Source organism: Notolepis coatsorum (genome assembly GCF_963971535.1).
Source record: "Notolepis coatsorum genome assembly, chromosome: 16".
Classification (NCBI taxonomy): Eukaryota; Metazoa; Chordata; class Actinopteri; order Aulopiformes; family Paralepididae; genus Notolepis; species Notolepis coatsorum.
This window is the reverse complement of record NC_140180.1, coordinates 68,715,081-68,937,854: the sequence shown is the minus strand read 5'-3', so window position 1 is coordinate 68,937,854 and position 222,774 is coordinate 68,715,081. Positions and strand designations below refer to the sequence as shown.

Here is a 222,774-nt window from a genome sequence, read left to right as displayed (position 1 = left end):
AAGAGGAGGATCAAGAAAAGACGGCCGTCACGACGCCCTTCGGCCTCTATCAGTGGACCCGTATGCCCTTCGGGCTGTGCAATGCGCCGGCGACGTTCCAGCGGTTGATGACCGCGGTGTTAGGGGACCTGGCTTTCGATGTCCTGTTGGTCTACCTGGACGATGTGTTGGTGTTCTCACGGGACTTTGAGAACCACTGTCAGAAGCTGGACCTGGTGTTCGGACGCCTCCGCGAACATGGCCTCAAACTCAAGCCCCGGAAGTGTTTCCTCCTCAAGGCAGAAGTAAAATTCCTGGGCCGGGGTCCAAGTCAACACCGACAAAGTAAAGGCCCTGGAGGACTGGCCGGCGCCACGCTCGGCGAAAGAAGTGCGACAAGTGATCGGATTCATGTCGTACTACCGGCGATTTGTGCCCCACTTCGCCCAAGTGGCGCAACCACTGCATGCCCTCATGGGAAAAGAAAAGAAAGGGTTCGCTAAAGGACGGACCGAGGCCTTCCAATGGACTCCAAAGTGTCAGGAGGCCTTCGATCACCTGCGGGGGTGCCTAATGACGCCACCGGTGTTGGCATGTCCGGACCGCCAACTCCCCTTCGTAGTGACCACGGACGGAAGCTATTTGGGGCTGGGAGCCGTGCTGAGTCAGAAGCAAGAGGGCGTAGAGCGCGTCATCGCCTTCGCGAGCAGGGGCCTATGAGGGTCCGAAAGAAACGACCGGAATTACAGCGCGTTCAAGCTGGAGCTCCTCGCCCTGAAGTGGGCAATCACGAGAAGTTCCGAGACCTCCTGCTCTACTTCCAATTCACTGTGGTCACCGACCACAACCCTTTGCGGTACCTGGACACGGCCAATCTGGGGGCGGTGGAGCAGCGCTGGGTCACACTGGGTAGTACATTACAAGCCCGGCCGACTCAACCAAAATGCCGACGCCTTGTCACGCATCCCGATGAGGCAAGAACCAAAAGTGGCGGACGCCGAAAAGGACTTTCTAGCGATCACAGCGGAAGGAGTCCGTGCTTGCCTGAGCCCCGAGGCGCGGGCCCCCGCTCTAGCCGCAAGGCCAACCGACGAGGCAAGCCAAAGCGAAGGCTTCGTAGTGATCCCGGCGGAAGAAGTCCAGGCTTGCCTAGGCCCTGAGGACCGGACCGACCCGCCGGGGTTCCCGGCGATCGTCGCAAGGCAAATAGTGGTGCAGAAGGGGAACAGCGGATACAGCTGGGACGAACTATGACAATTCCAGGCGGAAGACCCCGAACTGGGACAGGTATGGCAGGCGGTGACCCGTGGGACCCCACCCACTAAAGCCTTGTTGCAGGATGTGAACCCATGCCTCCGCAAGTTATACGGGCAGTGGGAGCGTTTCCGTCTACACAATCAAGTACTGTTTTGACGCGTTAGCGACCCCCGAGACGGGGAAGAGGTCCTGCAACTGGTGGTGCCGACGGCACTGCGGCGACACATATATGAGACCCAACACGACTACGGGGGACACTTCGGTAGACGGGGACCATAGACCTGATGAGGCGAAGTTACTTCTGGATAGGGATGGCAGCAGAGGTGAATGGCTGGGTGCAACAGTGCAAGCGGTGTGCACTTGCCCGGGACGTATTCCCTAAGTCCCAGGCCCCGATGACCTGCACCAACGTGACTGCGCCCATGGAAGTCCTAGCCATGGACTTTACCATGTTGGAGATGTCGACGGGCGGCTATGAGAACGTCCTGGTGTTGACCGATATGTTTACCCGATTCACTATCGCCATCCCGACCAAAGATCAGACCGCCAAGACCACCGCCGCCGCACTCATCCGGCATTGGTTTGTGTACTACGGCTGCCCCGCTCGGCTCCATGCCGACCAAGGTCGGAATTTTTTATCTGCTGTCATCAAAGAACTTTGTAGACTTTACGGGATCTCTAAGAGCCGTACTACGCCCTACCACCCCCAGAGGAACGGCCAATGCGAGAGGTTTAACCGGACCATGCATGATATGCTGCGTAGCTTGCCCGTGGACAAGAAGCGGGACTGGAAAGAACACCTGCCGGAGCTGGTACTTACGTACAACTGCCATGTGCACTCTTCCACGGGGTACGCCCCCTTCTACTTGCTCTTCGGGAGGGATGCAAGGATGCCCAGGGACGTACTGGGTGGCAAATATGCCGTGCACGGCGATGCAGAGAACTTGGACGAGTGGGTCCAGAGGCACCACGAGCGACTGAAGGCTGCTGCGGAGGCAGCGGGAGCCACAGCTAAGCATACGTCTCATAGACGCAAACGGATCTACGACCGAAAGTCCAGAGGCGCGCTCGTAAGGGCCGGAGACCGGGTTCTGTTGAGGAACCATCGACCCAGAGGTCGTAATAAGATCCAAGACAAATGGGAACCTACCCCCTATCTGGTGGTTGCACAGAGCCATGAAGGGACGCCTGTCTTCACAGTCCAGCCTGAAGAAGGGGGCCCGGAGAAGACTGTCCATCGGGACCAGCTCAAGCCCTGTACCTTTCCCAATTCCGACCGGGAAGGGCGTGCGCGGGTCCCCCGGAGGACTCCTACGCGTTCGCAGAGCTCTTCCGAGACAGACGTGGAGCCCGCCGTTTATCGTCCTCGGGAACCGTGTCCCAGAGCATGTAACCCACCCAGGTCCCCTCGGGTCGTCACAGAGATTGTGCCCAACGCGGGGGAAGAGGTGGAGTCGGACTCATCAGGAGAGGACGGCGTAGATGGAGGCAAGGAGGGCGATTCAGGCGACCAGCCTGTAGCTCAAGAGGATGAGGCCGCTGCCGACGACCTGTCGGTGGGAACGGACGATTCAGACACTGGGTCTGAAATGGGGGGGGGTCGGACCACTCTGGCCACAGAGGAGTACTAGAGGTCGGTTACCTGCCCGGTATCGTCATGACTATGTGCTCAAGAGTGTGTTCATTGAACAGTGTTTGCAAATTGTGAACAGTTGTGTGAAATTGTTGGTCTAAGGACCGTGTACATGTATGCGTTTCACTGTTGTAACTCCACTAAACTGGGGGTTGTGTAACTTGCATTGGGACTTTGCAAGTTTAAAGTAGGGGGAAATGTAGACACCTGAATATGTCTAACAATAATTAAATGTGTCTAACTTTAATTCCTTGCATTCTCTGTGTTCGCGATGACGTTGTGTAACTTGCTGACCCCTCTTGATCCTCCATATCCTAACATTGACACTTAATAGTGGGACATGATACAGGTATCGCCAGGGGGAGCTGGTGGCGACGTTGGGCAGGGGGACACAGGTGAAGAAAAATGGGCTCAGGGCGCGGCGCCTGCGGCGGAACTTCCTCATCATCGTTTTCCAGAGAAGCAAGAGGTCGCTTGGAGCTGGAGCTCCAGACCCAAGCATGCGGAATATAAACCCAGTTACGAGGCAGTGTACATCCACTCCCATAAAGCAGGGATAATCCACCCTGCTACATAAACAAGACAAAAGTCGTTCTCTGGTCTGCATCCCCTTAACAATTGTGTGTATTGAGCCGTACTGTATTGTACCCATTCTGCAATCTGGTAATAACATTTTTAATCAATCAATCAAATCTGACACAACAAAAAAAAATCTGCCATTTTTCTTTATCTCCGCGATTTTTCTTTTGTTTCACAATGAGTCATGACAAATTAATTACATGATCCATGTGTATGTAACGAACTAACATATTCCAGTTGAGTGTATCTTTTTTGGAGGATTCTTCTATCTATGGCGGATTGATTCAGACAGAAAAAATAAAGTAATTTGGTTGTGGGAGGGATCTGGGGTCACGTGGAGTGTGTTATACTAAATAACAACCGGCAACTTCACTGTCTCAGCCAATCAGAATCAAGAAATTTGCATGCCATTGTATAAAATGTCATTTATCTTTCATTCTAAATGTTACACCCGCTAAGTTCCTAGCTTTAAGAAAGACACAGAGTGTAGGTTAAATTAACAATAGTATTTATTATATAAAAATGGTAGAAAAAAATACTGTAAGCCCACTTCGACCTCATGTCAGGATCACCAATCAGAGTTGACCGGGCAGGGTTTGATTCACGGCAACCTGGTGATACTTCACACAATGAAGGAGAACAATATCAAATGTCAATAAATACCACTTCACACAATGAAGGAAAACTATATCAAACATCAATAAATACCACTTCACGAACTGAAGAAAAAGAGATATCAAACTTCTCACAATGAAGTAAACGGATATCATACCACTCGGTGATTCAACTTTATCAAACATTGGCACACGTGTGCATAACCACGGCATCCATATAATATGGCACACTAAGCCTGCCCGTATTCATGTCTGAGAGAGGTACCTTGTACATGGGTTGGCGTTATGGTGGGGGGGAAACGGACACACAAATAAACAAACAAACGTAGATAAAGAAAACGAATCCGCCCGAAGGGCAATACCCAATTATTTTTGCCCATCTACCAGCCCACTGGCCCGGGCGGATTAGACATAAATATAACTACCAAACAATCAATGAAAACGTGTTTCACTTGAAAACCCATCTGTACCTGGTGATTTATTGTTCTTAAGCATCTGAATAGTTTCCCCTATCTCCTTCTCCGTAATAGGGGAGGTTAGCTCATCCGCCTCATCTGGGGATAGTTTAGAAAGTTTAAGGTTATCTAAGAAGTTGTTGATTTTTTCTTTCTTGTTTTCCAATTGCTGTGCTTTGTAGAGGTCGGTATAGTAATCTGCAAATGCATTAGCAATTTCTTGCGTTTGCATTACTTCCATGTGTGTGCTGGGGTGTTTAATCTTTGGAACTATCCGACTTGACTGTATTTTGTGGAGCTGGAATGACAGTAGCTTGCTTGCCCTATTTCCCATCTCATAGTAATTCCTACCAGCAAATCTAAGGGCTCCTTCCGCTTTGTATGTCAACAGGTCATCTAGTTTTTGTTTGCAGGTTAGTAGAGCTTTTAAATCTTCTTCATCTCTGTTCAGTTTATGTTTCCTTTCTAGTATTTTTAACTCATTTTCTAGGTTCTGCTGTTTTTCATTTCGCTGTTTCTTTAGTGCACTTGAAATTGAGATAATTTTACCTCTCATTACAGCCTTTGCCGCGTCCCATAAAATTGATGGTGAGACATCCCCCTTATTGTTGAGATCAAAATAACTCTTCAGTTCTTCACTTATCCTCTCCCGTGTGTGAGAGTCAGACAGCATGGATACATTGAGCCTCCAATATTTAAAGATTTTATTGGTACTGAGGTTAAGTTGAAGAGTTAGAGGTCCATGATCTGAGATGGTCGCTGGTTCAATGATACATGATTCAACTTTGTCAATATCTTGCTTGGAAATACAGAAGTAATCTATCCGGGAGTAGCTACCATGGACCCCAGACCTAAAGGTAAAGTCTTTCTGCCTAGGATGGTGGAAACGCCATGCATCTATAAGTCCAAATTCTTTTATCATTGCATTCAGTGATCTAGATTTTTTTGAAATGGGTCCACAATCTACAGGCAGTTTGTCTACTTTTGGATTTAGTACACAGTTGAAATCACCGGCCATAAGGATAATTCCTTTGGCATTACCAGCCAAAAGTGAGGCTATACCTTTAAAGAAATTGGGGCAGTCTTCATTTGGTGCATATATATTTAGAAAGGTTATGATTGATCCTCCTATTGACCCCAGGACCATAACATATCTGCCCTGGTCATCTGCAATTTCCTTTTCTTTGGTGAAGTATACTGATTTGTTAAATAGAATAGCCACTCCTCTCTTTTTCCCTGTTTGACAGGACGCACTATACACCTGGCCCACCCATTCTCTCTTCAGTTTCTGGTGTTCGTTCATTGATAAGTGCGTTTCTTGAATGAATGCTATAGAGCACTGCATTTTCTTAAGTTGTCCAAAAAGTTTTTTCCTCTTTATTGGGTTGTTAAGACCATTTATATTGTAACTAATACATTTAAGGCTTGTCATAATGTCATTGTATTTCGTATGTACAACATAGATCTATCTTCCATAGTATATGAGCTTGAGGCATTTGTCAAAGAGTATACAACATAAAAAACAAAACAAAATGGTCCCCTATTCACTTGTAAGGGAAAACCTAGGGCTTCCAATTTTCCAGTAAGCTGTCTTACATAAATCACAAATGAAATAATCTCCCGATGTTCTAGAGAGGTGTAGCTTTCTCTCTCAGGGAGCATATTGCACTAAGTGCAGAGAAGTTAACCACGAACGTATAGGGTTAACCTTTGCCTGGTAACACAGGCTAAGTGTGATCCGTCTATGGCTCAGTCTCTGGCCTCAGAACCACATATAAATTAAAGTAGATTTAATATATTTAAATTTTCCCAACAGGTAATTAATACTCAGGGTAAATGATAATCATATTAGTCAGCAGCATGTCCATTATTTCTTGTGTTTTACACTTATTGTAAACATTTCGTTAGTTTACTATATCTAACTGGTTTACTCATCTTTATCGTCCATGAATGATCTTAGGTCTGCGGCAGATAGTGACGTCATGGCTCCTTTCGTTCGCTGCTCACGCCCTCTTCTTTGTGTTCGCCACCTGTCCCTTGTCAGTTCTCTTTGTAGTTTCTCTCTTTCGTCGATTTGGACATGAATTCCCAGTTCTTTCAGTGTGGGAATTGCATCTACCAGAGAGTCAAACACCTTCGTTCCCGATTCTGTTGTCATCCTGAGTCGTGCCGGGTATGGGCAATTAGCGCGTATCCCTTTTTCCTTCAGCTGTTTGATGACGTGACGCACCTGACCCCTCTTCTTTTGCAGGTCTGGGGAGTAATCGTGATCAAAATAGATCCTTTTCCCTTGAAATGTGACGGTTTGTCCCCATGCGAGCTGTAGAACCTGTTCTTTGATATTGAAATCTAGAAAGCGCACAATGATAGAGCGCGGGGGTGCGCTAGACTCTCTCGGTTTGGCCATCAGTGATCTGTGCGCTCTTTCTATCTTAATCTCAGACTCAAGTTCAGGTGTTATTTTCAGGGATGTTGTCAATAGCTGCTTCACAAACTCTTTAGTATCCTTGTCCTCGCTACCTTCAGGGACTTGGTAGATCCGGATATTGTTGCGTCTGAGTCTATTTTGCAAGTCTTCACAGGTTGCTGTAATTTCTGCATCTCTTCTTACAAGGTATTTGAGCGCCCTCTGGTGTCTCATTCCACTATCATCCAGTTTCGTGATTTCTTTTTCAATTACCGTAATTCTACCTTCTGTTTTGTCAATCCATTCAGTTACTTGCGACATAGATGTTTCAAGTTTGCTCACTGAAGACTGGGTGGCATTGTGTGCTTCTTTATTCTCTCTCCTTAGATATTTTAATTCTTTTATAATCGCGGATTCCTCTCTCTCTGTTTCCTCGTCAGTGTCGGAAGAGCTGGTTTGACAAGCCTGTTCATCTGTGACATCTTTCTCATTTCCAGAGTCGGTTTTGGTATTTCTTTTAGCACTTCGTTTCTTCGGGCTCATCTTTAGACTTCTTACCGTTTCACTCGTTAAATGTTGCTGACAATATCTGTTTGTTGGGTCGTTTATCTCAGGGGTTCTGAGGAGCTCGAGATTCAAGCTGCTACCCGGACATCACACATGAATTTTATAAACATTTCACTGAACAATTAACACCAGTATTAAGTGTAGTTTATAACTATGCCCTATCTGAGAGAGATCCACCAGGAAGCTGGTCAGAAGCTATTGTCTCGGTAATACATAAAGAAGGTAAAGACCCCACAAGATGTAGTTCCTATAGGCCCATAAGTCTCCTTTGCAACGATTTCAAGATATTGACATCTATACTTAAAAAAAGAATACAGAAACATATAACAAAACTGATACACCCAGACCAGACTGGCTTTATCACTGGTCGACAGGGTGCTAACAACATCAGAAGAACTTTAAATCTGCAAACAGTGGCTGGATTTCGAAAAGAACCATCAATGCTTCTCGGCTTAGATGCCGAGAAGGCATTTGATAGAGTTGATTGGCTGTACCTTGAACTAACATTGAAAGGTATGGGATTCAATAACACATTTATAGAATGGATAAAATGTTTATATAAAAATCCTAAGTCTAGAGTAAGGGTGAATGGTCACTGCTCTCACTTCTTTGACATACAGAGAGGGACACGCCAAGGAGACGTTTTGTCTCCATTACTATTCGCGATTGGCATAGAGCCACTAGCGGAGATGATTAGATCAAACCCTCAGATACAGGGAATAGATGACCAAAAAGGCATTACACACAAGATCTCGCTATTTGCTGATGACATTTTACTTTATATCAAAAACCCTTTAGAATCAATTCCAAACATAATGATGGATTTAAGAAATTACGGCGAACTGTCGGGTTATAAGATAAATGAGACCAAATCAGAAGCCATGATGATAGTGGGAACATGGCCAATACATCTGAATAGTATAGCACCCTTCCATTGGGCTAGAGACGGATTCAGGTATTTAGGAATCATTTTGACTCCCAGCAGCAATCAGTTATATCAAGCAAACTACGAAAAGTTGATTGTACAAATCAAATCAGACATGGCCAGATGGGACATTTTACCTCTCTCCCTAGTGGGAAGAATAGAATCAATTCGAATGAATGTGCTACCTAGACTTATTTTTCTCTTCCAGTCTCTACCTATACCAATACCTGCCACTACCTTTAAAAGGTTAGATAAACTCCTATCCAAATTTATCTGGCAGAGGAAAAAACCTAGAGTAAGGCTTAAAACACTATGTTTGCCAAAGAACAAGGGTGGTCTTGGTCTACCAAACCTAAGAAACTACTACTGGGCAGCTCAATTACGCATACTTGTGCATTGGATACAAAAGGACCTAGACTCAGGATGGGTACAGATTGAGCAAAACTCAATTCCAAAGACCCCTCTCAGATCCATAATATTCCTGGGGAAAGCATACTGGAAAAAAATTAAGATTGGTAACAAATGGATTACAAATACATTAAAGGTATGGGAAAGTGTAAGGAAAAAGGGGGGAGGTCCACGATCAATATCTAGGGCCATGCCAATAGCAGACAATACAGAATTCCGGCCAGCTATGGAGGATGGGGGTTTTAAAAAATGGGCGGATTTGGGCCTGGTTACTATCAATCAATTAATGGAAGGAGACTGTTTTAAATCGTTTGCACAGCTACAGCAATGTTTTGATCTACCTTCGAAAGACATGTTTAGATACTTTCAAATAAGACACTATGTAATGACTCACAGTGAGTGGGAAGCAATTAAGAGACCACCAACAAATGTGGAGCGGTACTTTATAAACACAATAGAAAAAAACTTGATGGAAAGAAAGCAGATATCCAATATTTACAACATGTTACAACTAGACGATCCAGGAGACACCACCTATATTAAAGAAAAATGGGAGTTGGAAGCTAATGTGATCATAGAAAATGAAGAATGGGAGGACAGCCATTCAAGCAATCATAAAATCACAAATAGCCCAATGTGGAAGGAGTTTGACTGGAAGGTCAAGGTCAGGTACTTTAGGACTCCTCAAGTTCTCTCCGGATTTGCTGGTGGGTCCTCACCACTATGTTGGAGAGGATGTGGAATGATCGGAGATCATACACATATTTTCTGGGACTGTCCAAGGGTGCAGACATTTTGGATGAATATCAAAAATGAGATTAAAACCATTCTAGATCTTGACTTACCTCTGAATCCATCGTACTATATCTTGGGATGTATACCGAAAGGCACATACTATGGAGATACGTTATATATCTTGAGAGTGATACTGTTAATAGCAAGGAAAATGATAACTATGGCATGGCTACAAAATCAACCACCGACAATCAAACAATGGACCAAGAGACTGAGACAGATGTATACAATGGAAGAAATGACTGCACAATTGCAACTGAAAAAATATATGTTTATGCAGAGATGGTCACTTGTAACCTTGTACCTGGAGATACATTAGCATGAGCCTGACGCCCTCTCTCTCTTTTTTTTTCTTTTCTTTTTTTGTTGTTCTTTTTGTTCTGTTAAAGTATATTTTTTTTTCCTTTTGCTAAATTTATTTCTCTATTTATTTTTTCGTTTCTTATCCTACAAAAAATCATAACTCGGATTATACAGCTTATTTTGATTACGCTGAATACCTTAAACAAATTGAATAAGAGGGAAGAGCCTGAGTAACAAATGTCATTGACCATGTGAATCAAGTATATTATACTGTATGATTAATGCAATGTGATGTTCAATATGACACAAAATAAAAGAAAGTTCAAAAAAAAAGAAAACGTGTTTCACGGCAAGAGCAGCTGGACCACTGGTGCTAAAACAAGGTGCTACATTAAAATACCTGGTACGTCGGTGGTCCTATCCTACCGACTACCTTCAATCCCGCTGGGAACCAGGCAAGTGACTGAAACAAACACTCCATGTCACACATATTGCAAAGCACATACTAAAACCCGCTATTCATAAACCATAGATGCTACCACTACCTACCGTAGTGTATAATGCTCATTCCTGCATCACGGAGTGAGGTGTGCACCTGCCTCACTGCACCGGCCGGAACAAACAGTTCATCTCACGTTCCTCCTGCAGGTAGCCCTCTATAACGGAACCTGGCTCATTGAGGCCCCTCCTCCTTTCTCATTACCACCACCCGCCACATACAATTATTTTGTACTATATTCATATTTATGAATAAAAAAATGCCACCACAATATACATATTTATTTTCTTCTAGAAAATCAAAGACATTTGTACTTCATGAAAAGAACTACAAGGTTTTGACCCGATACGACATTGGGAATGGCTGCAAAGGTGCGCTAACAGCTGAATGGCTGTAAAGGTGCGCTAACAGCTGAATGGCTGTAAAGGTGCGCTAACAGCTGAATGGCTGTAAAGGTGCGCTAACAGCTGAATGGCTGTAAAGGTGCGCTAACAGCTGAATGGCTGTAAAGGTGTGCTAACAGCTGTGAAGGTGTGCTAACAGAACGCTGTTCTGTCAAGCATGGGAAGCATCAAGAGTTACCATCAAATTATTTGACCTCCCCTAGCCTCCACTCCTAACGTCCCCCCAGCCTCCACTCCTAACCTCCCCCCCAGCTCCCAATCCTAATGTTACTCCCCCCAGCCTCCACCCCTAACCTCGCCCCCAGCTCTCAATCCTAATATTACTCCCTCCAGCCTCCACCCCTAACCCCCCCCCCCCAGCTCCCAATCCTAATGTTACTCCCCCCAGCCTCCACCCCTAACCCCCCCCCCCCCCCAGCTCCCAATCCTAATGTTACTCCCCCCAGCCTCCACCCCTAACCCCCCCCCCCCCCCAGCTCCCAATCCTAATGTTACTCCCCCAAGCCTTCACCTCTAACCTCCCCCCCAGCCCCCAATCCTAATGTTACTCCCCCAAGCCTCCACCCCTAACCTCCCCCCCAGCTATATATATATATATGTAACGGATGGTATCGTGAAGCGCAGTCACGAAGGACTGGGGTGAGTAGCGGTGCTATGGGTTAAACTCACTCTCATCCTCAAAAGACAAATAGACATGGGGCGGCTATGTGGCGTAGTGGGCAAGGCGCTCGCCACGAAATCTGGAGACGCTGGGCTTGCCTGTTCGAGCCCAGCGCTCCACATTTGCTTTCAGTTTAGCTGGTCGTCCGTACTAATACACATTGGCCGTATTAGGGGGTGGGAAACTGATGGGTGGGGATCGGGCGTTGTGGACAGCGACTCCTACAGGTCGGTTGGTGCGCCTGCGCAGTAGAATCAGGAAGTGTCGGGGGCAGCGTGAGCCTCCCACGCGTTACTCCTCGCCACTGAGAGATCGAGCTGCGCAGGTGAAAAGATGCGACTGCTGTTACCTCAAGTACCGGAGGGGACTTGTGCTATGTATGACTTAGTCCACATTGCAGCCGGCTTGTGGGAGGCAAGAAACAGCGTTCGTGACAGGGGAGGGTTGAATTGGATGATACGAAATTGGGATGGGAGAAAAATATAGAAATGGGAGAAAAAGTGAAAAAAAAAAAAAGACAAATAGACACGTTACAAAGCAGTGAATTCACCTCTTGGTATAGCGGTCTGTGTTGTTGCATGCGGTGTGGGAGACCCGTGTTCGAATCTCCCTCTGGGCATCGAAGTTTGTCACAACCGTTACAATGGTGCATGCCGTGACCCCGATGCCTTGGGTGGAGTGGAGTGAGTTTAAGGAGGGTGAGTGTAACGGATGGTATCGTGAAGCGCAGTCACGAAGGGCTGGGGTGAGTAGCGGTGCTATGGGTTAAACTCACTCTCATCCTCAAAAGACAGATAGACACGTTACAAAGCAGTGAATTCACATCTTGGTATAGCGGTCTGTGTTGTTGCACGCAGTGTGGGAGACCGGTGTTCGAATCTCCCCCGGGGCATCGAAGTTTGAGGTGCTGTTGTCACAACCGTTACATATATATCAGCATTATATATCGGCCATTGGCCGCTCTGCTCTCTAAATATCAGCCTATGCATCGGCCATTGAAAAACCCATATCGGTTGACCACTAACTGAATCATTAAGATTTATTGGCACCCACATCAGCAATACACTCAAATGGAACATCACTACAGACCACATTACCAAAAAAGCCCAGCAAAGACCGTTTTTCCTAAGACAGCTCCAAATAATTCCTAGTAAAACAAAGCATCCTCCTTCAGTTTTACACTGAGCGCATCATCATACTCACCTCATCCAGTCTGGTACAGCAGCACAGACAGTCACACATGCAAAAGAAACTGCAGCATAGCCAGTAAATCATCCAAGATTATTGGCACCCCCCTCCAATCAGTTGAATCACTATATCACAAACGCATATCAAAAGAGAAAAAAAAAAATATCCGACCCCTCTCATACTATAGTCTACCCATATAACTCTGTATGATAGCATATACAATAGTGCTGTAAATATTGTATACATTTATATATTTATACTGCATATATATATATACACACACACATATATACATATCTGTCTGAATATACCAGCATATAATCCTTCTATATACCTACTTATACACCTGCATATAACCCATATAACTATGTATGATAGCATGTACAATAATGCTGTATATACAGTATATTTATTATTACCGTATATATATCTATCCACATCTGTTTGTACATACAGTACCTGCATATAATCCTTTTTACATATGTGTAGTAGATACTATATCTGTACATATTCCTTACATATTCTTACTAGTTACTCTGCTGGACAATGACCTATACCAGTGTCTCTATACCTGTATCACTGTACTAATACTAACTCTGTACATACATCTGATTATCAATATACTCAGTAGTACTCATTTATATATTTTATACCCAGTTTAATCATCTGTACATTGTATACTATTGCACTTTACTGTTACATTTGCACTCTGGTTGGATACCAGACCTATTTTCGTTGTACTGTACTTGTGCTGTATAATGACAATACAATTGAATCCCCTCTAGGAGACGCTATAGGTCCTTGCCCACCTAATCATGCCATTTAAAAAGAAAAAAAATCCCTCCACTGCAATAAGGACTTTGAACACGTCTCACTGACCCTGACAGATGTACCTGCTCTTGTCTCTTGTAAATATTGTGAATTTAGTCTTGTAGCAATCTGTGAATAGTGTCTGTCTTAGTCATTGTTGTGTCTAATGTGATCTTATGATATCTGCCTGTGTTTGATGTTACTGACACTGTTGAATTGTGCTTACCAACCATGCCGAAAGGATACAATCCCCTTTAAACTGAATACCAGAGAGATGATGTCATCAAGAGACAAATCCTGGAGCTGCTCCTATAGATTATGATTAATGGAACAACTCCTAGGACACTATGACAGTACCTATGGTGATTTTACTTTTAAATATTTAATTGGTATTTAAATTAAACTCATTTGGATGTAATATCTCAAACAAATATTCCAGGAGCCCACACAGCTGGTAACTAATCATGTCAATGTACTAACTCCAAAAAGTACCACAAGAGCAACCAAGGTATTTGTCTCGAGATAGGGTACATTTTCTATTTCAGAACCGATAATAATACATTTTATCTAGGCAAAAATCAACCAAACATTGTAAGTTCACAATTACAGTACATCAGTCTTTGTGTGTGAGACAGCTCTAAATTTTACTTTTCTGATTTATGTCTAGGTTTTGATTGATTGATTGATTGATTGATTGATTGATTGAAAATTTTATTAACAGATTGCAGAATGGGTACAATACAGTACAGCTCAATACACACAATTGTTAAGGGGATGCAGACCAGATAAAGACTTTCGTCTTGTTTACATCAGGGTCCCCCAGAGAGTTGTGTATGTTTATTTTAATTCATTACTAAATTGAGTAGCTGGCCAATATGGGGGTAGATTTCTATCAAAAATAAACAAACGCAAAAGTAGAATCTTTATTTTTGATAGAAATCTACCCCCATAGGCCTATTCCCCTTCGATTCTCTGAGTCTAATTGTATCACATTCACTCTGCAATCGTCTGAAATTAAATGTAACGTCCATAGACTCGACTGTTCAGCTGACAACTTCCGATTGGTCCACGTTGGTATCTACCGTAAATATCCTAAAAGACATCATCACGTTTAATAAAAGCACACACGATTCGGGTTAAATGCTACTTTGTGTGATGAATCTAGACTGTATCCATGTAAACCATCCCCTATGCTCAAACCAAAGTGTATTTCAAACTACTTTGGGTAAAAAAAACAATAGCAACAGCCAACATCCCTGCTGAATAAGTTCTAAATGTAGAGTGCGCACCGTGAGTTGGAGGAGGCGGATATGAGGTGGCCAGTCTGAAGAGCGAGCCGAAGATAAACACGTAGACATACGTGCAGGGGCAGCGAATAAATGTCACGGAAAAGGCAGCTGTAAAGGTTCGAAATGGATTAACTAGTACTGATATCGAGACATTAGACAGTCGAGGAAACACCCAGCTAATTCACAAGGCCGGGGGCAAAGTGATTTCTTTACCAAGCGACGTCGAGTCGGTGAGTCGCTTCCACACCCACAGCCTCTGACAGCTGCTAGTGTTCTACTACCAGCTAGCTAACCGTGAGCTAACTCAACCAGGCGACGTCTGCACCACAAACACAACCGCTGTTACTTTGATAACTAAATACATATTGCTCATAAATGCTGAATACTTTTTTGTACAGTAGCCTCATCCAACTGTACATGAATCGATCTTAGCTACTCGCTTGCCACCTGTCACAAGGTTAACGCATTAGCTCGTTCGCTAATGTTAGCATTCATGGTTCTATAATCTCATAACGTTAAAAAGCCAAACGACTAACAGTCAACGTTACATGTTTTAACATCTGGAACACCTACTTGGCTAGCTTGATAACTATAGCTAACGTGAGTATTTGATGTCACCTTTATGAAACTGGTAGCAGCTAGCTTAGTAATGGTTGACAAATGAACAGGACCTAGATATATTACAATGAGCAAAATGTTTTCTGTCCACAGCTGTGTGTTTATTCTTTGTATTGGTGAGAAACACCCTTCCTATCCACAATATTGTGATCCCACCAAAGCCATGTCTTTGATCTCGGATTTATGAGTTGGCAATAATAGGTTGCTTATGTAGACTAAACATTGTTACAACATTATATACTAATTCATATTTTTTCTATTCCCCACCCCACCCAAAAGCACCTGTAGCTGAATCCATCATGGTGAGAGCAGCCTTGGTGACGGCCACCAGTCTGGCATTGACTGGGGCTGTGGTGGCCCATGCCTACTTACTTAAACACCAGTTCTACCCAACCGTGGTCTACCTCACCAAGAGCAGCCCCAGCATGGCGGTGAGTCCACTACGTGTGTGTGTGTTTGGTATTTCACTGTGTGGGTTGGTGTTTAGTAACTTATTTTACTGTGAATATCTCCAGACCTCTCTTGGCAGAGCCTGAGGTGTGGCCAGCAATAGAAACCCCTTTGCTCCATACCCACTGAACCCACACATCAGACCAAAAAAAAGATAATAATAAAATAAAGTGCCATGCTCTTTTGCCTGGTTTTGCCATTACCTTTAAGTGAAGTGACCGTTAAGAGACTGTTTATAATAGTTGCGCCACAGATATGTCTGTGACATTTCTGGTTTCTCCCCAATATTACTCTGGTGGGTGGTATAGATAAGAGGCGTGATGATTTTGTGCAATTGTGCATGCAACCAGGGGTACGTACAGAAAGTCAAAGTGGACATTGAACAAATAAAGTAAAAAGATTTTGTTGTGAAAGAAGTTGCAATAATCTGTTAGTGGTCATGGAAAAACGAGGTCTGGTAATTGCCCACCATAGCTGAGACGATTATTGGCGATCAGTGCAGACTAAGCCACTTGAGCTTACAACTGAAAAAAGGTGTACACCTGTGAGCGATACACTACCTTTTACAACATTATTCAGGTAGTAGCACGATAATATTGTTCATACTGATCACAACAATCCTGCATTAGCTGAGTTATATAAACTGTTCATAACAATGTGGAAACAAGAAAGCTATCCAAGATGAAACACTTACGAGATGATTGTGAACAGTGATTTTAAAGGCGACCCAGAAAACCAAAGTAATCCAAGTCTTCATTTCCATTCTGCTCCTATGTCTCAGGTGTTATACATTCAGGCGTTTGTGCTGGTGTTCCTCTTGGGGAAGGTCATGAGGAAAGTATTCTTTGGACAGCTGAGGGCTGCGGAAATGGAGGTAGGGTTCCTGTTACATGAACGTTCATTTAATTTATTTCAGTTCACAAGATGTGTTGATGGATGTGGGTGGGTACAGTTCAAAAGCTTTAGCGTGCCCCTGTGTTTTGGCCAATGGGAACACTTTCTTTCACTAGTAATTCTAGAGAAGTATCTGTGCAGCACGTTCTCTCCACTATATGTGTGCAATCTGTCAATCATTATCAGTGTTGAATCTACGGCTGCTGGAATACCATATGAATAGGCTCAGGCTGAAATGAAGCTTAAGATGAACAAGTTCTTGGCTGGCCATTCACACTAATACAATTGGCTGTATTAGAGGGTGGGAAAGCTGGCGGGGTGGGTCCGGGTCGTTGTAAACAGCGACTCCTACAGTCGGGGCGCCTGCTCAGCGCGGATAGGATCTAAGGGGGGTAGTGTGATCCTTCCACATGTTACACCCTCTCAGTGAGAGTCCGCGCTGCCAGGTGAAAAGAAGCGGTTGATTGGCTAGATGTGTGTCGGAGGAAGCACGTGATAGCCTCCACTCTCCCAGACCGACTGTGGGGGGTAAGTGCGCAGCGACCAGGAAGGGGATTGGGAATTGGCATAACGACTAAACATTGGGATGGGAGAAAATCGGAGGAAAAAGGAGGGGGGAAAAGACCAATACAAATTGTGTTGTATTTGCAATTATGGGTAGTACCAATGGGAAACAATCAGGCATTGGGCTGTGCTTTCTACTGCCCATTTATTGGCTTGCATTACAGGCACTTTTTTAATTTGTTTAATTTCTTTTAAATTTTTATTTAAAAAGACAATTACTGGCAGTTTGGTAGTCAAATATGTATATATATATATTTTTTTTTTTTCAAAATTCTGATCTTGAAATTAGCTCTGAGAGCCCTAGTTGAATCTTCCAGTGTGCTAATCCAGTTTACACTAGAGCCAGACCAATTGATCTGTCTGCTGATTTAATCTGCCAATATTGGCCTATCGCAGACATATCGGTATTGGCCGATATGTTGGCCGATAGGTACCGATATTAAAACTTTATTTTACAGAACATAATGCAGAGAAAAATGCTTGGGCTAATTTAGAAATGTTGTCATCACAGTTTGTGCAGCAGAGTGTGTTCTGACTCCATTTACATATAACTCAAGTCATATACTCAGTCATTGTTTACAATACTCTCAGCATCACTGTCTGCATGAATCTTATAGCTAGCTTGATACAGAGAATACGTGGTTTAAAGTTAGTAGAGATCAGACATTTTGCCAGCGACTTCACTCATTACGTTGTTTTTTTAAATATACATTTAGAATATAGAATAGAACAGTGGTTCTCAAACTGTGGTAAGCGTACCACTAGTGGTACTTGGTGGTACTGCTGGTGGTACTTGAAAACATTTACAAAAAAGCACACAATTTTTATTTAATTTTTTGCAGTCAGGCCACTGAACTTAGAAGCAGGCCAGGCCAGTGTTTCTGGTTGCGGCGGCGCGATAGTTAGATAACCTAAGTGGGGAACAACCAGGAGATCACTGTGACAGAGAGTAATGCAGTCTAAACAGTCATAAATCTTTAATTCAACTTCAGCCCTGATCATAACCATTTATTTTTTTTAGATTTTTTGTAATGTCAGATAAAAAATGAAATACTCCCACTTTTCTGTTAAATCTGACATTACAAAAAATCCATCAAAATCTGTGTTGTTGCTAATCATTGACACATGCCTAGCCTGTAACAATCCCCCCAGAAAAATTTACTTTGCATTTGATATATTGAAAATATTTTACTTTTTGTGTTTTTTTTAACAATAAGTTGCGATGCCATCACACAAACTGGCATTTAAAGGGTAACATTTCAAAAATGTATTGAATATGTCTTTTCTTAAATTTTTTACAATAATTTGTGATGCCCATCACAACACTGGCATTTAAAGTGTAAACATTAAAAAATGCCTGCACCTGAATGCAGGAAATTAAGTTTTTGTAACAAAATAATTGTGTGTGTGTGTGTGTGTGTGTGTGTGTGTGAGAGAATGAATGACAATTTCTTGCTGTGTGAGAGAGAGATAGAGAGAGAATTAAGTACATTTGCTGAAATACAGTTGTTCTTAATTTTCTCACTTGCTATGTGAGAATGTTAGTTATTATGTTCTCAATGCCCCTTGCATTGTATGAGTTGTGTGGAAGAGTTTGCTAGTTCTAGTGCTATCCCTTTGTACATTGTGGCTGTGTCTGACAAAAGTTAACAATAAATAATGGTATTAATTATACATTTGCCTCCTGCGTGAACTGTGCATAGCTGAATAGACTGTATTTTAACACCGGTCATATGGTGGTACTTGGAGAGCCAGCTACGTTCTCAGGTGGTACTTGGTGTAAAAAGTTTGAGAACCACTGGAATAGAACATGCAAGGGCTGGGCGATATGGCCTAAATATGATATCACAATGTTTTCTGACCTTTCGACGATACACGATACACATCACGATGTTTTTCCTTTTTTCCCCAAACAATTCATTATGAGGCTTACCAAGACAGTATTTGAGTTTGCATTTAGCATTTTTATATTATATATTAGATTTAGATTATTGGATTCTTAGATTATATATTTAGCATTTTAGCCTTTTGTTTTTTTAGATTATATATTAGATTATATATTGTAACTATTTATTTATGTATACATTTATTATTTTAACTTTACCAGGCAACCTGAACACAAACATTTTCCTGCACAGATTGTTACTTTTTATAGGTCTACACATGTTACTGCTGGCTAGCTAGTAGCTAATTTGTATCATGTATTGTACATTCATCTGGACATTTATTGTGCAACCAGTGAAATTAGAGTCTGTTGACACTGACAGTCGGTTGGGTAAGGACCGTTAATGTTGACTGTTATTAATAGAACACCTGTGCGGAGGATATATATAGTTAAAAGTCCCTGTGCTGTTATACTGAATATCAACACTCATGGAATGCCTCTTGTCCAATCAATTGGCTTGGTTGGAACTAACTGTTGTATAAATATATATGAAGAATATTGGCCAATATATCAATATCAGAATATTTTACTCCCCAATATCAGCGTCGGCCCCAAAAATTCAGTATAAGTCGGGCTGTAGTTTACACGCATACAATGGACCTGTTTGTTCCTCCTGTATTTCCCCATGCAGCATCTGATAGAGCGGTCCTGGTACGCTGTGACGGAGACATGTCTGGCCTTCACCGTGTTCAGGGATGATTTCTCCCCGCGCTTTGTCGCCCTCTTCACCCTGCTGCTCTTCCTCAAGTGCTTCCACTGGCTGGCAGAGGACCGTGTGGACTTTGTGAGTGAGGAGGGGGGAGGTTTTCTCTTGTTAAAGTGCAAATCCATTGTAAAGTAGAATTTACATTGTTATTTTCTTCTACGATATTATTAGATTAGATTCAAATGTATTGATATTATACAGCAAGTACAAGTACAGTACAACAAAAATAAGTTTGGCATCCAACCAGAGTGCAAAGGTAACAGTGAAGTGCAGTACTAAATATACATTGTACAGGTGATTAAACTCAATATAAAATATATGAATTAGTACTACCGAGTATATTGCTAATCAGATGTATGTGCAGAGTTGTAGTATTAATATGTACAGATATACAAGTATAAAGACACTATGGTAGTAAGTCATACTGGCCAGCAGCATAACTAGTAAGAGTAGGCAAGGAATATGTACAGATATAGATATAGTATCTATCTACAGATATGTAAAAAGTATTATATGCAGGTATATACAGACGGATATATATGGGTCAGGTTTGATTTGTGAATATGAACATGCCTCTCCATAAGCTGAACACTAGAGAGACGAGACTCGTGATGATGTCATCAAGAGACAAATCTCGGAGCTGCTCCATACCTGGTGAATAGAGGAAGAAACTCCTATGACACTATGACAGTACCTATGGTGGTTTTACTGGGATACGGGTACATGTTCTGATTCAGAGCTGTAAGTCCTTCATTGAAATAAAGCTACTTTGGATGTAATCGCTCAAACAAATGATTTGAGCCCACACAATCTGTGACTAGTTCAATGTCAACAAACGAATCAAGTCTTGATGCTCTGATTTAAAGCTTAGGCACAACATTTTCTATGTTTTATAGATTATAGACACAATGTACATTTCGTTTTAGGGTGGACTTTCCCTTTTAAATATAGCATCCAGTCTAACCATGACCTAAATATAGTACAGATATATATATAGTATATATATATAAATAAATAGTACAAAACTGTAAGACAACTCGCACAAACTGCAGACAGCCATTACCCCAAAATGTTTTTACAATGGGCTCTATTGAAACCTTGCACTGAAGAACCATATAACCTCTGTTTTGAAACTTTTTGGAACTGCCCGTATATATTTGCAGTTGTGAAGCCAATTAGACACTTGGAGTGTGAATGTGATATATCACAAGAAAGTGCTCAATCTCTATCTTTATCTATGAATGAACACAACACTCTGACAACTTTATTATGTAAAATGGTAAGTTAATCTCTATCTTTAACTATGAATGAACACAACACTAACTTACTATTTTTACATAATAAAGTAGTCGATCTCTACTTTAACTATGAATGAACACAACACTTATATAAAAATGGTAAGTTAGAGTGTTGTGTTCATTCATAGTTAAAGACAGTAGAGGTTGAATACTTTTATATTATATAAAAATGGTATGTTAAATTATTCAATCTCTACTGTTTCTTTTTACTATGAATGAACACAGCACTCCATCTTTCCCATCTGTTGATAACAAAGTTTGAAAACATTCTTCCGCTGAAAACCTAAAATGGACAGACACACAGACAGTCTCATATTTCGCTGAACTAGTCTCTTCTGCCCCGATGCATGAATGTGTAGTTGTGGGTATTCAAGGCCCTGTATAAAAAATAATAGTCTTCACACTGTTAGACTGAGGTAGTTCCTTAGTGATCGAAACATTGATCTCCCCATAAACATATAGTGGGAGCAAGTCTACCAGTGTGCCAGTGTACAAGTCTACCATTGTGCCAGTGTACAAGTCTACCAGTGTGCCAGTGTACACGTCTACCAGTGTGCAGGTGTACAAGTCTGCCAGTGTACAAGTCATGCCAGTATACAAGTCTACCAGTGTGGACTCTATTGTTTTTATGCTGTTCTTCTGTTTTGCACCTGATTTTCTTTTGTTATATTCAAGGTTTTGTGCCATGATTTCTGTTTTTCCATCTTTCTCTCAGATGGAGAGGAGTCCAAACATATCCTGGGTCTTTCACTTCAGAGTCTTATGTGAGTATGTTTTATTAGTCATTGTTTGCCAATTCCCTCTTCTTTTAAGTCGTTTCCTTGTTTTATGTTTACTTCTTTTAATTAGTTTCCCTCTTTTAACACTTTGGGTGCCGGAAAACGCTTTACAGCGTCATTCCCGGCCATGCTCAAGTTGCCGAAGGACGCTTTACAGCGTCTTTAATATCAATATTTCAAAAATCTGTGATCGGATTCATATTTCCCCTCCGCTGGCCTGAGATCCACCAGGAGGACCCACTGAGCTCTCTGGCGGTTCAGGAGCGCCATCTGGTGGCCGATCGGCGCAATCGCCAAACAGGAAGTGCTGTGGAGGTTGTGCTGGTCGGCCATATTACTTCCGGGCACTCGGTTTGGCTCCCGGCACTCTGGCTCGTCACAATATATAGCGATCCATTGCCAATAACTCTATAAACAACATGATTTGGACGTATATATAGTATTATACAAGCTGGAAATGGTTCATCAGGATAAACATCCCATAATCGAAAACGGTCTACACCACGCTGATCGTCCAACGGCGCGAGGAAGATCCGGTAAGATTCAGCGTTATTTTTGAACGTGTTCCATATAAACTGTTATGATGAACTGAACATATGACCAGGCATGCGTTGTTCATGGGACGGGGTAGCACGGTGTGTAACCTCACTCGCTATTTGCATATCAATAGCTCCGGTCGTCAGGTGTGTTAAATACGTTCTCAGACACATTCACACCTAACCTTGTTGTGAAGACGTGTTACATTCCATTCGTAGAGGCAATTAGGCACTGTCTTTAGTCTGTGCCCAAGCGAGGGGACATTAAATGCGCATTCGCGGGAGCGCGCGCACGCGCCGGGAGCGCGCGTGCACGTGGTGCGTGTCACCCCAGATGATTTCAATAACGCACCACTGCATATGACCCACACTAGATGAATGATATAACGCTGCCCACGGAATTATAAACGATCCCCCGCCCATCCGGTCATCATCAGATCATACGTAGATCATTCTAGAAGTACGTCCAATTGAAAATTTTTATATCGCCCCGATTGCCATCAAACTGTATTTCATCATCAATATAATGCATTTGGGGCTATAGATCACGTTCTGGAGAAAGCTGCAGAAAGAGATGAAAACATACTTATACATTAGACCATACTTTACTATGAATATGTGAATGAAAAAGTTTAACGTTGCTACACAATGAACAATACATATAGATTGATTGATTGATTGATTGAAAACTTTATTAACAGATTGCAGAATGGGTACAATACAGTACAGCTCAATACACACAATTGTTAAGGGGATGCAGACCAGAGAAAGACTTTCGTCTTGTTTACATCAGGGTCCCCCATTTTCAATTCATCAGGACATATATGACATACATGACATACAGATAGTCAGTACTGCTACATCTATACATTTATGACATACCAGATTTGCAAATACAGTACTGTTTGTGATACAGAAGGAGTCAGGAAAAGGGAGTATATACATTTGACGTAGAAACTGTACATTGGAGGAGGTTGGGTGGGGGGGGGTTGGGTACACTGGGATATTGACAACCATACTGGGTAATCTACATTGGAGGTGGTTGGGGGGGGGGCACACTGTATATACAAGCAAAACTGTACATTGAGGGGGGGGGGGGGGGGGGAGACACTGTACAAACAAACAAAATTGTACATTGGACTATTGACAAAACCATACTAGGTAAATGACTGTACATTGGAGGGGGTTGGGTTAGGATATTTACAGGGGCCAGTGTTGAATTGCAGTCTCCCGTAGGTGTCCCTTGAGAGAGGTTTTGAAGGACTTTGAATGGGCCCTAATAATGGCAATGTAGCAATAGAATTTAAAAGGTTATAGCCATGCAAAGAAGGGGTACTTCTCCATAGACAAATAGAGCTGGCAATCTATGGTATATCATGAATTTAACCCATGGCACCCAAAATGTTAAGTTGTTTCCTTGTTTTATGTTGTTTACTTTTTGATTTGTTTCACTCTTCCTTCAAGTTTGTTTTTGTCTACTGTATCATTCTTTATTTCTCTCTTTGCTCCCCCTTCCCCTCTTTCTGTGTTAAAATTGGTACTTTTGAGACTGTACCTGTGAGACTGAAAGCGTATTTAGCTAAATCAGGCTCTATGCAAATGAGTGTGCTGCCACCTGGGGCACACCGCTGTAAAACACTGAGGAGGCTAGTTTCTTTTGTACTTTTTATATGTATGTAGGCTATTTTAAATCATTATGTTGGGCTCAGTGGTCAATAATACAAATTTGTATTCAGTGCTACAACAACCGCAACCTTTAATAAAACGTACCATCTGGTCTTATTAATGAATGAAGAAGAGCTTCAAGTAACGGAAAGTACCTTGGTGAAATGAAAAGCTGTGGTCGCCCTGTCTCTTCCACCAGGCAGGGTTTTCTACAGGATTTGGTGATTAGGCAGTGCTTTCAAATGATAGTCCTGATTTTAGCAGATTTATTTAGCACATACGTTCTCAAACAGTTTTGTACAATTATTAACTTTTTGCAGGTTACGGTTATGTGAGCGATTATGTGCTCAAAGCATTGTTTTTTTCTTTCTTTAATTCATAGTATTCTCATGACGTGTCACTTCTATCAATATGAAGCAATACCACAGCTCATTGGCCACAGTTGATATGTTTAATGATCAAACCTGTTGTTTGCCAACATGTTGTCTGATGGAACACTATTAACTGAAGGTGTTGCTGGAGCTGAACAAGGTGGTGGCAGCTTTGTTTGGAGAGAGCACTGATCGTTATGTGTCGTCTCTTCTTCAGCTCTCATGGTGCTCCTGGCCATCATGGACTTCCTGTTTGTCAGCCACGCCTGTCACAGCATCATCACCCGAGGGGCGTCGGTTCAGCTGGTGTTTGGATTTGAGGTGTGTTGTTTCACTGTGCCAAGCCATTCAGCTTGTAATAACAAGTCCAGACAGTACGCACTGTTGACTTGCATATTGGATTGAGGCCTTTCAGGGAATGTTTAGAATGCCCCTTTGTCCTCCATGTTGTAAGAAACAACAATTGCTATGTGTAAAAAGAAGAAAAATAAAAAAGGTGCTATGTGTTAATATGAGAAATATATTTCAAAATAATGATTTGGTGTCTTATTGCTGGATCTTGTAAACAAATCATAGAAGAGTAATACCACTCAGAAAGGTAAAGGAACAATATACGTTGTATTTTATGGCAATAACATTCAGGTTTCTTCGACCTGTGAGATATAATCACAAAAATAATGTCAATATATCTTTTCCACGTCAGCCAGCTGCAGCTTTGACAGCGGCAGGTGTGAGCTGGTTAGTGTAGTTTTATAAAATGTCAACGTCCATCGAAAGCCCTGGGTCTCCTCTTTCTTACGACTATAACGATTTCATGACGACAGCATTTCCTCTAAATCATCTGGTTTCCGATGCAATGCGCAGAGATTTCTATGAAATCATATTTAGCTAATAACACTTAAAATCGTTGGTAAACAAACTAGTGCTGAAAATATACACGTTGACTTCTGTTTTGATGGGTTAGGGTCTTTACTCTTGGCTACATTTGAAAAAGAAACTAAACATTAATTCATACTGACTGTATTGATCTATTTATGACGTGAAATAAATGTCAACCTGGTACCGGGCCGATCGAGGAGATCACACATTCTTGATGGAGTCAAGTGTTCCTTTATTAATACCCTTGGGGGAATGCAGATGTCATAGCAGCATGGAGGAGGGGAGAAGTGATTAATAATAGTAATAATAATGAACATAGAACATAGTAATAATAGTAGATTAATGGCAGGATTCGATCAGTCAGTAATAATAGTGATTATAGTATACATGGTCCATAACCTAGTAGCACACTGCACCAGAGTTGAGTTTTGTATTAAGAGTCAGAAGAGTTCTGACTAGCCTCAAGATCCTTCTGAATGAGATGTGGTGTCCTTTGTGTCTTCTCTTCAGTATGCCATCCTGCTGACAATGGTCCTGACCACCTTCATCAAGTACCTGCTTCACACCATCGACCTGCAGAGTGACAACCCCTGGGACAACAAGGCTGTCTACATGCTCTACACCGAGCTGTTCACTGGTAAACAGAGTCCGGCTTATACACTGAAATATATTGCACACATGGCCATCTCCACCGCCATGACAGACTGCATTTCAGTGGAAGTGTATAGTAAAGTTAGGGGTTAGGTGTCTTGCTCAAGGACACTTCGACACGCTGCCAGGAGGAGCTGGAATTGAACCGGGAACGTTCAGATTACCAGGCAACCGCTCTATCTCCTGAGCCACGTCGCCCTATCCCCACTGGTGGGTTTATAATGGTTCCACTTATTCAATTGGTCTGATAGGAGCAGAGTTGAGCACAATTAAATGAGATCTATGTTTTTTTTACATTGACAAAAACAAGGGGAAAAAAGTTGGGGGTACAAGACTGTGTACTTAATGCAATTGAATCTCTACTTTTTCCCATGGTAACTACTACAGTAACAATATGCCTCGGCATTTGAAGACACGAGTGAATGCTGCAGAGCTGAGAGGATGATGTCACGAAACCATAATAGTCAAAACAACAGACAGAATACATTATTGGAATTACTTGTTTGTTTTTAAACGTTTTCATGTTTTGAACCTTTTATTCATAGCTACAATGAAAACAAAGATTGATTGATTGATTGAATGAAAAGTTTATTAACGGATTGCAGAATGGGTACAGTACAGTACAGCTCAATACATACAATTGTTAAGGGGATGCAGACCAGAGAGACTTTCGTCTTGTTTACATCAGGGTCCCCCATTTTCAATTCATCATAACATATATGACATACATGACATACAGATAGACAGTACTGCTACATCTATACATTTATGACATATCAGATTTGCAAATACAGTGCTGTTTGTGATACAAAGTGTCCAGAAAAAGAGTGTATATACATTTGACGTAGAAACTGTACATTGGGGGAGGTTGGGTGGGTGGGTGGGGGCTGTACATTGGAGTTGGGGGGGGGGGACGACGATACTGTACACTGTACACTGTACATTGGAATACTGACAAAGCCATACTTGGTAATTTACTGTACAACTGGGTTACGACATTTGTAGGGGCCAGTTTCGAATTGCAGTCTCCCGTAGGTGTTCTTTGAGAGAGTTTTTGAAAGTGGGTAGTGATTCACATTCCTTTACAGCTTTGGGTAGGGCGTTCCACATTGATGTGGCATAATTGCGAAACGTGTTTAGTCCCTTGTTTGAGCCGAATCTGGGTTTAACATGATTTGTGGAGCTCCCTCTGGTGTTGTGATCGTGGTATTCACTGACCTTTGGGAAGTATTTTGACATGTACATGGGTACCTTGGTTGCGTAGTGTATCTTGTAGACCAGGCCCATTGCAAGTTGCTGTACTCTGTCGTCTACTCTAAACCATCCTAGGTTGTCAAAGTGGGCAGGGGTGAGGTGGGTTCTAGGAGTCGGGTCAAGCAGTAGTCTGACTAGCTTGTTTTGAGATGGTTGTAATTTGTTTTTTAGTGCCTTTGAGGTGCTTTGGTACCATGAGCATGAGGTGCAAGCATAGTCGTTCGTAGTACCCTTGAATGAGTGCTCCTGCCAGAGTCTTCAGGGTATTCTTGTTTACCAGAGAGGAGATCCGGTACAAGAATCGAGTTCGTTGGTTGACTTTTTATTACATTGGATGCCATTTTGTCACAGGAAAGATTAGCCTCTAGGATGGAACCCAGGTAGGTAATTTCATCTTTCCTTGTGACAATATTGTCACCCACTGTAACCGAGAAGCCGTCGGTCTTGCTGAGTTTGTTATTTGAACCGAAGAGAATGGACTCTGTTTTGCCCATGTGTAATGATAGTTTGTTGTCGGCGAGCCATATGCAGATTTTGCCTAGTTCCGAGCTGAGGGTTTTTTCAACCTGTAACTTGTTCTTGTCAGAGACCAGCATGGCTGAGTCGTCCGCAAACAGGAACAAGTTGCAGTCACAAGCTGACGACATGTCATTTGCATAAATTAGGAATAGTACCGGTCCTAGTATGCTTCCTTGTGGAACACCACAGCTCACTGTGAGGGGGGGGGGGATAGGGTACCGTTTACCTCCACCATCTGTTCTCTCCCCTCCAGGTAGGATTGTGGCAGTGAATGCTGCGAAAACAAACAAGAATGAACCGTAATGTCACAAACGTCAGAATAGTTGTGCTGTGTGATTGTTCGAAGATACAACAGTATAAGAATTAAATAATATATAACTCCATCAAAGATTATGAACCTACACAATACAGTTTGGCTGTAATATTGTTTTGATCTCCAATGGGTGGCTACAATGGGGGGGAAATCGCAGGTGGAACCTCACTCCCCAGGTCTATAGTTTATATTCCATAACCGTCTCTTATTGGTTAGATGATGATATCCATGGTGATATGGACTAATCTGTTATGTGGTGTGTTAATATCCTCCAGGTTTCATCAAGGTGCTGCTCTATATGGCCTTCATGACTATCATGATTAAGGTCCACACCTTCCCTCTGTTCGCCATCCGTCCCATGTACCTGGCCATGAGGTGAGCAATGTCCTTGTGTGTGTGACTTCAGAACCATTTTCTTTTTCAGTTTTTATTTATTTTAACAATTGGTTTTCTCCATTTTGATGTCCATTTCAGTAAACATCTTAGTAATAGGAGTGGGTTTGCTAGTTTTAATGGAGAAAAAAAAACATCTCAACCATTTGGTTGATTGTATACAGATGTTTTACAGTGATGTCTTTGGGTGGTATTAATCTTATGTATCTATTGTTGAAATGTGTTTTTATAAATGGTTGAAAATAGATTTGTATGGGTTGTTGATTGTTAAATGTTTTGAGTCTGTGCTCTTTCCTCTCCACTTAGGCAGTTCAAGAAAGCTGTAACGGACGCTATAATGTCTCGACGGGCCATCCGCAACATGAACACACTGTAAGTGATATTATACTGTACATCCACAACATGAACACACTGTAAGTGATGTTATACTGTACATCCACAACATGAACACACTGTAAGTGATGTTAATATTATACCTCCGCAACATGAACACACTGTAAGTGATGTTATACATCCGCAACATGAACACACTGTAAGTGATGTTATACATCCGCAACATGAACACACTATAAGTGATGTTATACATCCGCAACATGAACACACTGTAAGTGATATTATACTGTACATCCACAACATGAACACACTGTAAGTGATGTTAATATTATACATCCGCAACATGAACACACTGTAAGTGATGTTATACATCCGCAACATGAACACACTGTAAGTGATGTTATACATCCGCAACATGAACACACTGTAAGTGATGTTATACATCCGCAACATGAACACACTGTAAGTGATGTTATACATCCGCAACATGAACACACTGTAAGTGATGTTATACATCCGGAACATGAACACACTGTAAGTGATGTTATACATCCGCAACATGAACACACTGTAAGTGATGTTATACATCCGGAACATGAACACACTGTAAGTGATGTTATACATCCGGAACATGAACACACTGTAAGTGATGTTATACTGTACATCCACAACATGAACACACTGTAAGTGATGTTAATATTATACATCCGCAACATGAACACACTGTAAGTGATGTTATACATCCGGAACATGAAAACACTGTAAGTGATGTTATACATCCGCAACATGAACACACTGTAAGTGATGTTATACATCCGCAACATGAACACACTGTAAGTGATGTTATACATCCGCAACATGAATACATTGTAAGTGATGTTATACATCCGGAACATGAATACACTGTAAGTGATGTTATACATCTGGAACATGAATACATTGTAAGTGATGTTATACATCTGGAACATGAATACATTGTAAGTGATGTTATACATCCGGAACATGAATACATTGTAAGTGATGTTATACATCCGCAACATGAATACATTGTAAGTGATGTCATACATCCGGAACATGAATACACTAAGTGATGTTATACATCCGCAATATGAATACACACTGTAAGTGATATGCTTTTCACCATTTTGTCATTGCGAGTCTGACACATCCAGTATCTTCCACTATCCCTGTATTTAACATTTGGCTAGACACTTAAATATATAAATATAAATTTTGTATCCTTTTGCCGTGTCGTTTTTCATATAGTACCGTACTTTTCGCACTATAAGCCGCACCCGACTATAAGCCGCAGCAGCTAAATTGAATGATGTGTACATATATAAGCTGCACTGGACTATAAGCCGCAGGTGTTTTAATGTTTAATTACCATATGTAAGGGTTCGTGCACAGAGGGGATTGTCACAATACTGTCGGACAAATAACAAGAATTAACTCATTTACAAGTTGTATTAAGTTTAGCAAATAAGGGAACAGATAAATAACATTTCAATGCAGTCAAAAAAGCAATATTTTCGGGTTTGGTCCACATATAAGCCGCACCGTTATATAAGCCGCAGGGTAAAAAAATGGGGAAAAAAAGTACGGTAAATCATTATTCACAACTCTGTTGTCTAAATTGATTTTTTTTTAAAGGCACACTTCAGTCAGTTTGAAGTTTCAGTTTGATAGTGTATCATACATTATTGTCATGCCGTCCAATATGATGAACATCCTTCTACGCCTAAGCAGATATTGTAAGAATATCAGTATAGAAGAAGAGAAAAATAAATACTTGTGAAGATCATGTTTATTCTTTCCCCATGTTGCCCAAGTCTTAACACTTTCAGTGCCCACGACGTGATATCACGTTTTATCAGCCCCCCCCCTGAATGCCCACGACGACAATTATCGTTTTATTTTTTTTATTAGCGATCTGAATTCATATTTCATCAACCGAGTCTCCCGTTGGTACACCAGCCCCATCAGCAGCTCAGAATGGAAAAAAGCACCCCCTATCGTCTATCCCTGAAAACTGCACGTCAGTCGCTTAGACCAGGGGTTCCCAAACTTTTCAGGCCGGACCCAGAAAATAAGGCGTCAGAGAGCCGCGGCCCAATGCACATCGTCAGGCTTTTTTTTTTTTTTTTTTTGCCAGGCGACCGATTTTTTAAGCCAAATATCACTTCAATCCTATTAAGTTAGTTATTCATTTATATGTGCTATTTATGAGAGGGCTAACTTGTTGCAAAATAATAATGATAATAATAATAGCCTCATTAAAATACTATTGTTGCTTCGGTTGTTTTCAGCGTTTTATGTGCGTAATCTGTTATTTAGTTTGAAATGTTCGTTGAAATAAGTAGATTTTTCGTTTTTGTTTATTTATTAAGTTAATATAAAACCATATAGTCGGGGAGCTCCAGTAGCTCACCACGTACCGCGAGTGCTATTTCAGCGCCGTGGACAACCGCGCTCGCGCGGATCTGGGGCTGAGCGCGTTCGAATCCCGGACGGCAGCCGTGCCTTTCCCAGAGTGTCTCTCCCCCCCATCTGAACCCTTTCAGCCTGCTTCTGTCGGTCGAACTTGACCAAGTATGAATGCGAAGAAAAAGCGATAAACGCTAAAAGAACCAGGTGACTGGTCAAAGTAAAAAAAAAAAAAAAAACATATAGTCACATTTTAGAATACAATAGAATAGAATTTTAGAATACAACTAGAAACACTGTCCTGGCCTGCTTCTAAGTTCAGTGGCCTGACAAAAAAAAATTGATTTTTATTTTTATTTTTATTTTTTAAATCATCTCGCGGCCCACCTTTGGGTCGCAACCCCTACTTTGGGAACCACTCGCTTAGACTGACCTGGGATCAGTGATATGTAGAGTGAATGAATGAATGAAAACTTTATTTAACAGATTGCAGAATGGGTACAATACAGTACGGCTCAATACATACAATTGTTAAGGGGATGCAGACCTGAGAAAGACGTTTGTCTTGTTTCCATCAGGGTCCCCCATTTTCAATTCATATAGACATTTATGACATACACAACATACATGACATTTATGGCATAGGGACATATAGGTATTTAGTACTGATACATTTGTGACATAGGCGGTATTCAAATATACAGTACTGTTACCCCTAGATCCTGATAGAATATATACATATGATGGGGAGGGGACTGTACATTAGGAGGGGGTGGGTGGGTGGGAGGGAAATATACATACGGCGGGGAGGGAATATATACATGCGGTGGGGAGGAGACTGTCTATTAGGAGGTGGTGGGGGTTTTGGGCATTTACGGTGGCCAGTTTCGAATTGCAGCCTCCCGTAGGTGCTCTTTAAGGGCGGTTTTGAATGTGGGCAGGGATTCACATTCCTTTACAGCTTTGGGTAGTGCGTTCCACATTGTTGTGGCATAATTGCGAAACGTGTTTAGTCCCTTGTTTGAGCCGAATCTGGGTTTAACATGATTTGTTGAGCTTCCTCTGGTGTAGTGGTTGTGGTATTCACTGACCTTTGGGAAGTATTTTGACATGTACATGGGCACCCCGGTCGTATAGTGTATCTTGTAGACCAGGCCCATTGCAAGTTGCTGTACTCTGTCGTCTACTCTAAGCCATCCTAGGTTGGCAAAGTGGGCAGGGGTGAGGTGGGTTCTGGGGTTCAGGTCAAGTAGTAGTCTGACCAGTTTGTTTTGTGATGTTTGTAATTTTGTTTTAAGCGCCTTTGAGGTGCTTTGGTACCATGAGGTGCACGCATAGTCATAGTACCCTTGAATGAGTGCTCCTGCCAGAGTCTTCAGGGTATTCTTGTGGCGGGGCCAGCTGGCTACCTGAGCTGGCAAGCCGTATGATCAACATGGAAGTGATCGCGGGACGGGAATCAGCCTGGAATATATATTCACAGTAGCCAATCGATAGTAGACAGTAGTGATCGATTTTTGGAATGGCGATCAGGAATTGGAATGATCTTTTTGGAGAACATCTGATCTGAGGTAAGGAATCTATTTTACCAGTCATGGGATAATCAGAGTTGTATTCGCTGAGATCTCAGCGTTTGCCCTATGTGTGTGTGCGCGATCGCTTTGAGGTAATCAGAGAATCGATTTTCAGCTTGCGGCCCCAGCGTGCATACGTACACATATACTATCGATAATCTAGCGTTTATTTGAAAACGATTCATAAATAGGCCGAAAAATGGCAACGTTTTTGTGTATTCTAGAATATTCCAGTAACGGGCGATTATCATGGAATATTTATATTTTCCTTGAAAACGAGGGCTTTTCAAAATGCTATCAAACGAAAATGAACCGATAAAAAAACAATCCACTTCAACAATGTTGACTGGAAAACGAGTCATTGATAAGCGACGGGCAGATTAGACACATAGCCATAATTTAAAACAGATTAGGAGTTATTAACGCTAACATTGAAGTGGATGGTGGGCATTCAACTGGTAAATCAAGATTAAGCTTGGGCTCTGAAAGTGTTAATAGAGAGTAAAATAGTAATCTGAATTCTTTTTTTAATCTACTTTTTCTCCTTATTTTTCTATTTGTCTCCCATCCCAATTTCGTATTGGCCAATTCTCCCCTCCCCTGTCTTGAACGTTGCTAGACTATGCCCCCCACTGGGCGGTTGTAGTGAGGATAGAAGCCTTGCATCACGTGTCCCCTTCGGTACACGAGGAGGCATCCTGTCGTATCTTTTCACCAGACAGCGCGGACTCTCAGTGGCTCAGATACTTCCTGTCTCTGCTGTGCAGGCGTCACCCAACCGACCTGTAGGAGTCGCTGTCCACAACGTCCAATCCCCACCCATCGACTTCCACCCGCTACCTCTGCCAATTGAGATAGTATGACGACTGGCCCAAGCCGCAGGCAATGCTGACACCGGGATTCAAGACCGGAGTCTCTTGCATTGGTGACAAGCGCAATCTCCGCTACGCCACCCAGCCGCCTAGTAATCTGAATTCTGAGGTCTTTTCTCTTGTCTTCTGGCTTCTCTCCAGATACCCAGACGCTACTCCGGAGGATCTGCTGGCCTCAGACAATGTCTGTATCATCTGTCGCGAGGAGATGGTCACTGGAGCGAAAAAACTGCCCTGCAATCACATTTTCCATTCCAGGTAGGCGCTCCACATCACAGGAGCTCAGGAGGTTTCTAGGTTCAGTACAGCACTCCACATCACAGAAGCTCAGAGGTTTCTAGGTTCAGCACAGCACTCCACATCACAGGAGCTCAGAGGTTTCTAGATACAGCACAGCACTCCACATCACAGGAGCTCAGGAGGTTTCTAGGTTCAGCACAGCACTCCACATCACAGGAGCTCGGAGGTTTCTTGATACAGCACAGCACTCCACATCACAGAAGCTCAGAGGTTTCTAGGTTCAGCACAGCGCTCCACATCACAGGAGCTCAGGTTTCTAGGTTCAGTACAGCACTCCACATCACAGAAGCTCAGAGGTTTCTAGGTTCAGCACAGCACTCCACATCACAGGAGCTCAGAGGTTTCTAGATACAGCACAGCACTCCACATCACAGGAGCTCAGAGGTTTCTAGATACAGCACAGCACTCCACATCACAGGAGCTCGGAGGTTTCTAGATACAGCACAGCACTCCACATCACAGGAGCTCAGAGGTTTCTAGATACAGCACTCCACATCACAGGAGCTCAGAGGTTTCTAGATACAGCACAGCACTCCACATCACAGGAGCTCAGGTTTCTAGGTTCAGTACAGCACTCCACATCACAGGAGCTCAGAGGTTTCTAGGTTCAGCACAACACTCCACATCACAGGAGCTCAGAGGTTTCTAGATACAGCACAGCACTCCACATCACAGGAGCTCAGAGGTTTCTAGATACAGCACAGCACTCCACATCACAGGAGCTCAGAGGTTTCTAGATACAGCACAGCACTCCACATCACAGGAGCTCAGAGGTTTCTAGGTCTAAATGGTACATGACTCACATGAGACTTTGTTGGTATTTCTTTGTTGTACAGGCTAAATATGACTTAATATTAGGGATGCACCGATATGAACATTTTGGCCGATAACCAATATTAACATTTCTGTCATGGCAGATAACAGATATTACTGATGTTGATATAGTCTGTATAAATAAAACAAATTTCTATGATAACTCTTTTTGTACATACTGAAACAATGTTGGTCCACAATACTGTGAAGTGTCAGAGCTCCAGGCCCACCACTCTGCCCGGTGGGCCCACACTTAAGCACTCTCACTGGGCCTTGCTCTATGGAGAGCATGCCCCCGGCCTCCAGTGCATCATTGTCACATGCAAGTAACATTACCTAAACAAACAAAAGCCAAAAAAAGAAAACACACAATGGCAGCTACACACACATCGGCCCAGTTTCGCTCATCAGATAATCAATAAACAAATCACTATCACCAGACGATATGTTTGCAGATATATATCTGCCCAGTACCCAGTTTTGCTCATCGGACCAATACCAATATATTAAAAGAAATCACTATCATCGGTCAATACCGATACGGTCACCGATATTGTGCATCCCTACTTAACTCAATGGACGTCATACCCGAATAAAGTCGGGGCTACTCGCCGACGCTTGGGCGCCAAACCCGAGAAAAGTCGGGTTTTCATCGTTATTTCTTTTATTCGATATTTCCATTCATTATCCATCCAGGGAGCCTGGTGTTATCATAGGGAATGAGTCTGAGATTGCAAAAGTGCAATACCGGCCGCATCCTACCAGGCGGCGGTATCGAGCACCCTTTGAAACATTGTGTCTTGGGCTGTGCGTCGATTATATGGGTCCGGGTCGGCTATTTTTCTCCAGGCAAGGGAAGTGGTTATAACGCTCGGATTGAGAAGAATCGAGTACTCCATGTTCTGTGGTGGATTATGTTGGCGACACGATGGACATCAATACTTGGAATGGCGATCAGATAATTGGAATATTCTTTTTGGGGTACATCCTAGGGCTATATGATATCAATCTTGCGTTGATCGAAGAATGTCTTCATTGCGATCCGAGCGTATGTGTGTAACGCTAGTCCATAACGTATTCCGTTGGTGATGATCAAAGTATAAAAAAACGACATTCATGATGGAACATAATACCTATATGCATTTGATTTTTTTTATTGTAGCGTGTGTAGGGACGGAACGCCAATGCATTTAGTATAATACACGTTGCAGGCTATTACCAGCCTCCCAGGAATTACCATAGACTGCTCTAAAACCATACTTATATTCACCACGGTATAAAACGGGAATGTATGGATGATATTTCTTTTTCTTTTTCACATATTGAACGATAGATACTCGATGTCAAATGGGCCATAGTATTGTATCCATAGCTATAATATAAAATATAGTTATAGCCCTGCAAACACCGCCACGTATTCCTATACTTTAGAACGCTGGCCTTTTAACCACACATTACACATATCCCTCTGGCGTTGATCGAGTTAATAGGGCCAGCAATAGCAACCCCTCCGCCTACCCACACATCAGATCAAAACTAAAAATATATGCCTAGAGGTGTTTGACGCCAATACAGATTCTACCTTTACCTAATGAATGTGCACAACACAATTACACTTTGGGTAATTATGTTGGAAAACATTGTTCAAACTTCAAACCAACTTATACGGTTCCTCATATCGCCTTGTTGAAACGTTGTCCTGGTCCGTCCCCCCCAGCTGCTTGCGTTCCTGGTTCCAGAGACAGCAGACGTGTCCCACCTGTCGGATGGACGTCCTCCGAGCGTCTAGCGCCAACCAGACCCCAGCGGCCGCGCCGGCCCCGCCCGCTGCCCCGGCCGCCCAAGCCAACGCCCCCGCCGCTCCACCTGCCAATGGTGAGAATCATATGGAGGATGGACAGGTCCATCCACTGAAAGGACTGTAACAAAATCAAATTGATTATTAAAAATGTGGACTATCCCTTTTTAAGAACCTAGTCAAAAATTTCTAACATGTACAATTGTGATTGAAGGGAAGATCTGAGATATCAGGTCATAGGTGCAATGGATTGCCTATGACTGAGAACACATTTTGGAATTTCCCTCAGGTTTGATACTAACTTTTAGGTTCCCACTGTAAATAGTGTGATCTAATCTTTTTAATTTGATATCATGTCCTTGATGAACTGGTAATGATCCTGCTTTCTCCTCTACAGCAGCCCCAGGCATGCTACCTGGCTTCCCTCCTGGCATGTTCCCTTTCTGGGGTCCCTTCCCTGGAGTGCCTCCTGGTGCCCCTGCTCCTGGTGCCCCTGGAGCCACTGACCCCCCACAGACCGGCACTGAAGCTGCCCAGACACAGGGAGCTGGTACGTTCCTTAACACTTTGATTGCCCAACCCGAGTTTTCTCGGGTTTACACCTCGCGGGTTGAATGCCCATAATTTTTTTTTTATTAGCGATCTGAATTCATATTTCATCAACCAAATCTACCGTTGGTAAATCAGCCACCCCAGGCGCTCAGATGTGAAAAAAGCGCCCCCTATCGTCTCCCAGATGGTAATTCACCCTTTTGGATTGGACTCAATGAAAAGGCATGAGGGAAAAAAAACCGACTCCACATTTTACTTCTCACGCATGTGACCGGAGTCGATCAGCTTCATTCTGGACCCTCAGAGCAGCGGGGATTATGTGTTTTACAGTATACGCGGTGGATCAATAAAAGGATCGATTTTCGGAATGGCGATCAGGAATTGGAATAATCCATTTGGATACAATCTGATCTCGGGTAAGGAATCTATTTTACCAGTATTGGGATAATCAGACCTTTTTTCACAGATATAAGCTTTCCCCCTATAATGTGATATGGCTGTTTGACTGTAAAAGCGATCAGGAACTGAGAGAATCGATTTTCAGCGTGCGGCACCAGCGTGCACACGTACACATATACTATCGATAATCTAGCGTTTATTTGAAAAGATTCATAAATAGGCCGAAAAATGACAATGTTCTAGAATATTCCAGTACAGGGCGATTATCATGGAATCTCTTCTTTTTTCCGTGAAAACAAGGGCTTTTCAAAATGATATAAAACGGAAATGAACCGATAAAAAAACAATCCGCTTCGACAATGTTGACTGGAAATGGGTCATTGATAATGCGACGGGCAGATTAGACACATAGCCATAATTTAAAACATAGATTAGGCGATATTAACGTTAACATTGAATTGGTGCTGGGCATTCAAGGGGGTAAAAAGGAAAACACGGCAGGCTCTGAAAGTGTTAAGGATAGTTCAGAGTGACACAGGGAGCTGGTACGTTCCTTAAGGATAGTTCAGAGTGACACAGGGAGCTGGTACGTTCCTTAAGGATAGTTCAGAGTGACACAGGGAGCTGGTACGTTCCTTAAGGATAGTTCAGAGTGACACAGGGAGCTGGTACGTTCCTTAAGGATAGTTCAGAGTGACGCAGGGAGCTGGTACGTTCCTTAAGGATAGTTCAGAGTGATGCAGGGAGCTGGTACGTTCCTTAAGGATAGTTCAGAGTGACGCAGGGAGCTGGTACGTTCCTTAAGGATAGTTCAGAGTGACGCAGGGAGCTGGTACGTTCCTTAAGGATAGTTCAGAGTGACACAGGGAGCTGGTACGTTCCTTAAGGATAGTTTAGAGTGACACAGGGAGCTGGTACGTTCCTTAAGGATAGTTCAGAGTGACGCAGGGAGCTGGTACGTTCCTTAAGGATAGTTCAGAGTGACACAGGGAGCTGGTACGTTCCTTAAGGATAGTTCAGAGTGACGCAGGGAGCTGGTACGTTCCTTAAGGATAGTTCAGAGTGACACAGGGAGCTAGTACGTTCCTTAAGGATAGTTCAGATGCAGGGAGCTGGTACGTTCCTTAAGGATAGTTCAGACACAGGGAGCTGGTACGTTCCTTAAGGATAGTTCAGAGTGACTCAGGGAGCTGGTACGTTCCTTAAGGATAGTTCAGAGTGACTCAGGGTGCTGGTACGTTCCTTAAGGATAGTTCAGAGTGACACAGGGAGCTGGTACGTTCCTTAAGGATAGTTCAGATGCAGGGAGCTGGTACGTTCCTTAAGGATAGTTCAGATGCAGGGAGCTGGTACGTTCCTTAAGGATAGTTCAGAGTGACGCAGGAAGCTGGTACGTTCCTTAAGGATAGTTCAGATGCAGGGAGCTGGTACGTTCCTTAAGGATAGTTTAGAGTGACGCAGGGAGCTGGTACGTTCCTTAAGGATAGTTCAGAGTGACGCAGGGTGCTGGTACGTTCCTTAAGGATAGTTCAGATGCAGGGAGCTGGTACGTTCCTTAAGGATAGTTCAGAGTGATGCAGGGAGCTGGTACGTTCCTTAAGGATAGTTCAGAGTGACGCAGGGAGCTGGTACGTTCCTTAAGGATAGTTCAGATGCAGGGAGCTGGTACGTTCCTTAAGGATAGTTCAGAGTGATGCAGGGAGCTGGTACGTTCCTTAAGGATAGTTCAGAGTGACGCAGGGAGCTGGTACGTTCCTTAAGGATAGTTCAGAGTGACGCAGGGAGCTGGTACGTTCCTTAAGGATAGTTCAGAGTGACGCAGGGAGCTGGTACGTTCCTTAAGGATAGTTCAGATGCAGGGAGCTGGTACGTTCCTTAAGGATAGTTCAGAGTGATGCAGGGAGCTGGTACGTTCCTTAAGGATAGTTCAGAGTGACACAGGGAGCTGGTACGTTCCTTAAGGATAGTTCAGAGTGACGCAGGGAGCTGGTACGTTCCTTAAGGATAGTTCAGATGCAGGGAGCTGGTACGTTCCTTAAGGATAGTTCAGAGTGACACAGGGAGCTGGTACGTTCCTTAAGGATAGTTTAGAGTGACACAGGGAGCTGGTACGTTCCTTAAGGATAGTTCAGAGTGACACAGGGAGCTGGTACGTTCCTTAAGGATAGTTCAGAGTGACGCAGGGAGCTGGTACGTTCCTTAAGGATAGTTCAGAGTGACGCAGGGAGCTGGTACGTTCCTTAAGGATAGTTCAGAGTGACACAGGGAGCTGGTACGTTCCTTAAGGATAGTTCAGAGTGACTCAGGGAGCTGGTACGTTCCTTAAGGATAGTTCAGAGTGACACAGGGAGCTGGTACGTTCCTTAAGGATAGTTCAGATGCAGGGAGCTGGTACGTTCCTTAAGGATAGTTCAGAGTGACGCAGGGAGCTGGTACGTTCCTTAAGGATAGTTCAGATGCAGGGAGCTGGTACGTTCCTTAAGGATAGTTCAGAGTGATGCAGGGAGCTGGTACGTTCCTTAAGGATAGTTCAGAGTGACGCAGGGAGCTGGTACGTTCCTTAAGGATAGTTCAGAGTGACGCAGGGAGCTGGTACGTTCCTTAAGGATAGTTCAGAGTGACGCAGGGAGCTGGTACGTTCCTTAAGGATAGTTCAGAGTGACTCAGGGAGCTGGTACGTTCCTTAAGGATAGTTCAGAGTGACGCAGGGAGCTGGTACGTTCCTTAAGGATAGTTCAGAGTGACGCAGGGAGCTGGTACGTTCCTTAAGGATAGTTCAGAGTGATGCAGGGAGCTGGTACGTTCCTTAAGGATAGTTCAGATGCAGGGAGCTGGTACGTTCCTTAAGGATAGTTCAGACACAGGGAGCTGGTACGTTCCTTAAGGATAGTTCAGAGGGGGAGCTCCAGTAGCTCACCACGTACCGCGAGTGCTATTTCAGCGCCGTGGACAACCGTGCTCGTCACGGATCTGGGGCTGAGCGCGTTCGAATCCCGGACGGCAGCCGTGCCTTTCCCAGAGTGTCTTCCCCCCCATCTGAACCCTTTCAGCCTGCTTCTGTCGGTCGAACTTGACCAAGTATGAATGCGATGAAAAAGCGATAAACGCTAAAAAGAACCAGCTGACTGGTCAAAGTTAAAAAAAAAAAAAAGGATAGTTCAGAGTGACACAGGGAGCTGGTACGTTTCTTAAGGATAGTTCAGAGTGACACAGGGAGCTGGTACGTTCCTTAAGGATAGTTCAGAGTGACACAGGGAGCTGGTACGTTCCTTAAGGATAGTTCAGAGTGACACAGGGAGCTGGTACGTTCCTTAAGGATAGTTCAGAGTGACGCACGGAGCTGGTACGTTCCTTAAGGATAGTTCAGAGTGACACAGGGAGCTGGTACGTTCCTTAAGGATAGTTCAGAGTGATGCAGGGAGCTGGTACGTTCCTTAAGGATAGTTCAGAGTGACTCAGGGAGCTGGTACGTTCCTTAAGGATAGTTCAGAGTGACGCACGGAGCTGGTACGTTCCTTAAGGATAGTTCAGAGTGACTCAGGGAGCTGGTACGTTCCTTAAGGATAGTTCAGACACAGGGAGCTGGTACGTTCCTTAAGGATAGTTCAGAGTGACGCACGGAGCTGGTACGTTCCTTAAGGATAGTTCAGATGCAGGGAGCTGGTACGTTCCTTAACCCATTCTTCGCCAATCACGTGTTAAGGCGGGTTTCTCCGCCATGCGTTTTCTGTCAATAACTCCGTAAGGCGTTTTTGAGATCAATATTTCATATTTTCGTCATGGTATTCATATTTCACCCACGGAGTCTTGGGTGATGCTGTCTGAGCCATCACAACTCTGCAACGCTTCAATACCGCCACCGGGTGGCTGATCGGCGAGTTGCCAAACTGGAAGTGCCCATTGTAGATCGGTCCGTCCCCTATTTTCGTCCGGCCACTCGCTTATCGTCCCGGGGCTCAATACAGACACTGTCGATATGGATCTTTGCCATAACTCAATAATCAACATGATTTGGACGTGTATTAGTAATATACAAACCGGAAATGGATCGCATCGATCAACATCCCATAATTGGGATCCGTTTGCTCCACTCTCATCGCCCAACGCTACGAGGAGACTGGGGTGAGTTTCAGCATTTTTCTTTACCATTTTATAAATCATTTAATGTCGGTCATTGAATTATAAACGACCCCCCCCCCCCCCCTCCGTTCACCCGCAGATGACCAGTCATGACGTTTAGGACCATGTACAGTTGAAATTTTATATATAACGTTGATCGGTATCAAACTGCATTTGATCATCTAATTATAATATATGCATTTATGCCTATATCTCACGTTCTATGAAATACTGCAGAAAACGATAAAAACATATTTATACTCTAGACGGTGTTTTGGTATGAATGTGTGAATGAAAAAGTCAAACGATCCTACATCCTGAACGATAGATAATTGATGGGCCATAGTAATGTCAATTTAGCAATACAATTTAAAAAGTTATAGCCCTGCAAAGAAGGTGAACATCTCCATAGACTTATAGCGCTGGCAGAGAGGGTACAATGATGGGTACAATGCCCGGCAGAGAATGGGTTAAGGATAGTTCAGATGCAGGGAGCTGGTACGTTCTTCAAGGATAGTTCTCTCCATTAGAGGGGTCTTCTTTGTGTTAAAGATGCAGAAGATCAAGTGGCTTTGCTAGACTAAAACATGTTAGAGTTGAGAGGTTTATGCCCTTGTTTTACCCCTGATGTCCACTACCAGCAATGGCATTGGTCTCTGTGTCCCTCATTGCAAATGGCTATAGTAAAAAGTAGGGCCAAGTCATACGCATGAACTAGTAGTAGAAATGGAAACAGCGCTAGGTCCACATCCCTGACTTTTGACAGTGTAGGTGTTGCCCTTTTGTGTCCGCCAGGTACCAGTCGGCCTGCCACCACCACTCCAGACACAGCCACAGGTGCTGCTGCTGCTCTGGGTCAAGCTATGCCAGGCTTCCCCTTCTCCTTCCCCCCTCCTCCCTTCCCCACGGCACCATGGCTACCGATGCCTCCACCCCCTCCCTTTGGTACGTAGTACTTTGGTCTCTTCTGACATGTAAGCATAAAACATCATACACTTACCATCTCAGTCAGTTAATTCTTCTTCCTCTTCCTCCTCCAGTCTCGTCGATGCCTCCCCCTCCTCCGTCTCTGTCCAGGCTTTCAGAGGAGGAGCTGAGGGAGCTGGAGGCGGAGGGCCGTCGGGGCCTGGAGGCCCGGCTCCAGTGTCTCCATAACATCCACACCCTGCTGGACGCAGCCATGCTCAACATCCACCAGTACCTCAGCACTGTCGCCACACTCACGTAACTACGCCACCATCTCCACATTCATAGAAGTCAGTTATGGCTGTTGTCACAGTACAGTTCATACTGTAATAATGGCCTACTTAGTCATTCTGTAACTCATTCTACTTGACTGAAACCAATTTAGGAGGTAATTTATTGGTAAAGACATGCTTTATTTAAAGGGGAATGCCACCCATTTTAAGAAGGCACATATGTTCTTCCTGTGCCCAAGGACAGTTCAGTCAGTATTTGTGAACACGCATCACTGTCGCAATATGGTGTTTGATTGGATAAAACGGAATAAGTTGGTACTAAACATCTCGAAAACCAAATCAATTATCTTGGGTTCGAGTCATAAACTGTCATCTATACCAAAAATGAGTTTGAACTTGTCTGAGGAACCCATAGAACAGGTAAATAAAGTAAAATTACTGGGCATAATAATTGATAGCCAGCTGTCATGGGCAGAACACATTGATACCATAGTGAAGAAGATGGGGAGTGGTATCTCCATGGTGAGGAAATGTCTTTCTTATGTCCCTACATACATTGTGGGACAGGTGGCGAAATCTTTAATTTTATGTCACCTGGATTATTGTGCACCAGTATGGTCCTCTGCATCCAAAGGTCAACTAAAGAAATTGCAAACTGCCCAGAACAGAGCCCCAGGAAGACTAGCTCGCCACTTAGGAGGCAGCTAATGGGGATCCTTTTAAACAATAAACAATAAACTGTCTCCTAAAGCTAAAATTCTGAGAGGGAACCCTCCAATCAGTGATGTCACTGGGGTGTAAAATCTGGGGCTGCTCCATAAACAATGAATGAGACTCTGACTTTAGGAGGCCATAACGTATTTGTGAATTCAAATGAGCTTTTAATGCTGATTTCAGACCTTCTAGCAAAGCTAGAATGTAAACCTCATTTGGGTGTAAGAAGAGCAAACACTTACGGTATACATTACGGTACTGTGTTGTATCCTCCGCAGCCCTCCCCGGACCGAGGCCGGAAGTGGACAAGCCGCTGAAGCCACTGGGGCTGCTTCTGAATCGGAATCCTCCCCTCCGACTGGCAGCAGTGCTGAAAGCCCCAGCCAGGAGCAAAACTCTCATGGCTGTAAGTGACAGCCCTGCTGAAAACCTCAAATCAACACGTTGGCTGTGTGCTAATGGGAAGATCACTGGGTTGAAAAAATAATAATGATAATTATTAGGGATGGCTCCGATACTCAGTAGGATCGGATATCGGAAAAACAGGAAGTATTTTCCGATCTGATACATGCCGTAAAGTGTGCCATCACGTGAACAGTAGTAGCACGACAACAACGTTAGCGTTAGCTAAACGTGAGGGCCGCGGTCATGTCAGCTGTGTGGAGTTATTTTAAGCTCAAAGAAGAAAAAGACAAAACAGCCTGTGGTGTTATGTTAATGTGGACTCCAGCCACCCAAACAACTGCCTCTTTGAACTTCTGCGGTCAGGCAAGCGATACCGGAGTCTCATGGCAAGCACAGAGAGACTCAGAAGAAGCTTCTATCCTCAGGCCATCAGAATGCTAAATGACAATAACACTATGTAACAACCATCAAATGCATGCACAGCACACACATCCACACGCACACACTCACTTTAAACAAACAACTCACTGCAGAACCCACTTTACCCACTTTAGAACACCTAAACACACTTTATATTTATTGGTAAAGAATTTGCACTACAACCCATACCTCATTACACCTTACTGTAAATTGTACCTAAATTGTACCTCATCCCATTTCTGCTTTGCACTGTATAGTATATTGTATTGTAACTCAGTTACTTCTACTCTGCATTTTACATTGTATATATGTATATACTGAACACTTTTGTCCATGTACTTGACTTCTATTTTATACTTATTTTATACTTATCTATTTTTGTCTAGCAGTCTCTGGAGCGTAACAGAAAGAAGCATTTTGTATAAAAGTATTCTGTACTTCTGTATGACAACTAATAAAGAAACTTGAAACTTGTATGCACGCTAATACGACGCAGTACAGGCCACCGTACTGGGGTCACGGACAGGTACGCAGGGCAGAGTAGATTAGGAGCGGATAATGGTGGAGCTACGGAGCTAACGGCTAACAATAAAGACACTCACAAATACAGAGGACTCGTGTGTATACTTGTGGAATAACACTACACAGCTGAGTGTAATATCTGTGACGGAAGTATTTCTAGGGGTGGCAGCAACACTGAAAACTTAAACACCACGGACTTAATTACTATTATTAATATTAGTGCAACGAATGCCAAGAGGAAACGTTTTGCCGCAACTAACGTCGCTGGAAACCATTCAGAAGTGTGAGAAACTCCCTGCAGACGGTAACAAAGCAAAGCTGATAACTCGAACAGAGAAAATAACCGACTTTATTGTGCAGGATGACCAGCCCCTTTCTGTTGTTGAAAATGTAGGTTTCCGACACTTAACCTCGCTTTATGTTGCCAAACCGGCATTTTATCTCCGACACGGCTATCCCAAATAATAAAAATGTTGTTTCTTTTTCAAATGTAGCCAAGAGTAAAGACCATAACCCTATCAAAACAGCAGTCATAGTGTATATTTTCAGCACTACGTTTGTTTACCAATGATTTAAAAATCTCCACACATTGCACCGGAAAACGGGGGCGAGGACAGGAAGCTGTCATGAAATCGCTGTAGTCTTATTAACTAAAAGATTTGAACAAAATAAAAAGCAGCAGCACTATTGCATAATTGAGTAATGTATTTATTCTTTTAGGGGAGTAGGATTTGTTTCATGATGTTTTATAGATGGTTAGGTTAAACACAGGATTTTGTTTTTAAGGGGGGGGGGGGGGGGGTAGGATCGGTATCAGCCGATACTCAAGGCTGTGATATCGGTATCCGACATGAAAAAGTGGTGTCATGCCATCCCTAATAATTATAATCAAAGCCTTTAGGGAAGAAAAACTTGTTTTGACAAGCTCACAATTTTGCAGTTGAATGTTCAATACCTCTCACTGAAAAGTGCACAACTTCTGTTGTCAAGTGAGCAGAGTATTAACGAGCACATCTACAACAGTTTTAGGCAGATGTGGGACTGAGTTTTAATCCACTACAATAGTACTGTAAAACAAGGACACACTGTTTCATGAGTGAGTGAATGAGTGACATTACTGGTCATAGAGATGCTGCTTCACATCTAAAAAAAATATAAATAATAAAGAGGAAAATAGTCTGCACACTGAAAGGCTCTTGTGCATTTGTTTTTATTGTTGCATGAAACCCGTTTTAAGCAGAGGGCTCTTCAGATTACATACTCGTGTGTCAAAACATTACTTGTGTTTGATAAGAAAATAATTGAACCAGAGCCTTTCAGCGAAAACTAACGTTTTCTACTGCTAAGAATGCTACACATTACAACACTGAGTTATTATGCCCAAAATCTCCCAAAACTATCATTAGTCTTGGATAAATTAATTTTGTTTTGAGTTTAAATACTGCTCTGTTAATAATAATACAAATTTAAAAAGATAATATATATACTGTATCAAGAAAATAACATTTTCATTTCACTGAGGAGGAATATGTGACATCAAAATGACATCACACATTCCACATCTGAAAGATTCAACTGAACTTGGAACATCTGTCGCTTGTTTTCCAGCTGAGCCCATGAACGAAGCGTCAGGTTTTTCTCCGCCCGCCGACGTTGCCGCCGCCGCTAACGATTTGGCCGCCGATGGGGAAGAGAAGACGGATGAAGGAGAGGCAGCGGGGGAGCAGCAGGAGAACGGGGAGCCCAACGCGGCAGAGCTGAGACGCAGACGCCTCCGCAAGCTGGAGACCTCCTCGCCCTCACCACCACCCGACAACTGATTTAAACATAAATAAATGAAGAACATACAGGTATACACCACGCATATCGCTCCGGACCAACAGAACTATGGAAAAGACTTAAATCAGTCAAATCTTTTTTTCTTTCCTTTTTTTCTCCTCTGTTCTTTGGCTCTCTCGCCTTTTTGGCTGAGAGTTTCTAATGGTGCTGGTGTTGGTGGAGACGCAGCCGGACAGCAAGAGGAAAGATGTGGAGGGCGACGATCTTACCATTTCTGGACTGTTATATGCCAGAATGCAATAGCAAATTTTTTTTTTTTCTACACGGTTGAATGACTGCCGAAATAAGAGTATATACTGCAGACGTTCCCAAACGAAACGCAGAGGAATGCTGTTCCCAAATCCACGCCTGAGTTTAGGTCTGAGAAGAGATGGGAGTCAGTGTTTTGTTTTTGATTTGTGTGTCGGGTTAGTTTCTCGCTGTCGCTATAGGTTTTACCTGCACTTTGATCATAGGACACACAGACTGCTTTCTAGGGATGCACCAATAAGCACCGGTATGGAGATCAGGTTGATGTCACCATCAGGCTAAAACACTCTGACAGGACAATTACCATGAATACTACATTTCTATACCAAGAGCCACGTATGTAACATGTCAAAGCAAAGTAATTAAATGTTCTGCATTTTTGAGTCATAGAAAGATGTTCGATCTCTTTTTCTTTTTTTTTATAGTGACGAATGGGTATCTCATACATCTTCAGTCCAACAAAACAGTAAATATAATTTAATGTGTTCAGTAAAAGCAGTGGATCACGTCAGTACGACACTTTTTGGAAAAGTTTTGGATTCCAGCAGTGAAAATGTGCCTGTTGCCTTTTCCTTTCACTGTAAAGTTTGGTCACTTGTACTTTTGCTGTATACGTGTATATTCCTGCCGTATACGCGTATATTCCTGCCGTATACGCGTATATTCCTGCTGTATACGAGTATATTCCTGCTGTATACGCGTATATTCCTGCTGTATACGTGTATATTCCTGCCGTATATGCGTATACTCCTGCCGTATACTAGTATACTTGTGCTCCTGATTCTCAGACACTGTTACAGACTAAGTACACACTTCTGTTGGATCCATTGAACTCGAACGAAGGGAAATCTATTTTACAGCTTTAGTGTTCGGTGTGACGGACATGTTGGGTTTTGCTTCTTCTTCTTCCCCGCCTCTCTTCCTCTTCTGCAAAATCATTTCTCTGTGTCGTTGAGGGATGTTGTAACTTAAGTGAGTTGATCGAACCTGTACATACTGTATAAAGAGTTTTAATAGGATGATCTGTACATGATGCAGAAATAAAAACCATTTGAACGAAATGGCAGTGACACAACTCATGTGTTATGTCAGTATGTTCACTAGCTTTACATCTAATGTATGTTTGTCTGATGTTGGCAGAATACGTGTATTCTGATTTTGATTAGGAAGCTTCCGGACTCTTCAGTCCAGTTCAGATGTTGTGTTTTACAGGCACGTTCATGTTCCAGATAGTAGCCAATATCTAATTTAAGGTCTAATGGGATTAGGTGTCGAGCGTTTTTATAACATTATTTACAAACAATACAAAATAAATGTAAACAAACTCGACAACTTCAGAAGACTTTCAAAAACTCATACTTTGTTGTGTAAATGAAAAATAATTGTCAAGTTTCCCCCCTAGATTCCATCTTTTGGCCACAATGGATTTGAAATGAAACAAAAAGTGCAGACTTTTTGCTTGAACTTTAGGATATTTACATCCAAATCAGGTGAACAGATTGATTGATTGAACATTTTATTAACAGATTTCAGAATGGGTACAATACAGTACAGCTCAATACACACAATTGTTAAGGGGATGTACATTGGAATATCGACAACCTTACTTGGTCCCAAGAAGAGGGTCTTGTGTATTATTGGGTTAGGACATTTACTGTACATTGGAGGGGGTTGGGTTAGGACATTTACAGGGGCCAGTTTCGAATTGCAGTCTCCCGTAGGTGCTCTTTGGGAGTGGTTTTGAAAGTGGGTAGTGATTCACATTCCTTTACAGCTTTGGGCGTTCCACATTGATGTGGCATAATTGCGAAACGTGTTTAGTCCCTTGTTTGAGCCGAATCTGGGTTTAACATGATTTGTGGAGCTCCCTCTGGTGTTGTGGTATTCACTGACCTTTGGGAAGTATTTTGACATGTGCATGGGTACCTTAGTCGTGTAGTGTATCTTGTAGACCAGGCCCATTGCAAGTTGCTGTACTCTCTCGTCTACTCTAAGCCATCCTAGGTAGTCAAAGTGGGCAGTGAGGTGGGTTCTAGGAGTAAGGTCAAGTAGTAGTCTGACCAGTTTGTTTTGTGATGTTTGTAATCTTGTTTTTAGTGCCTTTTGAGGTGCTTTGGTACCATGAGGTGCAAGCATAGTCGTAGTACCCTTGAATGAGTGCTCCTGCCAGAGTCTTCAGGGTATTCTTGTTTACCAGAGAGGAGATCCGGTACAAGAATCTAGTTTGTTGGTTGACTTTTTTGATTACATTTTGTCACAAGAAAGATTTGCCTCTAGGATGGAACCTAGGTATGTAATTTCATCTTTCCTTGTGACAATGTTGTCACCCAATGTAACTGAGAAGCCGTCAGTCTTGCTGAGTTTATTTGATCCGAAGAGAATGGACTCTGTTTTACCCAGGTGTAATGATAGTTTGTTATCAGTGTAGGAATTACAAGGGATTACAAGTTTCTACAGGTGCCCCCCCCCCCTTCTTTTAACCCTTTCACTGTCTGCCACACTACATAAGGTTAACCCTTTCACTGCAACAATATACACAGGTGAACCCTTTCACTGCCACACTACAGGTTAACCCTTTACTATCACACTACAGACGGTAACAAAGTCGGTAGTGTGATAGTAAAGGGTTAACCTTCAGTAGTGGGGCAGTGAAAGGGTTAAGGGACCAAAAGTAATTGGACAAACTATCAATCATAAATCAAATTGTCACTTTTAATACTTGGTTGCAAATCCTTTGCAGTCAATGACAGCCTGAAATGTGGAACCAATAGACATCACCAGACACTGGGTTTAGTCCCTGGTGATGCTCTGCCAGGCCTCCACTGCAACCGTCTTCAGTTCCTGCTTATTCTTGGGCCATTTTCCCTTCAGTTTTGTATTCAGCAAGTGAAATGCATGCTCAATTGGATTCAGGTCAGGAGATTGACTTGGCCATTGCATAACATTCCACTTCTTTGCCTTAAAAAACTCTTTGGTTGCTTTTGCAGTATGCTTCAGGTCATTGTCATCTGCACTGTGAAGCAGTCACATCATCAATAAATAAATACAAGGGAACCAGTTCATTGTCATACATGCCCATGCCATAACACTACAACCACCATGCTTCACTGATGACGTGGTATGCTTTGGATCATGAGCAGTTCCTTTCCCTCTCCATACTCTTCCCATCATTCTGGTACAAGTTGATCTTTGTCTCATCTGTCCATAGGATGTTGTTCCAGAATATTTTCTTTTGTTTGTTCTTTTGGCAAAATCTAATCTTGTCATCCACCACAGTTGTTTTCTGTGGTCTTCCGGGTATGTTGGTGTTGCTGAGCTCACCAGTGCGTTCTCTTTTTAAGAATGTACCAAACAGTTGATTTGGCCACACCATGTTTTTGCTATCTCTGGTGGCTTTGTTTAGATTTTTCAGCCTAAGGTGGCTTGCTTTACTGATAGTGACAGCTCTTTGGACCTCATATTGAGAGTTGACCGCAACAGATTACAAATACCACACTTGAAATGAACTCTAGACCTTTTATCTGCTCCTTGTAAATTAAATGAGGGAATAACGCACACCAGGAACAGCTGGGCAGCCAATTGTCCAATTGCTTTTGGTCCCATAACCCCTTTAGGCCTACAACGCCTGCTAATAATGCATTAGCCTGTATATACACACAAATGTGTTTCCCGTTTTCAATGGGTTAAAAAGGAGGAGGCACATACACTTTTATTAGCACTCCTTGCAGTTGTGTTGACAATTGGATGCATCTCTCAGCTCCAATTTTTGTATTGCGATTCACACCATCACAGAACAAATATACTGTTATTGTCTCTGACAATGATACCGACAGCCTAGACCTCGGTTACTCTGAAACAACTCAACAAGAATATCATGTTCTGTTGTCATCAATAGGTCTGTCACAGTACTGAGAACTAATGATACTGACCGCCTAGACCTCGGTTACTCTGAAACAACTCAACAAGAATATCATGTTCTGTTGGCATTAATAAGTCTGTCACAGTACTGAGAACTTCACCCTTTGGAGACTTGTTTTATTCTGGTTTAGTTATTAATAACCTTTTCTTTTTTTAAACTCCATCAGACGACATGGGGACGATATGGCCAGAAGTGCAAGTGCACAATATTTCAGTGATATAAGTTACATCTTAAACTTAATTCTAACATTATTTGTTGAGAATCATAATAAAGCTTTGGAGATCAAAAATTTAAGAAAATTGTGGTTATTTTAGACCGCATCTGAACACAAAAAACTGACAATTATTTGTGTTACTTAATGCATACAGCTGAATAAGAACATAAATGAACAACAATCTCATTTTATGGTTTTATTGATGTTTACATAGTAAATATAGTCATCAGTTGTTATGGGGAAAACCACAAGTGTGCAGTAATGGGTTCCATTAGCTATGAAGAAGAGGCTGGAAAGTGTTTTGGTCTTTTTACACGTCAATGTTAAGTAAAATCCTTGTTTATAAAATAAGTTAAATTAACAATCAACTAACTATACAATCACACATGGGTAGAAGGAGGAGATCGAATTTGTATACAAATGGTTGGAAAGAAGAAAGATTTCACTTTCCATTTGAGACAATTATAAACACAAACAAAAACAGAAAGAAACACATTGGTCCTAGAGGAAAGGATTACAATTAAACAAACGGTACAGGAAAACATTGTTGTGGAACATTGATTGGTCATGAGACAAAAAATAACATTTTAAGTAGGTGTGGAATTGGTTTCAAAAAGGTGCTTAGCGAGAAACTACTGGGTAAAATGACTGAGCTCTAGGACCAGTTAAAGAAACACGCCAAAAACACCTCTCACTGAGTTTTAAGCTAGGCTAGTGGTCCGTATCCACTTCCATTAATTTGTGCAAAGCTAGGAAATTGGTATCCATCTTGTCTGACTGGAGAAGACAGTAAGCGCATTTCCCATAATGTTGGCGTGTTTCTTTAACCAGCTCCTTTAGTGTACATGCAGCGCTACCGAGCAGACCCATCAACTATTCACATTTATAAGAGCATTTAGAGCCAGCAGCCTGGCTAAGAGCATTTAGACCCAGCAACCTGGCTGAACGCTCGGTTCCCTTAACGTGAGGAGAACTTCACTTTCAACTAATGTGACGTCACCTTGTAACTTTGTCAGTTTAAAGGTTAAAAAGGTGCAATGCAGAGCCGCAGATTCCTGAGATTTCTAAGTGCAAATAAACTGCAGTGCCAACAGAATGAGGTACCGGCTTGTAGCTGTGAGTGGGATTTCCTTTGCGGTGAGCATCTTCATCCTCCTCATCATCATCTCCGTGGTCAACCTCACCAGCACCTCATTCCCCATCAGTTCTGAGGGGTGGAGTAGAGCGAGTGGTGCTGGCTGTCGTGGGCTCGGGGGTTGCTGGCGAACAGGAGAGGAGTGGTCTCGGATCCGTACCAACTGAAGGGGATACGAGACATGTGGCAGGGAGACAGATTATTATAAAGTGGTACACTGGTTTTACTGGATTAGCAGAGAGATTAAGGCCACCCAGAAGACGATACCCACACAGAGAAATCCAGGACGCCATTAATCACTATCGAGTCCTTATTAAGTAGTGGCCGATATGGAGTAGATCCATTGCTCTTACTGAACAGTATAGCCTTAGAATAGACCGTTTTTTTTGGAGTCATTGGACAAAGATATTTGAGATATACCCCATTTCTCCATTAGAGAGATCTTGTGCTTCTATAATGTGCCAGAAATTCCTAAAATAAAGTATCTTGGCTCTGATTTTTTTTATTTTTTTTTTTATTGGTCTTTTTCCCCCTCCATTTTCCTCCGATTTTCTCCCATCCCAATGTTAGTCGTATGCCAATTCCCAGTCCCTTCCTGGTCGCTGCGCACTTACCCCCCACAGTCAGATCATCTGGGAGAGTGGAGGCTACCACGTGCTTCCTCCGACACACGTCCAGCCAATCACCGCTTCTTTTCACCTGGCAGCGCGGATTCTCATTGAGAGGGCGTAGCGTGTGGGAGGACCACACTATCCCCCTCACGTCCAATCCGCGCTTAGCAGGCGCCCCGACCGAACTGTAGGAGTCGCTGTTTACAACGACCCGGACCCACCCCGCCAGCTTCTCCCACCCTCTGATACAGCCAATTGTATCAGTGCAGACGGCCAGCCAAGCTGGTGACAACCCCGGAGCTGTGAGCTGGATTCGAACAGGCGAATCCAGCTCAGCTCCGGGGCTGGTGACGAACGCAATCTCCGCTCGGCCACCTAACCGCCTTGGCTCTGATTTCTAACATGTTACACAATGTATCAGACCTTAACATCGGTGAGATTGTTGGAAACCGCCATCGGCCCGATATGCGATACCAGGGTCTATGCATCTCTAAGGAAGGTATCATATTGTTGGAATAACAAGAAAAATGAAATCACGTACAGACAGGAGGAACCATGTGCAGTCCTATGTGGATGAGATCATTACCTAACGTGTGGATGTGCAGTCCTATGTGGATGAGATCATTACCTAGCGTGTGGATGTGCAGTCCTATGTGGATGAGATCATTACCTAGCGTGTGGATGAGATCATTACCTAGCGTGTGGATGTGCAGTCCTATGTGGATGAGATCATTACCTAGCGTGTGGGTGTGCAGTACGAGCCCAGGGAGCAGGTGACTCCCCATCGCTCCCTTCAGGGTCATCGAAGAAATACGGGCGAGGGAGCACCCTGGTATTGATGGCCATGTTACTGCCCTGGGAGATCAGAAGCAAGACAAAATGGGGCGTGATTTGAACAGCTCAACACAAGGCTATGGATTCCATTTAAAGCTAGAGAATTTTCTACAAAATATATCACTGTCAGATTGGTTGTGATGCCTTAGTATAATTACAGTAAAAACTGGTAGCCTAATTCTCATGATAAAACCACATTTCCCTTAAACACCTTCACTTCCTGTTCTGCCATTTGTTCCCACCCCCTGACATGGAGTTTGTTTTGATGATGAGCAGAGAGGGTGAACAGCCTTTGGTAACTGAATTGAGTTATTTTTGTTGATTAGAGCTATTTTGTTTGGAAAGGCTTCCTTTTTGCCTTCAGCAGAACTCTGAATGAATCCAACCCGGTCACACACAATATCAACAGGAAACAGATACACCAACATGTTCCGTGTCTTGAGAACTCGGCTGCATCGGCTCCCTGAGAAATTCCTCCGGGTGATCTCACCAAGAGGAGAGCAGACCTCTAGTGAACTGCACACACACCATTTCCTCTGTACCATTTTCAACTGTAGTAGGTCCAACTTGAGGAAAGTTGAAGAAATGGTGTCTGCAGTTCACTAGAGGTCTGCTCTCCTCTTGGTGATTTCTCTGTGTGCCGAGCTCTCGAGACACAGAACACATTGGTGAGTTTACATCATGTGCTCCTCACAACAGAACACGTTGGTGAGTTTACATCATGTGCTCCTTACAACAGAACACGTTGGTGACTTTACATCATGTGCTCCTCACAACAGAACACGTTGGTGAGTTTACATCATGTGCTCCTTACAACAGAACACGTTGGTGACTTTACATCATGTGCTCCTCACAACAGAACACGTTGGTGACTTTACATCATGTGCTCCTCACAACAGAATGACTGAAAATCTGTGGCGACGCAGAAAATGCCTGCTTTGCGCAAATTGGCGACCTACAGGAGATGAGGCTTGAATCAGCAGGTGGCATATTGGCTGTGAGATGGAAGGACACCGAAGCATTCATTATGATCATGTTAAAAATGTCCATTTCAAATAATTCTCCAAACAAACTTGTGCTTACCTGACTCTGTGCTTTTATTTTTATTTCAACCTCATGACTGGTGGTTATGGTTACACAAATAATTTCAATCATTAAATTTATTTTTAATTTGTTTTATCTCAAGCCAACTTGACTACTGTAATGCACTCCTCACCGGCCTCCCAAACAAAACCACAGAACGACTCCAACTCAACCAAGAGGAGAGACCACATCAGTCCAGTATTAGCTTCCCTGCACTGGCTTCCGGTAACATTTAGAGTACATTTCAAGGTCCTCCTCCTTATATACAAAGCACTAAATGGAACAGGACCAAGCAACATGGTAAATTCTCTTGTGAACCATGTGCCTTCTCGAACATTACGATCATCTACTACTGGTCTATTGAAGGTTCCCAACCACAGCCTAAAGAAAATCAGAAATCGCAGCCTTCACAAACTATGCACCAAAGCTATGGAACACCCTACTTATGGACATTCGGGAAGCTAGATATATAAATATTTTCTATTTAGCCTTTTAATACACTCCGCTGCTGATTGTACTGTAGATTGCACTATTTTACTCTGTCCATTCTATTTTACTCTTATTTTATTGATTGGATCCTAATGTGAAAAACGATGCGATTTATTTTTATGTCTGCACTTTATGTGCTCATTTTGTGCCTATCTTTTTTACTTTGAGCTGCAATTCTTGTATGAAAGGTGCTATACAAATAAAGTGTATTATTATTATTCTTATCTTCAAATGAAATTCTCAACAGTCAGTCATGACATTGGAAGTTAACGCTGTTCTCGGGAGCATATGGTTTTTTCAGCCCATTCTCATTTAAAATATTATATGGCGGACAGGATTTCCTCCTCAAGATCCTCCTCCTCACATGCAAGGCCTTGCACTCCCTATCTCTCCGACCTCCTCCACGACTACACCCCAACTCACACTCCACTCCTCCTCCACCCCAACTCACTCTCCACTCCTCCTCCACCCCAACTCACACTCCACTCCTCCACCCCAACTTACACTCCACTCCTCCTCCACCCCAACTCACACTCCACTCCTCCACCCCAACTTACACTCCACTCCTCCTCCTCCTCCACCCCAACTCACTCTCCACTCCTCCTCCACCCAACTCACTCTCCACTCCTCCTCCACGACTACACCCCAACTCATTCTCCACTCCTCCACTCCTCCTCCACCCCAACTCACTCTCCACTCCTCCTCCACCCCAACTCACTCTCCACTCCTCCTCCTCCACCCCAACTCACTCTCCACTCCTCCTCCACCCAACTCACTCTCCACTCCTCCTCCACGACTACACCCCAACTCATTCTCCACTCCTCCACTCCTCCTCCACCCCAACTCACTCTCCACTCCTCCTCCACCCCAACTCACTCTCCACTCCTCCTCCACCCCAACTCACTCTCCACTCCTCCTCCACGACTACACCCCAACTCACTTTCCACTCCTCCACCCCAACTCACACTCTCCACTCCTCCTCCACGACTCCACCCCAACTCACTTTCCACTCCTCCACCCCAACTCACACTCTCCACTCCTCCTCCACCACTACACCCCAACTCACTCTCCACTCCTCCTCCACCCCAACTCACTCTCCACTCCTCCTCCACCACTACACCCCAACTCACTCTCCACTCCTCCTGGCGCAGAACACAGTGTCTGACAGATGTACTGACCGTGTCTTGAGTAGCGTCTGACAGACGTACTGACCGTGTCTTCAGGAGCGTCTGACAGACGTACTGACCGTGTCTTGAGGAGCGTCTGACAGACGTACTGACAGTGTCTTGAGTAGCGTCTGACAGACGTACTGACCGTGTCTTGAGGAGCGTCTGACAGACGTACTGACCGTGTCTTGAGGGGGCCGGCGGACCCTGAAGATGAGGATGAGCAGCCCGGTGGGCAGCAGCTCCCAGATGAACAGAATGGCTCCGAACGCCAAGTATCCCCGGTCTCCCAGCTCTCTGCGCAGATCAGCCTAGAGACAACGAGAGATGAGGCAAAGTATGGCGGCTCGTTTTCATTGTTATCGTTTTGGAAGTGTGTTATATTCACTGACACCATGCGAGACTCGCCTGATCAGAGATGTTGTACCAGTCAAAGTCGAAGGCCTCCACCGGGAGGGTCTGGGAGAGGACGAGGGCGGCCAGGTTGTAGCAGGCTCGGCTGGCAAACAGCAGGATCACTGCTGCCCCGAGTGCTGCTGTGCGCCACACTGTGGTCCCCTGGGGAGAGACCGGGAACACTGTTAGTCTCTACTACCTCAGTAACTCTGCTGGAGAGGCTGCTGTTGTTCTGTTAGCAAGACATTATTATGACCACCCGCATTTCATTGTATACCTGTATGCCGTGACAATTAAAACTCTTGACTTGACTTGAAGACATTATTATTGTCATTTTGTCCTTGATACTGCATGTGGGGTTAATAAATATATAGTATATTATACTATTATAAAATAGTATATTATAAGTATATTAATTGTATAAGTATATTAGAAGGCCTTGTTCATAATACCACAGATGAAGCTAGGAGCAAGCTATGAATAGTCCATTCATTATCCTATAGCTGCAGAAAAGACTGGAGAATACATCACCCGTGTGACGTCTATTGTGTTCATAGGGATGACTGACCAAGCAGGAGGTACCGCTGCTGGGAATTGAACCTGGGTCTATGCAGTGGTAGGAGAGTGCCTAGACCTCTACACTACCCAGCCACTCTAGTATTCTCCACCATTAACCAGCTACACTGCCCCCACCCCTCCGCAGTCCTCTACATCAAAATGTGAAGAACTCGCATTATTCTTCAATAACAAAAATAACATAAATTAGAGCCAGCATTAGTCCTGATGCAAACACAGATACCATCTGTAGTCTAGAAAAGTGAGTTGGTCTTTCTGACTATGTAGTATTAAACTGGTTCAGAACATATATCAAAAGGAGAAAATATTACGTCAGGCTTGGAGATCATGCTTCTGAGAAACATGACACAAGGGTGTTCCACAAGGGAGCTGCCTTGGTCCACTATTATTCTCACTATAGATGCTGCCACTCGGAGACATCATTAGAAAACACAATGTATGTTTCCATAGCTACGCAGATGACACACAATTCTACATCTCTGCTGAACCAAATGATCCCATAGCTATAAACTCCATCTCTGCCTGTCTCTTAGCAATAAACTAGTGCTGTCAATCGATTAAAATATTGAATCTGATTAATCGCATGATTGTCCATAGTTAAATTAATCACATTTTATTTTGATTTTTTTACCTACCTTAAACAGATATTTTTCAAGTTCCAAGTTTTAATACTCTTATCAACATGAGTCAACAAATGCTTGCTTTATGCAGCCATTTAACACAAAAGGATGACCCTCATGCATAGCAAATTTGCATCAAATTCAAAACAGAGTGATGCACAAAAATCTTTTAAACAATGAATAAAGTGTGCATGAAATAATAGGGGAAAGAAAACGTTATGAACTTGTTACATTCACCCACACAAGGGCTGAGGACTCACACCCCTCACACACACACACACTCTCTCTCTTTCTCTCTTGCCCCTTCCTCATCTCTCTTTACTCTTTGGATTAAACCCGAAGTTACAAGTGGTGTTATCATAGACTCAGACCTAAGGTTTAAATCACACATCAACAAGGTGACAAAAACAAAATTCTTCCACCTTAGAAACATAGCTAAAGTATGGCCATTTATAAATCAAAAGGACGCTGAAAAGCAGATCCATGCCTTTATGTCAAGCCGACTTGACTACTGTAATGTACTTTACCGACCTCTCGAAAGAAACCACAGAAGGACTCCAACTCATTCAAAACTCTGCAGCTAGTTACCGTTTTCTTTTTGAGTTCTTGTCTATTTTAATTGTTTTTTTATTAATATGTATAAAAAAGGCCTTATGACTTGGATTGTTTTATTATCGTGTGATCACCGTTATTGACTTTTATCACCCTTCGATGACGCACTTTGCAACTTTTCTAAAAGTGCCATATAAAAAGGTTCTCATGACTCGTCACTCCAAAAGACTAACATGGAGTGTAACACCACTAACTAACCACTCGGTGTACCTTGCTGTGCAGGTAAAGGCTGGTGGAGGGCGAGTGTCGGGTCAGTAGCAGCAACAGGGCGGCCAGACACACTGCCTCCAGGATGAAGAGCAGGTCGTTGACGAGGACTCTCACCAGCACCAGCCTCCAGGTCTGCTCCCCCGACCCGCCGCCTCGCTCCCCGAGAACCGCACACACCACGTTGACACAGAGGAAGACGGCACTCAACACACCGTACACACACCGCGCTAGCCATCTTGGGAGAAGGAGCAGAGAATGAGTAAATGAGTAATACAACTTCTATCAATGAATTAACACCGTAGTGGTCATAATCTAATCTACAGTAAATCAAGTAGTCAAGTCAAGTGTTCCTTTATTAATCCCCTTGGGGGAAATGCAGGTGTCATAGCAGCGTGGAGGAGGGGTGGGGGATACAGGCAGAATCTAGTTTCAAAGCAAAAGAACAAAGAATGTCTCTTTAGCTTTGAGATGAGATTCAAACTACTGCGAATAGTTTGTTTTTATTGGGGAATGGAACTCACAGTCCGTGGCCCGGCTCAGAGCTGTACTTGTCTCTCACTTTGAGTAAAACCTGAGGAAAAAAGAGGAACGAGAAAATGAAAGTATGGAATATTATTTTAAACGCACAGAGTTTTGGTGTGATTTCCTGTGCTTTCACTATCGCTTTGAAATATTTTTACATAAATGGTAAAGTAAATAATCAATGTATATGTGTGCATATGGATACAATGATATACATATGGAAGTCAATTGATGATTATTAATCACTGAGTAGTAGAGAAGAGGTAGGATTAAATACGTTTATAGTTCTTCCTACACCTTTTCGGACATGTTAAGTTAATATTGTTTATTTGTTTTAACTATTTTAGTTTGTTGTTTCTTTTTCTTTTTTATGTATTTTAACTTCGAAATGTTCAAAATAAAGATTTCATTCATAATCATAACTCAAAACACATAAATTGTGCCTTTAAGAGCAGAAACCTGTGTGAGTCACTGTGAAAAGTCCCTTGCATGTAGTCCCCTGTCATACCTGAGTGAAGTACAGATTGATAAGGCCCAGGGTGAGGAACTGGAGGCAGACAGGGAAACAGTAGAGCAGCCAGTAGACCGGCACCGGTAGGTGATTGGCCTCCAGGGCGTTCCGAAAGTAAAAGGAGAAGAGGGTGGTGCGGAGGGCGGCCCAGAGCAGACAGAGGAACAGGAACACGCTCTGGTAGCTCCACCTCTTGTGTCGATAGAGGAGGAGGAGCCACAGCTGGACGTATACCACCGCGAAGAGGCCGGCGTACAGGGTGGTGTAGAGGACGGTGAAGCCCAGCTGGACCGACGGGGCCATAGCCGGATGCAGGGGGACCGGGGGGGGCAGGGTGGAGTTAGGGGGCGGAGTAGTAGGTGTGACAGGAGCTTCCATTTGAGGTTTGGGACTAGCAGTTTACGGCGCCCTGTGGCGAGAGACGGTGTCACCTTGTGAGAGGTCGGGCGTTTGTGGCGCAAAGGGTAACGGTGTTACAGGGTCCATGTTAGAGGCATCGATAGAACTCCATCCATAATGGTTGTTGGGGAATTCCTGGCTGAACCTCTCACAAGGGGAACCTGAAAGAGGAAACAAATGCACATGATCCGTTTACTATTTGTTCAGAAAAACATTTGAATAAATACAAATAATCAACAATAAAAAGAAAGAGGAATTTCTAGTGTTTTCCTAAAAGTTATTTATTTATATTGATTGATTAAAAACTTTATTAACAGATTGCAGAATGGGTACAATACAGTACAGCTCAATACACACAATTGTTAAGGGGATGCAGACCAGAGAAAGACTTTTGTCTTGTTTACATCAGGGTCCCCCATTTTCAATTCATCAGGACATATATGACATACAGATAGACAGTACTGCTACATCTATACATTTATGACATACCAGATTTGCAAATACAGTACTGTTTGTGATACAAAAAGAGTCCAGAAAAGAGAGTATATACATTTGACGTAGAAACTGTACATTGGAGGTTGGGTAGGTGGGGTGGGGTTGGGTAGTAGGGGTAGGTAGGGAACACTGTACAACTGTACAAGCAAAACTGTACATTGGAATATTGACGAAACCATACTTGGTCATTTACTGTACATTGGAGGGGGTTGGGTTAGGACATTTACAGGGGCCAGTTTAGAATTGCAGTCTCTCGTAGGTGTTCTTTGAGAGTGGTTTTGAAAGTGGGTAGTGATTCACATTCCTTTACAGCTTTGGGTAGGGCGTTCCACATTGATGTGGCATAATTGCGAAACTTGTTTAGTCCCTTGTTTGAGCCGAATCTGGGTTTAACATGATTTGTGGAGCTCCCTCTGGTGTTGTGATCGTGGTATTCACTGACCTTTGGGAAGTATTTTGACATGTACATGGGTACCTTGGTCGTGTAGTGTATCTTGTAGACCAAGCCCATTGCAAGTTGCTGTACTCTAGTCTGTTGTCTACTCTAAGCCATCCTAGGTTGTCAAAGTGGGCAGGGGTGAGGTGGGTTCTAGGAGTAAGGTCAAGCAGTAGTCTGACCAGTTTGTTTTGAGATGTTTGTAATTTTGTTTTTAGCGCCTTTGAGGTGCTTTGGTACCATGAGGTGCAAGCATAGTCGTAGTACCCTTGAATGAGTGCTCCTGCCAGAGTCTTTCTTCAGGGTATTCTTGTTTACCAGAGAGGAGATCCGGTACAAGAATCTAGTTTGTTGGTTGACTTTTTTTTATTACATTGGATGCCATTTTGTCACAGGAAAGATTAGCCTCTAGGATGGAACCCAGGTAGGTAATTTCATCTTTCATTGTGACAATATTGTCACCCACTGTAACTGAGAAGCCGTCGGTCTTGCTGAGTTTGTTATTTGAACAGAAGAGAATGGACTCTGTTTTGCCCATGTGTAATGATAGTTTGTTATCAGCGAGCCATATGCAGATTCTGCCTAGTTATCTCGTGAGAGGGCTAGCTAGAGGAACACTGGTTTAGTTCCCAAACGTCTCCTGGAGGCGCCCCAGTCACTCCATTGAATCAGCTCACCTGATTAAAGTTAATGAGGTATTGATTAGCTGAACCAGGTCTACTGGTGGTGGAATTTAACATTAAATGGAATTTAATGGACTTTTCTTGATTGCAATATATATATAATATATATATATATATAAGATATCTATTAAGATAGATATTATGTAATCCAATTGATGTTAATATCATGTAAAGTGTGACATGAAATCAAAACCACAATTATCAAAATGACATTCCCTCAAATATTTCTGATATTTTGTGAGAAATTGTATTTAATACGTGCTTGTTATTATCAATTCAGACAACAGAATTATGCATCACGAACAATATCGTGATTGAAATACGATAACCATATTGAATTATCGCCCTGCCCTACCTAAGACCTTTGTACAGTACTGTATAATTTGTTTACCGTAACTGATTTTCATATAATATGACGTAAAACAATACGAAACGGCTCATTCGTTATTTATCTTGTTGACCCAACTGAATGAACCCCACACACATATTATGTCTATGATATTATTCAAAGTAGGATCGAACACAACAACACGACAGACTTGCTACGCAGTAATGTAGGTTAATTTGTAATTATTATTTTTTAAGCTACCGTTAGTTGTGTTCAACGCTATTGTATCATACTAGCTCTCTGGTGAGGTTCAACATTTCCACTGCATTAAGAGTAACGTTATAACACAATGACTGAATGACATGACAAACCTCATCCGCATTGATCGAGATGTTGTTTATCCAGAGGACCAGAGCGACCCGACTCTGCCAAACTAATCCCCACTTCCGTAACCCTACGTGACGTAGATAGTGGGAGGAGTCCACACTTCACAAAAATAAAATCACTCCTACTGTAAGCAAAGACTTTTGGCAACGTTCCACGTACATGCGTAGTCAGCTGAGCTCTGCGAAGGAGTGCAAAATATTTGACAGTCTTCTTTCTCTTCTTTTGTTCCCATTTAATTGCAAATTGCATCCAGATGGAGCATTTGCGCCACCTACTGTTGTGTTTTAGGCCACACTGTTGTAGCTTTATGCCAAGCAAGCAGTGCAAAAATTTACCGTAGTGGCATGCAGTAATGCGCCTTTCATTTTCCGCCGCCCAGCGCCCAGGTCGCGCGGAAATAGGCTGTCTATTGCCATTCTCTTTGACAAACTCTAACCTTAACCAGCTCCTTAACAACGCCTAAACTTAACCGTTCTAACCTTAACCAACTCCGAAACCATGCCTAACCTTAACCATAGAAATTATATTGCCATTCTCTTTGACAAACTCTAACCTTAACCAGCTCCTTAACAGCGCCTAAACTTAACCGTTCTAACCTTAACCAACTCCGAAACAATGCCTAACCTTAACCTTAACCATGCCTAACCTTAACCGGCGAAATAACCTTAACCGGCGAAATAATACACGTTAAAAAAAAATCACGTTAAAAAATATTTTCGATGGGATTCGAACTCGCCAGCAAACAAGCCATAGGATCCACAGCCATGTGTCCTTGCCAATTGAGCTATTGGTAGATACTGAATAAGGGGCGGTGACTTATATATATTGAGCTCCGCTCAAGGCGGGATCTCATGCGCATGCGCGGGCACCTCGCGCGAGCACGCCGGCGCACGCACGCACCTGAGCGAGCACGCCGCCGCCGGTGCACGCACGGTAGCATTTGTCTGAAAAGAAGGGCGCTTTACCGCACTAGCGTGCGGTGACGAATGCGGAAGCATTTTTGCACTGCTTGCTTGGCATTAACGTACAGGCCACACCAGCTTGCTAACGTACAGGCGTCCCAGCTTGCTAGTGTCATACACTTTCCCTTACTTACGTTATGAGTTTACTATTTCCTGAAGCTAACATGTTATCATCACACACACACCTACTTGATTGTTTAAAAATTAGATCTAGTCTGTGGATCTCCGCCACATCCTTGGACTCTTAAGACAGTCTTGAAAACACACTTATTCATGAAGGCCACTAGTCTTATTTTTTTCCCTATTATGTTTTATTTGTAGATGGATGAATTGAAAATGGGGGACCCTGATGTAAACAAGACGAAAGTCTTTTTCTGGTCTGCATCCCCTTAACAATTGTTTGTATTGAGCCGTACTGTATTGTACCCATTCTGCAATCTGTTAATAACGTTTTCAATCAATCAATCAATCAGGCTTAGAGTAGACGACAGAGTACAGCAACTTGCAATGGGCCTGGTCTACAAGATACACTACACCACTAAGATACCCATGTACCTGTTGAAATACTTCCTAAAGGTCAGTGAAGTCCACGACCACAACACCAGAGGGAGCTCCACAAATCATGTTAAACCCAGATTCGGCTCAAACAAGGGACTAAACACGTTTCGCAATTATGCATTGCCACATCAATGTGGAACGCCCTACCCAAAGCTGTAAAGGAATGTGGATCACTACCCACTTTCAAAACCACTCTCAAGGGACACCTACGGGAGACTGCAATTCAAAACTGGCCCCTGTAAATGTCCTAACCCAACCCCCTCTAATGTACAGTAAATGTCTTAACCCAATAATACACGAGACCCTCTTCTTGGGACCAAGTAACCAAGTAAGGTTTCGTCAATAATCCAATGTACAGTTACCCCCCCCCCCCGCTTACCCCCCCCCCCCCCCACCCAACCACCTCCAATGTAGTTTGCCCCCCCCCCCCACCCCCTCCAGGCCAACCAACCCCCCCCCCCCTCCACCCCACCTACCCAACCTCCTCCAATGTACAGTTTCTTCGTCAAATGTATATACTCTCTTTTTTAGACTATTTTTGTATCACAAACAGTACTGTATTTGTAAATCTGATATGTCATAAATGTCTAGATGTAGCAGTACTGTCTATCTGTATGTCATGTATGTCATGTTATGATATGATTAATTGAAAATAGGGGACCCTGATGTAAACAAGACGAAAGTCTTTCTCTGGTCTGCATGAATGAATGAAAACTTTATTTAACAGATTGCAGAATGGGTACAATACAGTACGGCTCAATACATACAATTGTTAAGTAAGTAAGTAAGTAAGTAAGTAAGTAAGTAAGTAAGTATTTATAAAGGGGATGCAGACCTGAGAAAGACGTTTGTCTTGTTTCCATCAGGGTCCCCCATTTTCAATTCATATAGACATTTATGACATACACAACATACATGACATTTATGGCATAGGGACATATAGGTATTTAGTACTGATACATTTGTGACATAAGCGGTATTCAAATATACAGTACTGTTACCCCTAGATCCTGACAGAGTATATACATATGATGGGGAGGGGACTGTACATTAGGAGGGGGTGGGTGGGTGGGAGGGAAATATACATACGGCGGGGAGGGAATATATACATGCGGTGGGGAGGAGACTGTCTATTAGGAGGTGGTGGGGGTTTTGGGCATTTACGGTGGCCAGTTTCGAATTGCAGCCTCCCGTAGGTGCTCTTTAAGAGCGGTTTTGAATGTGGGCAGGGATTCACATTCCTTTACAGCTTTGGGTAGGGCGTTCCACATTGTTGTGGCATAATTGCGAAACGTGTTTAGTCCCTTGTTTGAGCCGAATCTGGGTTTAACATGATTTGTTGAGCTTCCTCTGGTGTAGTGGTTGTGGTATTCACTGACCTTTGGGAAGTATTTTGACATGTACATGGGCACCCCGGTCGTATAGTGTATCTTGTAGACCAGGCCCATTGCAAGTTGCTGTACTCTGTCGTCTACTCTAAGCCATCCTAGGTTGTCAAAGTGGGCAGGGGTGAGGTGGGTTCTGGGGTTCAGGTCAAGTAGTAGTCTGACCAGTTTGTTTTGTGATGTTTGTAATTTTGTTTTAAGCGCCTTTGAGGTGCTTTGGTACCATGAGGTGCATGCATAGTCATAGTACCCTTGAATGAGTGCTCCTGCCAGAGTCTTCAGGGTATTCTTGTTTACCAGAGAGGAGATCCGGTACAAGAATCTAGTTCGTTGGTTGACTTTTTTCATTACATTGGATGCCATTTTGTCACAGGAAAGATTTGCCTCTAGGATGGAACCCAGGTAGGTAATTTCGTATTTCCTTGTGACAATATTGTCACCCACTGTAACTGAGAAGCCGTCGGTCTTGCTGAGTTTGTTATTTGAACCGAAGAGAATGCATCCCCTTAACAATTGTGTGTATTGAGCTGTACTGTATTGTACCCATTCTGCAATCTGTTAATAACATTTTCAATCAATCAAACCCTCAAACCTTACATACAAAATACAGTGGAACGTCGTTCAACTATCTGCGTAGGAGTGTGAATGGGAGGAGCCCACACGACGTTTGATTCAAACCACCAATCAACGACGCCAGGAAACAGCGGTTTCTTCAACTCCTTGTTTACTTTCCCAGCGACCACGCTAAACAAACGCACACAAACAAACAAACAAACAACGTATTCTTTTACAAGTTGTTGTGGTCAAGTAGATCAAACGAGGTCGGCCAATCATTAGCAACGACAGCTAGTTTACCAATGCGGTTTCTGACGCATTTAATTGTTGTCACAACAAACAAACACGTTATCATTCCAAATTGAAACACGTTCATCTCGTGTTGTTGATGTGAAAACGTCGCTCGTCGTGACCAAAATGGTGGTGGTTCTGCGCTCGAGGAGAGCAGCGAGTGGGTCCTCATCACCCCGGGTCAGCCGGAGCACAGCAGCCTCACGCCGGAGCTCAGCCCTGACAGCTACGTATGTGGAGGTGGGTATGTTTTACTGCTAAGCTTTTCCGCCTCCTCTCTCCACTCTTCCTCCCTGGCGAACTCTCAGCCACGTAGCTTGCTGGCTAATTGGCTGGCTAACCCGAGAGAGAGTGGAAAGGGGAAAGAAGAACACATAGTTTTCGAGGTAAGCTCGTTAGTAACAATATTCTGTAACGTTTCCCAACTATAACGTGAACACGGGAATTAAACTCGGAACTGTATTTGACTGAACCACTGTTTACTATGCAGCTTAAGTTAGCGACAGCGCGATCGATGCGGCTTAGCAATCGAATAGTAGTTACTAGCCGAATAGTGACACATGAGTACTTTTTCTCTCGTTGAAACAGGTTTTGTTGTTTTAAATGTTTCCCATTGTTTGTGATGTGACTGCCTGGTCAGGTTTATGCCATCATATGATATATATATACTCTGGTACCTCAACGTGTAATTCCACTGTCTGCTTTAGCGCTGTGCTGTTTATTATTAGCCTGGGCTCTTTCTGCCCCCACCGCTGTCGTTACGAATGGTTTGCTCCACGCAGGACACCGATGAGTCTGAGTCTGACACCGAGTCTGAGCCCGACAGTCCGCGGTCTGAGCAGCAGAGTGAGGTGATGGAGAGCGACGAGATGAGAGCCGCCCCGCAGCCGGAGGAGGAGGTCACTGACGGGACAAGTGCAACAACGGTGAGGTTAACTGTCACTTAGTCAGCCAGGCAGGACACAAACTACTGTGTTGTCAACACACCAAACAAGCTCGCTAGTTGATTTGGGCGTGGCGTTGCAAATGCCTCAGAGTTCACATTTTGGTTGCTGTGGAGTTGTGCTGTTATTAAGTGAGTTATGTCTCTGCAGTAATGCAGCACAGGGGATATCTGCGTGGTGGTGCGGAAGTATTGGGAGTGTCCCATCTGTCAAATACCAGTGTTCTACACTGCTACCATTTTAGCAGCATATTCTCCTTAAAATAAACGAAAACTACCTGTACCTAGAAAACTGAAAAAACTATTTGATTAAAAATGTTATGGATATTTTCACAGATCGTAGTGTGTGTGTGTGTGCTTGCGTGTGCGTGCGTATACCATACAGTGACTCACACTGTCCATGGGCCCACTTCAGCCCAGTTGCATTAAACGGGACATAATATAGATTAAAACCTTAGAAATAAAATACATTCCACAAAATATTAGTTTTTTTCTCGTCCTACATTCCAGTCTGCATAGCAACACTTCAAATAATCACACCTTTTGAGGAGTGCAGGAATATAGAATCTATCCTTTTCACTCCTGGGTGTAGGCTAACATATTTAGCATCAAACCGTAAGTTAAATATTTATTTGTATTATTGTGAGAGAAAGGGTTTTGTTATTGAGGATACACCATTAGGCTGGAGCAACTGAGAAGTAACTAGTTTGCCTCAAGTGTGAGTAGCAAACTGATACTTCTGCTCTACACATATAACATTACATACCTAGGTTGGGCCTGTATCTGTGCAGGTAACATGGAGGACAGTGAACCTTAGTCAACACTTTTCTTAAAGGGATATTTCATTTTAGTAGAACTTGTCAAGGTTCAGCAGTCTTACCTCTATGTAACTTGTAAGTGCATCTACAAGTAAGCTAGCAACCACTATTGTCTGCTGTCAACACCACCCAGGTGTCGGGCTCCTCATTCACTTCCATTCATTTTGAGGACCAGGTCTAAATATATATATATATTATAAACCAACTATACAGCAAGATTATTTTGTGTAATTTTATTTGTATGTGTCAAAGGTACTTGTTTAGTTTTAGCGAAACTATTTCTCACTTGAGGTGTAGTTTGACCAACTGTCAACTTCTCACTGCTCTTCCAGCAAGGCACCAAGTAACCATGGTAACCACTCCCCAACATTCCATGTAAGGCAAAGATAACGTATCATATTCAAACCTACAACAAATTGACCATAAATCTGCTTTTATCTTTCATAGGTAATACAGATCTGTGAACACACATCAAATGCCAAAACAAACGCATAACTTTTTACTCTGAATTGTTAAGTATAATATTTGGGAAGATACAACATGGGAAGAAGTGACTGACAGGAGGCACCTTGGATTAAGTAAAAAATAAATTATTTGCCATAAAATCTGAATCCAAAAAGAATATCACTCGTAATAGGCACAGTTTATTACAGCCCCCAGCGTGTATCCAATTTGAACAAAATGTGTCCAGTCAGTCTACATAACTGTCAATAAAGATGCACTCTCTCTCTCTCCCAGTGGCACAAGTTATTATCATAATTTCAACGATCAATCATAGCCTAAGCTAAAGTTGTTCCCAGTTGAATTGCCATAATAATAATAATATTACACTTTATTTGTATAGCACTTTTCATACAGAAGTTGCAGTTCAAAGTGCTTCACAACAGTAAAAAATACAGGCATAAGCGAGCATTAAAAAAAAAGATGGGGAGGTAAATCAGTGTTTCACATTAGGATCTAGTATCCCAATAGGCCTTTATAGGAGCCAAAGCACTCATGAGTTATACCTTATTTCTATTGGCTTAGCTGCCTACACGGTTAAAGTCTACATTTCAGAATACAATGGGGCTTAGCTGTATATTTAGGTTATTGTATTATATGAATGTTTATTTTTATAACCTTACATTGAAACGGCATTAGGAATATTGATTGGATTTAGAGAGTCATTGAACCGTCTTATTTGTCATAATAGAACATTCTAGAACATTTGTGATGTCACAGTATGATGTCATAATCAAACATTCTAGAACATTTGTGATGTCACAGTTGGGGGATGGGCGCCGCGTGAGTAATAATCGATTACTCATAGCTATGAGAAAAATCGGAAAAAATATCGAAATAATCTTTTTTCACATGTATGTGTAAGATTATAACTGTTTGTTGGTTTCCTTAAACATATATATACGTGAATGAACAAAAATAAGTAAAAAATAAAAATAAAAAAATCCCTTTTCGAGTAATACACGATCAATCGAGTATAGCATGCGATCAATCCATCTGGATTTTTCTTTAAAATGCCCATCCCAAGTCACAGTATGATGTCATAATCAAACATTCTAGAACATTTGTGTATCTATATATTCAACAACAGAGAGGAATGATTGGAGAAGTATCTGAGATGGAGGGTTCCCCCTCTTGGGGGGGCCCTCCAAGAGAGGAGATGATGTTTGTATTGTGATTGTATGACAAGAGGAGCAGAGAAGAAGGAGACAGAGACGATAGAAATGTGTTTTGAAGATGAGAAGAAGAAGAAGAGGAGTGTAAACTTTCTCAAGTGTGGACGAAGCAAGAATTGTGGAGGGCAGTAATACGCCACGATGCGTCTACACTGCCGGAAATTCAAATAAGAAGAAGAAGAAGAAAAAGAAGGTGAAGAAGGAGAAGAAGGAGAAGAAGAAGAGCCCATAAAAAGAATTGCGGAGGGCAGTAATACGCCACGATGCGTCTACTCTGCCGGAAATTCAAATAAGAAGAAGAAGAAGAAGAAGAATGACAGCGATGGGGGTGAGAATAGCCAGGGCAAGGGTAAGGGGTCGGGTGGTGACGATATGGAGAGTAGGGGGGAGGAGAGTGGGGGAGAAGGGTGGAAGAGGAAGAAAGTGAGGAACGATAGCTCAAGTGGGCCAGGAGGCGAGGGTGCTGTAAATGATGTGGTAAAAGTGATTCATATGGTGATTAGGCTTGAGTTGGAGAGGGGAGAGTGGAGAATAGGTAGGCTCGAGTTGCCCAAACTCATTGACGAGGAATTAGGGGAGGTAAAGTACGCGAGAGTTTTGTGGGATGGGAACCTGGCCGTAGGGTGTGGTAGTGAGGAGCAGGTGGAGAGGGCTAGGAGGATGAGGAGCATTGGTGGGGTGGGTATACGGGAGGTGGTGAGAGTAGGGGAGAAGAGGAGATGTAAGGGGGTGATAGCTGGGGTGCCGGTCGTGATGGACGTAGGGCAGCTGGTGGACGAGTTAAGGGAGGACGGGCGAAATGGCACAGTTAAGAGAGTAGAAAGGATGAAGAGGGGAGCGGATAGGACAGAGACGGAGACGGTAGTGATTGAGTTTGAGGGTGGGGATGTTCCTAGGGAGGTGTTTGTAGGGCGTAGGATGTATAGGGTTAGGGAATTTGTTCAGAATCCTCTTAGGTGTTATAGGTGCCAGGAGTTTGGCCATATAGCTAACACGTGTAGGAAGGGGCAGAGGTGCGCTAGGTGTGGCGCCGGCGGGGAACATGGCTATGGGAAGTGTGGAGAGGGAGTGAAGCCGAGGTGCTGTAGTTGTGGTGGGGAGCATAGTGTAGCGTTTAGGGGGTGTGAGGTGATGAAGAAGGAGTTCGAGGTGATGAAGAAGGAGGTCGCGGTTCGGAGAGTGAGAAGGGATGGTAAGTTATCGTATGCTGAGGCGGTTAGCAGGGTAGGACAGGGAAGCCAAGAAAGGGTGCAGGGGGTTGGAGAAGGGCATTTGGCAGAAAGGGTAGAGCAGGAGTATAGAGAGGGTAAGGGAGGAGAAATTTGGTATTGTGGCCTTCGTGGCAGGGGTAGTTAATGGTCTGGCAGAGGCTAAGGGTAAAACAGAGAGGGTGAAGATGATTGTTAGGATAGCGGTTCAACATTTGGGAATGGAAGGTCTGAAATGGGAGAAGGTGGTTAGGGAATTGGGTGTGGGGGCTGAGAGGGACCAAGCAGCCCAGAATAAGATTGCAGGGGGCAAGGAGTGTCCCGCAGGGGGTGGCTCAGACAGGAAGTAGCAGCATTAGCTGCACTCCAATGGACAATGTAGGGGATGACGGGTTCCAGTAGACTGCGGGAAAAGAAGAAGAGCCCATCAAAAGAATTGCGGAGGGCAGTAATACGCCACGATGCGTCTACACTGCCGGAAATTTAAAAGAAGAAGAAGAAGAAGAAGAAGATCTCATTGTGCATCTTGAAACAGTGCTGAGCAGTACTGAACAGATAGACTAAACAACATAGATTGAAGCCTGTATTTCTAGACCAGGGTGCCTTGCCTACCGTTTTGCTGTGGAAAGAGCCGGCAAGTTGATTTACGGCTTTCAGGTGTGGAGGAATTTTGTCATGTGTCGAGTCGGCTGTGATTTTGGAGACTGGGAAAATACAGTTTTCTTACCTTGTAGTAGTGACGTGAATATTTCGTGGCAGTAAACAGCCAAACAAGTTTTAGTTTAGGAAAATAGCTTTAGGATCACTTCTGTAAAGAAAGACTTTGCTGTGGAAGAGAAATAAACCATTTGGATATTTGTTTTACACCGGAGCGGCTGTGGACATTATTTTTCTTTATCAATGAACATACTACTCACGAGTAAGCAACTTTAACCAGTAGAGTGGACTGTCGGCCCTCATAGCCTTTCTGTTTACAGTTTCATTCAGTAATACAAATAATAAAAATAGAATAGACAGTTGAGCTTATAGGACTAGATAGTACAATCCCTTAGATAATCAGCACTTGGTAGTGAATGGGGTAGTGGTAAAAGCTTCACTGGGGTCTTCAGGTGGGCACCATCCTTCATTGGTGTTTCGTTGACAGGCCCACGACACCTCCGAAGGGCTCAATGGCAACACCTGGCGTCCCAGGTGTGCCCCCCTCTGCTTTTACCCCTCGATGGTCATTTTGCAGCCCAGTTGGGGTCCTTTCTCTTAATCCATAGCCATCTGCTGCTTCGTTCGGCAGCCTCTGACAGTGATTTGACAGCTTGTCGGAACGCCTGTCCTCGCACTCCCATCCCCTTGAGAAGCTTGGTTGTGGGGTGGCTAGGTGGTGCAGTGGGCAAGGCGCTCGCCACCAATGCAGGAGACGCTGGGTTCGAGCCCAGCTCTCCGCATTGCTATCAGCTTGGCTGGTCGTTCATACTAATACAATTGGCAGTATTAGGGGGTGGGAAGCTGATGGGTGGGGATCGGACGTTGTGGACAGCGACTCCTATAGGTCGGTTGGTGCGCCTGCGCAGCAGAATCAGGAAGCGACGGGGGCGGCGTGCCCTCCAAAACGCAGACCCCCGACGCTGAGAGATTGCGCTGTGCAGGTGAAAAGATGCGACTGCTGCTTCCTCGAGTACCGGAGGGGACACGTGATATAAGGCTTAGTCCACATTGCAGCCGGCTTGTGGGGGGCATGGCCTAACAACGTTCGAGACAGGGGAGGGTAGAATTGGACGATACAAAATTGGGATGGGAGAAAAATAGAAAATGGGAGAAAAAGTAGATAAAAAAAAGAGAAGCTTGGTTGTGGACATGGCAACAAATCCTCTACACCCGACCTCAACCGGAAGCACCTGGGCACGCCAGCCGCGTTGTTCTGCCTCGGAGTACTTCAGTCGTTTACGTTAATATGCTTCACCAACTGCAGCCTCCCATGGTACAGTTAGTTCCACAATGAACACAGACTTCTGAGAGGTTGACCACAAGACCAGGTCCGGCCTGAGGTTGGTTGTAATGATCTCAGGTGGAAAGATGAGTTTCTGGTCTAAGTCAACCTGCATTCTCCAGTTTGACTTAGAACAGACAGAGTAAAAACAAAGTGCGGTTGGATTCAGTTTAAAAATACTAAATAGGCTAAAAATTATAAAATAGAACGGACATACAACAGGGTATTTAACATACAACAGAGCAGTGCATCAGTAAGAAGTAAAAAGTGTGATAAAATAGTTCAATTTTGGATTACAACAGAGCAGTGCTCTTAAAAATTACAGTGCATAGAACCAACGCATGAATTTGATAGGAAGTGTAGGTAGGGTAAGAATAGTGCAGGTAAAGTACAATTTGTGTCAGGATATCCCTGATGTTTCATTTAAATGCTTGAGCAAAGAGGTTTTAAGCTGTCTTTTGAAGATGTCTAGCGAGTTGGCTTCCCTGATGTTTTGGGGTAGTTTGTTCCATAGTTTTGGGGCATAGTTGATAAAGGCTGCATTACCGATCCTCTTTTGACTGTTTCTGGGAGCCTCTAGTAGTCCAGCAGCTGATGATCGCAGTGTTCTTGTTGGCCTGTAATTTATTAGTGTTGGCGATGTAGCTAGGTCCCTGTCCCTTTAGAGCTTTGTATGTAAGGAGAAGGACCTTGAAGTCAATTCTAAATGTTACAGGAAGCCAGTGTAGAGCAGCTAAGACTGGACTAATGTGCTCTCTCCTTTTGGTTCTAGTAAGCAGTCGGGCTGCAGAGTTTTGGATTAGTTGAAGCCTCTCTGTGGTTTTCTTAGGGAGACCTGTAAAAAGTGCATTACAGTAGTCTAACCGGCTAGATATGAATGCATGAATTAGCTTCTCGGCATCGTTTTGATTAATAAATGGTCGTACTTTTGCTATATTTCTGAGATGGAAGAACGATGTTTTGGTCACTTTGTTAATATGAGAATTGAAGTTCAGTTCTGAATCTATAATGCCATGGCCAATTAGTTGTATCTAAAACGGTTACAATTATGAATTCATAAAACATAATCAATGTGGCTATAGTCCGTAGCCTATTTATGCACTGATAAAAATAGTATTTTCTCAGCACAATCGATGCTGTTCCTCATCCTAGCTCCAGCTTGTTAGCCACAAACCAATGCAAAGTCAATGGGGTCAAGCTCCTGTCTGTACAAGCTGACTGAAGCTCACTCAAATCTACTTTGTGAGTACTGTGGAGTAGGTTTAATTGAGCCTCTGTGATGTTCCCCTTTAACATGGGACACTTGTGCTCTTCTCCTCAGGTGTTGAAGTCCTGTGCTGTTGTGCTGGACCGTCTCGGACCAAGAGAAGAGACTGCGAGGAAAGAGCTTGAGGAGAAAGAAGAAATTAACCGCAAAATGGAGAAGCAGCAGCCTGTCTCTCGAATCCCCACTTTCCAAAGTGCTCTGACCAAAAAGCGACCCGCCACCAGCGGCAGCCACAACACGGACCTACCTCCTGCTCCGTCTCTTACTAAAAAAGACTCCCCCGGCCCCACAACCCTGCTCCCCGAGAGAGACGGCAGCGAAATCGGGGATGCTACCAAAGCCAAACAGCCTGGTGCCAGAGAGACAGCCCTTCCTCTACCCTCGGTCCGTATCCCCAAACTTTGCCTCGAAACTCCCTTCAGCCACACGGAACAAGCTGTTTTTTTAAACCAGGGTGCCTTAACTTCCCTACCAAAGAGTTCCGGTCTGTCGGAGGAACCTGAGCCTCAGTATCCTGTGACTGTCACCACCAGGCCTGCCCTCAGAGAGTCAGAGCCAGGGTACCATTCATCAGAAAGAGAGGCCGACATCGCCAAAGACGACCACACGACTCACCTTTCGAGCGAGACCCCCCTGAGCCTTATTCCTCAGGAAGACCCGGCAGACACGTGGGGAGTTGAAGAGGAGGTAGAATCTGAAGAGGTTATGGAGGAGGATGTTTGCCAGGCCAACGCCATTGTGGACGAGGAGCCTCCGTGGGAGACGGAGTCGATGAAGTTTGAGCTCGACCTCGAAGAGGAAGATGAGTCTGACACTCCGTGCCTAGATGACATGACAGAGGTGGAGCCTGCTGTCGGGAGTGTCGATGTATCGGATGAACCGGCGAAGGACAATCACGAGCAGGATACCGACGAGGAAGATGTTCCAGAAAAGTGTGAAACCATTGCAGAAAAAAGCACTGATACAGATGACTCTACCCCGCCTGCGGTGCCGCCGAGGCAAACTAAGCCTACCTCAAGGCAATCAACAAAGGTGAATTGGGTGTTTTTATATTTTGCTCATAGATTGTAGTAGTAGTTTCATTCAGTCATCATCACACACAATACAATGTGCACAATCATTTCAGACTGTCAACGGTCTTTGATTTTGAAAAGGCATAAGCTTATAAATGATATATGCATGTCCTATATTCTTATTAAATTAAGCCTCCAAAACCAAGTCAGCGTTTAAATACCGTAATTCCTCTAATAGTGACCTGTATTCAATTAAAAACCGACTCTCTATTAATGTCCGGGTGCGCTGTTGAGCTAAGCAATTATAAGCCGACCTCCTAATACAAACCGGGTTACTAATATACGCGTGAGCGAACCTCTCCTTACTTATGGAACACGGGTCGCGCACAGCACGTAACACAACAACAACAGAGCTGAAAGCAGCTGACGGTAAAAGAGCACGCATAACTGGAGGAGGGACAAAAAAGTGAGCGAGGAGATGGAGACACTACTTTCCGAGTGGAAACGTTATGAGAGCTAACGTTGCTACCTACTGTGCCCGGAGCTGCTAACTGGCTAACGTTATGAGAGCTAACGTTGCTACCTACTGTGCCCGGAGCTGCTAACTGGCTAACGTTATGAGAGCTAACGTTACTTGCTACCTACTGTGCCCGGAGCTGCTAACTGGCTAACGTTATGAGAGCTAACGTTGCTACCTACTGTGCCCGGAGCTGCTAACTGGCTAACGTTATGAGAGCTAACGTTGCTACAGTACCTACTGTGCCCTGAGCTGCTAACTGGCTAACGTTATGAGAGCTAACGTTGCTACCTACTGTGCCCGGAGCTGCTAACTGGCTAACGTTATGAGAGCTAACGTTGCTACCTACTGTGCCCGGAGCTGCTAACTGGCTAACGTTATGAGAGCTAACGTTGCTACCTACTGTACCCGGAGCTGCTAAGGTAAAGTTACTTGATTTCACTTTGAAAACGTTGAAATGACCAGTGACCACCTGTAATTGCACTGTTTACTATTTCATACAGTACTTGGTTTCAATAAATGAACCCGGCAGTACATTTTACTGGGTTCAAACTGACACAAAATGTTGATTTATTCATTATGATCTGTTTGAAAATTAGAAATATAGGCCTCTCTCTTATACATGCCTCCTCCTAATAAAAGCCTGGTACCCGCTACAGTTGAAACAAATACAAGCCCGGGTCACTATTGGAGGAATTACGGTAACCTGAGTGTACTGAAATGGAATTCGTCCCTTTCCGCCCTGTCATAATCGTTTTGGAATGCGGTCATGAATTTGTTTTCCCTGTCACCGTCGACTCTTAACACTTTCGCTACCACCGTCTGTAGTGTGGTATTGAAAGGGTTAACCTTCTGTATTGTGGTACTGAAAGGGTTAACTCTTTGTCGTGTGGCAGTGAAAGGGTTAACCTGTATTGTCGCAGTGAAAGGGTAAACCATTTGGTAGTGAAAGGGTTAATTGCTGTGTTTGTTGTCCCGTGTCTTGATAATGCTTAAACGTGTCTGGCTTTGCAGAAATCTGTGTGCTCCAGTTTCCCCCTCTTCTGCCTCCTCCCCACCACCCTGCTCCTCCTCGGGGGGTTGGGGCAGCATGTCTGGCACTACGGGCTCCCCGTCTCTGTTGCTCACCTGGTGGTTCAGCTGGAGCTGCACTGGCTGGAGGGGCTTGGCCTCGTACAAGAGCCCTGCAGCTCCAATTGTCGGTGAGAAAATCCTGTCAATCCTGTTTTTATTTCCCCTAAGAATATGATGTGTTACAGATCGATGCGTATAAAATACATACACAAATTACTCCTGGCTGCAGTGGGGCTGCTCTCACAGCCAACGACATGACATTACATAATTATGTTGCAACCTTTGTCTATCAAGTAAACAATTATATTATATTTAATTTATAATTTATAATTATATCAGACAATGCACCTACAAAAGCAGATGATTACAATTAAATTAGCCAACTTGGTAACACATTAGTCATAGCAGCATAGGCATAGCCTTATTAATGTTTTGTGTGGCGTCGCCGTCATGTACAACTCCAAGGGATATTCCCTTGGAGATGCATTTTGGAGGCAAACAAAGAAGAAAAAAAAATCATTTTTTTTCCACTTCGATTTTTCTTTAATGTTCGAAGCTCATGCCATCGAACGAAGCTTCGAAGTATTTAAGACAGCCCTAACGTTATGCCATAACAAACAACAAATTAATGGTTTTTGTTAACATATGTCTTGGGACATATGATGACAAGAGAATTATTGTATTGGAGAGACTGAATTATTAAGTGGCCTAAGCTACTTGACACAGAACAGGCAATACAAGAGAGGTTAGTTTTCACCCAATATGTCCTGGTCTGGTCATTCTCCAATCTCGTTCTGTCTCAGTTTCACGTTTTATAAATGCACAAAGCTCCACATTTACGACACAAGACAAAATGAGAGCAACACGGCATGTGGCACAATACTCGTTTTATTCTTGATTATCTTGTTTTCATGATCGTGGGAAGAAGCCAAAATTGTAGTTTGAAATTGAAACTTGATTAATCGCCCAGCGCTACCATGTAATGTTCCTCTCTCCCCGTCCAGAGTGCGTTTGGTGGAGAGCATTCCTCAGGGTCTCTATGAGTCTGCTGCTACGCCCCTGCCAAGCATCTCGGACAGCTGGCTTGGTTTGATGAACAAGGCCAACATCTCCGTACACATAGCCGCCTTCTACTTTGCGCTCCAAAACAGCGACCGTGGCCTCAGTGACCCCAGCGACGCGCAGGTCAGCACAAAGCCATGTCGGCTAAGGCAACACGCAGCAACTACACAGTTTGTGATGCAGAGAAAATAGCTTTTAAAGTTTATCTCCTGCCAAAGGTATTATTGGTACAGAAGTAGAAGGTGTCTAATATACTACTATACTATCTACTTGGGTACAAACACTGCCTGTGGCAGAACAGGAGATATAAACTGAAGTAATTCTTCTTGGTTTCACTACTCGCACAGTTGCTGCAGTTTGCCTTGGTAGGGCAGATTAGTGTTGTGTAATACAGTCAATTCACCTTAATCGAAAGAGATGTATTTAATGTATACATGTATTTTTTTTTACGTGTTTTGCAGGGAAGAAAGGTCTTGGAGCAGTTGATGCAGCTTGAAGCCAAAGGCGTGAAGCTTCAGATTGCTGTGAACTCTCCTCAAGACACACCTCAAGACATAACGGAGCTGGCTTCAACAGGTGGACCTCATTGTGCTGACTTTTGTTATGGGAAATATTAAAGTTATTATAATTATTTTTCCTTTTAAGGAAATCTCTTACTCTCTGGTTTTTAGCTGTGATGGAAAGCTTTTTATGTTCACACATTTTAGACTGAACTTGTCCAATACAAATTTCGGTGGTGGATTTTCTCATTGGGGTATATACTTTTTTATGCAGCCATATTCATACATAATTATTATTAGAAGAAATTGAATAAGTCTTGTGGGTGTCAATAATTGTTTCTCTTTTCCCGTATCTTCAGGAGCTGAGATCCGAGAGGTGGATCTCAAAACGATTACAGGAGGCATCGTTCACACCAAGCTGTGGGTCGTGGATCAAAAGCATCTCTACTTGGGTAGCGCTAATATGGACTGGCGCTCTCTCAGCCAGGTATCTAATTTAATTTAATTTCAAAGCTTTAGTAAAACTTGAAAGGCAACTGAGGTTTCCCTCATTTACAGTCACGTTGAATGTACATACATAAATAAGCATAAAAGCATATCAAATTACACGGCATATAAAATCATAACAATGAGACAAGACTAGGCCAAAAGCAAGGATAACTAATTAATTATAACACGTACAACTTGATTGACAAAGGTTGGAGATCAAGGTTTTAAATTCTGCAACAGGGGGGAGAATCTCAAGCTTTAAGGACTATTGGAGTTCATTCCATGAGCTAGGGGCATCATATTGAAATGCAGATTTACCCTGTTCAGAGCAAACTCAAGGGACCTTTGCCCGCCAAACCCGAGAAAAGTCGGGTTTCGTCGCCAACCGTTGAGCGCCAAACCCGACCTTTCTCGGGTTTTGATCCTTTGATATTTTCCCTTTGATCCCTGTTCTAAACACTCACTCGGAGCTGCCTGGGTCTCCCTGGCACAGCTGCCTACGTTGGAATTGCAATGACGGTCGGATCCCGCCAGGTGGCAGTATCGCCTACCTTTGGAATTGGGGATATCAGTTGTCTTCCAGTACTACTGCGTTTACCTCCGGCTGCTTTCGCCTCGGAGTGGATCAGGACATAGCAATCGGGAGGAGATCTGGTGCCTCAGACCTATTCTTTCCCGTATGGTAGCCATGCCCAATATACACAAGTAATTGCAATCGCCATGGGGCGACTGGGATTTATTAATTTTGGAGTACCTTTTTTTAACCTAAAACATACTTCTGTACCGATCAGTGTCTTATTTTACCGGACCTAAAACATGCTTTTGGTAACGATCGCAGTTTCGGGTTAAAACGACCCACCCCCCCTGATGCTTTTGTGAAGACACATATGTATATGGTATATACCTTTTGATTTGGAAGTATTTGGAGTTTCAGGCGAGCAACCCGAACGATTTGGGCATAATGCATATAAGACTGGATTATTTTGGAAAGGGGCGATGTTTAGCATGGAATAGCGCACAAACTACAATATGTAGAAATGAACTGGTTAGTGAGTGTTGGACTATGAACAATGCCTGTCAAATGAGCCATACTATTGTCTCCATAGCTATAATACGGAACACACGATGGGTCCGCAAACATCGCTAAAATGGTCAATAATATTGAGTAGAGATGGGAAGACAGCGTGGCGGTCAATGAGTTAAGCACCAGCCAGTCACTAGAACGGGTTCCATAGGTTCCAAAATTCCTTTAGAAAAATGATGTAGTATAAGGAGGTAACTTAACACTTTGAATGCCACTCACAGCTTTTCTCGGGTTATTACCCCCCGGGTTGAAGGCCCATCACGAGAATATTCGTTTTATTCGTTTTTTTTTATATTAGCGATCTGAAATCATATTGCATCAAGCGAGTCTACCGTTGGAGATCCAGTCACCCCAGGCGCTCAGATGTGAAAAAAGCGCCCCCTATCGTCTCCCAGATGGTAAATCACCCTTTTGGATTGGTTTATTTACACTTGTGCCAATTGCGTTTGTCCCTAATCTTTAGCATTGGCATTAATAAATCAGATGCCATACTAATATGTCATGTTCTACAGTAGGACTTACTACTATGATACCCATTAAAACAGTAATTTGAAAACGATTCATAAATAGGCCGAAAAATGACCGTTCTAGAATATTCCAGTAAAAGGCGATTATCATAGAATGTGTTGTTTTTTCCGTGAAAACTAGTGATTTTCAAAATGCTATCAAACGGAAATGAAGCTACGACAATGTTGACTGGAAAATGAGTCTTTGATAAGCGACGGGCAGATTAGACACATAGCCATAATTTTAAACATAGATTAGGCGATATTAACGTTAACATTGGAGTGGATGTGGGCATTCAAGGGGGTAAAAAGGAAAACACGGCTGGCTCTCAAAGTGTTGCAAGGACCTTAAAAATGTACAAATACCAGTGTTTGTCACTGTCAGAGAGGTAGGGATGGGTACAGATATCCGGTACTTTTAAGGGTACCAACCGAATCACGTTGGTACTACCAAGTACTGATTCACGTGAGATCCACCATTGCCACTTTTCGGTACTGTAAAAAAAACTTTTTCATAAGTCCGATGACGGCAATGTTTCGTTTTACCACGAAATGAAACCTATGAAGTGAGCAGCACGTTCACGTCAACATTCACGGCACAATACACGCTTACCTAGGATTTGACTTGATTCAACAACAAAGCAGTCGGGGCAATGGCAAGCCAAAAATGGTCGCAAGTGTGGTTACACTTTACAAAGCTAGATGCAGACAACGCTCGCTGCAATTATTATATATATTAACAAATTGTTCAAAATAAATAATAATGATAATAAATTATTTGAAGTTTGGAATTTTTTTTTTACAACTGAGGTCGGTAGATTACATTTTTAGAGACTAACGTACCGAAAAAAGGTACCGTTGTGTACCGGTATCGATTCACAGGTTCAAATGTGCCATGTCTCATGTTAAAGGGGAACTTCACAGAGGCTCACTTAAATCTACTCCACAGTACTCACAAAGTAGATTTGAGTGAGCTTCAGTCAGCTTGTACAGACAGGAGCTTGACCCCATTGACTTTCCATTGGTTTGTGGCTAACAAGCTGGAGCTAGGATGAGGAACAGCATTGATTGTGCTGAGAAAGGACTATTTAATTTTTTTGCATTCCCGAAATGTGGCACCGGTGGATCTCACGTGAATCGGTACTCTGTAGTACCGACGTGATTCGGTCGATACCCTTAAAAGTACCGGATTCAGTACCCATCCCTAGGCAATAGCCACTCTGCCTTTTCCATTGGACATCTGACGCATCCTTGTCAGAATTAACATGATCTCTTTGCTCATCCAAGGTGAAGGAGGTGGGGATTTTGGTGGAGGACTGTAGCTGCTTGGCTCAGGATGCGGCAAGGATCTTCGGGGTGTACTGGAGCCTCGGTGCCGAGAAGAACGGGTCCCTGCCGCCATACTGGCCCGCCCGCTTCTCTGCACTGTCCAGCTCCCAGCATCCTCTCCGGCTCAAACTCAACGGAGTGCCTGCAGACGTCTACCTCTCTGTGAGTTATCCGCTCAGATCCGCTCATCTCCCGGTCATTGAAGCTAGATTCATTGAGGCTTTTTCTTTGTAACCTAGGGAGTGTAGTGGTTAAAGGAACACGCCAATATTATGGGAAATGTGCTTACCGTCTTCTCCAGAGTCAGACAAGAAGATGGATACCAATTTCCTCTCTGCGTTCAGTAGAAAGCTATCCGGGTGCAAGCTAGCCTAGCTTAGCACAAATGAATGGAAGCGGATACAGACCACTAGGCTAGCTATTGGCCAGAAACACGGTCCTCTCCTAGAGTTTTAAGCTGGGCTAGTGGTCCGTATCCGCTTCCATTAATTTGTGCTAAGCTAGGAAAGTTGGCAGCCGGATAGTTTTCTACTGAAGAGGAAATTGGTATTTGTCTTCTTGTCTCACTCTGAAGAAGACGGTAAGCACATTTCCTATAATGTTGGTGTGTTCCTTTTAATGCATTAAAATCTGTTAACACAATCTGCGCCAAAAACTACTTAACTCGTTATTGCCCGCCATGCGTTCAGCGCCAGAAACGAGTTGACTCGTTTTTGGGATAGTTATTTCGTTTATTCGCTATATCTATTCATAATTCATAGCTGCAGCCTCTGGTATACCCTTCAGACCCTGTCTGAGCTGGCAGATGGTCAACACCGCCCTCTACTGCCATGCGGAGCTATTGCATCTCATTGAAAATGGGCTGGTGTGTTTTAGGAGCCGATCTGAGCCAGTTCTATACAACGATGGCATCGAACAGTAACCCTGCCCGCCCGTCATTGTGAAACGGTCGGTAGTGTGGTACGGACCTCCACAAGCAGTATTTGGAATTCCGATCAGATATTTGGATTCTTTATTTTGCATTACATCAGATACAAGGTAAGAACACTATATATAAATTTGATCGTTGATCTGACATTTATTTCTACCGCGATCGACAGTCGACGGCGTTATTATATAATATCTAAGGCTGTCAAATATATCGCGTTAATATCGCGTTAACTCCCGATTCTATTAATGCCACACATTTTTTTAACTCGAGATTAACAAAAAAATAAAAAATAATTTTTTTTTACTAGACTTCACTCAGGTGTATTATTGATGCTCTCATTGATACTATGTTTGTTTCTGAAGTGTGTGTGTGTGTGTGTGTGTGAGATATAGAGAGAGAGGGGGGTGAGAGAGATGAGGAAGGGGCAAAAGAGAAAAAGAGCTGGGAGAGTGTGTGTGAGAGAGAGAGAGGGGGGGGGGGTGTGATTACTCAGCCCTTGTGTGGGTGAATGTAACAAGTTCCTAACGTTTTCTTTCCCCTATTATTTCATGCACACTTTATTCATTGTTTTAAATTATTATTTTCTTTTAAGTTATTTTGTGCATCACTCTGTTTTGAATTTGATGACTCGCATGTTGATAAGAGTATTAAAACTTGGAACTTGAAAAAGATCTGTTTAAAGGGGAACTATCTTATAAATGGCCTTTTTGAGTGTTTAGCATTGTTTCCTAGCTATGTGAACTTATATTAATATGATCTATGTCTCAAAATTCTCATATTGGCGCATTCTTCCAATTCTCCTCTCACAATATTCACCCTCACTGAACTGAGTCGTTTGAAAATGTGCCTATATGTGATGTCATATAGTCACTGCTGCATGTTAATGTTCAGGGGAAGACGACGACCCGCAGTGGTAGAAAAATGCTGTTTTTGAGGACTTGATTAGAAATACAAAACAATGAATAAAAAAAATATATATATTACAGAGGTGTTCCATTATAGACTCACAGGAATTGTGTAAAAGTGCCCAAATAGTGAAAGAAATAGTAAAATAGTTCCCCTTTAAGGTAAAAAAAAAAATGCGATTAATTTGCGATTAATCGCGAGTTAACTATGGACAATCATGCGATTAATCGAGTTAAATATTTTAATCGTTTGACAGCACTAATAATATCAGATATATTTTAAGCACTCGCAAATGTCTCAGTCTAAAACTATATCCATTGAATAAAGACCTGGCGATGAAGGGGGATCAGCGCCCCCTGCTGCAGGTGGTCAATGTGTTAAGAGGACTAATTTACTCTCATTCAACTGACCTCATGGAAGCACCTCCGGACATATAAACAAACACATGAAGTGTGTAACCCAAATCGATATGAATGAATAACAGATTTTTGTTTCCTCATGAATATAATCATTCAAATGTGATGTTCCACTTTTCAGACCTCTGTAGACTGTAGATCATCCAGTCACAGCTTGCATTTAAATATATTATATATCATAGTAACCGATGCTAATCTGGGCCCATACTGTATGTATCACATACAAATGATAGTATAGATCTAGGATTACTCATCTGGTCACATGACCGTCTACACCTCTCTATTAGCCCTTTTAGACCGCCCGGGCTCCGGTTCAAGCTCCAGCTCCATTCTGAACCCTCTGAACCTTGGTGCTCTCTGGCGAACCAGCCCGTGTTTACACCCATTTAAGCAGAACCAACATTCCACCGTCTCCGTCATCAACGGGGGCGTTACTCAGGCGGAGGTAAAAAGAATGCGTGGAGAAAGGCTTAGCGAGCTTCAATGCGCGAGCGCACACACAAAAGCACACACACGCACTGTATACGTTTGAAATGAATCGTTCCAGCAAAGTACCGTAGGCTTCTATTATTCGAATTACTGTTTTTTTTTTTTTTATCCACTTTTTCTCCCATTTTTCTATATTTTCTCCCATCCCAATTTCGTATCATCCAATTCAACCCTCCCCTGTCACGAACGCTGTTTCTTGCCTCCCACAAGCCGGCTGCAATGTGGACTAAGTCATACATAGCACAAGTCCCCTCCGGTACTTGAGGTAACAGCAGTCGCATCTTTTCACCTGCGCAGCTCAATCTCTGTGTCGAGGAGTAACGCGTGGGAGGCTCACGCTGCCCCTGACACTTCCTGATTCTACTGCGCAGGCGCACCAACCGACTTGTAGGAGTCGCTTGTTCACAACGTTCGATCCCCACCCTTCAGTTTTCCCTCCCCGTAATACGGCCAATGTGTATTACTGCGGACGACCAGCTAAACTGAAAACAATGTGGAGAGCTGGATTCGAACACGCGAATCCTAGCGTCTCCACACTGGTGGCGAGTGCCTTGCCCACTACACCACCTAGCCGCCGTTCGAATTACTGTTTTAATGGGTATCATAGTAGTAAGTCCTACTGTAGAACATGACATATTAGCATGGCATCTGATTTATTAATGCCAATGCTAAAGATTAGGGACAAACGCAATTGGCACAAGTGTAAATGATGGATTAGTCACTCACAGTTAACAACTGAGTGATTAGCTCAACTGGTAAGTCCGCTGGCTGTGGATCCTATGGTCACATGTTTAAAAAGAAAAAGAAAAAAGAATTACGTCGTTAATTCATTTATCCACTCTGGTTGGGTGGTGTATTGTACTTGTGCTGTATAATGACAATACATTTGAATTGAATCTCATTTTGAAATCGCTACGCTGCCTATGGACACGACAGTGGCAGACAGCTTCGGAGGTGTGGCATTGCACCATGCTGATCCACTCAACAGGTAGCGATTTCAAAATGAGATTCGATTCAAATGTATTGTCATTATACAGCACAAGTACAATACACCATCCAACCAGAGTGGATAAATGAATTAACGTAAAATAACTTTTGGAAGCAAGAGATTTGAACCTGTGACCATAGGATCCACAGCCAGCGGATTTACCAGTTGAGCTAATCACTCAGTTGTTAACTGAGTGACTAATCCATCATTTACACTTGTGCCAATTGCGTTTGTCCCTAATTTTTTTTAGCATTGGCATTAATAAATCAGATGTCATGCTAATATGTCATGTCGCGTGGAAAAAAACAACTCTTTTCCGGTGCCAGTTTAGCACCGATTTGTCACGTTCTGAACCAATTAATCCCGGTCTGAACGCGCCAGCCGGTGTGAGATTACGTTCGGGAACCGGCTCCAGCACGGAGCCTGGCCGGTCTAAAATGGCTATGTGACTCATGAGCAATCGGATCAGCACTCCTACCTTAAGGGGGATAGTTCTGATTGATGGCCCTATTTCTTACTTACCAATGATGATATTGATCAGTAGAGTCCTTTCTCAGCACAATCCATGGTGCTCCTCATACGAGTTCCGGATAGTTGGCCACAAACCAATACAAAGTCAATAGCTCCTGTCTGCACAAGCTGACTGTGTGCACACAAAGTAGATTTCAGTGAGCCACAGTCAGCTATTACAGATGGGAGCTTGACCCCATTAACTAACTATCCAAACAATATCACTTACCCTTAGCTGCCAGAGTTGTACCCCTCCTGCTGACAGAACTTGTAAGTTGCTTTGGATAAAAGTGTCTGTTAAAATGTAAATTATTCGGAGCTATGTTCCAAAGAATCTGAACTATCCATTTAACCTCTTTAACAGGTACTCAGAAAAGTGGCAATTTTTTTGCAAAGCTTCGCTTTATACTTATAGCACATGCATGATGAGCCTGTCTCTTTTCAAAGATAACATTCTGAAGTTACTAATGCAAAAAGGAAAATCACTTTTAGTGCTATGAAATAGAGTAACAGAGGTCTGAACTTGAGTTGCACTTGAACTTGTGTACTCACATTTTTCTGTAGTGGTTGCAAGATACCTATTCCAGCATCAGGTTATGGAACACCACGCTTCCATAGCCTGAAGTCTTATGTAGTACAGGTCCAAATTTCATTCAGAAATGGGTCTTTGAGAGACATCCAAGTATAACCGGCGACAAAAAAAAGGGGTATCGTTGGAAAAGTACACTCATTGGCTACAATGCTGAACAATAATTTTCGCCCACATGCGGATGATTGGCAGTTCTGGAGCGTCGGGAATTCCGGGGTGGCCATCTGACGTGCAGCACGTAAAAAGACGCTCGCCTGACATATCGCCATGTAACGGATTTGGTTGAGTGAGGTGACGTTAAACGGCAACAAATGGATCTTTCGAACGGTAATTTATATGTTCGGTGAAAAATGCAGCCTGAGCCGCTAGACCAGGGGTGGCCAACCCGCGGCTCGCGAGCCGCATGCGGCTCTTTGCCCGTCAATGTGCGGCTCTTCCATCCATACATTTTTTTTTTTTTTTATGTCACTCATTCCATAAGGACGTAGAATAAACATTTACAATTTTTTTTTAAATGGTCCATTTGCATGTTCTTGGTATCTGAATCTAGGGACATATGGATCAGTGTCAGAAATAGTGTGTCTGTTACTAGGCTTGAGTAAATTGTAATGAACCAAAGGAGAATATCAATTCTATTTTAAAAAAAAAATTATCTTTGACTGTGAATAACACCATGCTAAAATTGACCAGACCTGAAAAATCTAAGCAAATGAATAAAGGGAAGATGATTAAACAGAAGGTTTTGTAGATACAGTACTGAATTCTGCCATCTTTTTTATAATGTAAATTTCTCCACCATTTTTCATCATATTGCAACACCGTTTTTTGCAAGACGTTCACAGAAAGGTAGAGAAACTAACTGCGTTCTGTTTTATGGCAATAACGTTCAGGTTTGTGGGAGATAATCCGAAAGAATAAGAGAAATTAAAAAGTAAATCCAGAAGTCGGATGATTGACAGGGGCTGGTGTGAGCTGGGTAGGGTAGTTTTTTGAAATTTGAAAGCCCTGAGTCTCTTCCTTCAAAAGACTACACTCACTTTTGGCTGTGCCACTTCCTCCTGTCAATATGCGCCGGTTTCCGACTCAATGCCCTGAGATTTCTATAATCTTATATTTCACTAATAACAGTTAAAATAATTGGTAAACAAACGTAATGCTGAAAATATACACTTTTACTGTATATCTCGGGCTTAAGAGGTTAACCCTGTGAGGCCCAAATTAAAAAGAAATTAGCAACTTCAGAGGCCAGAGGGTGGGACATATAAACACATTTACTATAAAATAGCATTGTGAGGCTGAACAACAGGACCAATTGACTATACATGTGCTTAAAGGGGAACTATCTTATAAATGGCCTTTTTCAGTGTTTACCATTGTTTCGTAGCTATGTGGACTTATATTAATAGGATATATGTCTCTAATTCTCATATTGGCGCATTCTTCCAATTCTCCTCTCACAATATTCACCCTCACTGAACTGAGTCATCTGAAAATGTGCATATCTGTGATGTCAGAGATTTCTCAGCTGCATAATAATGTGGCAGTTGATGTGGCAGTTGGCACCAGGCCACACAGTGGTTGGCGCCCAGCCTCAAAACGGCTTAAGATCTTGAGGTAGAAAAATGCGGGTTTTAGTACTTGATTAGAAATACAAAACAATGCATTTTTTTTTTTTTTTGAAAAAAACCTAGGTGTTCCATAGACTCACAGGAATTGTGTAAAAGTGCCCAAATAGTGAAAGAAATAGTAAAATAGTTCCCCTTTAACATTTTTTAAATAAACATTATTTTTTTAAATGGCTAAAAGTGATTTTGTAATTTTGCAACCGTGGGTCTCACAGGGTACTTTTAACCCTGTGAGGCCCAAATAAAAAAGACATTAGCAACTTCAGAGGCCAGAGGGTGAGACCTATAAACACATGAAGGGTGCCGTGACTGAAAAAAAAGGTTGAGAAACGCTGGTATATGGTGTGGCTCTTTGTGGTACCACAGTCATTTTTGTGGCTCTTAGTCTCTGACTGGTTGGCCACCCCTGCGCTAGACGCTCGCAAAGTGCCGTGACTTTGTGAGTTCCGCCCACGGGCACGTCGGCGGTACCCCACCTGTTAACTCTTTCAGTGCCACTCACGAGATTTCTCGTGTTTTTTTATAGGTGGTTGCTAGCCACTCACGAGATTTCTCGGATTTTTTTTTTTTTTTTTTTTTTTTTGCGATCTGAAAAATTATTGCATCACCCGAGCCTACCCGAGTATAGCCGAGGGGCGCCGACGATCACTGTGGAAAAAAGCGCCCCCTGTCGTCTCCCAGATGACATAAGTGATTTTGGAATGGACTCAATGAAAATGAATGGGGAAAAAAATCCGGTACTCCACATTTTCCAGTTCACTGATCCAGCCGGGGTTACTAGAGTTCATTCTGGAGCCTCAGATCCCCGCGGATCATGGAGTTCTACTGTATCGTGTTGGATCCATACACGTATCGATTTTTTAGAATGGTGATCAGGAATTGGAATATACCAGTTGGATACCATCTGATGTCAGGTAAGGACTCTATGTTATCAGTGGTAGGATAATCAGAGTAAGTTTGATGAAGTTATAAGCTGTTTTGTGAAATGTCTTCTTTCGGTTTCACTGTAAAAGTCCGAGAGGAAATCAACGAGGCGATTATCCGTGCGCGGCCGTAATGTGCGTGCGTGCACGTATAATATTGATCATCTAGCGTTTATTTGAAAACGATTCATAAAAAGGCAGACGAATATCAACGTTGTGGAATATTCCACTAAAAGACGATTTTCATAGAATGCTCCAGAATGAGCTGTTTTTTATATCAAAACGGGGGCTTTTCTAACTGCTCTGAAACGGCAACGACGCGATAAAAAAACAATCTGCCTTCACAGCACTGACTGGAAAATAGTCTTTGATAATGCGATGGGCAGATTAGACACATAGCCATAATTTAAAACATAGATTAGGCGATATTAACGTTAACATTGGCGCCGATGGTGGCATTCAAGCGGTAAAACGGAAAACCAGGCGTGGCGCTGAAAGTGTTAAGAGGTTAAGTTAACTTAAGATGCTTAATAAATAATATTCTTTGACTTACCAATGTAACCTAAAAGGAATAGTTCAGATTTTTGGACTTTATGTTGTGTGAAATACTTGCCAGTAGTGTAGTCGATGCAAATCTATTTGTTTACTTACAGAGTCACGTGGAGTTCTGACCGGGTTCTGAGCAAACGGGGGCATGAAACCAAATAGTTTGAATCCACACCACAGCATGTAGGCAAAAGAGTTACCCATTCCCAACACAAATCCAGTCCTCTAAGCTTTTCAGACTCTGCTATCACTTGGCACTATTTAGTTTCTTGAAAAAAGCTGGTGTATTACTACATGCTGGAGGTGGTTCACAGGTAACGTGGCCTATCGGCTGTTTCAAGGGACCATGATTTTGTGTTGGAAATGGGTAACTCTTTCGCCTGTGTGTTGTGGTGTGGATTAAAACCTTTTTTATTTTCATGACTCCCAAATCCCGTTTGCTGCCCGTCTAAAGCTTCCTCGTTCACTCGGAACCCGGCCAGAACTCTGACCATGGGACTCAGTAAGTAAGCTAATAGCTTAATGTCCCAAAATCCTAACTATCCCTTTAATTCCCATTCATCATCTGCTCATATTTCAGAGTGCCCCTCCTCAGATCTCAGCCCGCGGTCGCTCGGACGACCTCGCCACCATCCTCGCCGTCATCTCAGATGCCCAGAAATTTGTTTACGTCTCTGTCATGGACTACCTTCCTCTGTCTCAGTTCACTGAGCCTCTCAGGTGACTCAACTCGCACAACATTTCAGTGAGCAGTTCAACCTATGCGAGAACGCTTCGCATCTCTGGCTTTGGATAATATAATATAAATACTGTGCAGCTCTGTTCCTAGACTTGGATAATATAATATAAATACTGTGCAGCTCTGTTCCTAGACTTATCCAAAGCCTTTGATACGGTTGACCATGCCATTTTATCGAAGTGTCTACATAAAAATGGTTTATCTAGACAGGCTGTAGAGTGGTTTTCAAATGACCTAACAGGTAGATCGCAGTGTGTACAGTCTGCTGGTTTATCATCCTCTTTCCTCCCTGTACTTAAGGGTGTACCACAAGGTTCCGTACTGGGACCTCTACTGTTCTCCATATATGTAAATGACTTTGTATCAACCTGTCTAATGCTGCTTACCATTTCTATGCTGATGACACAGCCATTTATTGCTCATCTCCCAGTGTTGTGCAAACGATGGGAGTTCTTGCAATCTGCCTTTGACATTGTTCAGTCACATCTTACCCATGTTAAGCTTGTGTTAAATGCTGGCAAATCAAAGTTTATGCTCTTCTCAAATGGGAAGATACTCCCAGCTGACTTGTTACTGCTGGAGGGACTGACATCGAAGGGGTTGCTAATGCTAACTTGCTTCCTACAAATATCTAGGCATTACAGTGGACGAGAACCTTACGTTTAAATCTCAAATAGATGAACTTCTGTCAAAGCTGAAGCTTAGAAACCGGTCCTGTTTTTCACTTAAAGTGAGAAGTCACCTGATCTCGACCACCTTCTTACCACTACTTGATTATGGTAACTTACTTTACATGTATGCACCTGATCAGTACCTTAGAAAGCTGGATACTGTGTACCATTCTGCCTTACGCTTTGTCACGGGATGTGGAAATCGAGTGCACCATTGCACCCTATATGCCATTGCAAGTTACCCATCTCTTCAAATACGACGATTTTCTCGATGGCTCTCTCTTGTGCACAAAGCTCTGCTTAAATTGGTTCCCTCGTACCTAAGTGTGCTTCTGTGCACGAAGCAATATAAGTATGCCCTTCGTTCTCAAGCTGTTCTAACACTGGAAGTTCCCGATATGAGAACTGAATTGGGAAAAAGAGCTTTTAAATATGCTGCTCCTTCATCCTGGAACAAGATACAGGAGGACCTAAAATTACCAGGTCTGGTCACCCTCGGAGAATTCAAAGCCATTTTAAAATCCTACGAACTCGGTTCCCTCGGACAGTGCAACTGTGTTTGATCATTTGCCTGTTTGATAACTTGCCTGAATTTGGAGCTTGCTGTGAATGTTTTTATCTGTATTTTATTGTGATGTTCTTTTTTATGTTGAGACTTTCTGCTGCCTTGCTTGGCCAGATCACTCTTGAAAAAGAGATTTTATTATCTGATGCTTATCTGGTAAAATAAAGGATTTGATTGATTGATTGATTGATTGATTGGATGTCACAATTATCTCACTATTAACTGTTATTATAAATGTCACAATTAATTAACCATAAGTATTTTAGAAGCTATGGTATCTGTGACTACAATATTCTGATATTTCTTTGCCTTTTGCTCAGCTATAGACTTCATTTTTAACTCACTTGTAGCCTAAAACTAGGCCTACTTCTCCCTTTGCAGGACCAGAAGCAATTATTATTAGTATTTTCCCCTTCTTAATGTTACCGGATAATAATCATTACTGTGAAACCGTGATCATACTATAATCATAGCCTATAATGATACTGTGATATGTCTATATGACATTGTATCTAGAGAGTGACCCCAGTGAGAGTGGTGGACATGTAACATGTTCTGGTTTCCCCGTCCCAGGTACTGGCCCGCCATCGACTCGGCTCTCCGTGACGCAGCCTGCACCAGGGGCGTGGAGGTCCAGCTTCTGGTCAGCTGCTGGCAGCACTCGCCAACCTCCATGTTCATCTTCCTGCAGTCTCTGACCGTACTCAACAGACCTCCGCTGGGATGTAACATCAACATAGTATGTTGGTCGTTTTATTGCTCCCCATCCATCTGTTTTGTTTTTAGTTTTTCAGTCAATAGATGATAAATACTACTGGTAAGTAGTAAATTGATTGTCATTGTCGATGTTTGTCTCCCGCTACAGAAAGTGTTTACGGTGCCTTCAACATCGGAGCAGAAGAAGATCCCATTTTCCCGTGTCAACCACGCCAAGTACATGGTGACGGACAGAGTGGTCTATATAGGTACCTATCACCAATGTATTCAGTAAGGCATGCTCACCTTCAGGGCAGAGTCGTATTAGTCTTAAAGGGACTATGTAGACCAGTGGTTCTCAAACTTTTTTTCATGTCAAGGATCCCGGCATTCATGGTATGTAGAAGGCCATGCACCCCACCAGGAACCCTTGTCAGAGAATATTTTGGTTGTTGGATATGAATTAATCCATAATTCCTGTATTATCTGTCTCTATACTCATACATTCTCTCATAGTGAAACCTATCATCAGAATAGTCACTCTTATACATTCTCTCATAGGTTTTTATCAGAATAGTCACTCTTATACATTCTCTTAGTGAAACCTATCATGGAACATGTCCCATGGTCCCTGGACCCCACTTTGATAACCACTAATCTAGATTGTGTGGACTAACTGCACCTCACCTCACTGACATACCGGTACACCTAGTCTCATGGACCCTTATAGTAACTGTATTGCTTTTAGTCTTTAGATAACACCCTCTACCAAACACACTCCTACTCCTTTCAACACACTTCTTAATAAATCTTAAAACGAAAAACAAACTTGATCACTACCATCTTTGAACAGATCTCAAAGAATTCAAACATACTCTGAACTGAACTTGAACCTAAGCTCCATCTATTAATAATAAACTTGTGTCCACAGGGACATCCAACTGGTCCGAGAACTACTTCACGCAGACGGCCGGTGTGGGCCTGGTGGTGAACCAGACGGACTCTGCGGTCGGCCGGGACCAGAGGACTCTGCAGAGCCAAGTGGAGGAGCTGTTCCTCCGAGACTGGACCTCGCAGTACTCCTCCGCGCTCACTCCTGACGATGTTGACGTCTGCCCTCATCATCACCACTGATCTGCCTCCGCACTCACTCCCGACCATGTGGACGTCTGCCCTCATTCATCACCACTGATCTATTGTTTTAATATACAGATACATATCTGATACATATCGCAAACCACTCCAACTTGATTTGCTTGTACACGCACACAGGAACATCGCAGATACAGCAGCGATTACATATGTTTTGAATATATTTTTGGAATTGTTATTTTCTGTGGCTATGACATTCTGTGGCATTTTATTGTACATATTTCCTTTTTTTGCTTCAACTACAGTTTACTTATCTTATACTGTAATTTAGGGCTGACCCCTATTAGTCGAATAATCGATCGAAAGGACCCGTAGTCGACTGCCAACCTCTTAGTCGGATGCAATTTTTTTTTTTATATATTATAATTTTCTTTTCTTTTTATATATATATTTTTTTTATTTACGTTTTTTTGTATGATTCTTTCCAAAAGAAAAGGGGCCTAGAAGCGTGGCTAACGCTAATGGCACACATACCAGAGGCTAACTGCCTAAGAAAACAGGCACAGAGGCACTGAAAGAGGATTTCACCCATCTAATGAACACACTAGACTAGACAAATATAAAAATGTATCCATCAGTGGACCAATTGCATGCTTTCGCAGAGAACAAGAAGCCTTCCGTCGACTCCTTCAGACATTAAGCACCCCCACATCCCAAATGGAATGATAAAAATTAAAGAAAAATATTATACGTTTTTTTTTCTTTTTTTTTTTTCTTTTTTTGCAAATTTTGGCGACTACAAATCGACTATACAAATCCTTAGTCGGGGACAGCCCTACTGTAATTGTTGGTTCAGGACCCATATTCATAAAGGTTCCCAGAGCTGAACTGGGGTTTGTGACCACGAGCACTTGTCCCTTGTGACCTTATTCAAACCAACAAAGCTGACTAGATCAGTACTTCCACTTTGCGAGGCTTTGTGAATATGGACCTTTTTGACTATTTTCTCACACTGAGAGTTCAAGTTTGTTTCAGTCATTGACATGTTGAGTTACTGGCATTTGAGTTTGTTATGGATAAAAGGAACGGTTTTGTACTATTTTGAGTTTTATGCCTGGAGCATTTTGTATATTGCGCGCAAAATGTCTGCACCATGTTTGATCACATTCTCATGTGGGAAATTAAATAATTTGTGGCCCTATCAAGTGTGATCTGCCTATCTATGCCAGATACTTGTATTTTCATTTGAATTTGAATTTGCCATATTACATTACACCTGGGGAATTCTGTTGGTTAAGTCACCTTTCTTTTTTTCAACTTATTGTTTTTATTCAGCACAAAATTAAGACCGTACAGATATACAAATACCTTTTACAACACATTCTCAATTATCAGCATGCCTGTACTCACTGTATCATTAATAGACAACTATGCTTGTGGAAGGGGAGGGGGTGTGGGGGAAACTACTACATACTACATGTGTGGATGAAAACCACCAGTAAGTGTTGAAACAGACAGATTTAAGAAATAATAATGATATAAAAGTGAAATTAGTAGTTACAGTTTACTGTAACATGGTTGTGTATTGAAGGAATAAAAAACATTTAGATTATGTAAGTATTAATGGTGAGATAAATCAAACAATTTGAAAAAGAAAATGACAATAGAATGACAAATAAGATAGAAATTAATCAAATTAATTGATGATGGCGCCGCTCCGACCGGCTGCCTCTCTGTTCGCTCCGTCGAGACTGTGTTTACTTTTGTTAATATTTATAGTTTTTAGAGTTTTGTGCGTACCAACTGTTGGTGCATTTAATGTATATGACCGTCAGTCACTCATAGACATTGGATTACGGGAAACTTACCAACTGGATTACTCGCTGGATCAGCTTTCCGAACCGCATCAATGGCCTGAAGAAATTCTCCGGAGATTAGGACCAGACCCTTTGTTCCCAGAGCCCAGGAAAAGACGACGAGGAAAGAGGGCTGGGATCCGTAACAGGCTGAGATCCAGACGCCACCGTACACCACTGCCCAGTATATTGCTAGCCAATGTACAATCAATAGACAATAAACTGGATGACATCCGAGCAAGGATTCAATATCAAAGAGACGTTAGGGACTGCAATGTCCTTTGCTTCACCGAAACATGGCTCACACCGGAGGTTCCAGATCACGCAATTCAACCAGCGGATCACTTCTTTATCCATCGCAAGGATCGGTCATCAGAGTCCGGTAAACAACGTGGAGGAGGTATTGCCTTCATGTTTAACAAAAATTGGAGTGATCCAACGAACGTGAAGGAATTATCCAACCACTGCTCCCCAGAACTGGAATATATAACCATCAAGTGTCGTCCTTTCTTCCTCCTGAGGGAGTTAACGGCGATCGTCCTGATCGGAGTGTATATTCCACCGCAAGCCAGCAACAAGGTTGCGCTCTCCAGACTACACGACGAGGTAAATAGAATACAAGTGGCTAACGTTAACGCCGCCATTTTAGTACTGGGAGATTTCAATAGCGCCAATCTGAGAAAGGTATTGCCTGACTTCTATCAGCATGTGACTTGCAACACCAGAGGCGGTAACATCCTAGATCACTGTTACACGCAATTTAAAGGTGGCTACAAGGCTCATTCTGATAGTGGCTTTGGTAAATCAGATCACGCGTCAATTTTTCTTTCACCAAAGTACAAACAGAGAATTAAAAGTACTCCCGTAGTCTCGCGAGAGGTGCAGAAATGGGATCTGACGTCAGAAGAGACGATCCGGTCAGTGTTTCACCACACAGACTGGATTGTGTTCCGCGACACAGATAACATTAATGCCTACACGGAGACAGTGCTGGACTATGTTTGTACTAGGGTGAAAGAAACAATCCCCACTACCAAAATGAAAGTTTACCCAAATCAAAAACCCTGGGTAGACAAATCCGTCCGTGAAGCTCTGAGAGAGCGCACCAAAGCATACAATGACGGCCTAGTGGCAGGCAACATGAATGACCACAAGGTGGCGCGACACAACGTAAGGAGGACAGTGTCAGAGGCCAAACGGCGCTACAGGGATAAAATTGAACTCCAGTTTGAACAAGCTGACTAGAGCTATGTGGCAGGGGCTCAAAACGATGACAGACTACAAAGGCGCCTCCCTCAAACTGAACAGTGACATCTCCTTAGCAAACGACCTCAATACCTTCTATGTGAGGTTTGATGCTGGTAATAACAACACCAGCTCACAAGCCTCGGCAATGGGGGGGGGGGGTCGGCTGCTGATGGAGGCGCAGTGTTCAGGGTAACAGAGCATGAGGTGAGGCGGACCTTTAAAAAAGTGAATATCAGGAAGGCAGCAGGTCCGGACGGCATCCCCGGCCGCGTCCTAAAAGTCTGTGCCGACCAACTGGCCCCAGTATTCACTGACATATTTAACCTGTCCTTAGAACAGGCTGTCATCCCCACCTGCCTGAAGAAGTCCACTATTATCCCTGTACCCAAAAAATCCAAGCCTGCTTGCCTCAACGACTACCGCCCTGTAGCTCTCACCTCCATAGCCATGAAGTGCTTTGAGAAGCTAGTAAAGGGCTACATCTGCTCCTCCCTCCCCATCAACATGGACCCCCTGCAATTTGCATACCGCCCCAACAGGTCCACGGAGGACGCCATATCCCATGTGCTGCACACAGCAGCATCACACCTGGACAAGAGGCAGGGGAACTATGTGAGAATGCTATTCATCGACTACAGCTCGGCATTCAATACCATAGTCCCCTCCATACTCATAGCCAAGCTCAGGGACCTGGGCTTGGGCTATGACCTCTGCCAGTGGGTCTTGGACTTCCTGACTGGCAGACCCCAGGTGGTGAGAGCAGGCAACTGCACCTCCTCATCCATCACCCTCAACATAGGGCCCCCCCAGGGCTGTGTTCTGAGTCCCCTCCTCTACTCCCTGTACACACACGACTGTGTGGCTCAGCGGAGTAGCAATACAATCGTCAAATTTGCTGACGACACAGTGGTGGTGGGCCTGATCTCTGCCAACGACGAGAGGGCCTACCTGGAAGAGGTCAAGGTCCTGGCGGGATGGTGCCAGGAAAACAGCCTCTCCCTGAACGTCAGCAAAACAAAGGAGATGATTGTGGACTTCAGGAGGTCGGGGGTCAAGGACTACAGCCCCCTCAGCATCGACGGGGCACCGGTTGAGAGAGTCAACAGCTTCAAGTACCTCGGAGCCTACATATCCGAGGACTTGACATGGACCACACACATTAACAGTGTGGTGAAGAAGGCACGACAACGCCTCTACTTCCTCAGGCGCCTAAGGAAGTTCCAAGTCCGCCAGAAGATCCTTAAGAACTTCTACTCATGTACAATAGAGAGCATCTTGACCGGCAACATCACCTCCTGGTTTGGGAATAGCACTGCAAAAGACCGAAGCAGACTACAAAGAGTGACACGTTCAGCCGAACGCACAATTGGAGGGGGGCTCCCCACCCTCCAGAACATTTACTACAAGCGTTGCAAGGGCAAGGCTAAGAGAATCATTAAAGACTCCAGTCACCCGAACAACTGCCTCTTTGAACTGCTGCGGTCAGGCAAGCGATACCGGAGTCTCAAGGCGAGCACAGAAAGACTCAGAAGTAGCTTCTATCCCCAGGCCATCAGGCTGCTAAACGAACAATGAATGAACACTACACAACAACAACCACCAAACGCACATAGCACACACATCCACACGCACACACTCACTTTAAACAAACACACTGTAGCACCCACTCCACACACTTTATAGCACACACCCACTTTAAACAAACACACTGTAGCACCCACTCCCCACACTTTATATTTATGGATGAAGGATTGCACTACAACTCGTACACCTTACTGTAAATTGTACCTAAAATTGTACCTCATCCCATCTCTGCTTTGCACTAGATAGTACTGTACATTAGTACACTGCATAGTATTGTGTATTGTATATTATATGGTAACTCAGAACATTGTACATATGTCTATACCGAACACTGTGACCTCATTTTCTTCTTCTAAATTCATGCTATATTATGTTATTATGTTATTTGATACTATCTTGTCTAGCACAGTCTCTGGAGCGTAACAGTAAGAAGCATTTTGTATGAAAGTATTCTGTACTTCTGTATGACAACTATTAAAGAACTTGAACTTGAACTTGAATACAAATAATAGTTTCTTTATAGCCCTATACGCTCTATACATGCCCACTTTCTATCGAACTGTTCACCTTGCAACCTGACCAGATGAGTCATCCTCTCCATGTCCTGAATTTCAACCAATTAATTGTGATCATTTTCTTGGCAGCTAACAGTATTTGATGAAGATACAAAATGTTCCTTCCCTCAATGCCCTCCGGTATGACTCTGAGGATGGCAGTTTTGAAATCTTGTGGAATGTCCATGTCAAATACCTTTTTTTACATCCCTGAAGACATCCCAGAAGTGGCATAGTTTTGGGCATGTCCAGAAAATGTGGGTATGGTTATTGGTTACCTATTTGTTCACCACATCCCCTCTAGCATTCGTTTGTGGGAGTCGTAGCCTACCTGCTTTAGCATTCAATAAGGGGGTCTTGAAAAACCTAATGACCTTCCATTTATATTCTCCACCAATTAAAGTTAGTCACCTTATGTGCTTCAGTACAAACACTGAACCACTCCTCTTGTGAGATCTCCTGTTGGAGCTCAGCCTCCCACTTCAACTTAATATATAGCGAGTCATTGGGGTTCATTGATAGTATATTTTGATATAATTTAGAAATTATTTTTGTATTGGAGCATCCATTTGGATATTAGCTATAAAACGTTCTATTGCAGAAGGGTGTCGAATTTTGTCCCAATCTTCCTGATTTTCTAAAAAGAAATGCCTTAATTGGAGAAATCTGAAAAAGTCAGTACTAGGAAGGCTAAACTCCACTCTGTGGATAAATTGGTGAACAATTTAATGAATCCTGCATCCAAAGTTGATGGTGTAAAGTCCCCAATGAAACCAATTGAGGTCAGGTCAGATGTTAAAGGCAACCTGAACTCTTTCTGGACCTCTCCATACTTTTATCGTAAATCTGGACCACACACCTATAGAATCCTCCCTTATCTTATGCCCAGAGAATAATAAGGCAGTAAGTTGTTTCTGTGTAGATAACTCTTTCCATTTTAACCATCTTGATGACAAATCACCTGTGATCCAGGTGTGCAAGGGTCTAAAAATTGAGCAGCCCAAAAATTATATTTGAGATTAGGGAGGGCCAAACCGCCAGCAGTTTTGGCCAGCTGTAATGTTTTGAAACTCACTCTAGGTAATTTCCCCTGCCATATGAAACGTGAGAGTAATCAATTTAGTAAATTAAAAGTGGGGTTATCAATTGGAATTGGCAGTATTTGAAACGGATACAGTCGTCTAGGGAGTATGTTCTGATTATCTCCACCCTCCCTATCAAGGAAAGAGGCAGAACGGTCCATCTATCCATGTCCTCTCTGATCTTATTGATAAGCCTGGTGTAGTTGGCCTTATACAATTGGTCAAATGTGGGTGTTATAGTATTTAATACCAGTACGTACGTGGACATTTAAAAGGGAAGAGGGATCTGGCCTGTTGAGAAATGTTCCCCCCAATAGCCAGTGCCTCTGTTTTATCTATGTTAATTTTATATCCAGAGTAATAACCAAATGTTTCAATTTTACTCATAAGGCATGGAATCGACCTCACTGTCAGCAATCAGCATACAATGAAATCTTATGTTCTTCCCCACCCACCTTCACTCCCCTAATATTCACCTCTTCCCTTATCGTTAAGTCACTTTTAGAGATACGGTTAGTTCCATATTTGGACAGCAATATATCGTTCAATGTTTTGGCTCAGATCCTTATTATTTAAAGAAGATCCTATCTGACAAAATCATTGGTTTTCAGATGTGATTTAATCCAAAATTCCAGTCTATAATGTATGTAGGTGGGGACTGGAGATAATAGTGGAGAAAGTGAAGCCTATAAGAATAGCCATTACTCATTGGGCTAATGAAAGAGGCTAACTTCTAGTGAATAAAATATTACTAATTTCACTGGGGATCCACTGGTCTACTGGATATCTGTATTCTGTATATCTATGTCTGTATCACCCGCGACATTTTCCACAAGGCCGAATGACTAGAAGAAGAACAACCACGGAAGTGACGTGACGTCGCCGTTTTGTTTACGCTGTAGTGAAAGGGGGTAGTCGTCTCTGGTACAGTTGATGTGCAGGCTAGGCTAAATAAGGCAGATGGAATTGTATTTCTAAAAGGATACATAATTAAAACATTTTATATTCGTTGGATCTCAATGGGCGCTCACAGAGTCATGGCGAACGAACCCGAGTCTTTGGATTACTCTGTGCACGAGGCGTGGAACGAAGCCACCAATGTTTACCTGCTGGTTGTCCTGGTGAGCTTCGGCCTACTCATGTATGCCAGAAAGTAAGTCTGATTATTTGACTGACAAATTACTCTAAACTCGCCTGATAATGCAAAATATGTGCATCCAGTGTATGTGTGTGAGAGAGGGAGGGCATTGCATATGAGGGTATACCGTCAAACGTCCATTTAGAGAATAAATAAAGGTTTCAAAATATTGCATTGTATGCGTGTGTGAAACAGTGAGCTAACACAATGAATGGATAAAGGGAGCATCATGAATATGTGTTTTGAAACATGGATATAGCCCCTTACAGCAGTCACTTGCTCGACCTAACTAGCCATGGGAACATTCACTCTGAAGCACTGGTTATTTACGAACTGTTCGTTCTAAATTGATCACAGAGAAATGTCAAAGGTACTCACAGTTGCACGAGGGTTTCACACACACAACCGGGGTGGTTTGAAAGCTCGCCGTTGCTAATAAACATTTTAAATATTTTTTATAAACTGGTCAACACTGCATTATTTCCGGGGTTGGGTGCATGATGCGCATGCGCTGTGATCACAGCGCAGGCGCGCCAGGCAGCCAAATACGGAAATACAGCCGTTTTGAGCAGTGTTGACCAGTTTATAAAAAATATTTAAAAAGTTTATTAGCAATGCATCACATACGTGTTTGAAGTTTAGTTGTTCATTGCATGTATTTGTCTCTGACCCTTCCTCCCTCTGCCATCCCTGTCAGAAACAAGAGGAAGATCATGCGTATCTTTGCTCTGCCTCCCACCACTGGCACCACCCCTGAGCCCAACTTCTACGACAGTCTGCAGAAGGTGCGACTACGACAGCAGCTGGAGATGTACTCTCTGGGTGAGTAGAGTTGTTAGTTAGTAGTATGTACTCGCGACGACAGTGGCTCGGAGGTAGAGCAGTCGTCTGGTAGGCCGAAGGTTCCCGGTTCGATTGCCGCTCCTCCCGGGCAGCGTGTCTAAGTGTCCTTGAGCAAGACACTTTATTGCTCCCGATGTGCAGGTTGGCACCTTGCATGGTTGTCTCCACCATCGGTGTGTAAGTGAATGGGTGAATGTGAGGAACAAAAATTGTAAAGCGCTTTGGATAAAAGCGCTATATAAATGCATCATTTACCATTATGTACTCTCTGGGTAGAGTAGTTAGTAGGTTCCTGTAAGTCACCTTTAAAGTACACATGAAGTGAAGCACAATGTGCCTAGATGTACAAGCTATGTACCAATATATGTTACCAAAAAAATGCATTTCTTATATTCAAATTCCATTCTTCTCTAAGCCTGGAAAGGAGCAAAATGTTGTCACAAGATCCACCAACACATTCATCATCATCCGTATAAATTGCTGTACACTGACTGATAATGCCTTTGCATCCTGGATCTATATGCAGAATCTTACTATAGGATTGAATTGTATACCTCAGTGAAAGATTTTGTATAGAGATGGAGCTTTCTCAGCTCAGGGAGGTGCTCTCCGCCAATCATGACTATTTTATGAGTCGTGCCCCATAAATTAATACCCAGACATGAGTGGTTACCACTACAGGTTGTGAAACTCTCCATGAGATGAGATAAAATAAAATGGAACTTTTATACTAGAGGGGAATTTGCATAGACTACCTTCTGTGCTGCAGTCGTTTGTGGCTGCAGCTTGCTTGTAAAAATAACATAAAACATCAAGTTTGGAAATGTGTGTTTGGTAGATTATTTCTCTGTTGTAACAATGCTTCTTGGCAATACATTTTATACCGTTGGAAAGCCTGTTAATTTACCTTTTTAAATGGTGCCCCATTTGTAAGGAACATGCATTTGTGGGATGAGCAGCACAGCTGAGTATGTGGGTTGCGCCCATGAAAATGTGACAAATCTTATTCAAACAGCTTATTCTGCTGTTGCTATTGACTGTTGTCTGGTGGATTGTATGATTTAAGTCTATCGGTAACAAGGAAGAACCAAGACATATTGGCAATTTTACAATTTATTAATTGAATAAACAGTCCGAAGCCTCAGTAGCGTGTGGAAGAACCATACACAGCCACAACAGCCTGGCACCTCCTCAGATATGGACCTTGATTGGACCTTCCTACGCTGAGCTATGGTCACTGTTCCGCACCTACCCCCTACCAGGGGCAACCCCATATCTTCAGTCTGGGACCGAACTCCATCCTTCAAGATGACAACGCTCGCCCCCACAGAGCGCGGTTTATCAGAGACTACCTCCAGAATGTGGGAGTAGAGAGAATGGAATGGCCTGCCAACAGTCCTGACCTCAACCCAATTGAACATGTGTGGGATCAGCTTAGGCGTGCTATTCGTGCTAGGGTGACCAACACAACCATGTTGGCTGACTTGAGAGTTGTGACAAATCCTGGTTGAGGAGTGGAATGCCATCCCGCAGCAGTGTGTGACCAGTGACCATGCTGGTGTCCAGCATGAGGAGGTGCCAGGCTGTTGTGGCTGTGTATGGTTCTTCCACACACTATTGAGGCTCCGGACTGTTTGTTAAATTAATAAATTGTAAAATTGCCAATATGTCTAGTTTCTCCCTTGTTACTGATAGACTTAAATCATCCAATCCACCAAACAAGAGTCAATAGCAATAAGCTGTTTGAATAAGATTTGTCACATTTTCATGGGCGCAACCCACATACTCAGCTGTGCTGCTCATCCCACAAATGCATGTTCCTTACAAATGGGGCACTGGCACCATTTAAAAGGTAAATAAACAGGCTTTCCAACGGTATAAAATGTATTGCCAAGAAGCATTGTTACAACAGAGAAATAATCTACCAAACACAAATGTCCAAACTTTATGTTTTATGTTTATATATATATGAGAGAGATATTTAAATAAAAACAAAAAATAAATTGTATACCTTCTATAGTGGTATAGAAAAGAGAACTCATCCGTTTGCAGGGATCCATAACTCTATACCATAAAATACTCTACACCTCCCAGCCCTACTTCCTCTGTGTTTAATCCTGTATTGTCCTGTTCTGTACCTCTTGTTTTCCAGCCAGGAAGTTTGATAATCAGCAGCAGCAGCAGAGCCAGTCTGACAGTGTGCAGCTCTCCATGGAGTGAGACCAGGAAGTCTATCTGAGACAACACTCCAGGCTGGCCTTCAGGGCACCTTTCCATTGATATTGTAGGATCTGGGTTGGCTGTTGTTATTGGCTAAGGTCTACATAAAGTCACCTCTCTTATTGCAGTAACTTCTGTTTAAATCTTATGAACGGAAGTGTGATTGGTGTCTCCATTTGCCTGTTATCGCTATTCTGTCCCTTCTCTCCTCAAAGAGATGGATGGATTCAGGGAGATTTGAGAGTCAGACTTATAGCAGTGGTGTTGGCATACTCATTGGTATTAATATGAGTGATATTATATATGATTTCAATAGATGGAATTGGAACAGGCTACTTTTAATGTGATATGGTAGATTGATTACAAATACCACCAGATGTTCTTAATGTGGCATTTGCTTTAGTTACTTTTCAATCTTCTTCTTTATTTTAATTTCTTAAATGTATTTTTAAAGCTGCAATAATTTATTTTCTGACCACTAGAGGGCAGAAAGAAAATGCCTGGTCTTGCCAAAGTGATCATTATAAATACATCACATAAACATAACACTGCCTTTCTGGCACAATCTTGTTGTGAGTAAGAGATTTGCTGAAAAAAAACAATGGTTTACACATGCATTGATTTAAATCTTCTCTTGGGAATTTTTCAATAATATAAATTATAAAAATAATAAGGTTACTTATAAATGGTGCATTTATATAGCACTTTTATCCAAGGCGCTTTACAATATTTGTTCCTCACATTTTACCCATTCACTCACACACACCGATTGCGGAGACAACCATGCAAGGTGCCAACCTGCTCATCGGGAGCAATTAGGGGTTAAGTGTCTTGCTCAAGGACACTTCGACATGCTGCCCAGGAGGAGCGGGAATCGAACCGGGAACGCTCTACCTCCTGAGCCACTGTCGCCACTTATGATAGCAGGTGGTCATAAAAAGTTGTGAAAATGTGAAAAATACTGTCAGAAAATATTTATTGCAGCTTTGAGATTCTGCGCTCTTGTGTACGGTTCATATCGTTTTCCTGCCACCAAGTGGTTTATTTAGGTATTACTTCTGTTGTCCAAAATGGATCTTGTTCAGCACCTATTTTTATTTTGGAGTCTGAAACTGAAATTAAAGGCTTGCACATTTGCAGTGGTTTCATTATACGTGTTCAAGTCCCATTATTCATTACAGCATCATTGGAAGAAGAATGGAAGCGTTGTATTGTGGACCAGAGACTACTTCTTACCAGTCTTTAAAGACATCCCAAATACCTCTTAATGGTGGTCAAGTTAATGGGCTTTTTTGGCTACACGTTATCTAACAAACAGTGTATACTATAGAGTCAAATTGACTAGTGAACTGTAAACTTATAGGAGTGAGAGAGAGAGAGAAAAAATCTGAAATCTGCTGTTTCAGACTAAACAGACACAGTGGGTGACAATATTGTCACAAGGAAAGAAGAAATTACCTACCTGGGCTCCATCCTAGAGGCAAATCTTTCTGTGACAAAATGGCATCCAATGTAATAAAAAAAGTCAACCAATGAACTCGATTTTTGTACCGGATCTCCTCACTGGTAAACAAGAATACCCTGAAGACTCTAGCAGGAGCACTCATTCAAGGGTACTACGACTATGCTTGCACCTCATGGTACCAAAGCACCTCAAAGGCGCTAAAAACAAAATTACAAACATCTCAAAACAAACTGGTCAGACTACTGCTTGACCTTACTCCTAGAACCCACCTCACCCCTGCCCACTTTGACAAACTAGGATGGCTTAGAGTAGACGACAGAGTACAGCAACTTGCAATGGGCCTGGTCTAGATACACTACAAGACCAAGGTACCCATGTACATGTCAAAATACTTCCCAAGGGTCAGTGAATACCACGATCACAACACCAGAGGGAGCTCCACAAATCATGTTAAACCCAGATTCGGCTCAAACAAGGGACTAAACACGTTTCGCAATTATGCCACATCAATGTGGAACGCCCTACCCACAGCCGTAAACGAATGTGAATCACTACCCACTTTCAAAAACACTCTCAAAGAACACCTACGGGAGACTGCAATTCGATACTGGCCTCTGTAAATGTCCTAACCCAACCCAATGTACAGTAAATGACCATGTATGGTTTTGTCAATATTCCAATGTACAGTGTCCCACCTCCAATGTACAGTCCCCCCCCACCTACCCTCCAATGTACAGTTTCTATGTCAAATGTATATACTCTCTTTTCTGGACTCTTTTTGTATCACAAACAGTACTGTATTTGCAAATCTGATATGTCATAAATGTATAGATGTAGCAGTACTGTCTTATCTGTATGTCGTGTGTCATATTATGTTATGATGAATTGAAAATGGGGGACCCTGATGTAAACAAGACGAACGTTTTTCTCTGGTCTGCATCCCCTTAACAATTGTATGTATTGAGCTGTGCTGTAATGTACCCATTCTGCAATCTGTTAATAAAGTTTTCAATCAATCAACGCCGCCAGAGCGGTAGAGGACAACACGAACTATAATTACCCGCCAACACCCGTGTCGTGAAGAAGAAAACATGCTCGTCCAATCATGTGCTGTTTTTTTTTTACCAGGAAGAGGAGGGACTTTTGTATTTATTTCATACATCCATGGTGCAAGGTAATGGAGACGTTCCACTTTTAACAATATTTCTGTGCTTTAGAGATATCATAAGCAGCGTTTAAAGATAAAAAACAACCATGTGCATTGATTGCACAGTCTGTAGAGCACCAAACCGTTGGTGTGTTCGACGGGGTAACTTTAGTTAGATCTCTAAGCTAGTATACAAAATAGCAACTGCGAACGTTATAGACACCAGGTAGTTGCATGAAAATGTATGGCAGGATTTTGGTTTATAAGAAATACATATGGCATCTAAATAGACTTCTTCTTTGCCTACATCTTTGTGCATGGCATAAGTGATTTGTTTAAATGTAGACAATGTGAGGAATGCTGGACAGCTAAGTAAATAGTTGTTTTTAACAGTCAGTGATGCTGCTGACCCAGGATGAATGAATGGAAACTTTATTGAACAGATTGCAGAATGGGTACATTACAATACAGTACGGCTCATCGGCAATCACTCGGAACCAGAGACTTAATATCTACAGTAAGACGTAGTTTGGTGGAACTGGTTTTAGATCAGCCACTCTCCCACTCTGAGCAACACCAGAGAGAATGTTGTGAAGCACAGACTGAGACACCGTTTCCCCGTACAAATACTTTATTTGTGGCAGCCCACCATATCAGAGAGGCACACCACACCATAGATTCCCCCAAACCTGGTTTAAAAAAACAAACAGCGTAACGGTTTTTGCACAGCCTCTCCACTCAAACAACTCTGCCACCATAAGCGATGTGGAATAATTTGACCAGATATAATTCCCAGAGGCAGACAACAGTCTTTGATTAAGGATAGAGTTTACTGATTGAATGACATGTTGCAATATGGAGAGAGACCTAGGTTACAGCAACTGGCCATATAGCCTCTGATCTCTAGAATGACGAGCTAACAAAGTATTTATACAGGAGAGTAGACAAAACAAGTGGAGCTTTGATGTACACATGCCATGAATTATAGACATGATTTACAGATATATCTGGAATTATAGGTATGATGTACAGAGATATCTTCAAGTTTCAAGTTTTTGATTGATTGATTGAAAAGTTTATTAACAGATTGCAGAATGGGTACAGTACAGTACAGCTCAATACATACAATTGTTAAGGGGATGCAGACCAGAGAAAGACTTTCGTCTTGTTTACATCAGGGTCCCCCATTTTCAATTCATCATAACATATATGACATACATGACATACAGATAGTTTGCTTTTATTTGTCACATATAAAGTACATAATTACAGTGAAATGCTTGGTTCTGTATCGTTAGTGGCTTAGCTTGGCATCACACTGCACTATCTCGCGTACGTGCACGCGTACTGAATAAACCATAAATGTACCTCTAATACCAGTATTAGTCTGACCACACCCCTCATCAGCTTACCTTCATAAGCAGGTGTGTGGTCACCTGCTCTCCTCCTTCTCGCTTTCACCACAAGGAAGAAGTGCCTCGGTAGATCCCCACACTTGACACCATGATGGAAGAAAGGTTTAGGAGCAGCTTTGGGAAACAAGGATACGTTGACATCATATCTTTATTTTCTCTCTCACTATTTTCGAGAAAATACGGCGATATTGTCTTCGTACTGGAGTGTCTGGAAGATGATGATCATTCTAAAAACCCTCCACCGGTTTTCGTATTGGGAGCACGCCGCTGCATGCTTCTCAACTGCAGTTCCTTGCTGTGTTTGTTGGGGTGAAACCTGTCAGGCCACAGCTGAACTGTCGGACATGCCGCTGTTGTGAGAAGCGGTGCGTTCCAGGTTGGGTGAGTAGTGTTTGCTGGCGGGCTCCACTTGTCTGTTAGTGCTATGGGGGCTACTTGACAAAGTTTATGGAAACCGGCCCCAGGCTAGGGTCCTTTGTTTAGCCGCCTAGGCGACAGAAGGCCTTGGTCTGGAGACCATTATAGTTTTAACTAGTGGGCCGCGACCATTGACACTGGTGATCCCTGTGTGTTCTGGACGAGTGGATTCTCTCTGTCACCGTGTTAAGGCCCCATCTTTCATATCCAAATGAGAGTATTCCTTCACGAGGGGATATGTGCATGTAATGTGCGATAGCGGCAGATTCATGTTCAAAGTCAGCTACACAGGCCAGTTGGTACTGTGCTGATTCCGTCGGATGTGGTAAAGTCACCGTTGTGAAGCGGTGTTGACATCTCGTTTTCTCTTTTCTCTTAAAAAGTGAGGAGAGGTTCAGAACGGCGGCCTGTCTGGGTGAGTGTTATGTCATTGTTTACATGTTCATAGCTTACGGTTAGCCAGTCAGCTGTTAACTGCTGCGTTAGCCTGCTGGATCGCTGCATGGCCTGCTTAGGGCCTACTATTAGCCAGTCAGCTGTTAGCTGCGGGGCTAGCATGTCATGGTCGCTAGGTAACGTTAGCTTGCTGCTATGGCCATGGCTGGCGCGGGGTAGCTTAGCTTCTCGCGCGCCGCCGTGAGCTCGCTTCTGATCGCCGTTAGCTTGATGCTATTCTGTTGAACGTGCTTTGATTTTAACATGTTTTACACTCTTGACCGCGACGTCATCCTTGACAGGGGATGTTTCGTCGACCCTGCCCTGAGCCTGGACGGCAAGGTTGCATCGACGGGGGACTGTAGTACGGGTTGGGGCGGTGACGCTACCCAGTTCGGACAACACAGGACGGCTGTGTTCCTACGGTGGCTGTGACTGCACTTCGCTGATCTGCGTTCCGGGTAGGAACGGGGTTGACCAGACCTCATAACACGTCTTCTGGTTTTACTTTGCTAAATGTATTGTGAATAACGGTGTTTTTTCCCAAAACGTGTGTTGTTGCAATGCATTTAGGATACGTTGCGGGTTATGTGTGAGCTGTTTTTTGTCACTGGCAGTTAGCTTCTCCGTGCAAATCGTGATGTAATGATCTGGTTGTTGTGTGAGAAACATCATGGTGTTTATGTGTACCGTGTACTCACTACTAAGGCAACTAACCTATGAAGCTATGCTTGGTGACAAGTGAGTAAAAGAATGTTCTTTCTCAGACTGTAATGACAATGAACAGTGTGTTCACACATTAACAGGTTTTCCTGTTTTAACTGGCCGTATTGAGGGTAAAATAGGAGGATTGTGTTTCCCCCCCGGTTCCCTGGGGACTTTTTCATCCTCCTGTCAGACATGTTGTGCATTAATTGTGTCTTTTGTGTGGTAGGGATACGATGTAACTCTTAGCTTGATTGCTGAGGTTGTGCTAAATCTGCTGGAGAAACTTATTTCCTAAAGGGAAATTGGTTTGGTTGCTGTCATGTGTGCTTAGCAAGGCCTGTGGTCGATACTAATCAAGAATGATGTATTCTCTCATTGTGAAAAAAACGGCGTTCCTCTGTTGAGTGTTTTTGCCATTTTTTGTAGGTGATGATGGGTTGTGTGTGTCATGTGACCTACAACTGGGTTGTACTGGCCACAGAAGCACATGTGTATGTTGGACCGGGGTTCTTAGAGCCCTCTCTATTCTGTGTTTTTCCTTAGTAAAAATCAGATAGCAGGTTAGCTCATGCGCTGTGTGGAGCTGTGAAACGCTTCATAGAGCTGACTATGACTGTGTCATATTCTCTTTTTGTCGTTACATCGTATCATGGGTGTGGGGTCGTAAAGGGGTGAACTGGTAACCTTTCCTCTCCCCATTGTTCTGTCGGTCAGGGGTACACCCCCTGTCCTTCAAGGTTCCCGTCACGTGGCGGTTCGGCACGTTACGGGGGGGGGGGGGGGGGGGGGGAGTTCCTGGTCCCACGGCCTGGTATATTGGGCGTGTGCACCGCAGGAATTCCCCCGCCATAGAGTACGTCACCGTGCGCGTCTCTGTTGGTAGGACTTCCGTGTGCTGTTCAGGTCCATGTGATGGATCTGTTTTCAGGGGGGGTGGTCAGGGCTCCTCCTCACCAAGCGCCTATTCAGGCCTTCTGTGATTTCGGACTCCTTCTTCCATGTGAGGAAGCCTCCATCAGAGTACAGAGCCTTCCTCCTCAGATTGTCAAAGTGAGTGGACCCTCTAGAAGGGTCCTTTTCTATTGTATGTATATTCGATTCAATTCGTTTATTGAGTGTGTATGGGTTCAGTGCCTCTTCCCCGGAGGCCCTAAAACCAGTTTTTTACATGGCTCAAGGTGCAATATATTCTTTTCAATCTGTACAGCTCGCGTGGGAAGTCTCTCTGGGGATCCCCGTCTCTTTCCTATGGGAGGGTGGTGGGATGTAAAAATGTGAACATTTTTTACCCCGGCTGTGTAGACTGGGATACATACTGTTGATGCTTCCTTCTTTCTATTCCAGAAGTGTTGGAGTTAGGGAGTGTCACACCCCTCTTGTCGTTCCCCTGGGCGCCTTGGGGATTCAATGACAGGTCTAATTAGCCTGTTCATTGATGGGGGTGTGTCCCGACGCACGTATAGTGCTAGCTCGCTGTAAACAGGCGATTGACTGGCACGCCTTGGTTGCTTGTGGTTGAAACAGCGTTTTTATAAAGCAACTGAGATGGGGGTTTTTCCTCTTCCGACGACCACATCCCATGACCTGGGTGGGTTGTCGACGGATTCTCGTTCATGTCTGGGGGATGATGACGGGATGGATCTGAACATATGTGGTGGGGTCTCACGCCCTTGGGGTGGGCCACCAGGCGCGGTTCGTCCGAACGTCTGGGTGGCGCCTTCTTTTCATGTTAAGATCAACACGCATATCTGCCCTTCACCTGGAGTAGGCATGTCGGCGTGGTTAGGGCACGGGACTGGTTCTGGTCACGCTGGTCCAGATCAGTTGAACCCGTTGTCCGCCGGGGATGCAGATCTGCTGTTCTGGTACCCTGAGGGACTTGGGCTTTTTTCAGGGGGAAAAATGCCAGGTCGGTCTGGGTGTCACAGGGTTAAGCGCTATGGAGACCCTGGTTGGGTATGTTTTTACTCAGCACTGTCGTCATGGCTTACAGCCATGCCATTCTGTACGCGCTCGATCTCGTCGGATCTCGGCCGCTACACAGGTTGGTCCTGGTTAGTACTTGGTTGGGAGACCGCCGGGGAATACCAGGTACGGTGTGCTTAGGGGCTGGTTCTCCATTATTTTTCGCTCCTCTCTCACGCATGGCGAAGAGGGGCCTGTGGGGGTGGTTTTTTGACCTCCTCTGGTGACCCTGTGCTTCCCGTACCGCCAGGCCCGGTCCGAAGTGATGTTTGCGACCCGTAGGCCTGGGTTAACCCTTTTTGGAAACTGAAACACTTGTACGGTATAGCCGGTGTATACCCGCAGGTGTGTTTTGGAGTTTTTTCTTGAGGGGTTATAGGAACAACCACCGCATTGGGTAACACCGAGGTGGTTGATTCCCTGGTGTGTTGGAGCAGTGTCAACTCCCGGGTTCACCGTTTGAGGGTGCCCCTGCACGTTCATGACGTCTGCCAATCGTGTCAGCCTTCTCTGCCTCGACCCCTCTGGGTGGGGGTTTTTAAATGGAGGCTTGGTCATGCAACACCGCCAGCTTACGCTCCTTCCGCCGGGGCGGCTGTGTTCAGCTGTCCCCTCTGGCGCCTGTCTCGTCCGCAGTCTCCAGGCTAGGGTTAACAGCCTGTTGCCTGGTTTTTCCCCGGTGCGCTGCCTGCTTCCGTTGGTTAACCTTTTTTGTGTGCTTACGGCCATGCTGACTGCCTGTTCTGCAGGGTCAGTGTGCCAGGCGGTGTACTATTGGGGGGACGGGGCCCGCTCGGCTTACGGCCATACCAACCTCAACACGAGGATCTCGTCCGATCTCGGAAGCTAAGCAGGTTCTGGCCTGGTTAGTACTTGGATGGGATTCCGCCTGGGAATACCAGGTGCAGTAACTGAGGGGCCTTTGTCCGAATACGCTGGCGATGTGGGGGGCGGGGCACTACGTGCCCACCTGGTGGGGTCTTGATGCTGGCATCATGGACTTCTCCGGGCCCCCATTCTAGGGAGTCCAGTCCTTTTGGTGGGTCTGGGTCTTCCTTCGTGCTCCGCTGCTACGGCCTTGCCACGGGGTTGGGTTTGCCCTTGACCCCGTGATTCTGGGGGCAGTAACGAGGTTGTTCCTCCGTTTGTTCCCGGGTGGCATGCGGGTTGTGCGTGTGTGTAGTCGTGGGGTCAAGCCACGGTCTGCTCACCCTGTGCGTTGAGTTGCTTGAGTGCCTCTTCGCACGGTCGGGTCCGTCGCCCTCCCGTGACGTCCCTAATAGGGGGGCTACCCGCCATTAGGGGGGGTCGGGGGGGCTCGGCCCTCCCTGTTCTGATGGTTGTGGGGGGGCTGTCAGCGGGGTGTATTTGTCAGCCAGTGGCTCCGCTTGGCCTCCCTTGTGCAGTGTGATGCCAAGCTAAGCCACTAACGATACAGAACGATAGGTTATGACTATAACCAAGTTCTGTTAGTTAGGGGCGATGCTTGGCATCAGACGGCCGCTGCAGCCCTTGTCCTCACCTTGTGGTGAAAGCTTGGGAAGGAGGAGAGCAGGTGACCACACACCTGCTTATGAAGGTAAGCTGATGAGGGGTGTGGTCAGACTAATACTGGTATTAGAGGTACATTTGTGGTTTATTCAGTACGCGTGCACGTACGCGAGATAGTGCAGTGTGATGCCAAGCATCGCCCCTAACTAACAGAACTTGGTTATAGTCATAACCTATCGTTCTGTATGAGCCCCCGAGAATGTGCTTCATACAGTAAAAAAAAAAAGGGAATAAAGTCCAAACATTATACAAATATACAATATACAAACTAAAGTACAACCTAAGTACAATGAAAGTACAATGAAGTAAAAATGCAGACAATGAATTACAAACTTATTTCGTACGGCCAGCAGACCTTCCTTTATTCAGCTGCAGTACTGTGGAACAGCCTGCCCAGCAGCATTCAACAGGCCCCTAGGTTAACTGGCTTCAAAAAGTCTGTATGAACATGGCTATCCGCTATCGGTATAGGAAAGAGAGGGTAGCATATTTATTATTCTTTTATCTTCTATACTGTATAACATATAGTCCCTTAATGTTTTATGATGACGTTCAATGTTTTATATTGATGTATGTCTTGTCTCTTAATACCAGGGACCATGATGGAAATAAGTGCTTGCATTTTATCATGATTTTATCCCTTGGATGATGTCTCTAAGGGTAGTAGTGTGTGTAGATGGAGAGATAGTGTGTTTGTGCATGTGTGTGTTTAAAGAGAGTAGTGTCTTGGTAAATCCCCCTGTCAATAAGAGGCTGTGGAAACCTCGTGTCCTTTATATTGACGCCTCTTGTCCTCTGCTGTCGTTGGTGCTCAGCATGTCCTCTAACAGCAGTGTGACCGTGGTGCAGCGGTCCTCAATGAGCCGGGCGGATCGAGTCCCTGTCCACCTGATGCCCTGCGAGATAGAACACAATGGGTCGGCCCAGGTCTCCCAGTACTTCACAGCCACAGTCAAAGACCGCAAACAGGGTAGGACTGGGCGATAAGGGTGGGGCTGGACGATATGGGTGGGGCTGGACGATAATGGTGGGGCTGGACGATAAGGGTGGGGCTGGACGATAAGGGTGGGGCTGGACGATAATGGTGGGAAGGGATGATATGGGTGGGGCTGGACGATAAGGGTGGGGCTGGACGATAATGGTGGGGAGGGATGATATGGGTGGGGCTGGACGATAAGGGTGGGGAGGGGTGATATGGGTGGGGCTGGACGATAAGGTTGGGGAGGGATGATATGGGTGGGGTGGGATGATATGGGTGGGGCTGGAGGGACGATATGGGTGGGGCTGGGCGATAAGGGTGGGGAGGGACGATATGGGTGGGGCGTGGGAATAAATATCACAATATTCACAAGGATTTATTTTCTCTTGATAACGCTACATATCCTGATATCTGCTTATGTAAAATCACATGTCAGATAATCCATCTGGTGTTCATCATGTTGGACTGCATGGTAATGGGAAGTGTGATGTATTATCACTATGAAACCTCAATGTTCTCAAATATTAGAAATCATTTTGTGTAATTTTTTGTGTAATTTTTGCATCTTTGCCATACCACTGTCAACAATGTTGTAAACATTTACATATACTTACACTGAAATTTGTGTGGCAATAGACCATTTTGAATGAAGTACCACCATGACAATTGTATTATTGAAAAAGACATACAAAAATATTACATCACAGTACACTGTAATTTGCACTGGAATACCAAAATACCGCCAAAATACTGCCAAAAATAAGACGGCCCTAAAGTCAGTTGTGGCTTAACACTGGCAGTGACTAAACTGATTTGAAATGACTAAATGGCATTGAGTAAACATATTAACTCTTCAGTCTGAACGAAGTACTAAGTCATGACTTTTCAGATGTAGTCCTGGTCTCACCCTCCGTGTTCTCCTCCCACAGAGCAGACGGTGTCGTTCAGAGGTCGCGGGTTGAGAGGCCAGGAGGTGAGCTGTCCACACGGCTACACCGGCCTTGTTCTGAAGGAGGTCAACAAGCCCGGCTCAGACCAGGAGGTAAAACACCACAGCAACTCAGTGATCTTCCGATAAAACCCAGGATATTTGAGTATTCTGTAAACACCATGTCCCGTCTTAACGATAGCAGGGATGATCTCGTATCCCGACGATGAGGAAACCTGACATGAGAGCTGGATTAGCCGGGGATCCCGGGAGACTGAGGCACGTAAACACCTTATGCTGTTTGCGGTTGTGTTTCACGGTCTGTACGAGTTGTGTTTCCGGGGTGATGCTTGCAAAGTTCTGTTCACACGTGTGCACAGGCATGTTGGTACTCAGGGTTCCTGCAGGGTCTTAAAGTATTACATTTAATCATCAGAATAACACATTTTATAAAGGTCTTAAATATGATTTTGATATGTCTGTATTGGATTAAGAAGTTACTTCTATGTTGTGATCATTTCTCTATCTCATTTAAATGGGTTTGGTGGAAATGTCTGGGCTGCAAAGTAAGCAGTACGGTAATAGCCTATCGGTCCCCCCCAACAATTTGTATGGAAATTACTTCTTACATAGTAATTTTCCGTCATACTTTTTTGCCAGTATGGCTTTGATTTCAATATGAATTCCTATTCAAAGTGGTCTTAATAAGTCTTAAAAAGTCTTAAATTGAACTTAAATGCATTTAAAACACCATATCTTGCCCTAAGACGTTTACACAGATATTAGCTAGTATCCAGAATATGAATGTGCGTGTAAACAGTTATTGTTTCCCTCAGGTTCTTAGATGACTTGTGATGGAATCAGACTGGGGTTGGGTAAGACATAGACTCAAGTAAGACATATCTCATCACAGCTCTACTGAGTATTACTGAGCTGTGTCTCATCACAGTTCTACTGAGTATTACTGAGCTGTGTCTCATCACAGCTCTACTGAGTATTACTGAGCTGTGTCATCACAGCTCTACTGAGTATTACTGAGCTGTGTATCATCACAGCTCTACTGAGTATTACTGAGCTGTATATCATTAGAGCTCTACTGAGTATTACTGAGCTGTGTATCATTAGAGCTCTACTGAGTATTACTGAGCTGTGTATCATTAGAGCTCTACTGAGTATTACTGAGCTGTGTATCATTAGAGCTCTACTGAGTATTACTGAGCTGTGTATCATTAGAGCTCTACTGAGTATTACTGAGCTGTGTATCATTAGAGCTCTACTGAGTATTATTGAGCTGTGTATCATTAGAGCTCTACTGAGTATTACTGGGCTGTGTATCATTAGAGCTCTACTGAGTATTACTGAGCTGTATATCATCACAGTTCTACTGAGTATTACTGAGCTGTGTATCATTAGAGCTCTACTGAGTATTACTGAGCTGTATATCATCACAGTTCTACTGAGTATTACTGAGCTGTGCCTCATCACAGTTCTACTGAGTATTACTGAGCTGTGTCTCATCACAGTTCTACTGAGTATTACTGAGCTGTGCCTCATCACAGTTCTACTGAGTATTACTGAGCTGTATATCTTCACAGTTCTACTGAGTATTACTGAGCTGTGTACCATCACAGTTCTACTGAGTATTACTGAGCTGTGTATCATTAGAGCTCTACTGAGTATTACTGAGCTGTTTATCATCACAGTACTACTGAGTATTACTGAGCTGTATATCATCACAGTTCTACTGAGTATTACTGAGCTGTGTATCATTAGAGCTCTACTGAGTATTACTGAGCTGTATATCATCACAGTTCTACTGAGTATTACTGAGCTGTGTATCATTAGAGCTCTACTGAGTATTACTGAGCTGTATATCATCACAGTTCTACTGAGTATTACTGAGCTGTGTATCATTAGAGCTCTACTGAGTATTACTGAGCTGTATATCATCACAGTTCTACTGAGTATTACTGAGCTGTGTATCATTAGAGCTCTACTGAGTATTACTGAGCTGTATATCATCACAGTTCTACTGAGTATTACTGAGCTGTATATCATCACAGTTCTACTGAGTATTACTGAGCTGTATATCATCACAGCTCTACTGAGTATTACTGAGCTGTATATCATCACAGTTCTACTGAGTATTACTGAGCTGTGCGTTCACATCATAATTTCCCTTGGTGTAGCTGCGATTTATCATACCACTGTACTGGTCTGGGCTATGGTTTCCGAAAAGCACTACGATTTTGGGATATGGAGTTCTGTGTGTCTGTGTGTGTCATTCTGCACAGGACCGGACAGTGAAGGTGTCGTCAGTGTTTGATAAACTGACTTACTGGAACCTGGAAACACCGCCCAACTCTGACGACGGGGTTGTCATGGCGATGGGCTGGCCTGAGCTGGCAGAGGCGGTGAGCATCTTGGGAATAGCTTAACACTCATCACCACATCCAGTCAGAGTTGAGTTGAGATGGGTTGGGAAGCAAAACCTGTTATCAGTCATTCATTGAAATCCTTTAATTTACATTGATACCTGTATATTGATCTGGTCTCACTTTGTTTTAGCACCCATGATTAAACAAATCACAATCATCTAGGGTGGAGCTAAGACCAATCACAATCATCTAGGGTGGAGCTAAGACCAATCACAATCATCTAGGGTGGAGCTAAGACCAATCACAATCATCTAGGGTGGAGCTAAGACCAATCACAATCATCTAGGGTGGAGCTAAGACCAATCACAATCATCTAGGGTGGAGCTAAGACCAATCACAATCATCTAAGGTGGAGCTAAGACCAAGATACATCTTGCAAAATAGTATTGAGGGAGAGAGAGATGTATCTTCATCAAAGTTTTGCATGATGTGTGTGTAGCTTAGTGTTTGCTTTTGTTCCTAGCGACAGGAATTTTGAAAATGAAAAAAAGAGAATTATTTCTGACTGACTGAAATTAATGGGCCATTAGGAAGGCATATTAAAATCCTGTGAGACTTGCTTCTTTCAAAACATTACACCACCTAGTGAAACTTCAGTTAATCCACAATTTATCACTTAAAGGAACACACCAAATGAAATGCGCTTGCCATGTTCTCCAGAGTCAGACAAGAAGATAGATTTGATTCTATTTATTTATTTGAAAAGGACAGATACAAATACATAGATCTAATGCCTGTATCATAGTGTTTGTAGCCAAAGCTAATTTGCAACACCCGTCCAGGGCTGAGATAAAACATTTCAAAATAGGACATACAGTAGGTAAATAAAAAGGTAATAAAATCAGTTAGTGTACAAAGTAGACATGCCCTCACTAACATTAGATACAGATACATACACCTGGGATAACACTAGGGTGTGCGCCAACATCTCTATATACAGTAGATACCCATGCACACCCCAGTGCAATCCCAGTATTAAGGCACACAGGAATACCATCTATAGACCTAATATATCCACATACCCACCGCCCTACTCAGACCCAGACATTGACCCGCTCAAAAACCACCCACCCACAACATCCCCTCCCCCCGACACCCAGACACACGCCCCCCCCCCCCCCCCCCCCCCCCCCATACCACGCTCTTCTCCTACCCACCCACCCTGAACCACCGGTCTCCAGATCCTGGGGAGAAGCCTGTTCATTGTTTGCTTTAGTTTGCCTTGAATACAAGTTGGGCCACGATAGATCCATCAGTCAATAAATCCATTTTCCATACTAATGCAACCCAGGTCTGGCTCTCTGTGAATTCACTTTGGTTAGGAACTTAGGAACGGTTGTTTCTAAATCAAAACCCAGGATCAAAATAAAATCTTCAGATGGTTATTCTATCAATCTTGCTCACGTCTTTCCTTTTCAATGAGGCAGAGGTGAGAGGTCAAAACGAAACTGTCCTGATACGGTCACATGTACAGTACATCCAGAATAACGGTACATTGGAAAGAGGACACAGGAGTTGATTCTGGGCTCCTTATTGTTCTTCGCAGATCCACGGCCCGATGGATGACTGATGGGAGAGGCCGAACTGGACCACTACTCTACCATCTTGTGAAGAAAAGCAGGAAAACGTGGTCTTTGAATTGTCACGTTAGGAATCAAGTGTGAAATATTGGCCATATTGACATCAGCTGTTCAGATGAAAAACAGAAGTTTTTGCGTGTGTTTCTGTTACAAGCAGATAGCCATGGGGCTTATGTTCATGTATATACATAATTTTATAGGGAAATAAAATGATTCAAATATATGGGGAGTGGAGTTGGTTTATTGTGAAACAAAAGATTGAACAAATGTATTTTTTTTTATAGAACAATGTTTATTCACAGCAACCTTTAGCCTTTTAACATGGGCTACAATAGTTCCCCACTAATGACAGATTATACAGTATAGCCGTTAGTACCGGGATCGAGGCTCAATTCACTTTCAATTCAATCAAGTCAAAATGTAAACAGATCTCTGTTGACTTGTTGATGATACATTTTCACGGCAAATGTTTTTTAATATTTGAATTCGCCCACTTCCCTGGATTCAGTGAACTGATCCCAATCCGGGATATCACTGATAATATTGCAAAGCAACACTTTAACATTGTCCATTTCAGATCAGTGACATTCTGTCTGGTTGCTCTGTATTAATGCAGGGGAGAAATAGAGACGCGTTTCCAGAAGAAAACCACAGCCGCAAATTAAACCCCTTCAAAAAAGGGGTGCTTCACCAAAAAACAGCCGATTTATTTTGAACATAATCTCATGCACATCCAACACATTTTGCACACATTAATTTAGGTTGACAGTTATATTAAGAGTAAATCACTTTGAATATGGCCACCAGTGATGTCATCGGGGACATTGAATCCTTGTGTTAATTACAGCACAACGAAATGATGAGGTTGTGCTGTATTGCTATTTTTTCATCTACATCATTTCATGGTGTTGTAATTAACAACACTAACATCACTGGTGGCTATATTCAAGCTCATTTACTCTATATAAAAAAAAAACGTTCGTTTTTTGATGTGAGATTATCTTCAAAATAGAAATCAGCTTTTTGTGAAGTGCCCCTTTAACACACTAGCTGTGATGGTTTGTGACTTGGAACCTCTGTTACACATGGATACATTTTGTGACACGGCTATTATATTTACACTTAATCAAATCTTGCTGTTGGCACATGATGTTCTAAATAGGTGCAAGTTAAAACATTTAAAAGGCAGTAGAAGATACTGGATTGTGTGTACAACTTAAAATCAATCAATATAATAGTATAAAATCTTATAGGATATTCTGTCTGAACGATGGACTGTTTTCATTGGCCCGGCTGCTATACTTGTCAGTTATCGTATGACTACATTCCCTTTTGTTTTCCTGCGCGATGACATAAGGCATCAGCGACTCATTAGAAGCCCAGTTGTGATCATTTCTGGGGCAAATGTACTGGTTATACGAAGCCAGTGAAGAAAAAAAACAAGACAGACCATTACCTCTGATGAAATGTGGACACATGGAAAAAAGGCAACGTGCAAATCATTTCCCCTGTAAAAAGTGTTTGTTTAAAGGGCCGTAAATGTCTTAGTTGACCAATAGTCATGATTTTCTTGACATAATCAACAGATCTGTAAAATGGCTTTTCTCAAGAGTCGTCCCAAGATTTGAACCAATCGTGTAAAATGAGGTGGGTTTAATTGTCCTCATTAGGGATGGGTACCGTTCACATTTGTACCGATAGTACCGGTACCTGTGAATTGAAAAATTGTAAAAATCCAAACTTCAAATAACTACACTTTCGACCGTTTTCGGCTTGCCATTGCCCCGACTGCTTTGTTGTTGAATAAAGTCAAATCCTAGGTAAGCATATTGTAGAGGAGCCAAAGCTATATATTTAGGTTATTGTATTATATGAATGTTTATATGTTTATTTTTATAACCTTACATTGAAACGGCATTAGGAATATTGATTGGATTTAGATAGTAATTGAACCGTATTATTTGTCATAATAGAACCGTCTAGAACATTTGTGAAGTCACAGTATGATGTCATAATGGAACATTCTAGAGCATTCGTGATGTCACAGTATGATGTCATAATCAAACATTCTAGAACATTTGTGTATCTATATATATTCAACAATTCTCTACACTGCGGGAAATTCAAAAGAAGAAGAAGAGCTAATCAAAAGAACTGCGGAGTGCAGTAATACGCCACGATGCGTCTACACTGCCGGAAATTCTAAAGAAGAAGAAGAGCTCATTGTGCATCTTGAAACAGTGCTGAGCAGTACTGAACAAATAGGGGTGGGAATCACCAGTTTCATCACGATACGATATCGATTCTTTGGACAACGATACGATATTTTCCGATATCACAAAGTCTGCCACGATACGATTCGATTCAGGTGCCTGCGATCGATATGAGACGATATTATATGCCCATTTAATACAATCAGTAACATTTAAATCAACAAAAGAAAATGCAATGGAAATATCATTTGAATTTTTTTTTGAGCTCTTCCAGACATTTAAATGAAAAACAATCTATTGTTTTTAATACAAATAGACCTCCTGTTCACCGTCTTTGGTTAGTTTTTCGATATTAATATCCTATTCACTGTCACAGAGCTGTATTTTGGCTGGAAAAGGCATATTGGAAGTCCGAAGGGGGAGTACCGGCCAGATCCTGGTAGTGGCGCTGTCTCGAGAATGCAGTAACCCCCCTCCTTCCCAGTCCCCACTTCTCTCTCTGGGTTAGCTTGTTGTTAGCTTACGCTAACGTAACGTTAATTTAGATCTTTAACGCGACGTGGGCATAATGGAATGGCGAGGATTGCGGAATAAAACAGCAGGGACATGTTTTGGGTCGCAGAATAGGCACACTAGCCTTGCTCTAGTGACGCTCTGTCTAGACGCTACTGCTGTGTGCTGTTGATCCGAGCCGAGCGGATACGACACTCCATGGGATTTTCAAAATAAGAGTATCGCAATATGAATCGATCTTTTTACGTTGCATCGATCCTATTTGATTATTGATAACGATGTATCGTCCCACCCCTATGAACAGATAGACTAAACAACGGTGCCTTGCCTACCGTTTTGCTGTGGAAAGAGCCGGCAAGTTGATTTACGGCTTTCAGGTGAGGAGGAACATACTACTCACGAGTAAGCAACTTTAACCAGTAGAGTGGAACGTCGGCCCTGATACGTATATTGTGCGTATGAAAGTTGACATGAAAAGAAAAGGTTAAAAAAATAAAATAAATTTTTTTACGGTATCTCACGTGAATCGATACTCGGTAGTACCGACGTGTTTCGGTAAGTACCTTTAAAAGTACCGAATTCGGTACCCATCCCTAGTCCTCATGCAACATAAAATCAATAAAAATTACTATCAAGTAAAAACACCTTAGTCCACCAAGACCCAAACAACCGATTAGCCGACTAAGAAGGGTCAGCCTCAGAGTGTGTGTATATTAGCTGAGAGGTGGTGGTGGTGGCGGTGGCGGCGGCGGTGGTGGTGGTGGTGGCAGGTGGGGCTCCAGGTCTCCTTTGCTACGCTTGGCTGGTAGGCTGTGGTCGTGGGCCTTGCGGATGTGCCGGTACAAGTCCCCTGACTGTGTGTAGCTGCGGTAGCAGTAGCGGCACTCATAGGGGCGCTCCCGCGTGTGCACGATGGCGTGCCGCCGCAGCGTGTAGGCGCACGAGAACGTCTTCCCACACACTCCGCACGTAGGGACGTCCTCCACGAAGTTCCCCACAGAGTCCTGGAATTCCTGGAAGTAGGCCGGATGGTCGGAATGTTGCTGGCCCGTAGACTGAGGGAAAAGAGAGGAAGGGAAGGAGGAGGCTTCCTGGGAGGAGGGGCCGGCACCGGAGGAGGAAGAGGAGGGGGAGAGGGGGAAGGAGTAAGGTTCATTGGGATGGTGGGTCATTTGCAACAGGGCGTGTTGGTGGGAGGGAAGGTAGTGAGGGCTATTCAGATCCGCTTGCTGCATCTCATCGTATTCATCCACCTCCATCCCTCCGTGTCTCCCTCTCCCCTCCTCCTCCAGCTCCTCATCGGAGATCACAATGGCCTCCACCTTCACCTCCACCGTCTCTCCATCCTGCCCTTCCTCCTCCATCCTCACTCTGCCCATCGGGGGCTCCAATGTCCCGTTGACCGTGCCGGGTGACTCTCCTCCGTCTGTCCTGGGCTCCACCCCCACAGACCCCGCTGGACCGTGGGCCTGGCGTCGGTGCTGGAGGGACATGGGATTGTGGATGCGGATGGGGAGATGCGAGCGCTGGGGCGGAGAGTGTATGAGCTGAGCGTGGAGGACGTGCAAGAGTGGTGCACGTGTCTGAACCGGCATGTGCATCTGTTGCGCGCTGCCCAGTTCGTGCCTCTGCTCGGTCTCCGACAGTATCCTGACACAGTCTTTGTCCTGGGGTGACAGGGGGCCATCCAGGTGGGGGCTCGGGGAGAGGCTGGGGTCTGACTGGGACAGGGGAGCCATGGACCGACTGTTAGCCTGGCTCAGTGGAACCAGAGAGGAGGAGGAAGGCTGCTGGCTGCTGAGAGAGAGAGAGAGAGAGAGAGAGAGAGAGAGAGAGAGAGAGAGAGAGAGAAGTCAGTCAGTCTGAACATCAATGTAAGCAGAAATAGCAACATTACATTAGAGTTGTTTTAAAACTAGGCAACCTACTCACAACACTCATACCTGTAGGTCTCAACATCTCAACACTCATACCTGTAGGTCTCAACACTCATACCTGTAGGTCTCAACACTCATACCTGTAGGCCAGGAACACTCATACCTGTAGGCCAGGAACACTCATACCTGTAGGTCTCAACACTCATACCTGTAGGTCTCACAACACTCATACCTGTAGGTCTCAACACTCATACCTGTAGGTCTCACAACACTCATACCTGTAGGTCTCACAACACTCATACCTGTAGGTCTCACAACACTCATACCTGTAGGTCTCAACACTCATACCTGTAGGCCTCAACACTCATACCTGTAGGCCTCAACACTCATACCTGTAGGCCTCAACACTCATACCTGTAGGTCTCAACACTCATACCTGTAGGTCTCACAACACTCATACCTGTAGGTCTCACAACACTCATACCTGTAGGTCTCACAACACTCATACCTGTAGGTCTCAGTGGTGCTACAGGGACTACAGAGTGCTGATCCCCCGCCCTGACCTCCTAAACCAAGCCTGGCCTGACCTCCAGAGAGGGGGGCTGACAGCACAGAGGCGAGCCCCAGGACCAGCTCTCCCGATGGGGGTAGAGGAGGACCATCCATGCCTGGCTGGGTGGTGTCAGCCAGGTCTGGACTCAGCGGGGTTTGTGCCCGTGTCTGCGACGCCCCGCCCTCGACCACCCTCTTCTCCGACTTCACAGAGTCCGACTGAATCCTCTGTATCGCTGTGGAGGCCGAAGATAGTGACATTGCTGTGGCGACCGAATTCGAGTGATCCCTTTCGCCGCCAACGCCGGGCCCGACCCTGCTACTGTCGTTCCCGTGACCTCTCCCGGGCCCCACAGCGTCCCTGACTCCGGCGCTCTCTTCCGGACGCGTGCTGTCCGCCTCGGCCTGGGGGCCCCGTCTCTGCAAACGCCTCTTACACACCCGCACCACCTCGTTCATGTGCAGGAAGCTGGCCGCCGCCAAGACGTCTTCCACCGGGAGAGGGGCCTCCAGCTGCAGCACGCCCTCGTAAACAAAGTCCAAGAGCAGGCCGAAGGCAGCGGCCGTCACGATGTCACTGTCCAGCGTGACAGAGTGGGAACCATCGCCTACCGGGGGGTCAGAGTAGAACATGTGAAAGAAGGGCGAGCAGGAGGCCAGGACGGCCCGGTGGGCCAGGAAACGGGAAGAGCCCACCTGGACAGTACAGTCGCACAGGAAACCCCGCTGGCGTTGGGACCGCAGGGCTGACAGCAGCTGTTGGGAATGCTGGGGGAACTCCATCACCTGGGAGGAGAGAGAGAAAGAGAGGGGGAGGAGAATTACAGAGGGAGATGAAGAGAGAACAAGAGAGATGGAAAGCTGTTGTCACTACGTTACCTCTGTAGTTCTGGCAATACAATATGAATTGAACTGAGACTGTACTAGACGTGCCATCATGCTATAAGCCCGGCGACTCATTATTCCAACAGCTCAATAATAGGCAAAAAAATGCCACATCGCCAATTGGACCGACAGTCCGTTATCCTGAAAACAAAACTCATAGTTCCTAAGTGCTGTTACTCTGATTAGTTAAAAAGGAAGTCCATTAGTCCGACAGTCGTTATCACAAAAATACACACATTCTGTGGAGTTTCTTTTCCTTAATATTCAATGTATTTTGATGTGCAAACCACGTGGTGTCGTTTCAGCTAAAGACAAAGTATGACACAATTAAAATAAAGCCACACATCTCTCTCTCTCTTAACACGACAATACAAATCCATCTACATCTCTCTCAGTTACAATGCCAACAGTTTGCATGTAATGTCTAACTTAGAGAGATCTATTTTGGAAAGTATTTCAGCACCATGGACCAATGGGCTTTCAGTCCAACGGGAAATATTTCAGACTATTGAGCTGTCGGAACAATGGCCCGTCAGACTGGCATCTTCAATCATAACAAATTAAAACGGTTTACACAAATAGGACACTCACTGTATGAAGCAGAGAAGCTATCCCTTGTTTGTTTTTCTTTTTTTGCAGCAGCAGTCCCTCTCTGAAATGTCAGATGATTGACAGCTGCCCTCAGCACCTTCTCAAGACGTGCTCCTCCACGTTGCCATGGTGACTTGGCCCGGGGCACCAAGTTCTTCAATCCCAGTAGCTGGACAATACACGTTGAAAAAAATAAGAAGCAGGCCAGCCATTACAATTAAAATGAAGAAGAAATGATGAAAAGCCCACCTTTAATGCTCGTTCAATTGTCGACGAGGATGCTCCACTCAAGAAAACTAAGGTAACCTACGATAGCTGTTCGGCTAGCAGCCGATGGATGCTAACATTAGTTAGCCAGCTAGACCACAGTGCAAAATTAGCTGCCATAAAGCTAAACCTAGTTTCGTTGACAGCACACATCATAATATATGTATTTGGTTGTTGACGCTATACGCCTTGTTTACAACACTAATTTATCTGTATCAACAGATATTTGTGAATATATAAAGATCTTACCTGCTGTTGCTAGCTGATGTTTTCAGGACAAAAATGAAGCTTCCTCTTTTTCTTCTTTATTTAGTTTAATGGCGGTTGTCATCCATGTGTTGCATTACCGCCATCTATTGGATGTAATGAAAAACCACACAAACGTGTTGTGGCGAGCTTCTTCTGTGGTGCGTTGTAGAATGTGTTACCACAGCGCCGCATACCGTTAGCAATTTAGAATAAGACGGAAGTGGGGCTTTCATTCTTGTTTACGTTCTGGTTTACTGTTCGTTTGTGTTTGCTGCTCCTCTCTGGACAGTCATTTATTTAGATATAACGTTATCACTGCTATTTCTGTACACCAGTTGTCACAGCCTTTGCATGGACAGTGACAGAAGAGGAAGAGGGGGAAGGAGAGGAAGAGGAAGACCCCAAAATCATGATGGAGAGGTGAGAGAGTTGTTGTGGTGCAAAATGTAGCCTATTATTTATTTATGTCACCTCACATATGATACATTTTCACATTATTAAGCCACATATAGGTAGTTTATGCCTCTAGACTGCTGTGGCCTATCATTAGACCAGTGCTATAATTAGAGCATAGTGTGGGTTACCAGTGTCTGTACTGAGTTGTGCCTCTCCTCCCATTTCAGGACAGAGATGCCCGCTTGTCAAAGTCTCTGTCTTACGCTCTGCGTCATGGAGCCCAGCGGATGGGCCTTCACATGAAACCAGGTGGGAAGCCTCACTAAACAACTGTAGCTTCATCCTTTTCAGTTAGAAGCCACATCATCACAGACACGGCAAATGTCTGTTCCGGGTCCTCGATTCATTCATTCTGGGCTCTCGTAGTAAGGCTGAACCTAAATGCTTCTAAGCTTCAATCGTTGCCCTGGTAATCAATGTCATAAATTATAATCACTATTCGAATGCTTTGTTTTTCCAAAGAAATTTGGCCTTCATCAGCATTAGAAATAGCTTATATAATTAATAATCCAACATTCATTTTGAAAATCAGTTCTTTACTTAGCCTACATTTAGTAATTTAGCTGATGCTTTTATCCAACAAATTGTGTACAACAAGTCAGCTGGAGGGGTGCATCTCTAAGGGTAAGTGGTATTGTTCGTCAAGCAGTGTCGAACTTGAGTGCATAGTAGTATAGATATAATAGTGTAGTAGTGTAGGCATAGTAGCATAGTAGATAGTAGTATATAGACATATTAGCATAGTAAGTACGTATAGGCATCGTAGCAGAGTAGTAGATAGTAGTATAGACATAGTAGCATAGTAGATGGTAGTATAGCTCTAGTAGCATAATAGATAGTAGATACTATAGACAAATTAGCATAGTGCCTACTGCCTAGTGCATAGTAAAGGTTTTTAGTGGACAGCGGAAAATTGGGCAGGTTTCAGCTGTCCTGACTGGTGGGAAGTTCGTTCCACCATCGTGGAGTGAGGACCGAGAATAGCCTGCCTCACTTTGATGACCCCCCAGGAGCCTGAATAGGAGTGGGTCTCCGGTGGTCAGGAGATGCAGAGCATAGAGGTCTTTAGGGTGTGGAGTTAGAGAACATTGAGACAGTTTAGAGGCAGTTCTTCGCATTCAAGGACATCATAAGAACTTTCATTTACTCACCACATCAAAACCTTTTTATGGGGACAACCCTAGCTCGTATTTATCTCAATGGATACATTGTGCTGATCTAGGACCAGTTTACCTTTGTAGTCAAGTTTGCATAACATTGTAACTAGACCTCTGATCCTGAATCAGCTAGACAGCTTCCTGGGCAACATGAGAGGGCAGTGTAGGACAATGTATTTACTCACGGCAAGTGAAGTGAGACAAAAGGCCAAATACACACTATGATTTGTGTGGGTAACAAAGGGTTGAAATGTAATCACGGTGTGCTATGGTGTTATTTTACTAATAAATATAACTAATATACATTATTTCAAATGGGGATTTTCACTGTGTAAATCATGAAATTTACTAAACTTTTAAATAAAAAACGTACGTTTTAATAATAATAATAAAAAAAAATATGTATCCAAAATGCACTTTACTTCCTGCCAAAATGCCATAGGCGCACGACTGGGACCGGTGCGCTATTATTGTGGCAGCGTATTATGCTCATGTGTTTCCCTACACTTCATGTGTTCTTGGAGGGAAACTAAGTTGTCATGGATGAACCTGTAAAACGCCTAATAACAGAACACCTCAACCAACTCGCTGAGCAGCTACGGGCATATTTCCCACCTATGGATGCCTCTCAGACGTGGATTCAACCCATATTTTTGTTTTTTGGCCAATCTGTTTCTGAGTGTATGCATGCAATTCTCATTTTGTTCTTTCGTGTGGTGAAGTATTTTATTTTGTTTGTCATACTTTGGTATGTGTTCTTATTGGATTAAACCTGATGCCTTTAGTGCGCCTATGAATAGACTGTGTTGTATTTTTTATGTTGGGCATTGGGGGGTGCGTCAGCTAGGTCGGGAGGTGACGGGGGGGTGCATGGCCAAAAAAGTTTGGGAACCGCTGCCCTAGAATAAGGCCCAAAACTGTGTATCACACAGACTCAGTGCATGTGTGTGTGTGTTCCTGTGGGTCGCCCATCGCATGTTAGGCCGTATGGTGAAGGCTGAGAAGTGGCTAGAAAACTATTCTCGTTCCCACCTCCCCGAATTACACAATTTTCACTCCGGGGTGAAAGATAGATTGGTGTAGATTTACGAACAAAAAGTTCTCCATTGACAAACTAGCCCATTTTGCGCAATCATTTTTTTAATGTCGGGACTAGATCTTTCCTTGCAAACGGATACTTGTCACTGCAGAGTTTTATTTGATGCAATTGGTGCGAGTTTGGTCACGTATCTGGCGCTCTACCAATAGCGGCTCTCGTTGTTGCCAAGTTACAGACAACAAGAGATTTGTAGGAACAGTAGGAATGGAAGGCAGTATCATCGACGAGTACAGAAGAGGATGAAAATGGAGAAAAAACACCTTCTAAAGTTCGCAAAAAGGTTTCTAAACAATGTTATATGCATCTCACGTCCGTTCAGAAAGAAAGTGTACAAGATTTTACACAGACACGGTGGGATAGATATAGAAACTGCGTTGAACGGTGGCTTAAATTGCCAGGCGAGAATCGTATCATTGCAGATACATACAAACATTGTTTAGAGATCGAGTTTGCCAATGTTCCTTTATGTTACGTGGCGAGATGCTGATCTTACCATTGTGGGCAGGGACATCAGCTTGTGTCACTGTATGACTGTAACAAACGGTTCACAAACTCTCTGTGCTGTTGATGAGCTAACATGTGACCACAAGGAATGTGACACCAGGGTGTTTATACATGCACAACATGCTGCACAGATATATCAAACTGTAGTCATCAAGAGCCCTGATACAGATGTGGCAGTGATTGCTGCAAGTCTGCAGGCAGAACTGCCATGTAGATTGTACTTTTTCACAGGAGTTGGCAACAGAACCAGGATCATTGACATAGCTAAGGTGTCATCAGCCCTTGGCACCAATGTGTGTTCAGCACTTATTGGGATCCATACCTTCTCAGGTTGTGACTAGTGCCTTTCATGGCAAGAGCAACAGGTAAACATTTACAGTTGCCTGTGAAAAAAATTACTATCGTCCTGACTGCATTTACAGAACTGGGTAGCAGTTTTACCCTAGACCAGTCTACCTTTGATGGTCTTAGCAAATATGTGTGCCACCTGTGGGAGTTAACAGTGACCTGGATGACTACAAATCCGGCCCCTTATAGTGTGTTGCAGGTAGTCCATTGCGATTGCAAACAAGGAAAATGTGAGACAGGAAGATGTTCATGTGTGTCTGCAAAACTGCCATGTACAGATCTTTGTCAATGCCAAAACTGTGCAAATGTTTCTAAGGAAACAGAGGATAGGTGTTGTGAAGGGCCAGATTAAACTGAGAATCTACCTTTATTGTTTGATATACTTTGTATATTATTTATATATATACACGGAATATCCCTTTACCTGCGTTCAAACCAGAGTAATATTCGCTCTCCTTATTGGACAGCGCCCCTAGGCGCCAGCGCGCAGGCCCCCAACGGCAGGTTCAAAGACAAGTTCAGGCATGTCAGGACATGCCCGGAGACAGCGTATTGATACCAGACAAAGACTGCGGTTTGGGACTAGATAGTCACTTAAGTATATATACGGCGCAGGTGCGCAGAGTTGTTGTTCATCCCGAGTCAACGTGCAGTGAAGTGAGCAACCGTGCGTCTAGCAGAGCGTTGAGAACCACGTGCGAATAGAATAGTAAAGTGTCAGAGTTTAATGCAGTAACGTCGAGTTCGACCTAATCTAATGTGAAGTAAATAGTCGTTCATTTATTGTATATCGTGCGGCCACAGTTCGTTCGTGTGTAGCATTACCCAGCGGTTCGTCGTGTCTTTAGCTAGTGTACTTAGCCAGGGTGTGTGGCCTAAATACGTCGCCCACACCCGAGGAGTCCTAGGCGGAGAACCGTTGGACATGTGCACAGGAGAATCGGCGTCGGCGATTGCAGAACCATTACTGGTTGGATTATATTGATTTGGAACGTGTTACCCGGAGAAGAGCATCGTTGATTTCCACTATCGTTTGGGATTCAACCTTGTGAGGATTACAACTCGGGCTGGCCTCGTGGACGGAGGCTGGCTAACTGTCATCAATGCTATCGAGCATTTGGATTACAATTATTGCTTTGCTGCTGATCAAGGGATTTACAAGGACCGACTCCTGTACCTGGAGTCTCTTTATTCCTCATTGAATCAGACTGAGTACCCGAACATTCCTCTACCCTCCAGGCCTTACACCCCCGGAGGGAACCCATTGTCTCCAGGCGGTACCAGTGTTGCCTTATATAGTTGCTATTATACGACAGGTGGTGTCAACTTAGACCCATCGTAGGATTCCTGCTATTCTTAGTGACTCATGCTATTGACTGACTTTACGCATATTCTTCGCCATACAAGCGCGACCCTAATTCTCATTCTGTAACCTAATGTTGCATAATAATAAAATACCCTCAAATACTATTTCTTTGTCAATGCCGTGTTCTTGTGGGTGTTCACCATCTATATTTGATGTACTGTCTGTCCAGTAATTAAAGTACATAACTAGCAGTGGTTTAATCTATCACAATCTTTAAAACAGTCAGGGGTTTGTAACCCCTCAGTTACAATAGGGCTACATTAGAGGATGACTCAGATGATAGTGGTGAGGATGATTAACATCAGTGTTGCCTGGGAAGTGTGGTGGTGGATGAGCGTGTGGACTGGGGTTCGGATGTATAGGGTGAGGGGATTAGGGTTATACAGTAGTAGTGTGATTTGTTTATTTGTTGAGATCAGTTTGACACTGATCTCTCCACACACCTCACTCTTTACTCATTTTACTCTGTAGTGTATATTTATATATGTATATTGAATATTCCTCTTTACTTTACTTTTTATTTACTTACTTTTTTTTACTGTATGAAGCACTCTCAGGGGTTCATACAGAACCAAGCATTTCATCGTAAACTACCTATTTTACTATTTACTGTATTTTATTGTGATAAATAATAAACAAACTTGAAACTTGTGTATGTATGTGACGAATAAACCTCTTGAATCTATTTTTGTACCTGCATTCTATTTAGTCTTTAAATGGAAAATAAAAAGGTTAATGAGTAACTTATTGATTTGTAAATTGTTTGACATTATTCCATTATTCCAAATTAATTAATACATTTTTGTCATTATACTATCCATTGAACTGTTTTGTGTACGACCTCAATCTTTAGAAAATTGTACCAGCATCTTTAATATTGCAGGTTGGGAATCACAAAGTAAACAGTTTTTGATACAAATGTGCTGCATGCATCACGGATTGTGTGTTTATGGAGGTTTATTGAATAATTGCCCCGACAGGACGTCATGCATCGGTGTGTGAAATGCAGTGTTGTTGGTGTAGATAGAAGGTGATATGATTTAAATGTACAGTACGGTTAATAACACGAACGTTATCGCCCGTTTCACAGCTGCCTATATCAAGTAGCGTATATGCATATAACATTGTTTTGAAACCTATTTTGCGAGCGTTAGAATGTGTTTGTTGTCCATTTGCGTCGAGATGTACTCCGTGAATGACACGATAACATCACGCTACTGTTTACACAATCTCTTGTTGTCTGTAACTTGGCAACAAGGAGAGCTGCTATTGGCCGAGCGCAAGATACGTGACCGAACTCGCACCAATTGCGTCAAATAAAACTCTGCGGTGACCAAATATCCGTTCGCGAGGAAAGATCTAGTCCCGACTTTAAAATTATGATTGCGCAAAATGGGCTATTTTGTCAATGCAGAATTTTTTGTTCCTAAATCTACACCAATATATCTTTCACCCAGAGTGAAAATTGTGTAATTCTGGGAGGTGGGAACGGGATGAAACGATACAGCTTTCACCTTACATGTGTTTGTGTGTTAATCTGATGACAAATAAAGACTTCTACTTCTTCTACTACAACCCTTATTAGTAAAAGCTGGATGTGTTCTAAATCATATTCATAGCAGCCAGGTGCCAGATCTCACAGCGCTTGTATAAGTGTTTGACACTAAAGCCTTTGATCAAATGATATATCAGTCTGATATCAAGACGTTTTGTCACAAAACTGTCGGCAGCTGCAGCCTCTGGCAGCGATGTTGGTGACTTGGAACGTTGTGATCATCATGACAACTCATCTGTCATTCTCAATTTTTTTTAGATGGCTTCATATCGGTGGAGGACCTTCTGGCTCACCCACAGTTTTGCCCCTTCTCGCTGGAGGATCTGGAGAGAGTCGTGGCGACCGATGATAAGCAGCGCTTCAAGCTCTGCCCCCACCCAGAGGATGGCTATCTGCATATTCGAGCCAATCAAGGCCACTCAGTGCAGGTAAGGGTAAATGGAGGAGATGTCACAGCCATAATTTTGCCTCATATCCTGTGTAAAATTGGGGTATAACACATGGACAGTTAGAATTGGTTCAACACTCCACTAGCTCAATGTGAGCATGTTCCGTACCCCCATCTCCCATTGGGAGACTTACTGGTGACTTAGCTTCTAATACATGTATGCAGCAAAGGGCTACATGTATGCAGCAAAGGGAACGGTTCCCACCTACCTCCGGTCAATGGTCTCTAACGATTTAAAACTTTTACTGACTGTTTTTAAAGCACCACACGGGCTGGCTCCACTGTACTTAGCTGAGCTCCTGCATCACCACACCCCATCCAGAGCCCTAAGGTCTGCTTACCAGCTGCTGCTGGAGGTGCCTAGGACCAGGCTCAAAACTAGGGGAGATAGAGCCTTCGCTGCTGCTGCCCCCGGCTCTGGAACAGCCTCCCCCACATAAGATCTGCTCAGAGCCTAGAGGTTTTTAAATCATTGCTCAAAACACACCTCTTCTCCCTGGCCTTTGACCAGAGCTAGCCTAGCATTTACATATGACGTCCGCTGTTACTCTGGACTTTTTATCCAATTTCCTGTCTCTTTTTATATTGCACTTTGCCCTTGCTTTCTTATATGTACTGTACTATACCTTTTTTCTGTAATTTTAGTGTATTTTATTGCATTGTATGTGTTTTTATCATGTGAAGCACTTTGGTTTGGCTGCTAGTCATTTGTAAATGTGCCAGCTATACAAATAAAACTGACTTGACTTGACTTGACTAACTACACACCCTCAAGACCCCTCTGCTCTACATCCTCTGGCCGCCTCAGACCCACTCCTGTCCGAGTTCCTAGGGGGTCATCAAACAGAAGCCAGCTATTCTCGGAACAAACTTCCCACCACAGTCAGGACACCCGAAACCCGCCCAATTTTCCATTGTCAACTTAAAAACACACTTCTTCAATCAATATCTGAAATGAAAGAAGAAACAATAAAAGAAAAGAAAGAAACTCTTCTATTAAACTTCTATTATTCGAATGACTTGTTTTATTAGGAGATTGCGTATATGCGCTGACCCCCTGGTTGATGACCCCACTCGCCAACCCCCAGACGGAGCAGGAGGTGGCCTACAATGAGAGCCATGCCAACCCTGAGCCCACTGTTCCTCCTCTAGTGGCCAGCGTCTATGCCAGACCTGGGCATTGTACGGCCCGCGGGCCGGATCCGGCCCGCGGGATGATTCTGACCGGCCCGCGAAAGATTACATGATAATAAAAAAAATAAAAAATAAAATAAAAAAAAATATTTTCTTTAATATTTTTATTTTTTTTATTTTTTTATGTCAACGTTCACACGCACAGTATACGCTTAGGAGACATGCTCAGAAGATGTTGGTTCTCTTTGGATCCACCTACATATGTGAACAGACATTCTCAGTCATGACGTTTACCAAGTCCAGGTACAGATCCTCTCTCACTGATGAACATCTGGCAGCTGTGCTTCGCATCTCCACCTCAGACATGCAACCTGACTTTGATGGACTTGTTAAAGCTCAACAGAGACTGGATTTCTCACACTGAATGAAAAAAAAAGAACTGAAGAACACTAAAATGTGGAAATATAACAAGTGAAATGGGACACTTGATATTTTTTTTTCTTTTTTTTGCAGTTCTGAAAACATTAAATGTTTAATATAGGCATGTAAAGTAAAAAAAAGGCTACAAAACTGGGACACTTTTCTTTACACAGTTCAGTGACATGTCTTGTTTATTTTTGCTATAAGATGATGTGATGTCTTTAGAAAGCTAAGAAAATCCTTGTTTCAATAGTATATGAAACTCAAAATGCCCTTTGTTATTAATGTTTCACATTTTGTTTATCATTTTGGAAATAAATTCTATTTGAATAAATTATATTTTTGAAAGCTAACCTCACATTTTAATTGCCAAATAATAACATACACTCTTACCAGGGGTCAAAACAATGCCATTTACTGCTTTTTATATAGAAATAAAATGTATATTATGCATAATTGAGTTTGGAATTTTGTCCCGGCCCCCCAACATATTTTCAGTTGCTCATTCGGCCCCCCGGGAAAAATAATTGCCCACCCCTGGTCTATGCGATTCTTTTTTTGGTCTTTTTTGGCATTGCACATTTCTTTTTCACTTCAGCCGCTGTGCACTCCTCTCCTGACACCACGTTAACCTCACCTGTTAACTCGTCCCATGTCGCTTTTTTTCTGGGTGGCCTTGTACCAGTATTGACACTACTAAGATGTCAAGCTAAGATGTCATGTTCTACAGCAGGGGTCAGCAACCTTTTTGACATGGAGTGCCTGTTTGAAATATAGTTGTAACTAGTGTGCCTCAACAATATTCCTTGAATTCTTTTCTCATAATCAGGTATTTTTAATGATAATTTTTACATTATTACATCATTATTGTTATTGTTATTATTAACTATTATTATGATGGTTGTATCAACCCTAAATCTGAGTTGGGGGGGGGGGGGGATGCAATGCAGACAAACAGCTGCATACAGTGCAACCATTTCACTCACATTTGCCCATTCATTTTTGGACACATCACACACCATCGGTGTGTGTACTGTACGTGTGCTGTCATAGCTCCACCTACAGGCCTAATGGAGAACACCAGGAGAACACCAGGATGTGAATGGAGGGTGAATGTGAGGTATATCGTGTAAATGAGGGGCCTTTCTCACTCAGCTATTGGGATCGAATCAGCGCTCCCGGGGACGGGGGGGAGTGTTCTCACTCAGACAGACACACCCCTTTTGGGATCGAACCGGCGCTGATTCGTTTTTTAGATCAATGACATGTAATATAATTGCCACGAGCGATGGGATAATGTTAGCTGCTGGACAGGCTAAGCTAACTAGCGTTAGCCGTTAGCTTAGCGTTAGCCATTGCTGTATACTATACTTTCTTGTTGGAATGCATTTATTTCTATTAGACCAGTGGTTTTGATTGATTGAATTGATTGAAAACTTTATTAACAGATTGCAGAATGGGTACAATACAGTACAGCTCAATACACACAATTGTTAAGGGGATGCAGACCAGAGAAAGACTTTCGTCTTGTTTCCACCAGGGTCCCCCATTTTCAATTCATCAGGACATATATGACATACATGACATACAGATAGTCAGTACTGCTACATCTATACATTTATGACATACCAGATTTGCAAATACAGTACTGTTTGTGATACAGAAGGAGTCAAGAAAAGGGAGTATATACATTTGACGTAGAAACTGTACATTGGAGGAGGTTGGGTGGGGGGGGTTGGGTACACTGGGATATTGACAACCATACTGGGTAATTTACATTGGAGGTGGTTGGGGGGGGGGGGGGGCACACTGTATAGACAAGCAAAACTGTACATTGAGGGGGGGGAGACTCTGTACAAACAAACAAAATTGTACATTGGACTATTGACAAAACCATACTAGGTAAATTACTGTACATTGGAGGGGGTTGGGTTAGGATATTTACAGGGGCCAGTGTTGAATTGCAGTCTCCCGTAGGTGTCTCTTGAGAGAGGTTTTGAAAGTGGGTAGTGATCCACATTCCTTTACAGCTTTGGGTAGGGCGTTCCACATTGATGTGGCATAATTGCGAAACGTGTTTAGTCCCTTATTTGAGCCGAATCTGGGTTTAACATGATTTGTGGAGCTCCCTCTGGTGTTGTGATCGTGGTATTCACTGACCTTTGGGAAGTATTTTGCCATGTACATGGGTACCTTGGTCGTGTAGTGTATCTTGTAGACCAGGCCCATTGCAAGTTGCTGTACTCTGTCATCTACTCTAAGCCATCCTAGGTTGTCAAAGTGGGCAGGGGTGAGGTGGGTTCTAGGAGTAAGGTCAAGCAGTAGTCTGACCAGTTTGTTTTGAGATGTTTGTAATTTTGTTTTTAGCGCCTTTGAGGTGCTTTGGTACCATGAGGTGCAAGCATAGTCGTAGTACCCCTGAATGAGTGCTCCTGCCAGAGTCTTCAGGGTATTCTTGTTTACCAGAGAGGAGATCCGGTACAAGAATCGAGTTCGTTGGTTGACTTTTTTTATTACATTGGATGCCATTTTGTCACAGGAGAGATTAGCCTCTAGGATGGAACCCAGGTAGGTAATTTCATCTTTCCTTGTGACAATATTGTCACCCACTGTAACTGAGAAGCCGTCGGTCTTGCTGAGTTTGTTATTTGAACCGAAGAGAATGGACTCTGTTTTGCCCATGTGTAATGATAGTTTGTTATCAGCGAGCCATATGCAGATTCTGCCTAGTTCCGAGCTGAGGGTTTTTTCAACCTGTAACTTGTTCTTGTCAGAGACCAGCAGGGCTGAGTCGTCCGCAAACAGGAACAAGTTGCAGTCACAAGCTGACGACATGTCATTTGCATAAATTAGGAACAGTAGCGGTCCTAGTATGCTTCCTTGTGGAACACCACAGCTCACTGTGAGAGGGGGGGATAGGGTACCGTTTACCTCCACCATCTGTTCCCTCCCCTCAAGGTAGGATTGCATCCAGCTCACTGATAGACTATCAAAACCAATTGCTTTTAGCTTGTCAATCAGAATGGAGTGATTGACCGTGTCAAAGGCCTTTTGTAGGTCCAGCATGACCATGCCGCAGTATTTGCCTGCGTCCACCTCTTGTTTGATGTGGTCATTCAAATAGAGAAGGCATGTGTCAGTGGAGTGGGATGTTCTGAAGCCAGATTGGAATTCGTAGATTAGATTTTTTTCCGCTAGGTACTTTTCGACCTGTTCGTAGACTATTTTTTCCATGACTTTCGAGATGGAGGTGAGAATAGAAACAGGGCGGTAGTTGCCTGGGTCTAATTTGCTGCCCTTTTTGTGCAGAGGGGTCACCCTAGCAATTTTGAAGTCCTTGGGGACGTGTCCCTGTTTTATGGAGAGGTTTATTATGTGTGTGATGATTGGGGTGATGGCGGCTGCTGAGTCTCTGAGGAATTTGGAGGGGATGTTGTCATGGCCAGTGGCCTTGTTAGGTTGGAGGGCGCTCAGTTTATTGAGTACCTCATCTGTTGTTACCATTTCCAGCTTGAAGTCGTCCTTGCGGACCCCTAGGTTTTTGTAGTAAGCTACTATGTGTTCTACCCCATAAAGCCCTGAGTGGGAGGGTAGTTTGTTTACCAGTGTTGTGGCTATGTTTGTGAAGAAAATGTTTAAGTAATTGGCTACATCCAGCTTGTCTGTGATGAGCGTGTTGTCCGTTTTTATGTTTATGTTTGAGAATCTGGTTTTAAGTTTTTTACTGCATCCTAGTTGATTATTGAGTAATTTCCAAAGTTCACGTGGTTTGTTTTTGTTTTCCTCAGTTTTGTCATTGATGAAATTCTTTTTTGCAGTTTTGATCATGGAGTTTACGTCGTTTCTTAGTCTGTTTCTTTCTAGTTTGAGTTCAGTCACGTGGGCTTGGAGTTCACTGCTCGTGCTTTTAGTAAGCTTTGACTGACTTTTACGAAACTCAGAGCATTTTTTGTCTCTGGTTTTCATAGCGGCCAGTATTTCGGAGTGCATCCACGGCTCAGCGCGATTTTTTACCCTGGTGGTTCTTAGGGGGGCCATGTCGTTTAGTATTGTTGAGAATTTGGTTTTGAAACCAAGCCATGTTTCTTCAACCAGTGTACCATTGAGTTCATCTGACCAGTCCAGGCTCTCCAGTTCAAGGTTAAAGGCCTCGCTAGAGTAGGTTTTAAGGTCTCTAGATGTGACTGTTTTGTGGCAGCCAGCCTTTTGTTTTAGTTTTTTGCGGGTACAGAATATCATATAATGATCACTTAACCCGCATGCTATAACCCCTTTCTTGGAGATCTTGGACTTGTCGGAGGTCAGAATGAGGTCAATGGTAGTCTGAGTTGATTCACATACACGTGTGGGTTGGGTGATTAGCTGGCTGAGGCCGTGCAGATCACAAAACCTACTGAATGACTTGAAGACGGGTGCATCTTTTCGTTGCATATCCGTGTTCCAGTCTCCAATAAGAATTTTGTCTACATCCTCAACTCCAGCTAAACACCCATCCAGTGTATCATAAAAATCACTATGATCTGGCGGCCTGTAGACTGTGCCAACCAGTAGGGATTTCGCCCTTTCGAATAGGATTTCCACCCATACAGTTTCAATTGATTTATGATTCAGGTCATTTCTGTTGATGAATTTGGTGTCCTTGTGTATGTACATACAGACACCACCTCCATGTTTGTTCCTATCATTCCTAATTATTGAGTAGTTCTCAATCTCTATCTCTGGATCTTTTACAGAATCGTCAAGCTTAGTTTCTGAGAAGCACAGTATGTTTGCCTTACCATTTATGAATAATTGTTTGATTTCATCCAATTTGTTTTTTAAGCTGTTAATGTTAATGTGAAAAATGTTCAGTCCATTGGCGTTGGTTATTTCATTTATGTTGGCAGGTTCGAAGTATTGTTCGTTGTTTGTTCACAACCAGTCGGCCGTGGTCGACCAGTAGATCAATGACATTCAATATAATCGATGCAGCAATGTTACTAGTAAAAGGCTAAGCTAACTAGCGTTAGCCGTTAGCTTAGCGTTATCGTTAACCCTGCAAAAACGCTCAAAAGCGGACTCTACAACACCATTGACAAGGCTTGACAACAGAGGTTCAAATATAACTTCATATTTATTGGTTATTTGTTCATTTTATATCAGCATCCAGTCTCCGCCGTCGTGTTAAGACACTTCCTGTTTACATTTTCGAACGTGACATCATCGCCTACGGCAAGCGTAAACGCTCAAAAGGCAAACCGTAAACAGAACCCGGAGCGAACCAAGACTGCAGTGTGTACACAAACTAGAGGGGGGAGAGGGAGGGGGGAAGTTCGCATTAGATCTCGGAACGGGCTAGAACGGAATGGAATGGAAACGAATAGGTGAGGCCCCTAAGTTTTGATTGATCGCAAGACTACACCGTAAAAAAAAAAATAATAATAAGTTACCAGAACTTAAAAATATTGAGTTCAGTTACTGTGCATTAAGGTTTTCAGTTTTCAATCCATAATAAGTTAACAGAAAAATAAGTACACAACCACATTTTAACCTAATAAAACTATGTTTATTGTCATTGTTTTAAGAACACAAGTTGACTTGGTAATACTCACATTTTGAGTAAAAAAAAATGGCTTTTAACATGTGCAATGTTCAATGAAATAGAAAAATAAATAATACAATTAGTTGATTAATCCCACTACAATTAGTTGATTAATCCCACTGGTCACAATGGTGACCGTAATAATGTTTTTGTTATAAGGCTCTGCAAATGTTACTGAATGATGTAGCAATGTGTTTCCAGCTAAATTGAAATAATAAACAAATAAAGGGTCTCAATTAAATATGTGGTAGTAAAAAGAACCTGTGGGAGGATTTCAACAAGATAAATGCGACAACAGTGCAAAATATTTCACTATAATATTTCAAAGCAAAAAAAAAAAAAAAATTATGCTGCCCCCTGTGCCTATGAAAATGCCCCGCGTGCCTATGCAAGCACGCGTGCCTAGGGTTGCCTACCCCTGTTCTACAGTATGACTTACTACTATAGGGTCTTTATACCTGTATCACTGTACATATTAATACTATAACTCTGTACATGCATCTGATGAGCACTAGTACTCAGTAGCATTTATATATTTTATACCCAGTTTAATCACCTGTGCATTGTATATTACTATTGCACTTTACTGTTACATTTGTACTCTGGTTAGATGCCACACTTATTTTCATTGTACTGTACTTTATAATGACAATACATTTTAATCTAATCTAATCTCAGTTAATTTTTATTTCGGATATTGGACACATAACAATGGTCATTCCATAAACCGCCAAGGTTTTACCACCTGCTATTGCAGCATTGTTCAATTGTCCGAAAAGGGCTAGGGAGAAGCACTAGGCTTGTCAGGCCCTACCCCTGAAGACGTTATTATAATATTTTTTTTACATTTACATACATGCATTACTATACACATGTATGACTACATGATGTTTATAGCATTGCTCTGTATATATACTGTATATATGTGTAACGGATGGTACCACGAAGCGCAGTCACGAAGGACTTCAGATGTTGTGAAGTGACTGGGGTGAGTAGCGGTACTATGGGTTAAACTCACTCTCATCCTCAAAAAGACACATAGACACATTACAAAGCAGTGAGTTCACCTCTTGGTATAGAGAGGTCTGTGTTGTCTCTGTGTTGCTTAACCTCCAGGTTAAAGTATGTGTTGTTGTCTCTGTGTTGCTTCACCTCCAGGTTAAAGTATGTGTTGTCTCTGTGTTGCTTCACCTCCAGGTTAAAGTATGTGTTGTTGTCTCTGTTGCTTCACCTCCAGGTTAAATGTTGAATCTAGAGGTTGTATGTATGGTTGTAACTAACTGTAACTGTCCTCTACTGCTCCCATGACTGCATATATATATTTTTTTTTTGATCCACTTTTTCTCCCATTTTTCAATTTTTTCTCCCATCCCAATTTTCGTATCATCCAATTCAACCCTCCCCTGTCACGAACGCTGTTTCTTGCCTCCCACAAGCCGGCTGCAATGTGGACTAAAGGCCTCTGCATGCTACAGCAAATTCAAAGCAACTTCAACACAACATCGGCGCGATTTCAGCGCGCTTGTTGCAGACAGTCTTGTAGACTGTGTTGCTTGGGCGTTGCGTACCTGTGTCCAAAATCGAATCTAAAGACCCGTTGCGTTGGTATTGCGTAGCAGTGATTGGTTGGTAGTGAATGGGGGCGGGGCGGTCTGTCACTTCTAGTGTTCCTGGCTCGAGACCAAAAGAAAACTTTCTGACAGGAGCTCGAGACCAAAAGAAAACTTTCTGACAGGAGCTCGATAGCTAGTGTATTGTTTCATTACACTTGTTTAATTGTTTGTTTAAAATGAATCAAATGCAGGAACGTATTGCAGAGGAGGTCCGAAAGTACCAACATTTATATAATAGCGGGTCTAAAGACTACAAGGATAGCATTATGACGATGAATTCGTGGAAGGAGATTGGGGAAACAATGGGGATGGACTGGGTTGATATTACACTATATACAAGAACACAAGCGAAAACAAACATAAACAGGGCTATTATTATACTAACGATGTATGGTTGAGAAGGGAAATCCGTTTGTAATGGCTAGAGTGCGCACCTTCGGCTGCCCAAAGTATTCAGGCGGGCTGGGCGCGCTCGAGCCGCACATCTGGGGTACATTTTGTTGCATCATAGGCTGCGCGTTGATTTTGCAGAAGCATAAAGGTAATGTGTCTGCAACACCGTTGCTTTGTCGATGTTGTGTTGAAGTTGCTTTGAATTTGCTGTAGCATGCAGAGGCCTTAAGTCATACATAGCACAAGTCCCCTCCGGTACTTGAGGTAACAGCAGTCGCATCTTTTCACCTGCGCAGCTCGATCTCTCAGTGTCGAGGAGTAACGCGTGGGAGGCTCACGCTGCCCCCGACACTTCCTGATTCTACTGCGCAGGCGCACCAACCGACTTGTAGGAGTCGCTTGTTCACAACGTTCGATCCCCACCCTTCAGTTTTCCCTCCCCGTAATACGGCCAATGTGTATTACTGCGGACGACCAGCTAAACTGAAAACAATGTGGAGAGCTGGATTCGAACACGCGAATCCTAGCGTCTCCACACTGGTGGCGAGTGCCTTGCCCACTACACCACCTAGCCGCCCCGACTGCATATATATCTGTGTCCGCTGGAGGGCGCTATAGGCGGAGTTTCTACTGTCTACGCCAGGTTGGGAGTATATAAGCCTTGGTTCCCTCCTTCTCTTTCTTCTTCCCACATCTGCCTCTCCCGGAGAGGAGATCACATGAGCTGCTGTGTTATGAATCAATGTGAATGAATAAACCGCTGCCAGCAGAGCAAGGCCAAAGATAGAAACCATGCCTCTTGTACATATTATTGTCACCCCATAGCCAATTCTGTTAACAGGTTATGGGCCCAGATCTCGCAGGGGCGAAATAATAAGGGTAGCTAGCTTAGCTGAAGTGTAGGCCAGAGTAGCACCGGGAGTACCGCGTGGCTAGATACTAGGCCAACGGAGCTTAAGCTACACCTACCACCAAGAAGGAGGATGGCGACCAAGGAAATGCGGAGGGATATGAGCTCTGGGAAGAGCGCATGCTATGTTGCATGCACGGCGCGGGACTCAAGGCGGTGATCTTGGCGGCCCCCGCGGGGCCACTGACGGCGGAGGACCAAGCCCAAGACGACAAGCTTAATGCGGACGCATACTGTGAGTTGGCGCCGCTGCTCGACGATACGAGCTTGGGGCTAATATTCCGCGACACGAAGGACAAAGGCCGAGAAAGCCTGGGAGTGTTGAGGGAGCATTACATCGGACGGGGAAGGCCCCGAGTAGTGTCCCTCTACGTAACGTTAACGGCTCTGAAGAAGGGGCACACAGAGACGATGACAGAATACATCATCCGAACTTCTGCAGATCATCGGGGCACACAGACAAAGAGTGCCGAAAGAAACGAGACCAGAACGCCCGATACGCACATGGGCAAGATGTCGGCCATAGACGAGCCGGCGCCCATGGACAAGATGGCGGCGACGGACGAGGTCGAGGCTACGGACAAGATGGCGGCGATGGACGAGATCGCGGCCAAGATGGCGACTGTGGACGAGATGGCGACTACAGACAAGATGGCGGCGACGGAGATCGTGAGACGAGTCGAGATGACGCCCGGAGAGCGGCAGGACGAGAGGACTTCGTTTTCGGGGCGCGGACTACGGGCGTCACCCGGCCAACGCAGCACCGGCAGTTCCCGAGGAGGGGACTGATCATGGACACAGGTGCGTCGTCCCACATCATCAACGACAGGAACAGTTTCAAGAACATCGATAAATCATTCGAGCCGGAGGGACACAGCATGGAGCTGGCAGACGGGAAGCGCACCTACGGGTTGGCGCAAGGGAGAGGAGACGCACAGGTACGCCTTATAGACAGTAAGGGACGCCGGTGTACAGTGACGTTAAAGGACGCTCTATATATACCCTCGTTCCCACAAGAACTATTCTCAGTAAAATCTGCTACTGCTAACGGCGCCGAAGTGTTCTTCAGTGAAGGTAAAGATGTTCTTGTAGAACGAGATGGTACGCGGTTTAACATCGACGTATATGGGAGAATGTATTACCTACAAACGGAGTGCAATAATAATGACAAATGTAATGTGTAATGGTTCCCTCCTTCTCTTTCTTCTTCCCACATCTGCCTCTCCCGGAGAGGAGATCACATGAGTTGCTGTGTTATGAATCAATGTGAATGAATAAACCGCTGCCAGCAGAGCAAGGCCAAAGATAGAAACCATGCCTCTTGTACATATTATTGTCGCCCCATAGCCAATTCTGTTAACATTAAAGTATGTGTTGTTGTCTCTGTGTTGCTTCACCTCCAGGTTAAAGTATGTGTTGTTGTCTCTGTGTTGCTTCACCTCCAGGTTAAAGTATGTGTTGTTGTCTCTGTGTTGCTTCACCTCCAGGTTAAAGTATGTGTTGTTGTCTCTGTGTTGCTTCACCTCCAGGTTAAAGTATGTGTTGTTGTCTCTGTGTCAGGTAGTGGACCTGGAGCTCAGGCTGGTTCTGGCTGGTTCTCCAGACTGTCCTGACGAGGCCGTCCACGGGTCCTACCTGCGTAACTGGAGCTCCATCCAGAAGCTGGGCCTCAGCCGCATGGGCAGAACACACATCCACCTGGCGCCTGGCCTGCCAGGGGAGGACGGAGTCATCAGTGGTACGTGTGTGTGTGTGTGTGTGTGTGTGTGTGTGTGTTTTCTTTTTTAAAGGAACACGCCAACTTTTTGGGAAATTAGCTTATTTGCCATCTCCCCTGGAGTTAAACAAGCAGATACCCCTTTCTTCTCTGTGCATGCATTAGGCTTAGGGAACAGTCGCACTAGCTTAGCGTCATTCACTGGAAGTAGGTTCCTCCATATAGCCTAGTTCCCAACAGTCACGAAATACACTCCAAATACAACTCCAAAACGTTCCTGTAAACATGTTGTGACCTGTGTATTTACCACGAAAAAATGTATAAAAAATAGTTCAGAGATTTGCTTAGAAAACGAAAATATCGAATTTATTTTATTTTATTTCTCCATGTGGTAAATACACAGGTCTCAACATGTTTACAGGAACGTTTTGGAGTTGTATTTGGAATGTATTTCGTGACTGTTGGGAACTAGGCTACACTGGCACACCTACTTCCAGTGAACGGCGCGGCTGTTCCCTAAGCCTATTGATTGAATTTATTTGACAATCTAAAATTACATACAATAATTACATACAACATAATTACATACAACATGTACAGCCATCACATATAATCAAGTCAAGTCAAGTCAAGAGTTTTATTTGTCACGGCATACAAGTATACAATGAAATGCGGGTGGTCTTGCCCGCACCGATGTGCAATACAGTGGTACAACATATAATAGAATCCAATAAAAACAACATTGTGCAATAGTTTCAAGTTTCTTTAATAGTTGTCATACAGAAGTACAGAATACTTTCATACAAAATGCTTCTTACTGTTACGCTCCAGAGACTGTGCTAGACAAGATAGTATCAAATAACATAGTATAGCATGTAATTTAGAAGAAGAAAATGTGGTCACAGTGTTCGGTATAGACATATGTACAATGTTCTGAGTTACCATATAATATACAATACTATGCAGTGTACTAATGTACAGTACTATATAGTGCAAAGCAGAAATGGGATGAGGTACAATTTAGGTACAATTTACAGTAAGGTGTACGAGTTGTAGTGCAATCCTTCATCAATAAATATAAAGTGTGGGGAGTGGGTGCTACAGTGTGTTTGTTTAAAGTGGGTGTGTGCTATAAAGTGTGTGGAGTGGGTGCTACAGTGTGTTTGTTTAAAGTGAGTGTGTGCGTGTGGATGTGTGTGCTATGTGCGTTTGGTGGTTGTTGTTGTGTAGTGTTCATTGTTCGTTTAGCAGCCTGATGGCCTGGGGATAGAAGCTTCTTCTGAGTCTTTCTGTGCTCGCCTTGAGACTCCGGTATCGCTTGCCTGACCGCAGCAGTTCAAAGAGGCAGTTGTTCGGGTGACTGGAGTCTTTAATGATTCTCTTAGCCTTGCCCTTGCAACGCTTGTTGTAAATGTTCTGGAGGGTGGGGAGCCCCCCTCCAATTGTGCGTTCGGCTGAACGTGTCACTCTTTGTAGTCTGCTTCGGTCTTGTGCAGTGCTATTCCCAAACCAGGAGGTGATGTTGCCGGTCAAGATGCTCTCTATTGTACATGAGTAGAAGTTCTTAAGGATCTTCTGACTGACTTGGAACTTCCTTAGGCGCCTGAGGAAGTAGAGGCGTTGTCGTGCCTTCTTCACAACACTGTCAATGTGTGTGGTCCATGTCAAGTCCTCGGATATGTAGGCTCCGAGGTACTTAAAGCTGTTGACTCTCTCAACCGGTGCCCCGTCGATGCTGAGGGGGCTGTAGTCCTTGACCCCCGACCTCCTGAAGTCCACAATCATCTCCTTTGTTTTGCTGACGTTCAGGGAGAGGCTGTTTTCCTGGCACCATCCCGCCAGGACCTTGACCTCTTCCAGGTAGGCCCTCTCGTCGTTGGCAGAGATCAGGCCCACCACCACTGTGTCGTCAGCAAATTTGATGATTGTATTGCTACTCCGCTGAGCCACACAGTCGTGTGTGTACAGGGAGTAGAGGAGGGGACTCAGAACACAGCCCTGGGGGGCCCCTATGTTGAGGGTGATGGATGAGGAAGTGCAGTTGCCTGCTCTCACCACCTGGGGTCTGCCAGTCAGGAAGTCCAAGACCCACTGGCAGAGGTCATAGTTCAAGCCCAGGTCCCTGAGCTTGGCTATGAGTATGGAGGGGACTATGGTATTGAATGCCGAGCTGTAGTCGATGAATAGCATTCTCACATAGTTCCCCTGCCTCTTGTCCAGGTGTGATGCTGCTGTGTGCAGCACATGGGCTATGGCGTCCTCCGTGGACCTGTTGGGGCGGTATGCAAATTGCAGGGGGTCCATGTTGATGGGGAGGGAGGAGCAGATGTAGCCCTTTACTAGCTTCTCAAAGCACTTCATGGCTATGGAGGTGAGAGCTACAGGGCGGTAGTCGTTGAGGCAAGCAGGCTTGGATTTTTTGGGTACAGGGATAATAGTGGACTTCTTCAGGCAGGTGGGGATGACAGCCTGTTCTAAGGACAGGTTAAATATGTCAGTGAATACTGGGGCCAGTTGGTCGGCACAGACTTTTAGGACGCGGCCGGGGATGCCGTCCGGACCTGCTGCCTTCCTGATATTCACTTTTTTAAAGGTCCGCCTCACCTCATGTTCTGTTACCCTGAACACTGCGCCTCCATCAGCAGCCGACCCCCCCCCCCCCCCCATTGCCGTGGCTTGTGAGCTGGTGTTGTTATTACCAGCATCAAACCTCGCATAGAAGGTATTGAGGTAATTTGCTAAGGAGATGTCACTGTTCAGTTTGAGGGAGGCGCCTTTGTAGTCTGTCATCGTTTTGAGCCCCTGCCACATAGCTCTAGAGTCAGCTTGTTCAAACTGGAGTTCAATTTTATCCCTGTAGCGCCGTTTGGCCTCTGACACTGTCCTCCTTACGTTGTATCGCGCCACCTTGTGGTCATTCATGTTGCCTGCCACTAGGCCGTCGTTGTATGCTTTGGTGCGCTCTCTCAGAGCTTCACGGACGGATTTGTCTACCCAGGGTTTTTGATTTGGGTAAACTCATTTTGGTAGTGGGGATTGTTTCTTCCACCATAGTACAAACATAGTCCAGCACTGTCTCCGTGTAGACATTAATGTTATCTGTGTCGCGGAACACATTCCAGTCTGTGCAGTCAAACGCTAAACAAGTAACAGGTAACATGGTGTGACATCTCGGTATCTGTACATAGTTATTTACAGAGCATATAGGACATGCTAGGTAGCTTTGGTAGTGCAATACACTGTTACTGTTGTTATACTAATTTAAAGTGGCCTTTCCTTTTGGCCATAAGTGGGTGTGTGCGGCATGAGTGTGTGCCCGCTCATGTTAAAGTGTTAAAGTGGCTGCTAGTGTGTGAGCGTGCACAGCGTGCGTGTCGTGTGTGTGCTTGTGTGTGGATAGTTCAGTGTTCTGTGGCACTCAATGTTCATTGTTCAAGGCTCTGATGGCCTGGGGGAAGAAGCTGAGCCTAAGCCTCTCTGTCCTAGTAGCTGGGGTTCTCGGGCGTCTGCCTGACCTCAGCAGCTGGAACAGGCTGTTATTGGGGTGGTGGGTAGAGCTGCCGCGGTATCGGTATTACCGCGGTATCGCTGTTACATCATGCCCACCGCAGCGTTGGGCTGAATACCGGCATCACTGCTGTTTTTTATTATATTATTATTATTATTATTACGCTCTCGTTGGGCTTGCGGCTCTGCAGATATACCCTACTTCTCTGTCGAGATTCCAAGCGACCCTATTGGGTACCAGAAAAGTCACATGAAACACTGCAGACCACTGATTGGTCAGAAGAGATACGCGTCACATGCTTGGAGCATCTTGCAGTGCGTTTACTTCCTGAATCTCAGCCATCACAACACGGCTAATAGTACATTAGCTCCCACCGGAGACCGGAGTGGATTACCGACGCCGTCGCTCCTCAGGGAACGAGGCATAATGATTTTACTGCAACGAAATGTTATAATAAAAGCCCTTCGTTCTATACACTTGTCTGATTGAAAACTTTATTAACAGACCGCAGAATGGGTACAACTCGGCACGCTCTGAGCAAAGAAAGGAACTTAGATATTAATTGAGTAACGCTTGCCTTGCTATGTGGTCCGGTAAATACGAACGTGTAACTATACTAACGTTAATGCCACAAATCGAATGCCTTTGTAATCATAAGTAGTAACGTTATAATAATAAGAAGAAGAAAGGGTCGGGGGGGTAACCGGCGGGCGCGACACCGAGGGGAGACTTCGAATCCGTGTTTCACTTTTAATAACGAATGCGTGCATGCCGAATCCCAAACAATATTCATGCTGCAAAGTCATCCTCTAAAGATAGACATTTAGACTAGAGGCAGGCTATATGCTATATAAAGAGTAGACTACAAAAAAAATGCATTCAAACTTTTTTTTTGTGTGTGTGCGGTAATACCGCGGCGGTAGGAAATATTTTGCAAATGTGTGCGGTAAGGAAAACATCAATACCGCGGCAGCTCTAGTGGTGGGGGTCTTTCATTATTCTGCAGGCTCTGGATTTGCACCTCTTGTTGTATAGAACCTGCAGGGGAGGTAGTGCAATACCCGTGGTACGCTCGCCTGAGCGCACCACTCTCTGTAGGATGTAAAATCGTCGAGGATTAAAACACAATAAAACCTTACGGTTTATTTCCATTGTGGTCCTCACAATGAACAATGGACAAAGAAGAAAAGGGTATGTATTTGCTTGCCTAACTCCAGGCTAGATGGCAAATAAGCTCCTTTAACACATCAAGTGCCGTTCATCAGGGGGCACTGTGGGCCGTCAGTGCCAGCTCTGTTCAATTGGGGATAATGCCGTGTTTGCAGTGCTAAAACTATATTAAATATTATAGCTATGGATCTAATAACGGTGTCGATTGTCAGTGAGTTTCTTCCGGTCAACATGCAAAAAACTGATAATTCTTTCATCCGTACATTTCCGTTTTATACCGCGGTGAATATGAGTATAGTTTATTTTTTTTTATTGTTATTTTTTTTAACCTTCTCTTTCTCCTATTTTTCTCTGATTTTCTCCCCGTCCCAATTAGTCGTTGTGCCAATTCCCCCCCTCCCCTACCTGGTTGTTGTACGCATGTTCTCCCACGAGTCGGTACAAGGGTGTCCTGATGTCGAACGCACGATTCCTCCGAGACGTGCACCGTCAAGCCAGTGACCCTTTTTTCACTTGGCAGCGAGGACTCTCATTGGTGAAGTGTAACGCGTGGGAGGGCACGCTATCTCCACCAATCCTGCCCCGCTTAGCAAGCGCCGAGACCTGACCTGTAGGCATCGCTGTCCACAACGCCAGATTCCCACCCGCCAGCTTTCCCACCCCCTAATACTGCCAATTGTAGAATATGAGTATAGTTTGAGTGATTCTGAGTAATCCCAGGAAAAGACGCGTAAACAGCGTTTTAGTGGAATTCAATAAACACGTTGCCATTCCTCGCTTGGATCAACAATCAATCTGAAATCAACGCTAGATTATCTGTATTATCTTTCATCATGCACGCATGAAAGGGGGTTTGGAGCGGGGCACCCCTCCGTGTTGTGGTTACTACCAACGGGACACACCACACACACATACCACACAGACACGCTGCAATCATGGTGAAAAAATCATCGGATCAACGCAAGATTGGTAACATATAGTCCTTACCTTGTATCTGATGTACTGCAAAAAGAATAATCCAATTATCTGATCGCCATTCCAAATATTCATCGCGATAGTTTGTCTGACGTTATCCAGCATTGCAGATGATCTGGCACACCGCAGCTTGGCCAAGAAAACAAACCACATCGTTTCAAATGGAGTGCAATATCGGCCGCAAGGCGTTAGGCGGCGGTATTGGCCTCTTGCGATCTCAGACACATTCAGGACAGCCTGCACAAGGTGCCTCGATAGATTATGAATGGCAATAGCGAATAAAAGAAATAATGAAACAGAAACGTAGATCTACGTTTCTGGCACTCAACCGCTGGGCCACAGAAACGTAGATCTACGTTAACGGCACCCAATGTGTTAACCCCAAAAATAACCTAAAAAAATCAATAATGTTCCTTAACTCATTCTGCGCCATACCCGAGTAAAGTCGGGTTATCTCGCCATGCGTTGAGCGCCAAAAACCTGAGTATACTCAGGTTTTGATCCTTTGATATTTTCCTTTGATCCCCGTTATATACGGTCAGCCGGAGCCTTCTAGGTGTCCCTGATTCATCTACCTACGTTGGAATTGCAATGACGATCGAATATCACCAGGTGGCAGTATCGCCCATATTTTGAACTGGAATGGCTTGGTGTGGGTACACTTTTTTTTTTTTTTTCCCAAGGGTTCCTCCTCCTCGGAGACAGACACACACAGCGATCGCCTCGAGATTTTGTTGCCTGAAGCCTATTTCCCATATAAACAAGTATAGACATATACACAGGTAATCGCGATGGTGATGCGATCACTTGGAATAATTATTTTTGGAATACCTTCTGGCTAATGTAAGGTATATTTTTTATGTCTGAACCGAACCTGAAACATGTTTTTGTAACGATCACAGTTTCGTGTTTTACCGGGACGTAAAACATGCTTGACAAACACGATCGCAGTTTCTAGTTGAAACGACCCCCCCCCCCCTTGACGATTTTGTGAAGGCACATATGTACATGGTATACTGTATACCTTTGATTTGGGAGTATTTGGGGTTTCAGGCGATCAACCAGAATGATTTCAGCTTATTGCATATAACACGTTGTATCTCGCAATCTATGGAAAAATACTGGATTATTTTGGAAAGGGGCGATGTTTAGCGTGTAGCGTGTGACAAACTACAGTGTGTAGAAATAAACTAATTAGTCAGTAATGGACTATGAACAATGCCTGTCAAATGAGCCATACTATTGTCTCCATAGCTATAATACAAAACACACGATGGGTCTGCAAACATGGCTAAAATGGTCAATAACGCTGGCCCTAGCCAGTGCAGATGGGGAAAGCTTGTGGCGCTCAAAGAGTTAAGTGTTATTTATGCTCAGTCACTCAACACTTTTGACACCCATTGCTCGGAACAGAAATGGCCATGTCTCATGACATCTGGCAAAGGTCGCTTCCTTCACAAACATAGCCACAACACTGGTAAACAAACTACCCTCCCACTCAGGGCTTTATGGGGTAGAACACATAGTAGCTTACTACAAAAACCTAGGGGTCCGCAAGGACGACTTCAAGCTGGAAATGGTAACAACAGATGAGGTACTCAATAAACTGAGCGCCCTCCAACCTAACAAGGCCACTGGCCACGACAACATCCCTTCCAAATTCCTCAGAGACTCAGCAGCCGCCATCACCCCAATCATCACACACATAATAAACCTCTCCATAAAACAGGGACACGTCCCCAAGGACTTCAAAATTGCGAGGGTGACCCCTCTGCACAAAAAGGGCAGCAAATTAGACCCAGGCAACTACCGCCCTGTTTCTATTCTCACCTCCATCTCGAAAGTCATGGAAAAAATAGTCTACGAACAGGTCGAAAAGTACCTAGCGGAAAAAATCTAATCTACGAATTCCAATCTGGCTTCAGAACATCCCACTCCACTGACACATGCCTTCTCTATTTGAATGACCACATCAAACAAGAGGTGGACGCAGGCAAATACTGCGGCATGGTCATGCTGGACCTACAAAAGGCCTTTGACACGGTCAATCACTCCATTCTGATTGACAAGCTAAAAGCAATTGGTTTTGATAGTCTATCAGTGAGCTGGATGCAATCCTACCTTGAGGGGAGGGAACAGATGGTGGAGGTAAACGGTACCCTATCCCCCCCCCCTCACAGTGAGCTGTGGTGTTCCACAAGGAAGCATACTAGGACCGCTACTGTTCCTAATTTATGCAAATGACATGTCGTCAGCTTGTGACTGCAACTTGTTCCTGTTTGCGGACGACTCAGCCCTGCTGGTCTCTGACAAGACCAAGTTACAGGTTGAAAAAACCCTCAGCTCGGAACTAGGCAGAATCTGCATATGGCTCGCTGATAACAAACTATCATTACACATGGGCAAAACAGAGTCCATTCTCTTCGGTTCAAATAACAAACTCAGCAAGACCGACGGCTTCTCAGTTACAGTGGGTGACAATATTGTCACAAGGAAAGATGAAATTACCTACCTGGGTTCCATCCTAGAGGCTAATCTCTCCTGTGACAAAATGGCATCCAATGTAATAAAAAAAGTCAACCAACAAACTCGATTCTTGTACCGGATCTCCTCTCTGGTAAACAAGAATACCCTGAAGACTCTGGCAGGAGCACTCATTCAGGGGTACTACGACTATGCTTGCACCTCATGGTACCAAAGCACCTCAAAGGCGCTAAAAACAAAATTACAAACATCTCAAAACAAACTGGTCAGACTACTGCTTGACCTTACTCCTAGAACCCACCTCACCCCTGCCCACTTTGACAACCTAGGATGGCTTAGAGTAGACGACAGAGTACAGCAACTTGCAATGGGCCTGGTCTACAAGATACACTACACGACCAAGGTACCCATGTACATGTCAAAATACTTCCCAAAGGTCAGTGAATACCACGATCACAACACCAGAGGGAGCTCCACAAATCATGTTAAACCCAGATTTGGCTCAAATAAGGGACTAAACACGTTTCGCAATTATGCCACATCAATGTGGAACGCCCTACCCAAAGCTGTAAAGGAATGTGGATCACTACCCACTTTCAAAACCTCTCTCAAGGGACACCTACGGGAGACTGCAATTCAACACTGGCCCCTGTAAATATCCTAACCCAACCCCCTCCAATGTACAGTCATTTACCTAGTATGGTTTTGTCAATAGTCCAATGTACAATTTTGTTTGTTTGTACAGTGTCTCCCCCCCCCCCCCCTCAATGTACAGTTTTGCTTGTATATACAGTGTGCCCCCCCCCCCAACCACCTCCAATGTAGATTACCCAGTATGGTTGTCAATATCCCAGTGTACCCAACCCCCCCCCCCACCCAACCTCCTCCAATGTACAGTTTCTACGTCAAATGTATATACTCCCTTTTCCTGACTCCTTCTGTATCACAAACAGTACTGTATTTGCAAATCTGGTATGTCATAAATGTATAGATGTAGCAGTACTGACTATCTGTATGTCATGTATGTCATATATGTCCAGATGAATTGAAAATGGGGGACCCTGATGTAAACAAGACGAAAGTCTTTCTCTGGTCTGCATCCCCTTAACAATTGTGTGTATTGAGCTGTACTGTATTGTACCCATTCTGCAATCTGTTAATAAAGTTTTCAATCAATCAATCAATCAATCTCTATGGTAACAAGATGCCAAGCTGAATCTCCAGACTATTTTATTTGACCCGTCAACCTTTCCTCAGTTCCTTTCACGGGTGGTGTTCCATCTAGCTCTCCAATCACACTGCACAACATCACGGCTGGTGTTCCATCTAGCTCTCCAATCACACTGCGCAACATGACGGGTGGTGTTCCATCTAGCTCTCCAATCACACTGCGCAACATCACGGGTGGTGTTCCATCTAGCTCTCCAGTCACACTGCGCAACATCACGGGTGGTGTTCCATCTAGCTCTCCAATCACACTGCGCAACATGACGGGTGGTGTTCAGGGGCGGATTTAGGATTGTAGCAGATCCGGGGCTTAGCCCAGATAGCATTAGCGGGCACGGAATTTTTTTACTTTGACACCACAACCTTTAACTACTCGGTCAAGCCAAACGCTTATAACGCATGCATCGACGAGGGTCGGGTTCATGTTCAATGCTGGATTACGTTGGTACCTTGATCGACATCAGTACTTGGAATGGCGATCAGATAATTGGAATATTCTTTTCGGGACAGATCCTGGTCAAGGTAAGGACTATATGGTATCAATATTGCGTTGATCCAAAAATTCCTTCATGCTGATCGGGGCGTGTGTGTGTGGCGTGTTCCGTTGGTTGCGATCAAAGCATCCATGATGAAACATAATACCGATAATCTAAATTTGATTTGAGAACAGTAGCTAGTCCAGGGAAGAAACGATAACGCGTTCACTAGAATACACATTGCCGGCCATTACGAAGCATTTTGGAAATGACACCAGACCACCCTGAAACTACACTCATATTCACGATGGTATTAAACGGAAATGTATGGATGGAAAAATGATCTGTTTTTTGCATCTTGACCGGAAGAAACTCAATGACAATTGACTATATTATTAGATACATAGCTATAATATATAATATAGCTTTAGGCCTGCAAACACAGCCACGTATCCCCATGTTAAAAGGCGCTGGCCTTTCAACAGTAACCGTAAACAGCGCCATCTGGCACTGAAAGTGTTAATAGGCGTCTTTGTTTACGGTTTGATTATCACTGATACAAAGTAAAATAGTGCAGTGCAATAAAATAGTTAGTAAAATATAATATAATGCAATAGTGCATTGCAATAAAATAGTTATCATCGTATTTTTTCAGGAGGCCGGTAAGGAGTGCATTACAGTAGTCAAGTCGGCTTGAGATAAAGGCATGGATCTGGTTTTCAGCGTCCTTTTGATTTATAAATGGCCGTACTTTAGCTATGTTTCTAAGGTGGAAGAATTATGTTTTTGTCAACTTGTTGATTGTGATTTAAAGCTTAGGTCTGAGTCTACCATAACACCAAGACTTAACTCACTCAAATACAGTTAGCAGCTGGATAGACTACAGATGGAAATTAGCTTCTGCTAAATCTGGTGCAAACATATTTTCATGTAACAATGATTAATTGTAAAAAAAAAAATTAAAAATCTTTTTTCTTTTTAACACTTTGATTGCCTAAGGCTAAATTCATGATATACCATAGGTTGCCAGCTCTATTTGTCTATGTAGAAGTTCCCCTTCTTTGCAGGGCTATAACTTTTTAAATTCTATTGCTAAATTGCCATTATTAGGGCCCATTCAAAGTCCTATATGTATTGTTCAGGGTGTATGAACGTTAAACTTTTTCATTCACATATTCATACTAAAATATGATCTAAAGTATAAGTATGTTTTCATCTCTTTCTGCAGCTTTCTCCAGAACGTGATTTATAGCCCCAAATGCATTATATTGATGATCAAATACAGTTTGATAGCAATCGGCGCGATATAAAAAAAATCCAACTGGAGGTACTTCTAGAAGTTACTACACGTAATCTGATGTTGACCGGATGGCCGAGGGCGTTTATAATTCCGTGGGCAGCGTTATACCATTCATCTAATGTGGGTAAAATGTTCATCATAGCAGTTAGTATCGTACACATTGAAAAATAACGCTGAATCTTACCGTATCTTCCTCGCGCCGTTGGGCGATGAGCGTGGAACAGACATTTTCCTATTATGGGATATAGAAATATCCGGTCCATTTCCAGGTTGTATAATAATATATACGTCCAAATCATGTTGTTTTTTCGAGTTATTTGCAGCGATCGATGTTCACTGTGTGAAGACCAGTGTTGTGCTAGTTACTGAAAAATAGTAACTCAGTTACTTTACTAGTTACTTCATTTCAAAGTAACTTCGTTACTGTACTAGTTACTTACACCCAAAAGTAATGAGTTACTGTGAAAAGTAACTATTTAGTTATTTAAAAAAAAATAAAAAAAAAAAATTGCTCAAGTCCCATGCCCCATATACTCAAAATCGGTTGATCAACTTGACAGTTTCCATTCACATCACCGAACTCTGCTAAGCAATGTGGTCTAGAGCGTTTCATTATATATTCCCTCCCCGCTGTATGTATATTTCTCTCCCACCCACCCACCCCCTCCTAATGTACAGTCCCCTCCCCATCATATGTATATACTCTGTCAGGATCTAGGGGTAACAGTACTGTATATTTGAATACCGCTTATGTCACAAATGTATCAGTACTAAATACCTATATGTCCCTATGCCATAAATGTCATGTATGTTGTGTATGTCATAAATGTCTATATGAATTGAAAATGGGGGACCCTGATGGAAACAAGACAAACGTCTTTCTCAGGTCTGCATCCCCTTAACAATTGTATGTATTGAGCCGTACTGTATTGTACCCATTCTGCAATCTGTTAAATAAAGTTTTCATTCATTCATTCATTCATCCATTCATTAATTCATTCATAACCATCTTGCAGCGTTGTTATCAAAGCATTGCAACGTTAGAATAGTTAGGATATCAATTGTGCATGAAAGGACTATATTTATATTGTTTGATTAGTATTATGAGATTCCCTGGCAGATTTCGTACAGTCAAAATCCGTTGATCTTGAGTTTCAGTGAACACATTGCACTCACCGTCACCAGTCTGCGGTGGTCGAGATGTAACGTTAGTCCAGTTGACTCCAGCAGCCCTTCAAACATGTTCTTTATCTCGTTTCCATGTTGTATATTAATTATCTCTCCAAGTAGTTGCTAAATGGTTTGTTAGTTCGTTATTATTACTGCGTTCTTATTATGTAGATTCATAGCGAGCGTCCTCTTGTTGTTTACTGTAGAGAGCGCCTATTTCTTTCAGAACGTCAGTGGCCAATCAGAAGTGCGAAACCAGAATGAGGCTACGGAAAGAAATAATAATAATAATAATACTTCGTTTTATATAGCGCCTTTCAGTCTACAGTAAACAAAACAAACGCAGGCGAAAAGGGCGGCTAGGTGGTGTAGTGGGCAAGGCACTCGCCACCAGTGTGGAGACGCTAGGATTCGCGTGTTCGAATCCAGCTCTCCACATTGTTTTTCAGTTTGGCTGGTCGTCCGCAGTAATACACATTGGCCGTATTACGGGGAGGGAAAAACTGAAGGGTGGGGATCGAACGTTGTGAACAAGCGACTCCTACAAGTCGGTTGGTGCGCCTGGGCAGTAGAATCAGGAAGTGTCGGGGGCAGCGTGAGCCTCCCACGCGTTACTCCTCGACACTGAGAGATCGAGCTGCGCAGGTGAAAAGATGCGACTGCTGTTACCTCAAGTACCGGAGGGGACTTGTGCTATGTATGACTTAGTCCACATTGCAGCCGGCTTGTGGGAGGCAAGAAACAGCGTTCGTGACAGGGGAGGGTTGAATTGGATGATACGAAATTGGGATGGGAGAAAATATGGAAAAATGGGAGAAAAAGTGGATCAAAAAAAACAAAACAAACGCAGGCGAAATAAGGACGCTCGCTATGAATCTACATAAAAAGAACGCAGTAACGAACTAACAAACCATTCAGTAACGTAAGTAGCGTTACTGAATTTCAAAAGTAATGCGTTAGAGTACTAGTTGCGGCAAAAAGTAACTTTGTAACTTTGCATTTTCTTTGTTACTTTGTAACGCGTTAGTCCCAACACTGGTGAAGACTGAGTCTCTCTAACACTAGCGAGTGCCCGGACCCCATATGGAGTGAGTCCTACCGGGTTAAAGGTAACATCCGTTTTTTCGATCTGCCGATCGGCTACCAGATGGCGGTCTTGAACCGCTAGAGGATTGAGAGGAGATCACACTTGTGTCTCAGGGCCCCGGAAAGGAAATATGATTCCGATCACAGATTTTTGAAATATTGATATCAAAGACGAGTTACGGCGTCTTCGGCAACTTGAGCATGGCGGGGAAGGACGCCTAAAAGCGTCTTCCGGCAGTTAAAGTAGATTCTGGGCTTTTCAGAAAACATTCGGGGCTTGAGCCCAAGTAGCCACCCCCTAGCCCCGCCCCTGGTGGTGTTCCATCTAGCTCTCCAATCACACTGCGCAACATGACGGGTGGTGTTCCATCTAGCTCTCCAATCACACTGCACAACATCACGGGTGGTGTTCCATCTAGCTCTCCAATCACACTGCACAACATCACGGGTGGTGTTCCATCTAGCTCTACAATCACACTGCACAACATCACGGGTGGTGTTCCATCTAGCTCTCCAATCACACTGCACAACATGACGGGTGGTGTTCCATCTAGCTCTCCAATCACACTGCGCAACATGACGGGTGGTGTTCCATCTAGCTCTCCAGTCACACTGCACAACATCACGGGTGGTGTTCCATCTAGCTCTACAATCACACTGCACAACATCACGGGTGGTGTTCCATCTAGCTCTCCAATCACACTGCACAACATCACGGGTGGTGTTCCATCTAGCTCTCCAGTCACACTGCACAACATCACGGGTGGTGTTCCATCTAGCTCTCCAGTCACACTGCACAACATCACGGGTGGTGTTCCATCTAGCTCTCCAATCACACTGCACAACATCACGGGTGGTGTTCCATCTAGCTCTCCAGTCACACTGCGCAACATCACGGGTGGTGTTCCATCTAGCTCTCCAGTCACACTGCGCAACATGACAGTATCTGCGGCATAACAACATTCAAGCTGCACAACATTGATGTGAAGTTTTGAGTCACCCTTTTTTCTTAAAAAATAATTGCTGTTACATTCAGTGAAGGTTGTCGGGTGACCAAGCATGAGTTAAAGGTCCAGTTAGTAAGATGTTGGATTGTTTGGAATGAGAACTGTGTAAGATTCAAACCATGTTCCACTATGTGTAATGAGCACATGCTTTCGCGGTTGGGTCTAAATGGTAGTCATATTACGGTCCGTTTATAGCAAGGACCGTTTAGACTCCCAACATTAAATGATGTGCTTATTCCACATGATTGAACGTGGCTTTAGTCTATGTGGTTCTCATTCGAAATGATCAAATATCTTATTGATTTGATCTTTAACCTTAACATAATGATCATAAATACTGTTGGTACTTAATGTACTTTGTCCTTTACCTGTTCTCCACCAGGCATGAGAAGAAACTGTGACCTGGCCGTATTCATCAATGTCCCAAAAGCTCTGTCTGGTAAGACCAACATACTGCTACAACACATTCAACACACCGGCTCCCAATGTGTGCAGTAAGTTAAAGCTGGGGTAGGCAATTTATTTTAGAACCATAATTATTGGTCATATTTGGTGAAATTCCCTTTACAGTCCCAGGCCCTGCAATCACACATTCAAAAATCTCTTAATTTCATTTAATTTCAAACCTTTATTTATACAGGTAAAAATCTCACATTGAGACATGAGGCATGAGACAAGAGTGACCTGATCCCCAAACAAACATAACAAATACATAAAACACGCACAAGAACACTGGAGTGTACAGAAAGTTTAGTGACCGAATGAGGGAAAGGGGCTTTGAAAGGTCTGTCGAACAGTGTCGCGCTGCTGCTGCTGCTGCTGCTGCACGTTGTTACAGCGGAGATACAACAAGCAGAGCAGACCCTGAAATGGTGTTTGTGTTGCCGGGTGTCAGGCAGCTGTGTCCCCGCCGCCGCGTAGCAGAGGAGAGCCGGGGTCTGTAGTGACGCTGCAACAGCAGCACCGTGCGGGACAACACCTCCTCTCTCTCCCTCTCTCTCTCTCTCTCGCCGAGAGAATGAATGTGGACTGTTCCATCGGGGAGCTTCGGTGGTAATGTGAGTGGCTACAGACCGCTGCACTTAAATATAAACATTAGTCTACCTGGAGACTCAATGAGGTAATTGTAGATGTCGCCATAAGACGCTTCTGGCCATTTAGTGGGATCATTGTTTCATTATCCTGTTCGGCTGAAAGGACACTGGCCACCGAAGCTCCCCCCTCTGATGGAACAGTCCACATTCATTTGTGCGTCATCTCGCGTCGTCCAGACTCCGTGGGCAATCTGCGCATGTGCATGGGTAATAGGTGCTTTAAAATGGGCTTTTTCGCTGCCGATTTAGTTCTGATCGATTAGGAATGGGTTACGCCGTGTTCAGGAGTTTGAGGCGCATAAAAGACTATTCGATCATGTCTCCAGCACCCCCACAGCCGTATCTGCAACCACCTACATCACGGCTCTCATCCACATTCATCATTTGCTCCCCCCCGCTCTCTCCTCCCCGATTTCACCCCCAAATCTGACCAATGAGTGACAGTTTGCTCGCGCATGCATTTGTTTTGGTCCGCTGTTAACACAGCCGTGTGAACACAAACGAACTAAGGGACAAGTGCAACATTGTATCATTATAGTCCCTGTGTCTCCCTGAATCGGAACAAAGCAAACGAACTACAGGTGTGAAAACACCCTAAGAGAGGCTAAAATCTAGACAAATTAAATTAAGAGCAAGAACAAGAACAGGCCCCCATGGATGCCCTTTCAATATTCCGTATAAGAATCAATGGGAATTAGGTTCGGGAGCCTCAGTTCCTTTTGTAATTCCACGTAGATGGGGCAGAATAGGAAAAGGCTGTTTTTCTGTGCAGGCAAATGGTATGAGAGAGTTTAAAAATCCTGTGACCGCAGGCCAAAACGACTCTGTTTCTGCACCATGAGGGATGATGGGTAAGAGGGGAACAGACCGAGGAGAGATTTATAGATGAAGCAGTACAAGTGTAGAGACGTCCAATTCAGAAGTGAGTAGAGGGTACATTACAACGCCCCATGGTAGACAGCGTCTAACAAGTGAAGAGAGTGTGCAGATGCATCCTTGTACATCACCGTCATCTAAAACAGGCAAGAAGGTGGCAGCAACAAGACGTTTCCTGCCATTAAAAGAAAAAACACAACTTATTTCAAAAAAAGAAAGAAAGGTTGTCATCAATTCAAATGCCTAAGTTTTTATAGGTGGACACAACTTCGCTAGACGTCCCTTGGTCCGATGAAATGCATGCTTATAATAATAATAATAATAATAATAATAATAATAATAATAATAATAATAATAATAATAATAATAATAATAAACTTTATTTGTATAGCACCTTTCATACAAGACATACAATGAGCATAACATATACATAATAAAAGCAGTGCAGAGACTAAGAAAAAGGGTCAAAACAATGCAGGTAATCGGGCGGCTGGGTAGCGCAGCGGACTAAGCGCCTGCCTACCACCGCAGAGATACTGGTATCGAATCCAGCTGTCAGCGGTACCTCCGGCTTGGTCGGTCATCCATACTAACACAATTGGCAGTGTTAGCGGGTGAGAAGCCGGTGGGGTATGTATCCTGGTTGTTGTAAACAGCGACTCCTACAGGTCGGTCGGGGCGCCTGCTCAGCGAGGAAGGGAACTGGGGGAAGTAGTGTGATCCTCCCACGCGTTACGCTCCCCCAGTGAGAGACCTCGCTGTCAGGTGAAAAGAAGCGGCTGGCTGACTCCGCATGTATCGGAGGGGACATGTGATAGTATCTATCAGCCCTCCCTAGACCGGCAAGTGGAGGGCAAATGCGCGCAACGACCAGGAAGGGAGGGAAGGGAATTGGCATAACGACTAAATTGGGATGGGAGGAAAATAAGATTAAAAAAACAAACAATGCAAGTAATCATCTTAACACATTCGGCGCCAGACCCGAGATATCCCGGGTTAACTCACCATGCGTTGGGCGCCAAGACCCGAGATTTCTCGGGTTTTGGTAGTTTATTCCTTTATTCGATATTCTTATTCATTATTCATCCACGGACCTCTGTGTTACCATAGGGAATGAGTCTGAGGTCGCCAAACTGCAATACCGGCCACATCCCGCTAGACGGCGGTATCGAGCACCCTTTGTAACCTTGTATCTTGGCCTGTGTAATGGCCAAACGTCTCCGGTTTCATGTTTCCTTGTCGGGCGAGGGCAGCCGTTCTGCCGGTTCCATTGAAGCGCATCAAATATCCCCGATCCATATGTTGTGGTGGATTATGCCGTGGGCCAAATGGACATTGGATGTACCAGATGGCGATCAAACAATTGGAATATTATTTTTGGAATACTCTCGATCACAGGTAAGAACGATCTGACGTCAATTTTAGCTTGATCCTGCAATGCTTTTATACCGATCGGGCTGCTAAGCGTTTTTAGTGTTCAATACGAATGACAAATAATCAGAAACGACCCCCCCCCCCCCCCCCCCCTTTCATGCATTCATGATTTGATTTCGGGATGAAAAGTCCAGCTCAAAGTTCTGGATGCCTCTGGGAGCCAGTGGGAAACCATTGTCTTTGTCGTACAAAGTGCACAGCGCTGGGCATTTTTCTGATGTTGCCTACCCCACCTTTAAGTTGCTCACTCACTCTTCATCCCTCCTTTGTGTGAGATTTCTGACTCCATTGTTACTGATTTGGTCCCTACATTTCATGTGTTGATGTGTTCATATTGTGTGTGTGTGTGTGTGTGTGTGTGTGTGTGTGTGTGTGTGTGTGTGTGTGTGTGTGTGTGTGTGTGTGTGTGTGTGTGTGTGTGTGTGTGTGTGTGTGTGTGTGTGTGTGTGTGTGTGTGTGTGTGTGTGTGTGTGTGTGTGTGTGTGTGTGTGTGTGTGTGTGTGTGTGTGTGTGTGTGTGTGTGTGTGTGTGTGTGTGTGTGTGTGTGTGTGTGTGTGTGTGTGTGTGTGTAGATGGTATTCAGTTCTTCTGGTCAGAGAACGGTGTGTTACTAACTCCAGGCGATGAGGAAGGCAAACTGCTGCCCAGATACTTCAGCCGGGCCCTGAGACTAAAGCCCACAAGTAGGTCAAACTGAGCAGATGGATGGATGACTTTTGACTAGATAGATAGTTAAGTTCAGTTTTACTTTATAGTCCCTATGGGTAAATGATTCATCTGCATTAACCTAATGGTCCTAACCACTTAATGCCAGTACTTTGGTCAAGGGCAATGGCAGGAGTACAGTATATGCACGCAAACACAGGGAGGACATGTAAACTCCACATGGAAAGGCCCCCCGCCGACCTCCAACCCAGGACCTTCTTGCTGTGAGGCGGTGCTACCCACTGCACCACCATGGTGATAGATAGATAGATACACACACACACACACACACACACACACACACACACATACACACATACACACATACATACATACATACATACATACATACATACATACATACATACATACATACATACATACAGTGTCCTGTCCCCATTATTGTACATTTTGTACACAAACGACTGCAGGAGCAACCACGATGACAGGCAAATACTGAAGTTTGCAGATGCCACTGTTTTAATCAGTCTGCTTCAGGATGCAGAGGTTGGTCGTGGGCCCGTTGTGGAACACTTTATAGAATGGTGTGACAACCACTTCCTGAAGTTAAACATGACAAAAACGAAAGAGATGGACATTGACTTCAGAAAAACCTCCCACCCAACCATCCCAACCATAATTAAGGGCTCACCTGTTGAGAAGGTTGATCACTACAAGTACCTAGGAACAGTAGTTGACAACAAGTTAAACCACAATCAGAATACATCTGCAATCTGCAAAAAAGGTCTGCAGAGACTCTACTTCCTGCGCAAACTAAACACTTTTAATGTGGACAAAACACTTATGGTTTTGTTTTACAAATATTTTGTTGAGTCCATTTTAACCTTTTGTATTGTCTCCTGGTATGGCAACCTGTCAATACAGAACAAAAACAGTCTGGCCAACATAGTCAAGATGGCCAGCAAGATAATTGGGACCCAGCAGCTTTCCTTGACAGACATTTATGACAGACAAATTCTGCGGAAGGCTCAGACGATCTTAGACAGCTCTGACCATCCTCTCTTGGAGGAGTTTGTCCCCCTCCCCTCTGGCAGGAGATATAGGCTCCCCGGGCTAAAGAGCAACAGATTAAAATGTTCCTACATCCCCAGGGCACTAAATGCACTTAACTTCCTTTAAAATAACAGTAATGCATTTTCATTTTCCTTTTATTTTTCCTGGTTGGATTCTGTAAGATGTGATGTTTCTTGTGTTGTGTTATTTGTTGTTGTTGTTGTTGTTGTCTCTACCACTGCTGCAAAGCAAATTTCCCCTTGAGGGACAATAAAGTCTGAACTGAACTGTACATACATACATGTAGGAGTCGCTGTCCACAACGCCCGATCCCCACCCTTCAGTTTCCCTCCCCGTAATACGGCCAATGTGTATTACTGTGGACGACCAGCTAAACTGAAAGCAATGTGGAGAACGGGGCTCGTACAGGAGGCATCCTGTTCGAGCCCAGTCTCCAGCATTCGTTGCGAGCGCCTTGCCCACTGCGCCACGTAGCCGCCCGGAACTGTACATACATACATATAATTAATTCTGATGTTTCTCTTGTGTTTCAGGGAGCATCCTGCCACTAGAATAACAGTGGAGAAGACGGCTGTGTCACAGCGCTGAGGGCCCGGCCGACCATGTCATCCGATTGCAGCCAACGATTGGCTGTGTGCTCTGCTTGTTCTCATGGAAACACTTCCTTTTTTGGAACTGGTATCCTAGTGAGGGGAACATTTGACAAACCCAGCAGTAGGATGACATGTTGAGGCTGTATCCCCCATCATGGGATTCTGGAAAAGCAGTGGAAATAAATCGGAAGTCTTCGGAACTTCCATGGGTAGAAGTCATTATTGAAAGTATTAAAGGAACTTGACTTGACATGGTAATTATTAAAGAAGTAATTGATTCTATTGTAAAACCTTTGACCTATATAATTATGCAATCTGTCTTTTCAAAGAGGTGTTTTTCCTAATAATATGAAATCAGCAAAGGTAATTCCAATATTTAAAAATGGAGATAAGCATAAAATGGACAATTATAGACTGGCGTCTCTACTTCCTCAATTTTCTAAAATATTAGAGAAATTATTTGTGAAACAACTGGATCTTTTCATTGGCAAATACAAAATATTGAGTGAACACCAGTATGGGTTTAGGGAAAATAGAACTACTACATATGCAGTGATGGAGATGGTAGAAGAAATAACAAAGGCACTTGAAAATGACGAGTGTTCTATTGGTATTTATATTGACCTGCAGAAGGCTTTTGATACAATAGATCACAGCATATTAGAAAACTGGAGAAGTATGGGATACAAGGTATAGCTAACTCTTGGCTGAAGAGCTACTTGGAAAACACAGCAATGTGTGCAAATTAATGACACTGTGTCAGGATTTAGTAAGGTCACCTGTGGAGTACCCCAGGTATCTGTGATAGGTCCAAAACGTTTTATACTTTATATTAACACTTTGGGTGCCATGGGTTAAATTCATTATCAACCGTAGGTTGCCGGCTCTATTTGTCTATAGAGAAAGTCCCCTTCTTTACAGGGCTATAACTTTTTAAATTCTATTGCTACATTGCCATTATTAGGGCCCATTCAAAGTCCTATATGTATTGTTCATTGTGTAGCAACGTTAAACTTTTTCATTCACATATTCATAGTAAAGTATGGTCTACTCTAATGTATAAGTATGTTTTCATCTCTTTCTGCAGCTTTCTCCAGAACGTGATCTATAGCCCCAAATACATTATATTGATGATGCAATACAGTTTTATGGCAATCAGCGCGATATAAAAAATTCCAACTAGACGTACTTCTAGAAGTTACTACACGTCATCTGATGTTGACCGGATGGGCTAGGGGGCGTTTATAATTCCGTGGGCAGCGTTATACCAATCATCTAATGTGGGTCAAATGTTGATAATAGCAGTTAGTATCGAAGACGGTAATTTTACACGCTAAAACTCACCCCAGTCTCTGCGCGCCGTTGGGCGATCATCGTAGAGTAGAAATTTTACCATTATGGGATGTCGATTTACCCGGTCCATCTCCAGCTTGTATAATGGTATATACGTCCAAATCATGTTGTTTATCGAGTTATTGGCAATCGATCGCTATGTAGTGTGTCGAGATCGAGTCCCGGGACCTATAGCGAGTGCCCGGAAGTAATATGGCAGACCAGCACAACCTCTACGGCACTTCCTGTTAAGCGATTGCGCCGATCGGCCACCAGATGGCGCTCCTGAACCGCCAGAGAGCTCAGTGGGTCCTCCTGGTGGATCTCAGGCCAGCGGAGGGGAAATATGAATCCGATCCCAGATTTTTGAAATATTGATATTAAAGACGCTGTAAAGCGTCCTCGGCAACTTGAGCATGGCCGGGAATGACGCTTTTAAGCGTTTTCCGGCAGTCAAAGTGTTAATGATATGTGCAATGTTGCTGAACTGTTAAAGTTTGTTATTTTTGCAGATGATAACAATTTCTATTGCTCAGGAAGTAATTTAAAGGAACTTCTGTTTGATATTGAAAGAGAGCTTGAAATTCTCAACTTGGTTTGATGTTAATAAATTGTCTCATTAAGAAAACAAAATTTATGGTTTTTGGTCATCGAAAAGAAATAGAGGGATATTGAGTTATATTATCGTACTTGGCCATCGCGTCCCACTCTTAAGCCATACCGAGATATACCTCATCTCATGTACCTACTGTACACCATCAACGAAAAACAAATACACCCACCACCTGCCAGGCCCCGCCCCTATAGAGGCGTACTATAAAGTACTAGGCATTCCTCTATTTCGTTTCCATCATAGCGGTCGCAAGTCGCCCTATGTAACTAGTGCTATGAAAAGATTAGAGAAATTGTGTAATGTTGAATGCTTACCGGAGGTTTGCTTACCCCTGGAATCTTCGGGGCATGTTTCAGCGACACGTCGGGCCTATTCTGATGTTTCCTCGTCTTGTGGCAGCAGATCGAGGAACAGCGTGCGAGGTTGGCTATCGAGCCGGCTCGCACACAGGTGAGCCCTGTGTCATCAGGCATTGATGCTAGTGTTAGTAATGCTGGTTTGTTTTGTTATACAACCATGTTGTTGTGTCGGCGCCAGGGGCGGGATGGTTTGGTCAACGTTTCACTGCAGTGGACGGGTTCCGAGCGATCCTGGAAGCGTGCTGCTAAACAACTAATGCTAACGCTAAATGCTAAACACTACTGCTACACTTCCAATGTCTCCGCCGTGGGATGTTGCCGCTTTTCCCTCCTCTTGCCCGGTTCATCAATGAAGGTCAGTCGGTAGCTATTGTGGGGGTTTTGCTGAGTCCTATTTTACCCTTTTTACGGGTAAATGGATTGACAACAGGGTGTGCCGTGGCTAGGTAGCCTAGCCAGGTAGCGTTAATCCTGTGCCCCGGCGGGGTTTGAACGGTGTTCCCACCCGGAAGCCAATGCTTGAGGCTCGGCGGGTGGCAGTAGAGCTATACTACTGCAGGATGGGACTTAGCGGCGGCCCGTTTTGTGGCTCAGCTGACTGTTTTCTGTCCATAGTAGCGTTGAACGCTATGCTATAGTGGGCTACTGTTTGTCTCTCTGCTACGAGAATGTCTGTCTATGCTACAGTTTTCTCTCCTCTCAACCATTCATGCTGACGGTCAATCGGTGTCTATTGGGGGAGTAGTGCGGGGGGGGGCTTTGTTTACCTTCATGGGTAAATGGGCTAAGGTCTGGGGCTGGTGTGCTGTTGTGAATATTATGAATGAATGCGGGACTGGTTCTCTCTGGTCCGCCTCCCCTTAACGTTGTGTACATGGGCTTGCTCATTCTACAGTATTTTCGTGGTGTTAGTTATTTTATTCATTAACCCCCGGGCCCTTCATGGTGCACACCACAGTGGAGGTTGCTGTTGGCTGGTGCTCCGTGTTAACATCAGTCCTTTGCTTTTGACATATTGAAACAGTTCCCCGCCCGGCCGACGCCATGAGGTGGGTCGGCCTGGCGAGTGGCTGGTGGGCTGCTAAAGCCTGTACCGCCACGGTATGGAATTGGCAGCGATTAGTAACTGTTCGAATTGCTGTTTTTTCTATAAAAAAAATGGTGTCTGGTGGCGGGGCCTTGAGGGCCAGCCGACGTCGACACATCGCGCGAGGTTGTTGAAGTTATTAGCTTTGACCTAGCCGCAAGCTATAACCGCTCAGGGTTCCCCTCTCCGCAGAGGATTTTGTTCTTCTGCTGGAGCGCGGGCGGTATTGTCCTAGGCCCCACACCGCCTCACACCGCGCAGCCAGAAGAAGAGAGAGCACGGCCTCGTCAACGGCGATGACGAGGCCCTCGACAGGCGGCCATGTTTTCCCCCGCCAGAGGTATCCTGGGCGTTGAATCGACAGGTGTCCACAAGGCCGACAGCCTTGGCGGCGAGGGATCGGCCATGTTGGATGGGCTCGGCTTGAAAAACAAGCCGTCGCTGTCCTGCCGCGAGCAGCCCGCTCTCCGATCACTCCCTCCCCCAACGCCAGTGGAAAAAAGGGGCTCTGATTGTTTCCTTTGGCTGCGGGCCGCGTGCCTTCGTTGAAGCGCGGGCGGCCCCACTTTTCGCTTCTCATGGGGACAGGGGCTGACACCCAGTTGATGGCTGAGCCTGGGTCTGTCCGTGAGAATGTTGTGCTGTCAAGCGGCTCCCACACCATACGCTGTATTGGTTGAGCCTGGTGTTACGTCTGTCAACTATAAGTGTTGTCAGCAGGGGGGCTCGAAACCTTTTGAGGCACACAGTGCGGGCTTCCCCGGCCTCGCCTTCGCCAGGCCAGGTATCATGTTGGTGCCTCCCACTCCTGAAAGATTGGCAGTGGTCTCGCACTGCCGATACGGTCCCCCGTATCAAACCGGCCCTTTCTGTCGGGGTCCCTCCCTTGGGTGTGATTGCCTCGTGGGTAGTGTCAGGTTCCGACCCGACTCCACGGAACGCTCTGCTCGCAAGGGTCCAGGGTTGGCTACGCACAGCGGGTGGGACCGGGCCGACTATCTACAGTTCCTGGTGGACCTGCGCCACATGGCGGCGGGTGCGTTGGGAGTGTCATCACATATGACTACGGCAGTACCATATGTCGAGGTGGATGGAGAGAACGCTGAGGCGGGGACTTGTGTTTACACAACCCCACCCGTTTTCGGGTTTGGTACAGACCCTATTGTCAGGGTCACCAGCAGTGACAGCTCTGGTCAACGAGATCCAATCTCTGTGGACGAAGCAAGCCATCGTCGTGGGGTTCTCCTCCCGGTGTTCTCTGGTGCCTGAGAAATCGGGAGGGGGGGTGTCAGACCCATGCTGGACCTGTCCCATGGGAAGGTTCAGCATTTTTTGGATCGTCTCCTACCTGTTGAACACTGTCAGGTGGGGGTCTGGTTCTCCTCCATAGACCTGTAGGATGCGTATTCGCATCTCCGATCTTCCATCCTAGGGCTTACCTACGCTTCCTTTGCAGGGTTAGCGTATGAGTACCGGAGGCTGCCGTTCGGTTTTCTCTGGCTCCCCGCATCTTCACCAAGTGCGTGGAGGCCCCACTGGGGCCTCTGCGTCGTCAGGGGTTACGAAGTGTATTCTGCCCTGACGACGTTCTGGTCCTTCGTGGTCAAGGTGGATCGTCGGGTCTCGTACCAGGCAGGTCCCTACCAGCCTGGGGTTTGCTGTAGACTGGAAGTAGAGTACTCCTCTTCCCAGTCAACGGTTGGAGTGCTATGGGCATCCCTCTCAGAGCGTGTTGTCGACACGCTCGGGAGGTTCCGTCCTAGGACAGTTACGGCGCTGTCTCACGTCACGTTTTTCACCGACGCCTCCCTCGCTGGAGACGCGTCGGGCCAACGCAGTAGGGGGCAGCTGGCAAACCATGCTGCCCGATCTGCGCTACGTTCAATGTGTTGGTATTGAAAGCGGTCCTTCTGGTCCTCAAACGGTGTTGATCAGGATGGACAATACGACGTCAGTGTCGTATATCGACAGACGGGGAGGAGTACGCTCCCCCCGTCTGCACCGGGCGGCTGGCTATGGGCGTCCTCCATCTGCGCGGCCTGAGGGCTTCCCACATCCCCGGCAGGGTGAATGTTGGTACAGGTGTACTGTCGCGGGCGGTCCTCATCCTGACGGGTGGGGATTACGTCCGGACATAGCCAGGCAGGTCTGGGACCGATGCCGTGCCGCCTGGGATTCTTTCCCCGTACATCTGTTAGGTCAGTTGTTGGGACGGGTAGGTTGAGGAGCGCAGGTCCTTGATCCTGATTGCGCCGGACCGGGGCGCAGCTGTGTGGTTCCCGGTCCTGATCCAGCTACTGGTAGCTCCGCCATGGCCTATTCCTTGGTCAGCGAAGGCCCTCACTCAAGCACACGGGTCGCTGTTCAGCACCCGGTGTTGTGCCAACGTCTGATGGTTTTGCTGGTGAGAGGGTAAGTCTGGAGAGGATGGACCCTTCTGTGGTTGATACCATCCGGAATGTGCATGCTCCCTCCACTGTCGCGCTTACGCGGGCAGATGGCGTATGTTCCAAGAGTGGTGTAAGGCGGGGGGCAGGGACCGGTGTCCTGCCCCCTGGATACTGTCCTTGTTACCTCCAGTCTCTCCTTGATAGACTGTCGGCTTCGACGGTGAGGGTATATGCAGCAGCTATATCCTCTTATCATGAGGGATTTGAGGGTGATGTTTTGTTCAGCCACCCTCTTGTGAAGCGTTTCCTGCTTGGCGCCCGACGCGTTAAGCCGGTAAAACGCTCTTTGGCTCTGAGTTGGGATCTTCAATTGGTCCTCGGTCGGTTGTCCTTGGCCCCGTTTGAGCCTCTTGAGCAAGCGCCGTTGGAACAGCTGTCGTTCAAGACCGCGTTCTTGCTGGCCGTCACCTCCGCTGAACGCGTGGGTGTGCTTTGTGCTCTCTCGGTACGACCAGAGTGCCTGTCTTTCGTTCCGATTGCGGTGCCACTCTGCGGCCTACTCCTGCCTTCGTGCCTAAAAATATCCGGAGTTCCTTCCGCTCCAGGGATATTGTGGTTCAGGCGTTTCATCCACCTCCTCACGCTAGTGAGTTGGAGGCGGGCCTTCACCTGTCATGTCCGGTCCGTGCTTGGGGATTTACCTCAGCCGTACTCAGGGCCTCAGGGCTACCGATCAGCTTTTTGTCTGTTACGGTGGTTCTCGTGCCGGTAAGGCACTATCGAAACAGCGCCTGTCCCATTGGTTGTGCGAGGGCACTGCCCTCTGCTACACGTTGGCCGGGCTGGAGGGGCCTTGGTGGAGGACATCTGTGCTGCAGCTTCATGGTCCTCCCCGGGTCCCTTCGTAAGGTTTTACCTCATGGACATGACCGGGGGTTCTGTCTCCCAGGCGGTTCTGGGGTCTGTGGCCTTTCCTGCTTCCCGTCCTTTGGTAGGGTAGCAGGGGTGTGTGGGTATGGGCCACAGTGTGTTGGGTCACACGTGGTTCCGCCTGTGCTCTGTGTTCAAGGGGTTCTAGTTCCCTCTTGCTCGCACTCGGGTGGAGTTGACTGCGTCCCCCCTTCATTAGGAAGGATGGGGTGACGGGACTCCCCAACCCCTTGATGTGGGCTTACGGGTCCTCAGCGGGTGCATCTGTCGGGCCTCGCGTCCGCTCTACCCCATATCTCGGTATGGCTTAAGAGCGGGACGCGATGGCCAAGTACGATAATATAACTACAGGTTATGTATATAACCTAGTTATATGAGTACTGGCTAAGCGTCCCGCTCTTAAGCGGCCCTGAGTTCCCTTGGGGAATCTTTTCCTGGAAACGGGTTTTTTACGAGGAAGAGTGAGTGGTGACCACGCCTAGTACTTTATAGTACGCCTCTATAGGGGCGGGGCTTGGCAGGTGGTGGGTGTATTTGTTTTTCGTTGATGGTGTACAGTAGGTACATGAGATGAGGTATATCTCGGTATGGCTTAAGAGCGGGACGCTTAGCCAGTACTGTCGTTAAAAATATGTGATGTAAAAATAGAAAAAGTTTCTGAGATCAAATTTCTGGGGGTAATTATTGATCAAAAATTAACATGGAAACAACATGTTAACTATTCAAGGGAAAATATCCAAGTCAGTAGCAATCCTGTATAAATGTAAGGATATATTAAACTATAAAGCCTTACACATCATTTACTGCTCACTTATACTTCCTTACATATCTTACTGTGTGGAAGTATGGGGGTCGGCATTTAAAAAGACTGTAAATCCGATACAAAAGCGGGCCATTCGGAGCCTTCATAAGGCTGGTTACTATGACCACACAAATCCACAGTTTATAAAGTCACATGTTATGAAATTATATGATTTGGTTTATTATAAAATTATGCAAATAATGTACAGAGCTAAAGCAAAGTTACTCCCGGACGGTGTGCAAAGGTTTTTTTCAATACATGAAAGAAAATATGATTTGAGACATTTATAAATTTACTGTTCAAAAAGCTAAGAAAGAGATTAAAAGGAGGTGTATTTCTATTGTTGGGGTTAACTTGTGGAACAATGCTGATATACATTTAAGAATGAGTAATTCGCTTTTGGTTTTTATGAAAATGGTTTGTATAGCTATTTTTGAAGATTACAAATGTGAATACATTTTTTCTTTTTTTTTCTTTTAGAATACTGTTTTGGAGTCTTAATTTTGTTAAGAATATAGGACAGGCATAAGCATTATGCTTCAGTCTGTATCTTTTCAGTCACTGCCTGAATCAAAGATTGTTGAATGATTGTGTATATTGTATTGTATGATGACTGAATAAACTACTACTACTACTACTACTACTACTACTTAAAATGACTCTAGTAATTGAGATTGCATTGGGAAATACTATTGGTTATTATTGTTCCACAATTCAACAGAGTTGTGAAATGCAGCCTTAGTTGTATTTGTAAAAAGACGAGACATGGTCTTCATTCATTGTGTCGTTCGGGTGATCAAATGGAACACTGCATCCAGCATCTGTATTTAAGAGCAGGACCACATGGCCTCTAGGCTTCCTGTCTCTTAGGTCACATGAGGAGAGCTTTGGAAAAGAGAGCTTTGTCAGATGGGAAGCAGGCAGACGTTGTGGTTTTGTTTTTAACGGACTGCCTCAACGGTTCCTCTGCAGCGTGGAGACAACACACCACATGCCGAGGGAGATAATCACTCTGACTTCCTGTGCAGGAAACGGTTCAAAACACAGCCATATGCCCTTCCCATAAGGACACGCAGCACAGCGAGACTGAACGCAATTAGCTGTCAAATTAGGACTATCAAATTAGGATTGATGGTGAAATGAAAACAACGGAAGTGTTCTATTTATTTCTTTATACACATTTGTTTATTCATGAGCCGATTACCATTTCATTTCAGCATGCATTTGCGTACCGTGTGTATACTGCTGACGGGACACTTGATAAATGTGACTAATTTACACTTCATCAATCTGAATGTTTTATAACAACGAGGCCGGCCTTCTGGTAGAGCTGTTGCTCCAGATGTCAACCGACACCAATTACAGCTCCCCCGAGGAGAAGCTGGAAGGACTGAAGTTGTTCCCCCGAGGAGAAGCTGATGTTGTTCCCCCGAGGAGAAGCTGGAAGGACGGATGTTGTTCCCCCGAGGAGAAGCTGATGTTGTTCCCCCGAGGAGAAGCTGATGTTGTTCCCCCGAGGAGAAGCTGGACTGATGTTGTTCCCCCGAGTAGAAGCTGGACGGATGTTGTTCCCCCGAGTAGAAGCTGGACGGATGTTGTTCCCCCGAGGAGAAGCTGATGTTGTTCCCCCGAGGAGAAGCTGGACTGATATTGTTCCCCCGAGGAGAAGCTGGACTGATATTGTTCCCCCGAGGAGAAGCTGGACTGATGTTGTTCCCCCGAGGAGAAGCTGGACTGATGTTGTTCCCCCGAGGAGAAGCTGGAAGGACTGATGTTGTTCCCCCGAGGAGAAGCTGGACTGATATTGTTCCCCCGAGGAGAAGCTGGACGGATGTTGTTCCCCCGAGGAGAAGCTGAAAGGACGGATGTTGTGGGAACCCGAACCTCATCATTTTTCCAATATCACATACTCAAATGCATAGGGCTGGGAGGTATACTGAATATGAAGGTATACCGTCATGGATCCATGCAAAGTTATATAGATTATTACTATACCGTCATTAATGATATATACAAATTGTAACATTATACATTTATTTTTTAAGTTAATAAAAAAGTATCAAGATTCTGGGATTAAAAAAAGGAAATATACCCTATTGGATGAAAAAGCAACATGAGAATTGTATATATATATATGAAAAAGATGATCATCAAAAAGATGATTGAAAAAAAAAAAAATACTGTTAAAAATAAGAAAAGATTGTTATATCTTATTTTGACCATATCGCCCAGCCCTACAAATATATATTAGCTATATCTTTTATTTTGTATGTATATGGGTCCCTGGAACACTATTTGAAGCTAGAAAGCTACCTGAAAAGTTACTGTTTCATCGTCGTCGTTTACAATGGCGAGGCCTGCAATTTTGTTTACAAAGTATCTTCCAGGTTTCTGTTTGGTTCACCCTGCCTCAGAACACAGTGAGAAGGTCTGTGAAGACCTGTGAACTAACGTTGGACCCATTCGCCTGCGTAAAGGTCCAGGGTTAGAGAGCTTCATGGCCCCCGGTCAGCTTGTGAAACAGCTCCTCGTTCAGCTTGCCGCTCTTGTCACGGCTGCGCGTTGACATGTAGATGTAGCCGCCTATGAACTCGTGAACGATCTTACAGTCAGCCGTCACGCAGCCAAAGGCGATGTTCACATTCCCGTCAAACTCAATGGCCACCTGTAAAGGGCATAGGTCACACACATACATACATACATACATACACACACACACACACACACACACACACACACACACACACACACAGGTAAGGGCATAGGACTGTACACACACACACAGAGGTAAGGGCATAGGACCGTACACACACACACACACACACACACACACACACACACACACACACACACACACAGGGGAAGAGGACATATGAGATACTTCATGGCAGAAAAATAATCTTTTTATTTTCTAATGAGGACAGAAACACTCAGGGGTTAACCCTTGTGTGGTGGTCTCCTTTAACCCTTGTGTGGTGTTTTCCTTTAACCCTTGTGTGGTGTTCTCCTTTAACCCTTGTGTGGTGTTTTCCTTTAACCCTTGTGTGGTGTTCTCCTTTAACCTTTGTGTGGTGTTCTTCTTTAACCTTTGTGTGGTGGTCTCCTTTAACCCTTGTGTGGTGTTCTCCTTTAATCTTTGTGTGGTGGTCTCCTTTAACCTGTTCCTCCCTCCCCATCAACCTGGACCCCCTACAATTTGCATACCGCCCTAACAGGTCCACGGAGGACGCTATAGCCCATGTGCTGCACACAGCAGCATCACACCTGGACAAGAGGCAGGGGAACTATGTGAGAATGCTGTTCATCGACTACAGCTCAGCATTCAATACCATAGTCCCCTCCAAACTCATAGCCAAGCTCAGGGACCTGGGCTTGAACTATGACCTCTGCCAGTGGGTCTTGGACTTCCTGACGGGCAGACCCCAGGTGGTGAGAGCAGGCAACTGCACCTCCTCATCCATCACTCTCAACATAGGGGCCCCCCAGGGCTGTGTTCCGAGTCCCCTCCTCTACTCCCTGTACACACATGACTGCGTGGCACAGCGGAACAACAACACAATCATCAAATTAGCTGACGACACAGTAGTGGTGGGCCTGATATCTGCAAACGACGAGAGGGCCTACCTGGAGGAGGTTAAAGTTCTAGCGGGATGGTGTCAAGAGAACTGCCTCTCCCTGAACGTCAGCAAAACAAAGGCGATGATTGTGGACTTTAGGAGGTCGGGGGTCAGGGACTGAACAGTTTTAAGTACCTTGGAGTCCACATATCCGAGGACTTGACATGGACCACACACATTGACAGTGTTATCAAGAAGGCATGACAACGCCTATACTCCCTTAGGCGCTTAAGGAAGTTCAATGTGAGTCCGAAGATCCTCAAGAACTTCTACTCATGCACAATAGAGAGCATCCTGACTGGCAATATCACCTCCTGGTTTGGGAATAGCACTGCACAAAACCAGGTGGCTACGTGGCGTAGTGGGCAAGGCGCTCGCCACGAAATGCTGGAGACGCTGGGCTCGCCTGTTCGAGCCCAGCGCTCCACATTTGCTTTCAGTTTAGCTGGTCGTCCGTACTAATACACATTGGCCGTATTAGGGGGTGGGAAACTGATGGGTGGGGATCGGGCGTTGTGGACAGCGACTCCTACAGGTCGGTTGGTGCGCCTGCGCAGTAGAATCAGGAAGTGTCGGGGGCAGCGTGAGCCTCCCACGCGTTACTCCTCGCCACTGAGAGATCGAGCTGCGCAGGTGAAAAAGATGCGACTGCTGTTACCTCAAGTACCGGAGGGGACTTGTGCTATGTATGACTTAGTCCACATTGCAGCCGGCTTGTGGGAGGCAAGAAACAGCGTCCGTGACAGGGGAGGGTTGAATTGGATGATACGAAATTGGGATGGGAGAAAAATATAGAAAAATGGGAGAAAAAGTGGATAAAAAAAAAGCACTGCACAAAACCGTAGCAGACTACAGAGAGTGGCCCGTTCAGCCGAACGCACAATTGGAGGGGGGCTTCCCACTCTCCAAGGCATTTACAACAAGCGGTGCATGGGCAAGGCGAAGAGAATAATCAAAGACTCCAGCCACCCAAACAACTGCCTCTTTGAACTGCTGCGGTCAGGAAAGCGATACCGGAGTCTCATGGCAAGCACAGAGAGACTCAGAAGGAGCTTCTATCCCCAGGCCATCAGGATGCTCAATGAACAATGATTGCTCAATGAACAAGGTTTGAACAATGAACAATCGTAACAACCATCAAATGCACTCACAGCACACACATCCACACGCACACACTCACTTTAAACAAACAACTCACGGCTGCACCCACTTTAGAACACCTAAACACACTTTATATTTATTGGTATAGAATTTGCACTACAACCCATACCTCATTACACCTTACTGTAAATTGTACCTAAATTGTACCTCATCCCATTCTGCATTGTACTGTATAGGATATAGTATATTGTATTGTAACTCAGTTACTTTCTACTCTGCATTGTACACTGTATATATGTATATATTGAAAACTTTTTGTCTACGTACTTGACTTCTATTTTATACTTACTATACTTTTATACTTATCTATTTTTATCTAGCACAATCTCTGGAGCAAAACAGAAAGAAGCATTTTATATAAAAGTATTCTGTACTTCTGTATGACAACTAATAAAGAAACTTGAACCCTTGTGTGGTGTTCTCCTTTAACCCTTGTGTGGTGTTCTCCGTAACCCTTGTATGGGGTTCTCCTTTAACCCCTTTGAGGTGTTCTCCTTTAACCTTTGTGTGGTGGTCTCCTTTAACCCTTGTGTGGTGTTCTCCTTTAACCCTTGTATGGTGTTCTCCTTTAACCCTTGTGTGGTGTTCTCCTTTAACCCTTTTGAGGTGTTCTCCTTTAACCCTTGTATGGTGTTCTCCTTTAACCCTTGTATGGTGTTCTCCTTTAACCCTTGTGTGGTGTTCTACTTTAACCCATGTTTGGTGTTCTCATTTAATCCTTGTGTTGCGTTCTCCTTTAACCCCTTTGAGGTGTTTGCGTTTTTGTTACTCACAGTGTGCATTCAATGGTCCTCATTCTCGAACGGACATATGTAAAAGTTACCAAGGAATTCCTTCGTAACTCGATTTACGTACTTATTCGGCCTTCTCGAGCGGCTTCGTATTGTAAATTCATTGTAGGATTTATGTAGGATTTATGAACTCGAAAAGGCAATCGTTAGTTGGATAGACCGGTGTGCTGTCGATACTACAGACATCCGTGGACTTAAATAATTATAATGATAATAAATACGACAATATTTGTATCATTAACAATTACATTTAGCATTTATAGTCCTGACTCAATGAGGCATTGTGAGCATTACACACACACTGCAAACTAAATTAATAAGAACTAAACTGATCGCCGTGGATATAGCTACTGTATATACTGTCTTCTCTATGATATTATTTATTGTTGGTTTGATTTATGCCTATTACTAGAACTAAATAAATGCGTGGATAAACGGCTTAGTGAGGCAGCCTCAGCGCACGGCACACACACATGTACTGTATACATGCAAAATTAATCGTTCCAGCAAAGTAGGCTTCTATTATTCTAATTACTTGTTTTATTAGGTATTATAGTAGTAAGTCCTACTGTAGAACATGACATATTAGCATATCTCCTTTAGTAATGTCAATACTGAATGACTGCGCGATTGGCTCTTGACAAGCTGGAAAGATACATTTTGCACGTGTGTGTGTGTGTGCTCGCTCGCACGCTGAGGCTGCCTCACCAAGCCGTTTCTCCATGCATTTATTTATTTCTGGAGCATTTATTTATCCACTCTGGTTGGATGGTGTATTGTACTTGTGCTGTATAATAACAATACATTTGAAATGAATCTAATAAAATTTTGAGATCAGTCGCTTACGCGCTACCTGTTGAATGGATCAGCAATGGTGCAGATGCAATGCTGAACCTCTGCTGTTTTGCATACAGCCCTCGCCGTTTTGCACACGCCTCATTTGCCTTATAAGGAGCTGGCGGGGCGTGTCTGTATGCAAGTGATGCAGGTGAACGAGAACACGCATTGCAGTTTAAGAATACGTGACATATTGCGGCTGGGTGGCACAGCGGACATTGTGCTCGTCACCAACGCAAGAGACACTGGGTTCGACTCCGGCTGTCGGCGTTGCCTCCGGCTTGGGCCGGCCGTCATACTAACTCAATTGGCAGAGTTAGCGGGTGGAAGTCGATGGGTGGTAATCTGGATGTTGAGGACAGCGACTCCTACAGGTCAGTTGGGGGACAGGAAAATAGCGGGGGTAGTGTGAGCCTACCACACGTTAAACCTCGCCAAATGAGAGTCCGCACAGGCAGGTGAAAAGATGTGACAGGCTGCCTCCACATGTAGGGGACATGTGATGCAAGGCTTCTATCCTCCCTACAGCCGACCAGTGGGGGGCATATGCGAGCAACGTTCAAGACAGGGGAGGGGAGAATTGGCACGGCTAAATTGGGATGGGAGAAAAATAGAAAAAGAGGAGAAAAAAGTGGAGAAAAAATAATAATATGTGACATATTTCATTCATGCTGCGAAGATTTTGGTCACTTACGGAGACCGCTTCATGCGTTCAGGAATCCGGAGGAGGATTTTAGTAAATGTGTTGGTACGAAATTTTTACCAAGATATTTACAATGGTACTTATGAACACGTTCGAGAATGAGGACCATCGCCTCCAGTGGGTGGTGGGGCAACCTAATTGACAAATAAACTTTGGGTACTACGACTATGCTTGCACCTCATGGTACCAAAGCACCTCAAAGGCGCTAAAACCGAAATTACAAACATCACAAAACAAACTGGCCAGACTACTGCTTGACCTTACTCCTAGAACCCACCTCACCCCTGCCCACTTTGACAACCTAGGATGGCTTAGAATAGATGACAGAGTACAGCAACTTGCAATGGGCCTGGTCTACAAGATACACTACACCACTAAGGTACCCATGTACATGTCAAAATACTTCCCAAAGGTCAGTGAATACCACAACACCAGAGGGAGCTTCACAAATCATGTTAAACCCAGATTCGGCTCAAACAAGGGACTAAACACATTTCGCAATTATGCCACATCAATGTGGAACGCCCTACCCAAAACTGTAAAGGAATGTGAATCACTACCCAGTACCCACGTTCAAAACCACTCTCAAAGAGCACCTACGGGAGGCTGCAATTCGAAACTGGCCCCTGTAAATGTCCAAACCCAACCACCTCCAATGTACAGTCCTGCCCCCCCCCCCTACCCAACCGCCCCCCCATCCAACCCCCCCCCCCTATCCAACCTCCTACAATGTACAGTTTCTTCCCCCTCAAATGTATATACTCTCTTTGTAAACTCTTGTTGTACTCATAATCAGCACTGTATATTTGTAGATCTGGTATGTCATAAATGTCTAGATGTAACAGTACTGTCTATCTATCCGTATGTCATGTATGTCATATATGTTATGATGAATTGAAAATGGGGGACCCTGATGTAAACAAGACGAAAGTCTTTCTCTGGTCTGCATCCTTAACAATTGTGTGTATTGAGCTGTACTGTATTGTACCCATTCTGCAATCTGTTAATAAAATGTTCAATCAATCAATCAATCAACCAATCAATCAATCAATCAATCAATCAATCAATCAATCAATCAATCAATCAATCAATCAATCAATGGCACACAAAAAAACCTTGAAGCAATAGTGTGCTCTGATAGAAGGGAGATGGTTATTGTTAAGTCTGACCTGTCGTATGTCCCAGTTGACGTTCCACTGTCTCATGTTGTTGTAACGCCAGGTTGTAACGCCCACCCCCAGGTCATTACGGATCAGACGGTTGGCGGCGATGCCGAGCACCTCGTCTTTCCGGCTGCCCATGAACCTGTGTGTGTGGAAGGGGGACAAACAAACACTGAGCTTTTACTTAAAATCCCATTTTATTTTAACACTGTGACAAAACCTAAATTAAATGGAGGTCCCAACTTCAGTCATTAAAGAACCCAGGACGTCTATCACAAAGAGTAGGGGGTTCCCAGATGTTCCTGGCCAAATTCCTAATCAGGTCTCTGACATCAAACCACCTAATCATCCCTCCCCTTAATTGGCTGATATCAAACCTTCTCTCCTGAGCCTGTCAGACATTGTGTAGTGTGTCTGGTGCCAGTGTATAGCAGCTATTGAGCCCACGTAGCCCAATGTTGGGTGCTACACACTGGTGGTCGGGGAGGCAGTTTCTGCTAAAAGCGCTACATAAATGCAATGATTCATTCATTCATTGGTTCATGTGGGTGGCCACACTAGTGGTTCAGTCAGTGTGTTGTGCTGGCCTAGGAAGACACTTTGCACAAAATAATGATCCCAGTCTCTTCCACACAGTGAGGCATACAGTTTATTAATTGAGCAATCGGTATCAGCCCGAGCCCAGGTATCGGTATCAGGACTGAATAAGTGGGATCGGTGCATCCCTACTAGGAAGACACTAGTGGTTCAGTCAGTGTGTTGTGCTGGCCTAGGGAGACACTAGTGGTTCAGTCAGTGTGTTGTGCTGGCCTAGGAATACCATTTACTCATGAATAAGGCCATAACAAACAACTGGCTAGATCCCTAAAAGTAATAAAACACTTATCTCTTAGTCCTTCATAAACAGATAGAGGAAAGAGAGCGAGAGAGACTTGTGCCAGAGACTAGGTGCTGTAGGTGCACACACACACACACACACACACATACATGGCTACATTTGATCAAACCATATCAACAACGGATCAAATACATAAAAGGTGTTAATATTGTTTGTTTAGTGAGTGGTTGTCTTGGATTTGGATGAACACACTGTAGGCCCCTGAAGTGGCTCTGCACCAGAAAGCCCCCCCCACCACTTGGAGTGTGGAAGTGTCCTTGAGCAAGGCACTTAACCCCTAACTGCTCCCGATGAGCGAGGTTGCTTCCGCCGTCTGTGTGTGGACGTGTGAGTGAATGGGTGAATGTGAGGCATGAGTTGTAAAGTGCTTTACATAAAAAGCGCTATATAAATGCAGTCCATTTATAAATGCAGTCCATTCTTATTATATAAAACAATAAATTGCGTCACCTGTCCACTTTCAATTTACAAAAAGCTTCAAAGGAAAGCATTCAGCAGAAGCAATAAATATTTCACAAGCCTCATTATGAGTTTGGAGCTTAAATCCCAGATTGCACTTTGCCACACAGGAAGTCGTGATGAGTGACTTTATGCGTTGTGGGTATGTGATTAAAATGGGCCACTGATTCCCCCTCGTCACCCACCTGACCACAAAGTAGGAGATGCCAAAGTCGGGCAGGGCCTGCCAGATCTGTAGGAAGCGCAGCTGGGCGTCAGTCAGTGAGAGCTGGGCTATGTTCTGATAGGCCTCCAGGATACGAGGGGTGAGCTGGGGGGGGGGGGAGTTAAAATTTAATCAGATATCAGTCTCCCAAACAACTGCCTCCTTGAACTGCTACAGTCAGGCAAGCGCTACCGGATCTCATGGCCAGTACAGAGAGACTCAGAAGGAGCTTCTATCCCCAGGCCATCAGGATGCTCAATCACTCCATGTAACAACCCATCATCCACATGCACATCCACATGCACACACTCACTTTTAAACAAACACTCACCTTAACACTCACTTTAGACACTTTAACACTACATTATATTTATCTATTATTAAAGAGATTTGCACTACATTCATACCTCATTTTCTGCATTGTACCTCCCTGTTTACTCATTTTTACTGTATATTGTATATATGTATTGTATATTCCTCTGAACTTACTTTTTACTTACTTTCTTACTTATTTTTTTTACTGTATGAAGCACACTCTCAGGGGCACATACAGAACCAAGCATTTCACTGTAAAGTATGTTTATTTATTGTGATAATTAATAAACAAACTTGAACTTGATATTGGTCTACCAAGAACCACCTTGGAAATGAGTGTTACTAGTATAGTGGTGGAATAATCCACTCCAATGATTTGCCTTAGCTGTTGGCCAAAAACACCTCTCCCAGAGTTTTAAGCTAGGCTAGTTGTCCATATCCGCTTCCAATAATTTGTGCTAAGCTAGGCTAGTTTGCGGCCAGATTGCTTTCTACTGAACTCACAGAGAGGATTGGTATCTATCTTCTTCTCTGACTCTGGAGAAGATGTAATGTTAACGTTTTCCTTTAACACCTTACACCAAAGTATTACAGTACTTCACTAGAATCGCAATCCAGAAAAATCTTCCAAATTGCACCTTGTAAGATTTCTCTAGTTTATGAGGTCATTAAAGTACAATACTGGTGTTATTTTAAGTCTGTGTGCTTAAAAAACGAATCCTACAGATTTGCCTGTAATTACAAATGCTTGAATATTGCTTATAATCTTACAAAAAAATCACTCTTTGAAACAAGGTGAACCAACGTTGCTCTTAGAGGCTGTTTCTCTGTGTGGTAAAGGTGGTGGAGGGTAGGAGCACCACAGACAAACGCATCATTTCTAGTTTTAAACAGCGCTCCAGGGATCCAGTATTTATCTTGTAACACTTTTTGTCTTAAAGATACATCATACTTTATTTAGACTTTTCAGAGATTAGTTCCCCTAAACCCAAAACGGCCCTGTGCACCATGTGATGTCGGCATGAAACAACAGCATATTCCTAGGTATCCACCATCATTGCCGTTACCTGTTTGGTCTTGTACTTCTTCTGGTAGCCCGGCGACACCAGACTGTGTGTGTTGATGCTGTCGTCTGCGGCTGGCAAGCTGCTGTTGGAGCCGCTGTTGGTCGTCTGCATGGCCAGGAAGGAGCGGATGCTCTGGATCTCACTCTGGAAGCTGCTGTCCGCCAGGCTCTTCCCTTTGGAGGCCAGCCGGCACGCTGCCATCCACTTAGCATACTGCTGCTCCTGGAGACAAAGACACAGAGGACGGTGACAGGGCGGCCTGGAGGTAGGTCACGGCTAGAAGACATCCACGTTTTGTTTAGCTTCACTCGTACCTTTGAAAATTGGTTATCACAAAAATATTTTATTTAATTTTCTTAGGTTAAAGTGAGGCATGATGTCTCCGTGGAGGTTACGGTTAGCGTTAACGTAAGGGTTAAGTTTATAAACAAATTATAAAGATGAAAATTCTGAGTTCAACGAAATTCGCAAATGGTGCATTTATATAGCACTTTTATCCAAAGCGCTTTACAATTTTGTTCCTCACATTCAGGCAACCATGCAAGGTGCCAAGGACACTTCGACACGCTGCCTGGGAGGAGTGGGAATTGAAACGGGAAACCGTCCGATTACAACCAGCTCCTGAGCCACTGTCACCCCTTCTAGCCACGACCCTAGAGGTAGAGAGGCCCAACAACGAGGTTGTGGGTGCAATGCCCGGGCATTGATGGGAAGGTATTACATCTATGGTGCTGCACACACTGTCTCTGCTAAAGGGACCTTGGGCAAACCAAGGGGATTTACACTGAACCAGGAACATGGGTAGATCTCATGCAAGTTGACTGCATTATATAATCGACACAATCAACACAGGATGACCGATTTATACTGATGGTGGTCAGTAGAACATGTTATTTTTGTAACTGTGTTGGTGTAGTAGAAGGAATCTGAGTGCGTTTGTCTGTGTGTGTGTGTGTGTGTGTGTGTGTGTGTGTGTGTGTGTGTGTGTGTGTGTGTGTGTGTGTGTGTGTGTGTGTGTGTGTGTGTGTGTGTGTGTGTGTGTGTGTGTGTGTGTGTGTGTGTGTGTCTATTCTCACGTTCTCACAGCGCAGGTAAACTTCGTTCATCCCCTCAGGGCCTGGGATCAGCAGCCTGATTAGAAACTTGTGTCCCGTCACGTTGACATCTGGAGCCACCTCACATCCTGTGGAGAGGTCAAAGGTTATAGCATTATTGTCTCCACCAGGATGTAGCCGGGGGGGGATTATGTGTTTGGTTGCACCTGTCTGTGTGTGATTCTGTGATTCAATCTGTCTAATGTCACAAATTCCTGGGTCGGATTGGATGAGATGTTGCTCACAGGCTAACAGCAGGGCAGGATCCTGGGATATATTTCCAATCGGTCAATGACAAGTATTTTATTTGAATTAATTTCCATCATTGTCCATTGAAATACATACTGTACTCAGTATGAAGTTACACCTTTTGGCCACAACAGGTTCACTGGTAATCAGCTCTCTGGCACCTGTTTACAATAGTGAACCTATACTCGTTGATATTATGTATAAAAACATTAATTGTCCATTGAAATAAGCCCCACCCCCTTCCATATCTGACGAACCGTGATGGCTCTAAATTACAATACAATAGTTACAGTTTGGATGTAGTGTGTGCAAAGTGACAATGGAAACAGTGATAAAATAGCACTAGATTATAAATGCACCCAGGTTGGCAGTACTGATCTGGGTATACTGATAACATCACATGACTTGATATAACTTTACCGTGATTCAAGAGGAATGTCAGGCGTTGCACCCTAGAATGTATAGAAAGGGAATATGGGTATCTTAGCAGTAGTAGCACTGTTGATGTTGTTGTGTGTGATAAGGTATTGGGAAAGAAAAGTGGGTGGCTTACCACTATGATAGTAAGAGAGAGAGAGAGAGAGAGATGGTGAGATGGAAGGATAGAAAGAGAGATGGTGAGAGGGAGAGAAAGAGATGGTGAGAGGGAGAGAGAGAGATGGTGAGAGAGGGAGGGAAGGAGAGAAGAGAGAGAGAGAGAGAGAGAGAGAGAGAGAGAGAGAGAGAGAGAGAGAGAGAGAGAGAGAGAGAGCGAGAGAGAGAGAGAGAGTATTTATTATAAAGATGGGAGACACTGAGAGGAACCAGGCATGTTGAGTCTTACACCCAGACGAGGCCGCGACGTTGGCAGAAAGGCCAGGCTAAGAGAGAGAGAGAGACCAGTACCTTTGAGACTGATCTGTTGAATGGGCTCTCCAATACTCTCCTCTTTGCTCTTGAAGTAGGAGATGGATGTATTCTGGAACTTGAACCAATACTGTTTGTAACCCTTCAATGTCAACCTCTTAGGCCTGAAACACAGACACAAACACACACTCTTGAGTTTGTTTTTTGCCACTAAGTCTTTATGTTTTATCCAGTGTCCTATTGGACATTTGTGTCTCCCAAACATAACATTTTCATGAATTAATAAACGTTAGTTAGACATTACAAAGCCTTTTCAATGATTTCATTGTATATTGAACATTTTCTACAAATGGGACACAGCTGTCATTTACTGTTTAGCTCTGAGATGCTATTGTGATGCTATTCCTTTTTTGTTAGCTCCACAAGAGAGCATTTGTGTGTAGCTGACAGAAATGGAAAATGGAAATTGAATCTTGCCTGAATATCTTCAGATAATCATTGAGCTCTGGTGCAGTCATGTCTTCCTGTGTATAAAAGAAAATCATGCAAGCAGATGGAAGTCTCATCAGACTTCTGTTTTAAATCACATTGAGCAGAACATTTAAAATAAATAAAACAAAGATGTGGAGGTCTGTAAAACATGAGAGGTGTGTGTCTGTCCCAGAGTCCTGACCAGCATTGCATTGGCTGTGCTGCTCTCTCCCATCATCTTGACCTCCAGACACTGCAGGGCCGAGTCCAGATCATCCATGGCCGCACTGGAGATCAACGCCTGGGGCTCCGACAGGGCCAGCTTACTGATGTGGTACTGCACGCACGCACGTGTGTGTGTGTGTGTGTGGGGGGGGGGGAGAGAGATGGAGAAAGGGAGGGAGTAATTAGTATTGTTGCTATCATATGTCTGCTTCAAAAGTCTTTTCATACCAATAAAGTTCTTTGAATTGAACTAAACTGAGACAGAAAGATTTGGGTCACATAATAAAGGGAGGTTTTTCTATCGGTTAATTTTAACTTTAGTCAAATCATCTCACGGAACATGGATCGTTTCCATAGATTCTCAGCCAAAATAGACCCTTCTCTCATCACCGCCATCTTGCAGGCAAAGCGCTTCCTAAACCAAACATGCATTTTTTGGGGAGAGACTCCGGGATGACATTCTGGATGAAAGCACATACAGGTCATCGGACATCCCTGAAGTCTGTCTCTGGAAAATATTCAGTTTCGGAAGCAGGGTTTTGACTGATATGACCGTGTCATCTATGTTGACCATTATTCACATGGCGGCCATTTTGCTCTCATGTCATGCTCAGGTCGGGATTCCTTTCCACCCTAACCTGAGCATGACATAAGAGAAAAATGGCCACCATGTGTGAATATGGTCAATTGAAGTCTTACCTGTAGGGCCCCAAACTGCATCATCTCCTCCTCGGTACAGTCCACGTCCTCCAGCAGGATGGCCCAGCGGGCCTGCTCATACAGCTGGGTCAGACGCACGGCATCGTACTGAAGGAGGGCCGGTTGGGAGGCAGAGGGACAGATAAGGAAGGACTATTGGATTACTAGATTATACATTGCATATATTTAGCATTTAGCATTTTAGCATTTCGTTTCTTTAGATTATATATTAGACTAGATTTAGATGATTATATATTGTAACCATATTTATTGTAGGGAAAAATAACTGAGAGGGCATACATACCCTCATCTCGCACCTTGTTGCCCATATGCGCATGTCCAGAGTTAACTATATTGTATATTGTTTACACTGCCTTTTTATTCTATTTTTATTTTTACTTCTCCACTGTACTATAATTCTGTGCCCTGTATGTCTTCTACTACCTGTACCCCCCCCCCCCCCCCCCCCCATGCTGCTATGATGTCTGAATCTCCCCAAGGGGATCAATAAAGGAATATATTTTCTTATCTTAGGAGAAGAGAGAGAGAGGGAGGTGTGGTTTATGGAACACCAAATGTGCAGATTAGTTTCCTTTTATTGTGCAGAAAATGTACTTATAATTCATTCATTACATTTATATAGCGCTTTTCACAATGTAGCGCCCCCCACAATGTACGGTGGAAATTGCCTCCTTCACCACCACTGGTAGCACCCAACCTTGGGCTACGCAGGCTCAATGGCTGCCATACACTGGCACCAGGCACACATCACACTACACAATGACTGAACGGCTCAGGAGACAGGGATTGATAGATATCAGCCAATTAAGGGGAAGGGATGATTAGGTGGCCTTGATGTCAGAGACCTGATTGGGAATTTGGCCAGGAACGTTGGGGAACCCCCTACTCTTTGCGATAGGCGTCCTGGATTCCAAGATTCAGTCAGGACCTCGGTTTAGGGTCTCATCCGAGGACGGCACTCGCAGCTATGCCTATACGGTGTCCCTAACAGCATAACAGGGGCATTGTTACTGACTAGTCCAGAGGACAGAGTGCTCCCTGCTGGACAACAACACCACTTTCCAACAACAGCCTCGACCGGGGCTCGAACCGGTGATCTTCCGATCATGAATCCGGAGCTCTACTCATGTAGCCACGCTGCCGGACAATATACACAGTCAGAGCATCTATACAGGGGTATATTTCATTGTGTAGAAAATGAACGTATAGACCGAGCATCTATATAGGGGTATATTTGCCATCTGAGCATCGGTAATTCTTGCTGTGTGTATAAGTACATTTTCAGCACAATAAGATATACCCACATATGCACACGTACACACACACACATACACACACACACACACACACACACACACACCTTGGGCTCCAGGTTGTGAAAGGTGTAGTATTTGAAGCGGAGTGAGAGTTTGTCATTCTCCTGGATTCCCTGCTGCTTGAGGGAACGAGAGGAATCCAACCACCTGAGGGAGAGAGAGAGAGAGAGAGAGAGAGAGAGAGAGGGAGGGAGATAAAGAGAGGGGGGTGGAGAGAGAGAGAGAGAGAGAGGATGGGGCAAAAAGAAGAAAAGAAGGGAGGAGAGCTGTTGGTGTAATATATAGTACATGGATGTACAATAAAGTATGATTAATAGTGTGTGTGTGTTCCAGTGTGTGTGTGTGTGTGTGTGTGTGTGTGTGTGTGTGTGTGTGTGTGTGTGTGTGTGTGTGTGTGTGTGTGTGTGAGAGTGTGTATTTGTATGTGTGTGTGTGTGTGTGTGTGTGCTAACCTTCTGTGTATGTGAGCCTTGTCCATCACACTTGCCGGTCGGTACTGTTTGGCTATGACCTCGGGGGCCGGGGCAGGCTGGGCGATTGACAGCATCTTGTAGACCGCCTCAGTTTTTGGTGAGTCGGCAAAATGGGCCGGCATGCCGTTATACAAGCTGGGACGAGACACTGAGAGGATGAAGAGGGTCAAAAATAGGCTCAAAGCAAAACAAAAAAAGAGCTTGAGGTCATTTAGAAGCAGTTATTTATAATAATTACATTTCCAGCTAAGTCTACTGTTGAAGTCCAGTGCACTGAATACAAAAATAGAAATAGAAATAGTAGAAATAGAATAGAAATAGAATAGAAATAAAACAATAGAATAGAAAGAGTATATGAAAATAAATTATTACATTATATAATCATATTATAATTAATTTGTATATTATATTGAACTATATTTGCAGTATATACTATTATATTATGGTACTATATTATATTGTATATCATGTACTATATATCTCATATCACATTATATATGTGCTGTATACACTATTATTGTGAGGTTTTGCCCGCTGCTCACTACCTTTTCTCTGTTTCTTTAAGCCTATACTGTTTATTTCCCTTCTATACTGTTTATTTTCCCTTCTCACTCACTCTCTCTAGCCCCCACCCTCTCGTTCCTTACCCTTAGTGGCCACACCTGTTCGATATTCTATTATCTCTCGCACCTGTGGTGGCAGGCTAATTAGTCCCCCTGTGGGCTTTAAATACCAGGGCGCTTCCCCTCGTTTTGGCGTGGGGTCGTGTTGTATACTTGCCGAGTCATATTCTCCAAACATCAAGACTCTTTCGGGAGATCCTCTGTCTGCCTATGCTGTTCCATTCTCCGGCGTCGAGATGTTTGCTCCAGCCTTCGCCAGCTGTCGCCGTTGCCTGTGGGGGAGACTGGTCTGCGCTCCCTGTACTTCCACGGGAGGCACCCCAGCGTTCCACTGCAGACCCCCGCGCAGCTGTTCGTCCTGACGCACATCCAGACCAGCGCAGACGCTCTCCAGTCCTCAGCGCGCAACGCGCATCTTCCAAGGACGCTCGAGCTTGGCACGCTCTCCAGACCAGCGCGCAACGCGCATCTTCCAAGAACCCTCGAGCTTGGCACGCTCTCCAGACCAGCGCGCAACGCGCATCTTCCAAGGACGCTCGAGCTTGGCACGCTCTCCAGACCAGCGCGCAACGCGCATCTTCCAAGAACCCTCGAGCTTGGCACGCTCTCCAGACCAGCGCGCAACGCGCATCTTCCAAGGACGCTCGAGCTTGGCACGCTCTCCAGACCAGCGCGCAACGCGCATCTTCCAAGAACCCTCGAGCTTGGCACGCTCTCCAGACCAGCGCGCAACGCGCATCTTCCAAGGACGCTCGAGCTTGGCACGCTCTCCAGACCAGCGCGCAACGCGCATCTTCCAAGAACCCTCGAGCTTGGCACGCTCTCCAGACCAGCGCGCAACGCGCATCTTCTAGACCTTCGTGCTTGGCACACTCCTCCTCGCAGACGCACCCCGACGCGTCTCTCGGTTCCGGTGCGCACTCAAGCAGTGGCGCACCACTCTGTTCCCCGGCTCCGACAGTCGGCTACCCGGTGACGACACCTTCGCCACCGCCGCCTGTTCCAGCACCACTCTGTCCTCGGCTCGGACTGCCGGCTCCCCGGTGGCGATACCCTCGCCACCGCCATCGCCACCGCCGCCTGTTCCAGCACCACTCTGTCCTCGGCTCGGACAGCCGGCGCCCCGGTGGCGACGCTCCCGCCCCGCTGCCTGTTCCTGCACCACTCTGTCCTCGGCTCGGACAGCCGGCACCCCGCAGCTGCTGTCCCTGTACCTTTACGCATACGCCTGGGTGAGTTTTGATTGTGATGTCACTCACTCAGCGTAATGCCCCTTGCCCTCGTCCCGCTGCTGTTCCCCAGCGTATTGCCTCTGTTTTTGGTTCTCACTTAGAATAGTATTTTTGGACTTTACATCTCCCCCTGTGTGTTTGTCACACGAAGATATTATTACTTTGTTCACTTTGTTATTTGGACTGTTCTGCACCTGCTCTGTTTTTTCCCTTTGTGCATTAACTATCTCCTCTGTCCTGCAGAGCGGCCCAGATGATTTCCACCAGTCCTCCCCAGTTTCCTCCCTGTTCCCCAGCCCGCCTCCGCGGGCCTCAGTCCCCTCTGTCTCTAGTTCTCCCCTTCTAGTTCCACCTAGTTCCTGGTCCCAAGTTCTCCCCTTCTAGTTCCACCTAGTTCCTAGTCCCTAGTCCTCTATCCCTAGTTCTCCTAGTCCCTAGTCCTCTATCCCTTGTTCTCCTAGTCCCTAGTCCTCTATCCCTAGATCTCCTAGTCCCTAGTCCTCTATCCCTAGTTCTCCTAGTCCCTAGTCCTCTATCCCTAGCTCTCCTAGTCCCTAGTCCTCTCTCCCTAGTTCTCCTTGTCCCTGGTTTACCTAGTCTCTAGTTCCTCTGTCCCAAGGCGTTCCCTTAACCTTCCCTTAGGCGTTCCCTTACCTTCCCATAGTGTTCCCTTTTCCTGCCCGCCTCTTAAAGGCACCTTTCCTTCCCCTCATATTATATTCCTGTATTTGTGATTCTCCCTTAAAGGGACAGTGCCCTTTTCCCTGTTTTTCCCTGTTGTTCAATAAATATCTGTTTCTTGGCAAACCATCATACCTGTCTTGTGTTGTGCGATTGGGGTCGGTTACAAACCATAACAGTACGACCCCACAAGTCTACGACCCCAGCCAGCACAGACTGTGTATGTTGAGTTTGCCTTTTTTTTTCTTGTCCCCTCTAGCTCCCCTGTTAGCCCTGTTAGCTTCCCTGTTAGCCCAGTTTAGCTTCCTTGTTAGTCCTGTTTAGCTCCCTTGTTAGCCTGTTACTCCCCTGTTTAGCCCAGTTTAGCTTCCCTGTTTAGCTTGTTAGTCTCCCCGGTTAGCTCCCCTGTTTGCTTCCCGTTTTGCCCTGTTTGACCCCTCTGTAGCTAGCCATGCCCTGGCGGCTAACCCAGTCCCTCAGCAGAGCCCCTGTCTGCTAGTCTTGCCCCGGCTGCTAGCACAGCCTCTATGTTTATGCAGCCCTTGCTGCTGGCATGGGCCCTGTAGCTAGCCATGCCCTGGCAGCTAACCCAGTTTCCCTCTGCATGGCCCCGGTCTGCTAGCTTGGCCCCGGCTGTTAGCACAGCCTCTATGTTAATGCAGCCTTGCAGCTGGCATAGGCCCTGTAGCTAGCCAGGCCCAAGCAGCTAACCCGGTCCCTCTGCATGGCCTCCACTTTTTTGTGTAGTTTCTCCCACTGCTAGGACTGCCCTTCAGCTAGCAAGGTCAGTATTCCCACAGCTAGGACTGTCCTTCCAGCTAGCTTGTTCTCTCATGCTGGTCCAGCCCTGTCTGCCAGCCTAGCTCCGGCAGCTAGCGCAGCCTCTATGTAGATGTAGCAGTACAGCTAGCATAGGCCCTGTAGCTATCAGTGCCTTGGCAGCTACCCTTTCCCTCTGCTAGCCTAGCTCGGCAGCTAGCGCAGCCTCTATGTTGATGTAGCAGTACAGCTAGCATAGGCCCTGTAGCTATCAGTGCCCTGGCAGCAACCTTCCCTCTGCTAGCCCTTTCCCGGTGCTACCATGGTTACCCCTTTGCTACCCTGCTTGCCCCTCAGTTCCTCTAGACCAGTTCCTCTAGACCAGTTCTCTAAACCAGTTCTCTAAACCAGTTCTCTAAACCAGTTCTCTAGACCAGTTCTCTAGCCCAGTTCTCTAGACCAGTTCTCTAGACCAGTTCTCTAGACCAGTTCCTCTAGACTAGTTCTCTAGACCCAGTTCCTCTAGACCAGTTCCTCTAGACCAGTTCCCCCAGTTACCCCTCGGCGACCCTGTTTCTTTTGCTAGCCCCACTCTTGTGGTGGCTTCCCCTGCTGGCTTGGCCAGTACCTCTTGTTTTGCCCCCTGCCACTCTGTCTGTATTTGTTTTGGGTCGCCGGGTGGCTCCCGTTGGAGGGGGGGATACTGTGAGGTTTTGCCCGCTGCTCACTACCTTTTCTCTGTTTCTTTAAGCCTATACTGTTTATTTCCCTTCTATACTGTTTATTTTCCCTTCTCACTCACTCTCTCTAGCCCCCACCCTCTCGTTCCTTACCCTTAGTGGCCACACCTGTTCGATATTCTATTATCTCTCGCACCTGTGGTGGCAGGCTAATTAGTCCCCCTGTGGGCTTTAAATACCAGGGCGCTTCCCCTCGTTTTGGCGTGGGGTTGTGTTGTATACTTGCCGAGTCATATTCTCCAAACATCAAGACTCTTTCGGGAGATCCTCTGTCTGCCTATGCTGTTCCATTCTCCGGCGTCGAGATGTTTGCTCCAGCCTTCGCCAGCTGTCGCCGTTGCCTGTGGGGGAGACTGGTCTGCGCTCCCTGTACTTCCACGGGAGGCACCCCAGCGTTCCACTGCAGACCCCCGCGCAGCTGTTCGTCCTGACGCACATCCAGACCAGCGCAGACGCTCTCCAGTCCTCAGCGCGCAACGCGCATCTTCCAAGGACGCTCGAGCTTGGCACGCTCTCCAGACCAGCGCGCAACGCGCATCTTCCAAGAACCCTCGAGCTTGGCACGCTCTCCAGACCAGCGCGCAACGCGCATCTTCCAAGGACGCTCGAGCTTGGCACGCTCTCCAGACCAGCGCGCAACGCGCATCTTCCAAGAACCCTCGAGCTTGGCACGCTCTCCAGACCAGCGCGCAACGCGCATCTTCCAAGGACGCTCGAGCTTGGCACGCTCTCCAGACCAGCGCGCAACGCGCATCTTCCAAGAACCCTCGAGCTTGGCACGCTCTCCAGACCAGCGCGCAACGCGCATCTTCCAAGGACGCTCGAGCTTGGCACGCTCTCCAGACCAGCGCGCAACGCGCATCTTCCAAGAACCCTCGAGCTTGGCACGCTCTCCAGACCAGCGCGCAACGCGCATCTTCTAGACCTTCGTGCTTGGCACACTCCTCCTCGCAGACGCACCCCGACGCGTCTCTCGGTTCCGGTGCGCACTCAAGCAGTGGCGCACCACTCTGTTCCCCGGCTCCGACAGTCGGCTACCCGGTGACGACACCTTCGCCACCGCCGCCTGTTCCAGCACCACTCTGTCCTCGGCTCGGACTGCCGGCTCCCCGGTGGCGATACCCTCGCCACCGCCATCGCCACCGCCGCCTGTTCCAGCACCACTCTGTCCTCGGCTCGGACAGCCGGCGCCCCGGTGGCGACGCTCCCGCCCCGCTGCCTGTTCCTGCACCACTCTGTCCTCGGCTCGGACAGCCGGCACCCCGCAGCTGCTGTCCCTGTACCTTTACGCATACGCCTGGGTGAGTTTTGATTGTGATGTCACTCACTCAGCGTAATGCCCCTTGCCCTCGTCCCGCTGCTGTTCCCCAGCGTATTGCCTCTGTTTTTGGTTCTCACTTAGAATAGTATTTTTGGACTTTACATCTCCCCCTGTGTGTTTGTCACACGAAGATATTATTACTTTGTTCACTTTGTTATTTGGACTGTTCTGCACCTGCTCTGTTTTTTCCCTTTGTGCATTAACTATCTCCTCTGTCCTGCAGAGCGGCCCAGATGATTTCCACCAGTCCTCCCCAGTTTCCTCCCTGTTCCCCAGCCCGCCTCCGCGGGCCTCAGTCCCCTCTGTCTCTAGTTCTCCCCTTCTAGTTCCACCTAGTTCCTGGTCCCAAGTTCTCCCCTTCTAGTTCCACCTAGTTCCTAGTCCCTAGTCCTCTATCCCTAGTTCTCCTAGTCCCTAGTCCTCTATCCCTTGTTCTCCTAGTCCCTAGTCCTCTATCCCTAGATCTCCTAGTCCCTAGTCCTCTATCCCTAGTTCTCCTAGTCCCTAGTCCTCTATCCCTAGCTCTCCTAGTCCCTAGTCCTCTCTCCCTAGTTCTCCTTGTCCCTGGTTTACCTAGTCTCTAGTTCCTCTGTCCCAAGGCGTTCCCTTAACCTTCCCTTAGGCGTTCCCTTACCTTCCCATAGTGTTCCCTTTTCCTGCCCGCCTCTTAAAGGCACCTTTCCTTCCCCTCATATTATATTCCTGTATTTGTGATTCTCCCTTAAAGGGACAGTGCCCTTTTCCCTGTTTTTCCCTGTTGTTCAATAAATATCTGTTTCTTGGCAAACCATCATACCTGTCTTGTGTTGTGCGATTGGGGTCGGTTACAAACCATAACAATTATGTACTATATACTATTATATACTGCAGGTATACTATACTGTAATGTGTACTGTAATGTGTACTATATGTGTGTACTGTAATGTGTACTATATGTATGTACTATGTATGTATGTAAAAAAAAAAAAAAAAAAATGTAAGTCTTCAGGGGTAGGGCCCGACAAGCCTAGTGCTTCTCCCTAGCCCTTTTCGGACAATTGGACAATGCTGCAATAGCAGCTGGTAAAACGTTGGCGATTTATGGAATGACCGTTGTTATGTGTCCAAACCCCGAAATAAAAAATAACTGAACTGAACCGTCTTGTTCTCTATTGTTATTTTTTATAGTTAGTTTTATTTCTTTTTTACATTGCTTAGTGTGCACATTGTAAGAGCCAGTGTGGAAACCTTCCACTGCTCATCTTACTGTTCACAAGGTAAACCAAGTTGAGGATAGGTTTAACGGATTCCATAGCAATCGACAGTTTATTAGCAACAACACACACACACACGCACACACACGCACACGCACACACACACACACACACACACACACACACACACACACACACACACACACACACACACACACACACACACACACACACACACACACACACACACACACACACACAATATGGCATATCTACTGCTGCTGGAAGTTATCACTGATCGTGCACTTAGGAGGGAGCGCCAGTACCGCGACCATGCAGACCTATTTGCAGAGAGCGATGAGTACCTAGTGGGATGCTTCAGGCTACCAAGACCTGGGCAGTACCCTGGAGCCAGCACTGAGGAGCCGGACCAGACGCTCACTGTGCCACCACACGTCCAGGTACTGTCCACCTTGGGCACGTGTGCATCAAGGCACCCTCCCCAGATGTGTTTCCATATCTCAACAGAAAACAATACCAATCCATCAACATTCAAATAATCTGTGACGAGTAGAACCACCTGCTCTACATAGTCTCACGCTTCCCAGGAGGTGTACATGACTCCTACATCTTACAGCTCTGTGGGTGTGCACCTCAAGCAAGGAGACAATGGGCCTCATTCACCAATAATCTTTTAACTCTCTCTTATATTTTTGCTTAATATACTTGTTTTTATGTTTTTATTATTATTATTATGATACTAAACAGTCCCCCGGACCTTGTGTGTGATCCTGGTAACCCTGAGCTAATTACAATTGAAATAAATTATGATCTAATCCCGATAGGTGGCAGTCTCGCCTACCTTTTGAGTACATTTTTTAGCTAGGAGGGCGGCGCTTGATCAAAAAGGTGATGGTCCATCCATAAGGTGTGTTTTCACCACACTCAGCATTTCTGGGAAATCATAAAAATACTGAAGTCAAACCGGCCGAGGAAAGCTGGTTCTGTTTCTGAATAGGAAGCCAATTTTCTATTGCAACTTGGAGGCAAGGTTGTCCACATGGAATTTAAATGTAAATTTCTCATCGAGCCACACACCAAGATATTTATATTCAGTGACTCTCTCATTGCTAGAACCACTTAAGATATGTGTGTAGATATGTGTAAACCATCATATTCTAGAAAACAGCATACATTTAGTTTATCTAGTATTAAGAACCAATTTAAGTTTAATAAGGGCTTCCTGGAGGGTAATAAAGGAAAGTTGTATGTACTCAATGGCCAATTGTACAGAGTCAGCAATACAATACACAACAGTATCATCTGCGCACAAATGGGCTTGACAACCATTCAGTGAAGACAGAATATCATTAATATAAATAGTGAAGAGGACAGGACCTAGAATTGAACCCTGTGGTACACCTTTAGTTATTGATAAAAATGTTGATTGGGCATAACCTGACTTTACACACTGGTGTCTCCCTGACAGATAATCTTGGAAATATTTACATGCATTTCTATCCAAACCAATTGTAGCTAATCCTTTTAAGAGTAAATGGTGATCGACTGTATCAAAAGATTTTGACAGATCAATAAAGAGGGCAGCACAGTGTTTCTTCTTGTCTAAAGCTGATATTATGTCATTAGTAAGATATGGCTGATAATGTGCTATGATTGGCTCTGAACCCAGATTGGTGTGGGCTCACTACATGAGTGATTTGAGAGAAAGGACGTACACTGATTATTCACTAATACTCCAAGACCTTCACTAAGCAGGGTAACTTGGAGATAGGATGGTAGTTATTTAAATAATCTCTAACACCACCTTTATGTAACAGAATCACATGGGCAGATTTATAGACACTAGGAAATCTTCCTGTTGAGATAGAAAGATAAAAAATATGCGAAAAGAGTCAAAATTATCCTCACCAATGATCCTGAGATCCTGACATCAGACTCTTTATGTTAATAATATTATGTGAATCTTCCTCACAGCTTTTAGACAGCTTGCCATCAGACTCTTTATGTTAATACGTGAATCTTCCTCACAGCTTTTAGACATAGCCTGCCATCCGACTCTTGATGCTAATGCATGAATCTGAGCACAAGACGAAGGGAACTGAGCATCATTTCTAGGGAACTGTTGATTTGACAAATCTAAAGGTATGAGATACTTTATGAATCTGGGCTCTGATTGGACGGTGGTCGGTACCTGAGGTGAGCGGAACCTCTGTGAGGTCATAGATCTCCTCTGCCAAGACTTTGTCTTTCTTCTTCTTCTTCTCCTCCACCGGCCGCAGGAGGGACAGCTCCTCGGGGTGGCGGATGTCTGAGGAGGGAGAGAAAGTCGGGGATGATGATGGGAGTGGATGGAGGGGTAGAGACTAGAGAGAGATAAATCAAGCGATGGAAAGATGGGATGGATGGTTGGATGGATGGATGGACGGATTTAAATGCATGCTGGATAAGTGTCAGCATAGCATCAATGCTCGAAGATGGACAAAGACAAGGAGTTTTCCTGCAGGAGTTCTCAGAGGAAGAAACCGACCTCAGCTTTCGTCCTGCTACTCACACTTATCCCCCTCAACAATGTGCTTCCTACCTAGGTGTCCAACGTTAATTCGGCATGATTATCCAAAATGGCCGTCCGCTTCCATTGATTCCGAGGCTCTAGTCAAAACACTTCCCTGGCTTCTTTTACCCCTTTCTTGCGATCAGCCCCTGCATGGGATAGCTTTGGTTCTAGAATTTCATTGGCTACAAAGGTGGTCAATAATTTTCGCCAACAGCAGGGACTGGTCCATTCAGGACCCGGCCAAACCGGACGTGGTCACTTGTCCGAATGGCTTGTCAAATGATGCTCGTCGGATGTTTCGCCTTGTAACTCGAGACTGGAAGCAGGCAATAGGGTAGGGTGACGATCGAAAGGCGGCAAATTCAACTTTCCAACAATGTATTGGTTGATCGGCAAAAACGCAGCCCGGAACCGGCAGACGAGGGCAAAGTGCTGCAACATGTGTGCGCATGTGTGACGGCCTGCCATCAACTCCTCCCTAAACTCGGGGGTGGTCAGAGTCACACCGCTCATAAAAAAAACCCAACCATGAACCCCACCGTCATAGACAACTATCGTCCTGTCTCTCTTCTCTCCTTCCTTGCTAAATCACTTGAATGTGCTGTATCCAACCAACCTACTGATTATCTCTTATAGAATGACCTAGACCCTAATCAGTCAGGCGTCAGGACTAGTTACTCCACAGAGACGGCCCTCATATCGGTCACAGAGGCTCTTCACTTCACTGGAGAGGGACCCTGTTGGCCCCCCCTTCGGACGGGCGTCCCCCAGGGCTCGGCCCTTGGACCCCTCCTCTTCTCCCCCTACACCAAATCTCTGGGTAACATTATCACGTCTCATGCCTTCTCGTATCATTGCTATGCCGATGATACTCAACTCTTCCTCTCCTTTCCTCCCTCAGATATCCATGTCTCTGAGCAGATCTCTGACATCTCCGCCTGGATGACGACCAACCACCTCAAACTGAACCTAAGCAAAACAGAATTGCTTCACCTGCCAGCCAAATCCTCCCCGCTGACCGACCTTTCCATCATAGTGGAGAATATAGCTGTGGCCGCTTCCCCAACTGACAAGAACCTTGGTGTTGTCATTGACCACCGGCTGAACTTCTCCGCTCACATTGCAGCGACAACCAAAACCTGCAGATTCCTCCTGAGCAACGTCAGAAGGATCCACCCCTTCGTGAAAAAAGAAGCCACTCAACTCCTTGTCCAAGCAACAGTCATGTCTCGCCTCGACTACTGCAATGCACTGCTCACTGGTCTACTGACCACTGCCACCAAGCCTCTTCAACTCATTCAGAACGCAGCCTACCAAAGTCAGCCCATGTTACCCCACTTCTTAGGGACCTGCACTGGCTCCCCATTGCTGCACAAATCCGCTTCAAGGTCCTCGACCTGGCATATCGTGCAGCAAAGGGAACGGCTCCTGCCTACCTCCGGTCAATGGTCTCTAACTACATACCCTCAAGACCCCTCCGCTCTACATCTTCTGGCCGCCTCAGACCCACTCCTATCCGAGCTCCGGGAGGGTCATCAAAGAGAAGCCGCCTATTCTCGGTCCTCGCTCCACAATGGTGGAACGAACTTCCCACCACAGTTAGGACAGCCAAAATCCAAAAACCAATATTTCGCCGTCGACTAAAAACACACTCCATCAATATCTGAAATTCATTTTTTTTTTTTTTTTTTTTTTTTTAAACCTTCTTACTGAAGGTAATGCACTCACTGACAACACTGACACTCACTATCATGCACTCTTCCTACTATACTAATATGTCTTTACAACTATGCACTCAACACTGCACCACTGTTTGATGAACATTGTTACTCAGCTGAAAGAGTTGTACTCTTCCTGTTGACAGAACTTGTAAGTCACTTTGTATAAAAGCCTCAGCTAAATGTAAATGTAAAATGTAAATGGATGGAACAATATTAAATTAGATGGAACAATATTAGACTATTGTTGGATCTTCCAGTCTAATTTAGTCTGGCAGAATCATCAATTCTTCAAAATACAGTCCCAATACATTACATCAATAGTCCATTTGAGACACAAAAATCTATTATTAAAGACAATCCATTTAGGATTTACTCTAAATGCATTGCTGTCAAATTAATTGCTGGTGGAAATTATATTCAGCATGACACTCTAATCTACAGCCCCTACACAAGCTGTTCTCCATCAGCCTGAGCCGTCATTCTCCACACGTAAATCAAGCAGCTTGTCTACGAGGCCCCAGCATCCCTCTGCTCTCCAGTCATGAATATTTATGATACCGAGAAGACTGACACACATTATAATATTGTATAGTAATATTTAAGAGATACAGAGAAGACTGACACTCATTATTGTATAGTAATATTAATTAAGAGATACAGAGAAGACTGACACTCATTATAATATTGTATAGTCATATTTAAGAGATACAGAGACCGACACTCATTATAATATTGTATAGTAATAGTAATATTTAAGAGATACAGAGAAGACTGACACTCATTATTGTATAGTCATATTAATTAAGAGATACAGAGAAGACTGACACTCATTATAATAGTATATAATACAATGTTACTTGTTTATTGCACAATGTTGATTCTATTATATGTTATTTGCACATCGTTGCAGGCAAGACCACCCGCATTTCATTGTATACTTGTATGCCGTGACAAATAAATCTCTTGACTTTACTAATATTGTATAGTAATATTTAAGAGATACAGAGAAGACTGACACTCATTATAATATTGTATAGTAATATTTAAGAGATACAGAGAAGACTGACACTCATTATTGTATAGTAATATTAATTAAGAGATACAGAGAAGACTGACACTCATTATAATATTGTATGTTTATGTTTATTTAGGATCCCCATTAGCTTTTGCACTAGGCAAAAGCTATTCTTCCTGGGGTCCGGTACAGAGATACAGAGAAGACTGACACTCATTATAATATTGTATAGTAATATTTAAGAGATACTGAGAACACTGACACTCATTATAATATATTTGCCCCCCCCCCCCTATTATGTGAATTAAACTATCACATAATTAACACTACAGTGGACAAATCCTGTATCAAACAAATAATTGTATTAAGCAATTGCATTTCAAACAACAGACTATATCTGTATCTTCATTTTACTGTATCTGACTGTACACAACTGCCATCTAAATCCTGCTCCCTCACCTGTTGTATAGAGTGAGTGGGACCTTCCCAGGCAGTTGCCTGCCTAGCTCAGTCCAAAAACAGGGCGCCCACTCCGACAAGGTTAATTGACGTGACGTGACGTGCAATGAGTGATAGAAAACTGGTGCCCATGTTGCCCACGCCTAAGTCCGCCACTGGTTGTACCTCTTTTTGCACAATCCACTTCTCAGTTGCCTCAAGGCTTAACAATCCTTCTTTAAACTGTCTTCTCCTCTTCATCCATACTTCCTCTTCATGACTGAAGAAGATTAAACAGGTGAAATCAATAAAGGATCACAGCTTTCACCTGGATTCATGGTCAGTCTATTTCATAGAGAGGATGGGTGTTTGTGTGGTCAGTGTTCACCAAAGAAAATAAAATTTTCCCGTAGTGTAGATCGTTGGTCGACTTTCCATCTATCCACCATGTTTAAACTAAAATAGGAAATTAAACTATTATCTACACTCCCCTTCTGTATCAAATAAGAAATGTTTGTTAATTGTATGTACAAAAAATAGCCTTGATCTAGTTTGAAGACTGCTATAGCCCTTGGGAATAAATTAGTACAACTACAGACGGTGGAAATAAACCTACAGTACTATACATTACTACAGTACTAGGAGTTTTCTTTGTTGGGAAATAGTCTAGAAAGAGTTCTGAAATTGGACCAAATGAAAGCAGGAACTGAGCAGATCATTGGGGCTTCTCTCCCTTTCTCTCTCTCTATTTCTCTCTGCCTTCATTCCATTCACCTCTCCCCTTTCACCCCTGTCTCTCTCTCTCTTCTCCACCTCTCCTAAACACCCATCCTTCCTCCCTTTCCCTCTTCTCGCTCTCTCTCTCATCCTGCTATTTCCCATTGAGGACATTTACATTATAATAGCTATTACTGTGAGATAAGGCTGTGTCGTTATTATACAGCTGTGAGACGACTTGGGATCAGTCTGTCTCATTAATACGTTGCTGTGAAATTAGTTTGTAATGAAAGAACATTCTGATGCCAGGAAAAAAAAGAAAAAGAAAAGGAAACGTCCTTCTAAAGGGAGAGAAAGAGAGGGGGAGAAGGGGAGAGGCGTGAATACAGATAGAAGAGAGCTAGCGAAAGAGGGAGGGAGAGAAGGGGAGAAGAGAGATGAAGGCAGAGATGAGTGAAACAGATGAGGAGGGGGGGGGAAATATAGGGGGAGATACTGACAGAGAGAAAGAGAAATAAGGAATGAAAGAAAGAAATAAAGAATATGAATATCTAAATAGAGAGCAAGAGGAGAACATAGACATAGACCTGACTTGGTTCTCTTGGGTCGACTTTGCTGAAAAAGAACATTAGCTACTTTAAAACCCAACATGACCTACATTTTCAAGATGGCCACCACCCACTATACTGCTATTTCTGCTGTGTTGACTTAGATGTTAGACATTTTCATCTCATTCCAGGTGAAAATCCAAGATGGCCACGCTTGGAAAATCATGCTAAATGTATGTACTAAAGAGTTCAGCAAATGGTCATAGTATTAGATTTCACAGTCAAAATGTACCCTGTCTTTGACAGATTCAGTCAAACTTCTCACCAGTCAAATGGCTTCATCTCAGTAATTCAGTAATTCCCTTAATCTGAATACAATTATCTTTTTGTGTCTGACAATACTAGTTGGGGTTGAAGGGTTGGTCATATTTTCAAGTAGTAGCTGAGTTGATTCTAGGAAATGGGACTCAATTGGAAACTGAGCGTGGCCATCATGGATTTTCACTCGGAATGAGATGAAAATGTTCTAGTGAGATGTTGTGTGTTCCCCAGTGAAAAACATGTAATTCAACACAAACATTGCATAAATATGCTTGCTCTATTAAATTCTGTAATGGAAATGGTATTTTGATATTGTCGGCGGTGGCCATCATGAAAAACAGTGGCACATGTTGGATGTTTATAAAAAAGGCGAATGTTCTTTTTCAGCAAAGATAACCTTCACACCAAATTTGGCACATGTTGTTGTAGTAGCCCACATTCTCTCGTATCTGCTTGCTGCTTGCGTGGACCTCAGGGGCTGACTCACTCAGCATGGTGCAGAGGCCCAGCACGGTGTGGAAGACGGGCCCGGAGAAGCAGGCGCGCAGCCTCAAGGTGAGGCCGTTGGGCAGGGCCAGCCTCAGGGGCTTGTGCTGGGGCATGAAGATGAGGCGGGCGTCTGATTGGATCTCACACTTCTCCAGGGTCCAGGCTGACCGCAACAGCCACCGCTGCTTCTGTTCCCACCACAGGGCGTGGTCCGACCAGTCGCGCGTCATCTCTGAGGAGAGCAGAGAAACCGTGTGAGGGGGGGGGGGCGCTCTCAGACACAGAATCGAAGTCTGGTGTTGCATGCCAGGCCACCAGGAGAGCACATAACATAATTAAGGACAGTACACACCCCCAACACAGACTCTTCAACCTCCTGCCATCAGGCAGGCGATATAGGAGTCTCAAAGCCAGAACTACGAGACTGACAAACAGTTTCTACCCACAGGCCATCAGACTCATGAATGCCAGCACCTCCACCTAGCCCCCCCCCCACACACACACCTTGGTAGAGACTCTGACCTGATTACTGCTGTGAACACACTGTCACCCTTCCCCCCGAACTATGAATCACTAAAGACACTTTTTAACTGTTGCTGTGACCCACTGTCACCTCCATTCATATGTAAATACTGATCGGAACGTGCAATGTTACTCACTGTGCCTTGTATATATATATTTATCTATTTTTACCTTATTTTCTAGCACTCGCTTGTATTTAAATATACAATCACATTGTAGAAACTGTGTGATCCCCACTGTGCAGCAGACAGGGGGGGCGCTGAGTTCACCCTCCCTCGCCAGCTTGACAGCAGGATATGCATCAGGGGCAGCGATGCAGTCGTGCACACACGCGGTTACACGCCGTTGTAGTAGATCACTGAGGCAGAAGTGCGCTCGGATGTGCACGTGCGCACACAAAAATGCGTTCACAATTGTCACTGGACTTGTCGCGCCGTGCGGGCGGTGCGGCAAGTACCCGGCCGGCACATACCACCTAGACTTTGCATAATAATAGGATACCGATAGCATAACAACGAGAAGAGCCAAACCAAAATACAAGCCCGGCTGTACCAATTGGTGGGGGGTTGTTTGATCTGTGGTCCCGACTGGAAGGATGAGACATTAAGTTGTGCTTCAGTCTCTGAAGGAAACTGTCCTTCTGTAAACTAACTCTAAGTTACATTGTTAATTTAGTTTGTATTTACTTTTCTAGTTTAAGTTAATTCAATTAAAGAAATTGTAACTACAATTACATTTAAAACATTTATGCATAATAATCATCTGTTCTGTGCGCAACCGAGGGAACATGTATGCGCGTGCGTGGGAGCGTGCGTGCACGTGGCGTTTGGGCAGTTCCCATATTACGACTGCACCACTGATCAGGGGCAACTCTAGACAACACACTGTAAATGTTTGAGACCATACCTCTTGACGAGGCGGCCCTCTCAAGAAGCTTCTCCCAGTCTGAACACGAGGCTGGAGTGTTCCCCTATTCTAGTCTGGCAGGCCAAACAGATTTTTAAGTTATGGCACATGTGGGCCCTCTTGAGGACGATTTGCCCACCGGCACTTTGGCGACCTCTAGCGGCTCGGGTGTGCATATTTTTTAATACAATATATATATATCGAATTAAAGCCCTATTTGTTGCCTGTCGATAGTTGTTTCAGCAATTCTCGAGTTACATGCCGATATGTGAGGCGTGCGCCGAAGTAGACTGCAGACTTTTTATTTTTTCAAATACCACTCCCGACTCTCGAGCCTCCGTCAATCATTTGGCGATCTCGAAAATTAATGGACAGGGTTGTAACCAATGTGTAGGGCAGGGCTATTCAACTGGCGGCCCGCGGGCCAGATCCGGCCCGCGGGATGATTCTGACCGGCCCGCCAAAGATTACATGATAATAATTTTTTTTTTTTTTTTTTTTTTTTTTACTTTTTTCTTTTCATGTCAACGTTAACACGCACAATTGAGCCAAAAGTCACTCAATTAATGACAGATTTCATTGATAAATTGAGGGAAAACTTTGCAAGTCGATTTGATGAATTTGACATGTCCAGAGAATTGATGCATTTTGTGAGCAACCCATTTGCCAATGTAGCTGCTATTTCCACAAAAGGACAAGAGTTCCTTGCATCACTTCACATTGATGAAGGTCTCCTGCAACTTGAAATAATTGACATGCAAGCATCATCTGCTCTGAAGCAAGCACTTGAGAATGAATCCACCACAACATTTTGGATAAAGTGTATTCATGTCAAGACATTCCCCAAAATAAAAACGCTGGCAATATCTGTGCTAACAATGTTTGGCTCAACATACACCTGTGAATCCAGTTTCTCTCACATGAATGCCATTAAAACAAGCAACCATGCCTCCTTGACAAATGAGCATTTGCATCACTGTTTGCGGGTAGCCCTCACTTCCTATGAACCCTCTTTCTCTGCCATTGCCCAGTCAAAGAAGTGCAATCGCTCTCATTAGATGTGTGTATGTAGGCTAGGCCTGTCTGCCCCCCACCCCCCTGATGTTTGAGAGTTAAGAGTCGACAATAAGTGCTAATAAGATGCTGTGATTTGCTGTTGTTGCACAGAAATTAAGCACTTTTTCATAAGCTCAGCTGCACTATAAATGTGTTTTTTAAAAGTGTTGATGTTAGAATGTTCAGATGCACAGGAGATGTTGCAGTTGTTGCACAGTCATAAATGAAGCACTTTTTGCAGGAGATGTTGCAGATGTGGCACATAAATGAAGCACTTTTTTTTGAAAAGTATACTACTTTTGCAATGAAGTTAAAGGGGAACTATCTTATAAATGGCCTTTTTCAGTGTTTAGCATTGTTTCCTATGTGGACTTATATTAATATGATCTATGTCTCTAATTCTCATATTGGCGCATTCTTCCAATTCTCCTCTCACAATATTCACCCTCACTGAACTGAGTCATCTGAAAATGTGCTGATTTGTGATGTCAGAGAGACACCGCTGCATGATAATCAGCTGAGTTTCCACACAGTTCCCACTGTGGTTGGAGCCCATGAGGCTCAAAACGGCTTAAGATCTTGAGGTAGAAAAATGCTGTTTTTGAGTACTTGATCAGAAATACAAAACAATGAATTAAAAAAAAAAAAAATACAGAGGTGTTCCATAAACCCACAGGAATTGTGTAAAAGTGCCCAAATAGTGAAAGAAATAGTAAAATAGTTCCCCTTTAAATAAAAGTTGTGAAAATGTGGTTGCGTGTTGTGTCAAGTGTATATTATATTCATAGCACAGGGAGGCGCCGTGGCAGTCCGGCCCCTGGCCCCTTGGGTTTCTGACAATGTGGCCCCCTGAACAATTTAGTTGAATAGCCCTGGTGTAGGGCTTTCCAATGGTACCCCACGTGGGAATGAGCGAATCAGGGATCTACAGTAGGTGAAAAGTCACGAGCCAAAACAGGAAGCGAATTCTCCATCGAATGCATTGAAGTCTATGAGAAAATAGTTTTCTGAGCTCTCACTTTTTACCAGAACTGCTTCTAATCACTCATTTCTGAACGGATTCTTATGACATTTCGAAAATCTACTACACAAGACTTCAGGCTATGGAACCAGGGTGTTTCTTCAGCCATACCAATTTTTTTGGAAATACTAATTCTGGACTACTAACTACTACAGAAAAACGTGAGTAACACGTTTTTCCACAACTCAAGTTCAGACCTGTTACTCTATTTCATTAGCACTAAAAGTGAATTTTATTTATTGTGTCGGAAACGTCAGAATGTCATCTTTCAAAATAGACCAGGCTCATGCATGTGCTATAAGTATAAAGTATAGTATTTTGGTTTGCAAAAGAAGTATGCAGTCCTCAAAAACGAAAACAAAAATGGCCACTGTTGGGGGCGATTTATAAGAGGATAAAAAGGCAGTATTTTTGTATTTCGTAATGTTCATAAAATTGGACCAACTGTTACAATGCCATGCCTCTGCGTGTCCTCCAGATGATAGGATGTAATTACACCAGATGGGGCCTCGTGATGGAAGAGATAAGCCCTGAGGCCGAGTCTCCTGTGCAGAAGCTTGAACATGAAAAACCAATAATGATTTTGTCCACTGAAGGTGGAAATCTGGGATAATACCACGTTGATGTCAATTGTCAAGGAGATGTTCTTATTCCTGGATATGATGGTCTTCTCAAGCCGCTCCCAGCTGCCTTCCAGCTAATATGTCTTATAGGCCCATATTTTATATATCCATGCTAAAATGTTTACAGTATGTATGTTTGTGTCTGTGTGTGTCTGTGTGTGTGTGTGTGTGTGTGTGTGTGTGTGTGTGTGTTTATGTGTAAGGTCTATGTGTACTCATACCTGTACTTTATGAGTGTGAGTGAGAGAGAAAAGAGAGGCAAAGAGAGACTCACGTATCTTCTCTACCAACTTGAGGATAACCCCTCCTATGTGGAGGTCAGAGGTCACGCTGAGAGTGAAAGGCGGGACATCGGGGCCCATGTCCTCCACTGTGACCGAGAGGTCCCACACTGCCATACTAGAGAGAGAGAGATGCAGAGAGAGACATACACAAAGAGGGAGAGAGAAAGACACAACCATAACATTTTAACAACATACTAAAGAGATGCTATGTTAAAAGTCCAGATACTCAGAAATGACTGAGCGAGGTGGAGTAAGAGAGAGAGAGAGAGAGAGAGAGAGAGAGAGAGAGAGAGAGAGAGAGAGAGAGAGAGAGAGAGAGAGAGAGAGAGAGAGAGAGAGAGAGAGAGAGAGAGGGAGGGGAGACAGATAACACAATGTATTTTGGCCAATCAACTGGCAGAGGAGAATTGAAAATTAACATAAAGTTTTACCTAACCTAACCCTAACAGTCTGTTTTAAAGTGATAACCTAACCCTAACAGTCTGTTTTAAAGTGATGACCTAACCAACATGGTCTGTTTTAAAGTGATAACCTAACCCTAACAGTCTGTTTTAAAGTAATAACCTAACCAACATGGTCTGTTTTAAAGTGATGACCTAACCAACATGGTCTGTTTTAAAGTGATAACCTAACCCTAACAGTCTCTTTTAAAGTGATAACCTAACCCTAACAGTCTGTTTTAAAGTGATAACCTAACCCTAACAGTCTCTTTTAAAGTGATAACCTAACCCTAACAGTCTCTTTTAAAGTGATAACCTAACCCTAACATACGGTTATCTATATAACCATAGTTATATTATCGTACTTGGCCATCGCGTCCCGCTCTTAAGCCTATCGAGATATACCTCATCTCATGTACCTACTGTACTCCATCAACGAAAACAAAAATACGCCCATCACCTGCCGGGCCCTGCCCCTATAGAGGCGTACTCTATAAGATACTCGGCATGGTCACCAAACACTCTTCCTCTATTTTCGTTTCCATCATAACGGTCGCAAGACGCCTTATGTAACTAGTGCTATGAAAAGATTAGAGAAATTGCGTAATGTTGAAAGTTTACCGGAGGTTTGCTTACCCCTGGAATCTTCGGGGCATGTTTCAGCGACACGTCGGGCCTATTCTGATGTTTCCTCGTCTGGTGGCAGCAGGACAAGGAGCAGCGTGCAAGGTTTGGCTATCGAGCCGGCTTGTACACAGGTAGGCCCTGTGTCATCAGGCATTGATGTTGGTGTTAGTAATGCTGTGGAGTGTGTTTCGGCGCCAGGGGCGGGGTGGCTTGGTGAACGTTCCACTGCAGTGGACGATTTCCTGGCTATCCTGGAGCATGCTGCTTACACTAATGCTACTGCTAATGCTAATGTTGATGCTGAAATGGGTCGTTGTTCTAATATTCCCCGCCGCGGGACGTTGCCGCTTTTCCCTCCTCTTGCCCGGTTCATTGATGAAGGTCAGTCGGTTGCTAATGTGGGGGGTTTCGCTGAGTGTTATTTACCTTTTTTACGGGTAAAAGGGCTAACAACAGGGTGCAGGCCGGGTGTACCGTGGCTACGTAGCCAGGTAGCTTTGATCCTGTGCCCCGGCGGGGATGAACGATGTCCCACCCGGCCGATGCTTGAGAGCGAATCGGCTCGGAGGGTGGCAGTATGGACGGATGAGTGGTATACTGCTGCAGGATGGTTTGTAGCAGCGGCCAGTGTTATGGCTCAGCTGTCTATTTTCCTATCCACATTGGCGTCGGGTAGTGGGGCTATGGGTCCAGCCGACATTGTAAACATGTTGCATGTTTGTGGTGTTATAGAGATCTTGACTCAGTCGCAAGCTATAACTGCGGGGAGGATTAGGATGCTATCAACGTTTGTTATTAGGCATGTCTGGTTGGAGCACTCTCCTCTTGGGGAAGAGGATAGGTTTTCTCTCCTCACGACTCCTTTTTCCACGGAAGGACTTTTTGGTCGTTCTGTGGAGGCGCAGGCGGTTGTTGATCTGGGTCCCACACCGCCTCACGCTGTGCAGCCAGAGGTTGGAGCACGGCCTCGTCAACGACTGTGGCAAGGCCCTTGACAGGCGGCCATGTTTCCCCCGCCAGTGGTACCCTGGGCGGAGAGTCAACGGGGATCCACAAGGCCGACAGCCTTGGTGGCCGAGGGATCGGCCATTTTGGGTGTATTCGGCTTGGATAAAACAAGCCGTCGTCATTCTGCCGCGAGCAGCCCGCTCCCCGTTCAATCCTCTCTCCGTTACCCACGGAAGCGGGGCTCTGATCGTTTTCCTTTGGCTGCGGGCCGCGAACCTTCTTTGAAGCGCATGCGGCCCCACTTTTCACTTCTCATGGGGACAGGGGCTGACACCCAGTTGATGGCTGAGCCTGGGTCTGTCCGTGAGAATGTTGTGCTGTCGCGTGGCTCCTGCACCACACGTTGTGTGATGGGTGAGCCTGGTGTTACGGCTGCCACTAGCTACAGTGGTCAGCAGGGGGACTCGAGGCCTCTTCTGTTGAATGCACAGCAAGGGTTACCCCGGCCTCGCCTTCGCCAGGCGGGGTGTCATGCTGACGCCTCCCACTCCCGTGAGAGCGGCAGTGGTCTGCAAAGAAGAGGCGAGCGTGATTTGGGTGATAGCAATATCACTGCAGGGCTACGGCGTGTAGGAGGCCATGGGGTCCTCATGCCTTGCGTGTCTAGCTGTAGAACAACTCCTCAGCATGCACTAGAGGGGTGTTCAGGGGGGGGGTGTGTGTCAACCAGTTTGATGACAGCTTCTCCCGTATCAAACGGCCCCTTTCTGTCGGGGTCCCCCCTTGGGTGCGTCGCACAGCGGGAGGGACCGGGCCAACTATCTACTGTTCCTTGCGGCCCAACGTCAGTTGAAGGCGGGTGCGCTGTGGGATTATTTTCACATATGGCGACAAGAATGCCGTTTGGAGGGGTGGATAGAGAGAACGTTGAGGGAGGGGCTTGTTTTGCAGTTCACACAACCCCACCCTCCGTTCTCAGGTTTGGTGCCGACCATATTGTCAGGGTCAGAAGCAGTGACAGCCCTGGCCGACGAGATCCAATCTCTGTTGGCGAAGCAGGCCGTAGTCGTAGTCCCGAGAGAGGACGCGATGTCAGGCGTCTACTCCCGTTATTTTCTGGTGCCCAAGAAAAAGGGGGGTGTCAGACCTATACTGGATCTGTCCGCGTTCAATCGGTTGATTGTAGCGAGACCATTCAGGATGTTGACCGTCAAACTCCTTCTGCTTGCTGTCAGAAGGGGAGACTGGTTCACCTCCATAGACCTGTAGGATGCGTATTTTCACATCCCGATTTTACCTCCTCACAGGAAGTTCCTGCGGTTCCTGTTTCAGGGCGTAGCGTACGAGTACCAGAGGTTGCCGTTCGGCTATTCTCTGGCTCCCCGCACATTCACCAGGTGCGTAGCAACTGCGCTGGAGCCTCTACGTCCTCGGGGAATACGGGTTCTATTCTATCTCGACGACATTCTACTCCTCAGTCGTTCGGAGGAGGTTGCCAGGTCTCATACCAGGCTGGTGGTGGAATTCCTCACCAGGCTGGGTTTTGCTGTGAACTGGAAGAAGAGTACGCCTCTTCCCAGTCAACAGGTGGAGTACTTGGGCTTGACGCTGAGGTCAAGGCCCATGGTTGTAACCCTCTCGGAGCAGCGGCGGGTGTCTATCCTTCACGCGCTCGGGGGTTTCCGTCTGGGAGGGACGGTCACGGCGCTGCAAGTGATGCGCCTGCTCGGTATGATGGCATCTGCTCACACGGTGGTTCCTCTTGGCCTCCTCTTCATGAGGAGGATACAGAGGTGGTTTTTCTATATGGGAATAGATCCGGTGAGGGACAAATGTAAACGGTTGACGGTTCCTTTGTCGATATGGGGAGATCTCGCCCATTGGAGGAGGCTGGGTATCCTCACCATTGGGGTCCCCATGGGCAGCAGGCGCTCACACATCACGGTCTTCACCAACGCCTCTCTCACGGGTTGGGGAGGGACGTGTCGGACCAACGCAGTGGGGGGCAGCTGGACGAAGGTCCATGCTGGCCCGTCTACCCCGCACATCAATGTGTTGGAATTGAAGGCGGTCCTCCTGGTCCTCAAACGGTTCGACCACCTGGTGGTAGGCAAGCACGTTCTGGTCAAAACGGACAGTATGACGGCAGCGGCGTATATCAACAGGCAGGGTGGGACTCGTTCCATCTGCCTGCACCGGGCGGCGGTCGAACTTTGGCTATGGGCATCTCGCAGGCTGCGCAGTCTGAGGGCGCTCCACATCCCTGGTGCAGAGAATGTGGGCGCGGATATGATGTCTCGGGGCAGTCCTCGTTACGACGAGTGGGAACTCCGCCCCGACATAGTCAGGCAGATCTGGGATCGTTTCGGGGAGGCCTCGGTAGATCTGTTTGCGAGCCGACGCTCTCACAAGTGCCCCTTGTGGTTCTCGGTCAGTCGAGCAGATCATCCCCCCTTGGGGGTGGATGCCTTCTCGATCTTTCCATGGCCGCCCGGTTTTCTGTACGCCTTTCCTCCTGTACAGCTGTTGGGTCAGCTGTTGGAGCGGATACGGAGGGAGCGCAGGACGGTGATCCTGGTCGCGCCGGACCGGGGCACGGCAGTGTGGTTCCCGGTCTTGATCCAGCTACTGGTCGCTCCGCCTTGGGTTATTCCTTGGCCGGCGACGGCCCTCTCTCAGCAACACGGGTCGCTGTTCCAGTACCCGGTGTTGAGCCAACGCCTGTTGGTGTGGCTGGTGGGAGGGTAAGTCTGGAGAGGATGGACCCTTCTGTGGTTAATACCATCCGGAATGCGCATGCTCCCTCCACTGTCGCGCTTTACGCGGGCAGATGGCGTATGTTCCAAGAGTGGTGTAAGGTGGGGGGCCGGGACCCAGTCTCCTGCCCCCTGGATGCTGTCCTTGGTTACCTCCAGTCTCTCCTTGGTAGACTGTCGGCTTCGACGGTGAGGGTATATGCAGCAGCTATATCCTCCTATCATGAGGGGTTTGAGGGGGATGTCTTGTTCAGCCACCCTCTTGTGAAGCGTTTCCTGCTTGGCGCTCGACGCGCTAAGCCGGTGCAACGCTCTTTGGCTCCGAGTTGGGATCTTCAATTGGTCCTCGGTCGGTTGTCCTTGGCCCCGTTTGAGCCGCTTGAGCAAGTGCCGTTGGGACGGCTGTCTTTCAAGACCGCGTTCTTGCTGGCTGTCACCTCCGCTAAACGCATGGGTGAGCTCTGTGCTCTTTCGGTACATCCAGAGTGCCTGACTTTTCGTTCCGATTGCGGTGCCACTCTGCGGCCTAATTCTGCTTTCGTGCCTAAAAATATCCGGAGTTCCTTCCACTCCAGGGATATTGTGGTTTAGGCGTTTCATCCGCCTCCTCACGCTAGTGAGTTAGATGCGGGCCTTCACCTGTCATGTCCGGTCCGTGCTTTGGGAATTTACCTCAGCCGTACTCAGGACCTCAGGGTTACCGATCAGCTTTTTGTCTGTCACGGTGGTTCTCGTTAAGGCACTATCGAAACAGCGCCTGTCCCATTGGTTGTGCGAGGGCATTGCCCTCTGCTACACGTTGGCCGGGCTGGATCCCCCTGGGGGCGTCAGAGCGCACTCCACTCGTGGGGTGGCTGCCTCTGCCGCTCTGCTGGGTGGGGCCTCGGTGGAGGACATCTGTGCTGCAGCTTCATGGTCCTCCCCGGGCCCCTTTGTAAGGTTTTACCTCATGGACATGACCGGGGGTTCTGTCTCCCAGGCGGTTCTGGGGTCTGTGGCCTTTCCTGCTTCCCGTCCTTTGGTAGGGTAGCAGGAGTGTGTGGGTATGGGCCACAGTGTGTTGGGTCACATGTGGTTCCGCCTGTGCTGTGTGTTCAAGGGGTTCTAGTTCCCTCTTGCTCGCACTCGGGTGGAGTTGACTGCGCCCCCCCTTCATTAGGAAGGATGGGGTGACGGGACTCCCCAACCCCTTGATGTGGGCTTACGGGTCCTCAGGGGGTACATCTGTCGGGCCTCGCGTCCGCTCTACCCCATATCTCGATAGGCTTAAGAGCGGGACGCGATGGCCAAGTACAATAATATAACGACAGGTTATGTATATAACCTAGTTATATGAGTACTGGCTAAGCGTCCCGCTCTTAAGCGGCCCTGAGTTCCCTTGGGAAATCTTTTCCTGGAAACGGGTTTTTTGCGAGGAAGAGTGTTTGGTGTCTTATAGAGTACGCCTCTATAGGGGCGGGGCCCGGCAGGTGATGGGCGTATTTTTGTTTTCGTTGATGGAGTACAGTAGGTACATGAGATGAGGTATATCTCGATAGGCTTAAGAGCGGGACGCTTAGCCAGTACTCATATAACTAGGTTATATACATAACCTGTCGTTATGTGAGTAATAGCGACGCTCTGCGCCTACTGGAATATATCCCTATATCAGTCTATATACTGAATAAATTCTCCACATGCACCTATACACACCCATTCGCCTGGCCACACCCCCATCCGCTCCTCTACATAAGCAGGGGTGTTGCCATACTAACAGCTCCTCTTTCACCACCAAAGCGAAGACCACGGGGTCCTCAGTGAGTCCGGCGCAGAGCGTCGCTATTACTCACATAACTATGGTTATATAGATAACCGTATGTTATGTTATCGTCATAGCTTCCGCTCTGCGCCTACTGGAATACAGGAGCTGAGCAGAGCGGAAGCTCGACAAATGTACCCGCTGAGGCACCCCACAACCATCAGAACCGGGGAGGACCCGAGCCCCCGGACCCCCCTAGTGGAGGACGGGAGGGAATCGGATCCGACTGTGCCAAGAGGGGTCTAGCAACTCAAACGCACAGGGTGAGCAGACCGTGGGACTTACCTTCCCACAGAAGAACCCACGACTACACAAACGCGCATCCCACATGCCACTAGGGAACGAACAGGAAGAAATAAAAAAACCTGTTACAACCCCTAATATCACGGGGTCAAGGGCAAAACCCAACCCCCGTGGCAAGGCCGTAGCAGCGGAGCGCGAAGGAGGACCCAGCCCCAGGAAGGGACTGGACCCCCCGGAAAAGGGGGCCTGGTGAGGCCAACAACGCTGCAGCATCGAGACCCCACCAGGCGGTCACTAGTGACACCACCCCCCACATCGCCAGCGTATTCGGACAGGGCCCATCCAAGAGCAGGCCCTTCCCCCCTACAGCACGCCGCCCTGAAGCACTCAAGAGGCTACACCCACAGCGGGACCAGGCAGCGCACCGGGGAGACAACCCCCAAAAGAGGTCGATCCCTCAATCCAGGCAACAGGCCACTCGACCTGAGCCTGGAGCACTGTGGACTAGACAGGCACCAAAGGGGTCTGCTGAAAACAGCACCCTGGCGGAAGGGGCGGAAGGTATGCTGTGCACCATGTCGCAGCCTCCACAAAAAAACCCGACCCTCTAGAGGGGCAGAGGCAGAGAAGGCAGACACGATTGGCAGACGTCATGAAAGGTGCGGGGGCACACTCACAGGCAGACGGGGCCAAGCCCGGCCTACCCCGAGAGTCGACTCTGCTACCAACACACCTGGAAACCAACCACCACCTTGGTTCTAACATGAGGCGGTTGTTCCTATAACCCCCCCAAGAAAAAACTCCAAAACACAACTGCGGGTATACACTGGCTATACAGCAGTACAAGTGTTTCAGTTTCCAAGAAGGGGTTAACCCAGGCCAACAGGTCGACGAGAACGAGTTCGGACCTGGGCCCGGCGGACCGGGATGTACACAGGGATGCCAGAGGGGTACAAGAACCACCTCGACAGCCCCCTCCCAGCCCCGCCAAGCAGGAGAAGAGAGGGGCGAAAAAAGAATGGAGAAGGACCAGAAACATCTCCATAACATCAAACCCTGCAATGCCCGGGCCGACCCGGCATTTCCCCCCCGAAAAAGCACAAGTCCCTCAGGGTACCAGAACAGCAGATCTGCGCCCCGGCGGACAACGGGTTAACTGACCTGGTCCGGCGCGACCAGAACCAGTCCCGTGTCCTAATCACGCCGCCATCCCCAGTCCCAGGAGGGGGGTAGGTACGCGTGTCGATCTAAAACATCACAGAGGGCGCCACCAAGCCGCGCCCGGTGAAAGGCGTGAGACCCCTCCGCCAATGCTTTGATCTTTTCCGTTATCTCCCCCCAGAGATGAACGAGAATTCATCGAGACTAACCTAGTACACTGGCGCTCGGAAGAGACAAAACTCCATCCTAGTTGCCCCATAAAAACGCTGTTTCAATGATGAGCGACCAAGGCGTGCAAGCCCATGCGTGGTTCCACACAGGGCCAGCACTACACGTCGAGACCCAAAACATATCAATGGTAATTCTAACAAGAACCCAGATAACGTTCCCTCCAAGCCGCCTGGGAGAGCCGCAGGAAGATGGCCAAGACACAGATATGGGTCCCATATGACGCGTCCGAGGGAAAACACCCCTGTCAACCCTGCCCTATAAAAGAGAGGAGACAGGGAACCCCCAGAGAGAGACTTCCCACGTGAGTAATAATTGAAAAGATATATGCAACATTGAGCTACGTGAACAATTGGACTAAGACTCTCTGAGGAGGAGGCTCTGAAACTCTTGAGGAGGCTCCCTCACTGAGAGGGAGGTTCTGAAACTCACAGAGGAGGCTCTGAAACTCCCTGAGGAGGAGGCTCTGAAACTCCCTGAGGAGGAGGCTCTGACCCAATACACACTACTAGTATGGAGCAGAGCAGAAGAACAAATTGTCTCTACTGCATTGCATCACCTACCAAGCTCAAGACACATACAACAGAGCAGAACTTCTTTTTAAGTTCTCACGCACCGCATAACTCATCTTGACAATAACAGAGGTCCACAACATGGAGCCTGAAAAGAACTCACGGAAGTCTCACAACCAATAGAAACGTGCCCAGTGACGTACTCTATGCCGTGGGACCAGGAAACTCCCTCCCCCCCCCCCCTCCCTACCCTGTGATGCGCTGACCCAGCAACGTGACAGGAAGCCCGAAGGACAGGAGGTCCAACCCCCTGACCAATCAGAAAAAGGGGAGGGAGGGTTCATCAGTTCACCCCCTCATGACCCCTCACCCCTGATACGATGCAATGACAAAGCAGAGCCATGACACCAGTCATAGCGTACTACATGAAGCGCATGTATACCTGTCAAGGGAACAGCTTCACATAGGCTCATGTGCGAACCTGCCACCTGAATTTTTACACCTTTTCCTAAAGGAAGAAAAAACACAGACCAAGAGAGGGCCAAGGGCCCTGGTACAAGAGCTTACACATGTAACTTCTGTAGGCCAACACCTAACCCAGTTGTGGATCTTAACGACACACACAACCTTCCATCACAACAAAAAAGGGCGAAAGTACACTCTCACTACCGTAAGAGGAAAGCTGTTTTTCATAACGAGAGAAGACACAAGTCCTCGATTAAGTGCTGGCCACAGGCCTTGCTAAGTCCACATGACAGCGAGCAAACAATTTTCAGAAAAAAATTGCCTCTCTAAGCAAGAGCACAACCCCAGCAGAAGCTGAGGGGTTACACTGTATCCCCCAAAACATAGTGAAACAACACACATATTGTAAACAAAATCATGTTTGAGGGGAGGGGGGGGGGGGGGCCCAGGGGAAAACCGGGGAAACCCACCCCTCACCACCTTACCCCTGATACGACGCCAATGTGTAGAGTAAGCTTTACATCACGCACGCCAGCACAGCCGAAGACCTTGTTTGAACAGGTACAGCCCTGTTCATGTGTGAAAAAACTTGCCACCTGTTTATTGTCATCACAAGCTGAGAGAGGGACTCATCCCTCGATCACATGCCACTATGCACAGCATTGTAGGGTAACTCAGCCAGTTGTGGGCTCAGCCACGTTGTCTAACGTTACATGAACACAGACAACTTCTCAACAAAAACCCAGTTCATTTTTACTCACGTAAAAAACAATGCTGTTTCTAGGTAGAGAGAAAAGCACAAGCTTTGGCCAGCGGTACCCAAGCTATACAAGCGACCAAAACAATTCACACATAGCACATGTCGTATCTCCAAATGTAGTGAAGCAACATACGTTTTGGAAAAAACATCATTATTAACAAAACATTCGGAAGGGGAAGGAAGGAAGAGTGGGGTAATGTCCAATGGACCCTTACCTGCACCAACGAATGCAGGATGGGAAGGCCGCAACACAGGCTGGTCTCCACATTGACGAAAAGGCCTCTCGCTGGCGGGGCAAAATAAACTATGGCCGGAGCAAGGCTCCGGCGAGACGCCCCCCTCCAGCAGCCGGTCATGGTGCAGGCCCGACTACATCTTCTGTCAAAGATGACGTCGTAGTCAGAGTGCTAGGGCCTGCTATTCTCACGGCTAATGTTCAACGGTTGTAGCACAAGCTAACAGCTAACTCTAGGCTAACTGATAGCATCAGGCTAACGTTCCCAGCCGAGCGAACGTACGGAGCTAACGTTGTAGCTAAACAGCTAACTGGCTAACAGGTAGCTCAACCCGGCTAGGAAGCAAGCTAAGCAGCTACCACTGAAACTGTACAACGTGAGAAAACAATATAGGCCAACACTTCAGACAGCCGCTGTCTGTCCCTCTCCTCATCCGAAGAGAGAAGAGAAAAAGAAGTCAACACAGTCTTCAGAATGGTGTTTATCAGACACAGCGGCGTCGGCAACAAGTCCCTCACAGGCTGCAGCCGACTTGAGCATGGGGATATTCTCATAATGAAACACCAAGCTCACCTCCCTCGCGCCGGGTATTTTTCATCTTGAAAAGAGGGGCCCGCATGGTGACAGAGGGGATCCGTTTGTCCAGAGACCCGGGGAATTGAACCGCAGATTCGGAGCACGGTCCCAGTAAACAAAGCTCTCGATGAGAAGCTCATGTTAACGTGGGCATCAAACCAGAACCCTCTCCACGCCGCTAGAGCAGCGAAAAAAGAATACCAGCCTGGGGCAGGATCTTCGTAAACTGTGTAGTTGTTCCCCCCACAACCAACACACCTGGCGCCCGCGCTGCAAACACATCACCCGCCCCAGAGAGGCCGTCAGCCCCCACACAGCCGACCGCCTCCCAAGCAAAGTCCAACTGCAGAGCGGAGGAAATGCCGGCGGAGATTTGCTCAGCGACACGAGCCCCTACTCCAATGGAGGTCAGAATGATCATCATCTTCTAGACACTCCGGTGGCGAAGACATTATCGCTGTATTTCCTCGAAAAATAGTGAGAGAGAAAACAAAGATATAATGTCAACGCAGCTCCTTCTCTTCAACGTAGCTCCTTTCCAACTATTTTACACTAAACTCAAGTGGTGTATACAAACACTCGCCGTGGTAAAAATAAGGAAGGAGCTGTTAGTATGGCCACACCCCTGCTTATGTAGAGGAGCGGATGGGGGTGTGGCCAGGCGAATGGGTGTGTATAGGTGCATGTGGAGAATTTATTCAGTATATAGACTGATATAGGGATATATTCCAGTAGGCGCAGAGCGGAAGCTATGACGATAACATAACAGTCTGTTTTAAAGTGATAACCTAACCCTAACAGTCTGTTTTAAAGTGATAACCTAACCCTAACAGTCTGTTTTAAAGTGATAACCTAACCAACATGGTCTGTTGTAAAGTGATAACCTAACCCTAACAGTCTGTTTTAAAGTGATAACCTAACCAACATGGTCTGTTTTAAAGTGATAACCTAACCCTAACAGTCTGTTTTAAAGTTATAACCTAACCCTAACAGTCTGTTTTAAAGTGATAACCTAACCAACATGGTCTGTTGTAAAGTGATAACCTAACCCTAACAGTCTGTTTTAAAGTGATAACCTAACCAACATGGTCTGTTTTAAAGTGATAACCTAACCCTAACAGTCTGTTTTAAAGTGATAACCTAACCCTAACAGTCTGTTTTAAAGTGATAACCTAACCCTAACAGTCTGTTTTAAAGTGATAACCTAACCCTAACAGTCTGTTTTAAAGTGATAACCTAACCAACATGGTCTGTTTTAAAGTGATAACCTAACCCTAACAGTCTGTTTTAAAGTGATAACCTAACCAACATGGTCTGTTGTAAAGTGATAACCTAACCCTAACTGTTTTAAAGTGATGACCGACTGGCCAAAATGTCCTCACTTCCCCCAAAAGGCCATATGTTCATAACGTTACACCTAAACCACGCCTGTAGCAGCCAGTCATTCCTCAAAGGACGCTGATTGGTCTGAACCACTGAGGTTCGGCCACAAGCACGTAACTTGAAGCCTGACAAGATGGATTCTCGCGTGATCTCGTGAAGCCATCTGACGTGCAAGGTTACCCAAGTACCAAGATTATATGCACACACACTCACACATGCACACACACACATGCGCACACACACACACACGCACGCACGCACGCCACACACACACACACACACACACACACACACACACACACACACACACGCACACACACACACACACCAACACTGGGTGACCGGGTTGTTCTGACAATATTCAGTCTGACGAGCACTTCCTATTTCTGGCTGGAGCAATCAGCAGGGACACACACTTCCGCTTTCACCTCGCTCAGCTCATTTGAGGGCTAATAGGCTACTAAGATCCGAGGTCTGTCATCCCATTTGATACTGTCATGCATAACCACTTCCATAACCAATAATAGATAAATACAATAGAGAAATAAGACTTGTATCACTCCTGAAAGGAATCAATAAGGACTTGATAGACTTCTGAGACCACACATCTTCCTAGAAGCCTTGATTCCTTATGTCACAACATTTCAATTATCTCTAACGTCATCTCTCTTTCAAAGACAGAACCTTCTCTCTCTCTCCATCTCAGAGCGGGGGACAAATAAGTATCTGAAGAGTAGACATGATGATCCAGGACCAGTTAACCTCTCAAGACATGATGATCCAGGACCAGTTAACCTCTCAAGACATGATGATCCAGGACCAGTTAACCTCTCAAGACATGATGATCCAGGACCAGTTAACTTGACAACATACACATTCTAAATAGTCCCCTTTGTATCTCCTTTTGCAATGTTTGTTAATACAGTTGCTGACAGGAAATAAACAGGGGCCAACACTGTTCCCCTAGCAGTGGAATAGCAACAGCATACTTCTAAAAAGGTCTATACGGTTATGTGACCTTAACGAGGTGACAGTGGTTCAGGAGGTAGAGCGGTCTTCTGGTAATCAGAAGGTTCCCGGTTCGATTATGTTTCCTCCCGGCAGCATGTTGAAGTGTCCTTGAGCAAGACACTTAACCCCTAACTGCTTCTGATGAGCAGGTTGGCACCTTGCATGGTTGCCTCCGCCATCGGTAAATGTGAGACATATGTTGTAAAGCGATTTGGATAAAAGCGCAGTCCATTTTACAATAACAAGATAGTTCACAATTTTCTAACCCTAGCCCTATTTCCTACTTACCAATGATGTTGTTGATCATCATTGGTAATGATTGGTTGATCAACATGGTAATGTTGGTAAATATGTTGATGTTGATGTCATCTACAACCACTAACATATTCTAGTACAGTCACACTGTTGTTACATTATTTATTATGGTGCTGTGCTGTTCTCTCCCTTTATTTTGTACTGCCTTGAGATGTATGCTTCTTTTTCTATTGTCCTGTCGGTTGTCTGTCCTACATGTTGTTGTTGTTGTCATTTATTTCTGATTTTGTTTTGTTGTGTTTTTTATATACTAAGCTGTAGTGTAAAGCACCCTGTGCATTCGTTCTGTGAATGGTGCTATATAAATAAAAGTCATTAATTCATTCATGTATGGTGGCACTGAGCACAATCCATGCTGTTCTTCATACTTGATACCCATAGCCATGGCTAGTTATTTACCAACAAATGAAAAGTCCATGGGGTCATATCTGTACAAGCTTGAAGGTAACTGAAACCTAATCAATGGTGGACACAAAGAAAGATTTCAGTTACCTTCAGTCAGGTTGTACAAACTGAAGCTTGACCCCATTGACTTTGCACTAGTTTGTGGCTAACAAAGCTGAGCTGTGGGTGTCCAGTATGAAGAACATCATGGATTTTGCTGGAAGATGGGCTCCACAGATCAACAACATCATTGTTTCGTCATTGGAAACAGGACTAGGGTTCCAAAATTGCGAACTGTCCCTTTATGGCCGATGCTGGGTCAACACTCCCTATTGCGATACGCATAGAAGCCTCTTCCTTCTTTAGATACTCTCTCTCTCTCTTTCTCAAAACACACACACTCACACTTCAGAGCCACCTTACCGTCAATCTGCTGACCACCGTTTTGCAGAATACAGCAGCTTCCACACACCTTGACCCACGGCTCCAGTGCCCAGTGCTGAGAGGTGATGTGTTGTTGGGCTGGTCTGAGCTTCTCTCTCTCTCTCTCTCTCTCTCTCTCTCTCTGTCTGTCTTCCTCTCTTTCTCTTTCAGGCTGACTAGTGTGGTCTGTGTAACTGTGGGTATGGCGCATGTATTACTTGTCAGAAAAAAACTATAAAGGGAGTTCCTCTTTTGTGTCAGTTTCCGGCGAGAGGAAGTGTGAGTGACAGGGACGGAAGAGTCTGACAGGCTGGTGTGAGTGAAGATTCAAGAGTTTTATTTGTCACATACATACACGAGACGTGTAGTGAAATGAAGGTGGCCAT

The 222,774-nt window shown here is 44.6% G+C and overlaps 8 protein-coding genes across 10 annotated transcripts; 5 read left to right on the top strand and 3 right to left on the bottom strand.

Annotated features, from left to right (window-relative positions):
- The first annotated feature begins 14,821 nt into the window (after positions 1-14,821).
- syvn1 (synovial apoptosis inhibitor 1, synoviolin) lies at positions 14,822-59,113 on the top strand. Of its 2 annotated transcripts, XM_084332257.1 has the most exons (17): positions 14,822-15,003; positions 15,671-15,822; positions 16,623-16,715; positions 19,876-20,028; positions 21,964-22,012; positions 24,817-24,920; positions 25,989-26,115; positions 28,491-28,590; positions 28,915-28,980; positions 33,956-34,072; positions 36,645-36,802; positions 37,123-37,275; positions 42,591-42,740; positions 42,836-43,019; positions 43,987-44,114; positions 46,664-46,905; positions 59,021-59,113. In XM_084332257.1, the coding sequence occupies exons 2-16, from the start codon at positions 15,691-15,693 to the stop codon at positions 46,873-46,875; spliced, it is 1,926 nt and encodes a 641-aa protein (XP_084188383.1). In that variant the 5' UTR covers positions 14,822-15,003; positions 15,671-15,690; the 3' UTR covers positions 46,876-46,905; positions 59,021-59,113. The 2 variants fall into 2 exon arrangements, with proteins under 2 accessions (XP_084188383.1, XP_084188382.1); XM_084332256.1 differs by lacking the exon at positions 59,021-59,113 and having other exon boundaries at positions 46,664-49,716.
- On the bottom strand, positions 51,460-62,820 carry gpr137 (G protein-coupled receptor 137). Its single transcript, XM_084332262.1, has 8 exons — positions 62,754-62,820; positions 60,039-60,601; positions 59,530-59,579; positions 59,009-59,243; positions 57,003-57,152; positions 56,777-56,905; positions 53,759-53,877; positions 51,460-52,574 (listed from the first exon to the last, which is right to left on the bottom strand). The coding sequence occupies exons 2-8, from the start codon at positions 60,417-60,419 to the stop codon at positions 52,478-52,480; spliced, it is 1,161 nt and encodes a 386-aa protein (XP_084188388.1). The 5' UTR covers positions 60,420-60,601; positions 62,754-62,820; the 3' UTR covers positions 51,460-52,477.
- Positions 62,821-66,646: 3,826 nt separating this feature from the next.
- Positions 66,647-94,928, top strand: pld7 (phospholipase D family, member 7; the record flags this gene model as incomplete). Its single annotated transcript, XM_084332064.1, has 12 exons — positions 66,647-66,760; positions 67,303-67,446; positions 74,468-75,445; positions 76,958-77,145; positions 78,022-78,202; positions 78,541-78,655; positions 78,939-79,066; positions 81,946-82,149; positions 90,491-90,630; positions 92,459-92,624; positions 92,751-92,850; positions 93,513-94,928. 12 exons carry the CDS (start codon positions 66,647-66,649, stop codon positions 93,713-93,715), a joined length of 2,661 nt encoding a protein of 886 aa, XP_084188190.1. The 3' UTR covers positions 93,716-94,928.
- A 5,966-nt stretch (positions 94,929-100,894) lies between these two features.
- On the top strand, positions 100,895-105,349 carry smim19 (small integral membrane protein 19). The gene is made up of 3 exons (XM_084332270.1): positions 100,895-101,150; positions 101,833-101,957; positions 104,131-105,349. The coding sequence occupies exons 1-3, from the start codon at positions 101,017-101,019 to the stop codon at positions 104,196-104,198; spliced, it is 327 nt and encodes a 108-aa protein (XP_084188396.1). The 5' UTR covers positions 100,895-101,016; the 3' UTR covers positions 104,199-105,349.
- A 1,460-nt stretch (positions 105,350-106,809) lies between these two features.
- rnaseh2c (ribonuclease H2, subunit C) lies at positions 106,810-119,443 on the top strand. Its single transcript, XM_084332269.1, has 5 exons — positions 106,810-106,837; positions 114,117-114,271; positions 115,210-115,322; positions 117,503-117,622; positions 119,193-119,443. The coding sequence occupies exons 2-5, from the start codon at positions 114,118-114,120 to the stop codon at positions 119,214-119,216; spliced, it is 411 nt and encodes a 136-aa protein (XP_084188395.1). The 5' UTR covers positions 106,810-106,837; position 114,117; the 3' UTR covers positions 119,217-119,443.
- A 112-nt stretch (positions 119,444-119,555) lies between these two features.
- Positions 119,556-126,409, bottom strand: zbtb3 (zinc finger and BTB domain containing 3). The gene is made up of 4 exons (XM_084332258.1): positions 126,374-126,409; positions 125,858-126,026; positions 124,338-125,167; positions 119,556-123,749 (listed from the first exon to the last, which is right to left on the bottom strand). Exons 3-4 carry the CDS (start codon positions 125,162-125,164, stop codon positions 122,666-122,668), a joined length of 1,911 nt encoding a protein of 636 aa, XP_084188384.1. The 5' UTR covers positions 125,165-125,167; positions 125,858-126,026; positions 126,374-126,409; the 3' UTR covers positions 119,556-122,665.
- Positions 126,410-126,624: 215 nt separating this feature from the next.
- On the top strand, positions 126,625-167,210 carry trpt1 (tRNA phosphotransferase 1). 2 transcript variants are annotated; one of them, XM_084332266.1, is made up of 7 exons: positions 126,625-126,793; positions 126,997-127,078; positions 133,117-133,286; positions 144,918-145,095; positions 159,860-159,916; positions 163,454-163,564; positions 165,155-167,210. In XM_084332266.1, exons 1-7 carry the CDS (start codon positions 126,725-126,727, stop codon positions 165,175-165,177), a joined length of 690 nt encoding a protein of 229 aa, XP_084188392.1. In that variant the 5' UTR covers positions 126,625-126,724; the 3' UTR covers positions 165,178-167,210. The 2 variants fall into 2 exon arrangements, with proteins under 2 accessions (XP_084188392.1, XP_084188393.1); XM_084332267.1 differs by lacking the exon at positions 163,454-163,564.
- A 6,709-nt stretch (positions 167,211-173,919) lies between these two features.
- fermt3b (FERM domain containing kindlin 3b) lies at positions 173,920-222,537 on the bottom strand. The gene is made up of 15 exons (XM_084332362.1): positions 222,389-222,537; positions 208,113-208,237; positions 203,709-203,942; positions 198,099-198,215; positions 189,317-189,485; positions 188,909-189,011; positions 187,528-187,635; positions 186,806-186,940; positions 186,610-186,656; positions 186,172-186,296; positions 185,020-185,126; positions 183,944-184,165; positions 182,542-182,666; positions 181,006-181,141; positions 173,920-175,392 (listed from the first exon to the last, which is right to left on the bottom strand). Exons 2-15 carry the CDS (start codon positions 208,234-208,236, stop codon positions 175,213-175,215), a joined length of 1,932 nt encoding a protein of 643 aa, XP_084188488.1. The 5' UTR covers position 208,237; positions 222,389-222,537; the 3' UTR covers positions 173,920-175,212.
- Between the last annotated feature and the right edge of the window lie 237 nt (positions 222,538-222,774).

What these genes read in the sequence shown, in the direction of transcription:
- rnaseh2c (XM_084332269.1), top strand. Translation starts at nt 114,118, where the DNA reads ATGTCCTCTAACAGCAGTGTGACCGTGGTGCAGCGGTCCTCAATGAGC. An exon ending in AGTCAAAGACCGCAAACAGG is followed by an intron (nt 114,272 to 115,209) that starts GTAGGACTGGGC and finishes CTCCTCCCACAG; the next exon opens with AGCAGACGGTGTCGTTCAGA. An exon ending in AGCCCGGCTCAGACCAGGAG is followed by an intron (nt 115,323 to 117,502) that starts GTAAAACACCAC and finishes CATTCTGCACAG; the next exon opens with GACCGGACAGTGAAGGTGTC.
- trpt1 (XM_084332266.1), top strand. Translation starts at nt 126,725, where the DNA reads ATGGACAGTGACAGAAGAGGAAGAGGGGGAAGGAGAGGAAGAGGAAGA. An exon ending in ATCAAGGCCACTCAGTGCAG is followed by an intron (nt 133,287 to 144,917) that starts GTAAGGGTAAAT and finishes TCTCTGTGTCAG; the next exon opens with GTAGTGGACCTGGAGCTCAG. An exon ending in CCTGAGACTAAAGCCCACAA is followed by an intron (nt 163,565 to 165,154) that starts GTAGGTCAAACT and finishes CTTGTGTTTCAG; the next exon opens with GGAGCATCCTGCCACTAGAA.
- zbtb3 (XM_084332258.1), bottom strand. Translation starts at nt 125,164, where the DNA reads ATGGAGTTCCCCCAGCATTCCCAACAGCTGCTGTCAGCCCTGCGGTCC. An exon ending in AGCACCACTGAGACCTACAG is followed by an intron (nt 123,750 to 124,337) that starts GTATGAGTGTTG and finishes TCTCTCTCTCAG; the next exon opens with CAGCCAGCAGCCTTCCTCCT.
- syvn1 (XM_084332257.1), top strand. Translation starts at nt 15,691, where the DNA reads ATGGTGAGAGCAGCCTTGGTGACGGCCACCAGTCTGGCATTGACTGGG. An exon ending in TGAGGGCTGCGGAAATGGAG is followed by an intron (nt 16,716 to 19,875) that starts GTAGGGTTCCTG and finishes TTCCCCATGCAG; the next exon opens with CATCTGATAGAGCGGTCCTG. An exon ending in ATCCGCAACATGAACACACT is followed by an intron (nt 28,981 to 33,955) that starts GTAAGTGATATT and finishes GCTTCTCTCCAG; the next exon opens with ATACCCAGACGCTACTCCGG.
- smim19 (XM_084332270.1), top strand. Translation starts at nt 101,017, where the DNA reads ATGGGCGCTCACAGAGTCATGGCGAACGAACCCGAGTCTTTGGATTAC. An exon ending in CTACTCATGTATGCCAGAAA is followed by an intron (nt 101,151 to 101,832) that starts GTAAGTCTGATT and finishes CATCCCTGTCAG; the next exon opens with AAACAAGAGGAAGATCATGC. An exon ending in GCTGGAGATGTACTCTCTGG is followed by an intron (nt 101,958 to 104,130) that starts GTGAGTAGAGTT and finishes CTTGTTTTCCAG; the next exon opens with CCAGGAAGTTTGATAATCAG.
- fermt3b (XM_084332362.1), bottom strand. Translation starts at nt 208,236, where the DNA reads ATGGCAGTGTGGGACCTCTCGGTCACAGTGGAGGACATGGGCCCCGAT. An exon ending in GGGCCTCTGCACCATGCTGA is followed by an intron (nt 198,216 to 203,708) that starts GTGAGTCAGCCC and finishes CTCCCTCCTCAG; the next exon opens with ACATCCGCCACCCCGAGGAG. An exon ending in AGAGGTTCCGCTCACCTCAG is followed by an intron (nt 189,486 to 198,098) that starts GTACCGACCACC and finishes TCATCCTCTCAG; the next exon opens with TGTCTCGTCCCAGCTTGTAT.
- gpr137 (XM_084332262.1), bottom strand. Translation starts at nt 60,419, where the DNA reads ATGGAAGCTCCTGTCACACCTACTACTCCGCCCCCTAACTCCACCCTG. An exon ending in GCCTTTACCTGCACAGCAAG is followed by an intron (nt 57,153 to 59,008) that starts GTACACCGAGTG and finishes GTCTCTCCCCAG; the next exon opens with GGGACCACAGTGTGGCGCAC. An exon ending in GGTACAACATCTCTGATCAG is followed by an intron (nt 56,906 to 57,002) that starts GCGAGTCTCGCA and finishes CGTTGTCTCTAG; the next exon opens with GCTGATCTGCGCAGAGAGCT.